Source organism: Apodemus sylvaticus, chromosome 19 (genome assembly GCF_947179515.1).
Source record: "Apodemus sylvaticus chromosome 19, mApoSyl1.1, whole genome shotgun sequence".
Lineage (NCBI taxonomy): Eukaryota > Metazoa > Chordata > Mammalia > Rodentia > Muridae > Apodemus > Apodemus sylvaticus.
Window position 1 is genome coordinate 41,153,765 of NC_067490.1, and position 288,358 is coordinate 41,442,122.

The window sequence follows — 288,358 nt, forward strand, 5'->3', positions numbered from 1 at the left end:
TATATGGCTTTATGTTAAGATTCTCCATCCATTTGAAGTTGAGGTTTGTGCATGATTATAAATAAGAGTCAATGGCATGCTTATACACAGAGCTATCCAGTTTCCCTAACACTATTTTTTTTGAAAATGCTGCCCTTCTACATGCTGACTTTCTATTGAGCTAGCACCATTTGTTGAATATGCTGTCTTTTTTCCACTGGATGGTTCTGACTTCTTTGTCAAAGATCAGGTGACCATAGGTGTGTGTTAATTCTGGGTCTTCAATTCTATTCCATTGATCTACCTGTCAGTCTCTATACCAATATCATGTGGTTTTTATCACTGTTCCTCCATAGTGCAGATTGAGGTCAGGAATGGTGATTACCCCAGAGGTTCTTTTATTGAAGAGAATGGTTTTTGCTATCCTGGGTTTTTTGGTATTCCAGGTGAATTTGAGAATTGATCTTTATTTCTCTGTGAAGAATACAGTTGGAAGTTTGATGATGATTGCATTGAATAGGTAGATTGCTTTTGGCAAGATGGCCATTTTTATTATATTAATCCTTCAGATCCATGAGCATGGGAGATCTTTCCATCTTCTAAGATCTTCTTCAATTACTTTCTCAGAGAACTGCAGTTTTTGTCATACAGATCTTTCATTTGCTTAGAGTCACACCAAAATATTTTATATTACTTTTGACTATTGTAAAGGGTATTGTTTCCCTAATTGGTTCATTTTTATCTCCTTGTACAAAGCTCAAGTCCAAATGGATCAAGGGCTTCCACATAAAAAAAGATACACTAAATCTAACAGAAGAAAAAGTAGAGAAAAGCCTTGAACACATGGGCACAGGGGAAATTTTCCTGAACAGATCACCAATGACTTATGTTCTAAGATCAAGAATCAACAAATAGGACCTCATAAAATTGCAAAGCTTCTGTAAGGCAAAGGACACTGTCAATAGGACAAAATGGCAACTTATAGAATAGGAAAAGATCTTTACCAATCCTACATCCACACATACAGGGCTAATATCCAACATATACAAAAAAAAAAAAAAACAAAAAACAAAAAATAAAAACAATGACTTTATGAAAATTTCAGGAACTAGGAAAAACACCCTGAGTAAAATAACCCAGTTACAAAAGAACACACACAGTATGTATTTAGTGACAAGTGTTTATTAGGCAAAATGCTCAGAATACCCACAACACAACTCAGAGACCATATGAAGCTCAAGAAGAAGGAAAACCAAAATGTGGATACTTCAGCCCTACTTAGAAGTGGGAACAATATAGTCAAGGGATATAGAGGGAAGGAGGGACCTGGTAGGGAGAGGGATGGAAAGGAGAGAAGTAGGGCAGGATCAAGAGTTGGAGGAGATGGGGGAGAAGTACAGAGGTCAGGAAATTGAATGGAGGTGTATAGCAATGAAGAGTGGCAAACTGGAGGTAGCAACTAGAAAGTCCCAGATGCCAGGAAAGCAAGAAGCTCCCAGGACCCAATGGGGTTGGTATTAGCTGAAATACCAACAAATGGAGGAGAAAACCTGTAAAGACCATATCCAGAGGTTAGGCACATCCCCCAATTGTAATATGGGGCTACCCACGCATCTCAAAAATCGAACGCAGAAAGGTTCCTGTCTAAAGGAAATACAGGTTCAAAGAATGGAGACTGCCCCAGCTTGGGATGCATCCCACATGCAGACACCAAACCCAGACACTATTACTGATGCCAAGAAGTACTTGCTGATAGGAGTCAGGTGTGTCTGTCCCCTGAGAGGCTCTGCTAGAGTCTGATCAATACAGATGTGGATGCTTGTAGCCAACAATGGGACTGAGCTCGGGGACCCCAATGGAGGTGTTAGGAGAAGGATTGAAGAAGCTGAAGGAGTTTGCAACCTGAAGAAGCTAAAGGATAGGAAGAACAATGTCAATGAACCTTACTCCCCTAGAGCTCCCAGGGATTAAATTACCAACCAAATGGAGGGCGCCATGGCTCCAGCTGCTTATGTAGCAGAGGATGGCCTTATCTGGCATCAATGTGAGGGGAGGCCCTTGGTCCTACGGAGACTCAATGCCCCAACAAAAGGGAACTCTAGGGCAGTGAGGCAGGAGTGGGCGGGCTCCATCATAGAAGCAGAGAGAGGGGAAAATGGGAAGGGGGATAACATTTGAAATGTAAATAAATAAAATAATCAATAAAAAAAGAAAAAATGTTGTCCTTTTTTTTCCAGTGTGTAGTTTAGACTCTTATGTCAAAATCAGCTGGTTGTGGGCATGTGGACTTATGACAGAGTCCTCAGTATGATTTCATCCATGTGTTTGATTTCATGTCAAGACCATAGCTCTGTAGTACAGCTTGACATCTGGAATGGTAGTATCATCAGCAGTTCCTTTATTATTCAGGATTGTTTCAGTTATCCTGAAGCTGAGCATTATCACTCCAAGTATTGTGAAAAGCTGTGTTGGGGTCCACTGGAGATAGCATTGAAGCTGTAGATTGCTTTTGTTAGGATAATGAATTTTACTGTACTAATTCTACTAATCCATGAGCATGGGAGGTCTTTTGATATTCTAAAATTTTCATTTTTTTCCCAATATACAATATATCATACGATCTTTTCACTTGCTTGTAGTTATTCCAAGATACTTTTGAGGCTATTTTGAAAGGTCTTGTTTCTCTGATCCCTTTCTCAGTCTGTCATTTCTGTGTAGGAAGGCTACTGGTTTTTGTATGTTATTGCATAAACTGATACTTTGCTGAAGGTATTTATTATATTTAGGAATTTACTGGTAGAATTTTTAGAATCTATTATGTATAAAATCATATCTACAAATAAAGATAGTTTGACTTTTTCCTTTCCTATTTGTATCTCTTTTTATACCCTTAAGTTGTCTTATTTCTCTAAAACTTTAAGTAGTATATTGAATTCATTTGTAAAGAATAGACAACCTTGTCTTGTTACTGATCTTAGTGGAAATACTTTGAGTTTGAATGTCTTTCTGTTTAAGTTGATGTTGTCTAGGGATTTGCTATAAATCACCCCTTACTATGTCAAGGCATATCACATATGTCTTCAGGACTTTACTTATGAAGGTATGTAGCATTTTGTCAAAAGCCTTTTCTTCTGTATCTAATAAGATGATTATGTGACCTTTGTCATTCATCCTGTTTGTGTGGTGGGTTATATTTATTGATCCATGTATGCTGAATCATCCCTGCATCTCTAGGATGAAGCTTACTTGATCATGGCATATAATCTTTACAATGCATTCTTTAACTCATTTTACAAGTATTTTATTGAGATTTTTTGCATCTATGTTGTACTGGTTAGTTTTGTGTGTCAACTTGACACAGGCTGGAGTTATCACAGAGAAAGGAACTTCAGTCGGGGAAGGGCCACCATGAGATCCAGCTGTGGGGCATTTTCTCAATTAGTGATCAAGGGGGGAGGGACCCTTGGGGGTGCTGCCATCTCTGGGCTGGTATTCTTGGGTTCTATAAAAGAGCAGGCTGAGCAAGCCAGGGGAAGCAAGCCAGTAAGAAACATCCCTCCATGCCCTCTGCATTAGCTCCTGCTTCCTGACCTGCTTGAGTTCCAGTCCTGACTTCCTTTAGTGATGAACTGCATCGTGGAAGTGTAAGCTCAATAAATCCTTTCCTCCCCAACTTGCTTCTTGGTCATCATGTTTGTGCAGAAATAGAAACCCTGACTAAGACATATGTAATAAAGGAAATTGAACTGTAATTATCTTTGTAGGTATGTGTGTATGTGTGTGTATTTGTGTGTGTGTGTGTGTGTGTGTGTTTCCAGGATAATTGGCACCACATAAAAAGCATTAGGCAATGTTTCATCTCTTTTTATTTTGCGGACTAATATTGACATTAATTATTTTTTGAAATTCTATTAGAATGCTGCACTGAAACCATCTGGTCCTGGAAATATTTTGGTTGGTAGACTTTTATTTACTCCTTCTATTTCACTAGGGCTCATAGGCCTATTTAAATTGCTTGTCTGGTCTAAATTTTATATTGATAGTATATAGCAAGAAATGTAGGCATTTCTTCAGGTTTTCCAATTTGATGGTGTGCAGATTTTCATAATTCCTTATGTTTCTCTTGATTTCTTTAATGTCTGTAGTTTCATCCCCTTAGCATCTTTAAATTTATTTTATTAATTTGGATCTTCTCTCTTCATCTTTTAGTTACTTTCAGGCCTCAAATTAAGGTCTTTTGTTTACTTAGAACAGATTTTTATATAGTTTAAGATAACCATGCCTCAGTGGATGGACACACACCCAAGAGTATATGGACAACACAATTTAAACTCAAAAGATTGTGGTTTTTGTTTTGTTTTGTTTTATTGTGTTTTTATTTTTCCCTAAGAAAGTACAGTGTTGGATGGGTAAAGAAGGTAAATTGATCTAAGAGGAGTTGGGGGTGAATAAAATCAAAATACATAGTTTGAAATTCTCAAATAAATAATAAAGATGAAGGGAAAAGTATAATAATTTAGTATTCATTTGCATATGAACATTCAAGTTTTCCCAGTACTATTCTTAAAGGTAATGATTTCACCATTGTATAGTTTTTTTACACATCCTTGTCAAAGTTTAGGTGATTATAATTATATTTGTTTCTAGGTTCACTACTCTAACCTATGGTTGATACATCAGTTTTTGTGACAGTACCATGCTGATTTCATTACTTTTGTTTATGTAACAGTTTGAGATCAGGTAGTATGAAACTTCAAGTACTGTCCTCTGTGTTAAGAATTACTTGAATCATTCAGAATGTCATGTGCTTGGATCTAAATTGTAGGATTTTTTTTCTTTTGAGATTTTTCTGGATATTGTATTAAATATGTAGCTCACTTTGGGTGAAATAGTCCCACATAGTACTACAAAGACTATATTGATTTTACTTTGAGAAAAAAGGAAGCAGTATACTTCTTGCTCCTGTAACCTGCAGTTATGCAGAGTAGCATTTTGATATGGTGGAATGAAAGCTAAACTAGCTTTACAGATTGTTCAGTGTGTTTCTTTATTCACTTGTCACTTAGCTTTGAACTTGATAACCACCTTATCCCTGTGTAACAGCTTTTTGCCTGCCAATCACGACATTCGGTAGTGTTAAAAGACACTGTCTGTGTGCTTTAAAAATCTATGGCACATTTAAGTGTTAATGATTAGCATGGTTATGGCACCATAAACTTTTTAAAACTACTATTTTGAAAATAGAGGTTAGTATGTATCTAGTAAAGATTCATACTAACATCAGAGATAATACATGTGCTTAAAAACCAACCAGAAACCAAAACACAATTGGTAGTCATAATACAGGCTGTATTTTGGGTTGATGGGTGGTTTATAGTTAAAATACTAAGTTGAAAATGCACACTCATGTGCAGTATCACCTACAATGATTTTATTTGCTCAATTTGCTCAGAGGTTGTAGTACTATCCCTGGTTGTCAACTTGACTATATCTGGAATGAACTACAATCAAGAATTGTAAGGCTCACCTATGATCCTAATCTGGAGGCTCAGATATAATAGATTTCTGATGTGGATCTTGGCATGGAGATCTTGAAGCATAGTGGCTATGAATTCCAGAAGATTAAGACAAGAAGATCTCCAAGATCAAGATCATCTCGGATTAAAGGCACGGAGACACAAGCTTTAATCTGGGCCACACCCTCTCCTGGAGACCCACAGCCTTTAATCTGGGCTACACCCTCTGATGGAGACCTACAGCCTTTAATCTGGGCTACACCCTCCTTCCAATATATAAGGCTATTGGAAGAAGGAAGACTTACTCATTCTTCCTTGCTAGCTTGCCTCGTGGGACTGAGCAACTGCCAGGTCCTTGGACTTCCATTCACAGCTGCTGCCGACCATTGTTGGGGAGTTGGACTACAGGTTGTAAGTCATCGACAAATTCTCTAACTATATAGAGATTGCCCATAGGTTCTGTTACTCTAGAGAACCCAGATACAGAGGTAAAATAAAAATAATGAGAAAATGAGCTCATTTGGAGGCATTATTCATTTTCTTGGCATTATAGAAAAATACTTGAGAAAACAAGTTACAAGAGGCAGCATTTATTTTGGCTCACAGTTTTGAGGAACAGTGAGTGGGACATGCTTATATTCCTCCATTACTTTTGTCTTGGGGTAAATGAAAGAATCGTGGCAAAGAGAGTACTGTGAAACAGCATTACTTATCTCAAGGCATCAAGGAAACAGAGAAATAAAGAAAAATGCCAAGGACAAACCTTTCCCATCAAAGACCAATCTCTCATCCAATAACTCATCACTGTCAATCTCTTTTCTTGAATAGTGATTCTCAACCTGTGGATCACAATGCCTTTGGGGCTTGAACAGCTCTCCACAGGAATTACCTAAGACCATCCTAAGACCATTAGAAAACACAGATACTTACATTATAATTCATAACAGATGCAAAATGACTGTTATTCAGTAACAACTAGAGTAGCTTTACAGTTGGGGGTTAGCATAACATGAGGAGCTGTAGTAGACGGACACAGCATTGGGAAAGCAGAGAACCACTGCACTAGGAGATGCACTATCTCTTTCAACATTGCAGCTGAAGTGAGCTTCCTTGTAAAGACTGTCTGGAAAAAAGTAAGTGCTCTCCTAACAGGACAAACAGAAACACAGAGATTGCCCTCCAGTCTCTGAAAATGAGCACAGCTAACCTTTGAGTTCTTTTCATAGTCCATATCATGGCTGAATCTGGCACCAACACATTGACATGGAAAGCTGCCTTTAGGTTATGCTAGGTCTCAGGTGTAATGTTTTCCACTTAACAAGCAGAGAAAGCAGTTTCCACTAAACATTCTCAAATCAAATATTTAAGAGCAAATAAAATCCAAAATGCTATGCTTCAGGACAGTGTGCTATGTAATTAGAACAAGCAGAATAGCCTGCCTCCTGGACTTCTGTAAAGGGGAACCTGCACTAGCTTAACCTTAGCAGTAGGAATATAATTCCTAATGAAGATTTTGGATGGTTTCTTGTACTTACAAAGCAGAGGACAAGAAGAGGAATGAGAAGGAGAAAGCCAGCAGTGGGAAGGAAAAGAAAAATCAGTGGTGAAATTCTAATGTGAATAGAGAGAATATGTTAACATGAAGATTAATATGAAGATCCAAAGAAACTGTGTTCTGTCCTTTCCTATGTGTTCTCCCCTCTAAGGATAAGAAAGCATGTTGAAGAACATCCTCTAGACATGACCTAACATTCATCTTGCCAAAATCCAGAGTTCTTTATAGTGTAGGGTTTGTGATTGAACCATTTCCAAGATACATAAGTCAACAAAACACAATTCATTAAGATTTGATATCCAAGGGAGGTCAGCCCTTTTCTGAAGAGAAACAGAGGAATGGGTCTGGTAGGGATGGAGCAAAGAGGAGGTTGGGGGGAAGAGACTGATAGGAAAGGAAGAAAGAAACTGCACTGGAGGTATAAAATAATAATAATAATGAATTGAAATAAATAATACATTAAATATATGTATAGTATATATTAATATATAAAATAAATAACAGTCATGCAGTATATATATATTTGGTGACCAGCTCTGCTCAGTATCTACTATGGGCAAAGCTGTAAGTTCTGATGACTCTTTGGATGAAGTAGAAATTTTCTACAATGCATCTGTCTTGAAATCTGTCCGTGTGTTAACTTGGGGGTATTGACCTATATGTTACTCTTTTAGTTTTCTAAGGTTTAGGGTGTCCTCCCTTTCTAACAATCTTCCAAGTTCCTTGAAAGCAGCTATCTTTAACAGTCCCTATTGAATAGCTTCACTTATTCAACAGGTGTTCATTTATTTTATCTCCCCGGCTATGAATTGATTTGGTCAGGCCATTTCTGATTCTCCAAACCTTAGAGAAGAGCATTCATTTTCTATAACATTCTTCCAACTTGAACCATGTACAGAGAGCACAGCTCTCTGTTGCCCTGTGGTTCACACAGCACAACACTGTTCCTGGTCTCCCGTCTCACACAGTGTTTTTCTTAAAGAAATGTTACATATTGTGCCTTAGAGACAGATGTCTCTGAAGCTTTACATTTCTAAGCTTGGTGCATTTCTAAGTGCCATCCCTGGAAATCATGCAATTACTCTCCGACACTGCTCAGTCTCCAGGCTCTGCTTTCTCAGTAATATTCCAAGGGCTTTAGTAAGCTATAGAGGCAAAACTAATGTAACAGTATCTTCACTGCTTGGTAGAAAGCACCCTATATCTATTTTGAAAATATACTATGAAATTTTAGCTCATTGAACAGAGTACACAGATTAAGTTGGGAAACAGAACCTCATGCAAGTCTGTTGGAACACAGTTATTCCCATTCATTTGTGTGCAAGCTACACTGTTGGTGCTACAGCTAAATTACAGAGTCATTACAGGAGCTTTGTAGCCACAGAACCACACAAATGAGCATCTCCCAAGCTCTAGCTGAGCAGCGCCTCATACAGTTAATGTGGGTTTCACCTGCCTGTGCCTCTGTGTCCTTGGATCAAATCTCCAAGTTCTTCATTTTCACTTGCTTCAGTCATGTCCCTCTTTCCTTGAAACCCTAGCTGGAAGATACGCAGAGATATTCCACCCCTCTGGCTGCGATTGTCTTCATTGATATGTGAATTTCGTCCTAAGAGGCAGTTAGAGCAAAAAAGTACCTTAATTTAGAGTGGTCTTCATTAGTTGGAAACTGGTTTGCAGTTTCTTACTAAGGTTGCTCTATCTCCAGACTCTTGCAGTTTAGTTTTCCCAGTATTCCACTTGGTTGCTAGAGCATTTCCCAACATGATTTGGGGCTCTAGTTGGCCAATTTTGTCTTCAGGAGCTGTTAAGTTTCTAGCAGTGCCCCTAGGCTCATCTTCAGCTGCCCTGTTTACATCACCTGCTGCTTTAAAATTGCCACAGTAAAAATGGTGTCTGATGTTGGGGGTCTCCTATGAGCATTCCATTCCAAAGCGCTTTTCTCCCATCAGGTCCTAGCCTACCCTTAGCTTTCTAATAACTGCCAATAGCTTTAGATGTTGACATGCAAACTTTTCTCTTCATTTATAGAGAGAGCAATGAGTCTCAATGGGTAAATCTGATTATTTTTTAATAAGTTGTTTTTCTCTGTAATAGGTTTTCAACCTATTATGTCTCTAGCCACAAGAGATGGGAAGACAATCACCTAGTTCCTCTCTCTCTCTCTCTCTCTGTGTGTGTGTGTGTGTGTGTGTGTGTGTGTGTGTGTGTCTGTCTGTCTCTCTGTCTCTCTGTCTCTCTGTTTCTCTCTCTCTGTGTCTCTGTCTGTCTCTCGGTCTCTCTGTCTCTGTTTCTCTTTCTCTCTCTCTCTCTCTCTCTCTCTCTCTCTCTCTCTCTCTCTCTCTCTCCCCCCCTCTCTCTCCATGCTGTTTTTGTTGCCTGTAGGCAACATCTGCTCTGGAAGGAATCCATCTCACATGGTTTGTTGATTCGTTTCAGTTGGTAAGCAGTCCCTGTTGCACTGAATTTGTTTGTTTTGGCTGCCTGCCCCACTGCCTGCCTTTACCTTGCCAAATGAGGGGTGTTATATAGGGTTCTTTGGAGATTTCTCCATGATACCCTCCATCACTCTTTTTTACATTCTGCAGAATGTGTATCCATTAGTTGTAAATGTATCTATACAAGACCATACATCAACACTATTAAGAAATCCCTTAGAGCACATAATATTCCTACACTATCTTCTCTTATTTTCATTGTTGGTTTGGCTTTCCCTCAGGAACTCAAGTAGCTTTCTCCTTAATGACATAAAGATCTGTGCTCAAATGTCATCATCTACCCAAGTTCTCTCTGTATATATTATTTAAAATAGACACAGAAACCCAGTGTCCTATCCTCTTTATTACAACATTTATCATTTCTGACAGATTATACATTTTATTTATAATTTTATTTTCCTGTCATTTTTTTCTTACCCCAACTGCTCTATCACTAGCACTTAGATTGTTGGGCGCATAGTAGATACTAACAGAATATATTGAATGAAGGAAGGAAAATAACTTTAAAAAAAATAGTTCCTTATATTTCAAACTACTGAAGAGAAAAACATAACAAGGAAAAAATATAACATTTCCAAAATGTATGGAATTTCATTGCCTGGTTTTCAGTGTTTTAAAAAATGTTTTGTTAGAACTCTGTGCTCAACCAGAGATCATGTAGGCTTCCAGAAGTCCAAGTAGACTGTCCACCTGTGGACCTTCCCCAGCCCTTGTCATGGACATGGTGGTAAACCATGTCAGCAAGCTTGAGGGTAGAGCGCGTCTGAGCCCCTGGAAAGTCGGCAGGTACACACAAGAGATGGCAGACACCTCCCTGCCAAATTCCTGGCCTGGACCACCTGCCACACTTCCCACATAAGGAAACCTAACCTGTGGTCATCCAGGACCAAAACAGAGTTCTCCATGCTAATGAGGTTTATAGAGACTGAGGGTTTAGCCAATTAGCTTTCCTTCCCAGACATTCCTCCTTGCAGCAAGTATTTAATCTTGAGTCCATGCTGAGAAGTAGGTATGTATCCATTTTGCATGATGAACAACCAACAAACATTTTGGAACCAAGAACTGTCTCTTTCATATAGAACCACCATGGGGAGCATAGAGCCAGCCTTTGCCTATAGAGATGCTGTCTAAATCTATAGAAGGACCATCTGCATCCCCAGACAACTGCTGCCACCTTGGCCAATCAGTTAAGCTGGAGCTTCCAACCCTGGCCCTGGGCTAGATGCTATCCTTAGTCCACTGGCCCCCAATGATCCCTGCCTCCTTGCAGGTCCATGGACTCCCAACACTTCATTCCTATCTTCTTCTGTGTGGTTTTCTAGCAGTGATTAGATGCTGGGAAATTACGGAATACTAACTTCGTGTTCCACACATCTCAGACTGTTTTCACTGTAGGATATACCAAGTCAAACACACACACACACACACACCACACACAAGTTTCTCCATCCCCCCACCCCCCACAAAGGCCTTGCCCTGTGGCAGGGCAAAAGATGGACGCACAACTCAGCACCTACAATGTGGTGCACACCCAGCTTAAGTGTACCCCAGCTGACTACCCACTCAGACGTACATCAGAACTCCAGATTAACCAAGGACAATGAGTAACCTCTGACACTACTTTTTTTTTTTCATTCAAATAAGGAACATTCATTATCTCAGTATGAAAATCAAAGAAAAGCTTTGAATCCTGGAAATTTTACAATGGCAAATGTAACTTTCTGAAATAGGACTAGGTTGATAACGCTTTTACATAAATTGTTTTTGCAGTTTTCCCAGTGGGAAAATGATAGAGAAATATAATTGTCGCTAAATAGCAAAGAGCTCTGCATCCACATTTATTTATTATTTATTATTATTTTTATTTTCTATATTCTTTGTTTACATTCCAAATGATCTTCCCCTTCCCAGTTCCCCCCTCCCCGTAAGTCCCATAAGCCCTCTTCCCTCCGCCCTTTCTCCAGTCAACCCCTTCCCCTCTCCCTGTCCCAGTACTCCCCTACAATGCTGGATCAAGCCTTTCCAGGACCAGGGACCTCTCCTTCTCTAACACTACTTAAAAAGACCCAGCCCAGCCCTCCCTGTGACTCTGATTCTCTTCTCTTCTTGACCCTTTCTCCCTCTCTTCCGATCCCCACTCCCCCTACTCTAGCCACTTTAATCCTTCACCCTCTGCTCCTGGCCCACAAGCCCCTTTGACTCTTAGCTGCAATCTCCAGATCATATTTTAGACTTGACTTGCCCCCCCCACCACCCCCTGTCCCTGGGCAGAACGTGCCCCCAGCTCTATGCCTCCCCCTGCCTGCCTGCCCACCCTCAAGCCCAGCCTGCATTCCCAAGCAACAGCCCTGCTGCCCAGCACTCCTTGGTGCAGGCCTAAAGGCAGACATGTGCTTGCCCTCTCACACTGTCCAGCCAGCACAGGACCACTGTTGCTACAGAGACAAATGGAGCGCAGCTATGGGTGTTGACTTGCTCTCACTAGCCTTGCTGCTATAGTCCCACCAAGTCCTTACCAGCCAAGGAAAAAAACACAGGGAAAACAAAAATGGACACCTGCCTGCTAGAACCCAGAGCAGTGGAGTGGCAGAACAGGGCCCTCCCCACCACCAACAAAGGACAATAGATCTTGCTGCTAAGAAACCCTTAACCCCAAAACTGTCATCCTTCTTTATTTAAATGCCTATTTTTCTCCCTAGCATTCGGGCCTTCTAACCTAAAATTGTCTTAAAATTTTTCAATTTGTTTAAAATTTCTTTTAAGGTTCAAAAGTCATATTTAATCTACTCCCACAGGTCAAACCAACTATGCAGATAATGGTTATTTAATCCTTAATTAACAGCCAGTTTCCTTTACAGACAAGCTGTTACTGCCTATCCCAGATGCATAATTAAGATATATTCTTCCTCCTCTATCCTTTTTTTTTTTAAAGAGATTGTATTTCCCTTTATTGAGAAACTTAAGTAAGTCTTAGTACATCAAAACCAATTTCTGGGATGGGGGAAAAATAGAACCCATGATAGAAAAAAAAAAGTTATCATCTGGGCCACAACAGAACCCAGAGAATACATTCTTATAATTGAAAATTTCTAGGTGCTTCATAATTGACCTTTTGATACAAAAATGACCTATTGAATTTACGACTTGGTTCTTGGTGTAGCTAGAGGTCCACAGACAAATTAAGCTGTCTTCAGACCTTAGCTGGATGTCATGAGGGGTTATTTGGCTTTTCAATGCATTCAAACCTGATGGAAAGATTATGGGGCTACTGCTGGAACTCGACAACTCTGAACTGCTGCACATGCAGGAGTCCCCCGAGTCCCGCTGTTCCAAGGTGGATGAAGCTGTGGCTGTCCTGCAGGCTCACCATACCAAGAAAGAAGCTGCCCAGAAGATGGGCACTGTTGCTGCTGCTATCTCTTAGACAAGAAAAAAGAGTCATAAGCCAAATAACCCTACCTCCGCTATCATAAGCAGATAAATCCTCAACTCTTCCCGCTGCTTTCCTTAATACTAAACAGATAAAACTCCCCCACTTAAAGGATTCCTTACAGAACTAAATTCCTCAACCCCTTTGCTTTTTCTAGGATATAACAACAGACTATGATGTGCTCCCAAGCAATCTACTACTGGCTTAATACATACTACCTACCCTGTGTAGACACTCCCCAAGTTGGGGATCTGCTCTTCTGATGATTAAATATAGGTTTATCTCTACAAAAGAAAAAAAGACAGTGTTGCCACCACAGACCCAGATGGAGACCTGTCATCTCCTTTGACCTGCCTGGGGCAATGAAGCTACCTTCATCCAGACATATCATCTGACTGAATACTCTCAAGACAAAACAGATGTGGACACCACAGAGGACAGACTTGGAACCTTCTAGAGACTGATAAACTCTCTTGCCAAAGCCAAATGGCTACTGAACTTGGGGAAATGTACATGATATTAAGGAGAACATGATGTCTAGATAGATTAATCAAATGTCATTGAAAACTACTGTTAAAACCCTCCCAAACTGTACAGTCTAGGAACAGTGAATTGCTTCAAAAATCTCTTGTCTTCCTAACCCCAACCCCTCATTGCCCCTCTGGCTTATGTAGTGCTACCCTTCTGGCCTATATTGTATGTTATTTTGATGCTTACAATCCCCCAAATTTCTCGTTGCAAATAACACTAAACAGTTACTCCAATGATACCTCTCCTCTAATAAAAATAAAAGTAGGAGCTCCCCATGTTTTGCCTCTCCAATGGCCGAACCCTGTGTCAGGGTAGAATGTGGACCCACAATGGTCCCAACTTTATCCTCAAACTTCATCCCCTCCTCATCACCATGTTCCAGACACAAACTTGGGTGGAGACTCTGTTCTACCAGAAACCACCACACAGGCCACCAAAAGACCAGGATATACTGAACACAATACCAGAAAGAAAACAGAAACCAGTGAAGAAAATCTCCACCCAACAAAACAATTGTCAGAAATTGGTGCCTAGACCTATAATAGCCCCAAACACAGATGCCTAGAAGACAGAATAAGTACAATAAACAATAGTCAAGGCAATAAATCGCCACCAGAGCCCAGCTCTTTTGCTACAGCAAGCCCTGGATGTTGCAACACAGCTGAAGCACAAGTGACAGACCTTAAGGCCAACTTTATGAAGATTATTGATGAAAAGAAGATGAACAAATCCTCTAAAAAACTGAGGAAAGGACAAACAAAAATAGAGGAAATGAATAAATCCCTTAAAGAAAGCCAAGAATGATAGGAAACAAACAAATAACTGTTTGAAGAAAATGGATACAACTGTTCAAGACCTAAAAATAGACATAGGAACAATTAGGAGAACACAGACTGCATTCAATGGAACTATAAACACAAGTATCATCAAGAGAATATAAAAGATGGAAGAGAGAATCGCAGGTGTTGAAGATAACATTAAAATAAATAAATACATTGATCAAACAAAATGTTAAATCTAAAATAATTCCTGAAACAAAAAGTCAAGGAAGTATGGGAAACTATAAAAAGGCCAAGCATAAAAATAATAGGAATAGAAGAAGAATCTCAGCTCAAATGTCCAGAAAATATTTTCAACAAAATTATAGAAGAAATTGTTTCTAACCTAAAGGAGGACATACCTATAAATGTACAAGAATTGTCCAGTACACAAAACAGATAGACTAGTAAAAGAAAATCCCCTTACCACATAATAATTAAGATGCTAAACATACAGAACAACAAAAGAAACACGAAAGACAAAAAAAGCAAATAATATGTACAGCAGACCTACTAGACTTATCAACTTCTCTAAAAGTGAGAAAGGCCTAGTCAGATATTTTGCATACTCTAAGGGATCACAGATTTTGACCCCAGACTACTATACCTAGCAAAACTTGCAATCACCGAAGAAGGATAAAACAAGGTACACCATGATAAAAGCAAATTTATACATTATCTATCTACAAATATAGCCCTACAGAGCATACTACAAGAAAAACTCCAACCTGAGAGCTTAACTACACCCATAAAAGCATAATGAATAAAAAAAAATCACACACAAGCCAAGTCTTGTACAGTGGTGTGTACAAGGGATGCATGTACACACCACTGCCACCACTGCCACCACTACCACCAACAACAACCACAACAACCACAACACTAGGTCTATCAACAATGGCAGATCCCACAGTAATTCACAATCACTGGTCATTAATATTAAAGTACTCCTTTCTCCAACAAAAAGACACAGGCTAACATAATGGATTATAAAACAAAATACATCCTTCTGCTCCATACAAGAAACATACCTCAACACCAAAGATAGACATTACCTCAGACTAAAGGGCTAGAGAAAGATTGTTCAAGCAAATAAACTTAAGAAACAAGCTGGTGCAGCCATTCTAATATCTAACAAAAGACTTCAAACCAAAAATTAATCAAAAGAGATGGGGAAGAACATTCCATACTCATCAGAAGAAAAATCCAACAAATAATGTATCGATCTTTAACATGTATGCAACAAACTTAAGGGCATCTACATTTGTAAAAGAAACTTTATTAAAACTTAAATCACACATTAGACCTTACATATTGATAGTGGGGACTTCAATAGCCCACTCTTACCAATTGGCAGTTCATCCAGATAAGAGACAAACAAAGGAATACTAAGAGTGTGGTAGTTTGAAAGAAAATGGCCCCATAGGCTCTTAGGGACTGACAATGTTAGGAGGTGTTTCTTGTATCACTGGGAGTGGGCACTGAGGTTTCAGATGCTCAAGCCAAGACCAATGTGTCATTGTTTCTTCTTGCTACCTATGGACCCAAATGGAGAACACTCAGCCACTTCTTCAGCATGATATCTGCCTGCATGCTTCCTGCTATTATGATAATGGACTAAACCTTTGAATTGTAAAGCAAGCCTCAATTAAATGTTTTTCTTTATAATAGTTGCCATGGTCATGGTGTCTTGTCACAGCAATAAAACCATAACTAAGACAGAGTTTTGTTTTGGGGACTGGGGACTGCTTTTGTTTAGAAGAACATGAACTTTGGGACTTTGGGTTAAAAAAAGTTAGTTTAATGCTTTAAATAGGGATTAGTGGAATATACCAGAATGCACATGGAAGACAGTGATGCTGAGGGTGACTTGAACCATCAGAGCCTGGCTCAAGAAGTTTCAGAGGAGAAGAATATGTTTATGTGGTCTAGAAATCATTCCTTTGGCATTATAGCCAAGAAGATAGCTTCTCTTTGCTTTTGTCCACACACACACACACACACACACACACACACACACACATACAAAATCTTCCTGAAGCTAAAGTGAAGAGTTTTAGATTAATTGTGTTAGCAGAGGAAATCTCAAAACAGCCTAGTATCTCTGTTATGAGGCTATTAGTTTTCATTCTTATGCAGATATATAATGAAAAGTAGCAAGCTGAGCAAGGAAAAATACAAAATGTACAGATTGATAGGGAAAGGGGGCACCAGAAAATGGAATGGAGTTAAGTCCTATGTTCAAGGAGATAAACAATTTAAGGAAAAGTATAATGTTAAATGGAATACGGGGAGGGGAGTGGTGATCTCAGGGTAAGCTCCAACCCAGCTAAGCATCCAACTTGTAAAAAGGAGTTGAGGAAAAGCTTTGGGAGGGCCAGATGTGATGGTGTGTGCCTCTTATTCCAGCACTCTGGAGGCATAGACAAACGGATCTCTAAGTTCAAGGCCAGCCTGGTCTACAGAGCAGATTGCAGGACAGACAAGCTTAGGCAGTGAAGGAGACCATCAAAACCAAACTGTTAAACATGTAATTGAGTGAGAGGGCCAAGCTCCAGCCAGAGAAATCAGCAGGACTTGGCAGCATTGTGGTTCTGGCTTTAGTGTCAAGGATAGAAACCGTGAGTTATGGAGTCTCCCTCCACAACAAAGGAAAGTTACTAAGGCCATTGTGTGTCAGGGTGTCGCTGCATGGAGGTCTTGAGAGGTCATTGGATGAACCTGTGAAGATGAAACATAAACTGTGTCAAACCTGAGAATCATGAGACAAGAACCAGTTCCACAATTTTAACTAATTTGAAGCATGCTTTGGCCAGGTACGTTCTCGGGATCCCAGGAAATTGGCATGTGTCATGTTTTGCAAAGGCTTAAAAAGACAAAAACCACAGAGCCATTCATTGTGTTTCACATCATGTCTGATCAGAAACAAGCAACATCCTGATGTATTTCCTGCCTACCTACCTCCATTCTACATCCAAGCATGCACATCTAGTGAATACAAACTTGTTTAGTGGAGGAAAAACCTGTGGCTTGTAATTTCCCAAGAATTATATACCCCAGCATTCCAAAAACTAATCTGTCCTTGGACAAGTGGTACTTATGGGTTAACTTTGTCCCTTAGGTTCCTCTATTTGAGTTGTATCCTCATTCAAATCCTTGACTCTGTGATGGGTATCTGTTTATATTGGGATTTAACAACCATTAGCTTAATGGCACCCAGTCAGGAATTGTCATCTACTTCAGGAGTTAATGATAGAAGAAGCAATAGTAATTAGCAGAAACAGATGTGTCAAAGGCCCTGCAAGGGCTGACATCAAAGTAAGTAAGAAAAACCTGGAAATAAGAATGGGCACCAGTCATTGATTTCATTTCTGTCCCCCTTTTTGCAATATTTCTTTAATTATTTATTATATTAGATATAATATAGATTATATTATTTATTATATTAGATTGCTGAGTGGTTTGTATAGAAACAACTCTCTCTTTATGGTATACAATAGTCTAGGCATCAGACTCTGAGTGCCAAGTCCAGAAAATGAGAAGTATTCCTGTGGAGGACGAATTGGGAAGCTGATCTTACTTTGTCTTGGCAAAATGGGAAAATAAACTCTCCAATTTTCTTCTTGTTCACAGTTCAGGTGGTGTCCAAATGGCCAATGAGATATTGGGACAGTCTTGCACAGTGGTTAGTATTATTATCACAATCCAGGTGGAATCACCATGACTATAGTTTTGGAGACCTTGGGGGTCACTTCTAGGAGCTGGAGTTTTCTGTTTATTATACTAAGCTTTTTCCATTAAATGTTTTAAATGCATATTCAGTACATCCTTGACAAGTTTGAGGACCATAAAATAACAATATAGTTTAGATATTAATTAAACATATAATCAAGTATATCTAAACTAAATGAACTCTTGTTAGTTTTTGGTTATCTACTTTAAGATTAAATTGGAAACATATGCAGGAGGCTAAATAAGACTTATTTCTGTAATTAATCATATTAATGCTTATCATGACTACATGTATAATTCTAAACATGTTAATGCTTAATCATCTTTAACAACTTATAATAAAATATAAAAATTTCTGAACTGAAGTTCTTTTAGTACCAAAAAAATTTTTAAAATGACTATAGTCCATAGGGAGATTGGCAACTTAACTTTTCTGGTAGTGTACTTTTATAAAATATAAAAACTTTTCTTGTATGATTTGCTTTATCAAAATAGCTAAAGTTTAACAAAGTAGCAAAGACAGGACATTAGACATTCATTTATAAATCAGTCTCTATTAGCGTGAATAAACTTTAGGTAAGGAGTGACCCTTTGCCAGACTGCTTAGGTCATTGTCTTCCTGCATCATAAGATGGATGTCTCTGATGTTTAGTGTTGGGTGCTCATAGATACGGCCCTAATATTTAATCCTTCTATTCATCAAGATTACATACTAATAAAGACACCACGTTAAAATATCTTAAAGATTTAAAATACCCCATAACCTTATAGATTTAAATATTTTTAAAAGTTGTATCTTTAAAAATTATCAAGTTCTTTTTATTTAAATCTTCTATAAAACCCCAAAGATTCCTCTTAAAGAACTTTAACATCTCTCAATTGTGTGATCCTGAAATATCAAAAAAAAAAGGTCATTTCTTAGTTGAAAAGAGAAGATAAAGGACACAATCATAATCCACACAAGGCAAAACCAACTGTCGAAACAATTCAATGGGAAATATTAGGATTCATCTGGGACTTGGCCACCTTTCTGATCCCATCTTTTGCAGTATTCATAACTTGACTTCTAGATCCTAACTGACTCCATGATCCCTTTGTGTCTTTACAACAAATAGCCATCTAGATGATTCTTATGATACAACATTTGGCTGCCAGCATAAGGTTCATTCTTGTATATGAAAACAAGAATACAAGAGGTACAGTTTTTAAATACTTTATTAAACAAGCATTGGTTTTAAATATTATCCTTCATCAAACTTGGTTTCAGGACAGAAAATCTACAAAAGGTTAAAAACTCAGGAGACAGCAGGTGTTGGTGAGGATGTAGAGAAAGAGGAACACTCCTCCACTGCTGGTGGGATTGCAAGATGGTACAACCACTTTGGAAATCAATCAGTTCCTCAGAAAACTGGACATGACACTTCCAGAGGACACTGCTATACCTCTCCTGGGCATATACCCAGAGGATTCCCTGGCATGCAATAAGGACACATGCTCCATTATGTTCATAGCAGCCTTATTTATAATAGCCAGAAGCTGGAAAGAACCCAGATGTCTCTCAATGGAGGAATGGATACAGAAAATGTGGTATATTTACACAATGGAATACTACTAGCAATTAAAAACAATGAATTCATGAAATTTTTAGGCAAATGGTTGGAACTGGAAAATGTACCTCTTGTATTCTTGTTTTCATATACAAGAATGAAAGAAAGAATCGTCCTAAGTGAGGTAACCCAATCACAAAAGAATACACATGGAATGCAATCACTGATAAGTGAATATTAATTAGCTCAGAAGCTCTGAATATCCAAGACACAATTAGCATAACAAATGACTCCCATGAAGAAGTAAGGAGAGGGCCCTGATCCAGGAAAGGCTTGATCCAGCATTGTAGGGGAGCACCAGGACAGAGAAAAAGGAAGGAGATGATTGGAGAGTGGGTGGAGAGAAGAAGGCTTATGGGACATATTGGGGAGGAGGTAACCGGGAAAGGGGAAATCATTTGGAATGTAAACAAAGAATATAGAAAATAAATAAATAAATAAATAAATAAATAAATAAATAAATACTATCCATCATAAAACTTGGTTTCAGGACAGAAAATCTACAAAAATTCACCTCAATCTAAAGTATCTTGGAGTCCTGTCATTGTCTCCTTGATTGGCCCAATAACCTTGTAGTTACCTTTAATCAAGATGGAAGTGAAGTCCTATGACATCCTTCCTCTCTAACAAAGATGGCTACTAGCCACATGGCTGCCTATTGAATAGGTCCCAAACTGGAATCATGCCAAGTTATTTTAACATTACCTATCTATATATTTTTAACTATAAACTCTGTTTTATGTATTTTAAGTTAATTTTCTGTTACAGATATTTCAGAAAGTTATCTGTCCTTGGGCATGTGGGGCTAAGAGGTTGGCTTTGGCTCTTATAATTGCTTTGAAGACCTCAAAATGTTGTAGATGTCAGAGCCATGGGATTTCTGTTGAGTAAAACTTAGAGGGAATAAGACCAACCCAAGAGAAAGAAGTGTGTTGCAGTCAACAAAGCTGAGAGGAATTGAATGCATAAAAAGAGTCTTGATATCAGACATGAAGATGCAGAGTTTGGAGTTTGTTCAGCTGATTTTCAGTCTTGTTTTAGTTCAGTATTTCATCACGGACCCACTCTTCCCTTTAGGAATGATAATATATCCTGTGCTATATTATATGTTTGAAGTATGTGATCAGGTATTTCATTTTTATTTTACAGAGGATTACAATTATGAGATTGTTTGAGTCTCAGAAGAGATTTTGAATGTTGAACTTTTAAATAATGTTGAGACTGTTATAAACTATGGGGACTTTTGAGATTGGACTGAATGCATTTTTGCATTATCATATAATTATAAGCCTATGTGTGCCAAGAGGCTAACAGATGTTAAAAAAGATAAGTGGAACTTACAGGTATCTACGGATCATTTTCCCCAAACACAAAACAATATACCTTTTTTTCAGTATCTCACACATCATCCAAAATTGACCATATACTCAGTTACAACGCAAGTCTCAACAGATACAAAAAATTGAAATAACACCCTACATCCTTTCAGACCACCACAAATCAAAGCTGGATTTACATAACAGAATGCCTGAAAACTCATAGAATCTAAATAGCTCTTTACACAATAACTACTGTGTCAAAATGAAAGTAAGAAATTAAAGACTCCCTAGAATTCAATAAAAACAAATGCACAAAACACCCAAACTTAGGAGACACAGTGAAAGTACTACTAAGAGGAAAGTTCACAGTACTAAGTGCGTACTTAAAAGCAAACAGAAGTGGAATCATCTAATACTAGCAACCTAAATCTCTAGAACCAAAAAGGGAGTAAGCCCTCTAAATTGGGGTAGATGACAGGAAATAATCAATTTCACAATGGAAAAACAAATAATCTTCATTAAATGGCACTGGTCTAACTGGATGTTCATATGTGGTAGAATGAAAATAGATCCTTGTTTATCAGACTGGAAAAAAATATTAAGGCTAAGTGGATCAAAAACTGGGACATATAACCAGAGAGTGCTGTTGTGTCCAGGGCTATCTTCTTTCTCAGGAATAGTGAATGATACCTACAGAAAATCTTGTTTTACTATACAGGATTATTTTGGATATCCAGGGATTTTTGGTTTTCCACATGAAGTTGAGTATGGTTCTTTTAAAGTATATAAAGAGTTGTGTTGGAATTTGATGGTAACTGCATTGATTCTGTAGATTGTTTTTGTTAAGATGGTCATTTTTGCTGTGTTACTCCTACAGGTTCATGAGCATGGGAGATCTTTATATCTTCTGATATCTTCTTCAGTTTCTTTCTTCAAAAACTTGAAACTCCTGTCATACAGGTCTTTTACTTGCTTGGTTAGAGTTACAAGATATTTTGTATTATTTGTGGATATTGTTAGGGTGTTATCTCCTTGATTTCTTTCTTGCACCATTTCTAAGTTTATAAAGAAAGACTAGTGGTTTTTATACTTCAGTTAATTTTGTATCCAGCCACTCTTCACTGTAGGTGTTTATCAGCTGTAAGAGAATTTCTAGGGTTGCCATTTATACTATCATATCATCTGTGAATAAAAAATATTTTGACTACTTCCTTTCAAATTTGTATCGCCTTGATCTCCTTTAGTTGTCTTATTACTCTGATTTAAATTTCAAGTATTATTTTGAATAGCTTGGGAGAAAGTGGGTAGCCTTGTCTTGTCCCTGATTTTGGTGGAATTACCTTGAGTTTTTCTCCATTTAGTTTGATGTTGCCTATCACCTTATTGTATATTTATAATATTTAAGTAAATGCCCTCTATCTCTGATCTCTCTAAGACTTTTATCATAGGGGAGTGTTGGATTTTGTCGAAGGCTTTGTCAGGATTTAATAAGATGATTGTGTGTTGTTTTTTTTTCTTTTAGCTTGTTTATACAATGAATTATGTTAATAGCTTTTTTTTCTGTTGAACCATATCTTCCTAATGGATCATGATAATTGATGCTTTTGATATGTTCTTGGATTTGATTTGTGAGTATTTCATTGAGTATTTTTGCACCAATTTCCATGAGGGAAATTGGTCTGAAATTCCCTTTCTTGTTTGAGTTGTGTGGTTTAGGTATCAGAGTGACTGTGGCCTCATGAAATAAATTTGGCAGTGTTCATTCTGTTTGTGTTTTTGTGGAATAATTTGAGGAGTATTGGTATTAGCTATTCTTTGAATGTCTTGTTTGGAAGAATTCTACCCTGGCCCTGGGCTTTTTTTTTTTTTTCTCCTGGGCGACTTTTAATGACTACTTCTATTTCCTTCAGGGTTATAGGTCTATTAATATTGTTTATTTGATCTTGTTTATTTTTTTTTAAAAAATCAGCAAGTGATATATATCAAGAAAATCATCTATTTCATTAGATTTCCTAATTTTGTGAAGTACATGTTGTGAAGGAAAGCCTAATGATTCTTTGGATTTTCTTGATGTCTGCTGTTTTGCCCCCCTTTCATTTATATTTTTATCAATTTGGATATTCTCTTTTAGTTAGTTTGGCTAAGAGATTGTATATCTTCTTAATTGTCTCACAGAACCTACTCTTTGTTTCATTGATTCATTGTTTTGTTCCCTCTGCTTATATTTTACTAATTTCACCCCTAAGTTTGATTATTCCCTGTCATCTACTCTTGAGTGTGTTTGCTTCTTTTTGTTCTAGAGCTTTCAGGTGTTCTGACAAGTCACTAATATTAAGATCTCACTACTAATTTCTTTATGAAGGCAGTAATGCTATGAACTATCCTCTTAGCACCACCAGCTGTGCATTTGTTTCCATTGAATTCTAGGATCTCTCTCTCTCTCTCTCTCTCTCTCTCTCTCTCTCTCTCTCTCTCTCTCTCTCTCTCTCCTCCCTCCCTCACTCTTGCCCCTCACTCTTTCTTTCTTACTTGACTAATTAGTCATTTATTAGAGAATTATTTGGTTTCCATGAGTTTGTAGCTTTTTGTTTCTGTTGTTGAAATCCAGCTTTAATTTGTGGTGGTCTGATAGGATGCAGGGGGTTATTTCAATTTTCTTGTATCTGCTGAGACTTGATTTATGATCAAGTATATGGCCAATTGTGGAGAACATTATATGGCAATGCTGAGATGAAGGTATATTCTTTTGTGTTTGGGTGAAATGTTTATAGATATCTGTTAAGTCCATTTGAGTAATAACAGCAGTTAGTTTCATTATTTCTCTATCTGTATGACCTGCCCTTTGGTGTGAGTCAGATGTTGGAGTCTCCCAATATTAATATGTGGGGTTCAATGTGTGACTTAAGCTTTAGTAATATTCCTTTCACAATTACAGGTGCCCTTGCTTTTGGGCTATAGGTATTCAGAACTGAGACATCATCTTAGTCAATTTTCCTTTCATGAGTCTGAAGTGTCCTTTCCCATTTTGTTTGATTAATTTTGGTTGAAAGTCAATTTTGTTAGAATTAGAATAGCTACACCATGTTGATATTTGTGCTCATTTGCTTAGAAAATCTTTTCCCAGGCCTTTACTCTGAGGTAATGACCATCTTCACTGTTGAAATTTATTTCGTGGATGCAGCAGGCTGTTGTATTCCATTTTTTGCATCTATTCTGTAAGCTTGTGTCTTTTTACTTGATTCCTGTTACTTTTGGTTTGGTGTTCTTGTTGTTGGTGGTGATAGTGGTAATGATGGTGGTGTGTATGTGTGTGTGTGTGTGTGTGTGTATGTGTGTGTGTGTGTGTGTGTATGTGTGTGTGTATGCTTCCATTCTTTTGTTTTTGCTGCTGTGAAATTATGTATTTCCTGTGTCTTCTTGGGTAGAGTTAACATCCTTGTACTATCCTCTCTCGGGCTGAATTTATGGATAGATACTGTTTATATTTGGTTTTATCATGGAATACATTCTTTTGTCCATCTTCGGTGACTGAAAATTTTGTTAGGCCTGGACTAGAATCTGTAGTCTCTTAGAGACTGCAGGACATCTGTCCAAGTCCTTCTTGCTTTTAGAGTCTCTGTTTAGAAATCATGCTTAATTCTAGTGCGTTTGCCTTTACATATTTCTTGGCTTTTTCTCTTGCAGATTTTACTATTCTTAGTCCTGTATATTTGGTGTTTTTATTATTATGTGGCTGGAGGATTTTCTTGTGTTTCTACTGTGTTGCAATATCCAGGACTTGCTGTAGTAGGTGCTGGACTAGACACTAGTGTATAGCTGCGCCCTAATGATGTCATACTGCTCTGTCCTCTGTTGATTGTGTTCCTATGCTGCCCTCTAGACGTCTGGTTTTGCATTTATTATATAGGTTTAGATGATTTCTGACTTTTTCTCTCCTAGATGGATGGCTTTCTACTTTGGCTTATGTTTTGCTTCTTTCTTCTGGCCTGAGTGTTCTAGGGTTCTGGTGGCAAGCACATGTTCAGGTCTAGTATGGTGTCTCCACTGTGGTTTTTATGGCCTGTATGACTTCGGGGATTTTTGAGTGCCAGCATTGCCTCTGGGGTTACTATAACCAGTGTGAAATCTGGGTTTCTGGGTTCTTGCTCAGTCTCTGGGGATCCTTGTATTACATGGCCTCCTGTAAATCAGAAATCTTCTGCCAAAAGTTGTGAGCCAGAATATGGAATCCAAGTAAAGAATGCAGTTTGGAGCTGTTGGGCTGGCTTTGTGGAGAGTTTACTGGCAGTGGAAGATTGTCTTATGTTGGATGTCTGGTGCCTGCATGGCCTTCAGGAAAGCAGATGGTACTGTGGGCCTGAATATTGGAACCCAAGGAAAGATGTACAGTTTGGAGTTGCTCAGAGAGCTTTAAGGAGTTTTGATGGTTTATATATGTTTGGCCCTGGGAGTGGCACTATTGGCAGGTGTGGCTCTGTTGGAGTAGGTATATCGCTGTGGGTGTGGATTATAAACCTCTCTTCCAACTGCCTGGAAGTCAGTATTCTGTTAGCAGCCTTCAGATGAAGATGTAAAACTCTGAGCTCCTCCTGAACCATTCCTGCCTGGGTGCTCCCATGTTCTGCCTTGATTGACAATGGACCGGACCTCTGAACCTGTAAGTCAGCCGTAATGTTGTCCTTATAAGACTTATCTTAGTCATGGTGTCTGCTCATAGCAGTAAAACCCTAAGACAAAGCATTAGGGAATAGTGGATGGTGTCTTACCTGGGGTCATTAGAACAGACTTGGCTTCTGGGAAAGCAGAAATCTTGCCATAGTTGTGGGCTAGAATATGGAGGGCAGGGGATAGGATGCAGTTTAGGGCTGTTGGATGTTCTTTAAGACTGTATCTAGTCGTTTGAGGAAACTTCACACTGATTTTCATAGCGGCTACACCAGTAATCATTCCCACCAACAGTGAATACATATTTCCCTTCCCCCATTCATGACAGCATTTGTTGTCATTCACTGTAATTTTCTTAGCCATTTAAATAAATGTATTAAGATGAAGTGTCGATGTAGTTTTAATTTGTGTTTTGATTTGAAGACTGTGTTTTTATCTCACGTTGAATGGCTATGCCTTCCTGTTTCTCATTCCCTTTGCTAGGACAACTTTCCGTTTCTTTACCCTCATAGTGAGGTATGATTTTTAGAGGCAAAAAATGAGGATTTTTTTCCCCTATTACAATCTTTTGGTCTGTATCTCTTTATTGCAAAATAGAGATAATCACTATTTAGAGTTATTGTTGAACAATGTACATTAATTTTGTAGTGTTTGCTTAGACCTTTTTGATGGACAGATCTAGAATTATTTATTTTCTGTGACTTCTTGAATGTAAATCCCTCTTTAAATGGACATATCCTTTCCTATATCCTCTGTGGAGCTGGCTTCAGGATAATAAATTCATTTAATCTGTTTTGTCATGTCTTTATTGCTCTTTCAATTTCAATAAATATTTTTTGCTATATATAGTAGTCTGGACGGATAGATGTGTTCATTCCAAACTTTAAATACATCTTTTGAGGCCCTTCCTGTTTTAAATATTTTCTGTCAGATAATCAGGTGTTGTTCTGATAGGCTTGCCTTCCTACATGACTCAATGTATTAGTTAGGGTTCTCTTTTCCACAGAACATATGAGCAGTCTCTATACAGTTAGGGAATTTATCAATGACTTACATTCTATAGTTCAACTCCCCAACAATGGTCAGCAGCAGCTGTGAATGGAAGTCCTTGGATCTAGCATTTGCTCAGTCCCTTGAGGCAAGCAGGCAAGGAAGGAAGAGTCTTCTTCCAATCTCCTTATATAGGTCTCCAGCAGAGGGTGAGGCTCAGATTAAAGGCTGTAGAACTCCAGCAGAGGGTGTGGCCCAGATAAAAGGTGTGCACCACCACACCTTTAATCCCAGATGACCTTGAATTTGGAAATCTCTTTGTCTTAATCTTCTGGAATTCGTAGCCACAAAGCTTCAAGATCTTCATGCCAAGAGCTAGAACAGAAACTTGGATCTCTGAGCCTCCAGATTAGGATCAAAGATCAGCCTTCCAATTCTTGATTGTAGTTCATTCCAGATATAGTCAAGTTGACAACCAGGAATAGGCACTACATTAAGTCTTTCTCCCTTGCAACTTCTAATACTCTTTCTTTATTGTGTATGCTTCTCTTCTGGTACTGCTATTCTGTGGGCCTCCTATACTTAGATGGGCTTTTCTTTTTCTAGGTTAATGATATTTTCTTCTATGATTTATTGGAAATATTCTCCATGCCTTTACTATGCCTTTCCTCTCCTATCATGGTGCCCACAATCTGAAGATGAATTCTTTTTGAGTCGAGAACTCTTCCACATCTCTGTTCATTTTTGAAAATCATTGTGGTCCTATACTGATTGATCCAATTCCTCTACCTTATCTTTTAACATGATTCTCCTTTCTCCATGATGCATTATATTAGTGAGTCATTACTCTGAAGTTTTTAATTGGCTTCTTATAATTTCACTTCCAGAATAATTTCAATTTGGCCTTTCTTCAACAATCTATTTCTTTAAGACATACTTTCTATGTTGCATTAACTTTCTTATTGCATTATTCTCTGTTTTTTCTTCTCCTGGAGTATGCCTAGGTCCTCATTGAGCTGTTTGAACATACTTTTAATTATTTTCTAAATTCACTGTTGAGAAGTTCTTCCAGGTAATTTTCATTAGTTTTTATTATTGTACTAGTAGTACTTTGTTGGAGACAAGTTGTCTTGACTTTTCATGCTACTCTTGTTTGGGCACTAAGACTTTGGTATTTGTAGTCATTTATTAGTGTCTTTTTCTTTCTCTTTCTCTTTCTTTTTTTCATTCTCTTCTCTTCCTTCCTTTCTTTCCTTCCTTCCTTCCTTCTTTCCTTTCCTTTCTCTTTCTTTATTTCTGTCTTTCTTCAAAACATCTTTACTCTTTCAATGGAGACATTTACTAACTTCTAGAGAAAAAGAAGTCACTGTAGGGTGGATTTTCCTGTCATCCTCTGTAGGGTTGATACAAGAAATTCAAAGCATAGTTGGGCTTAAGTAGTGAAATTAAAGTCCCCTTTTTGCTGCAGGAGCCCTGAAGATCTGGGTTTCTGGAGAAAAATACTTGAGAGCTATTGGTCGATGGGATATAGGCAGTCATTGTCAGCTCCTGGTCTGTGTATTCTAGGAGATCTAGGTGGCCATAATAAGGGGATTAATAAGGGGAATCTGACATCACTCACTTGGTATAAGACTTTCAAAGGCTATGTAGTTTTCCTAAGCAGGAAAAGCCACTTACCATACAATTGTGAAAGCTGAACTTTGGGAGCAAAATTCCTGGGAGCTGTAGGTGGGGCTGGTAAGGAAATCAGTGGCCAGTGACTGGATCATAATTTCCATGTGATATAAATAGATCTAATTAAGAGAGGCCTTGTGTGGCCTGGACTCCTGGTAAAGTTTATCTGTTGTTTATCTGTACATTTATATCCACATGAATTGAAAAGCAAGATAAATATTTTCTATTTCATGTACATCATTTACTATTTTTTGAGATATTAATATATACAAAAGAATTAAAAAGGAGTAAAAATTAAAGTTTTAGATTACACACAATGTATAAGTCAATTAAGTGAGATCACAACTATTAAGGTTTTCATTGTATATTGTCTTTTATATATGCCTTTAAACTTATCTGCATGTTTTAAAATTTTTGTAGGACTATACATTTTTAAATCCTATTATTATGATAAGGCTTGACAATGAATACAATAAAGAATTAAGCCATGCATTAGGGCAGCAGAGAGTATGGATGCAGAATGCAAATAGACAGGGGTGGAGGTGGGGAATGGTGGGTGCTATAGGTTTAAGGATCTGAGGTCCCCTGCTGTGCAAAGAAACAAGATGGCTGCTCTGAGTCAGAGAGCCAGAGAGTAAATAAAAGTTGCCTACTTCCTTAGCAGATATTGATGGAAGTATGATTTAATTTAAAAGTTTGGTTTATTTGCTTTTTAGGATAGATTGATATACAGATTTTGTCTGAGTCAGGTGGGGAATTTCACCAACACTTCAGAACTAGTAAAGGGGAAAAATAGTGTCTGTAGCTCTAGGCAGAGAACTTAACAGATAGATGATATAAAGTCTGCAGGATAACTCATAATCTTTGAATATTCCTACATTCAACATTCCACAGGAATTTTGGGTAAAATACCCTGACATGACAGATTAGGAAAAAGGCCTGAGAATAGTTTTTTTTTTTTTAAATAAGCAAAAGGCTTTTTAGAATAATAGGAAGATTGTATGAAACCAATTGTTTTAGGGAAGCTTTGAAGTCCTGCAGGGTAACTCATATTCTTTGAATGGGGGCTCCACAGGAATTTTGGGTTAATATCCTGACAACTAGAGCAGACCTAAGGGTAGGCTCATACAGTATTAGCTTAGTTTACTTCATTTGTTTTGAATTTTCTTTATTATCAAAATGAGTAGTATTATGAGTTTTGTTGTTGTTCTATTATTCCTCTGGAAGAAAATGCAAACTATAAGCTTTCCTTGTTGAAGGATATACTTGCTGATTTGGGAGAAAGGTTTTGTTATTTGTGTTTTTAGAAAAAGTGAATAGTGTCTACACATCTTCCAGAGTTATATGGATCAGATTTGACAGAGGCAGACTCCCTGAAAATAAATTCAGGTGAATCAAACAACAAATATTCTTTGTGCCATCTCTCACATGGCATGAATGAAAACTAATAATTGGAACAGAATTTCATCCTAATTACTCTGAACACCCTACACAGACTAATATAATCCATACAGATATCTTGATGATGCTAAAATTGTGTTTTGACATTTGTATATTACAGAGTATATAGCTTTGGTGAGATCATCAGACATGCTGAACTGACCTGCATGAATTCCTCATCTCATGGACTTTCAGCGGGATCCTGTCAAAATGAAGATAGCAGAGAACAATAACAATGGCTAGCATGACCTTCTTAAGACCTAACCAACTCCCCATCTTCCCTCCCCTACCCCCTTCAGAGATATCTCAATGTCCATATTCAGCAGGAAAATGATATGAAGAGTCATTGTCCTGGTTCCCTGGACTTGGGGGCTGGAGGTGGTTATTCTAAGTTGTCGTTCTGGGGAATTTAGAAATGGGCATAATCTGAACAGGAAGGAAATTGCTAGAATAGATTACATAATCTCACTTTCTTTAAGATGCAGAATCAAGGTTTTCATTGGTATAAATTTCCTCTATTGTTAAAGAAATTTTAAAATTACAAGGCCTGGATCTAGTCCTTCTACAATGGCATTACAAACTGATCTGAGATGACTAACCCTATGAGTTAAGGGCCAGATAGCAAATTCTTGGCTCTGAGTTGATTGCTAGGGTGTTTGCAAGATATTTTATTTAGAAATGGCTGAGAGTACTTAACAGACAATAGTCCAGATTACTTTGCATAGATGGTTTTCAAAAAATGTCAGAGATTCACAGAATGTGACATTTAATGTTATTTATTTTTTCATTGTTGAAACATATCTGTTCCTAGAAGCTTCCCTTTTATGGATTCAAAGAAATTAAGTATCTCTACCTCCAGGTAAGGTAATACATTGTGGCTAGGTAGCCACTGTGCACAAATTGCCTATTTCTTGTACAGACCTGTACTGTTCATGAAAGGACACAAGTTACAGGATAGGATAGCTTAGTTCTGCAAAAACAGAATAAGCTAGTCCTTAATATTTCCTTTCTCAAAGGTTTGTCAGATTATCCTGGGCCAGAAGGCTGAACACTGATGCTCCACCTTCCTGACATACTTGGGCTGTATAGTAGGGATCTGTCTCTACAGTTTGTCTCAGTTCTGGAAGCTGTGTTAGGCTTCCTATATTTTCAGATAATATTGGTCATTCTTAGATTTCTGATGGGGTTGAAAGACTAGTTATAGTCTCATAGCCAACCCAGGCTATTTAGCATTGAGAGAATATATTTAAGAGGATAGTTTTCAGATAGTAGGCAAGCTAAACCAGGACATAATGGATATGGAATTATAAGCCTTTTATACACTAGGATAGATAACAGAATGTTTTATTTAATTGACAAAAGTGATGGACTGTCTTTTAGGTGTACTTTATAAATTACAGAATGGTAATAGTTATACTCAGTTTATATTTGAGAGAAAAGGTTTTTTTTGTTTGTTTGTTTTTGGGTTTTTTTTTTTATTGGATAGAAAAGGTGAGATGTGGCAGAACCTTTCCCTAATGAATAAAAATTTCAAGGGACCAACCACTGGGCAAGAAGGAGGTAGGACTTCTGGTTCAGAGAGAGGAAGAGGAGAGGCAGGAGAAAGAAACTTCTTTTTGGATGACAGAGAGCACAGAGGCACATTGTAGGTAGACAGATTTGTAACTTAGAATAGCCTAAAAATTTAGGATACTAATTTCTGTGCCCAGCAATTATGTTACCTGTTGATTCTAAACTAAGAACAGAACAAATTAATTCATATACACACATAAAGACATGCTTAGCTGTAATATATACATATTTTCATATATATTATATGCCTTTATCATACATACTTAAACATCTACCGATAGCTCTAATCTAATAAAATAAAGCAAAACTACACAAATATTTACCCACATTTTAATAGTTTCTATTAATTGAACAGGTTATATGGGTAGCATGAGGATTTCTCAATGTCTTACGATGTTACCATGGGAACACATTTTTAGAGATGCTCTACAAAGTGGTATGCTGGTTATACAGTTCACATACTCCATTTTAAAATTAGTAGAAGGAGACAGCCTGGGCTCTGAGGCAGGTTGAGGAGAGGAAGCTTCACATCATGGGCTGGTTCCACAATAGTTGTTGGGCTGAGCTGGTCCTGGCTGGCTGCTCATGCCAGAACGCCACACCCAGCAGCTCTTCTTTGAGGCCTTCTTAGTGTTAGGAAGGCAGGGGGTGATTTATAACATGGCAGTTCAATGATCCTTGCCAAAGGTTAATAGTTATGAGCTTCACAGTTGAGAAACGTAATTATGCATTGTTCTGCATCTGGAAGGACTCAGCCCAGAAGGACTCAGTAAAGATAATAGGCTGGCATTTTAACACTCTGCTGTGAACCATTAGGAACAAATAGTTGGAAGATTAATGGTGTTTGCATCTTTATTAACTTGCAATGAAATTTAATAGTAATTTCATTAAAATATACTGCTAAAACTGATGGCAAGAAGAATGTAGTCTGAATGACAGTGAAGCTGTGAGTGCCCCGAGGTTACTTATTTGGTTACTATGGCAACTGTGATTTTTCAAAAAAGCACACACCACTATCACCACCACCACCAATGTTTTATGATACAGTGAAAATTCTAAGTTACAAATGATCTTGCTAACTAATTTCAAGTTTGGTCTTTCTAAGCAAAGTGTCATTTTATACTTCCTTTCTAAAAATGAAATTTCAGATTCTTTTTTCTTCTTTTTATTATTTTCTATATTCTTTGCTTACATTCCAAATGATTTCCCTTTCCCAGTTCCTTCCTTCCCATAATTTCCATAAGCCCTCTTCCCTCCGCCCATTCCCCAATCAACCCCCTCCCACTTCTCTGTCCTGACAAGCCCCTACAATGCTGTATCAAGCCTTTCCAGGACCAGGGCCCTCTCCTTCCTTCTTCTTGGGAATGATTTGATATGTGAGTTGTGTCTTGGGTATTCAGAGCTTCTGGGATAATATCCACTTATCAGTGAATAGAAATAGCAATGCAAAATTCAGGACAATGGAATTGTTAGAGTAGTCTGGAGTATCCAAGTCGTCTTCTCTATAGCTGGATATCAAAGGACAATCATTCTTTTGCAGGGCAGATATCTCTGACCCATACCCTCTAAAACATTATCTCACTTCTCAGAGCTGGGAAATTTCTTGTTATCATCATAGAAATTTAACAGTTACCAACATGGAACTTGATACTTCTCACCCAATTAAAAATAAAATGATAATGCTTACCCACATTATTCTTATAGGTCTTAACCCTAAACTTACTTGTGATTTACAGGCTAATGACAATAGCTCATTTTTGTTGTTGGGGGTGGTGACTTGTGATGCAGAGTCTTCCAGGATCACCAAGAATTTGCTGAAGAGCCCAAGCTGACTTCAAACTTCATACCTTCCTGTAACAGCTCACCAGGATGGAATTTCAGGGATGCACTACTGCACCATGTTGACAGAGAAAACATATTGTTGCCTAAATTAACTCTTCTCTATATTTATTTCTTGTCATTTTTGTCTAATTTTTTACTTGATTTTCCCCCCTTTTCTTAATCAAAATACAGGTTCAGTTCTTACTGAAGTAAATATCCAGTGAAAGTAAACAGGATAGACATGTGGTAGCTTAAATCACCTGGGAGTTGATGGCCCATTATGTGGCCAATTATGGTCCATTTGGTTGGCAGCAAGCATCTTGTCTCACACTCAAGAGACACTCACTGAAATTCTAGACACCGAGGGCATTTAAAGCAGAGAGGAGGCAGGCAGAGAGAGTCAGACCAATTTGCAACCATTCTTGTTATTCAACGTGCATTCTATTTTGAAAAATAAAATCTTAAACTGTGCATAACAAAGCCTTACAATTATGTTGACTGCCTTAAAGTGGAGCTCTAAGAAAGCTAAGACATGTTTGGGCTAGTCCACCCGACCTCTAAGTCTTCCACCAGCAAGTTTTGAGTGGGAAGGTCACACCCAAAAAGAGTCAGGGAATGGCTCAAATCAAAGTATCGTGTTTTCAGCATAAAATTAACTCAGAAAAAGACCATTTTGCTGATCGTAAAACCATCAAGACTCCATGGACATTTTAAAATACAGAATTCTGTATACCACAGGCCAGTTTCAAACTTACTATGTGACTGACAATGAGCTTAAACTTCTCATTTTCTGCCTCCTGACTGCTACAGTTACAGTCATTCAATGCAGCAGGTTTATGTGGTGCTGTGGATCAACCCTAGGGTTCCTTGCATACAAAGAAAGCACTTTACTAACAAGTTAGAGCCCTAGCAAATGTGGGCACATTTTGAAGGAAGGATATTTCTAATATGTTGGTAGCAAGACAATAAGACAGTTTCGAATAGACACGATACAAGAATAAACAATCTTTGCACAAAGGCAGCCTGGTTCTGAGGTCATCCAAGTATCTGGGGTGATGTCAACCTTCTGAGAGCATGGATATATATATATATCAAAATTCAGGCAAATTATATATATATATATATATAATTTGCCTGAATTTTGATAGAAGCTTTAAAGATATACACCTTACTTATAGGTATATCTTTGTACTAATGTAAGATCCAAGAGTAATATATAAACTGAGAATTGAAATTGTTGATTCAATTGTTCAGCCTTCTTTGAATGTTTCTCCTTGGAACACTTTACTAATATTATTAAAATGATCAAAATATTTAGATGTATTGACTAAGTCATTTTTATGCTAACCCCACAGTTATCACACATAATTAAATGAAATAGTCAAGAATTCTATGCTTTAAAAGAAGAATAATCTCTATTTGGCCATTTACACTTCTGATACTTGCATTTTGGTGACAGACGCAGGACGAATGTAATGAGTTCAAGGCCAGACTGGGCTAGTGAGTTCCAGGATAGTCTGGCTACAAAGTAAGCACACCCCATCTCAGGAAACAACAGCCACAAAAGTGAGAATTGTTCCTCAACTGGGGAAAAGGCAAGAATTGAAAGGACCAAAGTTCTATTTCTAAGAACATGCCATGTTGGGTCCCACATTTGTGTGATTTCCTTGGCTACTACTCATCTCGGAGGCTGTTCCCCACTTAAGCTTCCTCCCCTGACTGACTCTTGTCATCCAGCTCTTGTGGTGTTAAATCTTTCACAGTCAACTTGACTGGACTTATAATAACCATGGAAACATACTTCTGAGTGTATCTGTGAGAATGTTTCCAGAAAACTTTACCTGAAGAGGAAAGAGCTACACTGGCACCACCTGTTTTAATTTGGGTTGCAATTGCGGTGATGAAACACCATGAAGAAAAATCAAGTTGAAGAGGAAAGGTTTGATTTGGTCTACACTTCAGGATCATATGCACCATCACTGAAGAAACCAGAAGAGGAACTCAAGCAGGGCCGGAAGCTAAGGCAGGAGCTGATTCAGAGGACACATAGGAGTTTTGCTTACTGGCTTTCTTTCCATGCCTTGCTCAGCCTGCTTTCTTTTAGAACCCTGAACCACAAGTGCAGGGCTAGTATCATTCACAATGGGCTGGGTCCCAGGCATTTCAATAATTAAGAAAATTCCCTATAGCCAGATCTTATAGAGGCATTTTTTTCAGTTGAGGTTCCCTCCTTTCAGGTAACTCCATAGAACTAACTAGCAACCCCAGGAGTGAAGACACATAGATATGAAGGAACTGAGCACAGCACTGATCTCCCTTCATTCCTGGATGCCACTACAGTGTGACCAACTGCCTCAAGCTCCTGACGTCATAGCATCCCAGACATGGTGGGCAGCATCCCCTCTGAACTGTAGCCAAAATAAAGCCTTTCCTTCCTCAACTTGCTGTACTTAAGGTTTTGAGAAACATAATCAATCCAGATGTCCACTTAAATGTCATCTCCTCAGTGAAACCTCTTTGATTACCTAAGTCCCTTGTCAGCTCTTGAAAATAGCACCTCATTTTCACCTGTGCCCTTACAGTTTGGTGACATGTTCTTATTTATTCTTCTTTACCCCCTGTCTCTACTTGGTAGTGTAAGTACCAAGAGAGCAAGATTGAGTCTCTCATTCACAAATGTTGAATTTATTGTTGCTACCCTGTGATGGCATGTGAAAGGTACCTATAAATAGGTGCCCTTTTCATGTTTTGTAAACAAAGTGTCTTACAGAAAGAACTAAAAACAGCAGTGGTTGATTTTGCAGGCTTTCTTGCAGATAATTTCAGTGTATACTCCAGGGCAATGCATGTACAACCCACCCCACAGCAGAGAGGAGGGATGGGATTACGAATGCTAGTACCTTGCCATATACTTGTTTCCTTCCTTCCTTCCTTCCTTCCTTCCTTCCTTCCTTCCTTCCTTCCTTCCTTCCTCCCTTTCTTTTTAACCTGTTTTACTCCCTGTTATTGTCCACTTAAAAACCATCAAAATCCATTAGTTTTGGATTTTGCTGTTGCTGCTACTCTTCAATCTACCTCATGACTCCTAAATCTAGCGACAATAAAAATGAGCTATCATATATAGTGGTGTTATGACCTGGTTCTCCCTTTCAGCCCTATACTCCCAGAAATAAGACTCAGGCTCAAAATAAATTTACAAATACCTTGGGCATATAGCTAGGGTCTTCTCTGACGAGATCATAACTTTCATGATGGGATGAATATCCCATTCAGTTTACCCTACATTCTGCCACATGGCTAGTTACCTGCGCTCAGGTACCACATGTCAGTCTTGTCACATCTCCCCGGATGAATCTCTCATGCCTGGATCTATCCCATAATTCTTTCTTGTCCTGGATGTCCAACCTTCTATTCTACCCTTTCTTATAGGCAATGTGTTTTTAATTGACAGGTGATACAGCCACACAATAGAAAAGATATTCTCTTTGCAGGTATACAAACATACAGAAAGAGACAGGGGAGAGGGAGAGAGGGAGAGAGGGAGAGAGAGAAAGACAGACAGAGTGAAAGAGACAGAAGCAGAGACAGAGACCGACAGAAGCATTAATTAATAGTTTGTTCTAAATACCCACATCCCAGTTTATTATCTGTCAACTCCTTACCTCCTATAACCTCAGGGAATTTCCTTGATGGCTCTAGAACTCTAAGTTTGCGATTCTAAATTAGTAGGGCTCCGATGAATTTTGAAAACAGGCAAACTGCTTATGGAGCTATTTTCATATACCTAAGAACATTAACCTGTAAAGACAGAGACCTTGCCATATATGGTAGCACAAGCTGGTAACTGAAGCAACTGAGAGACAGAACTTGTAAGATCAAGGCCAGCCTGCTCTATATAATGAGCCCCTATTTTTTTTTTAAGGAAGCAAGATAATAAGTAAAAACAAATTACATTACACTAGAAGTTAGGACAGCAAAGGTGGAAATTGCAGAGAATGCCAACACTTGTGTTTTGGTCTCCTCTTATGGGCCCCAGTCATGCAGGTGTGATTTTTGTGTACTCTTTGTTTACTCCAACATCCATCCCTTCCCAAGACAGATAGGTCTATTAAAGTCCATGTAGGCAGAATGGTTCCAGCTAACATGGCAAGGAGAAAATGTTGACAATCACATCAATATATTAATCGTTAACTTCATCATGAAATTTCCAGTCAATATTTTATCCCCAGATAAATATACATGGTATCTGGATACATTTCAAACATTGCAAACACAAGAGGGGAATGTTGAGGACAGTCGCTTTGGCAAAGCAACCATCCTGTAAATGCAGACTAGAGTCTCTGGAAATGATTAACATGCATTCAAATAATTGATACATTTCAACAACAAAGTCGGAGACAGATGGCTCGCAGAGAACTAAAGTTCTCATGGCCTGCAAAATGACTCATCCAAAATACGGCTGGCATTAACTGGGACATTCAGTAAGCATGTCTAGTTGAAGTTCTTATTCTGAGTTTCTTGTGCTTTATTTGCTCTCCAGGGTACTTAGTGCAGGTGAAGGTGCTATATAAAAAAAAAATCTCATGCTTTTATGGGGATTAGACATTTTCAGGATAAAACAGCGAATTCAATTATACAGGAGCAGCTTGTTTGAGATAGAGCAGCTTTGCTGGAGTGCTTCACATAGGACCTTCCCTTCCTGTTGCCTCGCTGTGATAACCTCCACTACTCTGTAAAGGGCATCTGAAATGAAACTTGGTGAACTTTAGCCCCAGTGCTCACCAGGGGCGAACACAGCTTGATGCCTCAGCCTTGATCCCAAAGCACCAGGACTGTTATGCTATTGCTTTGCATCCCCAGTGGAAACATGAGAATGGCCTAAATAAATTAAATAATAAATAAATAAATAAATAAATAAATAAATAAATAAATAAATAAATAAGGGAAGATGAAGCCAACATTGTTTTTTTTAATTTCTTTTTTTTATTCGATATAATTTATTTACATTTCAAATGATTTCCCCTTTTCTAGCCCCCCCACTCCCCGAAAGTCCCGTAAGCCCCCTTCTCTTCCCCTGTCCTCCCATCCACCCCTTCCCACTTCCCCGGTCTGGTTTTGCTGAATACTGTTTCACTGAGTCTTTCCAGAACCAGGGGCCACTCCTCCTTTCTTCTTGTACCTCATTTGATGTGTGGATTATGTTTTGGGTATTCCAGTTTTCTAGGTTAATATCCACTTATTAGTGAGTGCATACCATGATTCACCTTTTGAGTCTGGGTTACCTCACTTAGTATGATATTCTCTAGCTCATTCCATTTGCTTAAGAATTTCATGAATTCATTGTTTCTAATGGCTGAATAGTACTCCATTGTGTAGATATACCACATTTTTTGCATCCACTCTTCTGTTGAGGGATACCTGGGTTCTTTCCAGCATCTGGCAATTATAAATAGGGCTGCTATGAACATAGTAGAACATGTATCCTTATTACATAGTGGGGAGTCTTCTGGGTATATGCCCAGGAGTGGTATAGCAGGATCTTCTGGAAGTGAGGTGCCCAGTTTTCGGAGGAACCGCCAGACTGATTTCCAGAGTGGTTGTACCAATTTGCAACCCCACCAGCAGTGGAGGAGTGTTCCTCTTTCTGGAAAGGATTTTGACCACATACAGCCCCGAGAAGAAGTCCACTAGCTTCATCTTGATAATTAATATGTTCGTTTTGTTGGGTCTCAGACTGGTTTCATCATCATCAAGGTGTTAGATTAAACACAGAACCTGGTACTGCCCTTCCTTATCACCTGGACTACACTGGGTAGCACAGAGAGCAACTGTACATGAAGGAGTAGGGGTAAACACCCACACAATGATTTCATTATTTCATCTAGAGTCTTCAGGGAAAGAAGTTTTTTTTATTATATATTTTTATTTTCTATATTCTTTGTTTACATTCCAAATGATTTCCCCTTTCCCAATTCCCCCCTCCTCATATGTCCCATAAACCTTCTTCTCTCCACTCATTCTCCAATCACCTCTCTCCTTTTTCTCTGTCTTGATACTCCCCTCCAATGCTAGATCAAGCCTTTGCAGGATCAGGACCCTCTCCTTACTTCTTCATGGGAGTCATTTGTTATGTGATTTGTGCCTTGGGTATTCAGAGCTTCTGGGCTAATTAATATCCACTTATCAGAGATTGCATTCCATGTATATTCTTTTGTGATTGGGTTACGTCACTTAGGATGATATTTTCCAGATCCAACCATTTGCCTAAAAATGTCATGAATTCATTGTTTTTAATTGTTGAGTAGTATTCCATTGTGTAAATATAACACATTTTCTGTATCCACTCCTCCATTGTTGGACATCTGGCTTCTTGCTAGCTTCTGGCTATTCTAAATAAGGCTGCTATGAACATAATGCTATACCTCTCCTGGGCATATACCCAAAGAATTCCCCGGCATGCAATAAAGACACATGCTCCACTATGTTCAGGGAACGAAGTCTTAGTCACTTCTACTTTATCCTTTTTCCGGACTGATCCACTAAGGATTATTTGAAGTGATTTATATTGTCTTAAAAACAATCAGTCTGCTGTTTCCTTTACAGGTAGACTGACTTATTATTCACATATAAATAAGCATAACATATCTTCACTTTATTACATCATTCATTGCTATGATTTTGTTTTCAGTTTTAGACAATATATTGCTAATTGTTTTCATTTGATTATATTCTTAATTGTTTTGCTTTTTAAATCATCGTTATTGGCCTTTGATCTAAATCCTTTCATCTTAGTATCTCTAACTAAGCAATTTCTGTTTTTACATTTCAAATTGAAATTTAAAATTGATTGAAGTTTGTTTGCTCATATTCTAATATCCTTATTTAGATATTTTGATTACTTTTTGGATTTGTGTATTAATATAAATGGATCCCTTTTTAATAAAGATAACAATTTTGATTTTAATTTTTTTCAAAAGAACAAAATTATTTATGAGAATGTGGCAGTGGTACAATTTCCAGGTATTGTCTTTTGCTTGGTTTTTATTATCACTATTCATGTGTGTATATGTGTGTGTGTGTGTGTGTGTGTGCATGTGAGCATATACTGACTCTATAATTTTACTTTTAAATTTTACATTTTTGAAAACAAGTATAAATACATTTATTGTATTGCTTTGGAGAAAACAAAACAACCATATTTTGTTTTTAACATTCCACATGTTTTTTAAAATAAATTGTCTTCTCCATTTTCTGAATACTAAGTTCAGTGTGTGTCAACTAACTAGAGTAAATTCAGGACCATTATGTTTTCTAAATCTTCTCTTTCCTTGCTAACTTTTTGTCCATTCAAACTGTTACTAAGATAAGTGAATCACAGTTATCACCAATTATGTCTGTTTCTCCAAGCATTTCTTGTCCCTGGTGAAATGCTATTTGATATAGAAACATTCACACTATTATATATCCATGTGACATGAAGTTGAATCTAGTGATCTCTATGTAAGGAATGCCTTTCTGTCTAAATGCAACCTCATCTAATATTAAAAATCATCTCTTATTACATGGTGGGGAATCTTCTGGGTATATATCCAGGAGTGGTATAGCAGGATCTTCCATGTAATAAGGATACATGCTCTACTATGTTCATAGCAGCCCTATTTATAATTGCCAGATGCTGGAAAGAACCCAGGTATCCCTCAACAGAAGAGTGGATGCAAAATATGTGGTATATCTACACAATGGAGTACTATTCAGCCATTAGAAACAATGAATTCATGAAATTCTTAGGCAAATGGATGGAGCTAGAGAACATCATACTAAGTGAGGTAACCCAGACTCAAAAGGTGAATCATGGTATGCACTCACTAATAAATGGATATTAACCTAGAAAATTGGAATACCCAAAACATAATCCACACATCAAATGAGGTACAAGAAGAAAGGAGGAGTGGCCCCTTGTTCTGGAAAGACTCAGTGAAGCAGTATTTGGCAAAACCAGAATGGGGAAGTGGGAAGGGGTGGGTGGGAGGACAGGGGGAGAGAAGGGGGCTTATGGGACTTTCGAGGAGTGGAGGGCTAGAAAAGGGGAAATCATTTGAAATGTAAATAAAAAATATATCGAATAAAAAAATCATCTCTGATTTCTGCTTGCATGATTATCTCTGCAATTAATTTTCCCAAAAGCAGAATAAAGAACATGATTTTAAGAAAGAGGGATTTGAATGACTACTGTCTTATGCCCAGCATGTGAATGAGCTTTCTAGAAGAATTATTGCTTACTTATATATATTTATTCTAAGAGTAATGGATTTAGTTTTGTTGTCAAAGTTTATGGGATGTTTTCTATTTCCTGAGCTTGTGTATCTAGAGGAACATGAAGGGTGTTTTTTTAAAATTTAAAATTTTATGGTTTTGTCTAGTCACTAGTAGGTTTTAATTTTTATTTTCTAATCATGAGGCAATTGGCTTTTTACTGCTAACACCACAGAAAATAATGAGACTGCCACTTCCTTTCCTCTTCATTTCCAATTCTCCATCAGATATTTTCATATATTAAATACTGTACTGGCTGGTTTTGTGTGTCAACTTGACATAGGGTGGAGTTGTCACAGAGAAAGGAGCTTCAGTTGAGGAAATGCCTCCAGGAGATCCAGCTGTGGGGCATTTTAGCAATTAGTGATCAATGGGGTGAGGGCCCCTTGTGGGTGGTGCCATCCCTGGGCTGGTAGTCTCTGGTTCTATAAGAAAGCAAGCTGAGCAAGCCAGGGGAAGCAAGCCAGTAAGAAACACCCCACCATGGCCTCTGTCTGCATCAGCTCCTGCTTCCTGACCTGCTTGAGTTCCAGTCCTGACTTCCTTTGGTGATGAACAGCAGCCTGGAAGTGTAAGCTCAATAAACCCTTTCCTCCCTTGTGTCTTGATCATGATATTTGATGCAGTAATAGAAACCCTGACTAAGACAGATACTTATCCTTCATATTTATTTATTTATTTATTTATTTATTTATTTATTTATTTATTAGCTTTCGGAGATGCCACTTTTTATTTATAAAACAGCTCGAGTGCTTTATCGAAATCATGGCTAGTGACCCTGGCTTTGAAAATAGCAGGGTTTTGCCTTTTTAAAAAGTTTTATTTAATTTTTTTTTTTTTACAATCCAGATTTTTATCCCCCTCCCGATCCACCCTCCAACTGTTCCTAATCCCATACCTCATCTCTGCCCCATCTCCACAAGGATATTCCCACCCTTCAACCTCCCACCCCACCAGACCTCCTCATTCTCTGGGGCCTCCAGTCTCTGATGGGTTAGGTGCATCTTCTCTGACTGAGTCCAGACCTCTGAGTCCAGCCTTCTGCTGTAGATGTGTTGGGGGCCTCAGATCATAGCAGCTGGTGTATGCTGCCTGGTTGGTGGTCCAGTGACTGAGCAATCTCAAAGGTCCAGGTTAGTTGAGACTGCTGGTCCTCCTACAGGGTCGTCCTCCTCCTCAGCTTCTTCCAGCTTTTCCCTAATTCAACCACAGGGGTCAGAAGCTTCTGTCCATTGTTTGGATGTAAGTATCTGCATCTGACTCTTTCAGTGGCTTGTTGGGTCTTTCGGGGGACAGTCATGATAGGCCACTTTTTATGAGCACTCCATAACCTCAGTAATAGTGTCAGGCCTTGGGGGGCTCCCCTTGAGCTGGATCCCAATTTAGGCCTGTCACTGGACCTGTTTTTCCCCAGGCTCTTAGCCATTTTTGCCCCTGCAGCTCTTTCAGACAAGAATATTCTGGGTCAGAGTTTTCGACTATGGGATGGCAACCCCATCCCTCACTTGATGTTCTGTCTTTCTACTGGAGGTGGGCCCCACCTTTTCCCACTGTTAGGCATTTCATCTAGGTCCTTCCCATTGAGTCCTGGGAGACTCTCACAAATATCAAACATCTATTTCATTACTAATTGCTTTCAATTGTCTGTACAGATTATCTTTTGACATATAAATAGAGACTGTGGCTTTTCTTACTATGCCCACTTCTGTCTCCTTCCTTTCCAGATTTCTTCAGCTGTTCCTTATCTAGCTTGTTTAGATGTAACCCATTCAAATCCTTTGATCGCACTGCAGCCATTTTTTTTGTCTTAAACCTAGAGTTAAATATTTTCAGTCTTTGATGTTTCTTCTTTTATAGATATTGACTGTTTTCCAGAACTTTTCTCAAAAAGGCTGTGAAGTCTATAAACTGTGAGCTCATGTATGTTCAAGTGATTTATTTTGCTTTTTTTCCTGGTGGTATTTAAGAGACTACTCTGCTTTCTTAAGTTGATAATTTTGTAAAGAAACAAACTGCTCAACCATACATTTTTTTGCCTGCTTAAATAGAAAACATAACATTATACTGAAACATGCCTTGGCAATAATCATCCTACCATGTTTCATGGAATATAGATATCTAAATTCAATCTCTGTTTCTGGAACACTTTCTTGAATTAATGGAGAAAGATCATATTAAAAGCTCTCAAAAATGGCTTTGAGAAGGATTTTGGATCTCATATCATATTTTCTTCTGTGTGCCAAGTAGATGACTCAGACAATTCTCTATTACTCCAGTCATGAAAAATGTTATCATGCTTAGTTGATACAAATTTAAAAATCAAAGCAAGTTGAGAAACTTTACCTTATCCAAATTACTAACTGTATATTTAGGACAATGTTATATAGTTTATACAAGCTTTCCTTTTTTAAAGGAATGTGTTTTTTTTTTACCCCTGCCCCTATTGCCTTTCCCCAACCTTTTGAAAAAGAGAGTATAAAAAAATAAAATAAAAATAAAAAAATATCTGCCAGGGTAGTTAGTAATGATTAACAACTTAAAAACTGAACAATAAACAGTTCAACAGCAACCATCAATCATACATTTAAATATAATTTTCTGCTAGGTTGATTTCTTTTCCTGTTTCTAGACCTAGTTATGATCATTTTGCTGTTTATGACCTGAGCTTCATATGTATCACTTTCACAGAAATCTGCTGAAGTGTCTTCCACTTCCTCTTAGTTCACAAATCCAAGCATTCACACCTCTCCCTGGGTTGTCTGCACCTTCTCTGTTAGGGACAATGGATGGGTGAAGATTTCTGAAAGTTTCCTCTTCTCATTCTCTTGTTTTAATGAGTTTCATTAAGCTGCACAGTGAGCCGGTGCCTAGTCTCAGGACTGTATAGTGAGCCTGTACCTAGTCTCAGAATAGTGTAGTAACCCTGTGCCTAGTCTCAGGACAGTGTAGTGAGTCTGTGGCTAGACTCAGGACAGTGTAGTGAGCCTGTATTTAGACTTAGGACTATGTAGTGAGCATGTAAATAATACCACAGCTATGCAGTGAGGCAGTGCCTAGTCTTACAGCTGTTCTTAGTCCCACAGCTATACAGTGAGTCTCTCCATGGTCCCAAAGTATTTTCCTGATCTACAATCACCTCTCAATCTTTTTTTTTTTTTTTTGTCATTTTTCGAGTGACTCTTTTGTTGCCTGAAAATCTCATGTCATATGTATATGATTAGTCACACTTTTCTGGTTTTCCTCTTTGTTTTACAGTGCTGAGGATTAAGCCCAGGACCTGCTCCATGAAAGGCAACCATTCTACCACCTGGTTTTACTCTCAAGCCTTATCCTCTATATCAACATCAGCAACTTGAAAAACGTGAGTTTATATTATCACCCATTCATTTTCCTATTGACTTTTTCTTTAGAAACCATATTCTAATATTCAAAGGAGATAGAGCTTTTCTGGAGACTAAGGAGGACTGGTGTCTGCATGGTAATCAGTTTACTTGACAACAACATTGAGAAATACTTATTCTTCAGTTTCACCATCACTAGTTAACTGATCAGAGGAAGAGCACATTGTAGTGATTTTTTTTTTTACATTTATCTCTTTCTGCAAAATGGATTAGCAGCTTTTTCCTATTCAATCCAATTTGGCTTTTCCTCATAAGTGAACCAGATGCGAGGAAGGGCTCAACAGCAGCCTACTCATGTGTTTGCCATATGGTCTGTAGGATTCTGTCAGTTTGCAGCAGGCCAGTTTTAAAACATGGCACATGCTCACTGGTATTTTCGTCAAGTCCTAGGGGCTTGGAGGTTCCTTGAATTCTGATTTAGCTTGTTGTTGCTTCCTATACTATATAGAACTCTGAAGGTGATGCAGTGTCACTTCCAAAGGAAAGCAAGTCAAAACCACTCTCCTGTGATAGATAAATCTTTCTTTTCAAAATTCTGGACCAGAGGGAAAGAAGTGGAACTATTCTGCTGGTTCCACAACAATGGAGGAGGTTCTAGGGTCACATTCAGATTTTTTAGAAGTGCCAAGAGGAGACCAGGGTTTCAATTTCTCACATACCCACTCAAGTGAGCACACTAACACACACTCACACATACCACAAATGTGTGCATACCCACACTCACACACCATACACAACACACACACACACACACACACACACACACACACACACGCACGCACGCACATGACACCAGCCATGTGAGTGAGCTGTTCTGGGAACTTTAGGTCAGCCCTCCTGAATGTAGTTACACACATAGCGAGCCCAGATGAGGCCAGTGGAGCCGAAGAATATGTCTGCTGAATGCTCTTGACCAAAATTGCTATAAATTACTATAACATGCTTTCTGAGCTGACACTATAGCTGCTGAGGGGAGACCGTAAGTGTATGCATAACTAGCATGTTGTGCTGCTTCCTTAAATACCTGTGCTTGCTCCTGTTCTGAGCTATGTGGCTGCAGGCCTTCTTTCCTGCACATTCTTATAATACTTAGGCTTATGGTGTTTCTGGAGACAAGTTTCTATTTCTTAAAATAAAATGGAGGAATGGATGAAAAACACCAACACAAGGAGGGAAACTACACTTTAGAAAAAGAAAGACAGTAATCTTCTTTCAACAAACCCAAAAGAAGATAGCCATACAAACATTAAAAATAACATCAAAAATAACAGGAAGCAACAATCATTATTCTAAATATCTCTTAACATAAATGGACTCAATTCTCCAATAAAAAGACAGAATAACAGAATAACATAGGATATGTATACAGGACACAGAATTTTGCTGCATACAAGAAATGCATCTCAGTGTCAAAGACAGACACTACCTCAGAGGAAAGGAGAGGAAAACAATTTTCCAAGCAAATGGTTCCAAGAAACAAGCTTAGGTAGCCATCTAATATCAAATAAAATCAACTTTCAACCAAAAGTTATCAAAAAGGATAAGGAAGAACATTTCATACTCATCAAAGGAAAAAGCTACCAAGATGAATGATCAATTCTGAACACCTGTGCTTCAAATGCAAGGGCACCCTCATTCATAAAAGAGATCTTACTAAAGCTCAAAGCACACATCGCACCTCACAATAATAATAGTGGAAGACTTCAACACCCCACTCTCAGCAATGGACAAATCATGGAAACACAAAGTAAGCAGAGACACAGTGAAACTAATAGAAGTTATGGACCAAATGGATTTAACAGATATCTATACAACATTTCACCCTTTAAAAAAAGGACATGCCTTCTTCACAGCAACTCATGGTACCTTCTCCAAAACTGACCACATAATTGGTCATAAAAAGGCCTCAACATATATAAGAAGTTTGAAATAATCCCATACATCATATCAGATCATCACAGATTAAGGTTGGTCTTCAGTAGCAACAAAAACATCAGAAACACCCATATACATGGAAGCTGAACTACGCCTTACTCCCCGATATCTTGGTCAAGGAAGAAATAAAGAAAGAAACTAAAAATTTTTGAGAATATAATGAAAATGAAGGCACAACATGCCCAAATTTATGGGATACAATGAAAGCAGTGCTAAGAGGAAAACTCATAGCTCTGAGTGCCTCCAAAAAGAAACTGGAGAGAGCATATACTAGCAGTTTAACAGCACACCTGAAAGGTTTAGAACAAAAAGAAGCAAATACACTCAAGAGGAGTAGGCAGCAGGAAAAAAAATCAAACTCAGGTCTGAAATCAACCAAGTAGAAACAAAAGGGACCACACAAAAACCAACAAAACCAGGAGGTGAGTCTTTGAGAAAATCAACAAGATAGATAAACCCTTAGCCAGAGTAACCAAAGGGCACATAGAAAGTATCCAAATTCATAAAATCGGAAATGAAAAGGGAGACATAACAATGGAAAATTGAGGAAATTCAAAAAATCATCAAATCCAAACTCTAAAGCCTATGTTCAAAAAAAACTTGAAAACTGGATGAAATGAACAGTTTTATAGACAGATACCAAATACCTAAGTTAAATCAGGATCAAATAAACCATCTAAACAGTCCCATAACCCCTAAACAAATAGAAGCAGTCATTAAGAATCTCCCAAACAAACAAACAAAAAAAGCCCAGATAGGTTTAGTGCAGAATTCTATCAGAACCTTCAAAGAAGACCTAACACCAATACTCTTCAATGTATTCCACAAAATAGAAACAGAAGAAACACTACCCAATTTATTCTATGAATTCATAGTTATACTGCATATTCACCCTTGGAGATAGAATGGTTTCTGTCTAATCAAGCACTTGTCACAATTTCCTTTGATAGAGGACTTCATAAGAGATTTTTTTCTACTTCTATCATGTTTAATGTTCCAAATAGATTTTAAAAACTGGCAAAAAGAAAACCCCTACATATAATAATTTCTTAAGATTCAAAATAAAGAAAACATTTATATCCATAAAAAAATAAAGAAAATAAAATGAAGTAAGATATCCCTACTATTCCAAAAATTGTCAAGTGTTTGTTCTTAAATTTCATGTGTGTTTGAATTCATTATTAAAGAAGAAAGAAGGCAACTTGAACAGGTTGTGTTGCTTTGTTCCCTTGTTTTTGGATACAGGGTCTTTCCATGTAATCTTGGCTAGTCTAGAGTTCTTTATGTAGACCAGACTAGACTTGAACTTGTTGCAATCTTCTGGGCTCTGGCCTCAGGAGAGATGCAATGCCATGCCTGGCTTCTACTTACAGTTGTGTGAGTTAAAGAGGCTTGTGGTAGGCTATTTCTAAACCAGTGCTAACAGTGAAGATGGTGCATTCTTCAATTTAAAGGACCTTCTAAACACAGACAGGGGGAAGTGGCAGTAAAGTTCTCAAACTGCCCACTCCTCTCTCTCTCTGTGTCTCCATTGTGATTATGATATGAATGACATCAAAGGCAACAGTGTAAAAATTCAGTGCTTTGAATGTGTAAAATAGTCTAAGTCTCATATGAAAATTGAAAGCTAAATTATACAGTATATCATCTATTAAGATTTGACCCTAAAAAAAGTAAAGAAGATCTCTACATTTAACAATGCCTGGAATGGTCTCAGAAAACTTTATATTATTTAAAAAAAAAAGTCAGATATACAACTAATTTAGACTTCCCCATATATTTAGTAGCAGTCAATGAACAAATAACTTCCTTTATAAACCAACTGGTTTCTTTTCTGTCCATTGAAGTGTTTACACATTCTCTAGTACAGAATAATTTCATTCATATATTATAATAATAAATGATAAATAATAGATTTTTAGTTGCAGAAGAAACCTACATTAAACTATGTGCACTTTTAACATCCCAATTTCTATTTCTCATTGATAACTAACATAAAATAAGAATTACTTTCAGTATAAAATTATTAATTGTTTAATAATGATAAAAATCTTGATGTTACCTGGTGATAACATTTTGTTTTTGCTGATGAAAACTGTATTACGAATTATCCACATTATATTATACTATATACTATATATTAGATAATATATTAGATATTAGATAATATATATGGACAGTTTGTGGCAGGCATTTCTAGTTTGATAGGCATATGCTTTGATATGGGGATATAGTTAGTGAGGTTGCTGGTGTTAAAGAGATTTTTCTGTCCTCTAAGTAAAATTGTAAGGGCCTAAGGATATAACAACGAAAGCACAAAACACTGCACAGTACTCAATGCATATGTGCAAATCTGTTTGCCTGTTCTAATTCATATTTAAAATGTTGGAAGGAAAGTATGAGATTTTCCAGCATTCTGGATAGAGAAGTCTGGAGCATCATCTGTGGTAATTGCTTTCGCACATCACAAGACTTATGGAAATGTTAAGAGACAATGCCATGATTGGAAAGTAGAATGCAGACAAAACAAGATAACAATGTAAAATACAGCTTCATCTGCCTCCAATGCCTTTTCCCATCTTCCCTGTCACTGCCTGTGTCACTGTGACCTAGGCATGTGATAGCAGCACTGGGGAACAGTGGGACAACTAGAAGATACCACCCAAAGAAAGCTGAGATCTGAGTACAGCAGATTGAAAACTGTCCAGGTACTTTTGGGAGACAAAATGGAGATAGTAACTGGAACAAAGCAATCCCCAAATCTGATATATTGATTTAGCATTTCTTCAGCTTTATCATGATTTGAAATGATATGTACTCAATAAGACTGTATTTTAAATTTAAATATTTTCTTACACAAGTAATATTAGGTAATATTTTCTAAAGATGCTATTAATTCATGCATTCCCTAATTTAGCCACTTCTCTAGTGTACAGTGAGTTAGCATTTTAAATCTATTGTCATTTGTTCAATGCCTTTACTAATAGAAACACTATGGGTTGTATTCACAGCAATCTCCTGACAACAGTGTCAGCATATGTTCTTCCAGTCCTCTTGAAACATCAGTGTCACCATATCATTGCCTTCTATACTAAGAACACAAATTTCATCTTTCAGCATGTGCACTATGCCTCAATTCTCTCCATGTATTCTCCAACATGCCCGCTTCTTTCTCTTTCAATCATCCCTTAATAGCTAGTTTGTGGTCATAGAGCACAAGTCAAAACACGTTTACTACTATTCAGGATCCATTGGCGACACTATCGTGACGCTCACGTGCAGGGTTGAGCTGGTTCCCACTGAGCTTCCAGACACTATCTCCTCAGCACGTGGCACAAGCATTCAGTACCCTGGTGGGAGTTGTCAGAACAAAGTTTCAATGAATAGGTTGAAATAAAGTCAAATCCGGTCAAAATCAACAAATAACGATCTCTGCCTTAGTTTTCAATTCTGTGTTAAAATACTGTGACCTATGCAACTTATAAAATAAAGTGTTTAATTTGGCTTACAGTTTCAAAGACTTAGATCTGAGCCTCCCGGTTCTCATGGACAGTCAGCCCACAGAGTCCACCAGAGCAGTGGGAGCAGAGACATCAAATGATCGGAAGCCCTGTGAGTACATACAGTGAATAAGCCACAGTGGGGTCAGCTGGCAGTAAGCAGATCAACTTTACTTAGGGTAATTAAAGGCTTACAAGTTTTGGGGGACTGAGGGTAGAGACATACAGGATGAACAAAGGTCATTGGCTGGGGATGGGGGGGGGGGGGTTAGTGTACCCGGAATGCCTCATTAGCATGTGGAAAGCATTTCAGGAATCTCTGGTGCTGGCTGAACAGGTTTTGTCAGGAGAAAGGAAAATGGTCCTATAAACTAACTGAAGTGAGTATGGGGCTTAGAATTCCTTGGTCAAGGGAGAAGAAGAAACAGCTAATGAAGGGAGCCCTCCATTACACACCAAGTCCCACAAGGCTGTGCAGTCAGTGAGAGACTTCAACCTTAATTAGGAGGGTTTTCTCACACTTAATAGTCCATGATGACAAAGTAAAAAGGGGGGGGGTAATAAATCACATATTCATATGCAAGTAGGAGACACAGAGAGGGCTCACTGGGAATGGTGTAAGTTCTTTGAAATTTCGAAGCCTGCCCTAGTAACACACCTCTTCCAACAAGGCCACCATGAACCCACACCACTTAATCCTTCCCAAATAGTTCCAGTAAGAGAAGATTAAAATATTCAAATATATGAACCTATGGGAACTGTTCTCACTCAAACCACCACAGTCCCCTCTGCACTCTTTTTTTTTAATATTTTTATTTTCTATATTCTTTGTTTACATTCCAAATGATTTCCCCTTTCCCGGATCTCCCCTCCCCATATGTCCCATAAACTTTCTTCTCTCCATCCATTCTCCAATCACCTCCCTCCTTTTTCTCTGTCCTTATATTCCCCTCCAATGCTAGATCAATCCTTTCCAGGATCAGGACCTTCTCCATACTTCTTCATGGGAGTCATTTGTTATGCGATTTTTGCCTTGGGTATTCAGGGCTTCTGGACTAATTAATATCCACTTAGCAGAGATTGTATTCCATGTGTATTCTTTTGTGACTGGGTTACCTCACTTAGGATGATATATTCCAGATCAATTATCAAATGACAAGACATGTCAGGCAGGTGGGGCTAGTCTGGCAAATAAGGAAAGGCCCATTAATAATTCTCATATACAAAAGACTATGCCTAAGAACTTGTGTGCTGTGTTGCTTAAGCCTTAAATGTTTACAGTAAGCTGGTAGCAACTAACATTTTATAAAGTGCCCTGAGTATTCACCACTCATTTCAGGATGAAAAATCTGAATATATATATTTTATATTTTTGCTTTTTGATATATATATATATATATATATATGTATGTGTATGTATATGTGTATGTGTATGTGTATGTGTATATGTATATAAATTTTCTTGTCACTGCTTTTAAATTAATCTGCTTGAACTCCAACTCTGTCATACTTTGTCTCTATTTCAGAACATGTTAATATTACATTAGGTGATTTATTGTAACTCGTGTTTTAGATAAATAAAAGGGTTCTCCATGTTTTGAAGCCAATACATTACATTTAGCTACTGCTTCATGGACACTGGTGTGGGTTTTCTATAGTTTTGCTCATGTACTTCATAATCCATGTAGGAACTACTCATAGTTTGAATTTAATTCTTCACCACAACCAAAATCAAGTGGTGCCAAATTGAAATAGGAAAAAAAATATATCTTACGTCAGTAACACGGATGAAAAGAGAAAAAAAGTAAAATTATATACTTATCACTGTTAATAACAAACTTTAAAATGGAGAAAGTAACAAGACCTCTAATAAACATACCATTGCACAGTGCAACAGGGAAACAGATGTTTGCCCTGAATACGTGCTGTGGCTAAATGAACTAATAATATGTATGTTCAAACACACTCAAGCTTGCTGCCGATTGCCTTTCCAGATTCAGCACAGACCGTTTCTATAGCTGTGTTTGTGACTCAGAACATAAATATTTAGCAATCCCAATGTATATTAGGATAGATTAGTGATGACTCTGTCTGATATGGAAACTCTAGGTAGGCAATTAATAGGATGTGCTGGTAGATAAAGCAGTCACCGAACTTAGTATGAGCTACATTTGAAGCCATCTCTGACTATATAGTGCAGATGTCATTTTTCCTTTCTTCCTCTTCTTTATTTGTTTTTTTTTCAACATACTCTTCTCAGATGTTTGGGAATTCTTTAGGTCTGTTTGTTATACTGAAATTTTAGCTTGCACATGGGAAACCACAAATTAAATTATTATGCTATAATTCAATTTAGAAAACACGAAGCACTTGCCAGTACATTTTTTAGTCATTGTCCTTCAGCCATTCCACAGAAAATATCTGAAGACTGGTATGGTTTAGGAAAAAGTGTTGTTAGCAAGCTCCCTGGAAACATCTGTTCCTGTTGTTACACTGCATTAGGGACTCCACATCTGTACTCTCTGAAACAGCCAACTAAAGACAGATGTCCCGAGTGCTAAGATTTGACAGACTTAACCTTGGAGGATTTTTATTGAAGAATTTGCCTCTTATTTGGCCTTCTACCTATCAGAGAATGATTTTTATCTCAAAATGCTGAAAATAAGAACATGGAGGGGAGCTGTCAGTGTTGAAGAAGAAATACATCAAGTAAAGAAAGTATTTGCTAAAATTGTGCATTTCAACAAAATTAGTATGTTGATCAGGATACTTGTTTGTTACATAAGCAGAGCAGGGGGAGGGGAGAACTCTCCACATTTCTGGAGTAAGTTCTAAAAAAATTATGAAGTGCCTAATCCCCAGCCTATAATCATGAGGTTTGCTTAGCATTTTTCTCAGGGAAAACTGGAACCTGTATGTATTACAGATGTGCCTGTGGTTGGAGGAATCTTATGTGGGCAGCTGGGTCTCAAAGGCAGAGGTAAATCAGACTTGTCTTGTGTATGCACAGGCGGTCTTAACTCAAAGACCAGAACAGTCTCTGTTATCATCTTGGTACCTTTGCAGTCACGTCATCTTATTCTGTTACTTTGCCATCTCATGACCAGTTTGAGCAGACCAACAAAGTTTAGGAAAATTCCTGGGATCTATTACTACCCTGTATTTCACTGACAATAATTTAATGTTTTATACCCTAAATTGGAGAAAGGTGAACTTGAACCCAAATCTTTTCTTTCACATTTAAATTAGAAATATTTTTCAGTTTTAGTTAGTACTTTAGCTATCTCTATATGCTTCTGTTTATTCTTTTACATGTTTCATACTTTAAAAGTAATTCATTTGCCAGGCACAGTGCCTTGCAACTGTAATCATAGCACTCAAGAGACTGAGGCTTGTGGATTGCTGTGATTCTGAGGTAATCCTGAGCTACGTAGTAAGCTTCAGATCAGCCTAGACTACAGTGTAAGACTCCCAAGAATTCATTAAAAAACAGAAGTAGTTAGATATTGAAGTTTCAAATGAGGCTATTCATTTTTGAGGTTTGTTTTATGTGTTTGAGTATTTTGCATGCATGTATGTATGTGTGTCACTTGTGTGCTCTGGTAGCCAGAGAGGCCAGAAGAGTATACAGGTACCTATGAGCTGTCATGTGGGTGCTGGGAACCAAACCCAGGTAATCTGCAAGAGCAGCAAATGCTCTTAATCAAGGAATTATCTTTCCAGCCCCTCTAACTAGGTTGTGAAAGGTGCTAATTCCTGCCAGTTTATAGCTTTATTATAGTTTTATATTTTATTCTGATTGCATTTCTTACAAAAAAAGTTGCAAAGAGATGAAATGGGTAAATACCTTCAACAATTAGTGTCATATGCAAACTGACCTTGATTATTTATAATTTAATATATTAATATGCTTTATACAGATAGTATAAATGAAAAAGTGATTAAGTATTCATTAAATGAGCACATATTTATCCAACTAATTTACTGCTTTCTACTGATTCTCATTGATTGCTATAGAAGTAAGATTGGTGTTAAGTGAGTAATCTTTTACTGTAGTTAGTTCATCATGTGTGTGCACATATGCATATATGCATTTGCATGTATGTATGTATGTATATGTATGTGTGTTCATATACATATATGTATGCAAGTGGGTGTGTGCATGCATGTAGAGCTACCTTCCTTGGTAGTTGTTTAAATAATATTTTTTTGCAACAACGTCTCCCATAGAAACCAGATCACCCATTCAGGGAGTGTAGCTGGCCTGTGAACTCCAAAATCTACCTATCTCTGTCCTCCCATCCACTGCACTGGGGTAAGAGATGCATAATACCTTGTCTAGTTCTGAAGTGGGTAATAGAGCTCTGGACTCATGACCATGCTATAATAAACAAGTTTATCAACCGAGCCACCCCCATGGTCCCTAATATACTCTCTGCAAAGAATATTAACCATATTTCCTTAGCTTCTAGAATAGGCTCATGAGAAAAGCAGCTTCAGGATGCATTTTATCAGTGAAAAGAAACAATGATGAACTGTAATGAGAAAAAGGAGTTTTCCTTTTAATTGTTTTAAGGAAATATTATCATTTTGTCTTGGAAGACTAAGTTTCTGTCAACTGAAAAAAATCATTTCTTTTAACAATACATTTTAATTTTAACATTTAATTTTAACATTTATTTTAATTTAGGTTATAGGGCAGCATTAGCAAAATACTACATTAATTTCCCCAAGTTTTATACAGGGGAAATTTAGTCACTTGAGTATATTTCTAGTTTTCTTGACCTTTCTCCTGATTCTGTAGTGAATAGGCATTGACATTTTTCATAATTGTCAATTGATCAATTGATTTAATGAAACACATTCGATAATGGTTTATATTTTAAACAAATTTGCATCTCTATGTTAAATATTTATTATAAAACATTATGCTATTTATATATTCAATTTTAAAATACTTACAATTTATATCTATAATTTCTGATATTGAGTTTTTTCTAACTAGATTCTAACAATGTTAATTTTATCAAATATCCACATTATCTTTATTGATTTTTATCTATTATTTTGTTTTTATTATCCTCTCCCTTTCCTTCCCTCTTGTTTTATATATAACTAGTTCTCTTCTTTATAATTTCCTGAGACTAAAAATTAAATCACTAACTTTAGATACTTATCTTCTTATTTACTCCTTTAAAACTATGACTTTTCCTCTAAGTGTCAATTTGGTTGCATTTTACAAACCTTGATATTTGAAGGATTGATTTTCATTTGGCTCAAAATATACACAATCTCTTATGACTTCAAATGACAAAAAGTTTATGATTAAATTTTCTAATTTCCATGTATTTTATTCTCATATTTATTGACTTATTGTTTGATTTCCATAGCTAGATAATGCTCTTAATAAGTTTATCAATTTTATTAAGTTTGCTGGTCTAAGAAAGGATCACAATCAATAATTCTTAAAAGTTCTACAAATACAGAAGATATTTTGGTGGCAATAGATGCATACCTACATTGTTATGGACAGCATTTTCTGCCAGACCTCTCCATGCCAGATTCAAGAGTTTAACTTAAGATATACCCCAGAAGCAAAAGCTAGAATAAAATATTTGCTTATTTTCATTTTTCCTCTTTGTTCTGAATTGTGAAATCATGCTTCAGTCAGTTTGCTGAATATAAACAACATAGAATAATACAGCTCAATTCTCTCAGATCAATTCAGAATGCCAATAGTGAACTGAAGAAACACAAGACCAACCACAGCCATACTTAACAGCAAAATCTAGTAAACTGACAAATTCATGTAATAGTTTAAAAATGCTAGGCTCAGGGAAGGACACTATTTGGAGGTGTGGCCTTGTTCGAGTAGATTGCAGGTGTCCTTGTTGCAGGAAGTGCATCACTGTGAGGGTTGGTACCCTTCTCCTATCTGCCTGAGGACGCCAGTCTTCTCCTGGATGCTTATGGATCAAGACATAGAACTCTTAGCTCCATATCCAAATACCTTGTCTACCTGGATGCTGTCATGCTTCCTGTCATGATGATAATAAACTGAAAGTCTAGACCTGTAAGGTAGCCACAATTAAATGTTGCCCCTTATCAGAATTTCCTTGAATATGGTATCTTTCATCAGCAATGGAAACCCTACCTAAGACAATTCATAAATGACAATATATGTTTGCTATTTTAAGTAGCCACATTTTTAAGAAATTTTCTTCTATTGATCTTCTTCAGCTTTTCTTTCTAGATATGCTCTGTGCTAAGTTTTACAACTGGCTAGCTTCTAAGGAATACAAGATACAGAAAAAAGTGTACATGGCAGACCTCAGTTGTCACACATAAGTTCTGTTCCATTCTGCCTAATTTATACTTAACCATAGATGCACAAGCAAACCCTAGACTAGACTGGAAGAAAACCCTCCCTGACTAGGGAGGCTGACCTAATTCCTGTGAACTAAATAAACTGTCAACATTTAAAAGATAGTCACAGCTTCCAGTTTCTGTCTCCAGCTTGGGAACGTTATATCCAAGTGGTACAGGGAGGTAGCTAACTACCCAGGAGTGCAGAGAGGACAGCAGCACAGGTGGGACCTCCCCTGCCTTTCAGAGGATCACTTCTGGATCCTCTAGAAGATGATTTCTGTATCCAGCTTGGGACCATCCTATGCCACAGTGCACCATATCCAGGTAACACAGGGAGATAGCTGACAACCCAGAAGGGTGAAGAGGTCAGCCAGAACAGGTGGGACCTCCCCTGCTGCTCAGAGGATCATATCCAGAACCCTCAGGCAGGATACTTCTGATTTCTGTCTCCAGCTCAGAACCATCCTCTGCCACAGTTCGCCATATCCAAGTGGCACACAGAGGTAGCTGACCACTCAGGAATGCAGAGAGGACAGTCATCACAGGTAGGACCATCCCTGGTGCTCAGAGGAAACAGCCAGAAACCCCGAGGACAAAAGAGCATAGGAGCAGCCTAGGACAGGAGTTTTCTGATTTCTGCATGACCCAGAGCTGATCCAGCCACAGAGCTAAATACCCAAATACAACCACAAGAGTGCAGGTCTCACAGGAGTAACTACATATCTGTGTACATAGAATGGGTCTCCCAGGAGCACAGATACAGATGTTTGCACGACAGATAAGTCATAGTCAGAGACAGCAACAGCAGCTAACACCAAAGATAACCAGTTGGCAAAAGGCAAACACAAGAACATTACCAACAGAAATCAAGGCAACATGGCACCATCTGAACCAAGTTCTCCCACAACAGCAAGTCCTGGATACCACAACACACCAGAAAATAAGATCTATATTTAAAAATCACATCTCATGATACTGATAGAGGATTTCAAGAAGAACATAAATAACTCCCTTAAAGAAATACAGGAGATCCTGAGTCAACAGGTATAAGCCCTTAAAAAGGAAACACAAAAATCCCTTAAAGAAATATAGGAGAACATGGGTCAACAGGTAGAAGCCCTTAAAGAAGAAAGAAAAAATCCCTTAAAGAAATACAGAACACAGGTCAACAGGCAGAAGCCCTTAAAAAGGAAACACAAAAATTCCTTAAAGAATTACAGGAAAACACACACACACACACACACACACACACACAAGTGAAAGAACTGAACAAAACCATCCAAGATTTAAAAACAAAAGTAAAAACAACTAAAAACATCACAAAAGTAGAGAACTCTAGAGATAAAAAACCTTGAAAAGAAATCAGGAGTCATAGATGCAAACATCAACAACAGAATACAAGAGACAGAAGAAAGAATCACAGGTGCTGAAGATACCATAGAAAGCATTGACTCAACAGTAAAAATGAAAAAATGCAAAACACAAAAAGCTTATAGCCCAAAACATCCAGGAAATCCAGGACAAAATAAGAAGACCAAACCTAATCATTATAGGTATATAAGAGAGTGAAGATTTCCACTTAAAGGGCCAGTAAATATCTTCAACAAAATTATAGAAGAAAACTTCTCTAACCTAAAGATGCCCATGAACATACAAGAAGCCTACAGAACTCCAACCAGACTGGATCAGAACAGAAATACCTCCCAGCACATAATAATCAAAATACCAAATGCCCTAAACAAAGAAAGAATATTAAAAGCATAAAGGGAAAAAGGGAAAGGAACTTATAAAGGCAGACCTATCAGAATTACACCAGACTTCTCACCAGAGACAGTGAAAGCTAGAAGATCCTGGGCAGATCTCACACAGAACCTAAGAGAACACAAATGCCAGCCCAGACTACTATACCCAGAAAAACCCTCAATCATCACAGATGAAGAAATCAAGATATTCTATGATAAAACCAAATTTATACAACATCTTTCCACAAATCCAGCCCTACAAAGGATAACAGATGGAAAGCATCAATATAAGGAGGGCAACTACCCCCTAGAAAAAAACAAAATAGTAATCTTCTTTCATCAGATCCAAAAGATAACCACTCAAATATAAAAATAACAACAAAAAATGACAGGAAGCAATAAGCACTGTTCCTTAATATCTCTTAATATCAATGGACTCAATTCCCCAATAAAAAGACATAGACTAACAGACTGGATACATAAAGAGGACCCAGCATTTTGCTGTATACAGGAAATGCACCTCAGTGTCAAAGACAAATACTACCTCAGAATAAAAGGCTGGAAAACAATTTTCCAAGCAAATGGTTCCAGGAAACAAGCTGGAGTAGCCATTCTAATATCAGATAAAATTGACTTTCAACCAAGAGTCATCAAAGAATACCCAGAAGGACACTTCATACTCATCAAAGGAAAAATCTACCAAGAAGAACTCTCAATTCTGAACATCTAGGCTCCAAATGCAAGGACACTCTCATTCATAAAAGAAACTTTACTACAGCTCAAAGCACACATTGCACCTCACACAATAATTGTGGGTGACTTCAACACCCACTCTCCTCAATGGACAGATTAGGGAAACACAAACTAAACAGAGACACAGTGAAACTAACAGAAATTTTGGATCAAATGGACTTAACAGATATCTATAGAACACTTCATCCTAAATCAAAAGAATATACATTCTTCTCAGCACCTCAGCATACCTTCTCCAAAACTGACGATATAATTGGTCACAAAACAGACATCAACAGATATAAGAAGATTGAACTAATCCCATGCCTCCTATCAGATCATTATGGAATTAGGGTGGTCTTCAATAGCAACAAAAATAACAGAAAGCCCATATACACAGGGAAGCTGAAGAATGTTCTACTCAATGATATCTTGCTCAAGGAAGAAATAAGGAAAGGGATCAAAGGCTTTTTAGAATTTAATGAAATGAAGACACAATATACTCAAATTTATGGGACACAATGAGGAAAACTCATAGCTCCGAGTGCATCCAAAAATAAGCTGGAGAAATCATACACTAGCAGCTGAAGAGCACACCTGAAAGCTCTAGAACAGAAAGAAGCTAATACACCCAAGAGGAGTAGAAGGCAGGAAATCATCAAACTCAAGGCTGAAATCAACCAAGTAGAAACAAAAGAACTATACAAAGAATCAACAAAACAAGGAGCAGGTTCTTTGAGAAATCAACAAAATAGATAAACCATTATCCAGACCAAACAGAGGGCACAGAGACAGTATCTAAATTAATAAAATCAGAAATGAAAAGGGAGATATAACAACAAGCTGAGGAAATTAAAAAAAACATCAGATCCTACTACAAAAGCACTCAACACAACTGGAAAGTCTGGATGAAATGGATAATTTCCTAGACAGATACCAAATACCAAAGTTATATCAGGATCAGGTAGAACATCTAAACAGTGCCATAACCCCTAAAGAAATAGAAGCAGCCACCGAAAGTCTCACAAACAAACAAACAAACAAAACAACAACAAAAAAAAACAAAGGACAAGATGGCTTTAGTATAGAATTCTATCAGTCCTTCAAAGAAGACTTAACACCAATACTCTTCAAGCTATTCCACAGAGTAGAAACAGAAGGAACACTACCCAACTAGTTCTATAAAGTCAATATTACACTGATACCAAAATCACACAAAGATCCAACAAATAAAGAGAATGTCAGACCAATTTCCCTTATGAATATTGATGCAAAATACTCAATAAAAATCTTGCCAACTGAATCCAAAAACATATCAAAACTATCATTCGCCACAATCAAGTAGGCTTCATCCCAGGGATGCAGGGATGGAATGGTTCCAGTATATGGAAATCCATCAATGTAATCCACTACATAAACAAACTCAAAGAAAAAAAAAAAACACATGGTCATTTCATTAGATACTGAAAGAGCATTTGACAAAATTCAGCATCCTTTCATGTTAAAAGTCTTGGAAAGATCAGGAAATCAAGGCCCATACCTAAACATAGTAAAAGCAATATACAGAAAACCAGTAGTCAACATCAAAATAAATGGAGAGAATCTTGAAACAATTCCACTAAAATAAGGGACTAGACAAGGCTCCCCTCTCTCTTCATATCTATTCAATATAGTACTTGAAGTTCTAGCTAGAGCAATTAGACAACAAAAGGAGGTCAAAGGGGTACAAATTGGAAAGGAAAAAGTCAAATTATCACCATTTGCAGATGATATGATAGTATACTTAAGTGACCCTAAAAACTCCACCAGAGGACTCCTACGGCTGATAAACAACTTCAGCAAAGTAGATGAATATAAAATTAACTCAAACAAATCAGTAGCCTTCCAATACTCAAAGGATAAACTGATTGAGAAAGAAATTAGGGAAACTACACCCTTCATAATAGTCACAAACAAAATAAAGTATCTTGGTGTGACTCTAATCAAACAAGTGAAAGATCTGTATGACAGGAACTTCAAGTCTCTGAAGAAGGAAATTGAAGAAGACCTCAGAAGATAGAAAGATCTTTCATGTCCGTGGGTTGGCAGGACTAATATAATAAATATGGCCATCTTGCCAAAAGCAATCTACAGATTTAATGCAATCCCCATCAAAATTCCAACTAAATTCTTCATAGAGTTCAGAAGAACAATTCTCAAATTCATCTGGAATAACAAATTACCCAGGATAGCTAAAACTATTCTCAACAGTAAGATCTTAAGCAGTACTACATAGCCATAGTGGTAAAAACTGCATGTTATTGGTACAGTGACAGGCAGGTAGATCAATGGAATAGAATTGAAGACCCAGAAATGAACCCACATACCTTTGGTCATTTGATCTTTGACAAAGGAGCTAAAAATCATCCAGTGGAAAATGATAGCCTTTGAACAAATGGTGATGCTTCAACTGGAGGTTAGCATGCAGAAGAATGCAAATCAATTCTTTCTTATCTCTTTGTACTAAGCTTAAGCCTGAGTGGATCAAGGACCTCCAAACCAGACACACTGAAACTAATAGAAAAGAAACTGGGGAAGAGCCTTGAGCACATGAGCACAGGGGAAATTTTCCTGAACCAAACACCAATAGCTTATGCTCTAAGATCAAGAATTGACAAATGGGACCTCAGAAAATCACAAAATTTCTGTAAGGCAAAGGACAATGTCAATAGGACAAAATGGCAACCAACAAATTGCGAAAAGATCTTTACCAACCCTACATCTGACAGAGAAATATCCAATATATACAAAGAACTCAAGAAGTTAGACTCCAGAGAACCAAATAACCCGATTAAAAAAATGAGGTACAGAGCTAAACAAAGAATTTTCAACTGGGGAATATCAAATGGCTGAGAAGCACCTAAAGAAATGTTCAACATTCTTAGTCATCAGGGAAATGCAAATAAAAACAACCCTGAGACTTCACCTCACAGAAGTCAGAATGGCTAAGATCAAAAACTCAGGAGACTCCAGGTGCTGGTGAGGATGTAGAGAAAGAGAAACAGTCCTCCACTGCTGGTGGGACTGCAAACTGCTACAACCACTCTGGAAATCAGTTTGGCAGATCCTCAGAAAATTGGGCATAATACTCCTGAAGGACCCGGTTATGCCATTCTGGGGCATACACCCAGAGGATTTTCCAGCATGTAATAATGATACATGCTCCACTATGTTCATAAAAGCACTATTTATAATAGTCAGAGGATGGAAAGAATCCATATTTCCCTCAATTGAGGAATGGATAAAGAAATTGTGGTATATTTACACAACAGAATACAACTCAACTATTAAAAACAATGAATTCATGAAATTATTAGGCAAATGGGTGGAACTGTAAAATATCATCCTTAGTAAGGTAACCCAATCACAAAAGAACACACATGGTATGCACTCACTGATGAGTGGATATTATCCCACAAGCTTGGAATACCCAAGACACAATTCACAGATCAAATGAAGCTCAAGAAGAAGGAAGAACAAAGTATGGATACTCTGGTCCTTCTTAGAAGGGGGAAGAAAATACACACAGAAAGAGATACAGAGACAAAATGTGGAGCAGATTCTGAGGGAAAGACCATCCAGAGACTGCCCCACATAGGCATCCATCCCACATACAGTTATAAAACCCAGACTATGTTATTGATGCCTACAAGTGCTTGCTGACTGGAGCTAGTGCATGACAAATGCAGAGGGAGACACTCTCAGCCATCCATTTAACTGAGCACAGGGTCCCCAGTGGAGGAGCTAGAGTAAGGAACTGAAGAGGTTTGCAGTGCCATAGGAGGAACAACAATATGAGCCACCCAGTACTCCCAGAGCTCCTAGGGACAAAACCGTCAACTGAAGAGTACCCGTGACTCCATATACATAGGCAGCAGTGGATGGCCTTGTTGGACATCAAAGAGAGGAGAGGCCCTTGGTCCTGGATAGGCTTGATGCAGCAGTGTAGGGGAATACCAGAACAGGGAAGCAGGAGAGGATTGGTTGGGGAACAGGGGGATGGGAGATGGGTTATGAGATTTTCAGAGGAGGGTGGGACCAGGAAAGGGGACAACATTTGAAATGTAAATAAAAATATATCTAATAAAAAATGACAAAAAAGATAGCCACACATATTTCCACTTCTAACAACAAAGATAACAGAAAGCAAAATTTACGTTTCCTTAATACTTCTTCACATCAATGGATTAAATTCCTCAATAAAGACATAGAGAAATAGACTGGATGCATAAACAGTACCCAGCATTTTGATTCATACCAGAAACACTCCTCATTGACAAAGACAGATACTACTTCAGAGTAAAAGGCTTGAAAAAATTGTCAAAGCAAATGGTCCCCCACCCCTACCCCTACCCCACCCCCAAAAAACAAGCAGAAATAACCATTCTAATGTCGAATAAAATCTACTTTCAACCAAAAGTTATCAAAAACCCTAAGGAAGGAAACTTTATACTCATCAAAGGAAAAATCTACTAAGATGAACTATCAATTTTGGATATATATGCTCCAAATGCAAGGGCACCCTCATTCATAAAAGAAACTTTACTAAAGCTCAAAGCACACATTGTACCTCACACAATAAGTGGGAGACTTCAGCACCCCACTCTCCTCTATGGACAGATCAGGGAAACACATACTAAATAGAGACACAGTGAAACTAACTGAAGTTATGAACCAAACAGATTTAACAGATATCTATAGAACATTTCATCCTAAAACAAAGGAATATACCTTCTTCCAAGAACCTCATGGTACCTCCTCCAAAACTGGCCCAAAATTGGCCATATACATGGTTACAAACCAATCAGTCTGGTGGTTCCTCAGAAAATTGAACATAGTATTACCTGAGGACCCAGCTATACCACTACTGGAAATATTCTCAAAAGATGCTTCAACATATAACAAGCACACATGCTCCACTATGTTCATAGCAGCCTGGATACAGAAAATTTGATACATTTACACTATAGAGTATTACTCAACTATTAAAAATAATGACTTCATGAAATTCTTAGGAAAATGGATGGAACAAGAAAATTCCATCCTGAGTGAGGTAACCCAATCACAAAAGAACACACATGGTATGCACTCACTGATAAGTAGATATTAGCACAAAAGCTCGGAATACCCAAGAAATAATTCAAAGACCACATGAAGTTCAAGAAGAAAGAAGTCTGACGTGTGAGTTCCTCGGTCCTCCTTAGAAGAAATAACAAAATACTCACAGGAGCAAATATAGTGACAATGTGTAGAACAGAGACTGAAGGAAAGACCATCCAGATACTGCCCATATACAGTCACCAAACACAGACACTTTTGTGAATACCAAGAAGTGATTGCAGACAGGAGCATGATATAGCTGTCTCCTGAGAGACTCTGCCAGAACCTGACAAATGCACATGTGGATGCTTGCAGCCAACCATTGAACAGAGCACAGGGTCCCCAGTGCAGGAGTTAGAGAAAGGACTGAAGGAGCTGAAGGGGATTAAACCCCATAAGAGGAACAACAATATCAACCAACCAGACCCACCAGAGCTCCCAGGGACTAAACCACCAACCAAAGAATACACATGGAGTGACCCATGGCTCCAGCCACATATGTAGCAGAGATTGGCCTTGCTGGGTATCAATGGGAAGAGAAGCTCTAGGCTCTGTGAAGGCTTGATGCCACAGTGTAGGGGAATGCCTAGTTGGGGAGGCAGGAGTGGATGTGTGGGTGGGCGGACACCCTCATAGAAGCATGGGGAGGGTGAATGGGATAGGAGTATGTGGGGGACCAAGAAAGGGCATAATATTTGAAATGTAAATAAAGAAAATATGCATGAAAAAGAAAAGAAAATACTAAATATATGTAAAAACAACATTTATAAGCCTTGGAGAGCTTTGTGTGAAGTATTATTGTGGCAAAATATAACTGATATACAAAACAATAATCATTTCTGCAATAACTGAGGAATAAGGAAAGTGCTGGAAAAGGTGTTTCTTGGTCAGTTTATAAGGCCGAGCAATAAAAAGAAGAGGACAATTAGCTCATTCTGCTCATCTTTCTTCCAACTTTCCCACAGCACAGGTTTTATTGACATGAAAATAGAAAATGAGCTGTGCCCATCTTATGAGATCCTGTAACATTAATTTCTGTTGCTTGTAGCTTCAGTGATTTCAGGATATAATCAATAAAAATTATAAATCTTTTTAATACCTTTTTAGGAACCATTTTTATTCTCCTAGCAAAGTACATACTTTCATAAAAATACCCCTGAATTTGATAATTTAAACCACTGGACAATTAGGCCAGGTATGCAGCAGCAGTTTATGTGCAGGCATTTGTCCTATGATGTAGCTTAAAGAATTCAAGATGATACTCTTACAATGCAAGATGAGTTCCATTTCCACGAACTTGTAAGGAATGTATGATTGAGCTTTACTTCTGACTAGATCATCAGATAAAATTTTCATAAAGTTTTAGTAAATATGGTAACACATATGGGCATATTCAACTTCAGAATATAGCTACTGCATCTTATTTTTATAGAGAAAGAATTATACTTTTGAGCATGTCTAACTTGATTGTATAACAGAAAAGCCTTTGAGGCAAGAAGATTTTTAAAAATAGGCTAAATATTTATATTGTAATCCATTTCTTTTATTATAAATATAAAAATATGATTATTCAAAACAAGTAGTACCAGGCCACAGAAATGGCTCAGCAGTTAAGACTGCATACAGTTCTCGCAGAAGCCCCAAGTTCTGTTTTCAGCACCTGAAGCTCAAAAATTCTGGTAACTCCAGCTCCAAGGTATCTAGTGTCTTCTTGACACCACTGGCATCTGCACACACACACACACACACACACACACACACACACACAAACAAACATATACACATACAAACACATGCATACACACATGTAAATATCACATACATACATATATACATACATACATGCACATAATTAAATATGAAATCATTCATCGGTTAAATGTCAATTTCTTGAGGGTGAAGTGCCTGGCATTTTGTATCAATAATTTCCAAATGATTCTATAAATTTGTATGATGTTGGTCAAATACCTGACCTCTTTAAACCTTTTTCCTTATGCAAGCCAACTGTTTCTTTTACAGAAGCCATTTTTGCAAATCCCTGACTTGTCTTTTCTTTCAAAAACCAACACTGTTTTATGTGGCTCATTGTTCTCAGGCTTATGGGGTATTTGTAGCAATGACAATTTGGGATAGTCTATCCATTGTTGATGATATTAAAGACATATGACAGTATAATGAAGAAGATAAAGGACAAAGACAATGGAATAAAAGTTAATTAGAGTCACAGCTCAGATGCTTACAACCTTAGGACATTAATAGATCTGGCTAATTTCTCTAATGCTTCATTTTTAATACTGCTGATATGACTATAATAGCTATCAGTCTGTATTAAGATTAATTAATCTTGCTGTTTAATGAAGCAACATTAAATTTCCTTTCCCAAACTGAAGATTGGTGGTTTGGCTAGTGACAAAATGCTGTCACTTGAAGGGCCTGAGTAGAAGAGAGATGATGCAGTGATTGCAGGGCATAAGGACACTACGAAACTGACAGAGACAGCCAAGATTAGGGGCAGAAACAGAAATATTATGTAAAATAACTCAACATAAATAATATTAATAGAAATAGTAGAATTGGCTATAAATTATCAATGGGCTAGAAACCTGTTAAGTAAGTTAAATATTTTTCCAGTAAGAAAATTGAGCAAGTATTATTGAATGATGTTGTGATCACCAGATGGTCCGTATGAAATTTAATGTATGTACACCAGAGACTTGATAACTTAAACCAACATAGCATCTTGCCCATCTTCAGAGGAGAACACTGAGCTCATGTTTTATAAACATGTCAACACCTGCAGTTTATAAAAGTATGCCAATCAGGTCAGGAAAGACGATTCTTTACTCAGTTAGTTTAGATGTAACAGATTTCAGCTAGGGGGAAAATTCGGCTAGGGGGAAGAGAACAGAAGACAACAAACAGAAAACATCCATGGTCTCACCGAACTATACTTTACTGGGAAAACAGGTGATTAAAAAATTAGTGTAGGTAATACCACTTCAGAGAAGAAATTAAATAAATTTGGGTAGAGGCATACAAATGGACTACTTTGGAAAGACTGACCAAAGGAAAGTCACAGGCTTCTGAGAAAGGGATGGCACTTTATCTACACTGAGTTAGTGTGTAGCTGAAGAGCTGGGGAAGACTAAACAATGAGGAGGAAGGCTCTGGAAGAGCAAGCTGGTGATGAGGCAGGAGAATGACAAGGCAGCAAACTAATGGCCAGAAGCAAAAAGTGTGGGTTCCATGGTACCCCAACTTTCCCAAACATATTGGTGTCACCATTTGACAGAAAGTGGAGCTACTGTGGGGGGGAATGAGGGTCTTCTGTGGAAGTTTCTACAGAGAATGAGAGCTGCTAAAGGTATTGAGAGTTTGTGGGAAATGGCTTTCTTTCCTTTTTTAAGAAAGTTCTCTCTCCTAACTATAGTTTTCCTCCATTTCCATTTAAAACCAACCCCCCCCCAAAAAAAACTAAAAAAAACAACATACACAAAGTATGGCTTACAAATTGTGATAAGACGGCATAAGGCACAAATCTTCATATCAAGACTGGATGAGGTAATGCACTAAGAGGGAAAGGGCCCCAGGCAGAGACAAGAATCAAAAGCAAGCCCAATTCCACCACACCTCCACTGTTGTGAGTCTCACAAGAACACCAAGCTCTACAAGCATATGGTATGTGCAGAAGACCCAACTCAGACCCTTACAGGGTCCATGATTGTTGCTTAGTCTCTGTGAGCCTCTATGAGACCAACTCAGTTGATGCTGTGGGCTGTGTTCTCATAGTGTCCTTGACTCTCCTGTGTCCTAGAGTTCTTCCTCTTCCTCCATCACAATGCTCCTCTAGGCCTACCTAGTGCTCAGCTGGGGGACTCTGCATCTGTTTCTATAAGTTACTGGAGGACACCTATCTGACAGTAGCTGGGCTAGGCACTCACTGATCAGTAAGTAGAGCAGGATAATCATTTTATTGATGTGTTTCCTTTTTTGCCAGTCATGCTTGATTCTATCCTGCATCTCGGGGCTATCCCACCTCTGGTATCTGGCCATACGCACAGTGTCAGGCCTAGATCCCTTCTCCTAGTTTAGGCCTCCAGTTGAACCAGTCATTAATGGGCTACTCTCATAAGTTTTGCACCACTATTACCCTAGCACATCTTGCAGGCAGGATAGATTGTAGGCCAAAGCTTTAATAACAATGTTGATGCCCCAGTTCCAGTGCTGGGAGCCCTGCCTGGTTATAGGACATGGCCAGTTCGGGCTACATACCCCCATTACTAGGATACTTCATTGAGGTCTTTCTCATAGAATCTTGGGTGTCACCACTATACTAAATTTTTACATTGCTCTTGTATATGTCTCCCAGTTCCAGTTGTCTCTCTCAGAACTCTCTCCCTCTATCTCTCCCACTCCCTGTCTGATCTCTCTCATTCCCATCCCCACCCACCCCCATCCACTCACAAAATCTACCCTACTTCCTCTTCATGGGCTCAGAGAGATCCATGAGTCCCCCCACCAAAATTTACCCAGTTCTGCCTCACTATCTTTACTTCTCATTTTTTTATGTTTGTGTGTACCTACACATGTATGTATATGATCAGCCAAGGTTTGGGAAAGTTCATGTGGGCAAGAATGTAAGGGAGAGGTCAGGGTCTTCCTCAATCTGTTTTCTACTTTTTCCTTTTGGAGTATGTCTGCCATTGACTCTGGAGCTCTCTGATTCAGCCAAACTGACTAGCCAGCACCTCCCAGTCTCTGCATCTCTACCTAGGATGATAGGTGCCCCCTGGAGGCCTCATGTTTGCATGTCAAGCAATTTACTGTCTGAGCCATTCCCTCCACTCCTACATACATTTTGTTTTGGCGTCAGCATGCAGAAGAATGCGAATTGATCCATCCTTGTCTCCTTGTACTAAGCTCAAATCCAAATGGATCAAGGACCTCCACATAAAGCCAGACACTCTGAAGCTAATAGAAAAGAAACTGGGGAAGACCCTTGAGGACATCGGTACAGGGAGAAAGTTTCTGAACAGAACACCAATAGCGTATGCTCTAAGAGCAAGAATTGACAAATGGGACCTCATAAAATTACAAAGTTTCTGTAAGGCAAAGGACACCATCAAGAGGACAAATCGGCAACCAACAAATTGGGAAAAGATCTTCACCAATCCTACATCAGATAGAGGGCTAATATCCAATATATATAAAGAACTCAAGAAGCTAGACTCCAGAAAACCAAACAACCCTATTAAAAAATGGGGTACAGAGTTAAACAAAGAATTCTCACCTGAAGAACTTCGGATGGCGGAGAAGCATCTTAAAAAATGCTCAACTTCATTAGTCATTAGGGAAATGCAAATCAAAACAACCCTAAGATTTCATCTTACACCAGTCAGAATGGCTAAGATTAAAAATTCAGAAGACAGCAGGTGTTGGAGAGGGTGTGGAGAAAGAGGAACACTCCTCCACTGCTGGTGGGGTTGCAAATTGGTACAACCACTCTGGAAATCAGTCTGGCGGTTCCTCCGAAAACTGGGCACCTTACTTCCAGAAGATCCTGCTATACCACTCCTGGGCATATACCCAGAAGACTCCCCACCATGTAATAAGGATACATGTTCTACTATGTTCATAGCAGCCCTATTTGTAATTGCCAGATGCTGGAAAGAACCCAGGTATCCCTCAACAGAAGAGTGGATACAAAAAATGTGGTATATCTACACAATGGAGTACTATTCAGCCATTAGAAACAATGAATTCATGAAATTCTTAGGCAAATGGATGGAGCTAGAGAATATCATACTAAGTGAGGTAACCCAGACTCAAAAGGTGAATCATGGTATGCACTCACTAATAAGTGGATATTAACCTAGAAAACTGGAATACCCAAAACATAATCCACACATCAAATGAGATACAAGAAGAAAGGAGGAGTGGCCCCTGGTTCTGGAAAGACTCAGTGAAGCAGTATTCAGCAAAACCAGAACGGGGAAGTGGGAAGGGGTGGGTGGGAGGACAGGGGAAGAGAAGGGGGTTTGCGGGACTTTCGGGGAGTGGGGGGGGGCTAGAAAAGGGGAAATCATTTGAAATGTAAATAAATTATATCGAATAATAAAAAAAATTGAAAAAAAAAAAAGAAATACCCTAATGTAAGAGCTAGGGGAAGGACTAGAGGAGCTGAAAGGGATTGTAACACCATAAGAAGAACAATATCAAATAACTAGACTACCTAGAGCTCCCAGGGACTAAACCATCAACCAAAGAGTACACATAGAGAGCCAGGACTCCAGATACATATGTAGCAGAGGATGTCCTTATCTGAAATTAATGGGAGGTAAGGGAGGCTTGATGCCCCAGTGTAGGGATATACTAGAGAGGTAAGGTAGGTGTGGGTGGATGGGTCAAAGATCACCCTCATAGTGGCAAAGAGGAGGTGGTGGCATGGATTTGGGGGGTGGAGGGGTAACTGGTAAGGGGGATATTTTAATAAAATAAAACAGGGTCTCATTGTAGAGATAAAGGGAAATGCAAGTTCATCTTGGAGTCTGTGCTGAATTAACCATTTCTGTTCTTCCTCAGTGGGATCCAGGTCTACTAGCCAATCCCTAGTGGGTATTTTGCTTACTAACAATTGGTCAACTTGGTGGTAACAGATCTTTGGTGACAAGGAAGTTTTATCCCTAGATATTAAATTGAACAATCTCTATCACAGGGAATTAAACTTTCCAAATGTTCACCAAATCACAGATTAAAAAGCTTTAAAGGGTAAGTTTCTACTTAAGCATCTATGTTGTTGAAATTTCCTAGTTGTAGGTTCCCTATGGTTCCAACAAAAATTGATGTCCCAATTTAGATGGACAAAATCTTATGGTGCCTCACTGCTGGATGCAGCAAAAAACTGCAGAGAGAGGGAGAATCCCTCTACTTAAAGCATGACCTTCCTAGTTTGTTATTCAATACCAAGTGGTCAGGCCTGGAAACACATATGCAGCACTGAATAGACTCAGCTCCTCCAGCCCAATGTCTGCCTGAACACTGCCATGCTCCTTCCTCGATGATACTGGATTAAAGCTCTGAAACTGTAAACCAGCCCCAATTACATGTTGCCTTATCAGAGTTACCTTGGTCGTGGTGTCTGTTCACAGCAGTAAAACCACACACACATACCAACACTGGCTAAAGTAAAGGAGGCCATGATGTTGTCCAAGGGCAGGCATGAGAGGAGCCGGAAGGAGAAGAAGTAGAAAAATATTGTGATTAGTTTTAGTTAAATTTTTAAAAAAGAAATTGAGACCAAAAACTGAATTCTCACTGATTAAAAAAAAATATTTGGAACAGGCTTAAAAGTCTTTTTTTTTTGAGAGAGAGAGAGAGAAATGTCAGAAATCTACACTTTACAACATGCATGATGCCCATCGAATACTTATGTGAGGGTTGGGTTTTTAGAGGAGAGCACTGCTTTGTCAGGAGAGGAAGAAAAACATATTTCCGATCTCTGTAAAGTCATATCCCACCTCTTAAAGAGTCTTCTTTGGAGGGAGATTTATTTAGGTAAGCTAACTGGTGTTTGAATTGATTGGACTCAGCAGGAGACCCCTGGGTACTCTGTGTAGTTGCTTAGCACCCTGCAGAGCTGTGAAGCCTGGTCCCTCAGCAAACTTCCCAGTGAGAATGGATTTCAGCCTTCGTATAGATGAACTGAACCGCACATTCACACCCAACACGAATGCTACCCATTTAGACAATATTGTTCAAGGGTTTTATTTGATAACATCATTTTTTTAATCACTAAGTCTGTCACCAACAAATCAATTTTCAATGTCTCGAGTATGAAAACCAATTTGAAGTTTGAGTGAGTTATTTTGAAGATATCTTCCCACCCTGTTGTCCCCAAACTGACCTGGTTAGCTTACCAAATACCCATCTTACATGAATTGTGATTTTTGAAAGGCATACAGCCAGACTGACCAAAGGGCATAGAAACTTAAATTATGAGCTAGTAGATACATATTTATGATAGCAGAGTCAAAAGTTCCACCAGCAGGACACCTTCATTGGTCGTAAAAATACCATGTTTATCAGTTTCACTGATGCAAAAAGGAAAAAGGAACTCATGATGGTTAATTACCATTATTAGCTTTACAGGATTTGAAGTATTTGTGAGGGTATGCCCAGACAAGATTAAGGAAGAAAGACTGACCCTGAATATGGCTGGCATATCCTATGGGCTAGAGGTTTAGACAGAATAGAAAAGGAAGCATGCTGGTTGAGGAACTGTGTTTGCCTTTCTCTGATTCCTCACTGCAGACAATTGTAGGCAGCTGTCCCAAGCCCCTGCTTGGGAGCCACTCTCATTACCACACCTTCCTCGCCATGATCCTGGACTCCAAAATCATGAAACAAAACAATCTTCTCTTCTAAGCTACTTTTGAAGGACATTTTGTTACAGAACAGAGAAAGGTAACCGTATAAAACAGTATAAAAGAATGTTAGGGTAACTCCAAAAGCTGACAGCACATACTCCTAAATTCAGTGATCATATAAGCCCACCACCTATTGCTAGCATTTCTACTTAATTCTTTCAGTGGAAAAGTTTTCATGGTGCACCTTTACTTGCTTCTTGCTTTCATATCGTCTTTGTTATTTTGGAAAAACAAATTTCAATAGAAAAGCATCGTCTTTTTCTTCCTTTACTTCTTTATTGTCTATACATATTTAATGAAATTCCCATTCAATGCATTCTTACATATGACTTTACATGTTCAGCCATCACCCATGCAAATCTCTCCTACTTCTGCCCCTGTTTCCTCTTTGTCTTATGAACTCATAATTGCTGAAGCTACACAGTATTTTATTACCTACTTCTTGCATCTAAATATGCCTTGTCTAGTGATTTAAGTTCTTATTTTATTGTTTCAGTAATTCTATTTTTAGCCATTAAAAACACAAGATAGAAAATTGACAAAAATGCCTGACTCTTAAGTAGTCCTATTTTAAATTGTACATTCCCCAGTAGTAGTACCTGGAGTGGTGATTTATTTCCATTTATGTATTACTACTGCTGTGTGCCTGTCAGCTTATTGCCTTTAATTTACTTATTGTCATTAAGTAAAAACTTGTGAATGAGTATTTGCGAAATATTTGGTAGACATAATGGCCTAAGTCACATACTAAGATCTATATATAGTTAAGCATGGACATACAGGTAACAAGTCCCATATATCAAATAGAGCCTCACAGATTCTCCAACTGATTCATTTATTATCAACTCCAGATATTTGTAGAGTTTTAGAAACTAAACGAAGATTAAAAATTGAATCAATGATACTACCTATAAAATACGACTTTTGTTTTCATGCTTGTGTCTATGTTCTCTAGTGCCCATTAGTTAAAGTCACTATTATCAAGGAAGAATTTGCCTTTCATACTTCTTACATATCCTTATATATTCTTATATATCTTATATATTCGTATATATTATGTGTCCTATATATTATATAGCTTATATATTATATTATATATTATATATCTTATATATTCTTATATATCCTTATATACCCCCCACACATGTATGTACTAATACATAAATTACTGTGTGTATGTTGGAGTTCAACTGCTTAAAAACATGAAGAACAACTGTTATCAATGTATCATCCCTATCAACTGCTTGATTTGATAGAGTAAGTTTGACTGGCCATATGTGTTTCCTTTTCTTCCCTCCTTGCATTCAATCTTCCACCCCCAAAGTAGTCTACTCAAAGAGAATAATATTCCATGATACAATAGAACCCTCTTTCATTCTCTACTGTGCACTTATGAAGTCTATACAACAACCTCAGTGGAAGATCATGAAATAATATGACAAAAAAAAGAAGACATTGGTGAGATGGGGAAACTGAAAGGGAACAGATCTTGCTTGAGGGTAACACATGAATTCCATTTTAATACATTTTTAACTTGAAAAATCCAAGTTTCTAGATATATACAGAAAGATGCTTCCTACACTGTTTTATGAATTTGAAAAATGGTGAAAGTTTGAGCTATAAATTAGGGAATCACTGGATTACAAATATGGCCTTTAAAGATGAGGGATTCTGTGTTTCCAATGTGTATCTAGAAAGAAATCTGAGTATCAAACCATGAATGTGTTGATGGTTTTACATCTATGTGGTTGACATAAGAAATGATTACTTCATAAATAGAAAATGGGTGTAGTAAGAGAAACAGTAGGAAATAAATAATTATTGAGTAGTAGAAATGTTATAAATATGGATCTCATAAGTACATACATAAACCACATAAATTTAAGAGCTGTGCATCTTATAATAGGTAAATTCTATCTCATTTTTGAAAATAAAGTTAAGCAAATATTAATCTTGTTTCTCCTCTACCTACTACTACCACACATGGAGGCTGAACAATAATCTACTCAATGACACCTTGGCCAAAGAAGAAATAAAGAAAGAAATCAGAGACTTTTTAGAATTTAATGAAAATGAAGGCACAACATACCTAAATCTTTGGGACACAATGAAAGCAGTGCTAAGAGGAAAACTCATAGCCCTGAGCGCCTCCTAAAAGAAAATGGAGAGAGCATACATTAGCAGCTTAAGGACACACCTGAAAGCCCTGGAACAAAAAGAAGCCAATTCACCCAGGAGGAGTAGAAGACAGGAAATCATCAAACTCAGGGCTGAAATCAGTCAAGTGGAGACAAAGAGAACCATACAAAGAATCAATGAATCCAGAAGCTGGTTTTTTGAGAAAATTAACAAGATAGATAGACCCTTAGTCAGACTGACCAAAGGGCAGAGAGAAATTATCTAAATTAACAAAATTAGAAATGAAAAGGGGGATATAACAACAGAAACTGAGGAAATTAAAAAAATCATCAGATCCTACTACAAAAGCCTATACTCAACACAACTGGAGAATCTGGAGGAAATGGACAATTTCCTAGACAGATACCAAATACCAAAATTAAATCAGGACCAAATAGATCATCTAAACAGTCCCATAACCCCTAAAGAAATAGAGGGGGTCATAGAAAGCCTTCCAACCAAAAAAAGCACAGGACCAGATGGCTTCAGTGCAGAATTCTATCAGACCTTCAAAGAAGACCTAACACCAATACTCTTCAAACTATTCCACAAAATAGAAACAGAAGAAACACTACCCAATTCCTTCTATGAAGCCACAATTACGCTGATACCAAAACCACACAAAGATCCAACAAAGAAAGAGAACTTCAGACCAATTTCCCTTATGAACATCGATGCAAAAATACTCAATAAAATTCTTGCCAACCGAATCCAAGAACACATCAAAACGATCATCCACCATGATCAAGTAGGCTTTATCCCAGGGATGCAGGGTTGGTTCAATATACGGAAATCCATCAATGTAATCCATTACATAAACAAACTCAAAGAAAAAAACCACATGGTCATTTCATTGGATGCTGAAAAAGCATTTGACAAAATTCAGCATCCTTTCATGCTTAAAGTCTTGGAAAGAACAGGAATTCAAGGCCCATACTTAAACATCATTAAAGCAATATACAGCAAACCGGTAGCCAGCATCAAACTAAATGGAGAGAAAATTGAAGCAATCCCACAAAAATCAGGGACTAGACAGGGCTGCCCACTTTCTCCTTATCTTTTCAATATTGTACTTGAGGTACTAGCTCGGGCAATTAGACAACATAAGGAGGTCGAAGGGATAAAAATTGGAAAGGAAGAAGTCAAACTATCATTATTTGCAGATGATATGATAGTCTACCTAAGTGACAAAAAACTCCACTAGCGAGCTCCTACAACTGATAAACAACTTCAGCAAAGTGGCAGGTTATAAAATCAACTCAAGCAAATCAGTAGCCTTCCTATACTCAAAGGATAAGCAGGTTGAGAAAGAAATTAGGGAAATGGCCCCTTTCACAATAGCCACAAACAGTATAAAGTACCTTGGGGTGACTCTTACCAAACATGTGAAAGATCTATATAACAAGAACTTCAAGACTCTGAAGAAGGAAATAGAGGAAGACCTCAAAAAATGGAAAAACCTCCCATGCTCATGGATAGGCAGGATTAATATAGTTAAAATGGCCATTTTGCCAAAAGCAATATACAGATTCAACGCAATACCCATCAAAATCCCAAGTCAATTCTTCATAGAGTTAGAAAGAGCAATTCTCAAATTCATCTGGAATAACAAAAAACCCAGGATAGCTAAAACTATTCTCAACAACAAAAGAAATTCTGGGGGAATCAGTATCCCTGACCTCAAGCAATATTACCGAGCAATAGTGTTAAAAACTGCATGGTATTGGTACAGTGACAGGCAGGCAGATCAATGGAACAGGATTGAAGATCCAGAAATGAACCCACACACCTATGGCGACTTGATCCTGGACAAAGGGGCTAAAAACATCCAATGTAAAAAGGATAGCCTTTTCAACAAATGGTGCTGGTTTAACTGGAGGTCAGCATGCAGAAGAATGCGAATTGATCCATCCTTGTCTCCTCGTACTAAGCTCAACTCCAAATGGATCAAGGACCTCTATATAAAGCCAGACACTCTGAGGTTAATAAAAAAGGAACTGGGGAAGACCCTTGAGGACATCGGTACAGGGGAAAGTTCCTGAACAGAACACGAATAGTTTATGCTCTAAGATCAAGAATTGACAAATGGCACCTCATAAAATTACAAAGTTTCTGTAAGGCAAAGGACACCATCAAGAGGACAAATCGGCAACCAACAAATTGGGAAAAGATCTTCACCAACCCTACATCAGATAGAGGGCTAATATCCAATATATACAAAGAACTCAAGAAGTTAGACCCCAGAAAACCAGATAACCCTATTAAAAAATGGGGTACAGAGTTAAACAAAGAATTCTCACCTGAAGAACTTCGGATGGCGGAGAAGCATCTTAAAAAATGCTCAACTTCATTAGTCATTAGGGAAATGCAAATCAAAACAACCCTGAGGTTTCACCTTACACCAGTCAGAATGGCTAAGATTAAAAACTCAGGAGACAGCAGATGCTGGCTAGGATGTGGAGAAAGAGGAACACTCCTCCACTGCTGGTGGGGTTGCAAATAGTACAACCACTCTTGAAATCAGTCTGGCAGTCCCTCAGAAAACTGGGCATGTCACTTCCGAAAGATCCTGCTATACCACTCCTGGGCATATACCCAGAGGATTCCCCAGCATGTAATAAGGATACATGTTCCACTATACTCATAGCTGCTCTATTTATAATAGCCAGAAGCTGGAAAGAACACAGGTATCCCTCAACAGAAGAATGGATGCAAAACATGTGGTATATCTACACAGTGGAGTACTATTCAGCCATTAGAAACAATGAATTCATGAAATTCTTAGGCAAATGGATGGAGCTGGAGAACATCATACTAAGTGAGGTAACCTAGACTCAAAAGATCAATCATGGTACGCACTCACTAATAAGTGGATATTAGCTTGGAAAACTGTAATATGCAAAACATAATTCACACTTCAAATGAGGTACAAGAAGAACGGAGGAGTGGCCCCTAGTTCTGGAAAGACTCAGTGTAGCAATATAAGACAAAACCAGAACAGGGAAGTGGGAAGGGATGGGTGGGAGAACAGAGGGAGGGAAGGGGGCTTATGTGACTTTCGGGGAGTGGGGAATCAGAAAAGGGGAAATCATTTGAAATGTAAATAAAAAATATATCGAATAAAATTTAAAAAAATAAATACAAATGCTCAAAAAAAAAAAGAAAGGAACTCTTAAGTTTTACATTCTTCTTTTATTCCAATTTCCTGTCTCCTTTTCTTGAGCACACTCTCTGATGATACTTTCACCTTGACCACACAGCATTTTTGCTTAAATACAAATTAACATGAATATAATATAGGGAATATTCCATCTTATATGTGGCCTGATTCAGCATGCTTTTGTGAATCATACATGTTGCTGTACATCTCAATAGTGTGTTTAGTTTTAATAAATTAGTAGTATCTTATCTGATGACTATATCACAATTTGTACATCCTTTCAATCCACGGAAGTAAACATTTTATGCTCCCAAGAAACCAATTCTACTGCTCTAAAAGTCCCAAATAGTAGATGTTAAGCTTTGGCCTAAAAATAAAATCTCTCTACAATTTCTAATTACTTGTCTTACTCAAGTGGCCTGAACTAAAATGGAAAGTGTTTTATTGAGTTTTCCCATCTACTGTAAACTCCCTTCCCTCTTTCAAATGTCTTTCAAATGGCATATTTCTCAAATTACCCTGCTGATTCTCTCAAGAGTAGGATGACTTATGTTGCTTTAAATGATATAATTTAAACAAATCATTTAACTACCCAGATCTTGTTTTACTAACACAATGAAACTCCTACCACTTAAAAAATGTTTTTATAAATAATTAACCATATTTTAATTTTCACCTATTATTTTTTATATTTTAACTATTATTTAATTTTTCATACCTTTCAATTATATTCTTTCCTCTAACTCAACTTTTTCCAGATCCTCCCCAATCTCTACCCCTACACACCCAACGTCATGACCATTTTCTCTCTTAAAGCACCCGCATGCACATGGTATACACAGTGACACTCCACTGAAGAAAATTTATTTTTCCTCTCCTAGAAGCTATCAACTGCAAATACTTCTTTGTTACAGGAAGGACATTGTGTCCACTTCTCTTTTGCCAAGTTGGAGCATTTTTTTCCACTTTACAGCTAGATAGCTATTAGGTACCACCTTCTTGGTCTGCCCTCCCACAGTCCATCCCCTTCCTTTGTCTCCGTCTCCTCTGAGAGGATGGAGCTCCCCTCCTGCCCCACCCCCTGTCCCATAATCCTCCATCCTGGCTCTTCAAGTCCTTGCAGGGCAAGATGCATCCTCTCCTACTGAGGCCATGGCTGTCCTCTGAGAGGCTCCACCCAGCAGCTGACTCAGAAAAATGCAAAGACCCACAGCCAATCATTTGATAGAGCTTAAGAAGTCTTAATGGAAGAGCTGGAGGAAGAATTGAGGGCCTCAAAGGGGATTGGAACTCCACATGAAAACGAACAAGAGTCGACTAAGCCAATGCTTGGGTGCTCTCAGAGACTGATCTACTAACCAAAGAGCACACACAGGACCTAGGTGTCCTTCCCATTCCCCTGCACATATGTAGTAAATGTGCAGCTCTGTCTTCACATGTGTGGGCCCCAGACAACTGGAACAAGGACTGTCCCTGAAGCTGCCTCTGTGGAAAATATTCTTCTAGCTGGGCTGCCTTGTCTTTCCACCAAAGAAGCTAAAGAAGAAGGAAGGCCTAAGAAAGGATGCTTGAATCCAAACTGGGATTTTGCCTGTGATATTTATTACATTACAGAGCTGGGGATTGGGGCTGAAAATATTCCCATGTTACATCCTCACACAAGTGCACATCCATAGTTTTAGATATCTAAAAATGGTAAAACACGTTGAAAACATTCGAACTTGAATCCTTTATCTCAATAGGATATAAAATCATTACAACTTCCATGTTGCCTCAGGATCTTTCTTCCTGTTGTCACAAGGCCAGTTGATATCTCTAAAAAGATTCTCACAGACCAACAAAAACAAGGGCCAGGATGCTTCCTTCTTGCCACTACTTGAATGCTCACCATCTTTCAGTTGTGGTATCAGGAACCTCTGGATACTAGGAAAGGAGCCCTGTCCCTCATTACTACTTTTTTGTAAGCAGAGTTCTTGATGAATTCCCCTGGCTGTGTCTTCTGCTCTTGGTGGGATGTACAGAAGGCTCTACTTTGGAAGGGGATCAATTTACCTGTTTTCTACTGCTAAGTTGCAAGTTGTTGGGAGAAAAAAAAAACAAACGTATTCCTGGAAAGACTTCTTTTTTAGGATCAGAAGTTATAAGATGCCCTTTCTCCAACCTCCTGTCTCTAACCAGATCTGCCTATTTTCGCGGCTTCTTCTTTGGTCATTTCTTGCATTACTTTCAGGATCTGTAATTGTATTTAACAGCACAGAAAGATATAACCCTGAACCATGTTATCTGTATTCAGTCTATTATAAATCAAATGAGAGAATTTTATATTAAAAATGTATGTAAATTTTCATAATAAGCTTTAAAATATCAAAAAACCTCTATAGGAATGAAAATATTCTGATTTATAATAAAGAAAAAATGCTCATTTTTATGTCTCATCAGAGTCTTTAGAAATTAAAAAGCTCTAAGATTGGATCAATTAAAATTGATCCAGATGGAGAAGAGACAGAGAGAGAGAGAGAGAGAGAGAGAGAGAGAGAGAGAGAGGGAGGGAGAGAGAGAGAGAGAGAGAGAGAGAGAGAGAGAGAGAGAGAGAGAGAGAGAGAGAGAGAGAGAGCTCCACGGTTAAGAACTCTAGCTGCTCTTTCAGAGGCCCCAGTTTGATTTTCAGCACCAGATGATGGTTCACAACCATCTGTAACTCTAGTTTCAAGAAATCCAGTGTCATATTATGGCCTCTGAAGACCAAGGCCTGCACACTGTATACAAACATGCATTCAGGCAAAATATTCACATGCTTAAAGTAAATAGATAAGAATTTAACTGAATAACCCTGGCTGCACATGCACTATGATTATTCTTCCCCTGGTGGACAGAACTCATATCTTTTGGTCATCAGATGATATAAGAGGAATGAGTTCTAAGTACTTCAGTTCTGTCATCTTTCCAGACACTTCCCTTTGTTTTCCAAGCATCTAAGTTTATCTTATATCTACCTATTAAATCCTAACCTCTGCCCCAAATTCTGAATTGAAGAGAATACAAATGTCTGAATATGAACTCTACGTATCATTTGGCTTATAAAACGTAAATTAACCTAATCATTTGAGAAGATTTTGCAAAAGAAAATTTCTATCACTTTTAAATAGGAATACATACCACTTTATTCTTTCTTATTAATAATCTTGCTTCTCCTCATTTGGATCATAGGAATATGACAGAAATTACCAAAGTCTGTACTAATCCACCGAACCTCAGAAGCCTATACAAGACTTTGTGGCATAGCAAAAGCTTTAACGAGCCTTCAGTGAACTCTCTTCTCCCTGTTTTCATTTTCCCTCTATGTGAAATTTATTGAAGACTGCTGCTTCTCACCTCTACCTATTACCGTTGTCATAGCAATGCTGCATTTGCATAATGAAAGTGTGATCTTAGAGGCAGGGAACACACTGTACATCAGATTCATTGGGGACGATTCCCAAGGCATACTAGGTGGAACTTCTTCAAATACTGTGGAGTTTTTCTTTATTAAAATGAAATTAAAACATCATCATGATGCTCATAACAATTGTGTGGCAAATGACAATGATGTCAAGTATAGTTAAGCAGACAGGACTTACAACAGTTGTAGATAAATGTTAAATGAGAGTGCAAACAAAATATACCAAGTGCCTCTAACTTTAAATGCTTTTTCTTGATAGACAACAATTTAATGATTTTATCATGATTATAATTTGAAAAAGAAAAACCTACAGCAAGTTGATTCATATAATTGTTAAAAAAAAATCTATGGATTAATTCTCAAAAGGCCAGATAATTAAAATTCAAAATAATTAAAGTAAAATAGTTTTCAATGTTATTCATGTGTTTATGTGGTTCTAACATACCTTTTTTGAATGGAAAATAAGGTCACATGTCTCTAAATGCCCACTACCAAGCTCAACTCAGCATGAAGACTTTTAATTTATAAGCATCTTATTTTTGTAAGACGTAACTGCCTTCACAAAGCCCCTTTTAAAGACTAGGGAAGAGAATCCCTCACTTTCCACAGGCATTATGAATTTTGACATCATCCATGTCATCATTTTAAAAGAATAAAGATGGTCTTTATTCTTAAAATCCAGACATTATAAGTAAGCAGAAGACATAATGGTGACCCTCTTAACCTCAGAATATCAGTATTTCCCAGAAGACATAGCTTGGAGAGTTTGTGGGCAGACATACTGCTGGGTAAACATTATTATCCATGGGAAACTGTAAATCACATCCTTATTCTAAAAGTCTGAAGGTTAGGAAAGTTCCAGATTCAGAGTATGTTTCCTGGGAAGATGTAGATGGTAAATGAGGACTGAAATATGCACTATATCCAGGAATACTGAGCCGTAGTGGTACAAGTGATCGATCAGATACATCTGACTCAGTTGACCTGCCCTCTGGTCAGCAAGCACTCTGGTCTTCATAGAGAACTGTTAGAGGCTTACAATATCAATCTGGGATTGAAAGAAATGATAGGGTTCCAGAATATCATATGTGGTTTTTCTTTTTGTAATTATATGTGGGGTGTGCATGTCTGTGTGTCTCACATGTATGGTAGTATACATGTATATGTATGTGTATGTTAGAGATTAACATAGAATGCCTTCCTTAATTGCTTCCCTCCTTATTTACCAACACAAGATATTTCATTGAAAATGGATCTCAACAATTCTAGGAATCTAGCCACCTTGCCTAGCTGTTTGTGACTACTGGGGAGTTGAACACTAGTCTTTTTACTTGTAGGCCAGGCACTTTATTTGCTGAGACATCTCCTCAGCTCTATTATATGATTTTTGTTTACATAGCATGCCCTATAATGATAGCCTCTCTAGTAGGATTAGATTACAAAACTTCAAATTTTCATTGTCTGTTTTTTTTATTTGATATATTTTTTTATTTACATTTCAAATGATTTCGCCTTTTCTGGTTCCCCACCCCCCCTTGTCTGTTCTTGGTTTCTTCATATAAAATCATATTACTTCACTTAACAAAGGTGGGCTTTCTGTCTGTCCTCTCATTTTGACAGTAAGGACTTCCCAGTGGTTCATAGCAAGATAGTGGTACTCCATATACTTAGACTCTGTGTCAACATCTACTTAAGGTCACTATGTCAAAGCAGTAAAGATGTAATGTAAACACCAAAGTAATATATAAATAACAGAAATCTATCTTTCACAGTTCTGGAAGCTTGGAGGCTTAAAATCAGTACATCTTCGGGAAGTTCGTGAAGGCTGCTTCCTGCTTCTAAGGAAGTACCTTGATGTTATCTCTCCTGGAGGTAAGGATACTAGGTAATGTAAGAATTATGTGGCCTTAATATAGAGACAACTTGTCTCATTTATGAATATGAAGCCCTCCTGACTCAATCACTTTCCAGTGGCCATACCTCTCATGAATGACACAGTGAGGCTTAAGTTTCAACATGAGTTATTAGAAGGGAGAAGTACACTAAAAGAAAGCACTTTGCCTTATTCCCTAAAATGCACATTCTTCATATATGAAGAGTGCATTTGTTCCAGCTCATTAGATTTTTGGATCTTTTCTTTTATTTTAACATCATCTGAGAACCATGAAACCCAAGACTCAGATATAAGTGAGACTCAAGGTTCCATTCATCATGAGGCAAATGCCCCTCAGACTGTGAGTCTGGAAAGCACACAAGTTCTATGTTTTCAAAATACAGTGGTATGCTAAGTAAAGGATAGACATTCTCATTCCAAAAGAAAGAAATAGGCAAGAAGTGTCCCAGATCAGTTCAAAATACAAAAGGCCATGAAGTATTAAATCTTAAGACTTTAGATAGCATAAGCAAGCTATGTCAGTTCAATAGACAAGAAGGCAGGATACCTCAGGTCAATTATTTCAAATACTATGTAAATAAATATTCTTTTTTTTTGTCTTTATCTTTTTTTTATTCGATGTATTCTTTATTTGCATATCAAATGATTTTCCCTTTTCTGGGTCCCCACTCCCCGCATGTCCCATAAGCCCTTTTCCCTCCCCCTGTTCCTCCATCTACTCCTTCCCACTTCCCTGTTCTGGTATTCCCCTATACTGTTGCATTGAGTCTTTCCAGAACCAGGAGTCACTCCTCTGTTCTTTTTGGACATCATTTAATATGTGTATTGTTTCTTGGGTATTCCAAGTTTCTAGGTTAATATCCACTTATCAGTGAGTGAAAACCATGATTGATCTTTTGAGACTGGGTTACCTCACTTAGTATGATGTTCTTCAGCTCCATCCATTTGTCTAAGAATTTCATGAATTCATTGTTTCCAATGGCTGAATAGTACTCCATTGTGTAAATATACCACATTTTTTGTATCCATTCCTCCGTTGAGGGACACCTGGGTTGTTTCCAGCTTCTGGCTACCACAAACAGGGCTGCTATGCCCAGGAGTGGTATAGCAGGGTCCTCCAGAAGTGCCATGCGCAGTTTTCTGAGGAACCTCCAGACTGATTTCCAAAGTGGTTGCACCATCTTACAATCCCACCAGCAGTAGAGGAGTGTTCCTCTTTCTCCACATCCTTGCCAGCATTTGCTGTCTCCTGAGTTTTTGACCTTAGCCATTCTGACTGGTGTGAGGTAAAATCTCAGGGTTGTTCTGATTTGCATTTCCCTAATGATTAATGATGTTGAACATTTCTTAAGGTGTTTCTCAGCCCTCCGAAGTTCTTCATGTGAAAAATCTTTGTTTAAATCGGTACCCCACTTTTTAATGCGGTTATTTGGTTCTCTAGGTTCTACCTTCTTGAGTTCTTTGTATATATTAGATATTAGCCCTCTGTCAGATTTAGGGTTGGTGAAGATCCTTTCCCAATCTGTTGGTTGACGTTTTGTCCTTTTGACAGTGTCCTTTGCCTTACAGAAACTTTGTAGTTTTATGAGGTCCCATTTGTCAATTCTTGATCTTAGAGCATAAGCTATTGGTGTTCTATTCATGAACTTTTCCCCTGTGCCCACGTCCTCCAGGGTCTTCCCCAGTTTCTTTTCGATTAGTTTCAGTGTGTCAGGTCTTATGTGGAGGTCCTTGATCCATTTGGAGTTTAGTACAAGGAGATAAGAATTGATCGATTCGCATTCTTCTGCATGTTGACCTCCAATTGAACCAGCACCATTTGTTGAAAAGACTATCTTTTTTTCCACTGGATGCTTTCAGCTTCTTTGTCAAAGATCAAGTGACCATAGGTGTGTGGGTTCATTTCTGGGTCTTCAATCCTATTCCATTGATCCGCTTGCCTGACATTGTACCAATACCTTGCAATTTTTATCACTATGCCTCTGTAGTAAAGTTTGAGGTCTGGGGTACTGATTTCCCCAGAAGTTCTTTTACTGTTGAGAATAGTTTTAGCTATCCTGGGATTTTTGTTATTCCAGATGAAATTGAGCATTGCTCTTTCTAGCTCTATTAAGAACTGGGTTGGGATTTTGATGGGGATTGCATTGAATCTGTAGATTGCCTTTGGCAATATGGCCATTTAAACTATATTAATCCTGCCAATCCATGAGCATGGAAGATTTTTCCATTTTCTGAGATCTTCGATTTCCTTCTTCAGAGATCTGAAGTTCTTGTCATATAGGTCTTTCACTTGTTTGGTTAGAGTCACCCCAAGATACTTTATGCTGTTTGTGGCTATTGTGAAGGGTGTCATTTCCCTAATTTCTTTCTCAGTCTGCTTATCCTTTGAATAGGTAAAGACTACTGATTTGCTTGAGTTGATTTTGTAGCCAGCCACATTGCTGAAGTTGTTTATCAGCTGTAGGAGTTCTCTAGTAGAGTCTTTTTTTTTTTTATTTGTCACTTAAGTATACTATCATATCATCTGCAAAGTGATAGTTTGACTTCTTCCTTTCCAATTTTTATCCTTTTGACCTCCTTATGTTGTCTAATTGCTCTAGCTAGGACTTCAAGAACTATATTGAAAAGATATGGAGGGAGGGGGCAGCTTTGTCTAGTCCCTGATTTTAGTGGGACTGCTTCAAGTTTCTCTCCATTTATTTGATGTTGGCTACCAGTTTGCTGTATATTGCTTTTACAATGTTTAGATATGGGCCTTGAATTCCTGTCCTTTCCAAGACTTTTAGCATGAAAGGATGCTGAATTTTGTCAAATGCCTTTTCAGCATCTAATGAAATGATCATGTGTTTTTTTCTTTTAGTTTGTTTATGTAGTGGATTGCATTGATGGATTTCCTTATATTGAACCATCCCTGCATCCCTGGGATGAAGCCTACTTGATCCTGGTGGACAATCGTTTTGATGTGTTCTTGGATTCGGTAGGCAAGAATTTTATTGAATATTTTTGCATTGATATTCATAAGGGAAATTGGCCTTTCTTAGTTGGATCTTTGTGTGGTTTTGGTATCAGCATAATTGTGGCTTCATAGAAGGAGTTGAATAGTGTTCCTTCTGTTTCTATTTGGTGGAATAGTTTGAAGAGTATTGGTGTTAAGTCTTCTTTGAAGGTCTGATAGAATTCTGCACTGAAACCATCTGGTCCTGTGATTTTTTTTGGTCGGAAGGCTATCTATTTCTTTAGGGGTTATGGGTCTATTTAGATGATCTATTTGATCCTGGTTTAATTTTGGTATTTTGTATCTGTATAAGAAATTGTCCATTTCCTCCAGATTCTCCAGTTGTGTTGAGTACAGGCTTTTGTAGTAGGATCTGATGATTTTTTTGAATTTCCTCAGGTTCTGTTGTAATATCTCCCTTTTCATTTCTAATTTTGTTAATTTGGATACTTTCTCTGTGCCCTTTGGTTAGTCTGGCTAAGGGTTTATCTACCTTGTTGATTTTTTCAAAGAACCAGCTCCTGGTTTTGTTGATTATTTGTATGGTTCTCTTGGTTTCTACTTGATTGATTTCAGCTCTGAGTTTGATGATTTCCTGTCTTGTCCTCCTCCTGGGTGAATTAGCTTCCTTTTGTTTCAGGGCTTTCAGTTGTTCTGTTAATCTTCTAGTGTATGCTCTCTCGAATTTCTTTTTGGAGGCACTCAAAGCTATGAATTTTCCTCTTAGCACTGCTTTCATTGTGTCCCATAGATTTGTGTATGTTGTGCCTTCAATTTTGTTAAATTCTAAAAAATCTTTGATTTCTTTCTTTATTTCTTCCTTTACCAAGGTATCATTGAGTAGAGTATTGTTCAATTTCCATGTATATGTGGGCTTTCTGTTGTTTTTATTGTTATTAAATAGTTATCTGATAGGAGGCATGGGATTATTTCAATCTTCTAGGACCATACATTTTGCTGCATACAGGAAACACACCTCAGTGTCAAAGACAAAAACTACCTTAGAGTAAAAGGCTGGAAGACAATTTTACAAGCAAATGGTCTCAGGATCAAGCCAGAGTTGCCATTCTAATATCAGATAAAATTGACTTTCAACCTAATGTCATCAAAAGAGACATGGAAGGTCACTTCTTGCTGGTCAAAGGAAAAATCCAACAAGAAGAACTCTCAATCCTAAACATCTATGCTCCAAATACAAGGACGCCCTATTCATAAAAGAAACTTTACTAAAGCTCATAGCACACATTGCACCTAACACAATAATTGTGGGTGACTTCAACACTCCACTCTCATCAATGGACCAATCAGGAAAACAGAAACTAAACAGGGAGACAGTGAAATTAATTGAAGGTTTGGACCAATTGTATTTAACAGATATATATATGTATATATGTATATATAACTTTTCATCCCAAAGCAAAAGAATATACCTTTTTCTCAGCACCTCACGGTACCTTCTCCAAAATAAATATTCTTGATGTCACTTAGTACACATCACCACTGTCACAAACATGTTCATTTACTCCATTACTATCTTGATTGTTCTTATTAATGCTCAAATCACAACATGATACATTACACAAAGGTAAATCTCTAACAGGTCTACCCAGAAATGAATAAAAGGACCACAGGGTTTTTAAAGCCCTTCTATAGGTATAATGGCTATTCCTTCTTGTCAACTTGTCTATATCTGGAATCAACTACAATCCAGAAATGGAGAGCTCACCTGTGATCCAGTTCTTGAGGCTGGGAGACATAGGTTTCTGACCTGGATCTTGGCATGAAAATCTTGAGGCATAGTGGCCATGAAAAGTTTAGAACCAGGCAAGGTACTACATGCCTTTAATCCCTGGAGACTGATGCAAGGAGATCTCTGAGTTGTCCACCTGAGACAAGCAAGTACTAGATACAGGCATGGTGGTACACACCTTTAATTTGGGCCACACCTTCTGCTGGAGACCTACATAAAGACATTGGAAGTAGAAAAATTCTCTCTTCTCACCTGCTTGCCAGCACATTTGTTGGAACCTACTTCTTCAGGATTCCATTTTATACAGAATACCAGCTGAAACAGCTAGCCTCATGGGACTAAGCAACTAGATTTTTGGCCTTCTCATCTATAGCTACCTACTGTAGGGTTAGTTGGACTACAGACTGTAAGCCATAACAACAAATTCCCTCAGTATATAGAGACTATCCATAAATTCTGTGACTCTAGAGAACCCTGACTGATATAATAGACAAGAAGAGAAAGTCAGTGTGTGCAGCAAGTGGTTATTGTATTTAAAATATTATTAATCAGCATACAAGCTATTGAGCTTTATTTTGCATGTTCACATAAAATGTACTTTTGTTGTCTCTCTTCCTGTCCCCCCTTTTGAGTCCATCATAACACATGACAAAAGAGACAGATTGACTAAATGGAGAAAACTTTGTCAAGCCCCTTTGTAAAGGGTACCTCATCCTATTTGTGAGAGAAGAGCTCTCCTGACTCAATTTACCATCTGATACTGTTGCATTGGCAAATGTGTTTGAACACAAACTTTGGCAGAAGGACAAAAACTTTCAAATCATGTGACTCTATGTTCATAATTTACTTGGCAAGAGATCAGTCATGTTTGATATTAAACCACAAGGAGATGGAACTGTCTGACAGCCTTGGTGCTAGCACTTAGCAGCAGTGTACACACAAAAGCTGGAAAGCAAAGTGAAACCATACTTTAATTAAGAGATTACTAATATTATATACTTCTGAGACCCTACTAGGGGTAATCCTTTTGCATCACAGCCTTAAATAGGATTGCTAAAGTATATGGCAGAAATAGGTGTCTAAACACCCTCTAGTTTTCAAATATTCTTTTAATTTGTTTGAGTAAATATAAATGGCATGATACTCAAGACAACATAGCTATAATGAATAAAACAAATAACAGCAAATGCTGGCAAGGATGTGGAGAGAGTGGGAATCATTTATTCACTGTTGGCAGGAGTGAAAAATGGTCCTGCCATTATGAAAATGAGAGTAGAAAGTCCTCAAAACTCAAGAAATAAATCTGCTATATGATCCAGCTATGCCAATGATGGGCATGTACCCAAGACACTTGCTCATTCATGTGTATTGCTTCTCTATTTACAACAGTCAAAAAATTGAAACAGCTTAGATAATGAAGATGCATCACATGCACAGAGTGGAATGTTAATCATTTGTAGAGAAAAATGAAATCACAAAATTCATAGGTGAATAGATGGAGCTGAGAAGATTCATTCTGAATGAGATAATTCAGACCCAGAAATACAAGACAAAAAGCCACTTGGTCTCCCTCACAGGTGAATTCCTTCTTTTAGTGTGCTTAAGTTGAAGTTCCCATGGAAGTCACAAACTAACAGGGGGCATGAAGTAGATTTAAAGGGTAGCGGGGAGAGAAGATTGGTGATATGAAGGGATAAAGAGGAAGAGTGGAGCTGTGTATTGTTTGGGGTTCTCAAGAGTCAGAGAACTTATGTACTGTCTCTCTATATATTAAGGGAACTTATTGTAATAACTTACTGTCTGAAGTCCATCTAACTCAACAATGGACAGCTGTGAATGGGAAGTCCAAGAATCTAGTAGTTTCTCCGTCATATGAGGCTAGTTGTTTCAGCTGGTATTCTGTATAAGCTGGAATCCTGAAGAACTTGGTTCTAACTGATGTGCTAGCAAGTTAAATCAGGCTAAGAAGAAGAGTGAATCTTTCTACTTCCAATGTCCTTATGTAGACCTCCAGCAGAAGGTGTGGCACAGTTTAAAGGTATGTACCACCACGTCTGGATCTGGAACTTGGTTGTCGCAAGATGACCTTAAACTCAGAGATTACCTTGCATCAGTCTCCTGAGATTAAAAGTGAGCACTACCTTGCCTGTGCCTAAACTTTTCATGGCCACTATGCCTCGAGGTCTCCATGTCAAGATTTGGGTCAGAAGCCTATATCCTCCAGCCTCAGATCTGGATCACAGGTGTGCCCGCCATTCTGGATTGCAGTTCATTCAAGATGTAGTCAAGCTGTCAACCAGGAAAAGGAATCACAAACTGGAAGGCTTAAATGGGTAGGGATAAGGCAGGGTAGAGAACAGAGTACAAGGAAAGATAACTAACAATAAAGAACATTGAAAAATGTTCTATAGGAAATCTATTGTATGTACACACATACACATAGGCTAAATCCTGGCATCAAATAAAAGGGAAACAATATCTCTCCCAAATATCATAAACTATCAAATAAAACACCCAGCACAAGGAATTAGCTACCTCCTTTAAAGCTGTAGGTCAGTGGGACTCTACTCATCAAAACATCAGAGGCCTTTGCTCTTTATTACCCTTCAGAAATTGATGGTAATGTTTGATGTTGAAAAATACCATATACTCCTCATAGGATGTGCAAAAATCAACTGGAAGCTTTTTCTCTATCAGCCAGCTTGCACAGTGCTTGAAGACTCTGGGCATCATGCTAGGATGAAAAACAAATCAATAACTAAAAATAACTGGCTTGGTAAAGCATGCCAATTGGCCGAAGGTAAGACAAGTGCTCTGGGAATAACTGACAAGGTTCTAATTGAACTAAAGCCATTTCCACAAATGGAATTCAAGCCTGGCAGTGTTGAGTTGGCCCAAACCTGTGGTGTGATAGATGCTAGGTCCTAGAGTGGAACCTAATACTATTATTCAGCTAAATGGACTTATTGAAAAACCATCTTCTAGGTTTTTCTCTTCATATGCATGGATTAATGCATCTCACAGTCCTCATCAGAGACATTCCCTATACTGAGAGCCACACCCACAATGTGTAGTGAATAAAGGTACATCTATAACACATTTGTTCTTGACCCTCTCCCTTGCTCAAAAAATCATCATAGAAGAGGGTAGTGGATGATTGTAAAAGCCAGAAGTAGTGGACGTATGCAGTGAAAGTTTTTGTTGAACATGACAAAACTGGAAACACATTTGAACTCAGAGAAGTTCTGACTGCATGCATAAGACTTATACATGATTAAGCCAGCCAAAATCCCAGTGTGGTTGGGGAAGAGGCCCATTAAGTCCCACATTAGTTGAGGAAATAATGATAATTGATGGTTGCTGAGGATCAAAAGTTGGTTTATTCAAAGATGAAAGCCCTGAAAGACTACTCATGTTCCCGTCATAGTATAGCTTATCCTCTACCTATACACATGCAAGTCATAGCGAGTGGAAATGAACATAGGAAATTAAAAGGAAAATGTGAGAAAGAAAAAGATAGGGGCAGAGTGGGAGAAGACAACCCATCAGTGATGGGTTCAACAAAATATACTGTATGCATGTTTGAAATTATCAAAAAATCTTGAAAATTTAAGTCTTAGCACTCAAGTATATCAGAACTAAATGAATGTGTATATGCATATATATATATATATGTTACTCAAACTATCATTTTTCATTCTTAAAACTACAATTTATGGCAAAACTGTGAGAACAATTATACTTGAAACCTCAAAAGATGCACTTCCCTAATTATGTTGTGAAGTTTTAAGTAAATTATATTTCTTTTCGATTTAATTTTATTCAGCCTATCAGTGAAGTTAGACATGACTTATACTAATTAGATTTTACTATGGTTCCATTTACTCAAAATATCTAATTAGATTTAAGAGAAAAAAATAACTTTCCCTGACATCTCACAAAACCTTGGCAGAGGGTAGCATACAGAGACAATGATTTTAAGTTTTGCAATTGGCTCACATTTAATTTAATGACATTAAAATGTGGTTTCAGTGATCCAGATCTTGGGACAGCATATACTCTTCACAGTCTCAGGCAGAAATGATGAATCTCTCATTTTTTCTTTTTTGCAGCAGGTCTAACTATATAGCCTAGCCTGGCCTTAACTTCACCTTGCTTCAGCCTCTCAAATGCTTATTGTTATAGTGGGAGCCACTAACTAAACCCAACTGTAAATGTCATATTTTGAAGAATCATGACTTATATATTTCATACTATATATCAGATCTTACCATCCTAATTTAGTTATTAATTTATTATATTTGTTGACACCTTTTTAAAACAATTTCTTTTTGAGCCAACGGAAGAGAGAAAAAGAATCTTGAACATAAATAATAATAGTTCATATAACAACTTACTCTCTCCTAACCCTGGCTTCACATGCTGTATTTGAAGTTTCAATTAGTTATTTTTTTCTCTTGATGCCACTTGTGATTCTAAGTACTTCAAGTAGCTGGGGACAGATTTTATGCTGCTGAATTTCTCATACAGAGCCTGATGAACTCCTGAGGATGTAGGCTAGTGCAAAGGTAGTGGATGTGGAGATAGGGTGGTCCTAAGTGCATGCCATAGAATTTTCTTTAATGTTGTCTGAACCACTGGTGTGTGTGTGTGTGTGTGTGTGTGTGTGTGTGTGTGTGTGTGTGTGTGTGTTTGGTGTCTGTTCCTCTCCATCCATTTCATCTATCCATCTGTCTGTTTATATGTGTCTGTGCACTCGTACAGCCTCTTGGTGCTGGTGTTCCCTCCCCTCGATTTCAAATGAAGTCACTGCTGTTGAAAGGAGACAAAGATCCCACAAAGAAATGAAGGCCGGTGCCATCTTCCTGAGGATCCACAGTCTCCAAGAATGAGTATCTTGATCTACCCTTAGCTTAGCTTAATGCTCAAGATCCACTTCAAATATGTCACCCCTTCCCCCAGTTCATACAGTAGAATTAGGGATTGATTTACTCTGTCCTTCACTGCAGAATGGGAAAGCAACATCCCTATAATATCAACATACAAAACTAATTAATAAATAACCTTTGAGACTTAACACCCCAAAGACTTACACTATCACACTGCTACATTCCAGCACGGGACACCAACACTCAGAACACATTCGATTCCCTCCCGTTCCTTTCTTCTTTGTCTATAGTGAGATGTAGGCTTTGGAACTGTAGGTGTGCTAGTCTCTGTACTTGATTTTTCATAACTGGGAAATCTATGCCCCTTTTCAATTTTCTGAAAAAAATCTCCTATGTTACAACTTTTCAATATGAAACTTCCCTTAGGGTAAAGTCTAAAAACTAATTCTGTAATCTCCAAGCTTTCCTGAAGATAGAAATTTGAAATCAAAGATGCTTTGGAACAACGATGTGTATGGTCTTGTGCTTTCTGACCTTTATCTAAAGTATTCAGTTCCATATTTATGTCTTATGTCTTATTTATAGCTCTTCTTAAATAAGATCTTCCTATGTCATTGTTGATCATATAGTCAATAGAATGAATTATGATCTTTCATCATCAACTTATGATAGAGATACATGCATACTCATGTTACATATCCTTCCTAAGTTGTGGAATGAGTCTAGATCCCCTGCAATTTATGAGTAGACAGATAGAATAGTGTGTATATATATATATATCCTATGGAGCATTATTCAGCTACAAAGTAATTACTTTCAAGGAATGGATCAAGGCATCATTATATTAGATAAAATAACCCAGACTCAGAAAAGCAGATGTCTTATGTTTTCTCTAATAGGGGGAAGACAGATTTTATTTTAGAGAACAACATGAAAATAGAAGGTATACTAAGTTGGAAGAAGACAGGACCAGTGAGATGAGGAAGGAAGCCCAATAGCAGGTATCGGTAGTGGATAGGGTCAAAGTACATCTCACACACACACACGCACACGCACACGCACACACACACGTCATGATGAAATCCATTGTTTGTACAACTAATATTTGCCAATTAAACTTTTGTGCAGTTCTGCTAGTTACAAAAAGAAGCATTATGCCTGCTTCTTTGTTCTATTGTCTCAAGCACAACTGACATACATTAATGTCAATTTTAAAGTGTCAGGATTTGGAGGAAAAATTTTTCCCCATTATGACTTTTTTTTCAGTTGCTTATGTTATAACATCATGTTCTTTGGTGAACTTCCATTGATATTTCTCTATTAACTGTATGTGTAATTTAGATTTATTCTGACAGATTAGAGTATCATTGAACTGAGTTTTATCAAAGTTACTCCATAGATGGAGTTAGGGATTAAGGCTCTGTGTATGCAACCAACTTGACATCCCCATGTACAATGAGTTGTGTATATGTTGACTTCAGCAAGGAGCCCTTGCTGTCATTTTGTGGAGAGCAACTTACTGACTTAGCAACAGCCTGAGTTGTTTGGGGAACTCCTTGGAGCCCCTTTGCTGACAATTTGATTAGAAGTAACCCAGTCCTGGTATTGGAAGCTTCATTGGGTGATAAAAGATGGTTAGTTGAGACTCTGCCTCCCCAATTATTTGGTAATTTTATTATATTACCTTCATATACATATGCATATGTGTGTGTGTTTATATATACACACAATTTTCTACTATATTAGAATACTCTCCTTCAAATGCCCCTTAATTTTAGCTGTCTCTCCACATGTCCCTTCCCACAAAATGCTCTTTGCACCCCCCATCCCACTTAATGCTCTCGCCACCCCCATTTCCATCCATATTTATCTATTTCCCTTTCCTAACAAGGTCTATGCATTCTCTCTCAGCCCTACATTACAAAACATTTTTATAATGGTATTTAACATCCTTAGTAATCAATGCAGAAATTTTCTCTTATCCTAGCCAAAATGACAAAGGTCAAGGAAACAACTGGCAAAAACTGCTGGTGAGGATGTGGTAAGAGGTTCAACCAGTAGGAAAATCAGTATGAATTCTCAAAACACTAAAAGGGGATCTACTGTATGATACCACTATTCCACTTTTGTCAATTACCTTTCTGTTGCTGTGATAAAACACCATGACCAAGTCAACTTATTAAAGCAAGAGTTTAGATTGACTTCTGGTTCCAGAAAGATAAGAGTGCATCAAGGCAGGATGGCATGACATCAAAAGCCCGCATAGTAAGTTGCAAGCATAAAGCAGAGAGAACAAACTGGATGTAGGTAAGGCCCTTTTATCTTAAGACCTGCCCTCAGTTCCTCCAGTAAGTCTGAACTAACTAAATCTCCCAGACAGCACCACCAGCTGCATACCAAGCGTTCAAAGGCCAGAGCCTATGAACACTTTGTATTCAAATTGCCATACCAATCCTTGGCATATGCCCAAATGTCTTGACATACTACTTCATAGATACTTACACAACTATGTTTATTCTTTCTTCATTCACAATAGCTAGGAAATGGAAACAATCTAAATGTCTTCCAATCAATAAATGGATAATGAAAATATGGTACACATATACATGATACAATTATGCAAAAGAATATTATTCATCTCCAAAGAAAACTGAAACAATGAAATATACTGTTAAATAGATGGAGTTAGAACCTATATACTAAGTAGGGTAACTTAGACATGGAAAGACAAATACCATGTCTTGTTCCTCATTTGTAGTTCCCAGCTCCTAATCTTTAGGAGTGAGTATTTAACCTGGAGTATCTGCAGAGACCAGAAAAGGAGAAAGACAATGGGAAAAGGAGCTGTGGAGAGGGGATAGTAGGACACAGGTGCTATGAGGAGGGAAATGGAAAGGAGGGTGGTTTTGTCTGTGTAGGAGAAAGGGAAGATAATACAGAGGCAGAAACAGAAAGGAGAAATAAAGAACACTAAGAATGCTGGGCAGCTACCTATGGCCACATGCATTCAAGCAATACTAAATGAACTCACTAACACACACACACACACACACACACACACACACACACACATATATATATATATATATATATATATATATATATGAGAAGCACTAAAGAGACACAGCAAACTGTACTTATACATACGCATATATATGCATATGCAAAAAAGAATAGTTTATGTAGTTGAGAGGGAGTTGAAGATGTTGGAAGAAGAGAGAATCTGGGGTGGAAATAAAGTAAATACAGAATTCATATATGAAATGCTAAAAGATAATAATTAAAATAGTTTCGAAAGCTGACTCCATGAGGATGGATGGAGGGTCAAAATACAGGAAGATCAGAGGACCCTTTGATGTCAGTTAGTTACCCAGCTTGCACAAGGCCCCAGGATTGAAACCTAGTGACATAAACAGAAAGCAAGAGGGAAAGAGGCAAAGATTCAATGAACTTTGTCAGGCATGCATTGGTGCTGGGCATGAAATAGGCATGGGTAGAGTCACATTTATTTTCCCTTCAGTTAAAGGAAAGAGAAGAGTTGTTGAGTCCATTCCAGTAGATGCATCTACAAACCAGTTTGGCACCAAAGGCTCAGGGTACATTTTAGAAGAGAAAGGGGGAAGACAGTAGGAGTCAGAAGATTGGGGAGTTTGCTCTGATATTGTTTCTCTTAATCACATCAGAAGTCACATCTGTAGTCTCACCAACGTTATGGACCCCGCATGAGCTGAACAAAGACAACACCCAAAACATGTTAAACTGCATAGAGAAAAGTCCACAGGCTTCTTCTCCACACAACAAACCACAGGCAATGAAGAAACGCTGGAATCAGGAGAGGTGGTCCTCCCCAGGAAAAATCTCACCAATTGGCTGTCTAGTGATAAATGGTCAGCCATGAAAACACATGTTATGGACACCATTATCTGGACTCAATATGTTATATTTAGGAATATAAACAGGAAGTAGGTATAAAGAGCACTAAAAATGCCTTCAACTATCTCTGTGTTTGTGCATGCACACATATATGTGCAATACTAGACTACTATATACACATATATGTATATACATTATAAATATAGATTTATACTAAATGTATAAATATTATACACATAACAAATAATCAATAAGAAAACAGATCATGGATTTGAAGGAGAGTGGGGAAGAGTTAGGAAAAACATTTAGAGGAAAGAAGGGAAAGGAAAAACACATTGTAATTGAATTATAAGCTCAAAAGTAAACAGAAAATAATTAAAATAAAAATAATTATTTAGGAAAAGTTAAGAATGGGGGAATCACTGGAGAGGATATTGGTGCTGGAGCTGGCCTAGAGTTTTGTAGTACTGCATGAAAGATAAAACTGGCCAAATTAGTGATGTGTTTATAGAAGATGTGAGCAGGTGAATGGGAATAACATTTTCTTTTTTTTTTATTGAGTATCTTCTTCATTTACATTGCCAATGGTAAAACCTTTCCCAATTTCACCCCTCCCAAAAGCCCCCCATCCCCAAAGATTCCCTACCCCTCCTCCTACCCCCTGCCTCCACGTATATGCCCCTCTACCCAACATACTCCCACCTCCCCCCCTGCCCCACCCCACCCCGGTCGGTTTCCCTTTGTTGGGGCCTCTATTGAGCCTTTACCTGACCAAAGACCACTCCTCCCACTGATGTCCAAAAAGGTATTCCTTTTTTTTGGCTGGAACCATGTGTACCCTTTGGTTGATGGTTCAGTCCCTGGGAGTCTTGGCGTGTCTGGTTGGCCAAAGTCATTAGTGCTAAAGAGCTAAGTATTGGTGAAATAAGAATAATGGATATTATTCTTATAATGGATATATATAATATAATATAATATAATATAATATAATATAATATAATATAATATAATATAATATAATATAATAATATAATATAATATAATATAATATAATATAATATAATATAATATAATATAATATATAATAATGGAATATATGAAGGACTCCTTAAAAAAAGAGGCAACATTGGCCTTGCAGCCTCTGTTCACATATGGGATACAAGAGGAAGAATGGAATAAAATAATTAGTTGAGTTCTCCCCTCATCGTTTTCCTTTTCTCTCCTCCTCATCTTCCTCCTTCTCCTTCCCTCTCTTCTTCTCCCTTCCTCTCTCTCCCTCCCCTCCCCTTCTCCATCTTCAGAACTTTGAATATCCAGTCTAAAATTTACAATCCTTAATGTCACAGTCTCCTATGTGGCCCAGATTTCATTCTGACAAGAAGACACTTTACCTTCTGTACTTAGGGGTGAATCTGCGGGTAAATGCGGGTAAAAATACCAAGAGCCTATCACCTTGCCAAGTCATGTCAACTATCCTTAACTGCATAATCAAAGAGACAGATGCATCGCATTTAAGGGCAGTCGCCCAAAGTAGTTCTTGACCTTATTTAAAGATTGAAGATGGAGCTACAAACATTTCATACAAAATAAGGAAAAAGTAACTGAAGAAAATATCCTCCAAGGAAATTATATTCTGCTGTAGAAATGTAAAGAATAATTATTATGGATTTTTACTTTGGGTATTAATAATTAAAAAAAGGACTATTTTGTATTATAATAGCATTCATGGTGCAGAAGAAATCTAATGAAAGAAGTGGCAACTACAAAAATAATATAATTTATTTTCTTTTCTATTGGAAATGTATTTTTAAAAGATATGAAGACAATAGACCCAGAATACCTTTGGGTTATATGTAAAATGCTTTATCTCTTATGGAAAACAATAAAAATGTACCTGACAAACCTAAAAATTATTGTATGATCAAGCAGTTCTATGCCTGGGTATGTTTCTAAAGGAGCGAAGGAGAACCTTGAAGAGGTTTTGCTACACTCACATTCATTTTACTATTATTCATAATACTCAATATCTGAAACAACATAAATGCCTATCAGAATATTAATAGATTTTAAAAGTGTGTTGCATATAGGCAATGTGATATCACCTTGCCTTTCAAAATGAAAAAGGACATCTTGCCATGCATGGTAATATGGGTAGATATTAAAGGCATTATGTTAAATAAAACAAGCCCATCAGATAGACAGGTGCTGACTGGTTCCACTTGTCTGAGATTCGTAAAGGCATCAGATTCTTGGTATAACAGGTGGTTACTGGGGCTGAAACAGAAGTGAAAGGCCAACTGCAATTCAATACATATAATGTCTCAGCTCTACAAGATAAATTCTAAAGATTTCTTGTATCAAAATTGTGCACCTAGTTACTGTATACACATCAAAATTATTGACAGTAAATTTTACCATTAGAACTTATCTCATGAAATAACACAGAAGGTAGAGTTAAATCACATCTGAAGTAACGCTCCATACATGCTGCATTCAGACAGCATTATTGGGTTGTCTCTCTCTCTCTCTCCCTACTCTTAGCTTTGCTCCTTAAAACTAAGCACTAGCTCTTTCACCTGTGGTGGCTTCTCCCTCCCCAAGGGGAGGTGACCCTGTGAGCTAACCTTCCTTCCTAGAGCATACAGTAGCATGGAAGAGCTTTTTTGCTACCAGTAACCACATATAAAGTTCCAGAAGATTCTAACTTGTTTAACTTTTGTGCTAGGTAAAACAGTCATTTAGCAGTAGTAACGAGGGCACAAGGCTATGCCGGCCTGACAGAGTTACTCAGTATGTACAGCTTTCCTGAATGAGGTGAGAACACGGTATCTGTTATCCAACAAACTGGAAGCAGAAGACAGTGGAGAGAAGAGTACCACCATGAGTCCATTGCTACAGTTGAATACATCAGAAGAACTTCTCCAGTTTGAGCTGTAAATGTCCAGGCTAATGGATCTCATCATTTCCATAACCTGGTGGGGCAGCCTAATGCCATTCTACTAGGACAAAAAAAAAGGCAACTAGAAAAAAATTGTTCCTTTGATTTGTTTAAATTATTACATGCCATAATTTTTTAAAGAAAATGGTTCAGGAGATGCATTATAATATGTAACTTTGCTGTGGGCACTGTAAATATTTAATTAGTTGTATGTTCTCTAGAAAATGACTTGATTCTGTTGTTTTTGCATGAGTGATCTCTACTCTTTCTATTCATCTCTCAACATTAGCTTAAGAATATGAATCTCATACTGTTTTCCTCACAGCAGCCACAATGAGATACCTACAACCATGCTATGTAATAAAAATGAAAATGTAGCCTTGGTTATTTTTCCTTTCCTGACAGACTTGATTTGTTAGCATCAAAGATTCCAAAAACTAGAAAACCCAATAAAGGAGTGTGTGTGTGTGTGTGTGTGTGTGTGTGTGTGTGTGTGTGTGATTTTATATTATGATAGGTTCAAATTACCCTGAAAATTCTAATACAAAATTAATTATACATTATTTCTTTCTTTCTTATTTATTTCTATAAAGAAGAAGATATTTATACTTTTTATTTTCAGTCACTTTCTTGCCTCTACTGAATCAAAAAGTTATTTTTTTAACTTATTTTCATAATTGAAGATTTGGCTGATTTTAAAGAAAATCATTTTGTCATATAGCAAAGTTAATGGAAAAACTTCTACCTATTTCAATTAAATCTCAAGCTGTTGAAAATTCTGGTTGTAATCCTCACTCATGTGATCATGCTGGGGGATCATCACTGATACAAACGAAATGTAAGAGGACTAACACTAAATGCCTTTTGCTGGGTCACAGAATATGGATATGTCAAGCCTGAATTTGCCTATAAGCCTTATCTCTACTCACTAGTTTTTTCACACTGCCACAGGAGTAATGTAAGTCATCAATATCATCTAGCTGTGAATCCTACAAGCTACAATAATTTCTGGCCTGATGAGGTATAATCTCTAATAAACTGGTAGCAGGAATATTCTGGAAGTAATCAAACCACTTTATGATGAAAAACTTCACTCCATGGGATGGAAAATCAGACCTAGCACCATTAAGAAGTCCATGAACCTGGGATTAGATAGATCATGGGTCCTAGGGAGAACCTACCTCTATTTATTCTGCTAAATGGTCATAGTATCAAAACAACTCTGAAGGATTTATTGCTATACCCATAGATCTGTATATCTCTCAATGCCCATCAAAGAAGACTCTTGTGATAGATGCTAATTAACACAGAAACCCTCAACTACTTAATGTGCAGAAATTAAGAAACTGGATTTCTTAGCTCAAAAAAAGACTTAATTACTAGACCACTATCTAAGGCTCATGGATCTACTTAGAAGAGGGGCAGGAAGATTCTAAAAGTCAAAGGTAGTAGACAGCTTCTACCTTTTGTGGTTGTATACTGGTTGTACAATCTCAAACCAGAGAAAATCCCAGCATAGAGGGAAAGGGGTGAGCATGAGAAGCCATTGGTATGTGATAGCTGCTAGAAGAAGAGTTTACTTAATTGGGTAATCCCTGGCAATTCAATCACACTTCAGGACAGGCAACATGAGTAGTTCAGACGCACAAATTGAACTCAATGGGAGAAATTAACAATAAACCTCAAAGTTGGGTGAGTAGGGAGGTAGTAAGGAGGGTAGATCTGTGAGGAATTGGAGGTGGTGACTATAATCAAAATGGCTTGTATCATACTCTCAAAGAATTAATAAAATGTTATCTGAAGATTAGCTAACTAAACATATATGCATATCTATATCATTATATGCTTTATTATTGTTTCAAAATGATTTCCTAAGGAAAAAAGTGTTAGCAGATTATTGAAACCAAAATATTCACACCCTGTAATTTTTTTTAGAAGTTTTTATCTAGATCATTTCTTGCTGAATTATCCTAGCTTTCCTTAAACTTATTGCTTGACAAATAGCTCCCATGATTATCCAATTTGCTAGCCTACTGCACATTTCCTTGACAACTCATAGGAAGCCAGTTTTATTGCTATGGAAACAAGTGGCATGTTCACAGTTTATTTATAGATTAGGTAATGTAAAGGGTATTGTGTATACTTGATGTGATTTGAACAAAGTGTGGTAAGTATTGCATGGTTTTAATTAATAAGATTAATAGTGACATTGACATGCAGCCAGAAGGGATAAAGATGCAATTGTCACTTTATTTTATGTGTTATTTTTTAACAAGGATTTTTTTTTCATTATTCAAGGTTAACTTCTAGACCCTGCACAGGAAACCTAAAAGGAGGCACTGATACAGAAACAAAGCGTATGAACACTTCAGTCACAGACATGTGAGTCCTCAAAGCCACCTAAAGACTGACATAATAATCTTCCATGCACATGTCTTGAATTGGAAGAGGGGAAAATCAATTTTTCCCTTATAGATTTCATTTTAAGATGAAGAACATAGGATTTGAGCCAAATACGGAGTAGATAAAAGATATATGAAAAACATTTCATTTGACTGTATATTCTCTATAAAATGCATAAAATATTTATCCACATTACCATAAGTATTAAGAATAATGAAAAGAACGAAATGTTTAGACCAGTGTCTAATTGCATGTAAACTAAACAGGAGTTATAGCTGTCATTGTGCATATTTTTTAAAAACTTTTAAATGGTTTTCCTTCCTATATAGTTGTCATATTTTCAATACTAATACACTTTATAGAAAATGTAGGAATTTTTTTGGGTAAGATAGAGACAGAGGTAATCTGTTCAGCTTTTACTTTTTTCGTCTATATATGAAATTTTCCCTGTATGCATGTCTGTGTACCACATATGTGCCTGGTGCCCAAGGAGATCAGAAGAAGACATCATATCCCTGGAAATAGAGTTACAGATGTTTGTGAGATGACATGTGGATGCTGCAAACTGATACCAGGTCCTCTGAAAGAGCAGCACGTTCTCATAACCATTAAGCGATCTCTCTAGCCCCATGGTTTCCATGGAGAGTGAGATGGAAACTGATCCACAGGTGTCTCAACAATGAAGTTCTGCCTCCAACCTCTTGCTTCATGTCTTATTTAAACTTTCTCTAGTTGGGTCTAGAAAGACAGCTCAACAGTTAAGATTTCTTAGTGCTCTTGTAGGCGGCCTGAATTCAAGTTCCAGTACTTGTGTCAGGAATCTAGCTCAGCTCCAAGAGGATCTGATATCCCTGCCCTACATGGGAACCAACACTCTCTGGAACCTACCTTCACACACACTCATACACATATTGTACTGGATAGTTTTGTGTGTCAGCTTGACACAAGCTGGAGTTATAGAGAATGCAGCCTCCCTTAAGAAAATGCTTCCATAAGATACATCTGTAAGGCATTTTATCAATTAGTGATCAAGGATGGGAGGGCCCATTGTGGGCGATACCCTCCCTGGGCTGGTAGGCTTGGTTTCTATCAGAAATCATGCTGAGGAAGCCTGTGGAAGAAAGCCAGGATGTAACATCCCTCTGTGGCCTCTGTATAAACTCCTGCTTCCTGACCTGCTTGAGTTCTAGTCCTGACTTTCTTTGTTGATGAACAGCAATGTGTAAATGTAAATTGAATAAACCCCTTCTTCCCCAACTTGCTTCTTGGTCATGATGTTTTGTGCAGGAATAGAAACCCTGACTAAGATACACATACACAATTAAAAATTAAAAATAAACATCAAAAATGACAAGTGCAGTCAAATTGACTACCACTAATACAAGGATAAGTAATACATTTAACCAATTACTAATTCCATTTCTTTCCATAAATGAAGTCTTCCCTCAGCAAGATGGTCTTGCTATTCTCATCTCCATGTCCATGTTGGGCATTGTGCTCATAATATTCCTGGTCATCCAAGTACTAGGCTTGTAGATGTGGGCCACCATCACTCTCTTGGTCACTGTTCTATTGCTGTGAAGAGACAACAAGACCGTGGCATCTTATAAGAAAAGCATTTATTTGGGGCTTGCTTACAGTTCCAGGGGTTCAGTCCATTATTTTCATGGTGGGGAGCATTATGGCACACAGGCAGACATGACAGCTGAGAATTCTGCATTCAGCAAAAGGGAAGAGACACTGGGCCTGTCTTGAGCATTGGAAATACTAAAGTCCACTGTCATTGATAAACATTCTCCAAAAGGCCACACATATTCCAAGGAGACCACACCTCATTCATTAGGGAGTGTCACTAATGAATCCCTAGCAAGGAGTGTCACTCCCTAATGAATAAGCATTCAAATATATGAGCCTATGGGGGCCATTCCTGTTCAAAACACAATAATGTGCATATCAATCAAGGGCATTCAAAGAGAATACAGAAATATCATCCACGTATATTTTTCCTTTGATCTGTTTACTTTATGACTTTATTTTTTGGTTCAGTCTGATTCTCATATATCAAATAGTGTGCTGTTATACTATATGTCCTATTTTTGTATTATTTGCATGTATGTGCATTTAGATGGTATGTGTGTGTGTGTTGTGTGTGTGTGTAGACCAGTGAACAACCTTGAGTGTAATTTCTTAGGCATTGTTCAATTTCTTAGTTTTCTGTGGATTATATTATATTTTTGGGACATGGTCATTGACTGGCCCAGAACTCATCAGATAGACCTGCCTTTTAAGTTACCAAGCCCCCAAGATCTACTTGTCTCTGAATCCCCAAGTTGGGGGTTACAAGTGCACACTACCCTACTCATATTTTTGTTTATATGAGCTCTAGGCATTAAATTCAGATCTCCATGTTTGCAAAGCTACATTAGACTATAAATATTACCCCAATTCTGTTGTATTTCTCTATAGCAGATTTCTTTTCAATATTGAAATAACTGATTCAATTTCATAGTTCAAATTATCAGCTATAACATCTAACGTCATGTCAGTGATCTCTTCCAAAGTCATCTCTGTGTTAATGTTGGTTCGGTGCCCTCTCTCACCTCTGCAGTGGCAGCACATCTCACCACACTCCTCAGTTCATAGCTAGCAGAAAGCTTTGTTGACTATTTTTTTTTCAAGAGACTTTTATCTTACATTTCTGATTAAAAGTTTAAGAGTATTCTCTAGAGTTTCTAAAACTTTCACATTTTTTTATTTATTTCAAAGGTTCTTAACTTTTAATTTTTTTGGTTTAGTTTTAAATTCCTATGAAAATTTTTAGTTTTAATTTGTAATGATGCATAAAAGATTAGTAATGATACATAAATTATAAAAATAGTAGTGATTGAATAAAATAAAGTAGCACTATACGACCATTTATACCCTTAAGCATACAATAACTACTCAAATGAAAGTGCCTGGTGTAAGAGACTCGATATTGTCTCTTTGCTGTAACATTGTCCCTGACAGGAACGACTGAGAGGAGGAAGAACTTATTTTGGTTCACCGTTTCATGGAATCATCCCACTGCTGTGGAGAAAGTATGACAGCAGAAGAACATATAAATAGCTGTTCATATCTTAGGGAATCTAGAAGCAGAGTGCTTATGACAGAACTAGAAACCGCCTTTCTTTTCCAAGGCTACCCCCAGTGACCTGTTTCTGCTAGATAAACCTTTATCCTAGATTCCACCATCTCTCAAAGCAAAGACTGAGATTGAGGACCCCAGGACTGAGATTTGAAATTAATGTGCCCATGGAGAGACATTTCAGACCTATGAAAATCACAACAGGAACTAAGACTGCAGCCAGATCAAACAGCACATGGTTCAATTAGGTTATAAGTCTTTGCTCCACTTTAAAATCTTACTTTCTTCATAGGTTGTTCATTGGTATCATGTCTTCCTTGCTAGCAGCTTAATCTAAAATCATACTTTCTCTCTTTTAGACATCAGTTTGTATCAGTCACTATGCTCAGTGACGATATTTTTTTAAATATCTCATTAAGGCCCTTACTTCCTTGTCAGATTAGATCTTCATCATGACTCAGCTCTGATAGCTGCCAAATGACTTTCCAAATATCTCCAGTATACTTTCCTAAAGTCCACGTGTTCACTGGTTAGTAATACCTTTTGAAGAACAAACTGCCCATTCCCATATTTTACATTTAAAAGCTAATTTTCAGGGGAGTCCTCATTAGACACAGAACAAGTATAATTTGTTCCCCTGGTGAGCAAGGCCTTTTGCAACCTGACTGTAATTTAATGAACTTAGAGCAGTGATAACCATATGGCAGGAGCTCAATATGTTTTAACCATCATTATCATTAATATTTCACTTAAATGTTTATTGCTTTATAATTATATGTTTATATAATATAGCCATCTAGCTAGGAGACAGAAACTTGAGCAGTTATTTGAATAACATAGTGTAGTCTGCAAGTAACTATACACTTCACACTTCCAAAGGCAAAAAAAAAAAAAGGGAGGTATTTAAAATGACATCGACATGTTGAGGTTACCCATATGAACAGGAAGCACCTGCCATGTAGGGATAGAATGGAAAAGAGGAATGGGTTGGAAGTCAATCAAAGCTGGAAGCTCAGAAAAGATCCTCTGGTGAGCTGCGGTACTGCCTGGAAGGTGTGGTATGGTGCTGGGTTCTGGAAAATCTGTAAACTTACTGAGAAGCTGGTCTGAGAATGACCTGCTGCTGGAATGGAGACAACTCACTTAAGATCTGAAGCTCAGGCAGACAAGCAGCCAGTTTACAAATGAAGCATCTGCTTCCTGGTTGTTGTGCCCTCAGGCCACCAGCTTTTGGCAGTGTTCACCATTGTCTCTGGCTGACAAAGTAGAAATGGCCTTTACAGGCCACCCCCAAGACAAAGCTAGGATAGATGGATGGTCTGACACTAAGGAACAAACAACGATAATCGGCATAGGCTTCTTCTTCAGCTACCCATGTACTCTACACACACACACACACACACACACACACACACACACACACACACACAATCTGCTTGTCCTCATACAGCTATGATTCATACACATGAAGATGTTCTCACCTTTTCCAGAAGGTGAGATGCATGATCCTGGTAGTCATTGTAATCTTCTCTGAGCTCTGTTAACTACTACTCAGATTCAGCTATGGGGCCACATTAAGATACTGTTACCAAACTAAGTTGTAAAGCTAATCTTGAACAAATGATATAAAATCACCAAGAATTGCATAGGAGTCACATATGATAAAAAAGGAATATACATGTGTACTATATAGTCTCTGCTTCTCTAACTGGCCATTAATTATACTGCTTTTCTTCTATTCATATCATATTTTCATTATTCTGAGCTGGCCACAGTTCTCTCTCTCATGTGATAACCAAATATTTCCTCCTTCAAGAGCTGACACATTGATGAATGTGACTTATTTTGCTGTATTTTTTAAAATTAATCTTTGCTTTTTGACATAGAAGGGCAATGAGAAACCAATAGAGAGAATCTCTGGGTTCCAGGTATTATCTTCACATCACAAAGCAGAAAGCATTTTCTTTTGACAAACGGGACCAATTATCCCAAACAGAAGAGTGACCTTGTCCAGTTAGTTATTCACTGCTACAACCTGCTGGGCTTTGTCCGGGAACCCTTTATATTCATGAGAATGAAGAAAAGACAGATGCACAGACACATGTACCCAAAAGCTGAAGTCACGAGAGTTTTTTTCTACTCTGATAGAGTGGTACTAACTGCTACAGCAACCCAGAACTTCAGCATATTTATTGCATACAGAATCAGAGCAAGGGTTAGCTACTTTAATAGCAAGTGTCTGTGGGTGAACAGTCTTAGGCGGTATCTGGGAACAGGAAGCTGTAGTTGCTAGTTTCTGTACATATTGGTAAACCATCCATACACTCTTGTACTTGGACAGAGAGAGGCTTTGCTTGCCAAGGCTGTCCCCTGGAAAAGGTTTTGCCAATTTCTCATGCATCAAATGCATTCATCCTTGTCAAGTCGTCCTCTGTTCTCCACAGTTCACCGACATGAGGAACTCAGAATCACCATATGACAACATCTCATTCCTTTTAGGAATCAAGACCCCCCCACACCAGAAATGTTTAATGTCAAGGAAAAAAAACTCTCCAACTATGACTTCATGATGAGGGGACCCATACTTTACTCTTGATTACTGGGCTGTTTATTAGTATTAGGGACAATGATTTTTTATCATTTATGCAGTGCATCTACAAAACAGAATCCAACTGGAACTGAAATAATATTATCTCAACTTTCCAACGAGCCAATTGCTTCTGGACAGTCAAATTAGTCCTATGATCATAGCCAACACTGTGTTTAATGTCACGAAAGTATAAAACAAATACTCCACAAGTCTACAGATAATGCTATGTTGGGGAGGGAGTGTATTACTACCCAAAGTTTTGTTTATTTCACTGAATTTTTTAACTTACATTTTCTTGATGCCAGGAGTACACTGTGATTAGCAGGTGTTTTATTTTCACTTACTTCCCTTTGGGGCACATGTCATTTGGAATCAGCATTACTCTCATTCATCTCTTCTGTTTACAGGTTGGGTATTAATCAATAGTGCTACCAATGAACTGAAAGTCTGAGAAAAAGAAAATCATACTTATGTTGTACAATCTATAAGACTAGTTAACTGATTAAAACTGCAGTGGTTGTGATGAGATGGTGTGTCACAGGCCAGACAGAAATTACCTTGGATTGGTTTTGTCCCCAAATAGCCTTTATTGCCTACCTCTGCACATGATTTGTGTAATAACATTATTGTGTCTATTACGTAAACACAGTACTTTGGTACTTTATTTACCAAGTACATTAGAAAGTATATACAGAACTAGCTTCAACCAATCCAAAGTCTAAAGATCTCATTAAATAACACCTGAGACCAATAGCACAGATTTTCATACTTTGCTGTCAATCTCTTATGCCTCATCGGTGTATTATAAAAGTAGTACAATTTATGATTTACTTGTTTTATTACTCTGTAAACTTCATGAAATTACTATCACATTGGAACATGGTATTTAGAGTAACATGAATCCATATTCCTTTCACACACATAAACAAGCACATATATTTATATGTGTATATGTTTATATATGTATATATATAACACCTGTGTATATATATGACACCTGTGTAAGGTCATTTAGTATTGCTTGTATATGGGTGTTTGGTGCTGACTACTTGAGGCAGCCTATCAAGGGACTCATCCCTGGAAAAGACTGATTCTTTCATTTTTTTGAATTGAATATATTCTTTATTTACATTTCAAATGTTATTCTCTTTCCTGATTTCTCCCCTCCCAGAAAACCCCTAACCCATACTCCCTTCCCCTGGGCTATTCCCCCCACCCAACCCACTCCTACATACTCTCCCTCGATTTCTCTATGCTGACGCAACTATCAAGCCTTCACAGAATAAGGACCTCTCCTCTCATTGATACCTGACAAAGCATTCCTCTGCTACAAAAGCACCTGGGACCATGTGTACCTCTTGCTTGATTGCTTGGTTCCTGGAAGCTCTGGGGGTTTTGGTTGATTGATATTGTTGTTCTTCCTATGAGGTTGCAAACCCCTTCGGCTCCTTTCGTCCTTTCTCTGATTCCTCTATTGGGGACCCCACACTCAGTCCAATGCTTGGCTGCTAGCATCTGCCTCTGTATTTGTAAGGTTCTGGCAGGGTCTCTAAGGAGACAGCTATATCAGGCTCCTTTTGGCAAGCATTTCTTGGCATTCACAATAGTGTTGGGGTTTGGTGACTGTTTATAGGATGAATCTCCAGGTAGGACAGTCTCTGGATGGCCTTTCCTTCAGTCTCTGCTCCACACTTTATCTCCATAATTGTTCCTGTGAGTATTTCCTTCCCTTCCTCAGAAAATCAGAAGGACCCACTCTTCGGTCTTCCTTCTTCTTGAGCTTTATGTGGTCTGTGAATTATATCTTGTTTATTCTGAACTTTTGGGCTAATATCCACTTATCAGTGAGTACATACCATGTGCGTTCTTTTGTGATTAGGTTACAACGCTCAGGATGATATTTATTTTCTAGTTCCATCCATTTGCCTAAGAATTTCATGAATTCATGGTATTTAATAGCTGAGTAGTATTGCATTGTATAAATATACCACATTTTCTGTATCCATTCCTCTGTTGTGGGACATCTGGGTTCTTTCCAGCTTCTGGCTATTATAAATAAAGCTGTTATGAACATAGTGGAGCATGTGTCCTTATTACATATTAAAGAATCTTCTGGGTATATGCCCAGGAGTGGTATTGCTGGGTCCTCAGGTAGTACTATGTCTAATTTTCTGAGCAACTACCAAACTGATTTTCAGAGTGTTTGGACCCACTTGCAATTCCACCAGCAATGGAGAAGTGTTCCTCTTTCTCCAGATCCTTGCCAGCATCTACTGTCACTTGAGTTTTTGATTTTAGCCATTCTGACTGATTATAGGTGGAATCTCAGGGTGGTATTGATTTGCATTTCCCTGATAACTAAGAATGTTGAACATTTCTTTAGATGCTTTAGAGCCATTTGAGTTTCCTTAGTTGAGAATTCCCTGTTTAGCCATGTACCCCATTTTTAATAGGGTTATTTGATTTTCTGGAGTCTAACTTCTTGAGTTCTTTGTATACATTGGATATTAGCCCTCTATCAGATGTAGGATTAGTAAAGATCTTTTCGCAATCTGTTGGTTCGCAATCTATTGACAGTGTCCTTTAACCTACAAAAGCTTTGCAATTTTATGAGGTCCCATTTGGCGATTCTTGTTCTTAAAGTGTAAGTCATTGGTGTTCTGTTAAGGAAATGTTTCCCTGTGCCAATATGTTCAAGGTTCTTCGCCACTTTTTACTCTATAAGCTTCAGTGTCTCTGGTTTTATGTGGCGGTCCTTGATCCACTTGGACTTGAACTTTGTACAAGGAGATAAGAATGTGTCAATTTGCATTTTTCTACATGCCAAATGCCAGTTGATCCAGCACCATTTGCTAAAAATGCTGTCTTTATTCCACTGGAAGTTTTTAGCTCATTTGTCAAAGATCAAGTGACCATAGGTGTGTGGATTCATTTCTGGGTCTTCAATTCTATTCCAGTGATCTTCCTGCCTATCTCTGTAACAATACCATACAGTTTTTATCACTATTGTTCTGTAGTAGAGCTTGAGGTCAGGGGTGGTGATACTCCAGAAGTTCTTTTGTTGTTGATAATAGTTTTCACTATCCTGGGTTTGAATCTCTTGTCATACAGATCTTTCACTTGCTTGGTTAGAGTTACACCAAGGTATATAATATTATATGTGACTATTGTAAAGGGGTCATTTCCATAAGTTCATTCTCAGCCTGTTTATCTTTTGAGTAGAAGAAGGCTTCTAATTTGTTTCAGTTAATTTTATATCCACCAACTTTGCTTATCAGCTTTAGTTCTATGGTGGAATTTTGGGGGTCAATTAAGTATACGATCATATCATCTGAAAAAAGTGATATTTTGATTTCTTCCTTCTCAATTTTTTATATTTTTGACCTCCTTTTGTTGTCTAATTCCTCTAGCTAGAACTTCACATACTATATTGAATAAATAGGGAGAGTGTGGGCAGCCTTGTGTGGTACCCGATTTTAGTGGGATTGCTTCATGTTTCTCTCTACCTAATTTGATGCTGGCTACTGGTTTGCTGTATATTGCTTTTATTATGTTTAGGAATGTGCCTTGAATTCCTAATCTTTCCAAGACTTTTAACATGCAGGGACGCTGAATATTGTCAAATACTTTTCAGCATCTAATGAAACAATCATTTTTTTTCATTGACTTAGTTTATATAGTGGATTACGTTGATGGATTTCCATATATTGAACCATTCCTGAATCCCTGGGATGAAGTCTACTTGATCATGGTGAATGATTATTTTGATGTGTTCTTAGATTCAGTTGGCAAGAATTTTATTGAGTATTTTTGCATTGATATTCATAAGGGAAATTGATCTGAAGTTCTCTTTCCTTGTTTGGTCTTTCTTTGGTTTAGATATAAACATAATTGTGGCTTCATAGAACGAATTGAGTAGTGTTCCTTGTGTTTCTATTTTGTGGAATAGATTGAATAGTATTGATATTAGGTCTTCTTTAAAGATCTGATAGAATTCCCCCACTAAACCCATTTGGTCTTGGACTTGTTTTGTTTGGGAGACTGTTAATGACTGCTTCTATTTCCTCAGAGGTTATGGGACTATATAGATGTTTATCTGATCCTATTTTAACTCTGGCATGTGGTATGTGTCTAGAAAATTGTCCATTTCATCCATATTTCCAATTTTGTTGCATATAAGCTTTTGTAGTAGGATATGATGATTTTTTTGAATTTCCAGTTTCTGTTGTTATGTCTACCTTTTTATTTCTGATTTTGTTAATTTGGATACTGTTTCTGTGCCCTCTATTTGGTCTGGCTAAGGTTTTATCTATCTTGTTGATTTTTTCAAAGAACTAGCTCCTGGATTTGTTGATTCTTTGTACAGTTCTTTTTCTTTCTACTTGGTTGATTTCAGCCCTGAGTTTGGTTATTTCCTGCCATCTACCACTCTTCGGTGTATTCCCTTCACTTTGTTCTAGAACTTTCAGGTGTGCTGTCAGGCTATTAGTGTAAGCTATCTCGTTTCCTTTTGAGTCACTTAGTACTATTTTTCCTCTTATGACTGCTTTCATTGTGTTCCATAAATTTTGGTATAGTGAGTGCATCTTCATTTTCATTAAATTCAAAAAGTCTTTAATTTCTGTTTTTTTTTTCTTCCTTGACCAAGTTATCATTGAGTAGAGGATTTTTCAGCTTCAATGTATATGTGTGTTTTCAATTTTTTTTTTGTTGGAACTTAAGACCAGGCTTAGATCATGGTGATCTGATAGAGCGCATGGAATTATTTCAATATTCCTGTATTTGTTGAGGGCTGTTTTGTGACCAATTATATAGTCAATTTTGGCGAAGGTACCATGATTTTCTGAAAAGAAGATATATTCTTTCGCTTTAGGAAGAAATGTTCTAAAAATACATGTTAGATTCATTTGGTTCATAGCTTCTATTAGTTTCATCGTGTCTCTGTTTAGTTTCTCTTTCCAAGATCTGTCCATTGCTGAGAGTGGGGTGTTGAAGTTTCCCACTATTATTGTCTAGGGTGTGATGTTCGCTTTGAGCTTTTGTAAAGTTTCTTTTATGATTGTGGGTGCCCTTGCATTTGGAGCATATATGTTCAGAAATGAGAGTTCACCTTGGTAGATTTTTTTCCTTTGACCAGTATGAAGTGTCTTTCCTTATCTTTTTTGACAACTTTGGTTGAAATTTGATTTTATTTGATATAAGAATAGCTACTCCAGCTTGTTTATTGGGACCATTTGCTTGGAAAATTGTTTTCCAACCTTTGGCACTGAGGTAGTGACTATCTTTGTCACTAAGGTGGGTTTATTGTATGCAGCAAAATGTTGGGTCCTATTCACGAATTCAGTCTGTTAGTCTGTCTTTTTATTGGGAAACTGAGTCCACTGATGTTAAGAAATACTAAGGAAAAGTGATTGTTACTTCCTGTTATTTTTGTTGTTAAGAGTGGAATTATGTTTGTGTGGCTATCTTCTTTTGGGTTTGTTGAAACATTATCTTCATGCTTTTTCTAGGGTGTAGCTCCCCTCCTTGTGTTGGTGTTTCCCACCTATTGTCCTTTGTAGAGCTGGATTTGTGGAAAGATATTGTGTAAATTTGGTTTTGACATGCAATATCGTGTTTTCTCCATCTATGGTAATTGAGAGTTTTGCTGGGTATAGTAGCCTGGGCTGGCAATTGTGTTCTCTTAGGGTATGTATGATATCTGTCCAAACTTTCATAGTTTCTGGTGAGAAGGCTGGTATAATTCTTATGGGTCTGCCTTTATATATTACTTGTCCTTTTTCCCTTACTGCTTTTAGTATTCTTTCTTTGTTAGTGCTTTTGTTGTTTTGATTACTATGTGATGGGAGAAATTTCTGTTCTGGTCCAATCTATTTGGAGTTCTGTAGGCCTCTTGTATGTTTATGGCTATCTCTTTTTTATGTTAGGGAATTTTTCTTCTATAATTTTGTTGAATATATTTACTGGCCCTTTAAGTTGGGAATCTTTGCTCTCTTCTATACTGACAATCCTTTGCTTAGGTTTTCTCATTGTGTCCTGGGTTTCCTGTAAGTTTTGTGTCAGAAGCTTTTTGCATTTTGCATTTTCTTTGACTGTTGTGTCCATCTCCTCTATGGTATCTTCTATACCTGAGATTCTCTCTTCTATCTCTTCTATTCTGTTGGCAATATTTACATCTGTAATTCCTGACCTCTTTCCTAGGTTTTCCATTTCCAGGTTTGGCTCCATTTATGGAAAACTTTATTGTCTCCACTTCCACTTTTAGATCTTAGATCAATTTATTCAATTCTTTCACCTGTTTACCTGTGTTTTCCTGTATTTCTTTCAGTGAGTTATTGATATCCTCCTTAAAGGACTCTATTATTTATATGAGATAGGATTTTAGGTCAGCCTCCTGATTTTCAGGTGTGTTGTATCCAGGTCTTGCTGTGGTGGGAGAACTGGGTTCTGATGATGTCCACGTATATATTGGCTTCTGTTGCTTATGGTCTAGCACTTGTCCTTTGCCAGTGGATATCCCTGGTATTTGTTGGTCTGGGTGATTGTCTGGAGTCTGCCTCTTTTGATCTAGGTTGCTTCAGGTCTCCTGGTAGGCCTGCAGCCCTGGCTGTAGCAGACCACCTGTAGGGCCTTCTGACAGGGCCTCATCACAGGGGCAGAGAGGGTCCTGATCTGTTCCTGGCTGTAATAGATCTTCTAGGAGGCCTTCATACTCTTGGGACAACTGCTCTGAGTGCAGTGAGTTCTCAACTGCTCTGAGTGCAGTGGGTTCTTTAGGACGGATCCATATATAATGTCTTCACTGGAGCAGACCAGTCAAGATTCTGCCCCAGCAGAAAGGACCAGGCATAGATGATCTTTTTTATTTCCTTGGTTTATTGAGAATTTTTGCATCTATGTTCATAATGAAATTTGTTCTGTAATTCTCTTTGTTGGGTTCTTATGTGGCTTGGGTATCAGGGCAACTGTAAACTCTGGCCTCATAAAATGTGATGAACAATGTCCCTTTCCTTTATATTTCATGGAATACTTTGAGGAATATTTATATTACCTCTTCTTTTTCTGTGCTAAAACCATCTAGCCCTGAACTTTTTTTTGTTTGTTTAATTGGGAGATTTTAATGACTAGTTAGATTTCACTGGGGTTTATAGTTTTGTTTAAATTGCTTATCAATTCTTGATCTAACTTTTGTAAGTAGTATGTATCAAGAAAACTACCCATTTCTTTTATATTTTTGGATTTTTCATTCTTTTAGTTGGCAAAAATGGGTTTTTAAAGTATGTCTTTATGAGTTTTCAGACTTCCCTAGTGTCTGTTTTTATGTCCCCGTTCATATTTCTGATTGTGTTAATTTGGTTATTTTTTCCTCTCTCTTTTAGTTAGTTTACATCAGAGGTTATCTACCTTGTTGATTTTCTCAAAGAATCAAGCTCTTTGTTTCATTGACTCATTGTATTATTCTCTTTGTTTTTATTTTATTGGTTTCATCCCTGTGTTTAATAGTTGGATAGTAAATATGGTTATTAGTTTCTCGAAATAACTGCACAATGAGTAATTGCTATTAAACTGAAATGTACACCTTCAATATATACACCTTTAGTTGTTAATTCTACTTCAATAAACCTTAATAAATAACCTTTAGGACAAAACCATGTGAGGAATACAGTTTTCAAATGTTATGAGTCTCTGGCCTAATTGAAGTCAATGTTGCTCCATTATAGCAGTTTGTGCTTTATGGTTATTCAGAATTCATTTCCCTACTGGGTTTCTCTACAATTCTCATTCTGAGAATATATAGCCTACCCAAGCTGGAAGCAAACCTTGGGTAGAGCAGCTTCTACCCAAGCTTTTGGGTAGAAAAACTTTTGATAAATCAAGATATTTTATCTTGAATACAAAACAATCCAGTTAAACTTCTTTCCCATGTCACAGAGCCAGAGCCCTCTACAGAAAATGGAGTGGCATTCAAACAGTGTAGCCAAACTGAATTCACATTACAGTTCGAAACCACACTGCAACTGGATGGTAAGAGAATGCAGGATGCTGGAAGCCAGAGAATGGGAGGAGAGGTAATGGGAAGTACAGTAGCTTCCTAAGGTCTGTCCCCCGGTGCATTACTTGGCCTGAGATGTTGTAAATATCTAGATGCCTTCAGCTTCAAGCATAAATGCTAAAAATATCTCAAATTGAAGTAAAATTGAAGGACTTACAAATCAAAGCTTCTCTTTATACTCTTCTATTTCCACATTTGTCTGACTTAGTTCCTCTGTTCCTCAAGTTTATACTGCATGTCAACCACAGAAAAGCTTTCCCTTGGGTTTCAGTAATAACACCACTAACATCAGATGGCATGCTACGCTCTGTTTGTCAGCTTCCACATGTCTCCTCCATGAGACAGGCAGGGACTGCATGATTCATGGCTACATTCCTGGCCCCCAAAGGCATACTGTACTTGGTAGGCGGCACTTGCATATTTGTTAAATAAATCAACAAAATTTTCCACAAACCAAAACCTATGAGTTTGAGACTAATTCTAGAGAAAAATGCTTTGCCATATGCTAAAACAAAGCCAAGCTACCTCAAAAAACTGCAATGCATCCTCACCCTGTTTGGGGACCACTACAGGAGCCCATTCATTCTAAGATTGTCTTCAAAGCAAAGGATTCAGCAATTCCACATCCAGGATGCTCCTTGTTTATCTTTTTCCACGATAACCTAGACAGCAGCCAGTTCTTCTCCTCTTTTTTATGGTCCCAAGACCTTATGGAAAGGACAATTGAAGACATTAGCTAAAGCAAGAAAGTCTTTTTTCCCTTGTGATCCACTTCTATCAGGAGAGTCATGAGAGTTTCTTAAGTTTATCAGAGAATTGCTTTTATTTTGAAAGAAATAATATTCTTGCAGCTACAAAGTGTTGGTTGAAAAATGTACAATGTGTGGTACTGATTTAAGGTCAATCTGTATTATTATTGAAGTGCTGCACCAAATGAGTATATTTTAACAGCAAATACCATGTGCATTCTTAAACTTTTCTTGCATGACTTAAAAAAGAATCTGCTATTGAAATCTAATAAAGGACAGGGGATAAAGTCCAGTGGGTAAGGGTACTTTATGTCCAAGCATGAAACCCTGAGTTCTGATTCCAAGCCCTATGTTAAGGACAGGCATAACTGTTCATGCCTCTAACCCCAGTTTTGTAGGGTCAAGAAGCAGATTCCATGAGCTTAATGGCCCTGAATTCAGTCCAATTAAAATGGTGAGCTTCAGATTCATTTAGAGTCCCTGGCTTAAGGGAAGGACAGATATACAAAGGAAGACACCCAACCTCCTCCCCTATCTTCTTGCTGTAGTGTATTATGGGTTTGTACACACATACATGAGTATATGTGCATGCATACATCACACACCACATCACACACACACACACACACAATATAAAGTTAATAAGTAAAATGATAGAAATATCTTTTCTGTGGTCAGGCCATTCTTCTGAACAAGAATTCTCACACTGAAGACATTAGTTCAATATCTCCATCCACGCTCTCCATTGATAATCTCCCTCACACCTTGCCAAACACAAAACCTGCAAATATTTCCTTGTCAGCATCCCTCTTAGGCTTTCACACACACATACACACACACACACACACACACACACACACACACACACACACACACGTGTGTGTGTGTGTGTGTGTGTGTATGTGTGTGTGTGTGTACATATGTAAATGTATTGTATATGTGTATGATTATGTTTTATATATGTGTATGTATACAGATACATGAATATAGATGTGTGTGTGTGTGTGTGTGTGTGTGAGAGAGAGAGAGAGAGAGAGACAGAGACAGAGACAGAGACAGAGACAGAGAGATCTCCTTTCTCCCAAAATGGCACTTGCACACTTACTGTTTCTTATGCAAATTCCTGCCACAGCGTCAGGTGGCATCAGCCTTTGGTCTTGTTGTCTATCAGTCAAATTCCTTCTCAAGTCTATGCATGAGGGAATTTAAGATTATAAAACTCCACCTAAGAAGTGACATTGTATGATTACCATGGGGCTCCATTTCAGAGGTGGGGAGTTAATTAAAAGACAACTGTGTGCATCTTTTTGTTCTAGAACTATCATGTGTGCTGTTAAGTTGCTAGTGTAGGATCTCTCTAATTTCTTTATGAGGGAACTCAGTGCTATGTATTTCCCTCTTAGCACTGCTTGCATTATGTCTCATAAGTTTGGGTATGCTGTGTCTTCATTTTCATTGAATTCTATAAAGTCTTTAATTTCTATTTTTATTTCTTCCTTGACCAAGTTTTGAGTAGAGAGTTGCCCAGTTTCCATGAGTATATTCCATGAGCTTTCGTTGTTTTATCTGTTGTTTTTGTTGCTTTTGAAGTCCAGCCTTAGTCCATGGTAATCTAATAGGATGCATGGGATTATTTTAATCATGTTGTACTGTTGAGGCTTGCTTTGTGATAGATTATATGGCTGGTTTTGGAGAGAGTACCCTGAGGTGCTGAGAAGAAGGTATGTTCTTTTGTTTTAAGGTGAAATGTTCTGTATATATCTGTTAAATCCATTTGGCTCATAACTTCTGTTAGTTTCACTGTGTCTCTGTTTAGTTTATGGTTCCAGGATCTGCACATTGATGAGAGTGGGATGTTGAAATCCCTTACTATCATCGTGTGAGGTTCAATATGTGTTTTGAGCTTTAGTAAAATTTCTTTTATGAATGTGGGTGATCTTGCACTTGGGCCATAAATGTTCAGAATTATGACTCCATCATATTGAATTGTTCCTTTGATGAGTATGAACTGCCTTTCACCATCTCTTTTGATAACTTTTGGTTGAAAGTCCATTTTATTGGATATTAAAATTACTTTAGCTTGTTTCTTGGGACTATTTGCTTGGAATTTTTTCAGCATTTTACTCTATAAAATATTAACAGTTTTAACAGCAAGTACCACGTGTATTCTTTAACTTTTCTTGCATGACTGTGAAACTTAAAAAAGAATCTATACTGTCTGTCTTTGTCATTGAGGTAGGGCATAATGTCTTGTATGCATTAAAATCCTAGATCCTGTATCTGTATACAGTCTATTAGCCTATATGTTCCTATTGGTGAATTTAGTCCATTGATGTTGAAGGATATTAAAGACCAATGATAGTTGGTTCCTTTTATTTTTATTGTTGGAGGTGATATTGTGAGGGGGGTGTGGGGAGTGGGTGTGCGTGATTTTCTTCTCTTAGGATTTATGATGGAATGATTTATTTCCTGTTTCCTTGGGTGTAGCTACCCTCCTTGTGTTGGAGTTTTCACTCCAGTATCCTCTGTAGGGCTGGATTGGTAGAGAGCATTTAAATTTGGTTTTGTCATGAAATATCTTCTCCATCTATGAAAATGACAGTTTTGTTGGGTATAGTAGCCAAAGCTTGGCATTTGTGTTCTCTTAGGGTCTGTATGACATTTGTCCAGGATCTTCTGCTTTTTTAGAGTTTCTATTGAGGAGTGTTTTCCTGGACATCTAAACTGGTTCCATTCCATAGTTATTATAAATAGTGAAATAATAAACATAGAGATGAAACTATTTCCATGATATTACCTTAAGGTACTTTGACTAGGGGAGTATGGTAGTTCTGGTTTAATTTATTTTTAGGAACCTTTACACTTATTCTTACAGTGGCTGTCCATATTTATATCCACATAAATAAATAAGCATTTCTCTTCCCCATATTCTTGCCCACATCTATTCTTGCTCCCTTTCTTTTTCCATTCTGATTAGAATAAGATAATTTATCAAAGCAGTTATAATTTTAGTTTCACCAAGGCTAAAGACATTGAATGCTTTTCAAGTACTTATTGACCATTTGTGCTGCTTCTTTTGAATACTATTATTCAGCTACTTATTGATTAGGTGATTTGTTATATGGACTCTTATTTTTCACAGTTCTTACTTTATTTTATAACTTCTGATGTGTAGCTAGCAATTGTTTTTTCCATTCTGTAGGCTGTCTCTTTGCTGTGGTAATTGCTTTGCTTGCTATACTGAAGTTTCTATTTTTGTCTAATTTTATTGGTTAAGTCTTGGGAGTACTTCTTGTGCTGCCTAGGAACGCTTCAGAAAATTCTTGCCTGTGCCTACATTTGAAGTGTTTTATGTATAGACAAGAAAATGCTCAGAAAGTCAAAGATGCATGAGCCTGTGTTTAACATGACAGATGAGTTCTATAACCTCACCTAGTGCGCCTGATACTCTTTCTGGGATTCTCAAGAAAGAAATATTCATCTAAACATGTAAATGATGATATAGTTTCAGTCCTTCCTACCTAAAATCTAACACCATTTCTGGCCCTTGGAAGCTAAGGAGAAATGTGATATTCAATCATTGATTCTTTGTTTTTGTTTAATGTAGCTCAAGAAGATTGATGTTACTTCTAGTCAAAAGAACCAGTTCTAAAATAATTAAACACTAATCTTTGCATTTGCAGATGTGTGTATGCACCTAGGACAAATTAAATACATTCTGCATACACAAAGCATAAGGTTTTTAGGAACATGGAGATGAGGCAACAAAATCTTCACAGATGAAGCATTTTGAGACAGGCAACAATACTGTCTCATCATCATCCTAAAAATCAAAACTAATGGGAAGATAAAGAATGTTTATTATATTTTATAGGAATTTTAGCAAAGTGTTCACTGGGACAGCAGACACAGCAGTTCTACATTCAGGACACCTGAAATTGCTGGAAGGTTTCTCAAGTGACCTCTGGTAACTTTAAAAGATAATTGTACACTGACTGCGTAAAAGTCATAAAATCAAAAGAAAATTGAAAGCCAGACCTGTAGCTTTGTATACTAGACACAATATTTCTCCACAAACTCCAGGAACTTCTGCCATACTATCACTGCCTGTGGCATCCTTCTGCCTGTCCAAGAAAATGGGATGGGATGGGGTTGGATGGAATGGGATAGGATGGGGTTGGATGGGATGGGATGGGATGGGATGGGATGGGATGGGATGGGATGGGGTTGGATGGAATGGGATGGGATGGGGTTGGGTGGAATGGGATGGGATGGGGTTGGATGGAATAGGATAAGATGGGGTTGGATGGGATGGGATGGGATGGGGTTGGATGGAATGGGATGGGATGGGGTTGGGTGGGATGGGATGGGATGGGGTTGGATGGAATGGGATGGGATGGGGTTGGATGGGATGGGATGGGGTTGGATGGAATGGGATGGGATGGGGTTGGGTGGTATGGGAAGCGGTGCAGTGGGATAGGTGGGATGGGATGGGATAGAATGTGATTGGATGAAATGGGATAGGATGGGATAATATTGGATGGGATGAGGTGGGGTGGGGTGGGGTCAAGTGTGACGGGATGGATGATCCTATAAGCATGATCTATAACACACTCAGGCCTGGATGTCTTTTTTTGGAAATATCATTAAACACTGGATATGCTCTTTGTTTTCTTTGTTTTTAAATTATATCACATGCCCTACGATAAGGAAAAAATTCTAAACTAGTACAAAGCATTTGACTTGATTTCAGCAAAACCAAAGAAAACATAACTAGCATAAGGCTAGCCTTATTAGCATATATATGCAGATATAAATGGCCCTGTTTCATTCCCAGATCTAATAATGAATTTATATAATACTTCTGCACTAAATAAAATGTTCTCAAATTACCTGGATATTTTATGATCAAGCAAATATTACTTTGTTTATTTGTTGGGTGGTTTTTAACTTATATAATATAACCTTTGGTTAAAAAGCAGTAAAATTTTTCAGAAGACAGAGATGAGAGGTTATATTTTTCACTATGAAAAATATACCAAAGTAATAAAAGAGCTGTCAAAAATTAATAAATGAAAACCCAAATACAGAGTAACTTTGTAATTAAATCCCTCTTAAAATGATCAGATTACTTTAATCTTACACTCTAATATTTAGCCTTACCTATTTCCATATTTATGAAATCTGAACTTACTCTAAGCTTCCAGGTAAGACTATGAATCTTGGTAATTATTTTTATTTAGATTAATCTCTCTAAGATCTATACCTTTAGGTATTACCTAAGCAAATTATAATTCATGGCTATGATTTTAAGTTTTTTCAACCAAAACCAGATGACATACATGAAGTCATACTTGTTCCAATAGTATGACTTTGGGCAAAGCTTGGTCTGCGTATATGGACAATGTTCTTGGATATTGAAATACTCAATCTCTGACACATGCTATTGTGAACAAGTTGCACATTTGAGCACAGTAAGCCCTTCCTTGCATCCAAGGAAAAGAGATGAATGGAATAAGGTTTACTTCAGTCAAGAATTTACTACAGTATGACAATAATTATAAATTATAGAGTCCAGAGTGGGGAGAGGTAGAGATTATAATGACCCCATAAACACTTTAAAGCAATACTAAAATCTGATTTAAAGATATTTTATATTCACTAGTTATATGAAAAAGATTTTGGTTCTAGCTAATAATAAAAGAAATTGGACCAATGATGTACATGTTTAAGATGCACAAAGCCACAGGACAGTTCCCATTACCCATACAAGAAACATTTGTAAAGCAATACAAAGAATTTAGAGACACCTGTTTTGTTTTGTTTGGCTTTTTATTTTGTATTTTTCATGATATATTTACCTCAGTATCCTACTGTAGGAAGGATTTCTGAGTCACTGGAGATAGTGCACATCCAAAGAATATCCTGATTGCTAATTTGCAGCATCATCTTGAATGAGAACCATGTCGACTAGACTAATTCAATTTTATGGCTAATACAATATAAATATGAAGTCCTAGTGCTGAAAGTATTCCTGAGCTGACTGCTATCATTCAAGTGGTCTTGTTCTGGCTGTCTTAGATGTTTGAATGTCTTAGAAGTACTACACAACAGAACCACAAAATTCTTGAAGAACTTTGTTTGTATCTATACATTATCTAAGAACATATCCTTTGCTATGCACATAGCTCTAAAAGAGGCCTTAAAGCTGAAATAGCAATTGACATATTACCATTTGTTTTATCAGTTCATTTATGAAAGAGTAAGCAAATGTGTTGGTACTTTTTATTAATGGGGAAACATAGAAATAAAAGCTAACAGACTTACTTGCCTTTGCCCTTTGAATTACATTAAAAGAACATGTCCAGTCTCAAAATAACAATGCTTCCAAAAGGAGAGCTCTCCTTTGGTCTAAATCATAAGAAATTATTTCAAGCCCTAGAATGCAGTTGAAGTCATACTTCACAAAGGTGGGCAAACATCTACATTAAGAAATATCAACTTGAATGATGACCTATTTATTTCTCTTTTTTACCTGAATGAGGAACTCTTTGAGTTGCCTAGATTGTATTGTCCTTTTAATAAGATTTGAGCAAATGAAGGAAGTTCCATATTACAAATCTTAATATGTCTTTATGGGAAACGAGATATTAACATTTATTTAAACTATCATGTTCATTATCAACTATTCATTTTTCTTATGAAAATGAAAGCCTGGCTTAGGCCGAACTCTGGGCTATCTTCTTAGACCTAGAGTCTTAAGAGGCAGGAAATAAAGGGTATACATCAGTCAGCCAATGAATATGTTAGAGTCAAATGATGTTTGCTATAGTTCTCTACTAAATATTGCCAGTTGGAGATAAGACTGTGGGTTTAGTAACCTCACACCACTGCTTATATAATGTGACTTATCCTTCTGTAGTATGATAATGAGGATCTGAACAAAGCAGGTATATTAAATAATAAATGTGAATTTTGTGATGAGTACTATAAAATAGAATTTTTAATTATTTAAAACTGATGTTCTATAATCTATTTAACAAAGTATTGTCCATGTCCTCATTAGTTCAGTTGTTATCATTTCTTACTCATTATTCTTAACTGTTTGTTGGAGATAAAAATTTTCAGATGAATGTACTAGTAGGAAAACAACTAATGTTGGAATAGATTAGTAATTAGCAAATAGAAGCACGTGTCAGAAACACTTGCAGGGTTTACTAAAATTTTTCAGTGAGTTTTTCCAATAGGTCTGGAGTGCAATCCGAAAATGTATTTTTCTAAGTTACCAGAGTCCACTTCAAAACACATTATTTCCATCCATTCTATGCAGTTGAAGCCATAGTTGACATAGGTTGATGCATTGTCTCCATCAGAAGAATCACTGAGGCAGATGTCAAAAACAAAACCATATGATCACCTCCTTAGATGCAGAAAAGGCCTTTGGCAAAATCCAACATCCTTTTACATATAAAAGTCCTGGAGAGGGCTGCGGCGGCAGTGCAGCAGTGGCTGGTCCAGCTGAAGGGCCATCAGCAGTGGAACCAAGGCGACACAGGGTCCAGTTAGGCCCTGCGCCCACGACCACTGACCTTCGCTGACCAGCCGGGCGGCAAGAAGCTGCAGTTGTGCGGCACCTTTCCTGCACAGAAGCCACTTCAGAACTCGGCCTCCCACCAGTCAGGAGAGGTGCATCCATCTTGGTTCCAGACTCCAGGGATGGGACAGACTGAGGTACACAAACATAATCCGAGGCCAACACCGCGGTGGTCTGAGCCCGACAGGCGTTGGCCTGCACCCAGGCCCTGGGCCGGTCGGGGGGCCATCGGGGTGTCAAACCAGCCTGGAGGTTTTTTGCCCAGGCCTGTGCGCGTGCCTCCATTTTGCCTGCAGGACGACAGAGAGCTCTGGCGGGCAGACCTGTAACAGGCATAGCCTGAGGCTAACAAAGCGGGGGTCTAGGCCCCAAAAGGCACAGGACTGACCCCAAGAACTGGGCGGCTTGGTGGGCCATCTGTGAGTCAACCCGCCCAGGAGGTTGTTAGCACAGCAGACTCTCCCGGCGCTTTCAGGGAGTGCGGGCACGCACGCCCACCATCCTAGTCACCTGGCTGACCCAATTAACAGTCATAGCCCTAGGGGAACTTTGCTCGGACCTTGGCCTCCCAGGCTTTTGCCTGGACTCAGGGACTGGGCGGCCAGGCTAACCTTGTGTGCGCCAGCCCGGTTGGCGGATCGGCTGCCCAGCGGAGTGAGCGGAACACAGGGGAGGTCACAGCAGTGTACACCATCGGCACTCCCTGGGGGTGCACACGGGCTCCATCTGGTCCACAGACACAATCTGGGGCAAGGCTCTACTCTCTCCGCTTCCGGATCCAGATCAGCCTGGGCGGCAGCACCACATCTCCAAGTCCTGCAAGAGGCTAGCTGGGCTTCCGGGCGGCCAGCTGGAAGAAGTCAGTGTGCTCCAGTGAATCCAGCGGGCCCCAGCGGGAGCCTTCGGGTGCCTGCTATGGGATCTGAACAGCCTGGGCAGCAGCACCCTGTCTACAAGCAGTGCAGGAGGTAAGCTGTGCACCAGAGGCCACCTGGGAAGAGGCAGCTTGCACTGGTGAGTCCAGCACTGACAAGACAAACTAACACCAGTGAGAACTAGATGGCAAAAGGCAAACGCAGGAACGTCACTAACAGAAATCAAGGCAATATGGCAACATCTGAACCCAATTCTCCTCTACCAACATGTCCTGGATACCCCATCACACCAGTAAAACAAGATTTGGATTTAAAATCACTGGTCATGATGCTGGTACAGGAACACATGAAGGACATACTTAAAGAAATTCAGGAGAAAATGGATCAAAAGTTAGAAGCCCTTGCAAGGGAAACACAAAAATCATTGAAAGAAATCCAGGAGAATACAAAAGCCAACAAGGAGGAAATGCAAAAAACACTTAAAGAAATACAGGAGAACTTTGGTCAACAGGCTGAGGTCATGAAAGACGAAACACAAAAATCTCTTTAAGAAATACAGGAGAACTTTGGTCAACAAGCTGAGGTCATGAAAGAGGAAACACAAAAATCTCTTAAAGAATTACAGGAAAGCACGAACAAGCAAGTGGAGGAGCTAAGCAAAACCATTCAGGATCTAAAATCAGAAGTAGAAACAACTAAGAAAACTCAAAGGGAGACAACTTTGGAGATGGAAAGCCTTGGGAAGAAATCAGGGGACAGAGATGCAAATATCAACAACAGAATACAAGAGATAAAAGAAAGAATCTCAGATGCTGAAGATTCCATAGAAACCATGGACTCAACAGTTAAAGAAAATGCAAAATGCAAAAATCTTGTAACCCAAAATATCCAGGAAATCCAGGACACAATGAGAAGACCAAACCTAAGGATTATAGACATAGATGAGAGTGAAGATTTACAACTTAAAGGGCCAGCAAATATCTTCAATAAAATTATGGAAGAAAACTGCCCTAACCTAAAGAGAGAGATGCCCATGAATATACAAGAAGCCTACAGAACTCCAAACAGACTGGACCAGAACAGAAATACTTCCCGTCACATAATAATCAAAACACCAAATGTTCTAAACAAAGAAGGAATACTAAAGGCAGTAAGAGAAAAAGGCCAAGTAACATATAAAGGAAGACCTATCAGAATCACAGCAGACTTTTCACCTGAGACTATGAAGGCTAGAAGGTCCTGGGCAGATCTCATGCAGACTCTAAGAGAACACAAATGCCAACCAAAACTACTATATCCAGCAAAACTCTCAATCACCATAGATGGAGAAACTAAGATATTTCATGACAAAACCAAGTTTACCCAATATCTATCCACAAACCCAGCCCTAAAAAGGATAATAGGAGGACAACACCAATACAGGGAGGGAAACTTCACCCTGGAAAAAGCAAGATAGTAACCTTTCATCAAACCCAAAAGAAGTTAACCATTCAAATTTAAAAAATAACGTCAAAAATGATAGGAAGTAACAATCACTATTCCTTAATATCTCTTAACATCAATGGACTTAATGCCCCAATAAAAAGACACAGACTAACTGACTGGATACGTAAACAGGACCCTACATTTTGCTGCTTACAGGAAACACACCTCAGGGTCAAAGACAAACACTACCTTAGAGTAAAAGGCTGGAAGACAATTTTACAAGCAAATGGTCTCAGGAAACAAGCTGGAGTAGCCATTTTAATATCAGATAAAATTGACTTTCAACCCAAAGTCATCAAAAGAGACCCTGAGGGACACTTCTTGCTGGTCAAAGGAAAAATACAAAAAGAAGAACTGTCAATCCTGAACATCTATGCCCCAAATGCAAGGGCACCCTCTTGCGTAAAAGAAACTTTATTAAAACTAAAAGCACACATTGCACCTAACACAATAATTGTGGGTGACTTCAACACTGCACTTTCCTCAATGGACCGATCAGGAAAACAGAAACTAAACAGGGACACAATGAAACTAATTGAAGCTTTGGACCAATTAGATTTAACAGATATATATATAGAACATTCTATCCTAAAACAAAAGAAAATACCTTTTTCTCAGCACCTCATGGTACCTTCTCCAAAATCGACCATATAATTGGTCACAAGACAGACCTCAACAAATATAAGAAGATAGAACTAATCCCATGCCTCCTATCTGATCACTATGGAGTAAAAGTGGTCTTCAATAGCAACAGAAACAATAGAAAACCCACATACACATGGAAACTGAACAATACTCTACTCAATGATACCTTGGTCAAGGAAGAAATAAAGAAAGAAATTAAAGACTTTTTAGAACACAATGAAAATGAAAACACAACATACCCAAATCTATGGGACACAATGAAAGCAGTGCTAAGAGGAAAATTCATAGCCCTGAGTGCCTCCAAAAAGAAAATGGAGAGAGCATACATTACCAGCTTAATGACACAGCTGAAAGCCCTAGAACAAAAAGAAGCTATTTCGCCCAGGAGGAGTAGAAGGCAGGAAATCATCAAACTCAGGGCCGAAATCAATCAAGTAGAAACAAAGAGAACCATACAAAAAAATCAACAAAACCAGGAGCTGGTTCTTTGAGAAAATCAACAAGATAGATAAAACCTTAGCCAGACTGACCAAAGGGCACAGAGAAAGTATCCAAATTAACAAACTTAGAAATGAAAAGGGAGATATAACAACGGAAACTGAGGAAATCCAAAAAATCATCAGATTCTACTACAAGAGCCTGTACTCAACACAACTGGAGAATCTGGAGGAAATGGACAATTTCCTTGACAGATACCAAATACCAAAATTAAATCAGGACCAACTAGACCATCTAAACAGTCCCATAATGCCTAAAGAAATAGAAGGAGTCATAGAAAGTCTTCCAACCAAAAAAAAGCACAGGGCCAGATCGCTTCAGTGCAGAATTCTACCAGACCTTCAAAGAAGAGTTAACACCAATACTCTTCAAAATATTCCACAAAATAGAAACAGAAGGAACACTACCCAATTCCTTCTACAAAGCCACAATTACGCTGATACCAAAGCCACAAAAAGATCCAACAAAGAAAGAGAACTTCAGACCAATTTCCCTTATGAACATCGATGCAAAAATACTCAATAAAATTCTTGCCAACCAAATCCAAGAACACATCAAAACGATCATCCACCATGATCAAGTAGGCTTTATCCCGGGAATGCAGGGTTGGTTCAATATACGGAAATCCATCAATGCAATCCACTACATAAACAAACTCAAAGAACAAAAACCACATGGTCATTTCATTGGATGCTGAAAAAGCATTTGACAAAATTCAGCATCCCTTCATGCTTAAAGTCTTGGAGAGAACAGGAATTCAAGGCCCATACCTAAACATAGTAAAAGCAATATACAGCAAACTGGTAGCCAGCATCAAACTAAATGGAGAGAAACTTGAAGCAATCCCACTGAAATCAGGGACCAGACAAGGCTGCCCCCTTTCTCCTTATCTTTTCAATATTGTACTTGAGGTACTAGCTCGGGCAATTTGAACAACATAAGGAGGTCAAAGGGATACAAATTGGAAAGGAAGAAGTCAAACTATCATTATTTGCAGACGACATGATCGTCTACCTAAGTGACCCAAAGAACTCCACTAGAGAGCTCCTACAGCTGATAAACAACTTCAGTAAAGTGGCAGGTTATAAAATCAACTCAAGCAAATCAGTGGCCTTCCTATACTCAAAGGATAAGCAGGCTGAGAAAGAAATTAGGGAAATGACCCCCTTCACAATAGCCACAAACAGTATAAAGTATCTTGGGGTGACTCTTACCAAACATGTGAAAGATCTGTATGACAAGAACTTCAAGACTCTGAAGAAGGAAATGGAAGAAGACCTCAAAAAATGGGAAAACCTCCCATGCTCATGGATCGGTAGAATCAATATAGTTAAAATGGCCATTTTGCCTAAAGCACTATACAGATTCAATGCAATACCCATCAAAATCCCAACTCAATTCTTCACAGAGTTAGAAAGAGCAATTATCAAATTCATCTGGAACAACAAAAAAACCCAGGATAGCTAAAACTATTCTCAGCAACAAAAGAAAATCTGGGGGAATCAGTATCCCTGACCTCAAGCAATACTACAGAGCAATAGTGTTAAAAACTGCATGGTATTGGTACAGTGACAGGCAGGAGGATCAATGGAACAGGATTGAAGATCCAGAAATGAACCCACACACCTATGGCCACTTGATCCTCGACAAAGAGGCTGAAAACATCCAATGGAAAAAAGATAGCCTTTTCAACAAATGGTGCTGGTTCAACTGGAGGTCAGCATGCAGAAGAATGCGAATTGATCCATCCTTGTCTCCTTGTACTAAGCTCAAATCCAAATGGATCAAGGACCTCCACATAAAGCCAGACACTCTAAAGCTAATAGAAAAGAAACTGGGGAAGACCCTTGAGGACATCGGTACAGGGAGAAAGTTTCTGAACAGAACACCAATAGCGTATGCTCTAAGAGCAAGAATTGACAAATGGGACCTCATAAAATTACAAAGTTTCTGTAAGGCAAAGGACACCATCAAGAGGACAGATCGGCAACCAACAAATTGGGAAAAGATCTTCACCAATCCTACATCAGATAGAGGGCTAATATCCAATATATATAAAGAACTCAAGAAGTTAGACTCCAGAAAACCAAACAACCCTATTAAAAAATGGGGTACAGAGTTAAACAAAGAATTCTCACCTGAAGAACTTCGGATGGTGGAGAAGCATCTTAAAAAATGCTCAACTTCATTAGTCATTAGGGAAATGCAAATCAAAACAACCCTAAGATTTCATCTTACACCAGTCAGAATGGCTAAGATTAAAAATTCAGGAGACAGCAGGTGTTGGAGTGGGTGTGGAGAAAGAGGAACACTCCTCCACTGCTGGTGGGGTTGCAAATTGGTACAACCACTCTGGAAATCAGTCTGGCGGTTCCTCAGAAAACTGGGCACCTCACTTCCAGAAGATCCTGCTATACCACTCCTGGGCATATACCCAGAAGACTCCCCACCATGTAATAAGGATACATGTTCTACTATGTTCATAGCAGCCCTATTTATAATTGCCAGATGCTGGAAAGAACCCAGGTATCCCTCAACAGAAGAGTGGATGCAAAAAATGTGGTATATCTACACAATGGAGTACTATTCAGCCATTAGAAACAATGAATTCATGAAATTCTTAGGCAAATGGATGGAGCTAGAGAATATCATACTAAGTGAGGTAACCCAGACTCAAAAGGTGAATCATGGTATGCACTCACTAATAAGTGGATATTAACCTAGAAAACTGGAATACCCAAAACATAATCCACACATCAAATGAGGTACAAGAAGAAAGGAGGAGTGGCCCCTGGTTCTGGAAAGACTCAGTGAAACAGTATTCGGCAAAACCAGAACGGGGAAGTGGGAAGGGGTGGGTGGGAGGACAGGGGAAGAGAAGGGGGCATATGGGACTTTCAGGGAGTGGGGGGGGCTAGAAAAGGGAAATCATTTGAAATGTAAATAAATTATATCGAATAAAAAAAAGCTGTAAAAAACATATTTATATAAAATGTAATTAAATTAAGTATAAATATAAAAAAAAAGTCCTGGAGAGTCTAGGAATATGGAAAAATAGCTTAACATGATAAACACAACAAGGCCACAGCCAGCATCAACCTAAATGGAGAAAAACGCAAAACATTTCCATTAAAACCAGGAACAAGACAAAAGTAGTCACTAGCCTCTCCCACCCCCATCCAGAATTGGCTGAGCAATAACCTAAGTGAAATAAAGGAAATGATATAAATAATAAAGGAAGAAGTGAAAGTACCTTCATTTGCAGGTAATACAATTATATCAATAAGGGATCCCCCCAAAAAGCACATTGAACACAAAGTAGAACGTACAAAATTAATATTTAAAAATCAGTAGGCTTCATCTATACCGAAGTCAAGCTTAGTGAAAAAGAAATTAGATAAATAATTCTATTAAAAATAGTCTCAAGAAAAATCTTGGAATATAACCAACAAAGAAATGAATGTCTTAAACAATAAAATCTTTAAAACAGAAAAGAAAAAAAGGTTGCCGATCTGTCCTCTTGATGGTGTCCTTTGCCTTACAGAAACTCTGTAACCTTATGAGGTCCCATTTGTCAATTCTTGCTCTTAGAGCATACGCTATTGGTGTTCTGTTCAGAAACTTTCTCCCTGTACCGATGTCCTCAAGGGTCTTCCCCAGTTTCTTTTCTATTAGCTTCAGAGTGTCTGGCTTTATGTGGAGGTCCTTGATCCATTTGGATTTGAGCTTAGTACAAGGAGACAAGGATGGATCAATTCGCATTCTTCTGCATGCTGACCTCCAGTTGAACCAGCACCATTTGTTGAAAAGGCTATCTTTTTTCCATTGGATGTTTTCAGCCTCTTTGTCGAGGATCAAGTGGCCATAGGTGTGTGGGTTCATTTCTGGATCTTCAATCCTGTTCCATTGATCCTCCTGCCTGTCACTGTACCAATACCATGCAGTTTTTAACACTATTGCTCTGTAGTATTGCTTGAGGTCAGGGATACTGATTCCCCCAGATTTTCTTTTGTTGCTGAGAATAGTTTTAGCTATCCTGGGTTTTTTGTTGTTCCAGATGAATTTGATAATTGCTCTTTCTAACTCTGTGAAGAATTGAGTTGGGATTTTGATGGGTATTGCATTGAATCTGTATAGTGCTTTAGGCAAAATGGCCATTTTAACTATATTGATTCTACCGATCCATGAGCATGGGAGGTTTTCCCATTTTTTTGAGGTCTTCTTCCATTTCCTTCTCTTCACCAATCCTACATCAGATAGAGGGCTAATATCCAATATATATAAAGAACTCAAGAAGTTAGACTCCAGAAAACCAAACAACCCTATTAAAAAATGGGGGTACAGAGTTAAACAAAGAATTCTCACCTGAAGAACTTCGGATGGCGGAGAAGCATCTTAAAAAATGCTCAACTTCATTAGTCATTAGGGAAATGCAAATCAAAACAACCCTAAGATTTCATCTTACACCAGTCAGAATGGCTAAGATTAAAAATTCAGGAGACAGCAGGTGTTGGAGAGGGTGCGGAGAAAGAGGAACACTCGTCCACTGCTGGTGGGGTTGCAAATTGGTACAACCACTCTGGAAAGCAGTCTGGCGGTTCCTCCGAAAACTGGGCACCTCACTTCCAGAAGATCCTGCTATACCACTCCTGGGCATATACCCAGAGGATTCCCCACCATGTAATAAGGATACATGCTCTACTATGTTCATAGCAGCCCTATTTATAATTGCCAGATGCTGGAAAGAACCCAGGTATCCTTCAACAGAAGAGTGGATACAAAAAATGTGGTATATCTACACAATGGAGTACTATTCAGCCATTAGAAACAATGAATTCATGAAATTCTTAGGCAAATGGATGGAGCTAGAGAACATCATACTAAGTGAGGTAACCCAGACTCAAAAGGTGAATCATGGTATGCACTCACTAATAAGTGGTTATTAACCTAGAAAACTGGAATACCCAAAACATAATCCACACATCAAATGAGATACAAGAAGAAAGCAGGAGTGATCCCTGGTTCTGGAAAGACTCAGTGAAACAGTATTTGGCAAAACCAGAACGGGGAACTGGGAAGGGGTGGGAGGGAGGACAGGGGAAGAGAAGGGGGCTTACGGGACTTTCGGGGAGTGGGGGGGGGGGGCTAGAAAAGGGGAAATCATTTGAAATGTCAATAAATTATATCGAATAAAAAAAAACTCAAAAAAAAGAAAGTTAAATAAAAAAAAAAAAAAGAAAAGAAAAAAAGAAAAAAAAACAAAGAAGAGACTAGAACATGGAGCAGCTTCTCATGTTCAGGGGTTTTTAGGACTAATGTGGTCAAATATCCGTCCTAACAAAGGCACCTGTACAACTAATGTATTTCCTGACAAAATTTCAAAACAATTTTTCATAGAAATAGAAAAAAGGACCTTAGGGCTTCTGGTTTCCCTCTGTGGCAGAAGCTGATCCTGTACCACAAGACTCCATACCCAAATACTACCCAGAGAGAGCATGCCTCCCAGGGGCTCAGACAAGCCTGTGAGCACAGGTAAAACTATCACTGCTGGTCAGAGGATCCCTTCCAAAACCCTCAGGATGCAACAACCGAGGAGCAGCATGGAAAAGGATTCTTCCAGTTTCTATCTGCACACAGAGCTGACCCTGTGCCACAGCACTGCATACACAAATTCCAACAGGAGACAGCTGGTCTCCCACGAGAGCTGACAACCTGCAAGCACAGGTAAGACCACCACTACTGTTCAAATTACTGGCCCAAGAGGGACCCTCACAGAGCCATCAGAACACAGGAACCAAGGAACAGCTGGAAAAGGATCCTACTGGTTTCTGTCTGCACCCCAGATCTAACCCTGTGACATAGCTCTTCATATCCAAATTCCTCCCAGCGAGAACTGGCCTCCCAGGAGTACTGACATACAGGCTTGCAGAAAGGACAAGTCAGTCAGAAACAGCAACTCCAGCTAACACAAGATATAACCAGATGGTTAAAGGAAAGGGCAAGAACAGAAGCAACAAAAACCAAGGCTACTTGGCATCATCACAACCCAGTTCTCCCATGACAGTGAGCTACAAATACCCCAAAACACCAGAAAAGCAAGAGTGATTTAAAATTACATATCATGATGATGACAGAGACTTTAAGAAGTACATAAATAACCCCCTTAAAGAAATACTAGAGAACACAGGTAAACAGGTAGAAGCACTTAAAGAGGAAACACAAAAATCCCTTAAAGAATTACAGGAAAACACAACCAAACAGGTAAAGGAACTGAACAAAACTATCTAGGATCTAAAAATGGAAATAGAAACAATAAAGAAATCACAAAGGGAGACAACTCTGGAGAGAGAAAACCGGAAAAAGAGATCAGGAATCATAGATGCAAGCATCACCAACAGAATAAAAGAGATAGAAGAGAGAATCTCAGGTGCACAAGATACCATAGAAAACATTGACAGCAGTCAAAGAAAACTCAAAAAGCAAAAAGCTCCTAACCCAGAACACCCAGGAAATCCAAGGCACAATGAGAAGACCAAACCTAAGGATAATAGGTTAGAAGAGTGTGAAGAATTCCAAAGAAAAGGGCCAGTAAATATTTTCTTTGGGGGGGGGGGTCAAGACCAACTTTAATAGCTGATTGAATATTAACAGGAGTGTGCCAATTAACAGTGTCCCATTCCAGGCCCTTGCTCAGCTCTTTTTTTTTTTATTTGATATATTCTTTATTTACATTACAAATGATTTCCCCTTTCCTGGCTCCCTGGTCCCTGAGAGTCCCATAAGCCCTCTTTCCTCCCTTTGTTCCCCAATCCACCCCTTCCCACTTACCTGTTCTGGTATTCCCCTACACTGCTGCACTGAGCCTTTCCAGAACCAGGGGCCACTCCTTCCTTGTTCTTGGACAGCATTTGATATGTGGATAATGTCTTGGGTATTCCAAGTTTCTAGGCTAATTTCCACTTATCAGTGAGTGCATACCATGAATGATCTTTTGAAACTGGGTTACCTCACTTAGTATGATGTTCTCCAGCTCCATCCATTTGTCTAAGGATTTCATGAATTCATTGTTTCTAGTGGCTAAATAGAAATAAATATCCATTGTGTATATATACCACATCTTTTGTGTCCGTTCCTCCATTGAGGGACATCTGGGTTCTTTCCAGCTTCTGGCTATTATAAATAGGGCTTCTATGAACATAGTGGACCATGTATCCTTATTACATGCTGGGGAATCCTCTGGGTATATGCCCAGGAGTGGTATAGCAGGGTCCTCTGGAAGTGACGTGCACAGTTTTCTGAGGAACCACCAGACTGATTTCCAGAGTGGTTGTACCAGCTTGCAATCCCACCAGCAGTGAAGGAGTGTTTCTCTTTCTCCACATCCTGGCCAACACCTGCTGTCTGCTGAGTTTTTAATCTTAGTCATTCTGACTGGTGTGAGGTGAAATCTCAGGGTTGATTTGATTTGCATTTCCCTAATGACTAATGATGTCGAGCATTTTTTAAGGTGCTTCTCAGCCATCTGAAGTTCTTCAGGTGAAAATTCTCTGTTTAGATCTGCACCCCATTTTTAATAAGGTTATTTGGTTTTCGGGGGTCTAACTTTTTGAGTTCTTTGTATATATTGGATATTAGCCTTCTGTCAGATTTAGGGTTGGTGAAGATCTTTCCCCAATTTATTGGTTGCTGATTTGTCCTTTTGATGGTGTGCTTTGCCTTACAGAAACTTTGTAGTTTTATGAGGTCCCATTTGCCAATTCTTGAAAATATAGAAGAAAACTTCCCTAACCTAAAGAAAGAGATGCACACAAACATACAAGAAGCCTACAGTACTCCAGATAGATTAAACCAGAAAAAAGCCCTCCCTTTACATAATAGTCAAAACACCAAATTCAGAAAACAAAGAACATTAAAAACAGTAAGGAAAAAAGGTCAAAAACATATAAAGGTAGACCTATAATAATTACACCACACTTCTCACCAGAGACAATGAAACCTAGAAGATTCTGACCAGATGTCATACAGATCCTAAGAGAACACAAATGCTGATCAGCATAGGCTAATATACCCAGCAAAACTCTCAGAAACCAAGTTTTCCATGACAAAAACAAATTTACACAATATCTTTCCGCAAATCCAGCCCTACAAAGGATAATAGATGGAAAATACCAACACAAGGAGAGAAACCATACCCTAAAAAGAACAAGAAAGTAATCTTTTAATAAACCCAAAAGAAGATAGCCATACAAATTTAAAAATAACATCAAAAATAACAGGAAGAAATAATCACTATTTCTTAACATCTCTTAACATCAATGGACTCAATTCTCCAACAAAAAGACATAGACTAACAGACTGGATACATAAGCAGGACCTAGCATTTTGCTGCATACAGAAACCACACCTCAGTGTCAAAGACAGACACTACCTCAGAATAAAGGGCTGAAAAACAATTTTTCAAGCAAATGGTCCCAAGAAACAAGCTGGAGTAGCCATTCTAATATCAAGTAAAATCAACTTTCAACAAAAAGACACAGAAGGAACACTACCCAATTCATTCAATGAAGCCACAGTTATGCTGATATCAAAACATCACAAAGACCCAACAATGAAGGAAAACTTCAGAGAAATTTTCCTAATGAATGTAAATGAAAAAATACTTAATAAAATTCTCACAGCCCGAATCCAAGAACACATCAAAATGGTCATTCACCACAATCAAGTAGACTTCATCCCAGGGATACAGGGATGGTTCAATATATAGAAATTCATCAATATAATCCACCAGATAAACAAACTAAAAGAAAAAACACATGGTCATTTCATTAGAGACTAAAATACCATTTGACAAAATTAAAACCTGTTCATGGTATAAGTCTTGGAAAGATCAGGAATTCAAGGCCCATATATAGTAAAATCAATATACAGCAAACCAGTAGCCAACATCAAACTAAATGGAGAGAAACTTGAAGCAATCCCACTAAAATCAGGGACTAGACAAAGCTTCCCACTCTCCCTACCTAATCAGTGTAGTACTCAAAGTCCTAACCAGAGCAATGAAACACCAAAAGGAGGTCAAAGGGATACAATTTGGAAAGGAAGAAGTCAAAATATCACTATTTGCAGATGATATGATAGTATACTTAAGTGACCCCAAAAAGTGACCCCAAGTGCATTAGAGAACTCCTAAAGCAGCAAAACAACTTCATCAAAGTGGCCAGATATAAAATTAACTCAAACAAATCAGTAGCCTTCCTACACTCAAAGGATAAACTAGGCTGAGAATGGAATTAGGGAAATGATACCATTCACAATAGTCACAAACAATATAAAGTATCTTGGTATGACACTAATCAAACAATTGAAAGATCTGTATGACAAGGACTTCAACTGCATGGTATTGGTACAGTGACAGACAGGAGGATCAATGGAACAGGATTGAAGATCCAGAAATGAACCCACACACCTATGGCCACTTGATCCTCGACAAAGAGGCTGAAAACATCCAATGGAAAAAAGATAGCCTTTTCAACAAATGGTGCTGGTTCAACTGGAGGTCAGCATGCAGAAGAATGCGAATTGATCCATCCTTGTCTCCTTGTACTAAGCTCAAATCCAAATGGATCAAGGACCTCCACATAAAGCCAGACACTCTGAAGCTAATAGAAAAAAAACTGGGGAAGACCCTTGAGGACATCGGTACAGGGAGAAAGTTTCTGAACAGAACACCAATAGCGTATGCTCTAAGAGCAAGAATTGACAAATGGGACCTCATAAAATTACAAAGTTTCTGTAAGGCAAAGGACACCATCAAGAGGACAAATCGGCAACCAACAAATTGGGAAAAGATCTTCACCAATCCTACATCAGATAGAGGGCTAATATCCAATATATATAAAGAACTCAAGAAGTTAGACTCCAGAAAACCAAACAACCCTATTAAAAAATGGGGTACAGAGTTAAACAAAGAATTCTCACCTGAAGAACTTCGGATGGCGGAGAAGCATCTTAAAAAATGCTCAACTTCATTAGTCATTAGGGAAATGCAAATCAAAACAACCCTAAGATTTCATCTTACACCAGTCAGAATGGCTAAGATTAAAAATTCAGGAGACAGCAGGTGTTGGAGAGGGTGTGGAGAAAGAGGAACACTCCTCCACTGCTGGTGGGGTTGCAAATTGGTACAACCACTCTGGAAATCAGTCTGGCGGTTCCTCCGAAAACTGGGCACCTTACTTCCAGAAGATCCTGCTATACCACTCCTGGGCATATACCCAGAAGACTCCCCACCATGTAATAAGGATACATGTTCTACTATGTTCATAGCAGCCCTATTTGTAATTGCCAGATGCTGGAAAGAACCCAGGTATCCCTCAACAGAAGAGTGGATGCAAAAAATGTGGTATATCTACACAATGGAGTACTATTCAGCCATTAGAAACAATGAATTCATGAAATTCTTAGGCAAATGGATGGAGCTAGAGAATATCATACTAAGTGAGGTAACCCAGACTCAAAAGGTGAATCATGGTATGCACTCACTAATAAGTGGATATTAACCTAGAAAACTGGAATACCCAAAACATAATCCACACATCAAATGAGGTACAAGAAGAAAGGAGGAGTGGCCCCTGGTTCTGGAAAGACTCAGTGAAACAGTATTCAGCAAAACCAGAACGGGGAAGTGGGAAGGGGTGGGTGGGAGGACAGGGGAAGAGAAGGGGGCTTGCGGGACTTTCGGGGAGTGGGGGGGCTAGAAAAGGGGAAATCATTTGAAATGTAAATAAATTATATCGAATAATAAAAAAAAATAAAAAAAAAAAAAAAGAAATCAAAGAAGATCTCAAAAAATGGAAGATCTCCCATGCTCATGAATTGTCAGGATTAATGTAGTAAAAATGGCCCTCTCGCCAAAAGCAATCTAAAGATTCAATGCAATCTCCATCAAAATTCCAACTCGATTCTTCATAGAGTTAGAAAGAGCAATTCTGAAATACATTTGGAATAGCAAAAAATCCCAGGACAGGGAAATCTATTCTCAACAATAAAAGAACTTCTGGGCGGAAGCAGCATCCTCAATCTGTACTACAGAGCAGTCATGATAAAAAAAAAATCTACATGGTATTGATACAGTGTCAGCAGGCAGGTAGACCAATGAAATAGAGTTGAAGACCCAAAAATGAACCCACACACCTATGATCACTTGATCTTTGACAAAGGAGCTAAAACCATCCAGTGGAAAAAAGACAGGATTTTCAACAAATGGCACTGGTTCAATTAGCTGTCAACATGTAGAAGAATTCAAATCAATCCATTTTTATCTCCCTGTAGATAGCTCAAGTCCAAGTGGATCAAGGACCTCCACATAAAACCAGATACACTGAATCTAATAGAAGAAAGAGTGGGGAAAAGTCTCAAGCACATGGGCACAGGGGAAATTTCCCTGAACAGAACACCAATAGCTTATACGTTAAGATCCAGAATCGACAAATGGGACCTCATAAAATTGCAAAGTTTCTGTAAAGCAAAGGACACAATGTCAACCAACAGATTGGGGGAAAAACAAAGATAATTTCATATCTGAATATAGATTGAAAAGCACATATAAAGTCCTTTATAGCAATCAGAAATAATTTTTCCCCTACTGCAAAGACAAGAAATTTGATGTGTAATAAAAACTGTATATTCCTCTCTCTCTCTGTCTCTCTCTCTCTCTGTCTCTCTCTCTCTCTGTCTCTCTCTCTCTCTCTCTCTCTCTCTCTCTCTCTCTAAAAAGAAAGAAAGAAAATAAAAGAAAGAAAAAAGAAACGTTCAGCATCTTTAGTCATCAGGAAAATGCAAATCAAAACAACCCTGAGATTCCACCTCTCACCAGTCAGAATGTCTAAGATCAAAAACTCAGGTGACAGCAGGTGCTGGCGAGGGTGTGAAGAAAGAGTAACACTTGTTGGTGGGATTGCAAGCTGGTAAAACCACTCTGGAAATCAGTTTGTCAGTTTCTCAGAAAACTGGACATAGTATTACCTGAGGACCCAGCTATACCAGTCCTGGCCATATACCCAGAAGATGCTCCAACATGTAATAAGGACAAATGCTCCACTATGTTCATAGCAGCCATATTTTTAATAGCCAGAAGCTGGGAACAACCCAGATATCCCACAACACAGCGATGGATACAGAAAATGTGATTCATTTACACAATAGAATTCTATTCAGCTATTAAAAACAATGACTTCATGAAATTTGCAAGCAAGTGGATGGAACTTGTGAATATAATCCTGAGTCATGTGACTTGGTCACAAAGGAACAAACATGGTTTGTACTCGCAGATAACTGGATATTAGCCCAAAAGTTTAGAATACCCAAGATTCAATTCAAAGACCAAATGAAACCTTAAAAAGAAGGAAGACCAAAATGAACAGCTCTAAAAAAAGGTAACTCATTCCCAGAATTGGTCTTTTTGGGGTCTTTTTTGTTGTTTGTTTGTTAGTTTGTTTGTTTTATTTTTGTGACAGGGTTTCTCTGTGTAGCTCTGCCTGTCCTGGAACTCACTCTGTAGACCAGGCTGGCCTCGAACTCAGAAATCTGCCTGCCTCTGCCTCCCAAAGTGCTGGGATTACAGGCGCGCGCCACCACCGCTGCCACCACCTGGCTGGTCTTTTAAAGTACAGAATAGTTATAACCTTGTCAATCTTGGGTAGTAAATAATGAAATATTGTAATTATAATGTTCTACTCCAGTAAATGTTATTTGAATGCATGTATCATCCTCTTGCGAGGATATGAGACAAGACAATGCTTTTGAGATGAAACTGCAGGGAACAACTTAGTCCTGCCATGTTCTTTCCCATAGCTTTGCAGCACATGGCTGATGGCAAAGCCAGTAGGATTCTTTTTCTTTCTTTACAGCTTCAGAGATAAAGATCTGGTTGTTTGGCACCCATTCTAGTACACTCAGGATTTGCTCTCTAATTTCATAAAGAACTTTTCATCTTTCCTTTTGATTGCTTCAATACTTCATTCATATAATAAAATAATTCTTGAGTGCCACCGTATGCTAAGAACTACTCTTAGAACTTGTTTGTAATTTTCTACAGATTATGAGACAAAAGGGTATCCCAGGTTTTCCAGGATCATGTAATCAAAGAAAGTAATAAAGTAAATTATCTGTCCATCATACACTGTAAAGACTTGTTTCTTTGAATGAGTCTGTAAACACTTCCAGGACACAGCCAAGAGCAGTGTATGAATTCTTTAAAGTTCTTTTTAGAAAACTTAGGAGGAGACAAAACTGAAGCTTTTATACACAATTCCCATATAAGACTCTTAAATGTGAACTTCCCACTGTAAGGAGAAATGTTTCATAATTCATAAGGAAGTTTTTGTTTACTCATGATATTGATGCCAGCTCAAATTGGCTTAAGAGTAGCGAATTTGTTGCCTTGTGAACTTAGAAGAGTAGGGAGAATAAAAGTTTTCAGAGTTAGTTAAACTATATGACTTCTCAGTTACTTTGTGATCTACCGACTGGGTCTTACTCTGTGTAGGTCATTCCCAGGAAGGAAGAATCTTATGCCAAGTGCTCTATCTAGAATATGAAGCAGAAAGAAAACCTCTCTTCTAGTGCCTCTCTTTTAGATTGAAGTAACCTACTTCCAAGAAACGCCTCAAACTTCCCCTTCTTCCAGTTGGTCTAAACTGAGCCAAATGCATGATTATGAATCTCTTTTTGTTTATATATTTTGTTATTGCTCAGAACATGTATTTTCTAAATTTCCAAAGTTTTCCTTTCTGAATTACTAACTTGTGGAAAATACCAGATTTTAACTAAAATTTAGTTCACCTATAAAGCCAGAGGAGGAATCCAATTCCCCTGAGTCCCTGTGCTATGCAGGCAAGGTGCAAATTTCCAGAGAGCATCAAATACTGCTATAAGTGGAGTGAACTACAGAAACCCTCACACCCACAGAGATGGCTCCAGTATAAGAACAGTAGAAGGAAGAGCCTTTCTGCATCCAGGCACTACATTTGCTCTCATAGATATTCTCCATCTTTTGATTGTAAGTATACAGTCCATGGATTCAATGTGTCTATGCTTCCCACTGCAATTGTATTCATGAGGTTCAGTGGCCAGTTTGCTAGCTGTGTTCCCTTGGACAACTAGAAACATTGGAGTTGCAGGTAGCATTCCTCCCTCTCCATTTCCTGGTAGGAAAAACCACACAAGGATTATACAGTACATTAATGATTCAGGAAAAATTTGATAACTTTTCTGAGGAATAAAATATATAAGTCTTGGGCTTGGGAAATAGTTGGTATAGGCACTTGCCATGAAGTCTGATGATATGGGTTCAATGCCCAGGATGCACACAGGGGAGAGAACTCGCTCCAATAAGCTTTACTTTGACCATACTCATACCATGGCAAATGCCACACATACACACACACACACACACACACACACACACACACACAGACACAAGTAAAATTAACATGCGAGTTACCTTTCAATTGGCTTTCTAGTGTCATGTCTCTGTTCCCAAAAGTTTCCCCTACCCCCTTGTGCAGAAAAGCCACTCATTAAGAGAAAGTCATCCTGTCCACTATGCTCAAATGACACATATTTGCAGATAAAACTGTTCACAATTTATGATTTCAGTTTGTCTACCATTCCATGTTGTTTGTTTCTCCATAGTTGTTTTGCACCAGGTTATATATCATACCCTGGAGGTAAATATTCCCATAAAAACTGATTTGTGGTATGAATTACCAAGTATTGTATAGCCACTGGCAATTCCGTTATATGAGATGCTTTTTTTTTTTTTTTAACGTATTGACTTTACATGAACTGAGAATAGATTATTGGGCCTGAATTATCTCATTCAGGATCATAGTGTTCATAAATTTAAGAATTAGAATACTGTGTCATTTATATTTTATTATACTGAGTCAGGATACCCAGGCAATGAAGGCAAATACTGTACGTTTCCTCTCATATGCAGATTCAAACTTTGCATTGTTAAATTTCTCGGCTTAAGTATAGTATCTATAGACTCCAGGGATAAATAATGGAGCCATGGGCAAACAGGGCTAGGGTAGAGAGTAAAATGCATGTCATATAAAAGTGAGGGAAGAAATATAATGTGGGAGTTGGAACATTTACACTGGGATGTCCAGGGTGAGAAAAAAAGGCTGGAGAGGCAAAAACTTAAGGATATTTAAAAAGCCATATAGAAATAAAAGAACTACTCTTATGCTAAATTAAAATTATGCTTTTTAAAATTGTTCGAATAGAAGTCTAAATTGATGGATAATAATAATCCCAAAATTCTAAGGATTTTGTTTTGTTGTTTTTGTTTGAGACAAAACCTTACTAGCAGCACAAGCTAGCTTGGAACTCATTATGTAGATCAGACTGGCCTCAAACTCACAGCTAGTTTGACTTCTTCCTTTCCAATTTGTATCCCTTTGACCTCCTTATGTTGTCGAATTGCCCAAGCTAGTACCTCAAGTACAATATTGAAAAGATAAGGAGAAAGGGGGCAGCCTTGTCTGGTCCCTGATTTCAGTGGGATTGTTTCAAGTTTCTCTCCATTTAGTTTGATGCTGGCTACCGGTTTGCTGTATATTGCTTTTACTATGTTTAGGTATGGGCCTTGAATTCCTGTTCTCTCCAAGACTTTAAGCATGAAGGGATGCTGAATTTTGTCAAATGCTTTTTCAGCATCCAATGAAATGACCATGTGGTTTTGTTCTTTGAGTTTGTTTATGTAGTGGATTGTATTGATGGATTTCCGTATATTGAACCAACCCTGCATTCCCGGGATAAAGCCTACTTGATCATGGTGGATGATCGTTTTGATGTGTTCTTGGATTCGGTTGGCAAGAATTTTATTGAGTATTTTTGCATCGATGTTCATAAGGGAAATTGGTCTGAAGTTCTCTTTCTTTGTTGGATCTTTGTGTGGCTTTGGTATCAGCGTAATTGTGGCTTCGTAGAAGGAATTGGGTAGTGTTCCTTCTGTTTCTATTTTGTGGAATAGTTTGAAGAGTATTGGTGTTAACTCTTCTTTGAAGGTCTGGTAGAATTCTGCACTGAAGCCATCTGGTCCTGTGCTTTTTTTGGTTGGAAGACTTTCTATGACTCCTTCTATTTCTTTAGGCATTATGGGACTGTTTAGATGGTCTAGTTGGTCCTGATTTAATTTTGGTATTTGGTATCTGTCAAGGAAATTGTCCATTTCCTCCAGATTCTCCAGTTGTGTTGAGTATAGGCTCTTGTAGTAGGATCTGATGATTTTTTGGATTTCCTCAGTTTCCGTTGTTATATCTCCCTTTTCATTTCTAAGTTTGTTAATTTGGATACTTTCTCTGTGCCCTTTGGTCAGTGTGGCTAAGGGTTTATCTATCTTGTTGATTTTCTCAAAGAACCAGCTCCTGGTATTGTTGATTTTTTGTATGGTTCTCTTTGTTTCTACTTGATTGATTTCGGCCCTGAGTTTGATGATTTCCTGCCTTCTACTCCTCCTGGGCGAAATAGCTTCTTTTTGTTCTAGGGCTTTCAGGTGTGTCATTAAGCTGGTAATGTATGCTCTCTCCATTTTCTTTTTGGAGGCACTCAGGGCTATGAGTTTTCCTCTTAGCACTGCTTTCATTGTGTCCCATAGATTAGAAGTCAAACTATCATTCTTTGCAAACGACATGATCGTCTACCTAAGTGACCCAAAGAACTCCACTAGAGAGCTCCTACAGCTGATAAACAACTTCAGCAAAGTGGCAGGTTATAAAATCAACTCAAGCAAATCAGTGGCCTTCCTATACTCAAAGGATAAGCAGGCTGAGAAAGAAATTAGGGAAATGACCCCCTTCACAATAGCCACAAACAGTATAAAGTATCTTGGGGTGACTCTTACCAAACATGTGAAAGATCTGTATGACAAGAACTTCAAGACTCTGAAGAAGGAAATGGAAGAAGACCTCAAAAAATGGGAAAACCTCCCATGCTCATGGATCGGTAGAATCAATGTAGTTAAAATGGCCATTTTGCCTAAAGCACTATACAGATTCAATGCAATACCCATCAAAATCCCAACTCAATTCTTCACAGAGTTAGAAAGAGCAATTATCAAATTCATCTGGAACAACAAAAAACCCAGGATAGCTAAAACTATTCTCAGCAACAAAAGAAAATCTGGGGGAATCAGTATCCCTGACCTCAAGCAATACTACAGAGCAATAGTGTTAAAAACTGCATGGTATTGGTACAGTGACAGGCAGGAGGATCAATGGAACAGGATTGAAGATCCAGAAATGAACCCACACACCTATGGCCACTTGATCCTCGACAAAGAGGCTGAAAACATCCAATGGAAAAAAGATAGCCTTTTCAACAAATGGTGCTGGTTCAACTGGAGGTCAGCATGCAGAAGAATGCGAATTAATCCATCCTTGTCTCCTTGTACTAAGCTCAAATCCAAATGGATCAAGGACCTCCACATAAAGCCAGACACTCTGAAGCTAATAGAAAAGAAACTGGGGAAGACCCTTGAGGACATCGGTACAGGGAGAAAGTTTCTGAACAGAACACCAATAGCGTATGCTCTAAGAGCAAGAATTGACAAATGGGACCTCATAAAATTACAAAGTTTCTGTAAGGCAAAGGACACCATCAAGAGGACAAATCGGCAACCAACAAATTGGGAAAAGATCTTCACCAATCCTACATCAGATAGAGGGCTAATATCCAATATATATAAAGAACTCAAGAAGTTAGACTCCAGAAAACCAAACAACCCTATTAAAAAATGGGGTACAGAGTTAAACAAAGAATTCTCACCTGAAGAACTTCGGATGGCGGAGAAGCATCTTAAAAAATGCTCAACTTCATTAGTCATTAGGGAAATGCAAATCAAAACAACCCTAAGATTTCATCTTACACCAGTCAGAATGGCTAAGATTAAAAATTCAGGAGACAGCAGGTGTTGGAGAGGGTGTGGAGAAAGAGGAACACTCCTCCACTGCTGGTGGGGTTGCAAATTGGTACAACCACTCTGGAAATCAGTCTGGCGGTTCCTCCGAAAACTGGGCACCTTACTTCCAGAAGATCCTGCTATACCACTCCTGGGCATATACCCAGAAGACTCCCCACCATGTAATAAGGATACATGTTCTACTATGTTCATAGCAGCCCTATTTGTAATTGCCAGATGCTGGAAAGAACCCAGGTATCCCTCAACAGAAGAGTGGATGCAAAAAATGTGGTATATCTACACAATGGAGTACTATTCAGCCATTAGAAACAATGAATTCATGAAATTCTTAGGCAAATGGATGGAGCTAGAGAATATCATACTAAGTGAGGTAACCCAGACTCAAAAGGTGAATCATGGTATGCACTCACTAATAAGTGGATATTAACCTAGAAAACTGGAATACCCAAAACATAATCCACACATCAAATGAGGTACAAGAAGAAAGGAGGAGTGGCCCCTGGTTCTGGAAAGACTCAGTGAAACAGTATTCAGCAAAACCAGAACGGGGAAGTGGGAAGGGGTGGGTGGGAGGACAGGGGAAGAGAAGGGGGTATGCGGCACTTTCGGGGAGTGGGGGGGCTAGAAAAGGGGAAATCATTTGAAATGTAAATAAATTATATCGAATAAAAAAAAAAAACTCACAGCTATTCCACCTGCCTCTGCCTCCTAAGTGCTAGGATTAAAGGTGCACACCTCTATGCCCAGAAGTCACAAGTTTCTAAATGAAAATGCCACACACATGGTATCTCCCTATAAGCTGTTGACCAGATAGCCCCCAGAGGTTCCCAGAACAATATTGTTCCTGTTATTGGTCCCACACTAGAACTAGATAATAACATCGTATGGCTAAAGACACTATACTCTTTGAATCAAGACAAAGATAAATCAAGCTGGAAATGAGCTGGAAGATTCCTCCTCACTGGCTGACATTCATAATGCTAGATGGTGGTATGCAGATTGATAGGGGAGAAAAGCTATCAAAGGTATTAGATTATCAAAGCACAGCCCACATTCGTCAATAGTTACCATGAATATACCATGTATGCGAGCCTGCATGCTACACTGTGCATCTACCAGGCAGAATGTGCAGTGGTGTGACTGTTTTTTGGGGGGGAGGGGCTAACATGCCATTTTCTGATTATATTTGGCCTTGCTCTGTAGGAAAGAATACATACTAAAGCCTATAACTGATATGGTCACAGGTTCTAGTTGCATACCTATTAGTAATATTATATTACATAGACATGTAACCAAACTGCTTCCCAAATATTCATGGTTTTGCCCTTAAAATAGTTCAGCTCTAAGCCTTAGTCAAAACAGCTTTATTTTGCAATAAGTAATGGTTAGTGCAGAGAATTATAACCAATCAGAGCGCTGAGAAAACTGACTTTTGAATGCTCAGCCATGACTAGCACAGCTATGTAACCCCCTTCCCCCTGTAAAGCCCAAGGGACATAGTGGAAGAAGAGGCAGGAGCGTAAGAGCCAGGGGACAGGGACAATGCTCTGAAACACCGTCTTCTGGGAGTGCCACAGCCATTGCAATCAGAACACACAGCCAAGGCTCCCCGCATAATAGTTGCACAAAAGAAAGAGACATGAAAGGAAGAGATGACCTAGTTATGAAGAAGACGGGGTCATCAGGAGTGGAAAGGGAACAAGAATGGGGCAAATACGACCACTAATTGTACACATGTATAAAACTCTTCAAAAGCACACTAAAATGTATTTTCTTATTCAACAATATTCACAAAATATCCTAATCACAATATTCCAATTGACTATGCAAATCAAAGCAAATTGAGGAAAATCAAGTAGTTATTGATTGACCCCTTTTTTTCTTATTTAGCCAATCCTTAATTATGAGAAATCGCTGCTTAGTTTCAGTGGGGTTTTCCTCATGAGTACTTTCAGAAAGTCTTTAGAATAGTTCTCCTTTTATTTATATATATTGAAATATATGCATTTAGAGATAAATAAAAGAAAAATTTATTCAAGGGGACTATACATAATTCCTGTTCTTTACTGTCATTCAATGCAACTGTTGGTAAGTTGTCTTTGATTCCCTTACTCAGTGTGGGGTTTGTGGCAAGTTCTAACCAATCAGCCATTGTTTTCAGACATTTTAGCAATCTGAAGGAAAGGGTTATTTTACCCATGTCACTGACAAAAGAAAAGACTCTGGTTAATATTATACATGCCTCAAGCAACAAGCAGACTTGTTTTCCAGGCTTGTCATTGGACCAAGAATCCAAGGAGTTAGCAAGATGAACTGTTTTAAAAATAGCATTTGTCAGTCAAAAGAAACGAAGTATGTACTAAAACAGTAATGAAATCCATTCCTTTGTACACTACTTCTAAAATAAATGAAAATAACATTGGCTAAAAGTAACTCTGGGACAGTCATGGAGACAAAAAAAGAAGGTCTTCCAATAGAGGTTCACAGCTATGCCTGTAGAACATGTAGGAATTTTCAAGAAAAGCAATGACCTATAACTATGGTCCCCCAAGTCTAAACACACACAGTGACACATAAGATTTTGAAAATAACAGTTATCCCACTTGAAATAACTGTTTATTATTATGTTTCACGTGTCTTTTAATTTTTCTGAACAATATACATTAACATCCATTCCATAAAAATGCAATTTTGTTTTTATTTTTAGGTATAAGAACTCTCAGAAGAAGACACAAGGTTATTAGGATAAAGTCATTAGAAACTCAACCATGTGCCTTTATCTTCCTCTTAATCTAATTTCCTTTTTCAATTTATCTGACATTCAGGGATTTTTGCCATATTGCCAACATAATGATTTTGAAAGCAATCTTATCACATCCAGCAGTATGCATGTAATCCCTTTAGTCTTCCATTAAAACACTACTGGTTAGTTTCAAAGAGCCTTTTACACTAATAGATATGCTCCTTATCTGTTTTTCCCCTCAGATATATAGCATTGTCTAGAGCAGCTGATTCTGCCCTTTCCCAGCTAAGCATGGTCCTTTGGTCTATTTCCTTCGGATGTGTGGTGCTTTCCTCAGCAGGAGGGGACATTAGCCTAAAACTTCAGCTTCCAGAGGTCTTGGTTTCAATTTTTAACTTCCGACTTTCATTTCTGCTAGGGCCATATATGCACCTCCAGCATCTGGTATCTGCTTCTAAGATGTAAAATACCCATGGTGAATCCAGGCCTAGTGCTACTGTTGAGAACAAAAAAGGAATGCTTTGCATATTTTTCTAGTTAGATCACTTTTTTCAATATTTCATATCTTTTCTTTCATTCACACTTTTTAATTAGGTGTTAGAAGCATCAGCTGCACCACTTGTTTTCATGAGCCTGACAAGTCAGAGCAGCTTAGCTCTGTGAAGCCAAATTACACCTTGTAACACACAGCTTAGTTGAGCCAGGTGATTGTTGCAACATCCTCTCCTCCTCTGAATCTTTTCTTTTGGCTCATCCTACTTTTTGTAGGTCCAAAAAAACCACAAAAACAAACAAAACAAAAAAAAACAAATAAAACAACAACAACAACAAAACCCCAGAAAACAAAAACCACTATCATAAGAGATAAGAAGGAAAGTTCTGTAAGTTATTTTGGCCAACTATCTAAAAAGGTGGTGAGAATACCAAATTTGTAGCCAAATGGTCACAAGATTAGAAGGCCTGAGAATTAGGGAACTTGAAGTTGGTGAGTAGATTGAACATAACCTTGAAAGTATTATGCTCTTAGCTTTGGAAACTTGACCCAGCTCTAGGTAAAGTCAAAATCACACTGCACTGAGAAAGCTCTGGTTGCTACTGAGTGACCCTTGTGCTTTCTATTTTTGAGAAGAGACACCATGACCAAAAAAACTCTTCTAAAGGAAAACTTTTAATCACAGGCTTTCTTAAAATCCCAAAGATGTAGTCCATTATCATCATGGCATGAAGCATGGTGGCAAACAGGCATGGGACTGGTTACATTCTGATCCTTAAGCAGACAGACATAGGGAGGAGCAACTGGGCCTGGCTTTGGCATTTGAAACTTCAAACCCCACCTCTGGTAACACACTTCCTCCAAGGCCACACCACATTATCCTCCCTAAACAGTTCTACTAACTGAGGACCCAGTACTCAATCATATGAGCCTATGGGGGGACATTCTCCTTCAAGCCACCACACCTTGTGATTCTTCTCAGAGCAATAATGTTTAAGGTACTTTGTCCTTAAAACACCATCTGACTTTCTCATCTTCTTTCTCCTCCTCCTCCTCCTCCTCCTCCTCCTCCTCCTCCTCCTCCTCCTCCTCCTCCTCCTCCTCCTCTTTTGTCATGTTCTAGGCATCTCCTTACCAAAGGACCATTCACAAATTAAAAGTGACCTCACTAAATTAGGTGACCTAAGTTGTTTGCCCATTTTCATTACATTCCCCTTTTTATACGCTCAACTATTGCTGCATCAAAAGGCCCATCCTTTGTAACTTTCTAAGCACTCATGGAACCTCTACATATGGCGTTCTTGAGAACCAGAAAGCAATAACAATCTCCCAATACGTGGAATAATTTGATACAAATTTAAGAGCCCTGAAAGCGCTCTTGCCCCTCTCACTGCGAGCTTAGGAGGAAAGTCAGTAAGTTCCTATGCTCAGAGCAGACACATGAAGAACATCACAGCCCTGCATCCCAACCTTCACGAAAAAAGACTGAAGAACATAACAAGAATGGCAGGAACTTCCACTGCAGAATAACGTCTATCCACAGGGCTCATTCGAATCACTAAAAGAATACATCCAAGACCATTCTCGGAATGATGAAAGCCATCAAAACTGTTGTCAATCGCCATTCTCACCCTATCCATTTAAACAAGGGCATATATGTTTCCACCTAATGCCAAACGGATGGGTAATAACATTGCTATAATTTTCCTCCATATTGTGTGCACTGGCTGGTTTTGTGTGTCAACTTGACACAAGTTAGACTTATCAGAGAGGAAGGAGCCTCAGTTGAGAAAATGCCTCCATGAGATCCAGGTAGAAGACATTTTTTTCAACTGGTAATCAATAGATGTGGGCCCAGCTCATGGTCGATGGTACCATCCCTGGGCTGGTGGTCCTGGGCTCCATAAGAAACCAGGCTTACAGAGCCATGGGATGCTTACCAGTAAGCAGCACCCTCCATGGCCTCTGCATCAGCTCCTCCTCCAGATTCCATTCCTGCTTGAGTTCTTGTCCTGACTTTCTCCAATGATGGAAATATAAGTTAAATAGATCCTTTCCTCTCCAGCTTACTTTTTGGTCATGGTGTTTGTCCCAGTAATAGAAATCCTAAGTAAGACATTTGTTTTCTCTTTTCTACATGTTAATAAATGTGTCAGCTTTTTTGCATATTCAGCAAAGTCCATATATTCTGAGAACCTCCAGAGAACAGAGGAGAAATTTCACATTACCCTAATAGTGCCAGTGCTAGAGATAGGTCTATCCTTCCCTTCACATGCTATGTGGAACCCCTTGTTTGTCATCACAACATTGAGAAAGATAAGTAGGCTGGGCGGTGGTGGTGCAGGCCTTTAATCCTAGCACTTGGGAGGCAGAGGCAGGCAGATTGCTGAGTTCGAGACCAGCCTGGTCTACAGAGTGAGTTCCGGGACATCCAGGGCTACACAGAGAAACCCTGTCTTGAAAAACCAAAAGAAGAGAGAGAGAGAGAGAGAGAGAGAGAGAGAGAGAGAGAGAGAGAGAGAGAGAGAGAGAGAGAGAGAGAGAGAGAAAGAGAGAGAACAGCCAGCTATAACTAGCACAGAAGCCACATTATTAGATGGTCTCAACTACTTTTAAATGACAGGAATTAGGACAAATATTTCTTTGTTCCCTACTAGCTTAGCCTTCAACCCTTAGATAACCAGTTTTATAAAAGCACCAGAAATCCTTTTATTCCCAAGTGTCTGAAATTCTGTCCCTTGAGCCTGTTTTGACACACAAAACCCCTAGCCCACATATACCCTTCAGATTTCATAGAGGGAGAAGAACAGATCCACTGAGACTTTCAGTCAGTCAGAGGTAGCACTGCATAGCATTGGCTCCTTCAGGGATTTTTACCTACAAGGTGAATAAATGTCCTTATGACAAATCATGAAAAAAATAAAATAAAGAAAAATAAATCAACAAGAGTTGGGAAGGAAACCGAGCAGGATGAGCAGGCAGAGTTCTCACTGCCTCTCTCCCCACCTCATTGTAAAAACTGCACCCTGATAACTAAAATTTCCCTCACAGAATTTAACAGGATGATAAACACCCACAAATGCTCTCTCTTCACTGCCTCGTCTTGGTGACAGAAATGAGTAAGTAGTAGCTCTAAGGCCAACAACCTAACTAGATAAATCTTAGTCCTTCCAGTTAGTCCCATTTCTTGATTATCACAGAGACATGATATAGTGAGTGGCTCCCAGCGAGTGTGCAAAGGCTACTCACTAGTGTTATAGCTTTTATTAGCCACCTAGGAAAAGCAGGATGCTGAATGATCCTAACCCGGTGCTCAGGTGCACAGTTCAGGTTAGAACTCTGTCTCCAGCCAGCTATACAACACTGAGAATTTGCTCAATCTTTCTCATCTTTAATGCTTGTATCCATATAAGAAGGATAATAAATGTTCCTGCTTACTGAGGTTGTTTCAAGTGCCTATTGCAATAATATATAGAAAGTGATGAGTACCACATTCGAAGCTGGGTACTCTCAGCAGTCATTATGGTGTGGGAAGAGTGAATTTAGAATAGAAATCCCTTTTAATCCAGAACTCATAGATTTTATATGCACCATCCCTCCGCTGTGTAACCATGGTGACAGCAGGTGCCTGCTGAATATGTCGGCTCACTTATCAGAGTGACTTAGCTTCTGATTTTCCTGCCTTACATAGAAATAAATGTGCTTTCTCTCCAACTCTGATGAATCTCCCTGGTTAGGATAGACAATCTCCCTTCTGTTAGTGTGTATCCAGACACCAGCAGAGAACTGAGCTGTGGTAGGGTGTCTCTTTCTTCTAGAGTGAGGCTGCTGGTTCTTTCATGTATTAAATTGACTATATAGACAAGTCTATATCCAACCAATACCGCATTTCTCATACATCAGTGCCCTCTGAATCATGGTCAAACCTGGTTCAACTGGTGGCCTTGGTTACATCTCCAAATGTCAGTTATCTTTCAGATACAACAGCAAATTACAACAAACTGTAATTTGAACTACAAAAGGGGGAATTTCAGAAAGAGAGAATCAGGAACCTACTATGTGCTATAAAACATTGTGGCCAGAATTCCCAGCAGTGCACATGGTAAGGCTTCAACAAATATAGGATTATTTTCAGTAATCCGAAAAGCTATGAATTATGAGCAGCTTCTCAGCAGTTAATTTCAAACAAGGTCAGAATCTGCTTCCATATGATTTTTTTTTAAATGAAAATGAAGCGCTTTCCTTAGTGAGTTTGGTTGTGTTTGGGATTTAGGAGTGTAGGAGTGTAGACGTGGACCAGGGAGCCCTGTATATTAATGCTTCTGCCCTTGGTACTTGGGAAACCATCAGGCAGGTTATCCAACCTGTATTCCCACGACAGAGGCCATAATCTTTAAATTAGGAATGTTTGCAGCTCAGGACAGTTATAGAAACAAATGCGATAGATTTTTTTTTGATAGAGCAAATTTTCATGAAATCGTCTTTTCCCATCTCCTTTTACAGCATAACTCCTTTGGCATTCTTTTTAATCTGTATAAATTGCCTGACTCTTCAATAAAGTCGCTCCCTTCTGTTCTCCAAGCATGTTTGTCCTTCCTTTCACCAGTCAAAAGCTCAGCTCTAGTTAAATCCTATCTCCCACCTCTTTTTGGTTTTCATTCACACAGCTGAGCATTGCCCGTGTAAGAAACATGGTCACACTGAGGAAGCCATGTTGGATATATGTCCTTAAATTGAATGATGCTGAAAAGTTTGTTGGTTATGTTACCCTAGTTTTTTCATTTTCTCAGTCAATCCTCTTTCTATCAAGTCTCCTGAAACCCATGCTACTACATCATCTCTTTTATCAGACATTGGAAACTGGGCTTGGAGGGAAGCTGTCGTAATCTACTAATTTGTTACCCAGTATGAGTCTAGGCTTAAGTAATCTCTTCTAATCAAGAATGAAATATAACATCACTGTGCCTTCTTGAGACATTCATCTTCTAAATCTATTCTGTCATCGTCCAATTTTAATGCAAATGCCTCTTGAATCTCTCTGATGGGTTATTTAATGGGGACTTTAAACTCAAGCTAGTCAAAACTAGAGCCTTCATCCCCTGTCTACAGCAAATCTTTTCCTCCCATGGTCATCTTCACCATGACAAACAGCACCTTCATTTATACAACTGCTCAAATCTTAAAACCTTCTATTAACTTTACTTTCTCTTCCCTCCCCAATATGCATCACCATCTATCAGCAAATTCTGTCGGTTCTCCCTTCAACACAAATTCAGACAATAAGTGTTTGCTACCAACTCCAATATAGCACCCTAATCTAAGATAGTATCTCACACTGTTGCTATAGCTACCTAGCTCTTGTGCATGACATCTTTCTTGCCCTTACTGCTTACTTCTAATCAGTCACCAAATTGATGCTTTCAATGCATCTCAGTCAATAGTCTCTTCTACTCAAATGACTACAGACAAAAAAAAAAAAGACAATGTTCTGGCAAAGTCCAGAGAATCGAGACCCCAGTCCCTCTCTGAGTCTGCTGCTATGCCTCTGTTTATTATGGTGTAGCCATACTTGTCTCCTAGACATTCCACAGTGCAGTTCCCATTTACACTGAAAACCCCATTCTCAGGATCCCAAGGTGCCTTGCTCCTTGGTCTCCGTCAAATCTCAGGAGAGGCCTGCTTTGACCTTCCTGATTAATGTCTTCCCGCAGGATCATCTCACTCCTGTCTGTCTGATTTTTCCCACTCCACTTCTCCTCTCAAACACAGCATGTGTTTTACCTACTTGGCACTTGTATAATAAATGTTAAAATAGAAGGTAGTTCAAGAAGGCGGTATCCAAGCAACTTTGCACATATTTTTCAATAAGCTAAAATGTATTAAATAAATTTGACAGCAGGAACCATATTGTTTTTTAATATATATATATATATATATATATATATATATATATATATATATATGAAATTATAAGACATTTTCTGTGTGGGAGGCATCTAGGTGGCTCTCTCTTTTCGAGTCCACAGTTTGTATTCATTGCCTTCTGGCAACAGGATTCCTCACTGGACAAATTTAAGGAGGTTTTTGTGTGGTGCATTAAGCCACAAAGATCATCCTAACTGATTATCCAGTCCCTTTGCTCCTATACAGATAAGGATTAGCATACGGAGTAAATGTTGACACAGTGCTTTAATATGCTTACAATGCAAAGCAGTACACTTCATCAGAGAAACAATTACTTATGACTAACACAGAGCCAGTGAACGCTCACTTTACTCTCAACTCCTACTACAATTGTGGCATGCTTTTATCAGATGCACATATAACTGCAGACACACCAGTGGTGAAGGAGAAGAGTTTAATTTATTTCTCAAATTTTTTATTTACTTTTACAGAAATTAAACTCAGTAGATTCTTTAATGTTTTCAAAACAAAACTTTGAAGGTTCTTTTAAAAAATGTTTTATTTATATTCCAAATGTTGCCCACCTTTCTGGTCCCCTGTCCAAAAGTTCTTCACCTCATGGGCCCTCCCCCTTTGCCTCTGAGAGGGTGCTCCCCCACCCACCTAGCCAACCAACACCCTTTCCCTGAGGTATCAAGTTTCTGCAGGATTAGGTGCATCTGTTCCCACTAAGGCCAGACAAGGCAGTACTCTGCTACATATGTGCTGGGGTCCTCAGACAAGCCTGTGTATTATCTTTGGTTGGTGGCTTAGTCTCTGGGAACTCCCAGGAGTCTGGATTATTTGATACTGTTGGTCTTCCTATGGGGATGCTATCCCCTTGAGCTCCTTTAGTCCTTTCCCTAGTCTCCCATAGGGGTCCCTGATCTCAATCCAATGGTTTGCTGTATCTGTATCTATCTTAGTCAGCTGCTAGAAGAGCCTTTCAGAGGACAGCCATGCTACGTTCCTGTCTGCAAGTACAACATGGCATTAACAATAGTGTCAGGATTTGGTGTTCACCCATAGGATAGATCCCAAGTTGGACCAGTCGCTAGTTGGCCTTTCTTTCAAACTCTGTTCCATTTTTGTCCCTGCATTTCCTTTGTATTGGAACAATTCTGGGCCAAAAATTTTGAAAATGGGTGAGTGACCTCATGCCTCAACTAGTGGCCCCATCTATCTACTGGAGGTGATCTCTTTAGCTTTCATCACCCCACTGTTAGACATTTCAGCTAAGGTCACCCCCATTGAGTACTAGGAACCTCTTACAACCCCAGTGTTTAGGACTTTCTAGAGATTCCGCCCAGCTCCCAGTACACACTTCTGCATATTTCCATTCATTTTCCTGGTCCTCTAGGCCTCTCTCCTGTCTCCTCCATATGTGATCCTCCTCCCCTTCCCTCTTCCCCTCCCTTCTTGAACCCAAGTCCCTACCTCTCTCTACATCTGCGGATTGTTTTCCTCCACCTTCTACGTGCAGTTAAAACACCCTCACTTGGATCTTCCTTCTTTCTATGGTCTGTGGGTTATATCATGTGTATACTATGTACTTTTAGGCTAATATTCACTTATCACTGAGTACATACCAGGCAGGTCCTTTTGGGTCTGAGTTACCTCAGTCAGGATGATATTTTCTAGTTCCATCTATTTACCTGCAAATTCCACGATGCCCTCTTTTAAAATATTTGCTTTATTCAGATACAATTCCTATAAAGTCTGGAGAAATGGATTAGTGGGTAGAGCAAATATTGCACAAGTATGAGGGTTGACATCAAATCCCTAGAACCCATGAAAGTCAAGAGTGTAGTCCTGTGGGAGGCAGAGAGTGGGGATCCCAGGAAGCCTCAGGGCCAGCCTGGAACACTCAGAGGCAAAGCTAAGGGGGTCCTGTCTCAAGCAAAGTTAATAACAAGGGCCCACACAGTATTTTGTCCTCCAACCTCCATATGCAAGCCTACATGTGTATGCCGACACTCCCAACCCAAATGAGTGAACACACACACACACACACACACACACACACACGTAAATATATCATATACCTTCTAATCTGACCACTTAAAATAGACAATTCATGGGGCTTTTATATATTCCAAGGTCTATACTCATATAACATTTCCAACCCTCCGCCCCCCCCAATCACAGCCACTTTGGAAAAATGAAGCAAACTTGACAAAACATCAGTCAATCTAATAAAGAAAAAAGAAACGTAAACTTTATTTGTTTAGATTACCGAATGGTTTAGATTATCAAAATGAGACCAGAAAGGATGCCACAGAAACACGACTCTCAAGGCAGTCTTAAGGACAATTAACTCCAAGCCAACCAACTGGATAGTTTACAAGTGCTGGATGCATTTCTAAAACTTGCATTCTAATAACAGTAAATGAGAAAAAAAGCAGAGCACACAAACAGAAAATGATGAATGAGGAATTTAATCAGTAATAAAATGTCTCCCGTAAGGGAGCAGTTCAGGATCAGGCAGGTTTCTGATGCTCTCCATGCATTTTCAAAATTTATCCATATATTAACATATCTCAGTATGTTATATAAACATACTGAAAGCTTATGACAGTATTCAATTTTCGATGAATATTTGAAGAAGTTAGACTTAGGATACTAACTGTGGTCTCTAATGGCATTCCTCACTGAAGATAAATAGAACTTTTTAGTAAATGAAGCAATTCTGATAATATTTGTGATGGCGTCTTCAGAATTTTCTATATAATACATACATCAAACTTTGCACAAAGAGAAATGCTACTTCTTTCCTTCTGAAATGTAAGTCATTTCTCCTTTTATTGCTTAATTTGCCCTGACTAGGATTGCCAATGTGTTAACTAGAACTGGAGTAGGGGCATTTAAGGTGAACCTCTGAGAGGGCTAGCCATGGACTTCTCATGTATGGCTGTTTTATATTGAAGCTCATGGCTGTTGTGTTTATTTCTTAAAAGCATAATAGATGTTCAACTGTATTAAATTATTTTTTTCATCTATTGACATGGTCACATAGTTTGTGCCCTTTTCATTTGGTACATGGTGTTTCACATTTACTGACTTTTATATGCGAACCATCCTTGCATCCCTGAGACAAAACCCACCTGATCCTAGCAAATGATCCCAATAAACCATAGAATTCTGTTTGCTAGTATTTCTGCTCTGTGCTTCAGTGTCTTTGATCATCAAGGATACTGTCCTATGGCTGCATTTGTATTTTGCTTGTAGCATTCTTGTATGGATTTGGTACCAAAGAAATGTTGGCTTGTCACATGAGTTTGAAACACTCCATTTTAATCATTACTCTTTAAGGCTTTGGGGATTTGGTTATCAGTTCTTCCAGAAAGGGTATCATAGGAGTCATCAGTAAAGCTGTTTGGTCCTCAACTGCTCTTTGAAAGAAGACATTTTACTACTGATCAAATCTCTTATTCCTGGTTTTTCCCAGGTTTTGTGTTTCTTTCTCATTTACTCTTACTAGAGAACACATTTTAGAAATTTATTCGATTCATCCAAACTATCCCGTTCATTGGCATGTGGTTAGTTTCTCAAAAGATATCCTTGGGATGTTTGTGTCTCTGTGGCATCTTTTCTGAGGCTCATTTTACTGATTTGAATCTGTTTTCTGTGTTTTCATTGAGAGTTTTGTCAATTTTATTTTTCTTTGGAAAAACAACTTAAAAGTTCATTGCTCTTGTGTATTATTTTTATGCTTCCTCTCTTGTTTACTTTTGTTTGTTCCCTTGATCTTCAAGGTTTGACATTTACTTATTTATGTGTCTATTTATTCATTCATCATTTATTTATCTTGTGCCTTAACATATAGCATTACTAGGGAAATTTCTTCTTTCTTTTTGATGTACACGTCACTATAAAATATCATCTTGGAACTGTTCACTATGTTCTCTTAGTTTGCTTTGTTACATTTTCAATCTTTGTCTTTCAATTATTTTTAATGTCACCTTTAATCTTCTTGCCTTATGGCATGTTAAGTAGCATGACATTTAACTTTTTAAATATTTGAGTTTCCAACATTATAAAAGATAACTTGTATGAATATTTATATTCTTAAATTTTTTAATTTCTGTCTTATGGTCTAACATATCTCAAGAATGTACAAAATATGTATTCTGATGTTAGGCACACTAGAAACAAAGTATAATTAACTTAAACTCTTCCTTATTGATTTTTTGTGGACATAATTTGTCTAAATTAAAAGTGTGATATTGAAGTCTTTCATGCTGCTTTCAGTATGTAAACCTCTCCACTCATATAGATTAATATTGGTCTTATTTAGTTAGTTTTCTAATTGGGTGAATATTTATAATTATTACAACTTTTGTATTACTTGAGACTGCCACATAATTTTCTTTGTTTTTATTTATTTACAGTTTTGACTTAAAATCGATTTTATTTTATATAAGTGTATCTCTTCTTTTTTTTTCAGGTATCACTAGGAAGTGACTGAATATTTATTTTGAAACCTAAAAAGGTCTCCCTTTCTTTATAAAATGTATACCAATGTGATTTACAATGATTGCCCCCACACACTCCCACATTTCTTTCTTTTTTTTTAATTCGATATATTTTATATTTACATTTCAAATGATTTCCTCTTTCCTAGCCCCCCACTCCCCGAAAGTCCCATAAGCCTCCTTCCATCTTCCTGTTCTCCGACCCACCCCTACCCACTTCCCTGTTCTGGTTTTTCCCTATACTGCTTCACTGAGTCTTTCCAGAACAAGGGGCCACTCCTCCATTCTTCTTGTACCTCATTTGATGTGTGGATTATGTTTTGGGTATTCCAGTTTTCTAGGTTAATGTCCATTTATTAATGAGTGCATACCATGATTGATCTTTTGAGACTGGGTTACCTCACCTAGTATGATATTCTCCAGCTCCATCCATTTGCCTAAGAATTTCATGAATTCATTGTTTCTAATGACTGAATAGTACTCCATTGTGTATATATACCACATTTTTTGCATCCACTCTTCTGTTGAGGGATACTGGGTTCTTTCCAGCTTCTGGCTATTATAAATAGGGCTACTATGAACATAGTGGAGCACGCATCCTTATTACATGCTGGGCAATTCTTGGGGTATATGCCCAGGAGTGGTATAGCAGGATCTTCCGGAAGTGAGATGCAAAAAGTGAGGAAATCCAAAAAATCATCAGAACCTACTACAAAAGCCTATACTCAACACAACTGGAGAATCTGGAGGAAATGGACAATTTCCTAGACAGATACCAAATACCAAAATTAAATCAGGACCAAATAGATCATCTAAACAGTCCCATAACCCCTAAAGAAATAGAAGGGGTCATAGAAAGTCTTCCAGCCAAAAAGAGCACAGGACCAGATGGTTTCAGTGCAGAATTCTATCAGACCTTCAAAGAAGACCTAACACCAATACTCTTCAAACTATTCCACAAAATAGAAACATAAGGAACACTACCCAATTCCTTCTACAAAGCCACAATTACGCTGATACCAAAACCACACAAAGATCCGACAAAGAAAGAGAACTTCAGATCAATTTCCCTTATGAACATTGATATAAGTATATCTCTTTTTGTTCCTATTTTCAGGAACTCTCTCTTGTCAACCTTTTCCTTTCTGCCTATGTTTGACTTTTAAAGGAGTTTCATATAAAGGAAATTAGTAAAGTTTTGGTTTAAAAAATCAAGATATAAAAATTAGTAGTATTCTTATAGTAAACATAAGTATTCAAAACAGAAAACAATCCCATTGTAATAGCATAATAATACTAGAACTAAATTATCAAGGTAAAAAATCTAAATGAACAATGTCAAATATTGTCAAAATAAATTAAGGAAAATATTTTTTAGAATTATATTCTAAGACTTGAATAACTAATATTATTAAGCTATCTACATTACAAAAGCTGATTTGCATACTAATATAATTTCTATCAAATTTCCAGTGTCATTTCAAACAAAAAGATAAAAATCCTAAGTAGATCTGTGCAGATAAAGTTGTCTTGAATAAAACTGAAAGAATCATATTCCTTGATTTTAAAGCATATCATAAAGCTATTGCTATCAAAAGAGTGTTCTACTGGCATGAAAACATTTGGGGTGGGGGAGGATATGGGAAACTTGCTCAGTTGAAGAAGTGTCTACTACACAAGCATGAAGTTTGGATCCTTAAGACCATTTAAAATAAGTCATGGCAACACACATCCATAATACCACCACCACAGTGGGCCCACAGATAGGCAAATCCCTAAAACACATTGACAGGCCACCCTCATTGAAATGCTTAATCAGTAAGAGATTCTGTCTCAAAAATATCACAGAAAATGACTGAGGAAGACACTGGACATTGATCTTTGGCCCCTGGAGAAAGCCATATCTGCAAGAACATATGCACACACACACACAAAGTACTACATTGAACAAAGGAACAAAACAGAAAGTCAAAAATTAATGAAATAAATATAATTTATTGATTTCCAAATAGTCTTTTCAATAAATGACAGTGAGGCTGGGTGGTTGTGGCACACACCTTTAATCCCAGCACTTGGAAGACAGAAACAGGCAGATTTTGAGTACAAGGCCAGCCTGATCTACAGAGTGAGTTCCAGGACAGGCAGGGCTATACAGACAAACCCTGTCTCAAAAACAAACAAACAAAAAACAAAAACAAAACAAACAAACAAAAACAAAACAAAAAATGACAGTGAGAATTCTATACATTTACATGCAGAAAAGTAAAAATGGACCCTATGTCACAAAAAAAAAAATTCAGAAATCAACTCAAATCTATTAAAATACTGAATTCCAGACCACAAACCATTAAGCCACTAGAATATGTCAACTTACTCTTGGCAATGATTTCTTAGCCAGGACTCCAAAAATCACAGAAAACAAAGTACTAGGCACACTTTCTGTATCCATTCTTCTGCTGAGGGACTACCCTCTTAGAAGCAAAAGAAAGGAGTGAGGGGAACGGGAGTTTGCAAAGAAGAGACCTGGAAGGAGGACAACATTTGGAATGTAATTAAATAAAATAATCAATAGAAACAAAAAGACATTTCAGTTACGGCATCTCTCAAACTTCATTGTCTATGTGGAAAATACACTTGTCTTTACATTTAAGGATGTCATAGGGAAGAGATTCTAAGCAGCGACTAGTCTGTCAAGAGGAGTGTCAACACAAAGGAATTGTTTCCCTTGCTGCTTCCAAATGAAGCCATTGTCAAACAAGTCTGTTGCTTATTCTCAAAAGAAAGAACAACTGGAGAGAGAGAGAGAGAGAGAGAGAGAGAGAGAGAGAGAGAGAGAGAGAGAGAGAGAGAGAGAGACTAAAAGACATGAAAGACTAAAGAAGCCAGTGTCCTCCAAACCTCACGTGACCATGAAGATTGAATCCTGAAATGGCCTTGATAGCAATAAGAAAACAATTTTGGAAAAAAAAATCTAAGTGGTCTTAAACACTAAAGCATAAATGTATAACCATAGGTTAACAGGTTTGTTTCTTTGACAGTCCAAGAGATCATACTTCTTAGACTTTAATCATTTGAGATGTTACTTATACAGGTATTTTTCACTGGTGATTCTCTTCTTGATAAGAAGAATGTTGCCAGACATAAGACTCCCAAAATTGACTCAGTTCAACTCTGCAGTGCCTGCCTGCAGCAAAGGGGGAAAGCCTTTATACCTGAAACCCAAAACCATGGTTACATTTCTTCTCTCTCTCTCTCTCTTTCTCTCTTTCTCTCTCTCTCTCTCTCTCTCTCTCTCTCTCTCTCTCTCTCTCTCTCTCTCTCTCTCTCTCTCTCTCTCTCTCTCTCTCTCTCCTCTCCTCTCCTCTCAAGAAACCACCTGGAAAAGACCTCACAGGGAGATCCCCCACAAGGATCAAAGAGCCTTAAATCAAATCCTAGGTTTATCACTCTCCATTGTAGCCTTAGAAGCCACAGGAAAACTGAGAGGCCTAGTGGACAGATGCTCCTTTGATCCCATCAAGAGAGCCTAATAGATTTTGATTCAAATATTTTTAATATATTCTGCTTTTTCCCTGGCTTCCCATCTTATGCTTCCAATACCAATAACCGTGGTTCCTATGTCTCACTCCCCTTCCTTTTGAGCAGCCGCTAAAGGACTCCATTTCCTCTCTCCTCCTGGCAACCACACAAACAAAACCACCCATGAACTTTGGGGGTGGGTCCTTTAGATTAGGCCAACTGGAGAGGTACCTTGACTTCCACACTTACTTTCTCATTCAGTTTGAAGAAGCAAAATCATTTCTCACCCCAGATCCCTAATAGCAGTTAAAGTTACCTCATCAGAAGGGGCAATGTTGAAAACAGGAGATGCATGCGTAGAACTGAGATCAACATAAGGCTTGAGAGATGGCTCAGTGGTTAAGAGCACTGGCTGCTCTTCCAGAGGATGAAGGCTGAATTCCTACCACCTACATCACAGCTCACAACTACCTGTAACTCCTGTTCCAGGGGATCTGACACCCTCATGCAGACATATATGCAAGCAAAACACCAATGCATATTAAAAGGTAGAGATATAAGACAAGGAAAAATTTGCTTTCAGAAAAGCAAGTTGACAGAAAGCAGCATGTCTGTGTTTGTCAAAGCCATGCTAAATACACACACAGAATAATTATCCCTTGACTGAGATGATATACTTTTCATTCCCATAAGGCCAAACCCCCAACACAGTCTCTCCCTAATATTTCGGACTTCCACAACACTGTGGGCTTCACACTTCCCCTGAATCTCACCTCCATGTGGCTTACAGACAACATACTACTAACTTCCATCACAGTGATGTAGCTTTTTCTCCATCTCTCTTCCATTCTCCTTTGTGCAGCTGCTGAGAGTCACACCTTGTCTTTCCTGGGGTGGATTTTTTGTTTTGGTTTGGTTTGGTTTGGTTTTTAGCTCTAATAAAATGGCCTTTAGGACCCACTCAGGGTCATACATCAGATAGCATACACATCAGATATTTGTATTACGATTCATAACAGTAGCAAAATTATAGTTATGAAGTACCAACAAAATGATTTTATGGTTGGGCATCACCACAACATGAGTAACTGTGTGAAATTAGGGACAGAGCCTTAGGAAGGTTGAGATCCACTGAGCTAGAAGGATTCTCGAGAAAGAGGAAGAGGAGGAAGAAGAAGAGGAGGAGGAGGAAGAAGAAAACATTGTCAGAGTTCATCAAGAACAAGGCCCAAGCGAAGGGTGATAGCACATGTTTTTAATTTCAGTACTCAGTTAACCTGAAGGAGGATACTTGATATAAGTTTGAAGCTAGCCTGGACTGTATACTGAATACCAGCCTAGCCTAGACTACATAGGAAGAATTCTTCCCAGAAAATCAAACAATACCAAACTCTATGTTGTCACAAGAAACTCACTTTAAATACAAGACAGGCAAATTCTAGTAGAGGGGGAATCATGCTCTCCAGTGGTACCTACCCAAAAGTCTATCAAGGTACAGTGGTCAGTAACCCACCCATAACCTTACCAGACTCCAGTGGTCAATATCCCACCCATGAGCCCATCAGGGTCCAGTGATCAGTTCCAAATCCATGATCATACAGACTGCCCTACTTAAACTTAGTGGGCCATAAAATAAAACAAAAAGAGAACTGTTGCAGGACATATTCAAAATGAATCCGCCAACTCTCCAAGCTCCAGCTGCTCTCTTCCTACCAACTCTCCATTGGGTCCAGATCATCAGGCTTCCTGCTCTTCTGCTGTTGACAACTCTCTTGCCAGCCCCTGCAGTGACCTTCCACCCCACGGTCAGCTGTCACAACACCCATCAACCTGGTAGAAATGAAACTCTGGAAGCTTACAACTAACCAAACAGATTTACGTATCAAAAAATTCTCAACTCACAAGATGCCAACACAATTATTTCAGAACCAATTGATAACAATAAAAGCTGCCCACCTAGATTAGACAAATATCCCAGTTATTCTATCCTTTAATATCGTAACTACCTGTGGCTAATTAAAGCCACACTGGTTCAGGTTCTTCTTCCTGTTTATCTACTTCCATCTTGACCTCTCCCTCTCCCTGAGACACTTGTCCCTGTAACTCTTAGCTCCACCTCCCTTTTCCCTGTTCAATCACAAGCCTCCTGCTGCCCTAATATTTTAGTGTGATTAGACAGGGAAAATCCTGTCACAGAGAAACGGAAGCAAAGGAATTTGTAGGGAAAGGGGGAATTGACAGTGATAAGAGAGCGGAAAGGGTGACACCAATCAGAATCATATCATACATATGACCAAGTTTGTCAAAGACTGAATTTAAGTAATAAAAATGTTAAAGGTATAAAAATGTACACAGTAGATCAAATTAAAAATCCAATAAAGATATACCAGCCCAATACTAAAGAAGAGAAATCAGGGAGAGCTGTACTTGTTTCAGACAGAGACACCTTCTGCCAAGGAAACAGATCAAAGATAAACCAGGGCATTTCATCATCATGAACAGTCAGTTTTCCATGGAGAAACACAATACTTAATGTGCCTGTACCCAATAGCAGGCATTAAGAGACATGAGCAAATACTGATACAATTTAAAGGAGATCATTAACTTTTTTTTTTAAATTCGATATATTGTTTTTCTGATCTCCAATGCTCTCCAGAGCACCACTTATTTTATTTTTTTTACATTCATTTTTTTAAATTGCTATATTTATTTACATTTCAAATGATTTCCCCTTTTCTAGCCCCCCACTCCCCGAAAGTCCCATAAGCCCCTTCCCCTGTCCTCCCACCCTCCCCTTCCCACTTCCCCATTCTGGTTTTGCCCTATACTGCTTCACTGAGTCTTTCCAGAACCAGGGGCCACTCCTCCATTCTTCTTGTACCTCATTTGATGTGTGGATTATGTTTTGGGTATTCCAGATTTCTAGGTTAATATCCACTTATTAGTGAGTGCATACCATGATTCATCTTTTGAGTCTGGGTTACCTCACTTAGTATGATATTCTCTAGCTCCATCCATTTGCCTAAGAATTTCATGAATTCATTGTTTCTAATGGCTGAATAGTACTCCATTGTGTATATATACCACATTTTTTGCATCCACTCTTCTGTTGAGGGATACCTGGGTTCCTTCCAGCATCTGGCAATTATAAATAGGGCTGCTATGAACATAGTAGAACATGTATCCTTATTACATGGTGGGGAATCTTTTGGGTATATACCCAAGAGTGGTATAGCAGGATCTTCTGGAAGTGAGGTGCCCAGTTTTCGGAGAAACCGCCAGACTGATTTCCAGAGTGGTTGTACCAATTTGCAACCCCACCAGCAGTGGAGGAGTGTTTCTCTTTCTCCACATCCTCGCCAACACCTGCTGTCTCCTGAGTTTTTAATCTTACCCATTCTGACTGGTATAAGGTGAAATCTCAGGGTTGTTTTGATTTGCATTTCCCTAATGACTAATGAAGTTGAGCATTTTAAGGTGTTTCTCTGCCATCTGAAGTTCTTCAGGTGAGAATTTTTTGTTTAACTCTGTACCCCATTTTTTAATAGGGTTGTTTGGTTTTCTGGAGTCTAACTTCTTGAGTTCTTTATATATATTGGATATTAGCCCTCTATCTGATGTAGGATTGGTGAAGATCTTTTCCCAATTTGTTGGTTGCCGATTTGTCCTCTTGATGGTGTCCTTTGCCTTACAGAAACTTTGTAATTTTATGAGGTCCCATTTGTCAATTCTTGATCTTAGAGCATATGCTATTGGTGTTCTGTCCAGAAACTTTCTCCCTATACGGATGTCCTCAAGGGTCTTCGCCAGTTTCTTTTCTATTAGCTTCAGAGTGTCTGGCTTTATAGGGGTCTGCAGCTATCTACACCATATAAGCTGATCAGACAAGTAAAAAATATCAGGAATGATGTCATGCAACTCATCGACATCACCAATGAGCCACCCGTTACTGACCTCTTTAAACTACTCTATCCAACAGGCACACAAAACACAACTTTCTCAAATTCACCTGAAGCATCACTGCAAGTCAGAAAATGTACCTGAGCAAACTGAAAATACTGGAAGTGATACTTTGTCTAAGTGATACTTACACAACAGAATGTAAATATAAATTACTGGAAAATAATATCTACAAAATGCCACAATACTAGATAATTAGGATGATATCATCTAAGAGATGATAGAAAGAAATAGTCTCAAGAAAAATCAAAGGTTGCTTTGAAGGGCTGAGGGTGGTATGTTTGCCTAATATATGTGAGGACTTACTTTTGATGTCTAAGATTGATAAATAATAACCAACTAATTAAGTGACATTGTGAATGAAGTGAAAATGAAAGCAAGTCTCCTATCATTTGAAATTAAAAATCTCAAACATTTAACGTTTAATATTGATTAAAATTAATATTCTCAAGCACTTAAAAGTACTTTAAAGAACATTAAGATATATTAATATACACTATAGTGTTTTAAATAAATGCAGTACATAATATAATGAATTCTAATTCTGTGACAAAATGTACTGCAACATAAAAATCTGATAACCTTTAATTTGAGAATGAAAGTTTAAACAAAAGTTATAACTGAAGAGTTCAGTGTTTTTGTTTAGAAAAATTAAAGATTATCTGCATCACACTTCAATCTTCAATTATTTACAAAACACTGTAATGTAATAAATGAACCTTCTATATGCATAACCAAAGTTCTAATCAACATCATCTCATCATTTGACATTGGAACATTAGTAGAAATTAGGATCTATTTATTTATCTTAATCTATTTGTGTGTGTGAATTTGTCATGAATATGTGGTATATGCACATGTATGTGTGCCAGAACATGCATGTGTGCAGGCACAGTGTCCAAACTGTCAGGTGCCCTTCCCTATCACTCACGCTCTACAAATCCCTTTGTGACTCACTTTCTCAGCTAGAAGCCAGGTGTCCCCACTGATCCCACTGCCTCCGCCTTCCTAGAATCTAAGTTTACAGGCTCACACTGGACTCTTGCCTTGCCATTGGAATCTGAACTGGGAACTACTGGAATCTGAACTGTTATTGTCTCATGCCTGAATAGCTAGCACTCTTGACCCCTCTTCCATCTTTCCAGCACCCATTAACAGACTCTAATTCTCAATTTCCCACAACTATAACATGGAAATAAATACATGTCTTATACACCTCGGTGTAATAGTACTGTGAGACTATATTCATTGTCCAATTATATGTATTTTAATTTTTAAACATTAAAGCAGGCAGGTTTACTGCTCTCTTGAGTTTGAAGGAAATGGTGCTAAAACTCTCATCAAACTGTCTGAAGTACATATTCAATAAAATACCAATTAAATAAGTAATAAAAATAATAATTTGATACTAATAATTACAAATTTAAGCTTGAATTTTAAGTTGGTTATAGGGCTTAAAAAGTTAATATACCCTACTTTTTCATTCATTTATAGCAAACTTACAATATGTCCCAGTATAAGCCTTTATATATACTTTAACATATATATTTTGTTGCTATACTATGTTAAAAAATAATCATAAACGGTTCAGAATAAAAAACAGAGGCAAATTCAGGTGAATTTAGGGGGCTGTATTACTGTACAATTCATCTTTAAAATCAGTGTAATGTTTCTGATGGTTGTTTTTTAATCTAAAAAATATTAAAAGAATTGATCTGGGCATTAAGCTCCATCTCCAATATGCTGTAGTTCCCGGCCAGGAATGTGTGTGTGTATGTATGAAATGACTCTCCCACCTGGATTACAATATAATTCAGGATCAGATTTTGTGGAGGAGGGTTCTCTGTTATATTAAGGGAGCATTTTCTCCCCAGGGCCCTATTTTGAGTGGTGGAGCAAAAGGTCCTTAGAGATAAGAATCAAATGACCTTCAAGGGTCGTTTGGAATTGGGGGCCAATGTAACAATTCTTGCTGATAGATTTCCACACACAGTTACTGGCGACTCACAGTCTGTGGTAAATAGAGTCTATGGAAACACAAGCCTGGATCTGTCTGCCGACTCATTATTAATATGTGTGTGGCCTGAACCTCTGACCTTTGTGGTGAAGGTCCCCTCTTTGTCCTGTGTTCTCTGTGGCACCGTGGTGGCCGCTGGCTTTGCTTTCTTTCTCCCATCCTGTCCCAAGTCACCCCTGCTCCAACATCAAATCATACTGACTTTGTTTTCCACATCTGGTCTTTGCTCAGTTGATAATACTGCCTGGCAGGATGAACTAGGGAAGGAAAATAAACACCACATGTTGCTGGGACCACAAGTGATGCTCTCTTCCTGTGATGTCCCAAAGCATGTCTCTCTTACAGAACTGCCCCTAAGAGCACTGTGAAAACACTAACGTCACAATGCCATGATGAGCTTGCTGAAGTCTTATACCCAAGCATAAGATAAAATAGGTGACATATTCAAGTCAAGACTCAAGATGAAGAGAAATGTCCTGCCGATGAACATCTGCTAAGAAAAACCAGACTTATCAACAAGGAGAGCAAACTCAATGTTTTCCTGAATTCCCTGCTGCCTTTGTAGTGTCAGAACTTTAGTGATCCTTCATGTCCGCAAACTCAGTTATCAGCTAAATCAGCAAAATATTATAGCAACATGCATGTGAGTACATGTGCCGTGTGGCCAGTTCATAACCCTTGAGGAGCTTAAACTTAAAATCTGAAAAAATTCCTCTTTATAGTTTTTCTAAAAGAATTAATAAAAGTTCTTCTGTCTGGTTCTTCTTGGCTTCAATTTTACAATGCATTCTTTTACTTTCAGCAAAGAATAGTAGTAATAATAATAATAATAATAATAATAATAAATTATTGGCCTCAAGGAGGTTATACTGATTTTTTTATATAATTGTTAGACCAGACAGTGCCATTCCTTTTCTGTATCTCCTCTCAAAAACTCTAGAAATGGGTTCACAGTTGCGAATGTGGAAAAAAAAAATTGTGTATCACTTCCACAAGTGCTAACAGTGAGCTGGGAGAAAATTAGTCCATTTGCAGGCATTGGAAAACCAGGGATTCGTTCCATTGTCAAGACAAGAACCAGCAGCTGCTTTGGATTCCATGTATTTCAAGGACAAATCATTCAATGACTCCTTTGACACCCAAAGTATGCCAATAATTCAATGTATTAGTTGGATGCAAATTTCATACAATAAGGTATGGAAAGCAAACTGTAATTGGGAGTACATGTGTGAATGGGGCTCTGTCCTTTTACAGAGCCCATTGTTGAACAGCAGCCTGAACCCCCGACCCTTTACTTTGCAAGGATACAATAGCCTTTGATATGAGGTGGTGGGAAAAAGACTTAGACACTCATTTCACATTCAGTTGCAATTCATCAGTTTGGCGGGGACTTTTAGCAGCTTTAATGACCACAGCAATTGATGGTTAAATCAATTTGTGCCGGTGACAGCATGGCTGGCCTCTAGACTGTAACAATCCAGGATTGCGCCAGGCAGAAAAGACTCTGTTATTCAGATGTGCGCGGTTCCTACTCTGCTCCGAGGGAGAACAATGAGTCTCTCGCTCAGGCAAGCTGGAAAACATTCACATTCGCTCCACTGCCTGCACAATGTCGTGGCTTCCCTTTAAGAGGTGCAGAGCGTTTCATTCCCATAAGTATTGTTGCAAGTAAAAATATACAGTAGAAGACAAAGATTTCTAACGTTTAGCTATATCCTGAGAGATAGTAACAAACCAGGAAGAATGTAACCTTTGATTCATTGATCGAACTGGGTGGCCCTACTCCCGCCACCACTGGGCACCCCTCCTCCACCACCCCTCAAAAAAATTAGAGAAGGGGGAGAGAAAAGCAGCAGCAGAGATTATGACAGAGGAGGCTTATGTTTAGGGGGGAAAGGTGAGAAAACGGACCCACAGTAATTTGTGTCAAAAAGGAGGGAGCATTGCTCCCTCTTCTGTTGATTAGAGGTAATTTTTTTCCCAGTTAGGATTTTAAAATGCATGTGTTTAGGATGAAAATATGTAAATGCCAGCATAGTGGGACAGCCAGTTCACTGAGTTGAGCTGACCTGTTCAACTTTCTTAAAATAAAAAGGCAAAGTAAGTATTTTTTTTAAAGCTAAACCTACTTTTAACATTTAGGAATCCCATAGGCATAATTGGTAATTTTTAAATGGGGAGAAGGACAAAATGTTATTCCAACAACATTAATTTTGGTTTAGTTTCATCAGTGAATTGCATAAACAAGAATTTAAAACTCTAGAGATTAAATGTGCAGCCTAAAACAGACCGGTAAAGTTAAGCAATGTGATGACAACATACTATTTGTATATCTGAATACTAATATCTGGTATAACATAAGATTCACTGATGTACCATAACAAACATGGTACCAGAGCCAATTAAAAGGAAAGTTTCTTGTTTTTAAACGTGTTAATGATGCATTTGTTAAACAAAATATTTTTAAATAAAACAAAAAATCTAGTGTACAAAAAAATATTGAATTCTTCTCTGGACTGGATTTAAAAAAGGCCATAAAAGTGGACTCTGTGACCCTGAGTTGCCTTTTATGTCCTATTAAGAATCATACCAAATGATACAATTTTGTTTTAGAGCTATGGTGGAGAAAAGGGGAAAGAATCCAAGTCCAGAATATAAGTAGATCCATGGGAAATGGATGGCCCCGACATGAAGCTATGGTGTTGTGGGAAAAATGTAAACAAGGTTTTCCAACAGATTTGTCTAAACATTGAAAGAATATTGAGTCTGTACAGAGGAGGTCTTGGCACGGAGTCCAGAGCTGTGCTTGGTAACTGGGGAGGGAAGAGAAAAGGAGGAGAGTTTCCATGGCAACGCTGGTGCTGAGCATAAATGGAACGGGCGTGCATCTTCCCAAGAGAGGACCGGAGGGTGGAAAGTGGAAATGAGGGGGAGGGGCGGCACGGCCCCCGTGAAGATACTTTATGCTGAATAAGTGTTTTGTGTAAATGTGTGACATGCTACACATCACTGTATGCATCCTGGGAGATCTGAGACCCTCCGAAAGACACTGCTGCAGTGATCCAAGACAGTTCTAGATGGAAATAGGTATTTGTCTTGCCACTTCCAGGGTGCACACAAATACACTGAACTCATCTTCCTTCCTTTCTGTTATCTCCCTTCAAAGTAGAATAATGAGAGGAGACATGAGTAGAGATCTTCGCAGATTATTTTTCTTTATTCTTTGGAGTCATATGGAAACAACCTTATTTCCTTCACTTAGCTGCAAAGGCAGGAAGATATGATTTCTCATTATTTGAAATGTGAAACTCTGATTCACAACTCTGACACCATTTCACCTCTCACAAGGAACAAGATGAAATGAAAATGAACTTTATTTACCTGGCTAAGTTATTATTATTATTAATTTTGTTTCATTATAAATGTCTCAGTGTCGAGATTAAATTAGGATGGCATCAAGAAGAGGTGATAGGTTACAGGCTCAACAGCATGCTGTAAAGTCAGCTTATGACCATCTTTCCATTAGAAGTGAGACTGTGGCACCAACTTGCAGAGAGCAGAATGCCACAGTACCATCCAGGCTTAAATGTGAGTTACATTTGTGCCCAATGCATTCATTAGCCAAAGCTCTGAGCTGGGATATATATGTGTCTATGAACTTAGTGAGAGTGGCAGTCTCCATAACAGCGCCTACATACCCATGTCAGATGTTCAACGTGTGCTTGTTAAGTTCCCAGAGAATCAGAAGAATCATTTTCTGAACAGAACTATAAGAGAACACATAAATGCACCGAAGTGGGCATTTATTTACTATCATCAATATAGTAGCCGGCATACACAGTTGACTTATTTGATGCTCACAGATTTCTCAGCATGTCACAGTTTTGGTTCTCATCTTACAAGAGTGGAGAGCCCTGCAAAGTTTAAATTATGTTAAATTTATATCTCTGAAGAAGCTGAAATCCCAGACCAGTCCTACCTAACTCATGTATCTTATGACCCTTCAGAGTTCTCAGATTTCTTTATACCAAAGAGTACTTTGATATAAAAAAAGAGTACCTTGTTCTCATCAGAAGAACTGAAGTGCTAAGGATTCACTCACCATAGTAACTCTGCTCCTTAGAGTTCTTCAAATCTCAAAGAATATATCTTAGTTCCCAGTGTTTTTGGAAGCCATTAAAAGCCAGGAACTAGAATTCAAAGCTGAACTATCCAAGTGCAAAACTAAGATTTTGACATAGGACACGTGTTAAAATCTACAAATGTGTCCTGGCTATTGTGAACAGAATAGCAATGGGTGTGAATGGGCGAGTTTCTCTTCGGTCAGATGTAAAGTCCTTGATGAAAGCTTAGGAGCAGTAGATAGCTGAATGATGTGGTAGATGTATTTCTGGCTTTTTCCAGAAACTCTGCACTGATTTCCATCGTGGTCTCACCAGTTCATGTTATCCCCAGTAGTGCATAAATATTTCCTTTTCTATATGTCTATGCCAACATCTACTGTTGGCATAATACTGTTAGTTTTGTAATTTATTTATTTGTTTTTTTTGTGTTAAACTAACTATTCTAACTGAGGAAAAATTAAATCTCGGCGTGGTTTTAATTTGCTCTTCCTGAGGGATAATGATTGGTGAGTGGTTGGCTTTTATTGTTGTTGTTCGTTTGTTTTTTGTAAAACCAGATTTATTTTATTTTATTTTATGGGTATGAAATGTTTTCTTGGTTATGTGTGTGTGTGTGTGTGTGTGTGTATGTGTGTGTGTGTGTGTGCACCATGTACATACAGTGCCTGAGGAGGGCAGAAGAAGACATCAGATCAACTGGAGTTATGGGGTTGTGTCTTAGTGTTTCATTGCTTGTAGAGACACCACAACCAAGGCAACTCTTACAGTTAAGGCATTTTTACAGTTTAGGAGTTTTAGTCCATTATCAGCATGGCGAGAAGCATGGCATCCTACAGGCAGACATGATGCTGGAGGGCTCAAGAGTTCTGCATTCTAATCAGCATGTAGGAAGGAAAAAATTGGCTTGAGATTCAGAGACCTTGAAGCCCACCCCCACAGTGACACACTTCCTTCAACAAGGACACACCTCTTAATAGTGCCACACTTATGGGCCACGCATGCAAACACATGAGTCTATGGAGGCCTTACCTATTCAAACAACAAGATAAAAGCCATTATGTGAGTTTTGGCAACCTAAATTGGGTTGTCTGCAAAAGCAATAAGTGCTCTTCAACTGAAATGTCTCGCCAAACCCCTGCACATTTTAAAATGTTTTTCAGCAATTTATATTTCAACTTTTGACAACTCTGCTTAGCTCCATGCTGCATTTTTAGTTTTAATTTTTTTTGCTTTTTCTTCCCTTTGTTGTTCTTGTTGTTCTGTGTATATTCTAGATATCACCCCTCTGCCAAATAGAAGCAGCCTATATGTTCATCAACTGGTCAATGAATAATGAAAATATAGCATATTTACACACTGGAACGTTATTGAGCAATTAAGAAAAGCAAAATCCACAAGTAAATGGGTGGAACTGAAAACAACCATTCTATGTGAGGTAATCCAGACCCAGCAAAACAAATAAATCATGATTTCTCTCATGTGAATATTAGCTTTGAATGTTTAGCTGTGCATGCCCCACTTTAAATACTCACAGATGTTAGAAAACTAGTGAGGGGCCATGGGAGTGAAAGGGGAGAGAATCCTTCAAGGAACGGGAGATAGAATCCAGTAGTGACATAATGCAAGAAAAAGGAATGATGAACCAGAAAGGATTAAATGAGTGGGGATAGTAAGAATGGAGAATGGAATATGGAGAGGAAGAAATACCACTACAGACCTTTTGAGAAGCCATGTGAAAACCTAGCACTATAAAATATATGCATATATGCATATAAAAGTATTTTAAATTGACATACACTATAACAGGAGGTCAATACCCCAACTAGATACCACATGGTAGCAAATAAAAAACCCAGTACCTGAAACGGGTTATATCATTTTGAATTGTTGGCCAAAGGTGTTCCACAAACCTTCATACAATTACAGGCTATTTCCAGTGCTCTTGGGTCCCTTCCACAACACTCTGGGAACAGACTACCTATGAAGCTACACATATTGCGTGTAGCAACACAGTATAGAAAATCAGAGAGATGTTCACCTGGAGGTTTCATCCTTTCTCGCCAGCTTTCAGAATATTAGAAAGTGCCATGCATAGTGCTAGAAGAGAAAAATAGTTATCTATCTCACACTGCTGCCTCATCATGAAAGCAACAATAGCATCTGAGGGAACAAGATATGCTCATTGGATCAGTAATAACATGAATGTTATGAGAATACCAATCACTTTCTGATTGGATCTATAAAGACAGAACCTGTACCTAGCACTGCTATCCAAGCACTGCACTCCAAGAGCATGTGGCCAGACAGGTCATGGGTTATCCCTAGAAGACAGCCAATTACTATTATTTTTGCTGAAAGTACAATTACTCCTAATAGCCTTGCTCTAGCAAAGATTAGTCCATTACTTAACCATCATCAGAAAAGCTTCTCTTGCGTTCAACATTAATGAAGACAGAGACCCACAACTGGTCATTGTAAAGAGAACAAGAGACTGGGGGACCCTCAGCCCCAAATTGATTATCTATACCCAGACATCCTTCCTGTCTGGGTGAAGTGATATTCATGGAAGAAAGGGCAGAAAGACTGTTAGAACCAGAGATCTCAAACCAGACCAGTGACTTTGCAATGAATATTTGCAAGTGAATATACGTGGACAGAGGAACATTCTATGGGACACACTATGACATATTATATCTTCCATGGTATTTTGTAAGCTTTGGGTTTTTTGTTTGCATGCTTTTTATTTGCAGGGATGGGTTGCAAGGGCAAAGAGTGGCTATGAGGAAATAGAGAGATGGGTGGGAATGAACTGCATGAGTCACCAAGAGTCAATGGAAAGCTAAAGAGAAAAAGAAAACATTTTCAAAACCTGAAACTATTTTTTAAATGCTGTACAGATAAAATCTGTTTGTGTTCTAGATTTCTGATGTAGCCCATGCTTCCTCTGTCTTCTCTAAGTGTCATTTCTGTGTCTTTGATTCAGTGTGAGCCAAGCCTAAGACCCCTTTACCCAGAAGCACTTCACCTCTTCCCTGCATCTCCCTCCATTAACTCTCTTTCAAAATTCAACTCCCACTAACCCAGTAGAACAACCATTCAAATGTCCATGCATTTTGCTGTAAACTCTGAATCTTCATTGACTAATTTCTCCAGAACATCATCAAGATCTTTCCCTTCCTCTGAAGTAAAGTTTATTCATCTTCTTATATTTTAAGAAGTCTTGTATTTCAAGTAGAATTATATCTATTTATATTTACTTGAATTTCAAGAAGAAGTATAACACTCCCAAATTCCCACCAAGATATTTAGAGGAAGGTCCTTTCTCTCATTAAATGCTAAGATGTTCATTTACTACAAGCAGACAGCAGTATGGCAGACACTGTCTGGGGAATTATTTCAAAACTGCTTATACCAATTCCATTATATCTACCAGACTTCTGCTGTTTTCTGAAAGGAGGTGGAAGTAGATCTGAAGGAGAGGTAAAGTGGTAGGGAGATACTGAGAGTAGGAGAAGAAGGGAAAAACTACAGCCAGGATATAGATATAAAATAAAAATAAAAGACAGTAAGTTTTTAACAGGTTAAATAACTGATATGATTTTTAAGTCAAGTAGGAATTGAACTTTCATATCATTTTCTCTTCATAGCTCGTTTTTTTTTAATCCAGCTAAAATAATCTCTTTCTACTTACTCTAATCTCTGTTTACTAACTTTCACATAATATCTGGCATTCTCTGACATCTCTAAATTTTTACTACATCACTAACCTCTGACACAATAATCATCCATAAGCAGAGATAGAGATAGAAATGGAGATAGGTAGGTAGATAGGTAATATATAGACAGATGGGTAGATAGATAGATAGATGATAGATAGATAATATATACATAGATACATAGATAGTAGATAGTGAGAGATATATAAATAGATACATAGATAAATGCATAGACTATTTAATTCAGTGAATGTTACATAAAGAAAAAACATGGAAATGATTTGAGAGTGGTTAAGTTCAGAGAGGAATGGGGACAAGTGTAGAAACTGATAGGAAAGATATTGGCACAGGATACTCCAAGACCAAGTTCTCAGCCCAAGGGAGATTCATTTGACCCAGAGAGAGAAAGAAACAGAAAATAGAGGACAAGTAAGAATGGGGAGGGAACAAGGAAGATGAGGAAGGGATATTAGCCCATGAGGAACAAAGGACTGCCTCTGGACAGAAAGCAGACAGATGGGACCCAAAGGCAAATGGCAGTTTATAAATGGAAAGGAAAACCAGTGTTAGGATGAGGTGTTTAATTTTGATTAGACATCTTAATTAAGGCAACCATTAGGTAGATTTTGATTGCTACAATTCAATACTTTGATAACTGACCCTTGTTTGTCAGCCTTAGGGTGAAGAAATGGCCAAATAAGGGAACAGACCTTGGCGGCCAGCTTTAGGAATGTAACAGTTTTTAGCAGAAAGAGAAAATGGGAAAAGGGCAAGGCCTACCAGAGCCATGTTCGTCATGGTTGGGCCCTCTAGAGCCCCTTCAGAAGTGAGAGAGAAGGCTTGAGGAAATAAGAAAATTTAAACAGTACTGAGAGAAGAGCCTTCAAAACAGATGAGAAGGTCCTGAGAAGATGGTCACCTGGCAACACACTGACTATGCAAGCACAGGAGCCTGACTGTACCTCCAGAGGACACTTATCAGAAGCTGGGTGTGGAGGCACGTGCCTGTAATCCCAGTGCTGGGAAGACAAAGAAGAGTAGACATGGTGCGCATTCAATAGAGCCAAAGTTGTAAGCTTCCAATAATGTGAGGACACCTGCCTCAAAAAATAAGATGGGAAAGTTGTGAAAAGACACATGATATTGACCTTTGACTTCCACTAACAAACGTACATAAGGTTGGGAGTCCAAAAAAATGAGAAGTGGAACACATTTGATTATGATCTTAACCACTATCTCATGACTGATAGGGCTCACCTGAACTATAATGCTAAACCAGTTAAATACACTGTATTTAGCATGGAAGGTAGGAGTCATCTTAGTCAATAAACTGTTTTAGAATCAATCCATGTTGTTTATAGTTATTATTTTACATACCAAAAAAACCCAGAAAATGAATCAAGGCTTCCATAGAAATTATTTAATAAATAACATAAATATTAAACATAAATGTAGCAGAAATTGCCAAGTCAACAAATTGCTAGAACCAGGAGTCATGGATGACAAAGCCAGCCTAGGACACTGCAAGCCCAAGACACCCTGTGATGTGACCCTCTGTGTAGGCCTGATAAATCTGTATATGAAATTATGGATATAATTAGAGTATGAGAAAATGAAAATGACTCCAAAATAACAAGCATCTGAGAACAGAACATTTTTGAACCTGTGGTCAATTCTTCTCAGTGCATTTTCTGTTGAAACCATTAGCAAACCATGGGCAAGAGGCATAAAAGCATTCACAGAGTTTTCAAAATGGACAGGCTCCTCTCTTGTAAACCGATTACATTTTTTTTTTCCAGAATGGCAGCCTAATGATAATCTTCCAGGGTACAATTGACAACTTTCCTGCAGAAAAGAAAATAAAAGAACTAAGGCAACACTAAGTCATATTCTCTATCGCCCAAGTAGATGTACAACATATTGTTTTTGAATGGTTTATAAAACAATAACTGAAGTTAATATTAAGGTGTGTGTGTGTGTGTGTATGTGTGTGTGTATGAGTGAGTGAGAATGTCTGTGTCTGTGTGTGTATGTGTGTATGTGTGTGAATGTCTGTGTCTGTGTGTGTATGTGTGTATGCATGTGCGCGCGCGCGTGTGTGTGTATGTGTGTGTGTGTGTGTGTGTGTATGTGTGTGAATGTCTGTGTCTGTGTTTGTATGTGTGTGTGTGTGTGTGTGTGTGTGTGTGATAGAGAGTAATGGAGTAGAATTTAAAATATACTAGTGTACCCTGTATCATATTAGTGGCATGCAAATTATAAGGGAAATTGCTATTGTATTTGCTGATATAGTTTTGCTTAAACTTCTACAAATGTCAGTTATGTTCCTCCGTGTGGGATATGTATGAGTCAGAAGTACTAGGTCTTTGTTTGTTCTGTTTGCTCTGAAATTTTCCACTGAAGGAGGTGTGATTTGAGGCCACGATGGCTGCTTTTCGAGCTAGATATGGGCTGGCAAAGTTAGTTTGGATCAATAATGACAAATTTACACAGAATATGTTGCTACAGACAAAACTAATTGCAGCCACCTATCAATCAATATACATTTTGGTTCACAAATAACTATTGACAATGAGCACTGTAACTGCTGCTTTTGCTCATATTGTACAGGATGAAACATAAAAGTTTGTGAAGATAATTGAGATCAATGAATATGATTTTTTTAATACTCAGAGAAGATGTAGGTAGGGGGTAATTATAAAAATTAACTGTTTTCAGACAAGATTTGAAAGAAGAAATAAGATGTTAAGCAACTCTTAAAGATGAGTTATTTCTGTTGGAAGTAGTGTTCTCAATATTCCATCTTGAATAACCTAAATTTTCACATAAACATAAAATACTCACTCTGGGAGCCTAGAAAGATTGCTCAGTGCATAAACTGCTTGCCGCACACAGTGTGTAGGATGCTTGCCATGAACACACAAGGTTCAGATTCCCAGAACCCACATAATGCTAGACATGGCAGTACAGTAAAGTCCTGTGATCCCAGGGCTTTTATAACAAGACAGGAGGGGGAGCTAAGAGAATGCATAGAAGCTCATTGGCTAACTGTGGCGAATGGATTGGGCAACAAGAAACAGGGTCTTAAAAACAAGGGGGGAGGTGAATACCAACAACTGAGCCTGTCCTCTGACCTCCATATATGCATACATGGTTTATAAATGCACACACACACACATACAGAGAGAGAGAGAGAGAGAGAGAGAGAGACAGACAGACAGACAGACAGAAAGGCAGACAACACACACAAAGAGAGAGAGAGAGTGAAAGAGAGAGATGACTAAACCACATGTTATTGATACAAATCATTTGGAAAAGACTGACATTTCTTTTCTAGACTGACTGCTGTCCAGGTCAGTTGCCAAATGCTTCACATGTCACCCACACTTCCTGACCTTTTTTCCTCTCCTAGAAGAAGTTGATAACATATTGGAAAGAACCCAGGTATCCCTCAACAGAAGAGTGGATACAAAAAATGTGGTGTATCTACACAATGGAGTACTATTCAGCCATTAGAAACAATGAATTCATGAAATTCTTAGGCAAATGGATGGAGCTAGAGAACATCATACTAAGTGAGGTAACCCAGACTCAAAAGGTGAATCATGGTATGCACTCACTAATAAGTGGTTATTAACCTAGAAAACTGGAATACCCAAAACATAATCCACACATCAAATGAGGTACAAGGAGAAAGGAGGACTGGCCCCTGGTTCTGGAGAGACTCAGTGAAGCATTATTCAGCAAAACCAGAACAGGGAAGTGGGAAGGGGTGGGTAGGAGGACAGGGAAAGAGAAGGGGACTTAAGGGACTTTCGGGGAGTGGGGGGGCTAGAAAAGGGGAAATCATTTGAAATGTAAATAAATTATATCGAATAAAAAAAATAGCATAAGATAAAATTTACCATCATCAACAATAACAAAGAAAACAATTTACTGTGTTTTTACAAGTGCTGTTTAATAGTCTTGAATACAAAAAAAATAGTGTTTTAATTGTTTTTACAAATGCTGTTTAATAGTCTTTAATACAAATTGATAATGTTACCCATATGGTCTTTGGAGCTTTCTAAACTTGGAAAACCCAAACCCTAGCCTCACCAAATATCGCCTGGGCCATACCCACTCCTCTTTAGACTACAACATCCACAATTCTACTCTGATCCTTTAACTTCTCCTATTAAATAAACCTCATATACATGCAACTATGCAGTATTCGGCTTTTACAAATGTCTTATTTTCCTTATTATAATGTACCACACAGATCATCTATGTTATAGTATGTAACAGGATCTCATTTTAAGTCAGAATAATAGTTCCATACATGGATATATCTCTTTATCCACTAAGTCAGATGTTTCCATCTGTTGGCTATCCTTGATATCATAATAAATATAAGTATGCAAATATCTCTTTGATTTTTTTTCCCATTCTTTTGAGGACATACTCAACAGTGAGAATGCTGAATTATCCCACAATTCTATTTTTAACTTTTTAAGCAAAAACTAGACTTTATCCATACAACCACACCATTTTGCTTCCCAGAAACAGTGTAGAAGTACAATTTAACCACATCATCAACACTTGGTATTTTTATGCTTATTTCAAGATGTCCATCATGGTGGCTGTGATATGATATCACAGTCTTGATTTTTCATTTTCATGTTCATCTTATTCACCTCCAGCTGGCTTGAGCCGGTTTTCAATTGCATATTAAAACCATTGTATTCGTTCTTAGTCACATTCAGTTCCTATGCCCTCAGCAAGCAATCTGAGTAGTCATGTTCCTGAGCCCCATTTTCTTTCATTCCCTTTGATGCTGGGAGAAAGACAGCAAAGCTCCCTGATTAAGAAAAAAGTAGAGGTGATGAGCACCACAACAGCTGTTACCTTGCCTGTTTAAGACAAGTCTCAGAATTCTGAGTTCTTCATTCTATGCCTCATTGAAAGTCCCCATTGGTTTTACGTAGATCATATATGACACCCAAGCTAGCCAATGGTGAAAGTTTCAGCTTCGTAAGGACACATACAGTTTTCACTTTACTAAGCCATGTAATTTTTATGCCAGCATTTCCAGATGTCATTTTACAGATTTTTAAAATCAAAGTATATGAGTTGTGCTAAGCCTTTCAACTTTAGAGATATAAACTGTACAATACATACCAAGGTTTTAACTGCTGCCTAGAAACAGAAAAGGGAAAGTGGGTGTAGACAGGGCCAGGTGGCATCTGTTCCATTCTGGCTTTGCAATCTCAGATACAAACCAGAACTTCCTGGATTCTATCTCATCTTCCAAGTGGAGGTCATAATTACTGCAGAGTTGCTCTGAAATTTTAAAGTGACAGCACCTGCATACAGAATTCTTTGAGAACAGTGTCTATGCAAAAGTGGTAGCTTCATTTCCATCTGCTGTCTGTGCTTGCTCCCAAGAACCTCCTTCCATATTCTATTCCTCCAAGCCAGATTTTCCATGTCCCCTTGCTTTCTGGTATAATTAACTAGCCAGCGGTACTGGAAGAAGTAGATGGGGTTTCTTGGAGATGGGAATAGGAGTGGGTAGAGTATTTCTTCAACCTTTTCCATGCCTTGCACAGCATTTTGCATAATTCCCATACTATGCCAGATCACATTTATCTTAATGGTCCCCAGTCACTAATCACTAGACAATCCTTAGTGTGAGGCTCTGCAAACCACTCCTTTCTGTGTCTTGCTGCTCCTATGTGGAGTGGTCTTTTGAGTCTCTTTCCTCTGTTTATAATTTAGTGACTGGTTAAGAGAAGATGAAGATTACAATCCAAAACAAGGGAATTAACCAGTAAGTGTACTTAGTTCAAATGATCAAGTTCTTATTCTTGGTTATATATAGTATTCATTATGCTAAATTCATGTGCTGATATCACGAAAGCTTCAGTTTCTTAAAGGATTGCTAAATTTATAAAGTAACACAGAGAATGTAAAATTTGGTGAGTCCAATGCACCACAGCTGGACTTAACAGAAAAACTAGGGGGTGGGAATTAAATGCTAAGAACTACACAACACCCGAGCGACTTCATTTTATGATCCCAGGTCCAATTTTCCCACAGCTAATGGGTTACATTATTAGAATGCCTCTCCCACTTGCTACAGGCATTGTTGTGTTGGAATGTTGAGGTCTCTGAAGCTAATCTTAACCACATTTTCTCCCTCTGTGCCTGATTGTAATAGTTCAGAGCAGATGCACACATTAAAAAAATAACATTTTCAAGAAATAAAATGCACACTTTGGGGGGCCTTTTCACTGAATAGAAATCTATTTCTTCTACATCACTTTTTCTCAGAATTGCTCTTGTCTTGAGGTATTAGTGAATCATCTTGCAGGATTCAACTCTCCTGGAAACACCTTGTTAGCAACTTGCCCTGATCGCCTCCCTTAACTCCTCTGCTTTCCTTCTTCATTGACAACAGCTTACATATACATACACATACATATACATGAAGACCTATATGCTTACAAGTATATATAGGATATATCTAGAGAATCAATAATATTGCAGTATGAGCTAATGCTTTAATATAAAATAATTATCAGTGTAAAAATAGCTTTCATAATTTATTTATGAAATCTGACTTGTTTCCAAGTAGTTGATTTACGTTATTTCATTCAGTATTCACAATAATATGGAAAGGGAAGATGAAGTGGAAATTTCTGGTTGTGTCATGCTTTAGTGAGCCACCCTTTGTTCTTCTCTGTTACAAGATGGTGCTGGCCACATGCTGCTCCCTGGTAGTAAATAATTTGAGTACATGCGCAGAGTGCTGTATTCCTTATCACACTTACATGCTAATGAAGTACTCACTTAGTTGACCTATGAGGAAACGGTTGGCTATCTCCCTGGGCAGACGGAGCTGAGTAGGCTTTATAAGGTCAGGCTGGGAGAGAGCCTGAGGCCGCCAAAAGAAGAAATAAGCTTAATTCAAGGTGTCCCGAATAAACCATTAAAGGAAGAAACTCCCTGGTGTTGCATACTCTTTGCTGGCGAAGGTGGACGTGACATCATGTGATGCAGACTCATGTGATGTTTTGCTGAAGCAAGACCCATGAGAGGACACATGGTGAGAGTGTAAGCCAATAGACCCAATAGACAATGATGGGCACTTGCAGAGCAAGCCATGCAACACTTCATTGGTCTCACATCTTTTCTGATTGTCACTTCATTGAGAGAGGCATGGTAGAGAACTTTTCTAGCTTTCCAGTGGCCTTGTTACTAAAGAAAAACAGAGAAGGGTAACAAGAAATACACATGACTAATTATCAATATGCTCTCAACACCATGGGGGGTTGTTGATATCCTGACACTACTGAACTGGATGGCTGTACCCTAATGATGAGATTGGAATTGCCCCAAAGAACGACTCCTAAACAGGCCCACATCCCTCTGTCCTATTTACCATCTTTTTTCCCCTAACATTGGATGGTGGACTAGAAAGGGGATCAAAGTCTTTGAGAACTCTTATTTAAGTGGGTTTTGAAAAAACTCTAAGCCCGCAGGAAGAAGCATTATTTTCTCTACTTTATAGAGGAAATTGAAACATATTTAGTAATTATTTTAAAGTTATCCTGCTAGCAGGTAGGTAATGAAGTTGAGACTCAAACCAGAAATTTTGCTGATACAAACCTGAATTCTCATCCATCACCCATTCTGAGACATAAATGAGTTCATTTAGTATCTATAACTTTTTAACTTAACTTTTAAACAATTCCAAGAACAAGATAGTTTTTTTTTTTTTTTGGTTAATAGTACAATTTTCTTACACTCTTCTTCCAAATTCCTCATAGAAAAATTGTCAAAATCAAGAGATTAACAGCAAGGCCACATTGGCATCAAATCTATAGCTTGTAGGCACATTTTATTAATTGTCACACAATGCTCCTCTCCTGATCTAGATTCGGTCCAAACACTACACTTAGTTACCATGTCTCCTCAATCCCATAAATCTGGGACAGTTCTTCAACTTTTATTTCCCATGACCTTGACACTTTAGTCCTGTTACTTGGCTATGGGGGTGGGGTGAGGATTTGGCAATGCAGAGTCATCTGCACAGTACAAACAGCAGAGATGTGCCTGTAGCAGATGGGGCTCAGGACCTGCCTGCTCAGGAGAATCCACAGGAAACAGCATTGTAGTGATAGGGACAAGGGTTGCCCTTCCCCCGACTCCAAAGCCTCTTTGCTTCATAATGAATTAAAGCAGTATTTCATTCTGTTGTGTAATCTGTGTGGATGCAAGATTTCATGTGTTTGTCCCTGAAACAATTGAGAGGCACACTAACGAATTTAGTTTGCTTCTTTATGCATATTTTGCCTTTTCATTCCAAGCTAATTGGCTACAGATGAATTTTCTGCATGGATAAAATACATAAATGCCATGCTATTGTGATATGGTATGATATGCTGTGTCTCCATCTTTCATATTCCAAGTTAAACACAGTTATTTGCCAAGTTCGAATTATTACCCCCGTTTGTTTGCTGGATGATCAAGGCAGCATGGACGGCAGTGGAAGCTCTCTGAACTAAATCCTGAGTCAGATATGATTATCAAACTGGAAGACATTCCCAGGGGACATTCTGAAAACAACCCAGGAAGGGCTTTTGTTAGGTATTTTGTAAGCTACGCCTCGCAAATAGGCATGTTTAAAATTGGTGCATGATGGAGGCTAAGCAATTTCTCAGAGTTAACTAAATGAGAATAATAATAATATCTTGGTTTTGTCACCAGGATCACTCACTCACAAATTATGTTGTGCCATCTTGGTCCTTCTCTATTGTGTATTTGTCCAGCTTTAGATAGCCCCACAGGACTTATCCACACTGACAAATAAGAGTACATTCATAGTTTGTAAACATCAGCAGATGTTCTCAAACATCTTGGTCTTGAGATCCTTAATGGTTTGAGATTTTTTTTCTTTGTTTAATTTTTTGTTTTGGTTTTTGTTTGGTTTTTGTTTTTTTTTTTTAATCACTGAAAATGAAAAAGATTTTATTCTATGGATTATGTCCATCACTCTTTACCATCATAAACTGAAACTTCAAAAACTTTAATCATTTCCTTATCAACATCCTTAAATATAGCATCAGTGAACCTAAGCAAATAATGCTCTCTGTTATAAAAAAATGACATTGCACATGATAGAATCCCTGGGACCATCTTATTTCTCCAAGTAAAACAAAACAAAACAAACACAAAAATAAATAAAATGGGATTTTGGTGCTTTTCAAAGAAAATAAAACAAATCATCTACAGACAAGTTTTTATTTCCTTATTATAAAATGGTGACCTTTAAGTTTTCACCTGATTACTTACACAGCCTTATCATTTTTTAAAATACTAATTTTATTTCTTTACTCACCATTCCATGCTCCCCGACACTGATGCATGAGCCTTCCTACAGAAGGCAGTATCTTCATCTAGTCTCTTCAGATGCTACTTTTACATATGTCCTCTCTGATCAAGCAGGGGCCCATGAATCGTTCTTTCTGAAAAGCGCCTTAGCTCCTGCAGTTCGCATGGGCTATAAAAATCTTGCTCTTACCATCATTCTTTTCAACCCAGAACAATTCCTGAGTGTTCTACATTTTATACATCAAGTTCCATCCCCACCCAATTAGTTATAAATAGTTCATTCAGCTCCTGCTAGCAGAGTTGATGGCATATGACTGAAATCTTGTTGCTGTGATTCCTGTGTGTTAAACCAGGTCGCTAAGGTACTACAGTTTAGATACTTCCTTAATTCCCAAGGTATCTTTCTAGTCTGTTGTCCTTTGAGTGTTTGCTGCTTCTGAGTTTTCACTGAGTTATTTCCTTGGATTTTTATATCTTCCTGATCTATTTCATTCTTCCTGCTCATATCCTCTACTATACCATTTCCAATGAAATATTCATTGATCAATGAGTATATTTTTGGTTTGTATATAGCAGTGTGTTTCCAAAATCCACTACCTAGGAGACTGGAGTGATGATTCAGCATTGTAGGGGATTCCCAGGACAGAGAAATTGGAAGGGGTTGATTGGGGAATGGGCGGAGGGAAGCGGGACTATGGGACTTATGGGGGGGGGGCTGAAATCCAGAAAAGGGAAAATCATTTGGAATGTAAACAAAAAATATAGAAAATTACAAAAAAAAAGAATATATACTCCTGCACAGCATCAGGGTCCATTTCCCAGTACACATGTGGCAGTGCACTTCACTTAAACTTTAGTTCCAAGGGATCCAATGACATGGATTTCCCAGGCACCTGTATGCATTTTGAATACATTCAGACAGGCAGGGGCATATCTTTAAAAAAAATCCATCACTAAGACTTCAACTCTAATTTAATGAGTGATTAATACAAAAATATTTAATAAGAAACCTAATATACCTAATGAACAAAGAAGAATTAAATAAAAATCTGTGATCATGGCATCTTTCCATGTAGACTGGGGCTTCTTTCAAACCTATGAAAAGAAGGGAAATTTAGCTAACTGCCAAATACAAGCTATCATTGTTGTAAAGTAAGATAAGAACGAATGTGAGAGAGACAGAAGAGCTTCAAATAAAAGACAAAAACAAAACAAGAATAAAACCCCTTGTAAATCAGTGCTAATTCTTTGAATTTCTGGAATATAGATACTTTGAGATGTAAAAAACCTATTAGCTTTCCTTTTGAGAAGAGTTTTGAACCTCAGCATCATTTATGAATACTATATTTAAATATGAATAAATAACCAAAGCTAAACTAAATGTATTTGATAGTATCATCTGTGAAGACACCATCCTAACTGCTGTTCAGTCAGCTCCCTACTGGTAACATCCCTGGTGATTCCCACTATGAGGATATCCTCTGTGACCATGATGTTTGGAGACCCACAATCCTCTCTTGGATATGTGTGAATATATTGTATATTGCATCTTCAAAACTAGAGTCTCCCTAGCCCTCAAGTAAGCCTACCAGCAAATCTTTCTCTTTCTCATCAGCTATCATTTTAACATGTTATTAGTATCGTAAAATTTGTTTTATTTTCTATAATTATTCTCCTTTTTACTATGGAAATCAGTAAGTCTATAATCATGGTGAATTTATAAATTTTAATACATTATTCAGAGCTGTAGTGCAGCTATATGCCATTTAGATCTCTTAAACTTAGTTCTTGTCCAGGATGCTCCTGACAACAAGTACATCTATAGAGAGAATTCCTTTGGAAAAAAATATATTCTAATGTATATATGTATATACATATATATATGTATATATATATGTGTGTGTGTGTATGTGAAACATATAATGCATATGTATATATGTGTACATATGTGTATATTTTCACATATATCATATTCACATATTATTTATGCATATAAATATATGTAAAACATATATGTAACTACATAAATACATATATGTACAAATGTGTTTACATATATGTATTACATACATATTGTGTTCTATATATTATAGTCATAGATATATCTATTGTAAATACATATATGTATGTATTTTAAGAGTTTAAACAACTCTTATTTCTGTGAGTAAATCTGAAATAGTGTAAAGGATCTATTTTCATGAAAATATCTTAAAAATGATAGACTCTTCTTGTTTCTAGAGAAATGGTCTGCAATGTGGTTAGAGATTTATGAAAAATATAATTACAGTGAAGGCAATATAGAAAGCCCTGTGGCATAACTGTGTTATGTGCCTTTAAATGTTTTAATGGATACTGTTATCACTGCTACATTTAACTACTCTGCTTCGAGTGGAAGGAAAAATAGAAAGAAAAAAAATTGCCTGGAACTGGTTGCTATGGCAGCAAGTGCAAAGAGTAAGTCTGAATCTTGCGTTAAGGTAATGAATTTAGCATCTACAGGAAAAGAAATGGATTTCCTGTCACACTCTGTATATCTGCCACAGGAAAGGAACACATGGTGGACATTTTAGGATACTTACAATGCATCTAAGATGTGCAACAATGGAAGAAGTACATCCTCAGGTCACCTCCAGAAGTTTGATCTGTATTTGCTACAGGTTCTGGAACATGAATCCTTAGTATGAATCTAACCATTTATATTCAGCAGGCCACAAGGTAATAATGACCACCACTAATTTCCCTTTCAGTATTCAGGTTACTCTAATTGCTGAAAAGTCTTCTCAGGGAACATTTTGACAAATCATTTCAATCCTTCCTTGAGGCTTGAAAATTCCCCGGTTCTTATGCATGCCATCCTTCAGCGAGGTTTCTGGAGCCCACTCTGGACTACCTCTCATTTCTCACAAAGAAATGTGTTGTTGCTGTGGCTGTTGTCATCATCATTGCAATTAAACTCCTCTGGTAAGTTGCGTTGAACCACCCCTTTCCAGCATACAGTTTCATATATACAGATATGTTATACATGTATGTGTGTAGCTGTAAATGCTTCAACTTACTGAATATAGAGCTAGACATAATATGGAGTTGAGACCATGCCAAAGAATCACAATAATCCTTTCCAAAGGATGCTCACTTTCACAAGCATAGGGGATCTTATGTAACTCTGTAACTAGAAACATATGTGTCTTGCATAATCTGTTTAACACACACACATACTTTCTCACACACTCTCTCATACATACTCACATACACACACAATCTCTCACATTCATACAAGCACACACTCACACATACTCACACAAACTCTCACACACTAACACACACACAAACACACACATTCTCACACATTCTCACACAATCACATGCACTTACACTCTCAGACTTACATGCACACTCACACACACATACTTACATACTCCGGCACACTGTTACACACAGTCATATGCAGAAACACACACACTCCCACAATCACATGCACACTCATTCACACTCACACACTCGTACACACATTCACATACTCTCTCACACACATACATACACGGTGAAGCAGCTTCTATATCTTCTAGCTCTTCCATCTGAGGCTCACTATGGGTTGTCTGGAGAAACAGTGGAGGAAGTGGGAAGCATCTCCTTGTCTTGTGCCTACCACACACCTCCAGACTGGAGGAAGCCAGGAAAACATAAACCGATTCTGCAGCCAGGTTTTCTAATGGGAACATAGACAGGGCACTATTATCTCACCTAGACTCAGAGAGATAAATATAACACAGTCCCCATTTTGCCTCATATACATTATTAGATTTAAAATGTATGTGTTTGTATGGAATGGCAAGTAGCATAATAGGAGTGGAAAGGAAAGGTCTGAAAAGGGGTGAAGGGTTACTAAGAATCTGACAAGTCAAGAGGAGAGTATCAGTAAGACAGGAAGGAAGAAGGCCAGGGAGGAGAGGTGATTGATTATAAAGTATAATCTCACATATGTGTGATGACGTCATAACAAAATATACTTCTTTGTAATATTTGTAATATTAACCAAATTGACACTTGTAATATTAACCAAATATTAGTGAAAATACAAATCACAAATAATTGTAAATTGGAATACCAAGAATTACTAATCGAGAAACATTAACTAAGCCCTGGTAAATGACTGTGTAGCTTCAAGGTCCACATGATATGCTCATGACCTCACTATGTTTTACACTAACTTCTGTCCAGAACACTGTTTCATCCCTGTTATTTCCTTACACTTTATCTGTTTTCTCTGAAGCATGAAGCCACAGAGAATGACCTCAAGACTTTATACCAGAGATGTACTACAGCAAAATGATGATACCGATAATGATTGTCTTTTGGGTTGCTTTCAGACAAAATTAAAACCTTCATGTACGCCTAGATGCTTTCTCACCTTTCAAAAACCTTGGGCTTAGTCTTCAAAGAAATCTACATTAAAGTGCTTTTATCCAAGAAAAGAAAGAAATCCACTCAGCACTTAAGCAGTCAGGAAGAACATCCCGATGTCAGTGGAATCAAAAAGAAGCACCTTCTCCCTATCACATCTCTTATCTCTGAGGAAAGTTAATGTATCAAGAATACAATAATACATCAAATCAAACGCTATTCTAATTATCTTGTCATTAGGCAATAGATAGAAGTAAAACAAAGCAAAGAGGCATGAGTAGTTTAAAGCCACTCAGATGGAAAGCAAGGAAAGAAAATTCCCAAGCACAAACTTGGCTTATCCCTTTTGGAAACAAAACTTGCCTATTACTTTAGAAATTAATGGCCTGCAGATGTTACCATATTTTAAGAGCATATTTTACCCAGATCAGAGACTACGCATGATCCCAGTAGGGCAGATGTTTCATGCAGTCAGTGGAAAATTCAATCAAATAAGCTGTAATGGCAAAAGTAATTAAAGTTCATTACTTACAGTAAATACACTCAGAAAACTTCAATAGCTAAGGAAAAACAATCCCCCCCTCACGCCCTTGACCATCACGTCAGACCCAATTCCTTAAAAAGAAAGAATCTTGATCACTGCAAAAGCAAAGGATTCAGACACAGGCAAATATTTGCAAAGAAGTAATATAGATGAAAACATCAAGGGATACTCTTGAAAGTTCTCTTGAGTTGACAAGAAATTGTAAAAGCAGAATAAAGCCAAACACAATTGATGACCAACTTGAACATAAAATAATCTCCCAAACAGTTATATAATTTTGAAATCTTAACACTGTGAATATTACATAAGAGGTAAGAAATTTGGAAGATATTGCTGGCTTCCACCAAGCTCTATTGCTAATGTCTTAGGATGACTTTGAACATCTGTAAAAGGCTTAGAAGGAAATCACAAAATATAGACTCTACTCTCATATTAAAATGACTAAATTGTATTGACTTCCAATGTATCTAACACTGTACTAGAAATATTCCACAGCAATCCAGCTTGATGCCTTCTGAAATTTCTCCTTTTTTTCCAGTTTAGAGACAATCACTAATATTTGAACATCCCACAGAAGTTTGTGATCACAAAGGAGACATTTAAACTCCAGTGGTTGCTCTTTTCAGTTCAGCCCTGCACCGCCTCAAAAAGCTAAGATCCTTATTGATTTTTAAATTGACCCATAACCCATAGCTGCACCATTGTTACCCAGGAGTGTCTTAAAGTCTGTCTTGAACTATGTTGCATTTATTAGTCCCTATTTTTTGTAACAATAGAAAAGTTCTTTGACCACTTTGCCAAATTGTTACTCTTCTTCAAATTGTTCTCTGTGGTTTTGATACTTCCCTTATTCCTTAAGAAATGGCAATGCAGAGCTATAAAAACTCTGACCCTGAAGAAAGCCAGGGTTTTATTTCTTTCCAACAATTTCTTTTAATCACAGTGGCACATTAAACTGAGAAGAAACAGCTACATGCAAACACTCGTTTTTAATTATCACTTGCATTTTTAGGCATCTGCTTTAACAACATGTAAAAGTCTAAATATCTTGGGCACCATTACCCTGAATTTGTAAAACTGTGTTAATGAACAACTCCTCAAAATGGAGACGCTTGATTTTGACAACACCGGCTTGTCTTAGATTCATTTCACCACACGATGGCTTAAACAGAGCATTAAAATGTCTGTTTTCAATCACATTTTGCTAGAAATAAGTTCTTACACTGGAGACAATGTACAAAACCAACAAGAAGAAAAAAATGCAAGTTCAGTAAACTATCTGGAAAAATTAGCTTCTAAACCCATTCATATTTAAAAGCTTGGCTAAACCACTGTTAGCTTAATTTATGACTGTGAGAAGCTTTATTTTGTCACATTAATCCAAGCAAGCCTCTTGCTTAGCAAAGTAAATAACCCAGTTTATTTCCCACAGGCCTCAGTTGAAAAATTACACAACACAGCACAGTAAATTGCCAAGGAAAAGCATTCTAATGAACTTTATCACACATTGTTTGGGCCCTGTGACCCTGCCATCTGTGATATTGCTCTCAGTTGTAATGCCCTGTCCAGGGTGATGGGTACAAAAGGTAACCAATGAGTCACATAAACTGACATTATATATTAGAGTGAGTTCTACTTGTGAATGTTCTAATGTTCTGCTAGTGGAGATGCAGAATAGCTGCAAAGACAGCAGCATAGTTTTTTATTGTTGTTGTTGTTTTTTTGTTTTTGTTTTTGTTTTTGTTTTTTGCATAGGCATCTCTCTCAAATCAAGGTCCCAGTATCTCACTTTACATGAGACCCAAGGCATTTGCAGCTAACTTTGTTCACAGCCAGCAAAGTGTGTTCACATAGAGCCCGAGTATTTAATATGCACTGGTTCACAGTTAATGCTGTTAAATCTCTGCAGGAGGCTGAACAAGCTCTATAACTGAATTATTCTATTTAGACTTTTGACCTATATGGGCTGACAATATCCCCTGCCTTGGTACTTAGATGTGAAATCCACTCCTTTCCAAGAAACTTCAAAACTCTTCAACTTAACCCTGAAAAACGGTGAAGTTCATCTTTCTTTAAAGACTATTTAGAGCAATTTTAGGTTGACAGCAAAGCAGGAAGAACAGAACAAAATATCCCATTTGTGTCTTGTGTGTCAAACAACACAAGAGGCACAAACTACACACAGTAGCAGAAATTGATCTTTTTTACTTGGAAGTAGAAAAGACACCCAATTTTACAGGAGACTATTCATCCAAATTATTTTAAATAAGCAAAATATTTTAGTCTGAGTTCCTTTTGTAGTTTCCTAGCAGATACTAAATTTAAAATTAAATTAAATTAATAAATCAAATAATCAAATTTATCCTTACATACTACATACAATCAAATCCTACTTAAGTTTTACTTACATAAAATGTTTGTTTCTTACATGAAATGTTCTGTATTGTTCTGGACATTTTTAGTTTCTATGTAAAAACGCTACAAGAAAAGGAAAAGGTCACACCAACTACTTTAGATTGGTTTCAGACTCCCAGATCAGGGGCAGAGAATTCTGGTGTCCAAATGCTATCAGTTCATATTCCATGCACATGTGTTTTGGTGTCTCATTGAGTCACAGTTTAAGTATGAGAGAGGCGGAAGTGCTGGGAGCTTACTGTAATCTCACCTTTGATTCTCTCTCCACAAATCCGAGTTGACTAAAGCTCTGCCAGATCTGAGTTGTTGCCTGAGAGCTTGCTATGTAACAGATCACACCAGCTCCTGTGCCTCATCCCTGACCAACCTCCTAACTGCCTTCCTTCCCTCTGTGGCCACCCATGCCCCTCTTCCCACACCAAGGAATATTCTAAGAATAGCAATGGAATGATCCAGTTAAGATGTAATCCAGGTTGCTGCCATGCTCTGAACCATCCAATGGCTGTCCATCATGCAATGGTTAACTTTAAGTCCTACCATGTCCTTCTATGTCCTGGAGGATTCCCCATGCAGAGATACTAGAATGACGGCTCAAAAGAAGACGTGAGGTAGCATTTGGGTAAATAAGTGGGAAAGGGTGAACTAGCAACTGACACATAACATCCACTTAGCCGCAGGGTTCACTGCCATACTTAAAATCAGCACCAGATTAGGAAGCATGCAAACAATATGCAGAGGGCTATCTCAAAGGCTTAGACACCAAACCATGAAATGGACTCTACCCCTACCTTTCCAGTTTTGTTTCTTAGGCTGTTCAGACAACCCAGGTAATAGAGCCTTATTATAGGGCTCTGATATCAAGTTCAAGATATACCGATATACCACAGTTTTGATCATTGGTTTGTGCTTCTCAGATCCCAAGGTTGCCTCAAGGTTACATGCCTCTGGCAAGGAGAGGGTAAGTATAGGTGTGGGAAAGGGGCAGGAGGCTTACATTTTGAAAGTGCAGTATCCACAAGGAAACCTACTGTGCTCATTATTGTCCTAACAACTTCAATTTCAGAAATCGCCAGATAAGAAACAGAGACTACAAAAAGAATACACTTTGAAAGGATTTATTCCCTCTTGGAGTTCCCTTATTTCTGGTGAGTATTTGCTTACCACACACACACACACACACACACACACACACACACACACATGCACGCATGTGTGCACACACACACATACAAACATACCACACACAAACATACACAAACTTTGAAAGGTTTTATTCCCCCTTGGAGTTTCTTTATTCCTGTTGAGTATTTGCTTAATTATATATATACACATATATATGTGTATGTGTGTATATATATATATATATATATATATATATATATATATATATATATATAAAACAATCTCATCTCTCTAAACCATAACTTATGAATATCCCATGCAAACCATTAATTAAGAGATATTTATAACCACCTTATTACTTTATCAGTAGTAATAAAGTGCTAAACTTTCCATTTGTTCACTTTTTATAGAGAAGAATGCTGCATGGAATTCCACTCTGTACATCTCAATGTGCCTTCTACAATAATAGGAAAGAGGGGTTTTGAATGTGCCTTAAGGAGAGTATAAGGTGAATAGCACCCATTCTTTGTGTTGTAATCGACTAAGAACTGATACTGCACTGAGCCACAGTCTAATGTAGGGTAATGGAGACTGCCCATCACTGATCTAAGTGTGCTAGTCACAAGGAGATGAGTTAGGAGAATGTTTATGCAACAGAGGTTCAAAAGTATTCATATGATGCCTCACAAAATTGATCATTATATTACAAGCTGGAAAGTTGAGTATTTTGTAGGGAGACTGGACATGGCAAGAAAATAAACTTTATCATGGACCTGGGCTAGATGTCTTCAGGTTCTTGACCTCTTATTAAAGGAATTGAAAGAAAGGCTTACACCAGTTGCGGAGTATCGAAGAAACTCCCATAAAAAGTGAAGGGATAGTATGGATCAGAAAGAAGGCCCTGCTGAGAGACTCAGCGGGAGCTTGGGGGACCTCCTCAGTGGGCAAAGAGGAGCATCAGGAGCTCTAAGACCAGGCTTCCAACCCCCAGAGTTTATGACATAAGATAGTTCTGGACTTTCCAAAGGCAAAGATTCCAGAGAAAGATGACTATGCAAATGAAACAAGATTGGTGAGTTCCAGGTTTAGCAACAGACCTTTCCCCAGTAAGGAAAATGGTGAGAGATTGAAGAAGACATAAATGTCAGCTTCAGGCCTACACACATGTTCATGTGCATACATATGAACCCACACACGTGTCCCCACACATATGCATTCATGCTTGGAAACACAATACATAGACATATGCACACCATACACACACAAAATGACTGTGGGTCATGTGAAGCATGACACTCAATGTCCCTAATTACTGCTGGAACTTCCTTTTCTAAGGTTGAATAAGAAGAAGACTATGGTTGCTAAGGAATTCCCTGTGCTTACTCTCTTGTTGCAACTCAATGACTCAGGACACAGAAGTCTGGCCTCAGAACTCTCTAGGAGAAACTTTAGATAAAAGGATTATATTTAAGACCAAACTACAAAATCTTATGACCTTGTAATACATGCCTTAGAGCAATGCCCGACATGTAGTAGACACTCAGAATTGTGCACTGAATTACCACCATGGGTCACACTGTTCCTCCTCGCCTTCCCTTTGAAGCTCCTTAGGTCTACCACCTGCCTGTTTCAAATACTAACTCTTTATTGCAGCTGACCTAAGCTTATTGATGCCTTCCCAAGTTCAGTCCCACTTCTCTAGTTTTATGTCTTTGTTGAAGATATGAAGATACATGTGGCGAGAAGTACCCTTCTCTTTCAAGCCTGGCCAACACTTAACTTTCTGCTGGCAGCATAACCAAAACATCCTTGGCCCAGGATGTCTCCACTGACACACTTTTATCTGATGTTGTTGCTGTACGCTATGCCGGTACGTACCCATGACTGTGTGTTCTCATGACAGGAAGCTGCTGACTTCGCAGCATTTGCTGGGTAGATTGTTTATCTTTTCCATTGTATTTGATAATTAATCGCTGTAAAGGTGATGTGTGTCGGGGGTGGGGGGGATGCCACATTTATCCATCTAATGCAAGCAACAACGTCCAACATTACATAAGGGATGCTCAATAAATGTCTGTCTAAAGGCTTCAGAAATGCTTTCTTGTTTTAATTTATTTTGTAGTGCAGCATTGATTTGGTTTTTATATGATCTATTACTGCTTGGGCTAGTCTTGAGCTCAGTCCTTCTGCTTCACCCATGAGCATGACGATTATATACTCTAGAAGAATCGTCTTCCTCTAGAAGAGAGGAAGGAAAGGAAGTGCTCCCCCTTCAGACTTTCCCTTTCAAATAGCTTTCTGCAATCATGAGTCCCCAACTTCCAGTTAGTCTAGCGTCTAAAACTAGGTCTCACATCTAACAGCAAGTACAAAGGAAGGCAGGAAAGTGAGCTCTTTTGACTGAACACCCTCCTGTCCTGTGAGAAATTCATGCTCGGCAGTTGGCTGGAGATGACACAAAAATAAACAGACAGACGGACTGGCGGACCAGATGGATACATAGATACATAGATAGATAATAGATGACAGACAGATAGATGAGAGGCTGTCAAATTACAATGTCTTCCACACAATTCCTAGCTATAAATTCAAAAGAAATTGCTATTAGGAAGGAACCAAGGCCATATTAGTGCCAGCAAACTTAGATAGTTCCCACTCTTCCCAAACAAGCATTCCAAGGGAAATCTAGTTTTGCCTAAATTAACTTCAAGTTCCACAATAGTAAGAGAAAAATATGAAAAAATAAAATTTTCTCATAGGTTAAAAAAATCATCAAAGAAAATACCTCTGAGTTAGATGTGACATTGATCGCTAAATAACAATGAAAGCAATTAGTAACACACTATCAAAATATCAGTATAATGAATGTGTGACAGTGAGAAATGTAAGCAGTTTTAAAGATGATATCGTCACTCTACAAATAGCCCACATTATTGTTAAAATACTTAAGAATAAACTCATTCGCTTCTTTTAGTAATACTTTTAGACCTCCAGAGTTAATGATTTTTATTGTATGTATGCATATATATGTATATCAGTACATATATATATATAAAGACTAATATTTGTTTTGTTTTTTCTTGTCATGTTGGAAATGTGTGTGTGTGTGTGTGTGTATGTGCATGCGCGAAAATATCAGATAAAAACACATACCCATGAATCCGTATAAAGTTCTGACCAAAGTTTTTTTTTATTGATTTTTCCCACTAAATGACATAAAATAGTGTAATTTAAGTTTTTTCCACACACTGTTTTTTCTGCCACAACTCCTCACCGAAATTCAGTCTTCCTGTTAGGGTAGAGTGAGTGGGTAGGTGTAATTCCAGGCATTTAAAAAAATAGTCATACCATGCTTACATATCATACTGATAATTACTACTTTATGTAGGTGTAACCTTGCTAAATGTCTTTATGAATAATCTTTTTAAATAATGTTTTAATATCATCATTACATGTTTATATAGGCCTAGATTGTTCTTATTAACTGCAGTAGAAGATGCAAATTTAATTTTCAATATTTTGAATCTTAGAGAATATCAGTTTTAGAAGTATTTATATGGAATGACTTTTCCCTGCTTCTGCATCTTTGCCTTTTCCAAGTATTTTATTCAAAGATGCATGCGCATGCACACACACACACACAGACGGACAGACACAGACAGACAGACAGACAGACAGACAGACAGACAGACAGACAGACAGATTTAGGCCCAGAAAGAGTTTTATTTTGGTGCTTTAAATTCTTCTGGTGAATGTTCCAGAGCTATGCTTTCTAGCCCCACGTGTACAGTAGATGAAGAGGCACAGAGGTGGAAGATCTTGAACTTGTCTTCGCCTCCTTCAGTTATATTACTTACATATAACTCAGAAAATGTTTGCAGCTATAGCTGTATTTGAGACTTCTCACTACTCTTCTTGAAGTCAGAAGAGTTAAAACAGCCCAGTGGGAACAGAGGTTAAAGTTGAGTGCATGAGTTGCTGATTTCCCTTAGTGTTTCTACTGACAATGCTTTTAGATGTCCAATTTGGGAGGAAAATGGAGGAGAGAGAGAAGCTGTGCCTGCTCAGAAAGTAACACTCACTTGGGTTTGCTTTTAGAGATGATGTGTCAAGAAGTGGTGTAGTTCCCTGCCCTTGATTTCTCTTAGTTTTATGTGTTTTCCTTTTACACACGCACACACAGACACACACACACACACACACACACACAATGTATCTACAAAGCCAAAACACAAGCCAGCATATTCGCACCTGTATTTATGACTAAGACTGCATTTGCCCCACATGTTGTGACAAATCTGTTCCTGCTTCCTCATTTATGCTTCAAACCAAATGTCAATCAATTCAAAATAATTAAGTACACCAAAATAAAAGAAGTGTGTGCTAATTTTCTTCCATTCCTCTCAGAAATATGATTTGTATTATAATTACCAGCAGAATGGTAATTACATTTGTGTGACTCTGTGGGTAACAAGGATTTGTGTCTCCTACAGCAAGGTGAACAAAAGAAAGCCAAAGGGATTATTGTTCTCAGGGAGTTTATACAGTAATAAGTAAAATGGCACTGACAGAAATAAAAGTAGCATTGAATGGGAGATACATTGATGGTGAAGAAGGGGGACCATGACCCAGGAGGAAGAACATGCATCTGGGAGCCAAAAGATGACTTATCATAGAGGAGGCATCATGGGACAGGACAGGTGAGGTGGATGGGAACTTCACAGCCCATCCCCCATCTTGCTACACTAACTAGTATCATGCCTGTCATGTACTAATGGCTATAAAAATGTACTGCTTCACTATGCAATTACATAAATATTAAAACTTTTCCATCTCTGTTCCTCTCCCACAAAAAAAAGGAGGAGTAAGAAATCATTCACAGGCATTTTGGAAAAAAGAAAAGATAAAAGCATGTGATGATATTTATAATAAACACAAAGACACCAGAAAATGCTAATGCTTTTATCCACAGAGGAATTTAAAATCGTAAGTCACAGAATATTTACAGCCTGTGAATTATAATAGAAATGTTACCACTCCATGAGCTTAGAGGGGATTAGCTCCTGTTTGGGAATGAGAAAGGAGAATTTGGCTTGCTGTCCCATCCTTCCTTTGTCATTTATTAGTGGCCAGCTTAGAATTCTCCCTCCCTCATTGTGTGGATGTCAGCTCACCTTAAGAACTCTCTTTCCCCATGACTCATGTGACTCTTCTCCATGCTCAAAATCCATCCCCCAAAAAATAGTGTTTTCTCAGTGAAACCACAGCACAGAGATTCAGGGGGAAGACTTAGCAGATATGCTTTTTGGGTCTGCAAGGTTTTCTGTTATTTCATATTTGCGTGCTATCTTGGATCCCTTCCTGGGCATAATGGGAAAGCTAGGTATAAATTAGATATTATGTGGAATTTCAATGTTCCTTGAGAACTTAAGATGCCCAGATCAGGAGATAATCAAGCAGCTGGACATGGCAGTGGCCAAGAAGAAATGAGAGACCTGCCTTCCATTGAGATTCTGGATCATACCCTCAGATACTACCTTTGTAGTCCTGGAAGAGAGGCATCCAGAGCACATAACAATGACCCACCTTCTACAGAAAGCCTAAATAGACATGTGTCAGTATATCAGGGTCACATATTTCCCCATAAGCTACAGTCTATATTAGTCCCATAATTTGTACAGAGAAAAAATGTAAGTCAAGGCTATAAAGCCCATTCAAGAATAAAATGGATCTGAGATCTATAGTTTACCAATAAAGAAATGGTTTATGTCTTCTTTAGATCCTTGCTTTCAAGATAACAAAGAGAATGGGGGGAAGGGAAAGAAGAAGAGGGAGGGGAAGAAGAATGGGCATGGAGGAGGAAGACTTCTAATAAAGGCCATGGTCATATATAGCATGATAGTTCCTCCCAGCAGATCCTCCAGGACAAAGCCATTAAGGGCTTCATTCTTTCAAACAGTGGAAGCCCTGACTATCAGGAGCATATCTGAAGCTCTGAAGCAAATCGCTATGACACCTGTGCACTTTCTTCTTATACCTCATTTGATGTGTAGATTATGTTTTGGGTATTCCAGGTTTCTAGGTTAATATCCACTTATTAGTGAGTGCATACCATGATTCACCTTTTGAGTCTGGGTTACCTCACTTAGTATGATGTTCTCTAGCTCCATCCATTTGCCTAAGAATTTCATGAATTCATTGTTTCTAATAGCTGAATAGTACTCCATTGTGTAGATATACCACATTTTTTGCATCCACTCTTCTGTTGAGGGATACCTGGGTTCTTTCCAGCATCTGGCAATTATAAATAGGGCTGCTATGAACATAGTAGAGCATGTATCCTTATTACATGGTGAGGAATCCTCTGGGTATATGCCCAGGAGTGGTATAGCAGGATCTTCTGGAAGTGAGGTGCCCAGTTTTCGGAGGAACCGCCAAAATGATTTCCAGAGTGGTTGTACCAATTTGCAACCCCACCAGCAGTGGAGGAGTGTTCCTCTTTCTCCACACCCTCTCCAACACCTGCTGTCTCCTGAATTTTTAATCTTAGCCATTCTGACTGGTGTAAGGTGAAATCTCAGGGTTGTTTTGATTTGCATTTCCCTAATGACTAATGAAGTTGAGCATTTTTTAAGAGTAACTATTTTCTACTAGCACTATACTGAAATAAGTGCTTTATGTATCATTTAGTTTAGATATTATTCTACTGGATACCACTGGAAATGAAAGAACCAACAAACTAAGCTAAGAACTTTCAACCTAAGTCACTTACCAATTCATAAAACTTCCATGTTGTTTCTTGCATTATATATGATTGCAGATACATAAATTCAAATCAATTAACTAAAAATCCAAAAGACATAAATTCCTACATATTTTTAAAACCTGGAAGTCAGTCCATTATAGAATTTATTAGAGAAGATAATTTAATTATCTTAGATCGGGACCTGTTGACATTCTAAAAGAAATTATTACAGCTCTGTCTAGTTCTGGTCAACCAGTGAATTCAATTGAATTTCATTTCACAGAAGTATGAGCAACTTACAGAGAGTAGTATGACTGACAAGTCTCTGTGATGGTTTGTATATGCTTGGCCTAGGAATGGCACTACTAGAAGGTGTGGCCCTGTTGGAGCAGGTGTGTCACTGTGAGAGTGTACTATAAGACCCTCATCCTAGCTGACTGGAAACCGGTATTCTTCTAGCAGCCTCTAGATGACTGTAGACTTTTGTGCTCCTCCTCTACCATGCCTGCCTAGATGTTGCCATGTTACCACGTTGATGATAACAGACTGAACCTCTGAGACTGTAAGCCAGACCCAATTAAATGTTGTCTTTATAGGAGTTGCTTTGGTCATGAGGTATCTGTTCACAGCAGTAAAACCCTAACAAAGACAGAAGTTGGTACTAGGAACTGGAGTATTGCTGTGATGCTTTTGTTTGGAAGGATGTGGATTTGGGAACTTGGATTTAGAAGGCTGTAGAATGCTTTAAATGGGACTTAAAGGGCTATCCTAGTGCAAATATGGAAGACTTTGTTGCTGAGAGTAATCTGAACTGTGTAGACCTGGCCCAAGAGGTTTCAGAGGAGAATTTCAGTATGTGGCATAAAGACTGTTTCTATATCATGCTCTGCAAAGGATGGGCAACTTGAGCAAAATGGGATGTGAAAGTTTTCCAGTACCATAGGAGTGTCTGAAACATCTACAATTGGTATGTTTATAGGAAAAGACTGTTGTAGAATGTTTTCACCAAACTTGTCACATACATACCATACATGTCACAATTATCAATAATATACTCAAGGGTTGTACGGTTTTGACTGGTCCTTAGAACTTTTATTTATTGAATTCTGACCTTAATTCCTGCTTAGGCGAACTTATGTATCTTACCATTATCTTCTAAATCTGTAGAACACTCATAATGTAACCTTTCACATAGATGGGCACGAAACAAGGCAAGGTACCAGATCACCATCCTATGACAAATAGGGTGTGAAAAGAACTTTAGGAAGTGAACAAAAAATGAAGTATTATTAATACAAGTGAACTGTTCTTGGGATTTAGAAGCCAAAGGAATGCTAAAGAAGACATTAGCAAGGTCAAATGTGGCATAGAAAGATCCTGTCAGATTCTTAATTGTTCTGAGAAAAGTAACGCTGGGCACAGCACTATATATGGGGTCTTGACTTCCCGTGTTTCTCTAGAACCCACTATCCTGAACCATAAGCCACTGATTTCTTTATTGGCTCCAATGGGCTGTTATTAGGGAATTAGTCTTGACAATAACCTCTGCTCTTTTTATTTCCTGGGTTCTAAAGTCCATCATGTCTAGCATGTCTCTAACACTGATGATGATCACTACCTCCCAAAAAACGAGAAAATGTCTGGGGTTTTACTTCACTCAACCACACATTAAAGCCTTCAAAATTTGAACTTTCAGACCAAAGTCTCCAACCTTAGCATGAATGTGTTTTTACAGCACTACAATCCCACCCCCCAGATTATTGTGTGGCAGAGGAGACATGTATATTATATGCTTCCATAAAATGGATATAATTGACACCCCTGGGACAAGCTTAGCCTTTGCAACGTGGACTATTTTATCTGCATGACCATCTACCTCTGCCTACCATGCCTGATACCCTCAATGGCTGTAATGAATTAAGTGTGCTCAGTTCCAGTATCCACTAAAAATCAGCTGTTTTGCACATTAACAGGGGGCTAATAAGTCCACATTCAACACAGAGCTTCTGGTTGCTCTGTATTGTCCTCACTGTAAGAGGAGCAGCCGATATGGATGCCACCATGAAAGGTGTCATTCCTTCAGAGGAGGAATCACATATCTGTTCCTATTTTTTCATTCCTTTAACTCCTTCATTGAATTTTATTCAGTGTTTCAAATCCTCTTCCAAAGGCTCATAAGTACAGGATTTTGGTTCTCATCAGTTTCTTCTCTAGGGCTCCAACTTGATACAGTTACCTTGAGGAAACCCAGATTGGTTCCATTATATGCTGTTCCCACATTTTCATCTCCTTGCTAGTGCTTTAGCTTGGATTTCATATTGATCTAAACCATTCAGATATCACAGTCTTTTATACCCCCCAAAAGGTCATGACCCACTATGGAATCAACACAATCATCATAAGTGCCCATGTTAGTACCAATGACTCTTCCAAATGAACTCCTTTCTTAGCTCCTATGTGAGCACAGTCCTAGCCAGACCAGTGTTTCAAACACCACCCTTTCTATACCCAAAGCCCTTAGCAGTGCCTTTCCTTCTGTCTCCAAGTCTCTGCTATCAATAAATATCCCAATGGCACCTATGAATCACTCCATTAGATACTGATTCTCCTCACAATGTCTTTGTCTCTAGGTTAGATAAATGCTATAGTACTTGCTCTCCTTGTTTCCCTTGCATTCAGACTGATATCACTCGACCTTATTTCCTACAGCCTCACATGCTACGTTGTACAAGACTTTTTCACTTCACATCCAAAAGTCTCCAATTCAAGAAGTTCAAGTACAAACAGAGTATGCCTTGATTCAGTTTCCTCTTCTAAGCCATTATGAAGGCCCCTGTTTGCACACTAAATCATGGATTTTCCCCCTTCCTCCTTATTACTGGTCACTCCTGGAGGCTCTCCTCTATCAGTTCTGCCTTGTCCTTTCTCTTTTAATCATCTAGTTCTGCCCATGAGCTGCAAGCTTTTAGATCTCAGGAAAGTCTTCAGCACAGACATAATTTTACTCTTTCCTTTTAATCCATCTAGTTGTAGGAAAGAACAAGCTAATACTTGTATCTTGTTCTCCCATTTTCTTATCTCTCCTACCATGTTAGAAGCTAACAAAGAGATTAACATCCACATCTCTATTTTTCTAATTGTAATTCCTCCCTCAGAAGGACAATTTCTTTCTGGACAGACTGATGAGCCTGTTACATGCTTCACTACCCACGGAAAGGTCTCACAATGAGGTCTACAGCCTGCTTGTGATGCTGTCCCACACACACTACTTTAAGGAATACATTATATTCTCCATTGCATCATCATTGGTGGAACATCACAATACTCATATGGTAGACCCTGTCCATCAAGGAAAAATTCTACCCAATACCAGAGAGAGGAAAGTGGCCACACTACAATTCTCTCCAAGAATGTCCCATTCTCTTGTGGATCAGGATTAGTTGCATGCCTCATCACCCAGAACCAGGAGGACAATAAGACTGCCCCTACAATAAGGAGGCACACCCCATACCACATGTGGAAAAGAAGCCACACAGATGCTCTACCCTCAGACAGGTGATCCTTGGATAGATGTCCCATTACTCATCACCGAGATCCCACTATGCCTCCCCCCAATTCATCCTTGGTTTCCTTGGTCCCTGTACAGGGGCAAAGTATTCATATTTTGGAAGGAACATGAAGAAAATGTTCCATATGGAACACTACTGACAGGCTGAGGAAATACTTTCACTCATCTAGCTTTGTGAACTTTGTTTATTGGAATTGCTTAATTAGTATGAATGGCTGTCATGAGGGTTCATCGATGAAAATGCCCCATCCCAACATGGATGAAAACCCTTTAAACTTGCCTCTCTAGAGCTTTCTAACCAACTTGAATCAGCCTTACCAATGATTCTTCTCTCCCTCACCAATTACTGTTTATATAATCTTAGAAATGAATCTCATGAGTTTCTTACAAGTTTAGTGAGTCATTCAAGACTTAGAACTCTCCTCGTCCATGACAGAAACTTAAATTAGGAGGAAACAGCTACACCATAACCCCAAGTGGACATCAATGGCAAACAGAAATGATGATCCCATCTAAGTCTAGTTTAATATAAAAAATGTATTAACTAGGGTTAATTGTAAGGAGGATAAGGAGTTACCACAGCATGGACAACTTATAGATAGATAACTCACCAAAAAGGAGTCTCTCTGCCTTACCCAAAGATGCAAGCCACATACATCCTTAAGGAAGGGTGGACCTCCTTCACCTGCCTCATGCACCCACCTTATGCTGCACCACCTCGTGAGGCTACATCAGTAGACCCAGTCTTGTGGAGCTCTCATTTGGGTCACTGTAGCTGCTCAGATTTCAAGATGGCAACAACCACCACCTGTGTGAAGAGCAGAGGACAACAGCATTCTTCAATTCATAGTATGATCACTTAGTGTCTTTACACTCATTGTAAAGGTAAACCTCTCTGATAAATTACAATGAAAGAAATAAATTTATATGTATGTGCACAGGTCTCGCTTTCTCTCTTTCTCTGTGTGTGTGTGTGTGTGTGTTCCATATGTTTGTTTCTTTAGTCTTAAAATCCATGCAGTTAGCATTTGATGTTTGAATGTTAATAAGAATTCCTTCTGGGAGGCTCTGCCAGTAACTGACACATACAGAAGTGGGTGCTTCTCCTTGAAGCTGACCATTGGACTGAGCACAAGTTCTCCAATGGAGGAGCTAGAGAAAGGACTCAAGGAGCTGAAGAATCTGTCATCCCCATAGGAGGAACAACATTATAAACCAGCCAGTAGTCCCAGAGCTCCCAGAGACTAAACTACCAAGCAAAGAGTACACATGGAGGGACCCTTGGCTCCAGCTGCATATGTAGCAGAGGATGGCCTTGTTGAACATTAAAGGGAGGAGAGTCCCATGGCCCTCAGAAGGCTGGATGCCCCAGTATAGGGGAATACCAGGACAGAGAAGCAGGAGTGGGTGGGTTGGTGAGTAGGACGAAGGGGGTAGGGATGGGATAGGGTGTTTTCAAAAGGAAAACCAGAAAAGAGGCAACATTTGAAATGTAAATAAAGAAAATATATAATAAAAATAAAAAATAAGAATTCATCGAAGGCGATAATAGAAAAAGCCTTATTCCCCAGAGATCCAAACAACTATGTTTGTATAGATTAAAGATAATACTCAGAAGTGGCATTTTGTAAAATACACTGTGGGAAAGAGATAGACAGTACATGTTTTGCTAGAAAGTTGCACAAGAGAACAAACACGTGTTTTCTCTTTTTGGAATTTTTCAAATATGCTTTCCATAGCAAAGCACTTACATCTGCTACTTTTTTTCAAATAAACAAAACATATATGGATTATTCCTGGTCGTGAAATCACTGCATATCTCAGAGCATATTACTCTGCAGAAGTCCTGGTGTGTCACAGAACAAAGTTATGCAATAGAATAAGTATACCAATGAAACCCAGTTTGAATTGATTGACTCCTTAGAAATTAAAATCAGTGGCAGGTTCTTGTGACAAAAAAGACAACAGAATGGTGGTACATACAGGAAGAAATGAGAGCACTGGGGATGTTTTTCATAGAACTAGAAGGTGAGACTATAACGTGTTTTTCCATCTCACCAGCATTAGTACCAACCAACATTCTGCATCTTCTTGTATGATGAACAAAGACTATCATAGCACCAGTGATGACCTGAGAGAGGCTCAGTACCCACTCAGAGGTATGATAGACCAAATAATTTATGAATCTGATCCTAAGGTATGTAGGTATATATGATCTATAAGTCCAAATTGAGAATCATTAACAGAATAACAGAAGTACTTTCAAAAACATCAGGGACAAGCAAAACAGAAAGAGGAGAAGAAAAAATCCACTGTAGATTCTAAAAGACTAAGACAATAATATAGTGAAATGCATGACCTTAGGTCAAATTTGAAACTGTGAAATAAAGCCACCAAGGATATTTAATGTGAATTAGATATTTTTTCTAAACATTTGGTAGTAATAAATATACTCAGAATATGTGGTTACAGAAAAGACTGTATCTGACCTTAAGAAGCACCCACTGACTTATTGGAGGGGCATCTTCCACCTGCCTTCAGGAGTTTTATTCAAAGTGCATCAGTAAACATAAATACAAGAGATGGAAGGAAGGAGATGAACGATTCTTGTTCATTTTATGATGTCAAATTCCCACTCATCCATTTGCTCGGAACAATAGAATTTCCTTAGACTAAAATTCTTCCCACTATGACAAGCAGAGTGTGAGCCCGTAGCAGGCTCCCATGAACCCCAAGATAAATTGATGTGCTTGATATTTTGTTTGAATCGTTAAGAATTATATACGCATTTATAAATACTTAAGACCAACATAAAGGAGGGATAAAGAGATGGCTTAGCCGCTAAGAGCACTTGCTTCTCTTGCAAAGAACCCACACTCAGATACATATAGAGGTTGACAACTGTCTGAAACCCCCATTTTGGGGCATCTCACACTTTCTGGCCTCCTCAGGCACCAGCACACACATGGGACACACACATCCATGCAGTTAAAGCAGTGTACAATAAGGAAAACTTTTGAGAAATCTGCATGAAGCAATGATACCATTAGGATGAGTAAAAGAAGGAATGAATTGTGCAGTTGTGGTAATTAATGTGCCAGAGTCGTAATTTGTGATGGGTTATTATGAAGATAAATGTTCACTATACATAGGCAACATCATTTAGCCTACAAACATGTAAGCTCATCATCAGAAAAGTATCAATCAATAAGCAAAAATCTTTACTTGCCTATAAAAAGATTCCTTCCTTATGAAGAAGATTAAAGGAAACCAATTTCCTTCATGTTGCTGTTTAATATCTGATGAGAGAATTCAATTTATCTCTGTTAAGATTACATCTTGGCATCCCATCCAAGGCACACCACAATAGCTGGCATGGGCTATGCACTAGTTCTAAAGGGAAAACCAATGAATAGAATGGTTGTATTTCAGAACTTTGACACTAGGAAATAGCTTTGATACTAGGAAAGTCATACCACGTTTTCCCCACAAATAATGCCACTGTTGTTCTTGTGACTTTAAAAAGATGCAAGCTTAAAATCAGCCTTCCAAGTGTATGGATTTACTCTGAAAAATTTTAAGACAGTAAAGCCAAATTGCCATCTAAGTACAACTATGATCTCAGTATAAACCACCTTACAAGTGTGTGTCAAGATAACAGAATGCTTTTTCAAGGATGTCTCAACTGTCCATCCTTTAAAAGATTTTAGGAAATAAGCATGTATGCTCACATGAATGTTTTTTTCCTAATGCCCTAATAGTCTTTTTATACTGAATTTTTGCTTATTTCATGGCTTCATTATATGTTCCTGAGCTACAGGAAAATTACCTGATAATAAAGAATATATTATGAGGGCTAAGGAGACCTCACACACTCATACTTGCACATTAACCCTCAAATATACATGCATATGAACACATGTACACTACACACATATGTACGCATAAAACTGTACATACATATATACATGCAAAGATTGTTCTATAACACATGCACACTATATCACATGTACACACACATACCAGTTCTTAGGAGATTGTGTACAAAAGAGCAGCATGAGGACTTAAATTCAGACCTCCAGCATCCATGTAAACAACTGAGCCCAACAGCACACATCTTTTATCCCAGTGCTATGGACACAGAGACAGGAGGGTTGTTAGAATATGCTAGATAGCCTACCTGAAGAGATGAGATGCAGGATCACTAGAAATCCATCTTGCAAAATAAGGTAAAGAGCAACTGAAGAAAATATTTGATGCCATCCTTTGGTCCTCACATACACATATGTGGAGAGACCTGTATATGCTCTGTATGTATACACACAACCATGTACAGTGCACAAGAAAAGAAAAGAAGAGTAGATTTTATAAGAACACATCCATATGACTTTGTTCTTCAAAAACACCTGTAACTACCTTGAGGGGTGACTTTAGTAGTTTTCCTAGTAAGTATTGACAATTCATATTTCAAAGTCACTGTCTTGTACTTTATCTGTTCAACAAATATGTACTATTTTCCGCTCTTTTCCCAAAACTGTATTTGATATTAGAAATACTTTTTGTAGGAGGGCTGACACTCATGAATTTGTAAATTGGTGCTATCTCTTTAGGTTAATTCATAAAGAGATAAGCATGGTGAAATGCTCTATAGAGACATGTCCAGATGTTAGGAAGCATGGATGGCAGATACATGAAACATCTAGCTCTATATGTACAGACAAACATGCATGCATATCTAATCATATAGGTTATATTTGTAGAAATCAAATCAAAATTTTATTACTATTACATAATCCCAACTCTCTAATCAAGTAGCTGATCTTCACAATGACCAGAAAGCTATCTATCAAAGGAAGTATACTTGCATAATAAAAGTATCTCATTGAGTAGGAGATTCCTGGCTTTTAAAAAGCATTATACAGAAAATGAAAATAAAGATCAAATATAATGTCTATTATGCCACAATCCTTTAAGAAAATAAACATTAAAAAAGACAGAGCATAGCCAGCAAGATAAATAATTTAAAATGGGATATTGGATGTAATTTCACATTGGAACAAAGTAACAGACTGTGTATACTTAAGGCCCACTCAACACAAAGGAATCATGCCTGGTACTGGAAAGCCCCTTCTTGAGAGTAGTGAGGTCATAGACTTAGAAAAGAACCAACTGCTACTACTTTGCTAGTCTGGCCTAACTCCTAACTTCATTTTAAGCTTTGTCCTGATACCCTTTGATAGGTATAGTTGTCACCCCTCATTAAAGAAGCCTCTTTTTACAGCAAAATGGAGAGCATTACAGAAAACCAGGACAGGGAACAATTCGGAGATCCACAGATCCAGACTGATGGGAGCCCAGGCACAGAAGATACATCAGGATTCTAATTCCTGCATCTGTGAGCAGGAAAGCACTGAAGAAGAGGCACAGGAAAGATTGGGAGAGTCAGAATATCAGGAAGTCTGCTGTGAAACAGTCTCTTCTAGAGATGGCAGCATAAACATGACTGGAATGATGGCAAAATCAGCAGACATGTTAACATGCCAGGAGGGAGATATTCAGGATCCCACCCTGTGAGGCAGTGGGCTGTGCATAGGCAGCCTGGTCTCCTATCCAGCTCAGGATTAGAATCCCAGAGACAAGGGAAGGCAGATATTCAACCACATCCCTTGGGTCCCTGGCTCCTGTCACAGGTACAGCCTCCCACCCCCACCTCTCTCGCCAACCCCCCAACCCCTCTCTCAGTCACATAGGAGCAGGACCAAGGCCTCCCATATGCAAATAAGGTTCCCCCAAGGTCTCAGACTAAACCAATGAGAAGTACCTGCTGTTAGACCTACCTCAAAACTGTTTATAAGAATCCTATACAAAAGGATTATGTATGCGAGAACTACTTCATCTGAGAGCTTCTGTCATAAGATCTGTAACACTTGAGAAGAGGTCTGCTCTTCCGAAATGCCACCTGAAGCTCCCCCTCACTTCTCCCTGGCTAGATGGCCTCTCATCTGCCCAGCCTGTCCAGACTCAGCACAGGACGATGTGGAGTAACCAAGATGGCACTAAGGAGACAGGCGAAGCCAGCTGCAGCAGGGGGCAGAAGCTATTTCCCCTCCCTGCTCTCACTCTCACCCCCTTACTGGAACTCTCACACATGGCCGGGCCAGAGATCTCTGTGGAAAGTCTTGAGTACACAAGCCCACACCACCCTTAACAAAGAACTACAGGAAGCTAATGGCTGCTGGGAGAAGGAGAATTAGCCTCACTCAAGGATGTAGCTCCTATTGGTTGTCCAAAACTAAGCAGTGGGCCTGAAATCTTATAAATACCAACAACATATATAATCTTAGTAGGTTGTACTTGTATATGCCTGTGTACACAAATACACGCATATACACGTATAAATATGTGTGTATGTGTGTGTGTGTGTGTGTGTGTGTCTCAATAATAAGAGGGGGAAAGACTATTAACTTAACAAGAGAGAATGAGAGTGTGGGGGCAGTAGATGGAAGGCCTGGAGGGAGAAAAGGAGAAAGTGATATAATACTATTTCAATCAAAAAATCAAAAATATATTTTAAAAACTGAGTCTAAAGGCTACCTGCAGACACCCTAAAATAAATTTACAATGTGTGGTGCAGACATTAGGTGTGTGTGTGTGTGTTTCTGTGTGTGTTAGAGTGTGTCTGCATGTGGGTCTGTGTGTGCATACACATATGCATTGCACATTTTTATGTGTGAATGGTAGTGTGCATGTGTGCTAGGAAAGGACAACCTCTGTGGTTGATCGGCACATTTCAGCTTATTTAAGGCAGCATCTCTTTGCTATTCTTCCCCTGCATATTACAAGCTAAATGATTACCACAAGTGCTTCTGGGAATTCTCCTGCCTCTGCCTTCCATCTCCTTATAGCATCCTTGGGATTATAGACACACATATCTGACTCGAATATAGGCTCTGGGGAACTGAACTTAGGTGTTCATGCTCACGCACCAACCACTTTGTGTCAATGAGCCATTTCCCCAGCCCTCCTGTGCCAGAGTTTTAAAAGAGAAACCATAGGCTTTTTAAATAGAAAATATTTGGAAACTGTTGTGGATGGGCCTGCTGATGTTCTTGTGAACCAATCCCCTAGTGATTAAAGGAGCCAATCACTGGGCGAATAGGAGGGACTTCCAGGTTGGACAGAAAGAGAGCGGAGAGAGGAAGCAGGAGAGAGTTACTTCCTTTTGGAACTGGGACAGTAGAGGGGTAAGATGTAGCTGCTAGAGTTTCCTAGTATTATGGTGGGTCTGCAAGGATCTGCCACTGGAGGGGTCAGATTTTAATAAGGCTTACTGGGTTAGGTTTTAGTTGTTGTGCCCAGAGATTGAGTTACTATTGCTTCTGAACTAAGTTTGTGTTGTGTTTTTCTTCACACGGTGGCTAAGCTCCAGTTTGCCCGAGGTGCTCCACAAAGATCATGGGGAATTTGAAGCATGAGGGGTGGGTGTGTTAATGACCTGCCACTGGGAACCTAGAGAGTTGGGTGGAGATATTTCAGTAGCTCCGGGTCAATGAATCTCCATGAATCTCCAGTACATGGCCAGTCAGGCCGCCGGGGCAGAGAGTTAGAAGCACAAGTGCAGGAACATGCTGGTTCTACCTTTTTAAATATTTCATTCAACAGGAAACCATTAATACTAAACCGTTTTAAAAATGTAAACCAAATTTCAAATAGAATCTCTTGTATTAAAATAAATGTTTTAATATTTTTCTGTAAGCAATGAAAATCCACTATTAAGCAATGAAAATCCAACTATTAAGAAGAAAAATGATTTCATGTACTGTTAAATGCTCTGCCTCCTGTCTGACTCCCACAAGCTTGGAAAGAAAGCACGTGAAGCTATTGAGAATGCTCAATAAAGGCTCTAGACGGACCAATCAGATACCTTGATTTACATTTTTATTTCTTGTTAATCAACACATAAAATTGTGCTTGCTTATTTATGGTATGCCATTTCCTTAACGTATATCATTTCTTCATAGTAAATGATTTAAAATATGTTCTTTTATCTTTTAAAGATAAAAATAACTTACCATTTTCTGTAGTCAGTTTGCTTGATGTATATATTTTGAATTTTGGAATGCAAAAGGCAGGTATCTGGTGCAAATATGGAGATGTTTTCCAAAAATATTTTATTTTGTGTATTTGAACATTTTACCTGAATATATGTCTCAAGCAGATACCAGAAGAATATATCAGATCCTTTGGAACTGGTGTTGCAATTGCCTGAGAGTCTCCTACAAGAGTACTCAGCTCTCTTGTAAAAACAGCACTGCTCTAAACGACTAAGACAGATGTCAGATCCAGCCCACAGACTGAGGAATTTAATATTTTAAAGTTGGAACTGGAGAGGTGACTCATTGGTCAGGCGTTAAGTTTACTGATCTTCTGGAGAACACAAGTGCAACTCGCAGCACCCATGATGCCTGTTAACTAATTGCCTGTTAACTTCTACTCCATGAGATTCTATGTCTTTTTCTGGCCTTTGAGAGCACATGTACTCAGCTGCATGTGCATACATTTAGGCAAAGCACTCAGGAGCATAACTTAAAAATCTTATGTTTAAGCTTAACACTATGGTGCGAGTGGCATCACAAAGGTGGCTTCCACTGAGACATAACCTACTGTATTGACAGGTTGTGTGTGTTTCCTCTGAATGATGAGAGAAGAGGTGAGTTTGTGTCAGGCTTCAGTCATCTAAAATTCATTGTTGGGAAGACTGGTAGAAACCTAGGTGAACTACCAACCAGGAGCCATAAATATTTACGATAGAATGAGTAAGAACTGTCAGTGAGTACTAGTCACAGAGAAATACCTAAGTCTATACAGAGCACACTACAGAAAGCACCCATTCCAAACTGTGAGCTATGTCAGAAAACATCCTGTCAGTTCACAGTAGGAACAGTGAACTACTGTTATCTCCATCCCTCATTTTTCTTATTCTTCCCTAGATTAAGGGAACAATGGCAGCTTATCTGCCCCACCATAGGGATGCCAGAGTGCTGCCAGCATGACCCTCAACGAAGGCAGACAGTAGTCCAAAAGACGGGGGTCCCAGCCCGTGTTTCTCCGGATGAGAAACAGCGGAGTTGGGAGGCTCTGGAAGAGATTCTGTGGTTCTCAACCTCCTGTATACCCAGACACTGCTGGGGACTTCGAGGAGGTGAGAAGGCAGGAGGAGAGGACTGAGCACTGGACAGAGTGGAATCCAGTTTGGTTCTGAGTGACTATCAAGAATAGTGAAGGCCTGAAAGAGAGAAGCCCTTCTCCAGAAGATTTAGACAGGGCTCTTATGACTAAGGGCTCGCCCTGCTGTGATCCTTGATGAAGGTGCAAGTCATGGTCCTTGCTTGTTCAAACTGCTTTATTCATGGCAGATGTGAATGCATATGTCTTACTCAGGGCAAACCAGGGATTGAATATCTCTTGCAGGAAAGGATGCCTAGGAAGAGATACCCATTGCCTAAGTCCTCGGAGCCTATCTAGATAGCTCATTAGCATGAAAAAATATAGGGAACAATTTTATGATACATGACCAGTTGCTATTGCCCTCTCTTTGGGATGTTGTGGTTATGTGGTTACGGGTTCTAGGGCAGATAGGACTGGAGCTGGGACTAATGGCTGCTGTTCTCAATTATGAGAATTCTTGGGGTGTTGGACCTGCTTCAGTCTTACTGGCTTTTCTGTCTGGTGGCATAATCCACCAACCCTACAATTTACCCTGGCTTTTAGACCTCTCAGATGAAGAAGGATAGAAACAGAAACAGAAGCAAAATCAATCAATAATAAATCGATTGCATGCATGTGCATGAAATTGACTATTATCTCCCATCCTTGTCAAGCATACACTGTAAAATAGTGACATTTATTAGTGACAACAGTCACCAATACCTTTACTTTTCTTCTTTCAGTTTACAAAAAATGTGTTTTTCAGTCACTTTTCAGTTTAGAGAGGAATTCGGCCTCTTATAGCTAGTGATATGTAATGCAAATGAAATGTACCACATCCAGGCTGCCACCACGAGGCATCCGTAGACAACTCTTCATTCTTCCCTGCTTCAAAGAAAGACTTACTCAGGAAGGTAGAGCCCTAAGGGCAATGTGGCTTTTATTGCTCAGTTCCTACTGGGGGGAGTTATTGTCTTAGAGAACACTCAATTTTGCAGGGGATTCAGGTCAACTAGACAAATAAAGAAAAAGCCAAGAGCTGTTCTGATGAATACCTGGGAGAAATAAATTGGTGGGGAGATAGATTTGTTAGGACTTAAGAGTTTGAGAGATTTCTACCCATCATGTCAGGAAGGGCATGAGAAGCTGAACTATTCAACTTACAACTGTCTGTAATTCCACCTATAGGGGATCTAATACCTTCTTCTGGGCACTTACATATGTAAACACGCACACACACACATGCACACACACACACACACACACACAAGCATATAATTGTTAAAATACAATAAATTCTGTTTTTAAACCTAAAAGATCAGTATGGGAAGTGCAGCAGAGAAGATGGCTTTAATTTGAGAGTGTAATCCATTGTGCCAATAAGTCAAATGTGTGTGTTTCCTATGCACACATATTTGGTAGGAATAAGTTTGAATCTGGCTTTTACATGAGAAACTATCAAAAGGGAGTCAGACCAAAACATAGCCCCCAAGGACATGTTCCTAACAATATAGTTCCTATAATCAAGCCCCACCTCCTCCAGTTCTACCACCTCACAGCAGTAAATACAAACTGTGAATCCAGCAATAGATTATTGCATTCTTCATGTCAGAGATATAGTGATCTAAGTATGCCTAACAACACTCTCAGAAGTGATTGTTAGCAATATTTTATGTATTTCTCAATCCAATCAAAGTACCAACCAGGAATCACCATCACGCTGCCTGGCTTAATACAAAAAGAGAATGGTTGGCCAAGAATAACATGTGGAGCTTTTATTAGTACTAAGAATTGGATATATTAATTATTGAATTGAAAATTGTCTGAGGGTTTAGATCCTGGAGGACCTCTATTATCTACAGAGTGCCTTTGAAATTTTTACAAAGGGAAGAAATACCTTAGCCACTTGAAAACAATTTCTATAGCAGTTGGGGTGAAATTTTTTGCTGCTTTATCAATTCAACCACAAACCCTGTTTCTTTTATTCTGCTTATGGGAGGCTTCTGAAAAATGCTCACTATCCTAGACAACCTGCTTCAGGAAAGATGACTCATGAAACAAATTACATTACCATTCTTCCCCCAAAGAAGTCCATTACCTCTGGGTGCAGACAGATAATTAGCACAGGAATAAAAAGAGCTACCTTCTTCCAGTAGTTCAAAGCCTATATCTGTGGAAGGATTTTATAATGTGGATTGTATGTGATACTATCAACTAATTAAGGAACTTGTTTTCATTGCCTTGGGTTGCTTTGGTTACCTCTTCCATGATGCTGATGTCAGTGCTGGCAAGGCTGTATAAACACAGCTTTACTATTTGAGTGTTTGGTGAACTGGCTCACATCCATAAATTGCAAAAATGATCACAGTGAATTGCTTCTTTCTCCAGTGAAAAGCAAAATATTCCTCTGCTCCTTTAATCTTGCCTAGTCTTTTCATTTCTTTGATCATAATTAAATAGTTAGATAAATAGATGATAGATAGGTAGATAGATAGATAGATGATAGATAGATAGATAGATAGATAGATAGATAGATAGATAGATGATAGACAGAGATATAGGTTAGAGTACGTCCTCTGAAATGGGACAAGGACTGACATGTTTCTTTTACTAATAGGTCCTGACTCATTAATTAGATGGTGAGAGACTGGTACCTCAGTCTCCTTGGTTATATACTAAATGATAATCAGACACCCTCCAGAGACAGATCTTCCAGGCTAACTTTCTGCTGATCACCAACCTTGAAAGGGAAACTAGATAAGACCAGATTCTGTACCCCAGATCAACATGCTGACCCATGGAATTATGAGTGTCATAAATGGATATTGTCTAATTAACTTTTATGGAAGTCAGTTAAATAGGAAAGGGTAATTAATAAGATAATGATGAAATAAACATGAAATATTGTTTATATATTATGCTAATGATATTTCTGATAAGGTAGAAAGGGCCATTACAAAGGAACAGATGCTATTGTTACAGTCTGCATTTGACCTGTTTCTGAGCTATGTATTTTTAACTTATCTATTAATCAGTTGGGCAACCATCACACACACACACACACACACACACACACACAAGCACATGCATACATGCAGAAGCACAGATATACAACACAGAGAGACAGCTAAAATGATGGAAACAATAAAAAGTTGCATCTTATAATTCTGGAGGCCAGCAGGAAGAATAAGGTCAACGGACCAACAAGCTCAGCTCCAGATGAAGAGTCTCATCTGGCTTACAGACAGCTGCCTTTTCACTCTGTCACATGGCAGAGAGATAGACATAGAGAAAGAGACAGACAGACAGACCAACAGACAGATGATGGATGGAGAGAGGAAAGGAGAAAGAGGGATGGAGGGGAGAGAGAGAGAGATTACCTAGCAGCTAGTGCTTCTTTTAATAAAACACCAGCTCCATTGGAATCGTGCCTTACTCTTTGCAGACCTGGTCTCAGTCATACAGTCACCTGGAGGCTCAGGGTTCAACAAATGAGTTGGAGGAAAAGATAAGTGTACCCATAATGTTGCTAAAATTACCACTACTGTTGAATGCATATGGCAAAATTCACTTTGTTATTGTTATGTTCATAAAAAGAGAAAGAGGTTTAAAGAATATAGGATACAGCAGTGTGGGAGAAGGGGGTGCCCCAGTAGACCCATGCCGAGGCATCCCCTCCCCCAAGGGACCAGACACACACAGATGTGGTACAAAGTAGAGTTTATTCAGAGCAGAGGATAGGAGTTAATGGAGTAGTGGAGGCAGAGAAAGGAAGAGAGAGGGAGAGAGTAGAGAAGTAGAAGGTGGCCATGACCACATGGAGAGAGGGCGGAGGGGAGGAGAGCCCAAGAGGGTAGTGAGAGGAGTAAGAGGGGGTAAGAGAGGCAAGAGATAAGAGAGGAGGGGCTGAGCATCACTTTTTATAGTGGGCCAGGCCTACCTGGATATTGCCAGGTAACTGTGGGGAAGAGCATAGCTGTTGCCAGGTATTGTGGGAGGAGCTTAGACAGAACCCTAACATTCCCCAGTTTTGGTTTAATTAAAAAGAAAAAATTAAAAAGAGGTGACTGCGAAGCAGGAATATGGTCGTCATTGTGATATCTGGCTGCTTCATGCTGGCATTGGGGGCGACATGTCTCTGGCGAACCTAGAGAAATGGGTATGGGGGTGAAAATGTTTGTCCAGCCTTGGGAGAATTGACTGCTTCTATGTTGTCCAGGGTCTGTGGAGACATCTGAGGATAGGTCAGAAGAACAAGTCCAGTAGAAGCTGTCTGTGTCTAGAGAAGCTGAGAGAAGATTGGAGCATCTGAAGGTTGCTTCTCTGGAGCTGTCCTGAATGTATAGCAAGGGCCTGGACTTGACAAGATGTTGAAACACATTAGTATAGGTAGGGAATAAGATTAAATATATTTGGGAAAAGGGAAAATTTTTCTTAAGATGTACAATCGACACCAGAGGAATCCCACCCTTTGGAATAGGTAGTAAGTGGGAACTTTGGGCAGATGTACTTATCTGAATGGAGCCTATTTGGTTCATGAGCAGTAGATATGGGTAAGTTTCCTGTAACTAACAAGTTTATTAAAGAGATAATAACATGAATTAACGACAAGAACAGTCTTTAAGATGAGCCTTTGTGGTGCAGAAGGAACAAGATTTAAAAGTTGGATCGTATAGTGGAGTTAGGCATATCTTCAGGAACACAAATGTTAGGACAGTGACAGAGCAAGAAGAGGAAATATGAAGCATTTAATGGAAACACATTTTAGGCTGTCAATCTAGTAAGAAGTCTGAGGAATAAACAATAATTTAACATTTATATCATTAAAAATGACAGATTCCAGTAGCCAGCAGTTCTCTGTGGTCTCTGGTCTCCATGGCAACTTTGGCTGTCAATCTGGTTTTTAAGTGCAGGAGACACAGGGCTTTTTTCTCTGTGGAATGGATACACATGACATGAGAAATGGCTTACCTTTGTTTAGCCAAGTCATTTGACTCAAGGTATCCGATCTTGTCCACTGTGTTCTTTTAGGCAATATCCTATAGTGGTGTCTACATCTTTCTTCTAAGACCTCCTGGAAGACTGTTAGGCCTTTGGGAAATCTATCTGTCATAAATTCAGTAATTAACAAACTTCTGACAAGATTGAGTGTGAGAGAGTATAGCAGTAGTCAAGAGAAGATAGGAATGAGAATCTTAAGTAGCTTTGACAGATTGTATAGGTAGAGGAAAGTATATTGTTTTATTAGTAAAGAGGCTAGGAACAAAATAAGAAAGCTGGTAGCAATGAATTAAATTGTGGTGACAGAAAATGAAATTATCCAGGCAGATTTAGGCCTGTGACACCAACTGAGCATGCAGGCTATGGGAACAAGCTAGAGGTGTAGGAACATGGATAGGTGAGGCTTAGGTCTTTTTTTTTCATTTACCAGACTGCTGATTCTTTAAAATATATGATTGAAACCAAGTTAGTGTCCATAGGCTGAGGGGGGTAATGGGAAAGACACTACCAACATCCTGGAGGTGAAATGGTTACAGCCAAGCTAGAAATTTAGGTCATCACTAGAAAGTCTAGAGGCCTGCGAATGACATTCCTGGAACATCAGGAAAGTAACCCAAGGGCCCTATGTCCTATATGAAAGTCAGACAGGGGGCCAGTTGTAGGTCCCCTCTGGCCAACCAGAGAAAACTCTTTACCAATTACTATGGCCCATCAGGTGTGTGCAGCTGTAAGGCAGAACTTCCTGTCAGCAGTAAAAGTTGTAGCCTGAGGTGGGTGGAAAAAGGAGGGACCTAACATAGCTTGTTTCATATCCTAGCAATGGCACAGCAGTGCCCACCGTAGTGTACCAGCCTGTAGTGCAGGCACCTGCTGGATTAGCAGCATGCCATGTGACTGCTGCAAGAGCACAAACACAGATTGCTTGGCTGGGAGGATCGGTGAACTAGGAGGGAGGGAGGAGGGAGGCTGAGTCCCAGGCAAGGTGGCTCCGGGCATCAGACCTCCATTTCAGGAAAACCCAGCCAAATTAGCAGGTCGCAAATGAGAGAAAGGGGAAAAAATACAGACTGACCCAAGGGAGTGAGGGTCAGGGAAAAGCTCAATGTCTCCCAACCTCAAGGACAACACATGGGTAGCTCCAAGCTCAAGAACTACCTAGGACCATGTAGACAGTCACTCTGACCAGTGGGACTTGGTGAGCTTACCCTTCCAGGGCTAGCAATCAAAGCTGTGGCTGAAATGGCAAACTGACAAGCAAACCTGCAGGGTTTATGGATCCAAGTCACGGCACCATTGTTATGTTCATAAAACTAGAAAGAGGTTTTAGAGAATGTGGTATATGGCGGTGTGGGAGAAGGGGGTGCCCCAACAGACCCATGCCAAGGCATCCCTTCCCCTGAGGGACCAGACACACACAGACATGGTATAGAGTAGAGCTTATTCAGAGCAGAGGATGAGAGTTAATGGGGTAGTAGATGCAGAGAAAGGCAGAGAGAGGGAGAGAGTAGAGAAGTAGAGGCTGGTCGTGACCACTTGGAGAGAGGGAGGGGAGGAGAGCCCAAGAAGGCAGAGAGATAAGAAGAGTAAGAGGGGGTAAGGGAGGCAGAGATAAAAGAGAGAGGAGGGGCCGAGCAGCCCTTTTTATAGTGGGCCAGGCCTACCTGGATGCTGCCAGGTAATTGTGGGGGGAGCTTAGACAGAACCCTAACAGTTATTCCAAGATCAAGATGGACTCTCTCATCTCAACTGTCCTTTTCCAGCTGTCTTGGATCAATGCTGTATGAAGAGAAAAATATTACACTTGAAGTAACTTGAGCTTTTATAGTGATTTCAGAAGTGAATGGAATGTTGGAACAAAAGGAAATTTTGATGTCTTACTCCTTAGGAAAATAATCCTTGAAGGTTCACAAACATGTCTTATTTGCCATTTTTACTGTCCCCTTTTTTCTCCACATATTTTAGTAATAAAATGTCAATATGTGGCATTTTTAAATAATGAAGTAGAAAGCATTCCATGAAGCAATAGCAAAGGTTTTCTATTCTCAAAGGCTGAGATATTTGTGTGCAATAACTTTACCACAGTGCACATAAAAATTTTACACGTCTCATTGGACAATGCTAAGAAAATATTGGTGCTATTTTATTTTACATTTAAAGTGCATTATATTTTTTCAAGGAACTCTGAAGTGTATAACATAATGGCTATACCCAAGCCATTGGAGAATGACATATTCAATTCATTTACTTTTGTTAGACAGCTAGTGTATATATTTTCATTTCTTGCAGTCAATAAATACATATTATTCTCTACCTTGATATCTGAAAACTATTTTCTTATTCTTACTTTCTATATAATTGCTAATTTTGCCTTTTAAATTTAGACCTTTGTGTTTGTATAAAGTAAGGTAAGACTTCAGATTGCTTTACATGCAAACACATATAGGAATTGTACTCAGAAACGGGAATGGTGACCCCTCCTCCAATATTCCATGCCACCTTTTTCATATACATCCATATGTTTCATTGGGAAATTCCATTATCATAAAGCCATCATAAAGCATTACTGTAAAAAATATGGATTATATAAGTCAAACCATTAATAAAACTTTTTGGTGAAATTAAGAGACATAATAAGCATGAGAGGCACAAGGTTGCTGCTGGTATGATCTAGCAGTGTGTTGCTGTATAGCAAACATTTCTTGTAACTGTAATGGATTATAGTTTAAAATAGTAATAAATAATATATCAGTAAAAAGAGTAGTCATAATTAGTATTATTATCAAACTTTCTATACTGTATATAATTATAGGCAGTGTGGGTTTGTTTTTTACATCATTGTTGTGATTTGAATGTGAAATGTCTCTCTTAGGCTCATGTGTTTGTACATGATGACATGAACATGTCTCCATATGGTGATGCCATTCAGAAAATGTATGCAGCTTTTAGGAGGGGACGCCTTCCAGGAGGAAGTATGTCATTGGGGGTATGCTTTGAGGTTTTATACAGCATGCTCCACTGACTGTGTGCTCTCCACTTTCTGACTGGGTGGCTGGCCTCATACTCCTGCTGCTATGACCTCTGTCCAATGATAGATAGGCTGAGATCTGAAACTCTATGCCAAAACAAGTCCTTCTTTACTTACGTTGCTTTGTTGTACAGAGCCATATTGGGAGTCATACCAAGGTAGGAACTTGACATTGGCCAAGGACAATCCCTGGCTTAGGGCAGGAATCTGACATTTGGGCATAATAGGGAAGTAGGTTAAGGCAAGAATTTTTATCCTAGGGTAGAGAAGCTCAGTGAGGGTTAAGCTCATTGTTCCTCCAGCTCTAAGAATTCCTGAATTAAGCAGGTGACCCACCCAGCTGCTGGAGCAGTCTAGACAAGGAGGACTGCCACGCGAAGCTAAACAACTTCCACCACAACTCAACCCAGAGTCTGGGGGGAAGGGTTTGCCCAAACTGTTAAAATGTCTGACGGACTTTAAAGTTTTGGCCTCAATCAGTAAAATATTGTCCTGGCCCTTCTTTCTTTTCGCCCCTTCCCCATCTATCCCTCAGCTTCTGTTCCAGCGACCCAGTTTGTAGTAGCTGCAGGCAGCTATGGAATCCAACACTTGTCAGCATATTTTAATCAGAACAGAAAGGAAATTGGGGAAGTTATCATAACCACATATAAATTACACATCATGCTTTGATGTTATAATGGGTCTGACGTCACCAGTGTGTTAGAGCAAAAATCTTAAGTCTATCCCAAAGACCTATGTGTTAAAATCTTAGACCTTAATCTGAGAGTTTAATAACAATAATGGAGCCTTCATGATGCGGGGCCTACCTGGAAGAAGTTAGGTTATTCTGAACATACTCTTGAACAGGATTTGGGGTTCTGGTTCTTTCCTTTCTCATCCAGTGTTTTTCCAATCTGAATGATATAAATTGATATTCTCATATGATCTTACAATTTTATATTGTGCTACCACAGGCCCTAAGAAAAGGACCAGTAAACAGGATCTGAAACCATAACCCCAAAGAGAGCTTTATTTCTTCTTCTGAATTAATATCAGGGTGTGTGTGTGTGTGTGTGTGTGTGTGTGTGTGTGTGTGGTGATAGAAAGCAGGCAAACATGCTAGATACAGGATTTTTTCAACTCCAATTGAAATCTAATTGGACCACCATTTATTTGTGGTCCATCATTACATGAAATGTTACACAATGCATTGCTATACCTGTAGACACGAAACGTGGGCCTCTCACTCTATTGTATTAATCTACCTTAGTGTCCACTCCATATTACATAAATTATTAGAAAATTAAATATCAATATTCAATAAAACAAGTTTTTGCAACAAGTTCTTTTTTTAAGACTGTATTTAGTTCTTTGCACATATCTTAGTCAATGTTCTACTGTAGTGCAGAGATATCATGACTAAAACAACTTACATAAAAAAAGCATTTAATTGTGGCTTGTCTACAGTTCAGAGGTTTAATCTACTATCATCATGGTGAGGATTATGGCGACACCACACAGGCAAACATGGTATTGAAGATGTAGCTGAGAGTCCTTCACCCAGATTCACAGCCAACAAGAAGTAAGACACACCTAGCTTGGCTTGGGTTCTTGAAATTTAAGAGCCCACCTCTACTATACACTTCCCTCAGTAAAGTTGCATCTACTTCAACAAGGCCACACCTCCTAGTCCTTTTCAAATAGTGCCATTCCCTGATTCCTAAGCATTCAATTATATGTCTCTTATGAAAGTCATTCTTATTCAAACAACAAGAGTACCCAACTGGTTTTACATACAAATTGTGGATTATATTATCAAATTCTATAAAAAAAAAATCTTGCTGTGATTTTGACTGTGACCACATTAAATATGGAAAGAATTTTGAAGTAAAATTATTCATAAAACCTTTACATTTATTTAGGTATTAGTTGGTTTTCAATAGTTTTTAATTGCTATGTTTCTGGTTGATTTGACTTGATTGTGGGTTCTATTACTAGGTAATGTGTATATTTTGAGCTATTATAAATAGAATTTTTATTTTTACATATATTCTACCTTATTATTATAGAAAGACATATCACCATGCATTTATTATCAAGAAAATTTGTCTTACTCTTTTCTACATTTGAATAATCTACTTGTAAGTGCTTTTGACTATTTTATCACAGGATAGTAATTCAGCTTACAAATGATGTATTTTACATTTTTGTTCTTCTCATACTTAATGCCCACTTTTTTCCCCTTATCATATTGTACTGCCTAAAACTCTATAGAAATTCTGAATACACAGTGTGGCAATTGTGATATGGTCTTTTACCAAGCATAGAGGTCAAGTCTTAAGTGTATTTTCATTAACCATCTCTTCTGCTTCTAAGTTGCTAAGCATATCAACTGTTAAAGAAACACATAGTGGTTGACACAGAGTAGACAAAGAAAGGCTTTATAAAGAACTGCCTTGTAGGTAAGAAGTCACTTCAAAGAAGACTTGAAATACTGCAGAATTTGAGATTGAGTTTAAATGCCACATGAACAAGTGGGCAATGACAATGCCTGAGCTATGTAGAGAGTTAAAGACAGAAACACCAAGATTCCAAATAAATAAGCACAACACTTGCTGTAAATAAGATTTAATAATTGAACAATCACCTGGAGAGTAAAGGAGAATGAGGAATCTAATCAGATAGCAAGTGGTAGGGTCTGGTTGTATTGACTTATCAGAGTTCTTTAGTTAACACTGTCTTTTGTGGAAGTACACAGAGGGGCATAGGAGAACGCTAAGAATATTGCCTAAAGATTGGTCAGTTAAAGAATTTTTGTCCCAATAAATATGTTTCCTCAAGTGTTTTTCTTATATAGCAAAGTAATTATGTTTCACTGTATCTCATAATATGACAAGTTGCATTAATATACCTTTTAATATTAATATTAGTATAAGTTAATAAATATCTAATCTTCTTAGAATAAATTCTACTTTGTCATAGAGGATTAAACTGTTATAAGTTATATATTCTAAATTTGTCTTGCTGTCAACACATACAACTTTTGCATTCGTATTTCACAAATAAAACTGTCCAAGATTTGAAGCTCCACTGGAAAATGAATATATTTAAAGACACAGCAAGGAAGGTATTGTGTCTCCAAAAATGCTATGACTTTGTACCAGAACAATATGGGAGATGCCTTTAAGCATCTCAGAAATTGGCCATTTTCTTGTACATCATAGATTTAAAGATTTTGTTTAAGAGGGAAGCCCTTGAATTCCCTGCTTTCACAGGGGAGCCACTAGGATCGGTTCCCTGAAACTTTCCCATGAGCTTAGGCACCATGGCACTCAGAAACAACAACAGCTGAGAGGACCCTAGCTAGCTCTGACCTTTGCATTAGCTATGTGGTGCTTATTTTGTAGCAATGTTGGATGTAAGAGCTCTGGAGCAAAAAAAGAAAAAAAAAAAAAAAGGCTTCCTTCTATGTTTCAGAGTAAAGTCTATAAGGCCAATGTATGTCAAAGTCAGAGTCTTTGTAAGCAACAACTTCATACAATGTGTAAAACTGTGACCTTAAGGCTCATCTGAGACACCTGGAAGTAAGAGACTTTGTGAGCAGGTAGTGACTACCAGTGGAGTCAAAACTCTAGATTGGAACCAATACAATAGCAATGTGGTCTATAGCCGTTAAAGATATAACAGTGGCCTCTCCAAGTCTGAAAAGGGGTGTATTCTACCATTCAGTACACCAGTTGTCGGACATGTGATTAAAGGATTTAATGTTTAATGTTTGCCCTGTTAAGCTTTTTGTTTGTTTTTGGATTTCTGTTGTAGTTTTTGTTTGTTTGCTTTGGGTTGTTTTTCAAGACAGGTTTCTGTGTGTAGCCCTGGCTGTCCTGGAACTCACTCTATAGACCAGGCTGGCCTCAAACTCACAAATTCACCTGCCTTTATCTCCCAAGTGCTGGGATAAAAGGTGTGAGCCACCACTGCCCAGCTGCCCTGTTAGTTTTAAATCTTGCTTTGGTCCAATTCCTCTTTGCTGTTTTCCTATTCCTCCTTTTTGAAATGTTCCTGTGTATTTTGGGTATATTTAAAAAAATGAGTCTTTTTAATACAGGCTTACAGTTAAGAGTTGACTTCAGCCTTAAACTTTAAACTTAGACTTCTCATCATTATTTCAGCAGTTAAGAGTTTAGAGACTCCTGGGGATGAGCTTTTGAGAGCCAGATGTAGAATACTGTTGTTTGGATACAACATGTTACCCCAAAGGTCATATGTTAAAGGGTCATTATCAGACTACAGGAGTTTAGGCGGTGGTAAAAATTAATAGATGAGGTCTAGTTGAAGTTACATCATTTCAGGTGTGTTCTAGGAGAGGATACTTGGAATACTAGGCCCTTCTTCTTTTTTGTTTCTGTCCTTGTAAGGTACTTCCATCATGATACACTATCTCAATGCAGACCCAAATGCAACATAGGATAGTTGACTGAAACTTGAGGCTAAATTTCTACTTTTTAACCTAATTTTCTCAGCCAATTTGTCACACTGAGAGAAAAATGACTAGCACAAATGGTAAAATGAAAAGCACCATCCCTTTCATTTTGCAGGAAGAACAAATATTTCTTTTTTTATTTTTTATTTTTTATATTTTTATTTCCTATATTCTTTGTTTACATTCCAAATGCTTTCCCCTTTCCCAGCTCCCCCCCCTCCTCCTATGTCCCATAAGTCCTCTTCTCTTCATCCATTCTCCTATCTTTCCCCCCTCCTTTTCTTCGTCCTGGTACTCCCCTATAATTCTGGATCAAGCCTTTCCAAGATTAGGGCCCTCTTCTTCCTTCTTCATGGGAATCATTTGGTATGCTAATTGTATCTTCAGTATTCAGAGTTTCAGGGCTAATTAATATCCACTTATTAATGATTGCATTCCATGTGTATTCTTTGTGATTGTGTTACCTCACTTAGGATGATATTTTCCAGTTCCAACCATTTGCCTAAAAAATTCATGAATTCATTGTTTTTAATTGCTGAATAGTAGTCCATTGTGTATATATACCACATTTTCTGTATCCATTCCTCCATTGAGGGATATCTGGGTTCTTGAAGCTGGAAGAACAAATATTTCAACTCTCAGTAATGGACTGTAGGTACAGTCTGTCCAAGACCAGAGTGGAGAATAAAAATGGTGCCCATAGGCTCATATATTTAAGTATTGGTTATCAGGGATTGGAACTATGTGAAAGGATTACAAAAGGATTAGGAGGCGTGGCCTTGTTGGAGAAGGTGCCATCTTGTTGGAGGAACTGTGCCACTGGGGTGGGCTTTAAGGTTTCAAAAGCCCATGCCAGCCCCAGTTATTTCTCTTTCTGCTGTCTATCAGGATGCAGCTTTCAACCACTGTTCCAGCACCTTGTCTGTCATGCCTGCTGCCATGCTTCCCTGGAAGATGATAAAGCACTAAACCTCTGAAACTGTAAGCAAGCTCCCCTCACTATACGCGTAGAAGAGTTACCATAGTCATGGTTTCTCTTCATAGCAATAGAACAGTAACTAAGCAAAATTTGATGGTAACCAACAGCCTCTTAACTGGACTTAAGTATTCTTAAACACAACAGAATGCATGCCAGGTACTATAAAATTAAACAGCTACTCATGTCTGATAAGATTAGGGGATCTAGAGGAGAGCCTACTACCATCAAAATATTTATGGTTGAAATTAAATGGGTGTTTTAGAGACAAACCACTCACACAAGATGAAATCACCCCTGTTTATATGATCAATGATGCTTTAAAGATTAGGTGCATATTAATATCATTTTTCTAATATCTGTAACTAGTCTGTAAGCAAAATAAGGTACAGATAGTAATAGATTTATTGATAATATAATTAGTCAGAGCATTGTGAATTCAGCATTTTTTACTTCAGATAAAACTAGGAAAGCATTTTCTTTTAGATTCATAAATTTAAAAAGAAGAATTAACTTATTGATCTTTTATACACCACAAAGTTTGTATGTATATGTGTATATGTTTAGAAAGAGAAAGGTTTCATGAATATAATATTCAAGGAATATTTCTCAAAACTACATAAGCCAGTGGTATCTTCATGCCCACTTTTTAAAACATTTATCAATATTGAGAATAATAAAATATTGCCAAGGGAGAAAAGCAATAAATAATCCTACCCAGGTATAACATCAACAAACCACAATAATGACCAGCACAGCAAAATTTGATGGTAACCAACAGCCTCTTAACTGGACTTAAGTATTCTTAAACACAACAGAATGCATGCCAGGTACTATAAAATTAAACAGCTACTCATGTCTGATAAGATTAGGGGATCTAGAGGAGAGCCTACTACCATCAATTTCCTAAACTGTATCATTCCTAACTGCATTCTAAATATGTATCCTTATATCCATATATGGGTATAATTCTCTCCATTTACCAAACAAGTTTCTTTTTTTGCAAAAGACAGAAATCATTACAGAGAGGCACAATTGTTCAAAATGCATGGGTCATCTGACCATTGGTGCCTACCCCCAATTAGTATATTTAAAACCTCTACACTTAAGGCTGAAGAAACATGACAAAAGAGGGGTGCAAAAAAGCAATCAACTGTAACTACAAATCTTTACCTGTCCCTCCTCTCCTCCAAATCCACTACCCCAGTCCATCCCTAGGTCTTTAGCAGGCCATCATTGTAGTTCTCTTCCTCTCTGCCCCCATCTCTAAAGGATGATACAGACCTCTACAAACTTTTTACCCCCACTTATCACTTCTCCAGAGGCCTTTCCTGGTAACTCACAGTCACCTGCAGCCAGTGAAAAAGATAGTCTAAATATAAATCTTCACTACTTCCTTCTCTCTTCTAAATTCAATCCCCAAATCTCAGTCCTAACTCACAGCAGGCCATCTAGTCTGGCTTCCTCCTCCTTTCTACCCCCATCTCTATTGGCTCACCCAGATTTTTTTCCTCCAACTTTCCTCCCCACTCACCCTGTCATCTCAGACCCACACTCCAGCAGGCACTCCCCAGGAACCCACAGTCTGCCAGAGAGCCACATGGTCTGATAAACATGTATGGGAGTTTTGCAATTTTACTGTCCTTCCTCTCCTCCAAATCTAATCCCCAGTCTCATGTAGCAGACTACTCAGTATGGCATCTCCTCAGTCTCTGCCCCATTGCCTGTGGACTAGACAAATCATAGTGGAATACATCGCTTTCCTCTCTCCTGTGGACCTCCTCAGCCCCCCTCCCAGCCCATTATCATTCCAAAGTGTGAGAACCCAATATGTGCAAACATATTTTACCAGAAATATTCCCATACTAGACAACATACAGCCACCACACCCTCCTAAAACCAAGAGGGGCAAAATAGGCCAAGGAAGAAAACACCCACCTGAAAAAAATAGGACAAAATGTCAGCACCTAGAATTACAATTTTCCCAAACCCAAATGCCTAGACAATAGATTAAAAACAACCAATGTCTCCACTAGAAAGAACATATGAACATAAAATATGAAGATAAAATGTCTCCACTAGAACTCAACATCCCTGCCAAAACAGGCCTTGAATATTGCAACACAACTGAAGCACAAGATAAAGACCTTAAAATAGCTTTATGGACACATTAGAAGTCCTTATATGGGAAATGAATAAATCTCTTAAAAATGTATGTAAACTCCCAGGGCAGAACCAATGCTCCAGACCCCTTCCCACACCCAGAGATACCTTGACTCCCAGGACACCCATCATAACCAGCCTCTCAGACGAGACACCCCACCTGTAATGGGGACCCCCATGGGGAACTATCCACCCTGCTGAAGACACACTATTCTTCTAGCCTGCAACTCTGCCCCAGGACAGAGCCTGAGCTCCAGAACCCCTCTCACACTGAGAGACACCTTGAATCCCAGGAGGTGCATCATAATCAAGCTGACAGGAGAGACAGGCTCCAGTCAGAGATCAGTTAACACCAGAGATAACCAGATGGCAAGAGGCAAAGGCAAGAACATAAGTAACAAAAAATTAATGCCACTTAGCACCAACAATTCTCCCACCACAGCAAGCCCTGGATACCTAACATACCCGAAAAGCAAGATTCTGACCTAAAATTCCATCTCAGGAAGATAAGGAGGACATAAAAAACTACCTTAAAGAAACTCAGGAGACCACAGGTAAACAGGTAAAACCCTTAAAGAGGAAACACATAAACCCATTAAAAAATATAGGAAAACACAATAAAATGGGTGAAGGAATTAAACAAAAATATTCAGGATCTAAAAACAGAAATAAAAGCAATAAGGAAATCAAAAAGGAGACAACTCTGGAGATGGTAAACCTAGGAAAGATAACAGGAGTCACAGATGCAAGCATCATCAACAGAAAACAAGAGATAGAACAGAGAATCTCAGGCATAGAAAATACCATAGAAGAAATTAACACAACAGTCAAAGAAAATGCAAAGTACAAAACCATCATAACCCAAAACATCCAGGAAATTCAGGACACAATGAGAAGACCAAAACTAAAAGCAATAGGAATAGAAGAGAGTGAAGATTACCAATTCAAAGAGCCAGAAAACATCTTCAACAAAATCTTAAAAGAAAGCGTTCCTAGGAAAGAGAGGACACAAATGCCATCCCAGGCTACTACACCCAGCAAAACTCTCAAACATTATAAATGAAGAAACCAAGATATTACATGGAAAAATTTAAACCATATATTTCTACTAATACAGCCCTACAGAGGATAATAGAAGGAAAACTCAAACTTAAGGAGGGAAACTACATCCAAGGAAAACCAAGAAATTAATCATCTCACAACAAACTCAAAAGAAGAGAACAATACAAAGATAATAGTACCTCAAACAACAAAAACAACAGGAACCAATAATTGCTGGTCATTAATATCTCTCAATATCAATAGCTTAAATTCTCCAATAAAAATACACAGACTGTAAGACTGGATATGTAAACCAGACCCAGCATTTTGCTGTGTATAGGAAACATGACTCAGTGACAAAGACAGACAATATCTCAGACTAAAGGTCTGAAAATTTTTTTCAAGCAAATAGTCCCAAGAAACAAGTTGTAATAACAATTCTAATATCCAATAAAATAGACGTTCAACCAAAAGTATCAAAAGAGATGGGGAAGGATACTTCATTCTCATCAAAGGAAAAATCCACCACTCTTAAGTCTGAACATCTACACCCCAAATGCAAGGCATCCACCTTCATAAAAGAAACATTAACTAAAGTTGATCCTCACACAATGACACACATTGATCCTCACACAATGAAAATGAGAGATTTCAACATCCCAGTCTTAACCAACGGACAGATAATGGAAATAGAAACTAAATGGAGACATCGTGAAACTAACCAGAGTTATGAGCCAAATGGATTTAACAGATGTCTAAAGAACATCTCACCCTAAAATAAAAGAATATACCTACTCCTCAGCACCTCATGGAACTGGCTCTCAAACTGACCATATAATTGAACACAAAACAAGCCTCAGCAGATACAAGAAGTTTGAAATAAGCCTATGAATTTTATCAGATTTTCAATAAGAACAGAAACAACAGAAAGTCCACATACTCATGAAAGCTGAATAACTCTCTACTCAATGCGACTTGGTCAGGAAAAAAAGACAGAAATTAAAGACTTTCTAGATTTTAACGAAAATGAAGGCCAAACACACCGAAACATATGGGACAATAAAAGCAATAATTAGAGGAAAATTCATAGCCCCGAGTACCTTAATAAAGAAATTGGAGAGATCCTACATTAGCAACTTAGCAATACATCTGAAATCTCTAGAACAGAAAGAAGCAAACAAACACAAAAGGAGTAGACCGCAGGGAATAATCAAACTCAGGGCTGAAATGAACCAATTAGAAACAAAGAGAACTATACAAAGAATCAAAAAATCCAAGAGCTGGTTCTTTGAGAAAGTCGACAGGATAGATGAACCCTTAGCCAACCTAACTTGAGTACACAGAGACAGTATCCAAAGTAACCAAATCAGAAAGTAACAGGAGGATGTAACAACAGAAACTGAAAAATATTTGAAAAAAATCATCATATTGTACTCAACAAAACTGGAAAAAGTAGATAAAATAGATGATTTTCTAGACAGATACCAGGTATCAAAGTTAAATCAGGAGTAGATAAACTATCTATATGTTCCCATAACCCCTAAGGAAATAGATGCAGTCATTAAAAAATCTCCCAACCAAAAACAAAAACAAAAAGCCCAGGGCCAGGCGGTTTTAGTTCAGATTTCTATCAAACCTTCAAATAATAATACTCTGAAAACTATTCCACAAAATAGAAACAGAAAGAATGCTACCTAATTCATTCTATGAAGAGACAGTTATGCTGATACTAAACCACACAAAGACCCAACAGAGAAAGAGAACTTCAGACCAATTTCACTTATGAATATTGATGCAAAAACACTCAATAAAATTCTCACAAATAAAATCCAAGAACACATTTTTAAAAAAGCTCACCATTCACTACAATCAGGTAGGTTTCATCTCGGGATGGTTCAATATATGCAAATCCATCAAAGTAACCCACTATATAAATAAACTCAAAGGGAAAAAAACTGATCATCTCATTAGATGCTGAAAAAGGCTTTATCAAAATATTCAGACTTCAGGTTACAAGTCTTAGAAAGATCAGGAATCCAATGAACATACCTAAACATAGTAAAGCAATATACAACAAACCAACAGCCAACATCAAATTAAATAGAAACATGAAACAATCCCACTAAAATCAGAGACAAGGCAAAGCTTCCCACTCTCTGCCGGTTTATTCAATATAGTACTAAAATTTATAGCTAAAACAATTAGAAAACAAAAAATGTCAACAAGATTCAGTTCAGAAAGGAAGAAATCAAGGTATCACTATTTGCAGATGATATGATAGTATACATAAGCAACCCAAAAATTCTACCAGAGAACCTACACCTGATAAAGAACTTCAGCAAAGGGGCTAGATATAAAATTATCTCAAACAAATCAGTAGCCTTCCTCTTCACAAAGGAGAAATGGACTGAGAAAGAAAACAGGGAAATAACACCCTTCACAATAGCCACAAATAGTATAAATTGTCCTGGTATAAGTCTAACCAACTAAGTGAAAGATCTGGATGATAAGAACTTCAAGTCATCTGGTCTGTCTGGGCCAGTGCCCTGAGCAGACCTTGAAGACAAACTCTTCAGCCAGTTCCACAACATCCAGAGGAAAAGGAGGATTCAGATCTAAAATCACTTCTCATGATGATGATAGCGGACTTTAAGAAGGGCATACATATCTCCCTTAAAGAAATAGAGGAGAACACAGGTAAACAGAAGTCTGTAAAGGGGAATCACAAAAATCCCATAAAGAATTACAGGAAAACACACTCACATAGGCGAAGGAAATGAACAAAACCGTCCAGGATCTAAAGAGGGAGCTAGAAACAATAAAGAAATCACAAAGGGAGACAACCCTGGAGTTAGAAAACCTAGGAAAGGGATCATGATTCATAGACGCAAGCATCAGCAACAGGTTACAAGAGAGATAAGAGAGAATCTCAAGTGCATAAGATACCATAGAACATTGACACAACAGTTAAGCAAAACTCAAAAAGCAAAAAGTTCCTAACCCAAAATCCAGGAAATCCAGGACAAAATGAGAAGACCAAAGTTAAGGATAGTAGGTATAGAGGAAAGTGAAGATTCCCAACTTCAAGGGTCAGTAAATATCTTCAAGAAGATTAAAGAAGAAAACTTCCCTAACTTAAAGAAAGAGATGCCCATGAACATACAAGAAGTCTACAGAACTCCAAATAGGCTGGACCAGAATAGAAATTCCTCCTGTTGCATAATAATCAAAACTCCAAATGCACTAAGCAAGGAAAGAATTTTAAAAGCAGTGAGGGCAAAAGGTCAAGTAACATATAAAAGCAGGTCTATCAGAATTACACCAAACTTCTTACCTGAGACTATGAAAGCTAGAAGATCCTGGGCAGATGTCATACAGACTCTAAGAGAACACAAATACCAGTCCAAGCTACTATATCCAGCAAAACTCACAATTACCATAGATGGAGAAAACAATATATTCCATGATAAAACCAAATTTAAATAATATCTTTCCACAAATCCAGCCCTACAAAGGATAATAGATGGAAAACACCAATACAAGGAGGGAAACTGCACTCTAGAAAAAGCAAGAAAGTAATCTTTCACCAAATCCATACAAACATAATTTGGCCGCTAACAATAAAAATAACAGGAAGTAACAATAACTTTTCCTTAATACTTCTTAATATGAAAATTAATATTACCAACATATCCTAATTGATTGAAATTCAAAAATATGAGGAATTAGAAATCTGTTGGCTGTCATCCAGTGGTCTCTATAATTTGGTAATTGGAGAAATAGGTATTATATTTATTATACCAATAAATACAATACTTTCTGCTTGTTTGTATGTGACTGTGTCTTGCTGTGTATCACATAATAGTCTTGAAATCATGCTTCTCCTATCTCAGCCTCTCTATTAGTAGGATTGTTTTTTATTTTTTTACACTATACTATGGTTTCCAGAACAGTACATATTTCAAAATTATTTACACAACCAAAAGAAACTTAGACAATGAATTTGAGAGGTGGCTTGTAAGAGAACAACAAAGAGTGAGACTGAATGTTTTGCTTGATATTTATAATTATTATTATTAATAATTGTGCCACCCTCCAAGCAGAACCATTGTTCACTGAAACAGTTGATGAATGACTTCATGGATAGACCATCTTAATACACACACCAGTTCTTAAATGAATGTAGCCTGTTCCCTGTGAGCTGAGAATGATGACAATCACTCAAGTCAAGTAGCTTTGACCATAGCAGGAAATCTGTATCCATATAACTGTGCCTGTAATTCACCCCTTGATGCAGCAGAACTGTCAACTCTCAGCTTAGGTACTATGGAGGTAAAATCCTTTGATGATGTGAAGGACATTGAAGTACAGCCTTGTTACAATGAACTCCAATGTCTAAACTTGTGCTTATTTTGGTTATGTACCACAGTAAGAGCCAAGATTTACAGCTCTACTTAAAACAAAACAAACAAACAAATGAAAAGTCTTTATCTATTTATGTTCATTTAATAATATATCCATTATTTTGTGATTCAAATATATATATATATATATATATACACTGTGTTGAATATAATAAAAAATGTTTTAGCCAATTTACCATGCCTGTAAGTAATGACCTGTATTAATTTTAGTAGTTGCATGGAAGACTACTATGTGGAGATATAATAATTTATCATAGGTGAGCTATTAGCAAGTTTTTGCTGTTACAAAAGTAATATGACTATTATATGAGTATGCCTTTTGTATACTTGATGAATTCATAACATATGTGAGGTCAAAGGGAAGATATAATTATAATAAATATATGTTTGATTTAAAAATACAATTTATGCTAAGACTAGCTTTTCTTAGGCCATTTATAATGAATTAACTTGCATATAATTTTAATCAGTATGTAAATTTAAACAATATACAAGGTTTGACTGTGTAAGACTTTCAAAGGCATATAAGTCTAAACAATTGAATGTAGACATGTAATTCTAGCATGGATTCCACATTTACGTCTTTTTTCCTTTCATTTTTGGATTCTTTGCTTTTTACTTATTTTTTAATTCTTTATAACAGTTTTTAAAATTATTTTATTTAAAAATAAATAAATAAATACATATTTGTAATAAAATTGAATATCAACTTTAATTTTAAAAAAAGAAACTGTAAAATAAAGAATTTTGGAAGGAAGGCCGGGAAGAGGGATAACATTTGAAATGTAAACAAATAAAATGATTAATAAATAAAAAAATTTTTAAAATGAACTTCAAAGCCCTAAAGAAAGAAATCAGAGAAGACCTCAGAAGATGGAAAGATCTCCCATGCTCATGAATCAGTAGGATTAAGATTGTAAATCTGGTCATCTTACCAAAAGCAATCTACAGATTCAATGCAGATCCCATCAAAATTCCAACTCAGTTCTTCACAGAGATAGAATCATTCTCAACTTCATCTGGAATAACCAAAAACCCAGGATAGCAAAAATGATTCTAAAACAAAAAAGAACTTCTGTTCTTTTCTACATATTTGACCTCAAGCTGTACTACAGAACAATAGTGATAAAAACCACATAGTATTAGTACAGAGATAGACAGGTTGATCAATGAAATAAAATTGAATACCCAGAAATAAACCCATATAGCTGTAGTCACTTGATCTTTGACAAAGAAGCCAAAACTAAACAGTAGAAAAATGACATCATTTTCAGTAAATCGTGATGGTGTAAATCACAGTCTCCATGTAGAAGAATGCAAAGTAATCCATTTTTATCTCCTTGTACAAAGCCCAGGTCCAAGTAGATCAAGGACCTCCACATAAAACCAGATATGCTGAATCTACTAGAAGAGAAAGTGAGAAAGAGCCTTGAACACATGGGCATGGGGGAAATTTCCTGACTAGAACATAAAGGACTCGGCTCTAAGATCAACAATTGACAAGTGGCACCTCATGAAACTGAAAAGCTTCTGTAAGGCAAAGGACAGTGTCAATAGGACAAAATGGCAACCTACAGATTAGTAAAATTTCTTTTCCAACCCTACATCCAATAGAGGGCTAATATCCAAAATGTGCAGGCCCAGCTTTTGTTGTCAATTAGAAAACTTCCAGGGAGAGATATGTGCCCTTTTACCTTGATTGGTTAGCTCTATCTCTAGAAGTCTGGCTGGTTCTACAACTGGTTAGGCTCTGGAGACTCCTCGGGGTTGCTTACTCATTCTAGCTACCTATTCTCACTTCAGGTCAGATGACTTCGTGGCCTCCAATTAGCTGCCCCTGGTTGTGGCTTGCTGACCACAGGTTCCTGGATCCGGGTTCTCTCATTCTGGGAAACGGAAACTTAGGCCTGGTCTTTAAAACTGCCAGTGTGTAGCCTGTTAAGGAATCAGCCTGGCCCTGGCTAACTCAGTCCTCTCAGTATTATTCAGTCATTGTGTTTCCATGGGAACAGGAACCATGCTTGCTCCAGTTTATGACATGATAATTTTTGAACTCGAGGTAAGGCATTTCCATGCTCATGGGCTGTGTGATATGAAGCAGTACATGTGCTATATGCACTTACTTTGTGCTCAGAACCAAGGCTGCAGGGAAGTCCCATCATGCAACATGACTAAGTGCTGTGTGGGCAGCTTGGGTTTACTGTATGCTGAGTCTTCAGTTTATTTTTGGTTGTCCATTCAGCAACCTTGTCCTGTTGTCGTTTTCTGTAGGCCTTCTTCAGTTACCATTTGTTATGTGGGATCATGACCCATGGTCTACTGGGGTAGAAAGGACTTCTGACTTTGAGCTGTCTGGCTGTCTGGCTTTGAGCAGACAATAAATGGTATCTGTGCTTTAGGTTTGCTGTTCCTAATGGTCAAGCAGTGAGTGGATGTGCTAGTGCCATGGTCTACATGAGCAGGGGTTACAGGCAGTTTTGTTCCTTGCCAAAAATAAGTCACCAAATTCATTTCAATGAATGACTGTTTAGGCCTCATATACGTAAATGACATTTCTTCTATTAGAGTGACATATCTGAATGTACCTCTTTTTATTTTCTTGTAAATTATTTCCACTTATACACACACACACACACACACATACTCACACACACACAAACACATCACATTTAGCATCTTCACATTGTTTTAAATTTAGTTTTTACTCATTCACTGTATATCCCTCTTACTGTCTCACCCTTGGTCACCATCTCCCACAACTCTTTCCCCATCCCCCCTCACTTCTCCTTTAGTGGGCAGGGTACCCTGGGGAGCATCCCACCCCAGGCATTTTGAGTCTCTGTGTAGCTACTTACTTCATCTCACACTAAGGCCAGACAAGGCCACCCAGTTAGAAGAACATATCCCACCTACAGGCAAAAGCTTTCGGCATAGCCCCTGCTTCAGTTGTTTGATCCACATGAAGACCAAACTGCACATCTGCTACATATATGTGGGGAGGCCTAGATCCAGCCTGTGTATGTTCTTTGGGTGGTGGTTCAGACTCTGAGAGACCCAAGGGTCCAGGTTAGTTGACCCTGTTGGTCTTCCTATGGAGTTCCTGTCTGGGCTTACAATCCTTCTTCCTATTCTTCCCTAAGAGTCCTCAAGCTCCATTTGGCTGTGGGTATATGAATTTGTCTATGTCAGCTGCTTGTAGAGCCTGTCAGAGGACAGCATCCTCCTGTCTGCAAGCAGAACAGAGTACCATTAACAGTGTCAGGGATTGGTAATTTTCTCACGGGACGGGTCTCAAGTTGGGCCAGTTATTGGTTGGTCATTCCCTGAAACCCTGTTCCATCCCCTGTGGCTGGATTTCTTGTAGACAGGATAAATGTGTGGTTGAAAGCTTTGTGGGTGGGTTAGTGTTTCTGTCGCTCCACTGGGGTTCCTGTCTGGCTATGTTAACATTTTTAAATGTGTGATTCAGTAGCATTTACTATCACATACTCTGTTACCATCTCTAGAACTCCTCTCTCTCTCTCTCTCTCTCTCTCTCTCTCTCTCTCTCTCTCTCTCTCTCTCTCTCTCTCTCTTAGATTGTGTTAAATCATTTGGGCCCAGAATAGCTTATACAAGTTTATAGACACCAAACCATTACACTGTTTCTGACACCAAGAAGTGCTTGCAGACAGGAGCCTGGTGTGGCTATCCTTTGAGAGGTTCTGCTGGCACCTGATTAAGACATAGATACAGCCAACATCAGACTGAGACCAGGGACCCCCATGGAAGAGTTAGGGGAAGAACTGAAGGAGCCAAAAAGGATTGCAACCCCATAGGAAGAACAGTATCAACTAACTCAACTAACTAGTCTCCCCCCCCCCAGAGCTCCCAGTGACTAAACCACAAGCCGAAGAATATTCATGGGTGGATTCATGGCTTCCCCTACATATGTAGCAGAAGACTGCCTTATGTGGCATCAATGGGAGAAGTGTTTGGTCCTGCAGAGGTTTGTTGCCCCATTGAAGGGGGATATTAGAGAGGTGATCCTGGAGTGCATGGGTAGGTGAGGGAGCATCCTTCCAGAGGCAATGTGGAGTGGGAATTGGGTGGAGGTTTGCAGAGGGGAGATCAGGAGTGAAGACAACACTTGAACTGTAAATAAATAAAATAATTAATTAAAAATGTATAAAAATCTCAGGGTTGTTTTGAATTGCATTTCCCTAATGACTAATGAAGTTGAGCATTTTTTAAGATGTTTCTCCGCCATCGGATATTCTTCAGGTGAGAATTCTTTGTTTAACTCTGTACCCCATTTTTTAATAGGGTTGTTTGGTTTTCTGGAGTCTAACTTCTTGAGTTCTTTATATATATTGGATATTAGCCCTCTATCTGATGTAGGATTGGTGAAGATCTTTTCCCAATTTTTTGGTTGTCAATCTGTCCTTTTGATGGTGTCCTTTGCCTTACAGAAACTTTGTAATTTTATGAGGTCCCATTTGTCCCTGAGATTTCACCTTACACCAGTCAGAATGGCTAAGATTAAAAATTCAGGAGACAGCAGGTGTTGGCAAGGATGTGGAGAAAGAGGAACACTCCTCCACTGCTGGTGGGGTTGCAAATTGGTACAACCACTCTGGAAAGCAGTCTGGTGGTTCCTCCTTCTCACTGCCAGATCCTGCTATACCACTCCTGGGCATATTCCCAAAAGATTCCCCAGCATGTAATAAGGATACATGTTCTACTATGTTCATAGCAGCCCTATTTATAATTGCCAGAAGTTGGAAAGAACCCAGGTATCCCTCAACAGAAGAGTGGATGCAAAAAATGTGGTATATCTACACAATGGAGTACTATTCAGCCATTAGAAACAATGAATTCATGAAATTCTTAGGCAAATGGATGGAGCTAGAGAACATCATACTAAGTGAGGTAACCCAGACTCAAAAGATGAATCATGGTATGCACTCACTAATAAGTGGATATTAACCTAGAAAACTGGAATACTCAAAACATAATCCACACAGCAAATGAGGTACAAGAAGAACGGAAGAGTGGCCCCTTGTTCTGGAAAGACTCAGTGAAGCAGTATAGAACAAAATCAGAACAGGGAAGTGGAAAGGGTTGGGTGGGAAAACAAGGGGAGGGAAGGGGACTGATGGGACTTTCGGGAGTGGGGGTCCAGAAAAGGGGAAATCATTTGAAATGTAAATAAATATATCAATAAATTTAAAAAAATGTATAAAAACACAAATGAATAAAATAGTTCAAGACATGGAAGTGGAAATAGAATCAATGAAGAAAACCCAAATTGAAGGAAATCTGGAAGTGCATTGTTTAGGAGTTCAAGGAAGAACCTCAGAGGCAAGCCTCACCAACAGAATGCAATATGTGAGAAATTCTCAGGCAATGAAGACAAAATAGAAAAAAATTGGATACCTCAGTTAAGGAACATGTTAAATCAACAAACAGCATGGCACAAAGCATCTAAGAAATCTGGGATGTCATGAAAGAACAAATCTTAAGGATAATGGGAATAGAGTAAAGAAAAGAATCCCAGATCAAAGGCATGGAAAATATTTTCAACAAAATCAAAGAAGAAAAAATTTGCTAAACTAAAGAAGGAGATGCCTACCACGGTACAAGAAAAACACAGAACACTAAATAGATTGAAGCAGAAAAGAAATTTCCTTCAGCATCTAATAATCAAAATGTTAAATGTACATATTAAAAAGATGCAAGGGCTAAGGATCATGTAGCATATAAAGGCAGACCTATTAGAATAGCACTCGAATTCTCAAGGAAGTCTGCAAAAGCCAGAAGGGCCTGGACAGATGTGCTGTAGACTCCAAGAGACCATAAATGCCAGTCCATAATAATATACTCATCAAAACTTCCGATCACAATAGTTGGAGAAAATAAGACATTTCAAAATAAAGCAACATTTAAGCAATATCCATCTAGAAATTGAGCCCTACAGAACATGCTTGAAAGAAAATTCCATGCTAAAGACGTTAACCACACCCAAGAACACAAAAGGAATAAATAATTGCAGACCAGCAAATCAAAAGAGGGAAACACACAGTACAACAAAATAACAAGAATCAACAAACCCTGCTAATATCCAAAATATTAAAAAAACTCTGAAAAATAGATATCAAGAAAACAAATGATCAATTTAAAAGATGCAGCACAGACTTAAATAGAGAATTATCAAAAGAGGAAAGTCAAATGACTGAGAAATACTTAAAGAAATATTAAACATCCTTTGTCGTCTGGGAATTGCAAATCAATACTACTTTGAGATTTCATCTTATACCCATCAGAATGGTTAAAATCAATTAATGAAAAATTGCTGGTGAGGATGTGGAGTACAGGGAACATTAATCCATTGTTAGTGAGGCTGAAAACTAATACAGTCACTATGGAAATCAGTGAGGAACGGTTCCTCAGAAAGATGGGAATCAATCTACTTCAAGATACAGCCATACTACTCTTGGGCATAACCCAAAGGATTTTTCATCTTACCACACAGACACTTGCTTGACCTTGTCCATTACTGTTCTATTTATAACAGCCAGAAATTGAAGACAATTTCCCTAGATGTCCCTCAACAAATAAATAAAGAAAATGTAGGGGCTGGTGTGATGGCTCAGTTGTTAAGAGCACTTCCAGAGGTCATGAGTTCAATTCCCAGCAAGCACATGGTGGCTTATAACCATCTATAGAATGATATGATGCCCTTTTCAGGCAGGTGGATATATTTGTGTATATATATATATATATATATATATATATATATATACATATATATATGTACATATACATACATATACATACATATACATATATATATATACAACACTTGAAATATAAATATATATATGCAGAAGAGTACCCATATATTAAATAAATACTTTTTTAAAAATGCAATATATTTATGCAATGAAAAAATAATTACTCAGCCATTAAAACGATGAAATCATTAAATTCATAGGCAAATGGAGAGAACTAGAAAAAGTCATCCTGAGTGAGGTAACCCAGACTCAGAAAGACAAATATGGTATGTATTCACTTATATGTGGATATATACCTGTTAAGTTAATGATATCCAAGCTACAATTCATAAAACCACAGAAATTTGTTATAGAGTAAGGGACTGGGAGGCTCAGATAGATCTCCCTAGAAAAGTGAAATATAATAGTAGTTATGGATGAACTGGATGGGTGGGGACACTGAAATGGAAAAATCAATTAGGAGGGAAGAAGAAAGAGAAAAAGAATATGGGGTAAGGCAGCTAAAAGTTGGGGCCATGTAAAAAGTAGTATGAAAACCTAATATGATAGAAGAATTTTAAAATATATACTTATGAAAGGCATCTAAAAATATCACCAAATAGCAGGGGGAAGAAGCCCAGCTGAACAACTCTTGTCAAAGATTGCATTACATCTGATTAACTTGTTGCCCAAAAGGAACTTATGGGAAACCCCAAACAACCCACTTTGTTTCCAAGACTATAAGTCATTCTCCGTAAACTGACAGAAAGGCCCCATTGCTGAAGATAACACCTGCACAGCTCATGGAGACATGGAGAAGTTGAGCTGCTGCCCACATAGAACATTCACTCCTAGGTCTTAGCATCTTTGCGACAGGAAGGTACTCTGCATGTTACCAAAGAAGAAAAGTAAACACCAACCCAGGGACAAGCCCTTTGATCTACAGTGATATCCTGCCTACAAGATATGCCAGTCCAATGGTGGCACAAAGCTTGTGAGTTACAATGGCATTCTGCCTGCGAGATATGCTAGTCTGATGTTGGCACAGAGCTGTGCAGGAGTAACCAACCAATATCAACTGATTTGACTTACAGTCCACTCACTCCAAGACATGAAACCCATACCTAACACTGCTTAGGTATCAAGAGCCTGACACTAGATAGCCTGGGGGACCTAGGGTAAAAGAAAATATTATGTTTTTTGAAAATCCATAAAATGACTCCTAATGACATTCTGCTATACTCATAAATCAGTACCCTGCTAAGCCATTAGCAAAGATGCTTCCAACTGTAGCAGATGAGAACAAATATAGACACCCACAGCTGGATAATATGCACAGAGTGAGAGTCCTTAGAACACTCACGCTAAACCGGACGTCTCCATCAAATCCCTCCCTTCTGGGCCTAGAAAACCCTGAGTGTGGTTGCAGGTGGTGTGGGTGCAGAAAATTTGATGGGATGATCAGCTCAGACACCTCTTAGACTCATGTCTAGGTCTTTGAATTGCTCTGCCCCAAAATCTACCTCTAGCCCATCAGTGAACTAGTGGAGTGTGTGAATGGGTTGGCGTACAGATTCAATACTACAGGATCTCTGTAACACAGGATAGGCAACAGGATATCCAAGAGGAATCCCAGTGTGGTTCTTGTATTAATAGTGTAACAGAAGTCATAGACCTCATATCAACCAATGAGTCATTGCAATGAACATTTGTAAGCAAAGAAGTTTGAACAAAGGGGAATACTGTGGGACACACTATGACACATTGTAGCTTCCACAATGAGAATTTTTCCTCTGTTGGAGGGGAAGGTGGAAGGAGGTTGCAAGGATGGAGGGAAAGTATGGGGGAGGGGAAATAACTAGGATTGGGGTGCATGATATCAAATTTATTAAAAATAAATGAAAAGATTTTTTAAAGGATATTCATTGGAGAGACTGAAAAGAATACTGTCTTCACATCTTGATTAAGAAAAATATGGGCTGATCCTTACTGCAAGATGTATTAATAAACTGTAAAATAAATTAATCCATGATCAATATCTAGAATAACCCATTATAACTCTAAAAGGCTATTGTAAAAGGCAGACCTGCACTCAATGTTACTTTAAATATCTAGAAAAGAAATTTTCTCTAGAAGAGTAGGAAAATGCAAAATGTTCCATTTAAAGATATAATTATAAGCTATATACTTTCTTTTTAATGACCGCAAATGTTTATGTACATGCATGGATGTTTGTGTGCATATGTGCATGTGTGTGTGTGTGTGTGTGTGTTTATATTATTCATAGATATTGTCAAGTAACATCATCACTTTTGCTTGAATCTCAGAGGCTTTTACAAGAATTAAAACACATAATAACATATATGTATGAAATTTTAAAAGATGATTTAAAAGAATGTGTTAAAAATATGTCAGAGACTATACTTAGTAGACTTTATTCCCAAAAACCTTGGGATCATTTTTTATTAGTGCTCTTAATTTTATCTCCATGTTCCCTGTTTCTGAGTCATTACATTTCCTAAGTTCTGAAATAAAATATGTCATATACTAAGTAATGGGCACTATACTAGAAGAAAAATTATAGATGAATGCACTTACTGTTCTGGACTTGATAACATCTTTTATGCATAATGGAGAAAATAGCTAAATATACATGGGTATATGAAAATAATAGCTACTGATTTCAAGGGGATGATTATCATATTTTATTCTAAATATATCCTAAAGCAGTGAGAGTTTATTTTTTTTTTTTGGTACAAATCTAAATGTATTTTATTCGTGAAAACTGGAAAGCTTTTGGATGAGATAGAATTAATTGTTAGTCATATGGAGCTGATTCTAGGTTTGTAGATGAGGTAGTTGGGAGGATTGAGGGCAGTGGGAGAACTGGGAGAATTTAGACACCTCAGAGTCAGAGAACCATGACTCTAACAGAAAGTACAGGCAAGCTCTGCATGTCCTAAACCCTTCCCTGCCCTCTATGTAATTAGGAGAAAGACTGTCTCTAGAACATCCGAAAATTGAGTTCAATCCCTCAGAACTCATAACAGAAAGAGATCCAACTTTCTTTGTTGTCCTATAACATCCACACATGGGTTGTAGAACACATTTGCCCCCATTTAAAACACACATCATACACACAAACACACATATACCATAATAATAATAAGTAAAATAGAAGCTTTAAAGACAAATAAAAGGAAAATGTTATTATGAAACAAAAGACATAATAATTGGAAAGGCATTTGTAACAGCAAAGCAGACAAAAATATTAAGATAGCAAATGACAAAGGATTCTGAAAATGAAAAATCAATACAAAAAATAGGCAAACAATAGGAGTGGAGAATTTATACAGAAATACAAATTCTTGATAAACATCAGAATCATACAAAATAAACTAGTGACAAAACAAATGGAAACACAAAAGATAAATTGTGTCAGTTATTTGAGAACCAATAAAATAATGAATTATCCCCCTGTGTGAAAATATGGGGAAATAGTGGTAAAGAATTCTAAATTAGAGAAAAGTTAAACAAATTGTTTTCAAAGTCCACATGCTCATTCTCTGAAGCCTGTGATACATTTTGTAGAAATGTACCTCAAAAGAAATGACTAGGCTCATACATGTTGTCCTATGATCAGAGGGTTGCTTACAAACTGAAGGAAAAACACCAATGCCACCTTAAAACTCTCTGATAAGGACTGGGTAACTAATTTTAGAAGAACCATGTCATACAATGGAATTCTCTGGTCTCATCAAAATGGATGAGAGAAATTTGTTCACATTGACTTTTAATGTTTGACACCACTATAGTGCCAAACAGAAATGGTAATTAAACACTCTACTATGTGTGGTCCCTTAATATTAAACTATGGCACTACATTAAGAGAACTTAGAAGAATATTCATATGTGTACTAGCAATTATGGCTAAGAGAGTGAAGAGTGAATTTTTACTCTGTTTCTCTCCATTACTTAACTTTTTTAATAAGAGCTCTAAAGCAAAGAGCCTAGCTCTTCTGATAAGGCAGCATGAGGACAATGGAGAATCTCCTCCAGTGAAAGAACAGGTACATAATGGGGCAAAATTATTAAGAACAAACATTGTGGGGCTGTGAAGAATTGGCAAGTTGAAAAAAGAATAAGTAGTGTTGAATTGTAAACAAAAAAAATAATGCTGTCTATAAAACAGAGCTATTTCTGTGGGCTTTAGTACCCAGCATCAGAGATGGAGGGAGGGAGAGAGGCAGGAAGAGGGAGGGAAGGAAGAGAGAAAAAGGGAGAGGGAAGGAGAATGAAAGATGGAAAGAGGACCAAGCTTACACGTACAGGAAGACCATGAAAACACAGAGAGAGGGAGAGAGAGACAGAGAGGAAGAGGAGGAGGGGAAGACGGAGAAGGAGGGAGAGGGAGGGAGGGAGAGAGAGAGGGGGAGAGGGAGAGGGGGGAGAGAGCGAGGGAAAGGGAGGGGGAGGGAGGGGGAGGGAGGGAGAGAGAGCGAGGGAGAGGGGGAGAGGGAGACAGAGAGGGAGGGAGAAGGAGGGGGGAGAGAGAGGGGGGAGAGAGAGAGGGAGAGGGGGAGAGGGAGACAGAGAGGGAAGGAGAGGGAGGGAGGAGAGAGAGGGAGGGAGGGGGGAGAGAGAGAGGGATGGAGAGGGAGGGAGGGGGAGGGAGAGGAGGAGAGGGAAATGGAGAGGGAGGGAGAGGGAGGGAGTGGGGAGAGAGGGAGAGTGGGAGAGGGAGATGGAGAGGGAGGAAAAGGGAGGGAGGGGGAGAGAGAGGGAGAGGGGGAGAGGGAGATGGAGAGGGAAGGAGAGGGAGGGAGGGGGAGAGAGAGAGGGAGAGGGGGAGAGGGAGAGGGGGAGAGGGAGAGGGGGAGAGAGAGAGTTGACTGAGTTTACATGGGATAGTCTAGGGCTGCCACCAGCTTTGTTTGAGAGACTGAGCTTAATCATCAGCATAGGACAATACCTCCTAGATGGGAGTGTCTTCATGAAAAATACAAATAAACATTTTTAAAAGATCTTGGTTGGTCTAAGCCTCCAGTTACAGCTGAGTGGACCCATAGGATAGAAGGATAATAAAACAATATATAACATTTAGTATGACCCTCTATCCTGTTTGTGACATTTTAGCAGGGATATGCATGGTGATCATAATATTAAGAAGAGAGTAGAGTTACTAGATCTTAATAGCTTTTAGTTCATTTTAACCTCACCCACATTGATACAACTGAATCCTAAAAGCTAGGTTTCTGCTCAGCATTAGGATGCAAGTGCAGAGACCTAAACCCAACACTTACAGAACAGCCCCCACCCGCAGACAACACACAGTGTACCTAGGAATAACTGCTAAAAGAGAACACGCATACCACATCTTCACATGAAAGCGGAGAGGAGCTACGACCAAGCTCACAAAATAAAAAGGGTTATAAGGGAGTACTATAAGCTCCGGGCCAACAAATCGCATAAATTAGACAAACTTCAAAGAGGACATGAAACAAAAGGCAGATATGGATTCAGAAGAAATGCACAACATGAGCAAGAAGAATGGGAACTGAATATATAATGAGCACTCTCAGAGAGAAGGCCAGGTCCAAATGGTTTCTCGGGTACATTGTAGCAAATACTTAAAAGACTAACTCTCTGCCAACTTTTCAAAAACAGGAAAAGAAGGAAATAGGTTCTAGTTCATTCTACACAAAACCAGTTTTAACTTTGTGCTTGAATCAGCAACAGATATCAGAAAGAATGAAAAACTATAGATCAATAAATACCTCTTATGGATATAAAGTATTACCAAACTGAATTGTAAAAGATGATTATTATAATCATTATCATTAATAAATAATGTAAAATAAAAAAGAATAATACAACTGTTAATTGCCGGTCCCAAATAGGATGTATGTTCAAGAACACAAACATTAGCATCCCAAATCAATTAGCGTAATGCGTCAAGCAACAGATTGAAAAACAAGTCACAGAGGCTGCCATCTTTGCTCCTGTGACTGAGCAGATGGGTGCAGCCAGGAACACAGGAAACAACTGAGTGTAAGATCACTTGGGACACAGTCTGCCAGGGCTCTACCTGTACCCAGGAACTGGGCAGCACCACAGCACACTGGGCCAAGGGAGAGCTGGTCACCCAGCAGAGCTGAGACAGCCTTGCAGGCACACAGGAGGGACAAGCACCAGCCAGATACAGCAGGACCAACTAACATCAAAGATAACCAGATGGCAAAAGGCAAACATAGGAACGTTACTAACAGAAATCCAGGCAACATGGCACCATCCGAACCCAATTCTCCCACAACAGCAAGTCCTGGATACCCAAACATACCAGAAAAGCAAGATTTGGATTTAAAATCACAGCTCATGATGCTGATAGAGGGCTTCAAAAAGGATATAAATAACTCCCTTAAAGAAATCCAGGAGAACACAAGTAAACAGGGAGAAGCCCTTAAAGAACTACAGGAAAACACAACAAAACAGGTGAAGGAATTGAACAAAACCATCCAGAATCTAAAAGTGGAAGTGGAAACAACTCTGGACATAGAAAACCTAGGAAAAAAGTCAGGAGTCATGAATCCAAGCATCAACACCAGAATACAAGAGATAGAAAATAGAATCTCAGGTGCAGAATATACCATAGAAAGCATTGATACAACAGTCAAAGAAAATGCAAAATGCAAAAAGCTCCTAAGCCAAAACACCCAGGAAATCCAGGACAAAATGAGAAGACCAAACCTAAGGATTATAGGTATAGAAGACAGTGAAGATTTCCAAATTAAAGGACCAGTAAATGTCTTCAACAAAATTATAGAAGAAAACTTCCTTAACCTAAAGAAAGAGATGCCCATAAACATACAAGAAGCCTATAGAACTCCAAATGGATTTGACCAGAAAAGAAATTCCTCCTGTCACATAATAATTAAAATTCCAAATGCACTAAAAAAGAAAGAATATTAAAAGCAGTAAGGGAAAAAGGTCAAGTAACATATAAAGGTAGACAAGAAGTGCATCTCAGTGTTAAAGACAAACACTACTTCAGAGTAAAAGGCTAGAAAAAAATTTTCCAAGCAAATGGTCCTAGGAAACAAGCTGCAGTAGCCATTCTAATGTCCAACAAAGACATGGAAGGACACTTTATATTCATCAAAGTAAAAATATACCAAGAACTCTCAATCTAAACATCTATGCTCCAAATACAAGGGCACCCTCATTCATAAAAGAAACTTTACTAAAGCTTAAAGCACACATTAAACCTCACACAATAATTGTAGGTGACTTCAACACCCCACTCTCCTCAATAGACAGATCAGGGAAACACAAACTAAACAGAGACACAATGAAACTAACAGAAGTTTTGGACCAAATGGATTTACTACATATCTATAGAACATTTCATCCTGAACAAGTCACATGAACAATAGATTCAAGAGATACTGTTGATAAAGCTCAACCCTTCCTGATTCAAGGGAAGAAATTCAGTAATTTCAGAACAAATGGAAAATTCCTCAAGGTGATTAAAGGCATCTATTTAAAAAACATATTTAACAAAATAGTGGGATTGTGCAATGTTAATGATCAGTTCTCAATCTGAGACAAAGAAGTTCAGTAAGAGATGGGGAGTCTGAGAATGAGCCCAGGGGCCTCATTGTCCAACTCTCCAACTACACTAAAACTACTGGGTATCACATTTTAAATGAGCAAAGTGTACTGCATGTGAGTTTTTAAGTATGGTTGATATTTTTAAAGGAGAATCAAAAAACTTTTATTTCAACACTTGGAAGGAGCTTCTTGAATCTCATAAAGGACACCTGAGGAAAGCATCAAACAGCAGACTTCAGAATGCCAAGCTGAATGAATCCCACTAAGACCAGAACCAAAACTCAAGGAAAGTTTGTCACTATCTCTAGTCAGTCCTGTTTTAGAGATTTAAACACCCCATTCAAGTAAATTGTATAGAATAGAATAGAATAGAATAGAATAGAATAGAATAGAATAGAATAGAATAGAATAGAATAGAATAGAACAGAATAGTATTTATAATAGTCAGAACCTGGAAAGAACCCAAGTATCCCTCAACAGAAGAATGGATGCAAAAAATGTGGTATATATACACAATGGAGTACTATTCAGCCATTAGAAACAACGAATTCATGAAATTCTTAGACAAATGGATGGAGCTGGAGAACATCATACTAAGTGAGCTAACCCAAGAATACCAAGATTAATCATGCTATGCACTCACTGATAAGTGGATATTAGCCTAGAAAATTGGAATACCCAAAACATAATCCACACATTAAATGATGTACAAGAACAGAGGAGTGGCCTGGTTCTGGAAAGACCCAGTGTAGCAGTATAGGGCAAAACCAGAACAGGGAAGTGGGAAGGGGTAGATGGGAGAACAGGGGGAGGGAAGAGGGCTTATGGGACTTTCAGGGGGTGGGGGGCCAGAAAAGGGGAAATCATTTGAAATATAAATAAAAATATATCAAATAAAAATAATAGATATTATATATGGAAGGCATAGATGTTGAAAAGAGAAAGAAAACAGAAGTCATTTATAGCAATATGATTCCCTGTACAGAAAATCTCTTTAGGAAACTTCAATAAGGAACAGGATGAGTGTAGCAACACAGGTCTCTGATCCACCTTTAGGAAGCTAAGTCAGGAAGGAGGGAGGGGAGGGGGGCATTGGGGAGGAAGGAAGGGAGGGAGGGAGGAAGGAAGGGAGGGACAAGGAAAGCACACACCTGGAATTAATTTTTTTAATTATATTTAAAACATTGTTATGTAGAATACAAAATGAAAACACAAAATTTAAAAATTAATTTCTATTTTGTTCTTAGTAATAGCAACAAACAACCAAAATTGAAGTCAAGGCTAGGGAGATGGCACAGTGGTAAGAACACTTGCAATGTGAGCCTGATAACTGAGCTCCAATCATAGAGAGAACCAACTCCACAACCTCCCTGGATGCGCCTGGGTGCTAGAGCGCGAACACTAGAGCATACACACACACACACACACACACACACACACACACACACACACATGCAAGAATTATTTTCTAAATTAACACAATGAAGCATTTTTCCTTGTAAAAGCATTTGGAAACTTGAACATAGAAGGAAAAAGTCTATATACAGGAGCCTATTATGGATAAGTGGGAAAAAATTTAAAGTCTCTAACAAATACTTTTTAAGATGTCAATCTTCCCAAATTTGTTGATTGGTTGAATCTAGAGTCTGCTGTGAACTTTGTAGCGTTTTTGTTTGATTGGTTGGTTTGGTTTGCTTTGCTTTGGTTTGGTTTGGTTTGCTTGGGTTAAAAAAAATAAATGGCAAATGCAAAAAAAACCAACAACAAACAAACAAAAATCAAAATCCTGAAATTTGAACTTAACATAGTTGGGAGAATTATTACCAATTTCAAAATACATTATAAAGCTATAGTAGATAAAAGTATCATTCATGATAGAAAATCCACCAAATATCTCCTCACGTGTTGCCAGTCATTTTGCTTTGGGTCATGGAGATTCATGTAAATGCACGGTATCCTTTGCCTTATTCCCTAAAAGGCTTTTTAAAAAATAAGCATCTTAATTTACCATAAATTTATGAGATCAAGAATACCCTCATAGAAGTGGGGGGAGGGGGGCAGGGGGTAGCAGCAGGATGGGATAGAGGGTTTGTGGAACTGGAGAAAACCAGGAAAAGAGAGAACATTTGAAATGTAAATAAAGAAAATGTCTGATAAAAAAAAAGAAAAAAGATAGGCATCTTATTTTACAATAAATTAATATATGCAGTTTATCTTACCTCTATTATAGCATTCTACATATCTGTGGTCTGACTGTCAGAAATAATAAGCCAGTCTCAACACACTGTTCTTGGCAGAATTCCACAGTTGATTTGAATTTCCTTAGAGGATACTTGGTGTGCATCTTCTGTTCCATTAGCTCACCCAGGGACACCATATTACATTCAGTCATCATGTCTGCTCTAGCCAGAGTCAGACTGCCTATGTTTCCCTTGCTTTTTATGATGCTCATTGGTTTGAGGATTACAGATCATGCCTTTATAGAATGTCCTAACATTTGGCTTTTTCTGATTTCTTTTTTCTCATGGTTATCCTATGCCTGGGCTTTTGTAGATCAGAACATAAGCTCCTCACACCAAGGACCTGTGGTATCAAGATGTCATCACCAAGGATTTCAAACTCAACCACTGTGGAGGCTGTTGACATAAACCCTGTGAACACCTGTGAGGGAATTTTAGTTAACAAGTTCATTTGCAATAGGAAGATTCGATTTAATCTGGACCCACCTTTAATCCAAATCACTTGAGGTCAGAAAACCCACCTTAAAGTCAGGTCGGCCTTCCTCTGTCAGCCTGTTTAAAGAAAAAGAAGAAGGATGCTTTGGCAATTTTTTTCTTCATTTTTTTTAAATTTACATTCCAGCCTGTTGCACCCCCCAGTCTCCCCTCCCACTGTTCCTCATCCCACTCCTCCTCCCCCTTGCCTCTAAGAGGGTGCTTCCCCGAAACAGGCCTCCCCCTTCCCTGATCCCTCAAATCTATTGAGGATTAATCTCCCCTTGAGGCCTGACCAGGCAGAACTCTGCTATATTTATGCCAAGGAGCCTCAGACTGGCCCATGTATGCCCCGGGTTGGTGGCTTACTCTCTGGAAGCTCCAACCGGTCTGGGTTACCTGAGACTGCTGCTCTTCCTATGGGGTTGCTCTTCCCTTCAGCTAATTCAACCACAGGGGTCCCTGACTTCAGTCTAATAGTTGGGTGTGAGTATCTGCTTCTGCCTCAGTCAGCTGCTGGTAGGGCCTCTCAGAGGACAGCCATGCCAGGCTTCCTTCTGTAAGCACATCATATCATGTAATAGTGTCAGGCCTTGGTGCCCTCCCATGTGATGGATGGATCCTAAGTTGGGCCAGTCATTAGACCACCTTTCCTTCAGTCTCTTCTCCATTTTTGTCCCTACAGTTCTTTTAGACAGGACTAGTTCTGAGTCAGAAGTTTTGACTATTGGTTAGTGAACCTAACCCTCCACTTGAGGCCCTGTCTATCTACTGGGGGTGAAATCTTTGAATTCCCTCTCTCAAGTGTTGGGAATTTTGGCTAAGCTCACTACCATTGAGTCTTTAGAGTCTCCACACCTCCTGGGTCTCTGGTACTTTCTAAAGGGTCCCGCCACATCCCAATGCTGCCTATTTCCATTTATTCTCTTGGCCCTCTGGGTTTCTCTCTGGTTCCCTCCCATACCTGATTCTGTTATCCTTTCCCCCTCCCCTTTCAGGTCCCTCCCAGGTCCCTCCCTCCCTCTACCTCTCCTGATTACTTACTTTTCCCCTTCTAAGTGGGGTTGAAACCTCCTCACTTGGGCATTTCTGCTTATTGCACTTCTTAAGGTCTGTGGGTTCTATCCTAGGTATTCTGTACTTTTGGGATAATATCCACTTATTAGTGAGTTCATACCATGCATGACATTTTGGGTCTTAGTTACCTCACTCAGAATGATATGTTCTAGTTCTATACATTTACCTACAAAATTCATGATGTTCTCATTTTTTAATAATTGAATAGTATTTCATTGTGTAAATGAACCACATTTTCTGTATCCATTCTTCTGTTATGGGACATCTGGGTTGTTTCCAGCTTCTAGCTATTACAAATATGTCTATGTGAACATGATGATACATGTATCCTTGTGGTATGGTAGGGTGTCTTTTCTCTGTTTAGCTCTGTACCCCATTTTTAAATTGGGTTTTTGGTTTTCTGGAGGTTAACTTCTTAAGTTCTTTATATATTTTGGATATTAGCCCTCTGTAATATGTAGGGTTAGTGAAGTTTTATTCCCAGTATATAGGTTGTCAATTTGTCCTATTGACTATGTCCTTTGCCTTACAGAAGCTTTCTAGTTTCATAAGGTCCCTTTAATCAATTATTAATCTTAGAGCCTGAGTATATATAAGCAACCCCAAAAACTCCACTGGAGAAATCCTATAGCTGATAAACAGCTTCAGCAAAGTGGCAGGATATAAAATTAACTAAAACAAATCAGTAGCCTTCCTTTATACAAATGATAAACAGACTGAGAAGAAAATTAATGAAACAACACCTTTCACAATAGCCACAAATACTATAAAATATCTTGGTGTAACTCTTAACTAAGCAAGTGAAAGACCCATATAACAAGAACTTCACATCCCTGAAAAAAGAAATTGAAAGAGATCTCAGAAGATGGAAAGACCTCCCATGCTCAGGGTTAACATAGTGAAAATGGCCATCTTACCAAAAGCAATCTACAGATTCAATGCAATCCACATCAAAATTCCAACACAATTCTTCACAGACATGGAAAGAGCAATTCTCAACTGCATATGGTAAAACAAAACAACACAACAACAGCAACAACACAAACAGGATAACCAAAACAATTCTCAGCAATTAAAAGAACTTCTGGGAGAATCAGCACCCCTGATCTCAAGCTGTGTTACAAAGCAATAGTGATAAAAGAACCGCATGGTGTTGGTACAATGACAGGCAGGTAGATCAGTGAAATAGAATTGAAGATCCAGAAATAAAACCACACATTTACAGACATTTAATCTTTGACAAAGAAGCCCAAAACATACAGTGGAAAAAAGAGGGCATCTTCAGTAAATGGTGCTGGTCTAACTGATGATCTGAATGTAGAAAAAAGCTCAAAATCTGAGTGGATTAAGGACCGCTACATAAAACCAAATACACTGAATCTAATAGAAGAGAAAGCGGGAAAGAGCCTGGAACTCATTGGCACAGGGGGGAAATTCCCTAACAGAACAGCAGCAGCTTTGGTTCTTTGTCTGCTGCCCTGGCTCTCATTGGCAAGTCCATTCCTTCCTCCATTGGCAGTAGAACCTACTTCTTCAGGATTCTGAACAATTACTGGATTACTGGACCTTCTGTCGGAAGACAGTCACTGTTGTACTAGCTGGACAACAGCCAGTAGGCCACTCGAATAACTCTCCATTACATATACTCTTTTGACCACTTCTGTTCCTCTACGGAAGCATTTCTCAACCTATGGGTCATAAGTTGAGAAACCCTTATGGAGATGTTTAAGGACCCTTTCCATTATGGAGGTGTTGAAGGACCCTTCCGAGGGGTAGCATATTAGATGTTCAGCATTTCAGATATTTACATTACAATTTATAACTAGCAAAATTACAGTTATTCAGTTTTAAGAAAAATACTCTTATGGTTAGGGAGGTCACCATAAGGGCCACAGTATTAGGAAGAATGAGAATCATTGGACTAGAGAATCCTCATACACTTACCTAGCTATGTCATTGTCTTTCATATTTCTCTACTGTATAGTCATTCTTTCAACCCCAGTATTACCCAACTTGTCCTTTTGTAAGGAAATCTCTATGCACATCTTTCATGTAAGAGTCTGGAAATTGTGGTGTTTCATATTGTGTCCTCAAACTGTTTATAATACCTAGACAACGTGCAGTTGTCATTCTTGAGGTTCATTTCTTCTTCCTTGTATATTTATTGATTTAACTACTTATATTAGTATGAACTCATCTGTATTTATTTTATATTCTGAGTTACAATCAAATACTACATTATGTATTTCACTCTTCACATTGTCCCACTTTGGTTTTTGGGAGCTTTTCAAGTTGGCTTCTGTTTTACTGTGACACATTGTCTGGAGAATTTCCAGGGTTTCTAATCCTGCAAGATGTCTGCTTTATTCTTACATCTCCCTGACATGCCCTCAATTCAGCCATTTCTGCAGAGATCTGTGTTTTCATTAGAGAATAGAATTAGACCTCAATATCTAGAGTAATGTTGTTTCTGGACATTTAGTGTTACTTGGCCCTTTCAGAAAGCAGAAAGAAAACTTGTGTATCAACTTTCCTCTTACATATTCATTTACCTGTGACTGCACATATATCTGTGAAGTGTTAGCATGTAGCTTGTAGTTTTAAAATGAACCCACACTAAATTCAGCTATTGGACCAGCAACAAACAGTAGTCTTGCCCGCCCCCATGGCTAGCATCTTGCCCTATTCCGGAGGCTAGCATGCTAAGCTAACCAAACCAGTTTAACCTCAAATTACTACCTAGTGGCTAGCCTGCAGAAAGCCAGCTATGCTCACTCAGATACCCTTAGCACTGTGAAATGAAAACACTAGAGACTTATAATATACCAGCCAGATTTATAATGGTACATCTCCAACCCCAAAATGCCCACACCCATGCAAAGAACACACAACTCAATAACACAATTATTATTGTATTGAGCTCCTCCAGGTCACGTGACTCTGCTCTACCTTCTTTCTCCATCTTCTCTCTATGTCCTCTGTCTCCCTGCTCCCCCCCCCCTTCTCTTTCTTCTCTAAAACTTTTAGCTCTGCCTTTTCCTTCCACTGCCCAATCACAGGCCTTATCTGATCAATTAAGATTTCACCTGACCTCACCTGAGTATGTGATCTACTCCTCATCAGGCACGACCCCCCAGGAACAGAAAATACACACAGCAATCCACAATACTTCCCCCTTTTTGTCCAATTAAAAGACTATTTTCTCTCAGATATAAATTGAGCACAACTATTACCATTCTATAATTTATAAAGTATAAGATACAAGGTATATTACCATAGACTAATTTTTGTTGATATTTACATACAAATAGGAAGTACAGGAATATTTTGTCTTCCAAAGTTCTTTTAGGTTAACAGAAGAGAAAGAAAATGAATGAAGACCACTGTGGAAGAACTTAAACATCTCTTTTAACTCAGAAATCATACTGTGGCCACTGCTTCATGCTTGGGACTAGGTTATAACATTCATTGCAACACTGTTTGAGATAAAGAAACCTTTGAGCAAAGAACCACCCAAAGCAGGTGCTGATAAGTCAATACAGTAATAAACGTTGGTGAAAATTATATAAACCAATCTAACTTACATGTATGTAAGTCTGTCTGTGAGTCAATGCCAGCTAAGAGAGTCATAGCAACCTGATGTCAAGGTACGAATTAAAATCTAGGAGGGGGGTCTTTTAAAAACATTTGTAGAATCAAATACAGCAATTTTTATCTGTTCCACATAATCATCAAAAGTGGCATTTGTGTTTGTCACAGTTTTGCTTTATCATATCTTTTAAATCATCTGCTTTTATTTTATTTTAATAAAGTAATACTCCAGGACAGATCAAAAAGATACTTAGGAAGTAAAAAGATGGAGAAGCAATGACCTTTTAACTAGATGACTAGGCAAAAACAAATCCAAACATGAAGTGGATATATATATATATATATATATATATATACATACATACACACACATACATAAAATAAGCTCATACTGGTGAGCCAACATGTAAGACATTACACACCCACCTGTGACCTATGCACCCACGAGGAAGAAACAGCAAGCTTAAGGCTTAAAATGTAGACATTTTAATTGTCTACAAGCATTTGCTTCATTTTCGAAAGTTATGATAAGAAGTAAAAAGTGAAATAAATCTTATTTTTCTATAGCTAAATATTATCAATTTAAATATTTTTGAAAGTCACCAAACTATAGGACAGACAGACAGACACACACACACACACACACACACACACACACACACACAATATTTTTTAAAAAGACAGCTGAAAGTTAAAGTTTTAAAGATTTTCCTGTGGTCATGTGAGAAGTCTGTATATTATTGTCTGTCTTCATCCGTGTTTTAATATTTCATAATGGAAGACATAAAAGTACAGTTTGCTTCCAAATTCTTTGTGAACTGCAGATTCTTGGAAATTTTCCATAAAGAAAAAATGAAGATCTGAGAGAATATCAAAGCTTTTCCAAATCACCAGACATAGCTTAACAGATTAGACATCTTTCAAAAGTCATTTACTAAATCAACTGTGGTTGAGGTGCCATGTGAGACTGGGAGTAGAGAAAGCTATTTATTGATGATATAGGAAAACTATGTGGAAGGGACCTGACACTAAGCCGAGAGCCCGTTTGCCCAGATGTCTCGATACATACCCGAAGCGCCCCCCTAAACTCAGCATTTTAGACAGTATTCCTTCCTAGAGAGATACAGTTTCCATTCTTATTACCTCATTCCCCCATGTTATCATTATCTAAACTTAATGCCAGTTTGAGTTGTTCAAAGTGACACTTCAAGAAATAGAGTCTGAGCTTCATGAGAGAGATAACGTTTCTTGCAACAGATGCTGGGCAGATGTTCTCCATCCTCTTTCATTATCCCTTCCTTTGTTTTTTTTTAAAGCCCAGAAGTTGGTTAAGCATGGTCCTTATGCTATTGCTTCACTCTGCAGGCCAGCCACCTCACAGCTGCCCCAGAAGGAGTGGATTTCTTTGTGTCTGAAATCATCCAACACCAGGTGTTGTCAGCCTGAAGGGTTCTATCACTAGTAGTGCTGGTGTGCTGTGTTAGCCAGAGCAGAGAACGACTGCAGAAACGGAGCTCCCCGTCCTGTTTCATTAAACTGAACATGAATTTAAAGGGAATCTGACGTCTTTGAGAGGATGTGTTCTTTGGCTTAGGAGACATTTGCTGTATAAAATGGAAATGCAATCATGGGCGCAAGGTAAAAGACAAAACCTGAGCTGGTCACCCTGTAGATCACTTAAGAGTGATTTAATAGAAAAGGGTCCAGCTTTCCAGAGAAAGTGACTCTGTGCTGATCACATGATACTAAAATGTAGAGATGTTTTCGAGTGTCACTGAACAATGAGGACATGAGAATTGCAAAAAAAGATTCCTAATTATGACTCTGGCCTTTGGGCTGTGGTCACTTCAAATATTCTTCAGGAGAAGCCTGAGAGGTTCGGATGGCTGGTTTCTCAGGGAGAGAACTTAGTGTTAGCTAGGCATGACTGAGCACAAAAGCTTCGAAGACTGTCTTAAAATAGCCAGCTCCGAAGAAGGGCCTGAGAATTCTCTTGTCTTAATATACAGCTTGAAATACAGTGAACTGTTTTTCAAAATCAAACATTAAGTTTCTAAATTAATCTGAAAAATATAAATATTTCTTTTCTGTTCTTTTCCACACTTTTAGAAACTTGCCTAGCCAACTATTGTAAAGGATCATTTTCAGTGGATTTTCAGAACTGAAAAAACTTAGAGCAATTTCACCAAATAAACAAACAAGCAAACAAATAAATACTAAATCTTTCTCAGTTAAAAAACTGAGGTATTTACGAAATTTTCTCTTTTCTCTGTCATGACTAAAACTCAGCTTGATATATATATATATATATATATATATATATATATATATATATATATATATATGTTAACTGTTAATAAGTTAACTCTTCAACAGCACTTTCCAATAAGTCTGAAAATTTTTTAGTGTCCCTCAGTTCACAGTTCATGTTAGAACAGAAATGCAAGAGTAAAGGGTAACTTTAGGAAATTTCAGCTCCTCCCACAGACATCCACTCTTCAATTGTATCATCCCAATAGTCTGTCCTCCATGGCTGTTAACAGACACCACCTGCAGAATTAGATTTTGATTTTTCCTAAATGAAAGTTGGAGAAATCTCTCAAACCCTATGTACTTGTATTTCTTCACAAATAAAATGTCAAATAGTGCATAGTGATCCTTGGGTATCCTCAGGAACTTCAGAATCCCTTTCCCTTCCAAGTCTCTTATATCAAATGTTATAGCAGTTATATATAACCCAGGTACATACATCCACCATAAGTTTAAAATCATGCCTTGATTACTTATAGAATACACCACAGTATAAATGATATGCAAATTGTTATCCATATTGCTAGAGAATAATGTCAGAGAATCTGTGCCTGTTGACATAGAGATAACTGGGTTTATCAATATTTTTCAACCAACAGTTAGTTGAATCCAGGGACACTGCACTCACAGACATGGAAGGTCTTCCTTATGACTCTCACAAATAAAAGTGTTAATGTATATCAAGTACATGGTGCTTCTGATAAGCAACATATATAGATGTGAGTGCTTTAGCTTAAATAACATTTTCTACAGTGAATGTGAACCCAGAGAAACTCAGACATTTATTAATCACTGACTAAGATATACATATATATCATATAGGTAGATAGATAGATAGATAGATGTAGAGAGAGATACAGATATTTATCTTATCCTCATATTTTAAACAATAAAATATGATTGATATTCAGTTATTATCTATGGATATGGTAAATAATTCTTTTTCATTTTTGCTTATTTTATTTTATTTTTGGTTTTTTGGATTTGGTTTATTCGAGACAGGGTTTCTCTGTATAGCCCTGGCAGTCCTGGAGCTCACTCTGTAGACCAGGGTGGCCACGAACTCAGAAATCCACCTGCCTCTGCCTCCCAGAGTGCTGGGATTACAGGCGTGCACCACCACCACCCGACTTTTGCTTTAAAAAAAAAAAAGACTTTAATAAGGAAATGAAAGGTCAATCAAAATTCTAGCATTGAGTTAACAGGATGAATAGCTGTAGATATTCTTCCCTAACTGAGAAAATCCTTTCACTTCTATGAGTAAAATTGATCCTTTAAGATGATATTTCCAGCTGCTTCTAAGATTGAAGTCTTAGCCAGTGGTGGCCACTCATGCCTTTACCCAAGCTCATAGGCGGGTGTATCTCTGTGGGTTGGAGTACTGTCTGGTCTACAGAGCAAGTTCCAGTGACAGCCAAGGTTATACAGAGACTGTCTTGAATGAAAAACAAAACAAAACAAAACAAAAACAAACAAAAAAAAAAACAAAAAACAAAGATTGAAGTCTGCTCATGACAATTACTGAAGTGGGCTTCTCACTTAGTATACATGCAACTTCTTAGTGTTCTTTCATTTGCATTAACTGGTTTTATTCAGCTATAAAATCTTAAACTATTTCATCTTCAGAAGAATGCACAGAACTGGAGATTATCGTGTTAATATAAGTAATCCAGACTCAACAATACTAATATTGCATATTTTCTCTCATATGCAGAATCTTATATATCTATTGTAAATTATGCATCACATACTTTAGATAATGTATGCTGTAAGAGAACTATTAAGACAAAACTCTCAGCAACTAAGAGGTTGGGGAGGGGGGATGGAGGAAGAGTGAACACAAGCAAATTGAAAAGACATGTAGTTCTGAAAAATATCATGATGACACTCATTATTTTGTAGGTTAAAGAGCTTTATTTTTGAAATGCAAATGCTTTGGTTTACCCTTAGAGCAGCTGGCCCTAGCATTAGTGCACATGCAAGAGTCCTTTCGTAGTCACTCCATCTCAAACGAGCTGGGGTGCTAAACAAGGAGCTAGCCAAGCTAAGACATGTTTTCTTTTTTAATTGGGCCAGCCAGCAAGATGTCTCATGGGTAAATGTACACGCTGCACAAACCTGACAGTGTGAGGCCAACTCCTGGAACCCACTGTGAAAGGAAGGTACTAACTCCTGAAAGCTGTTCTCTGGCCTCTACGCATGTACCACAGCATGTCTGTATCTGGACTCATACACACTTATCATCCCAATGCAAACACACAAAATAGAAATAAATGTAATTACTTAACATGGTTTTTGTCTTTTTCTTTTTTATTTTTCAGGATTTTTAAACAGGTTCTCTCCATGCAGTCCTGACTGTCCTGGAACTTGTTCTGTAGCCCAAGCTAGCCTCAAACTCACAAAGATCCACCTACCTCTGCCTCCTGGGTGTGTTAATTAAGGGTGTGTACTACTATGCCCTGCATGAAAAAGCAAAAATGTTTACATTTTTATTTATCTTCAGAACAATTCCTATCTTTTGCAAACACACTCTTTAATATTTTTCAGTCGGAAACTCTGGAAAAAGAAGTAAGAAGAAATAATACAGAATTGTTTTTAATATGCAAAGTAGGGCTAGCAATTGGATGGTTTTATAGTTCATTAATGATCAGATAGGTCCAGGAAGTTTCGAGAAAACAATAGCATGTCGCTCTACTTTGTATCATGCATGTTACATACTGTACTATGCATATGCTATATCTGAAAAGATTTTGAATATTTTTATGGATTTATGGATCAACATTGCCAGCTCGCTATCACCCTGAGTAACCTAAGATTTTCACAATTTCTCATAGGCAAATATAATAACACTCACTTAAAATGCCTATCTAAATTCCCTTATTGACCTTGAGATGAATATGGTAAATTTGTCACAATTTCCCTGTCTACTTCCAGGAAGAGAAGTGTAGAGTTCATATGTCAACACACTGTATTTCTGACTCTGCAGTTGCACTAATTGTCAGGTAGACGGTATTTAGGAAATGGTTTGTGGGAACTGACTCTAATTAGGGCTAGTCTTCACATTGGTGGGAAGGCATAAATGTTTAATATGTGTATATCAATTATTTCTATAACTTTCCCACAAACTGTGGCATTAAAGTGCTATAAAACCATGCCTGTTCCTTGGGCTAATAATGATCTCTAAGCCTTAGGTACAGAGGTTGTGTTGTGTTGGTGATATAACCATTGGCACTAGGCTCAGCAACTCTGAATTTTGATTTGTTGTGGTTTTCTGTAATGGTCTCTGTCTGCAAAAAGAAGTTTTTCTTGATGAGCGTGACAACTACTCTTATGTGTGTATAGTTAGGGATTGTTCTGGTTTTGGTAAAGTTGCAACTGGAGGGTTCACATTCAATATATACACCTTCGCTATTAACAGGTTGTTGGTTAGGTTCCTGTACCAGGCATGATTTCTCTCTTGAGAGAAATCTTCAGTATAATTAGAAAGCTGTTGTTTTCTACTATGGTACCACTGCACCCTTAGGGTTATTGTGTCATGCTGGGATTTGTAGTTCACAGGCATCAGAGCTAAGTAGAATAATTGGTTGTTTCCCTCCTCTGGAGGCTGGATTAACACTTCCTGGCCTTCAACAGATGAATGGAGAATGAAACTGTGGTACATATAATGAACTATGGAATAGTACTCATCTGTGGAGAAGCATGAAATCATAAAAACTTCAGATAAATCTATGGAGCTAGAAAAGATCGTATGGAGTAAGGTAACCCAGATGCAGAAAGACAAACATCACGTGTTCTCTGTCATTGGAGGCTCCTAGTCTCATACCAAGTACATGACCTAGAGCAACTGAAGGAAACAGGAAAGTAAAGGGGAGGAAATAGCAAGAGCTGGGAGGGGGGAAGATGTGTGGAAATGATAGAGAACGGAAGCATAAGGCACAAGAGATCCCAAAGAAGAGACGGACTGAAGTAGGGATCTCTAGTTAGAGATGGGGTACTAACAACAAAGAAAGGAAAATGAAATAAAAGAATGTCTAAAAAGTCATAAGAATCGTAGTATTACTACCTAAAATACCTATAATACATGTAGGTCTGTATATAGATATGCATATATACATTAAATGAAAATTTCCATCTAGGCAGACAGTGTTCCCTCAAGAGCCAACAACCATCTAACTAAAGCCCAACACAAAGAATGAGAAACCCTCCTCTGAGTTGTTGACCAGGGTTGTCCAAGACACTCCTGAAACACTATAGACTCTTGCCATTTGCCTTTGGTTCTGACTTACCCCTACCCCTACCCCTACCCCAGCCCTGATCCCCAAACCCTCACAGTGGAAGGTAAGTCTCTGTTGCTGAAGACATGATGCAGTTCAGACACAGGACTCAGAGACCTCAGTCACTCATATGCCTCCTCCTTAAGGGCTTGCTTTCATGGTTCCAGAAAGAAAAAAAAGAAAGGTTTTTAATTAGAACTAAACCATGACATAAAAGAGAGGCTTTTTTGATAGGCTTCTCAGAGCAGGAAGGATTCCAGGTCAATAATCTGGTAGGGAAGGGGTGCAAAGAAGTCTGAACCAACAGATACCGAAGCTTAAAGGACGTCCTCCTTGGGGACTCTCCAGAGTCTGAGACCCTGCACAGAAGCAATGGGGTGGATTGCACTCCCTTTCCAAATCGCACCATCAGAGTTGGAAGGCCATAAGATTCTAACAGCTTCGAGGGAAAGCAGGAAGAGAACAGAATCAAAACAAGGGATGGATTTCTTTCCTTAACTGAAAAAGAAAAAAATAAAAGCTGTCACTTTCCAAAGTTGCCCAGAACCAATGACCTCTTGTGTTCCAACATATTTAGTGTTCTTCTTAATACTAGCCATCATAGTTTTTTCCTCTCAGCAAAATTCAAGGGGGATTGGGGGGGGGGGGGGAAGAATAATACTTAATTAACCAGCCAAATGAATGAGAATTTTATTTGAAGTAAAATATTTTTGAAATGTTTGGCTTAGGGCCTCGTAATGCAATGCCCAAAGTAACTTCTGATTTTGATTCTTAAGTGGGTTTTCATATTCAATTAAATTCCCTGGCTTCAAAGTTAAATTAAAGAATATTCTGAGCCAAAGATATTTCAGTTACCTTTGAGCCCTCTAGGGAAGGTTGCCCCCCAAAAAACTCAGGTCATTTATTCTAGGAACTCATAAATGTTGATGCAAACATACCCAGAAGGTTCATTTATCACATATAGGCTGAGGAGAGCCATGGTTGAAGCAGAGTGAATAGTAATAAATTCTGAATAGGTTCCATATTTTTGCATACTCTGTAGTCTCCAGTTTCAGTTTTCTGTCGCTACTCTAGAGCTGGAGTTTATTAAAGTATATTAAGGAGATGACTGGGCTTCATATTTCAAATATTTCTGCCAGTCTCCCATGCAAAAACAAAAAATAAGTGTTCCCCATACTGATAATTCCCACCACTGCTGACAAGTCCTTTTCCCAGCCAAGAAAATATTTTCTGCTGAACATCTGGAATGTTAAAAGTCCAGAAAGCTCTAGGACGTTGTCTGAAGTAGACATTGGGAAAAAGTTACACCAGACGTTAGTTAGTTACCCCCTCAAAAAAATACATTTATGGAGAAAATGCACAATGTCATTTTGAGAGAATAAGAGCATCCTAAATGCAAGACTACCACTTTGATATAGCAAGAGTATTGTCATGTGAACATTGAAATGTGGCACCATAGCAGCATTGAGTAAGAGCCACAAAACTCCCTGTCCACTGCTCAGACAAGTCTAGAAGTGAATGAACTGGGTGGTATTCTGAATGATAATGTTGTCCCCAAACTCTGTCTGCCTTCTCTGTGACAAGAGAAAAGAACATCAACATTGAGCTTTGGGGTTTGGGTGGGCTTTTTTGATTTTTGTTTTTGTTTTGGTTTTGTTTTGTTTTTTTTACTGGACCAATTGGTCAAGCACTGAACCATCCATTAAATTGAATAAATCTTTGTCCTGATAATATTTATGGGGTAGAAAAGTGTTTCTACAAATGAGCATTGATAAATTTAATGGCAAATTAATGAATGATTTTGTTCAAACACATATAATGAGCCTCCACAAATGAGTATTGAATCCAAATGTTACATTAATAATCTACATCTACCTACAAATAAACAGAAACCAAAGAAATATACATAAGGAATGGCTATGAAAATGGCAAGCTGAATGCTGGGAAAGAGGGATATCATTGGTTTCTGGGGCGAAAGGCTACGTCCACCTAGTACAACTGGTTGGATGCTATATTAGGCTTGGATTTGACCCAAGACCTCACCAAGCCTGGGCAAGTACTTTACTACTAAGTTTCTATCTCCAACCCAAAAATATTCAATGCGCCAACAAAGAATGGACAATATAAGCAGACTTCAATGTTCAAAGATGCCTGTGAGGCACTGAAGCAACATTCAACTGGCGATCTTGAGATCTCCTCAGATTAGAAAAAATGCCTGGCTCTCATATACTGTGTCAGAGGTAATTCTAATTGATATAGAGTACTACCAGAGCTGATCCTTCTAATAGTTGGAAACTGTGATAAATAATTCTGTAAACTGTTTGAAAGAAAATACAGATTTATCTCTGCAGAACATAGCTGAAAAGCAATTGATACAGCCACCTCTTCTCCAGAAAAAGAGGAAAAGGCAGTGGCTTTGAATAACTTTATGAATCCCTGTGCAAGCGTGAGATGACTAAACTATGGAGGAAAAGAAAAGTTTTGGAAGGACTATAACTTTCCAGAAAATGGCCATAGCCATGAGGAATCATGCAAAGGCTAGGAAGATTACCAAAATCTGGAGCAGTGGCTCTCAACCTGTGGGAACAGCCCCTTCAGAGGTCAAATGACCATTTTGCATGGGTCACCTGAGGCCCTGTACAATGCATCTCATAACAATCATGAAATTACAGTTATGAAGTAGCAATGAAACTAGTTTTATTATTGAGGGTCACCACAGCATGGGGATCTACATTAATGTGCTGTAGTTTTAGGAGTGTTGAGAAGCACTGATCTAGAGGAAGCTGGCTTGTTAGTTCACTAGGACCATTCTCCAAGACTTTCCATCTTACTTCCTGAGGGAACAGATCTACTTACAGCCGGGCCAGGAGCATCTCAATGTAAACAATTGGAATGCGAATCCCAAATATCCACACGTCAGTCCATAACATGATGGGTATGTACCTGAACCAGTCCATTAACCACCTTCCTGCCATCAAAAAAAATCCCCCGAGTTTCAGAATATTTTTAAAGCAAATATAGCCCTCTAGAATGTATCAGAGACCTGGGAGTTGAAAGACTCTCGGGACTCAAAGGGAGGGAGGAACCTTAGATGAAATGCTCTACAGTGGGTGGAGAAACTTGCAGAGTCGACCTCCAGTAGAAAGATAGGACATCAAGTAGAGGGATGGGGTTGACATCCCACAGTTAAAAACTATGACTTGAGACCCCAGGGAGTGGGGTCTGAGTGGGTGAGTGGGAGCATCCTCTTGGAGACAGGGAAGGAGGTATGGGATGAGGAACAGTCAGAGGGTGAACCTGGACAGGGATAAAGACTGGACTGTAAAAAAAATTAAAGAATAAAAAATTAAAATTAAAAAATAGCAAACATAACCACATTTTATATCTACAGTTTCTTTGCCCATGGGTCCAGTGACCCACAGGTAAAAATATTTTAAAAAGTTTGTTTCCATATTATACATGTATAGACCTATCTTCTGGTCATTATTCTCTAAATAATACAACTGTTTCGATCATTTACATTATGTTGATGTTAAAGCAGCCTGGAGAAGCAGCAAGATGAATTACCAGGTAAAGGTGCTGACTTAACCAAACTAAGCTGAATTCTACCACATGGCAAAGGAGAGACCTGTCTTCCACAAGCTGTGCTATGACACTGTGGCCATGTCTGCACATACAAAATAGGTAAGGAAAAATGTAATTTAACAATGTTAAAGGGACCTAATGATGATTTTAAATATTTGGGTAAGATGTTCCCGGGGTACATTTTCCCATTTTATATCATGGACTTGAGCATCTGGGCATTCAGTATCCAAGAGCATCATGTATAACTTCCCTGTCATTTCTAGAAGGCATATGTTCACATCAGACTTCCTCTGGCTCTCACAGCCTTTACAACTTCTGTGGTGTTTCCTAAGCCTTGGGTACAGGTGTTGTGTGCTGTAGATGAGCTGGGCACTGCATGCTCAGTTGATCCCTGCTTTGTGGTCAGTTAAGGTTTTCTGTCTCCACTTGCTTTGAAGAGAGAAGCTTCTTTATATGGGGTAAGAGCTACATTTATCTATGAATATAAGGATAAGTTTTAGAATACAGTTAGGACTTACACTGATTTAGAAAAGAGGCAATAGTAGGCTCTCCCCTACAATTAATGGTCTCATTAGCCCTAGGTAGTCAGCTAGGTTTCTGGTACTGGGCATGATTTATTTACTGAGCTTGAGTCTAATTAGACAGCTATTAGCTGTAAGTGCTGCTGAGCTATTAGTGCTACTCATGCAGATTTAGGGGTAACATTCTATGTTGGACATTAATGTGGCTTCTAAGTGTCACATGTGTTTTCCTCCTTTGGCAACTTTCATATTTCCTCTGGTACTATCTCAAGAAAGAGGCTTTCAGGTTAGTTCGAGACCCAGTCTTCTGAGTCCTGTGTCTAACATGCATGTCATCATCAGTGTACACTTGGCCTTAATTTCTGAGTGGTAACCAAGAGCAATAGCAATATCCAATACTGGTTTTGGAGTCATCGACTACTCTATCCAATATCTGAAGGGGGCTTAAAAAGGGGGAGTATAGGGGGTTAGGTGAGTGTGGCTAGGCAGCGTGGGGGAAGGTGTCCAGGCGGGCCCTTGCCTGGGCACCTCTGCCCCTGAGGGACCACACACACACAAGCATAGTATAGAATAGAGTTTATTCAGAGTAGGAGATGGGAGTTAGTGGTAGAGAAAGGGAGAGAGAGAGGGAGAGAGATAGAGAGAGAGAGAGAGAGAGAGAGAGAGAGAGAGAGAGAGAGAGAGTAGTGGAGTGGAGGCCGGCCATGACCATGTGGAGGAGGGGGGAGCCCAAGGGGCAGAGAGGTGAGAGTATGTGGGAGAGCAGGAGAGCAAAGAGAGAGAGGAGGGGCAAGTAGCCCCTCTTATAGTGGGCCAGATCTCTGGGGCGGGGCATACCTGGCTATTGCCAGGTAGGTGTGGGGTGGAGCTTAGACAAAACATCAACAATATCTGATCTCATACATAGCACTGGGGTCCTTGTTAGTTTGTGACTCTTGTAGGGAAGTGTTGGCCACTCAAGTGGCATGCATAACTTCATAAGATAAATATATGTATGATATATAATTTAAGTCATTATAAAATAATGATACTTTTGGGTTTTTATTAAACATCCTTAGCGTTTCCTTCTTTTATGTTGTAGATAAAAGGGGAAATGTTGGTTCTAGTTTACAGATTTATAATTACGTATGTGCATTTTATGCATCTATTAAGTGTTTGTATGTCGTGATAAACAGCTATTCAGATCATTTGTTCATTTGTACCCAAGGACATATGTGATTTATTGCTTAAATATTTGGATATTAATGTCTTATATGTAATTCCCGAGCTGAAAATACTTTCTCACAGGGTGGGTTGAGAGTTCCCTTTATTACTTCCTTTGTTGTGTAGATTTTAAGGCTCACTAAACCTCGCACCCTTGTTTCTCTTTCATGGCTTCTGTTTAACAAATCAGATCTGAAAAATTTTTGCTCAGACCAGTGTCACAGAATTTTCTACATGTGTTCTCTTCTAGTGGATTGATAGTTTGCAGTCTTGTTTAAGTTGTTGATCAATATGAATTGATTTATTTTGGTTTATTTCTTGTGTGTTTGTGCTTTGCATAACATGTTCCCACATAGGCCAGAAATATCTGATGCCCCTGAAACTGGAACTCCTCAGGCACTGTGAGCTGCCCTGTGTGGGTGCTGGAAATGAACACAGACCCTCTTCGGAGCAGCAAGCACTCTTAGCTACTGACCCTTCTCTCCAACATCTTTCAAGGCATTCCATATCTTGATAGTCAGAGACCAGTTTTGAATGTAGGTTTTCAATTGATTCCTGCTATTAAGTTCTTACAATGCCTGTTTAAGCTCAAGAATGTTGACAAGGAGATGAGGGGAGTATGTTAGAAAATTGAGGTAAAGGGGGAATCAGGATTGATATGATATATTGTCATCCCCAAACATGAAAACACGCCACGCCCTAACAAAGCTCCTTTGATAGTCTCTCTTTCTCCTTTCATTTTCTTTATTCTTTCTGTTTTTCTTTTGCTTTCTTTATATGTTGGCAGATAAAGTCATTATTATGATGATGGAAGAAAAACTTCTCCCAGAAACATTCATGTCCATTACATTTTGTTTTTGTTTTTGTTTTTTTCTTTTTTTAAATTTCATTCGATATATTTTTTATTTACATTTCAAATTATTTCCCCTTTTCTGGTTCCCCACTCCCCGAAAGTCACATAAGCCCCCTTCCCTCTCCCTATTCTCCCACCCACCCCTTCCCACTTCCCTGTTCTGGTTTTGCCTTATACTGATACGCTGAATCTTCCCAGAACCAGGGGCCACTCCTCTGTTCTTCTTGTACCTCATTTGATGTGTGGATTATGTTTTGGGTATTCCAGTTTTTCAGGCTAATATCCACTTATTAGTGAGTGCATACCATGATTCACCTTTTGAGTCTGGATTACCTCACTTAGTATGATGTTCTCCAGCTCCATCCTTTTGCCTAAGAATTTCATGAATTCATTGTTTCTAATGGCTGAATAGTACTCCATTGTGTGTATATATACCACATTTTTTGCATCCATTCTTCTGTTGAGGGATACCTGGGTTATTTCCAGCTTCTGGTTATTATAAATAGACCAGCACTCAGAAAAGGTCCCGCAGCATACACCCTCAGCACTCCCTGAAGGAGCAAACGGGCACCGCCACAGACAACCTGGGGCAAGGCACACTAGGGCTGCAAAGACACCCAAGAGGAGGGCAGCGCATTAGCAATCTGTAACAGGGGAAACCCAGCCATCCAGTGTTGCAGAAATAGCCCTATAGCCTCACAGGAGGCACAAATACCAGCCAGAGACAAGATCAACTAACGCCAGAAATAACAAGACGGCAAAGGGCAAATGCAAGAATGCTACTAACAGAAATCTAGGCAATATGGTAGCGTCTGAACCAAACTCTCCAACATCAGCAAGTCCATTACATTTTTTAAAAAACCTTATTTTTAACACCTTCTCCTGAAAACTAGCCATGTTTGAACTGTTAGGAAAGACAACAGATATCCCTCATAGCCATGATAATCTTCCATTTTTGGCTCCAGGTACATTGCATTTCTTCTTTTGTAGCCAAATGACATTTTTTTCATTATTCTTTTTAAAAAACAGAAAGTGAGAGTTCTGTCTTGCTTAGTGGTCTAGGCCAAGGATTGGGGTTGGGTTTTGATTGTGAATTCTTTTTTTTTTTTAAATTTTATTCGATATATTTTTTATTTACATTTCAAATGATTTCCCCTTTTCTGGTTCCCCACTCCCCAAAAGTCACATAAGCCCCCTTCCCTCCCTCTATTCTCCCACCCATCCCGATTGTGAATTCTTCAGAGGGATTGCCAAGGAATAAATTCTTGCTGGATGGTGAAACCTGATTTGGATTGTTCCTTCTCTGAGGAATCTGGACTTTCATGTCCATGCAAAAGCAATCTCAACACTCTGCTTGCTTCCAGTTTTTCTCATAACTTTGACTCCTAGAGTCAATTTTCCCTAGTGAATCCACCCCCAAGCCCAGTATTGCTACATAGAGCTTACATTCCTTATTTTCTTTTTTTGTTTTCATATTGCACCTAAATGCTTGCATTTTATTACAATAGGTTTTATAGAGTAGTATCTATTTATCACAGAATGAGGGAACACATCTTCTGGACTGTATTCACCTTCTGTTTCTGTACAGTTGACATATGAAATGGTTGTAAATGTACCACACTTACTTTTCTCACATTTTAAAAAAGAAAACCATGTGAACAGCAGAAGTTATACATTATAGCATCAGTCTGTATGCCTATACTTGGGATGTAGAGGGAATAGGCTCAAGAGTTCAAACACAGATTCAGCTTTTCTAAGTAGACAAGGAATAAACTGTTATTATTGGAACCAAACTACTGAGAATAATGTTAGGCTCAGTTGTGTCTTAAAACAGAAAATAATCAAACAGAAGTCCTAGTCCTTAATAAAGAGATTTCAAACACTCTACTAGGTGATGGTTTTCTATTCCCATGTTTCTTTTTCTTTCTTTCTTTCTTTCTTTCTTTTTAAGGGAGATTCCTTAATCTATCCTAAATTAGCTTGACAAATGACTCCTTTCACCAGACTCAGTCATTATCAAGCTTTCTGAGAGCTTGATAGAAGCTTAGGAAGAAGATTGCCTGCTAGTAACAAAGGCATCTGTCTAACAGATTTACTTCTTTCAGTATCTATGGAATTTCTTTCATCAGAATATAATGTTGGGCATGCTGGGCTCTGGGCTCTGGTGGAGTTCACAGCCCATTTGTCACTGTCAATTTCTCTGTGGCATCTCTGACCCATCCTTCTGATACCCTCTGGGGACCCCATCTCTGCTCTCAGAAGCCTAGCTCAACCCATGACCTACCTACTTTGTAAACCACATACCTGCCAATCAAATATATTGTAATTTTTTTTCTTTATTTCGGAGAATTCTCCTCCTTGAAGACCATAAAATCAAATCCAATAATCCATAAATCTGTCCCCAAATGCTTACTTTCCCCTCAGCATAGTCATCAAGATTTATTTTTCCAGCTCTACAAATATTTGAAAAATCAAGGCCATCATTTAGGGAAATTTTCTAGTAAGTATTACCGCAAACACTGCCTCTTCCCAGCCTTATTCTTTCCAGCCCTTTCTTTATACCACAACTGTAATCTCCTTATAGTGGGAGGCTATTCGCAAGGCTGTAGCAGACTCTTGGGTAAGTCTCTAAATAAATCAGCACATCTCTCATTCATGGGGTTCAACATCCGTCATAGCTGTGCCTGCCTTTAACTCTAACGCCATCTTTGATTATACCACTTGCCTCTCTAGCATCTTATATGATAACCATCCACGTGCCCACAGTCTATCTAAATGGGAGCGATGTACAGTGATGCACATTTTCTCTCTGATAGCTCTGAGGATTGACAAATGCAGACAATTCTACTTACAAATTGTTTTTCCCTGATTCCTCTTTGAGTGGCTTGGGCTTTTTATGGCTCCTGTCTTTGGCCAGTGCAGAAGGGATCCCTTAACCTTCAAGACTAAACTGATTTCCCCATAGCCCTGATAATTCCTGTCAGGGAATCAATCAGTTCAAATATAATGACCAAGTTTCTTTTTCACTTTTCATTCTCAGTAGTAAGTAAATATCTTCAGATTTAGAATTGAATCTAGTACATCACTATAGTTTAAGCATCTAGTACAAAAACTGCAAAATACGTGATTTGTTAAATTTGAGCATGGCACTGTCAGTAAGAATTTTACTTGACATTTTTCTAACCCTGGTGGTGATTATAGGCTCCATCCTAAAGGATCTTGCAATGATGATGAACTGACTACATTGTTTTAAATTTCATTAATAAAAGAAATAAAATAATCAGAATTAGATACAATGCAATATTAGCAGATATATAGTTACTATGGTGATAGGTCAGGAAAGGGTATCATGGACTGCATTTCTAGTGAGAAGTAATAATGAAGGGTTATGATTGGGTCTAGAGTCTAGACTAGTGGTTCTTAACCTTCCAAAGGGGTCACAACCCACATGTTGAGAACCACTGGTCTAGACTACAAAAGATTTGGCTAATAAAAATGAAATTAGATACAGGACAGAATTTAATAATTCAGGAAAGGCAAAGTCCAGATGGAAACATTTACATGCAAGAGATAATAACTAGTTCATTAAGAATGGAAGGAAGGAAAGGAAGAGTTGTAGGACAAATTCATCCAATCTCATAACCCTTGAACATTTACCATGTTCAACATGGCAAGCTATGATTCTCAAATTCTGCCCTCATGTACTTTATCCTCAATTGAATCAATAAATATGGCATATAACTAAATACAGATTTATACAGAAATATATTTGAATATAAGACTTGCTGATATAAAATGTATAATAAAAAGCATGCTTCACTAAAATCTAAAACTCTTCAATTCAGAAATATTCATGATCTCAAAGGTTTTAAGGAACAGACAACTTAAAGTGTTGTTATAAGCAGTACCCTATATGGGAAGAACTGGTATCGTACCACATAGTGTAATCAAGTGGGCCTCAAAAGAGAGATGGAGCTTAAGCATCTTTACCTACAAAGGTAGAAGAGTAGCCAAGAAAATAAGAAATGAAAGAGAGTTTCAGTTAGCAGCAAAGGAAGGTGGGAAAATTCTGTAAACAGGCATGACCAAGGCAAACAACAATAACCAGAGGCAGTCAAATTATACAGATCGCTAAGCCATTTCAAAAGTAGAAACTGGAGCTGGAGAGATGGCTCAGTGGTTAAGAGCACTGACTGTTCTCCAGAGGTCCTGAGTTCAATTCCCAGCACCCACATGGTGGTTCACAATCATCTGTAAAGGGATCTGATGTCCTCTTCTGGTGTGTCTGAAGACAGGTACCGTATACTCATATTAAAAAAGTTTCTTAAAAAGTAGAAACTGGACATGATCCAACCTGCAACCATCCCAAATGCTGTGTTGGAAAGAAAGAAAAATAGTACTGCTACTATTCCTAGAAACAAAACTGTCCCCAATGCTCATGTGATAAAGTCTTGGACCCCAGTTGCTGGTGCTACTGAGAAAAGATTATTTCAGGAGGGTATTAACTCCATCAATGGATTGATCCACTGAAGAGTCAAGAAGTACAGGAGATTTGGGGGCATGGTGCCCACTAGGGCATGCTTTAAAAGGTCCATCTTGTTCCTATGCACTTCCACCCATTTTTCTTCTTTTATTCTTCCTCTTCCTCTTTCTCTTCCTCCTCTGATTCCTCCTTCTTCTCTGCTTTCTGTTCCTTGATACCATGAGGTAAGCAGCTATGCCCTACCACATGCTCTCTGCATGTAATGTTTGACATCACCACAGCTTAAAAGCAATGAAACTAACTGACCATGGAGAGAAAACAGAAATGTAAAGTTCATCCTTTGAGTTGCTCTTCTTGGGTATTTTACTAAAGACAAAAAAAGCTGACTGAGACAAGTGGTGTTTTAGTCAGGGTTTCACTGCTGTGAACAGACACCTTGACCAAGACAACTCATAACGACAACATTTGATTGGGGCTGGCTAACAGGTACAGAGGTTCAGTCCATTATCATCAAGATAGAAACATGGCAACATGCAAGCAGGTATGGTACAGGAGGAGCTGACAGTTCTACATCTTCATCTGAAGGTTGCTAGCAGAATACTGGCCTCCAGGCAGCTAGAAGTAGAATCTTAAAGCCCATGTCCACAATAACAAACCTACTCCAACAAGGTCACACCTACCCCCAACAAGGCCACACTACCAAATAATGCCACTCCCTGGGCCAAGCATATATAAACCATCACATTTTGGATCATAGAGACATATTAAGAAGACTTTATAATAATCCATATGAAAGGATGGTAACTCAGACAGAGTCATAGGAGGTAGTAAAAAAAAATCACTTTAAAGATGTTTCTAAACCATGAGATTTCTTAACAAAATGGGCATAAGTGTGAGAAAGAGAGTGCCTGATGACTGCAGAATTTAGGGCTTGGTCATTGGAAAGATGGAGATACCACTGCCTGAAACAGGGGATACTAGATGAAGATTATTTGGGAAGTGGATTTGCTTATGTTGATTTGGTAAATTCGTCAAGACTTCCAGGAGGTAAAATGGAGGGGCTGGAGAAATGGCTCAGTGAATACAAGCACTGGCTGATCCCCAAGAGGACCCGAGTTCAATTCCCAGGACACACACATGGTTTATAGTCACCTGTGGCTCCAGTATGAGGAAATGTCACTCCCTCTTCTGACCTCTGAGGGTAATGGGAAAGCATGTAGCAGACAAAAAGCAATCATACACATAAAATGAAAATATTACTTTTTTAAAAATTAAAAGGACAGAATTAGAAGGAGTTAGTCTAGAGCTCATAAACTAAATCAAGCCTGGGAATAAAATTGAGAATTATTATCAAAATGTAAAAGAAATTTAAATCCATGTGACCTGAATGTAACTAGGGAAGTGAGCTTGAACACAGAAGAGAAGATTATTGAAGACTGCCTATTTCCACAGAAGACAAATATGATATGGGAAGATGCCCAGGAAAGTACTTATATGTCCATATATTTAATTACTATCCCAATGACAAGCCCTCTCTAATTGTATGAAATGCAACATAGTACGAATGCCTCCAGTAAGTCCAGTGCACATGCAGGTTAAGAGGGTACCTTCAAAAGTGCATGCATATTTCCTGATCTTTAAGGCATTAGCTGGGAATGGAATAAGAATTCACTTGAGTGCCCCAGCTCTCCAGCCCCTAATGCATGTCTGGCAGGATCCAAATCAACAGTAAAAGCATGACATTCAGAACTAATTCTTGTTCCCACAGAGCAGAAATAAATGTAATAAATCCTTTTCACTTCTATACTAATAAGCGTCAATTATGTCAACAATGGTATTTGATGTCGTAGTTAGGCAGCCTTTAAAAACTGCCAGGCCCTGTTCCAAGTATTTTATGCTTGTTAACTCATTAAGCTCCACAAATCTATGAAGTAAGTAACAAATGAGTTAAGGAGTTTTACCTAGTTCATAGATTTATACTATACCTGGATTTAAACTGCAGCATTTTGATGCCAGATTCTACATATTTTTATCATGGTAAGATGTTCTTTAAATACAGTCATTATTTGTTATGAATTTGCTGTAATAAATTCTAAATATGGATCTACTTCTTTAGGATAATAGTATAACTAACTAAAAACTTAGAGAATAACTAGGATTAGTCAGAGGACAAAGACTCAAGTTCCTACCCTTCCTCTCTCTAACCTTGTGTTTGTCTGTGAATAAACAATTTAAGGACCTTGAGCCTGATTCTTCTTGTGTTGAATAGTACCCATTTCAACCTAGCTTTGAAGGATTGTGTTGCTCTACCTCAAAACAGTCTCCTGACAATCTGTTTCGTATCATAGCAAACAAGAGGAAACACTCTAAAGAAAATGTCTTACACTGGCCCCACTCTACAGAGTGACAATGTGATGGCTTGAGTAAGAATGGCCACCAAAGATTCACATTTGACGTTTGGTCACCAGGGAGTGGCACTATTAGAATGCATGGCCTTGTTGAAGGACATGTGTCCCTGGGGTTGGGTTTTGAGGTTTCAAATGCTCAATCCATGTCCAGTGTCTATAGCTGTCTTCTGGCTGCTTGCTAATCCAGACATAGAACCCACAGCTCCTCCTCCAACAGCAAGTCTGCCGACATGCCAGCTATTATAATAACAGACTAAACCTCTGAACTGCAAGCCAGTTCTCTATGAAATATTTTTCTTCATAAGAGTTACTATGATCATGGTGTCTCCTCACAACAATAAAAGCCCTGACTACCCCAGAGGTTGGTACCAGAGAGTTGAGTATTGCTCATGCTTTTGTTTGGAGGAATGTAGACTTAGAGATTGGGATAAGGAAAGCAGCTGAATGATTTAAGCAGTTTAATGAGTATACTAGTAGGATGGAAGGCAGTGGTACTGATGGTGATTTAGACTATGTGGACTCATTCATAGGAGAATAATATTAATATTAAATCAAGAGACCATTCTTGTGATATTTGGGCAAAGAATGTGGCTTTTTTCTGCCCTTGTCCAAAAAATCTACCTGAGATTAAATTGAAGAGTTATGAATTAACAGTTTTGACAGAGGACATTTCTAGAACACCTAGTATTGACTGTGTTCTTTGGTTATTAGTGACCATGCTTATGTGGATATAGATCTATAATGACAAGGAGCAAGCTATGTAAGGAAAAACACAACATGTATAGTTTTAGGGGAAAAGAAGTACTAGGAAGTATAATGAAAATTCAGTGCTCCAGGAGATAAAAATTTTAAAGAAAACCCTGATGATGAATGTAATAAAGGGAATGGTAATCTCAGGGCAAGACCCCATTCAGCTAAGCTTCCAGTTTATGAAAAGAAATTAAAGAAAAGCATAGGACTGGATGTGGTGGTTCATACCTTTAATTTCAACACTTGGGAGGCAGAGGCAGGTGAATTTCAAAGTTCAAGGACAGCCTGGTCTACAGAGTGAGTTCTAGGCAATGAAAAAAAAAAAAAAACATCAAAAACAACTGGTCAAATGAAGAGTCCATGTTCCAAAGCTGCTAACAGGGTGTGGAACCAGTTCAAGAGAAATAAGTGTACTTCAGTTAATGAAACTGAAAGGTGTGGGAGATCTGAAGAGCATTTTAACATTGGACATGAAGATGAATAGTTTAAAGTTTGCCCTGCTGTCTTTCAGTCTTGCTTTGATCCAACATTTCCTCACTATGTCCCATTTCCTCATGTTTGGAATGGAAATGTGCATCCTGTGTCATTATATGTTCTAAGGATGAGATCCAATTTTTCATTTTAATTTTACAGGGAATTACAATTAAGATTACCATGAGTCTCAGAAGAGACTTTGGACTTTTAAACAAGGTTGATAGACTATGGACACTTTTGAAGTTGGACTGAATGCATTTCTGTATTATGATATGATTAAAAACCTATTGTGACCAAGGAGTGGATTGTGGAATGTGGTGGTTAAATAAGAATAGTCTGAATATACTCATAATTAAATCCCTGATCACTGAGGAGTGGTACTATTAAGAGGTATGACCTTGTTGGAGGAAGTGTCACTGAGGGTGAGCTTTGAGGTTTCAAATCCTCAAGCCAAGCCCACTACCCCCCCTCCTTTCCTGCTGCCTGCCAATCCTGATATAGAACTCTTGGCTCCTTCTCCAGCACCATGCCTGCCTAGGAGCTGCCATGAACTGAACCTCTGAAACTGTAAACCAGCCTCAATTAAATGTTCTCCTTTTTACGAGTTGTCGGAGGTAACCCAATCACAAAAGAATATACATGGAATGCAATCACTGATAAGTGGATGTTAACAAGCCCAGAAGCTATGAATACCCAAGACACAAGTAGCATATCAAATGACTCCCATGAAGAAGTAGGGAGAGGGCCCTGATCCTGGAAAGGCCTGTTCCAGCATTGTAGGAGAGTAACAGGACAGAGAAAAGGGAGGGAGGTGATTGGAGAATGAGTGTAGAAGGCTTATGGGACATATGGGTTGGGGGGAAACTGGGAAAGGGGAAAGCGTTTGGAATGTAAACAAAGAATTTAGAAAAGAAAAAAAAAAGAAAAAAAAGAGTTGTCATGGTAATGGTGTCTTTCCACAGCAATAGAAACCCTGACATACAAGTTGTTATACCCAGTACTAGGCCAGGAGAACTTTACCTAGTTACTTTATTCAAGAGGCCAGACATTAGTCCCTTGCCTGTGGCTCTTCCTCACTACTTTACTTTTCTTACAATATGCAGTTATTATGCATAGCTTTGGTCTGCAATAGCACAGGAAGGCTAGCTACTCTGAATGAACTTAGCCTTTCACCCTACTGGAGACTTGGAAGATGGTTTAGTGATAAGTCTCTGAACTGGAACACACGCAAGCCTCAACGTTAAGCTCCTTGCCTGGATTGCATGTTTAAAAAACTCATTATGCTGAAGAACCACAGTTATTTTTTTAGAAAGTAGAAAGATTCTTCACATAGGACTAATCTTCATCAGGGTGATTTGATGCATCAAAAAAAAAATATTTCTTTTCCTTGACAACTCCATCTGAAGGTACTTACCTATTCATGCTAGTTAAGAAGTCACCAAGGAAACTAGATGTATGTCTTTGTTTCACTGTGGGAGCTGGGAGTGATAACCTCCTGCCATTGAGGGTTGAGCTGTTTAATTAGGAGTCATAAGAAGTTGACCTTCTGGCTGAAAAGCCGTGAGCCTGATCAGGCTTTTAACCTGTAACTCAACACTTCTCATTTCAGTTCTATAAAATTAATAAGAATAGAGTCTCCTGAGATGAATGTTCACCATTACCCACCAAGCTCTAGCTACAACACCTGTCAGCCCCACAGTCTGTTTTAGAGGTGTCCTCCTTCCTCATCTTATTCTATGGGCTGGAACACTATGTTAATTTTCTGTATGAAATTCTATTAGAAAAACTCTCTCATCAAAAAGAACAATACAGCCTGGCAGTGGTGGTGCATGCCTTTAATCCCAGCACTTGGGAGGCAGAGGCAGGGGGATTTCTGAGTTCAAGGCCAGCCTGGTCTACAGAGTTTCAGGACAGCCAGGGCTATACAGAGAAACCCTGTCTCGAAAAACCAAAAAAAAAAAAAAAAAAAAAAAAAAAAAAAAAAAAAAAAACCAAGCCAAAACAAAAAACAACAACAACAACAACAACAACAACAACAACAACAAAAAAAAAAAAAGAAGGATACAAGATGGCTTCTCTGGAGCCACCTGTTGTTATTTTTCAAGCTGTATCCACACATAATAAAAGGGTCATCATCTTTGCCATGGAACCTGTCTTAGTCGGTGTTCTATTGCTGTAAAAAGACACCATGACCACAGTGAGACCTTTAAAGGAAAGCATTTAATTGGGACTGGCTTATAGTTCAGAGGTTTAGACCATTGTCATCATGGCAGGAAACATAGCAGCATGGAGGTAGACATGTTACTAGAAAATGACTTGAAAGTTCTACATCTAGATTTGCAAACAGAAAGAGAGATCCACTGGGCCTGGCTTTGGCTTCTGAAACCTCAAACCCTAGTGACACACTTCCTCCAACAAAGCCACACCTACTCCAACAAGGTCCCATCTCCTAATTCTTCTAAGTAGCACCAATCCCTGATGACTAAGCCTTCAAATACATGAGCCTGTTGGGGACCATGCTTACTCACGCCATACTGACTTTCAGATTTCAGTGACTTAGCACTTTTCATTTCTCAGAAATGTTATTTAAAAATGGTAGCGATTACATAGGAAAGAAACAGATCTTTTTGTCCCTCAAAAATGTGCTGGAAAATAGTTTTTAATAAAAAGAACTCTTTGGGAGGCTGGTGGGACTTTTAAACAGGCTAACAAGTTGAGAGGCTCTTCTTCGTACAAAATTTTCAAATATTATGTTTGAGAAAAGCAAATGAGCCACTTATCCCAATCAAAGCTTTATCGACCATCTGGCTCCGTTGGTGGCAGTACATTAAAGAACCCTGCAAAAAAGCCATGTGTGATACAGTGCAATCCTGTGAGGAGAAAAGAGGGCTGTTGGAAGCTCACAATCTCACTTTCCATATTTTTGAAAAATTAAAAAAACTTGAATCATGGAATGCAATCTCTGATAAGTGGATATTAATTAGCCCAGAAGCCCTGAATACCCAAGGCACAAATCGCATAACAAATGACTCCCATGAAGAAGTATGGAGAGGGTCCTGATCCTGGAAAGGATGGACCTAGCATTGGAGGGGAATATAAGGACAGAGAAAAGGGAGGGAGGTGATTGGAGAATGGATGGAGAGAAGAAGGTTTATGGGACATATGGGGTGGAGGGTCTGGGAAAGGGGAAATCATTTGGAATGTAAACAAAGAATATAGAAAATAAAAATATTAAAAAAAACTTGAATCATGGATAATCTTCAAGAAGTCCTTCAGAAAACTAACTGTGAACCCCACTAGTAGCTAAACTGCAAGCATGTCACTCCTCCTATACAAACTCAATTATTTATTAACATGCAAAGCCCTCTTGGTATTTACCTAAAAGTATAAAGTATGCGTTTGATTAAATAATGGGGGATTTAACAGACATCCCATCACTCCCTTGTTTCTCTGACATGAAGAGCCTTAGATCTTAGATGGAAAGTATTACGCCATTTTCCTTTCTACCTTTCAACAGTAAAATTGCTGAAAAGTGTGTGGTTGTCCATTTATCAACAGAGAATCAAGGTTCCTCTTAAATTCTACTCTCTTCATGTCATATTAAATGGTTTTATATAGATATAGCTGGTCTATATTGAACTGGATATAAAACATACAATTTGGTATTTTCAAACTACATATATACTAATGGAAGGCCAGGCAAGTGAGATTTTTTTATCACTCCTCCGAATTCCCTTGTGCATCTTCAAGTCCCTTCCTTTATCTTTTCTTTCCTGTGTCTATCTTCAAGGATTTCCATCCTCTAAATTTATAGATATCAGCCTTGGAGTGCTCAGGAAACCAGATGCTTCCCTTTCAGTTACCAACCTTAGGAAAATGGAGGAGATACATTGTTAAGTTCCTTGAACACTAGATACAAAGACATATGCAGGAGTGAGGTGATACCAGTCTCCCCTGGAGCAGAATAATAGTTCTGACAGTCCACCTTTAGAAAATCACTAGCATGAAGAACCAAATATAACTTTATACTTCTTAAAATTTTTACTTAGTTTACGATATATTACAAATTGATTTCTATACACTTCATTTATTTGTTGTTCTGTGCCATAGGCACAAAACTTGGGCTTGTCGTAACTATAGCATAAAATTCATGGAAACAGTTTTAATAACTCCTGGATGGAAATGTCACTGATAGTTGCCAAGTTTTATTGACACCAATTTGCTTTCTATAGTAAAGGAAAGTACTACATAAAGGCATCATTTTCCTTTATTTCACTTTAGTAACACTGGCTAATAGTTACACTCAAACCCATGGGAGCAAAGAAAGGAACATTGGTCATGGGAGCATGTGAGGGTGTGGCGGGTCACAAGACACTCAACTAGGTCCCTGGTCAGTTCACTTAAAAAGAAGACTTGTTTACGCTTGCATCTCTGCACTGAGTCCAGTAAGAGGCTCTTAAGATAATGCTCTTGAACTGAGATGAACCAGTGACTTAATCTTGGCAGAACCAGGATATATTAGTTGGAAAACCATCTTCTAGGCCTGCTAGTTACTGTTACATAAAATCTCAAGAAAATTTGGAAGGGATAAGGGGTGGGAAGCTAATGGAAGAGAGAGGGAGGTGGTGTACAGCAATGAGGAGTGCAGAAGCACAAAGTAAACTCACAAAGCACAAACTGTAAACTCATCCCGCCATAAGGGGTAATCTATAAAGGGCAGTGTCCACTTTCACAGCTACACATACCACAGATCTGTGTTCTCACCGGCTCTTTTCCACTGTTGTCTTCACGCATTTAAATCACTGCGTGCACCCCACATCTGCACATATAACTGGAGGCTCTGCGTCAAAAGAAAGTCAGCATAGAAAGGAACTGGGAGAAGAGGGACCAGAGCAATGGCCCCACAGTTAAGAGCATCTAACTACTCTTGCAGAGGACCTGGGCTCCACATGGTAACTCGCAAAACTATCCATAACTCTAGGTGTGCACATGCTAGTGGAGGAGAGAGGGAGAGAGAGAGGGCAGTGGTGTACAGCAATGAGGAATGCAGAGGCACAAAATAAACTCACAAAACACAAACTGTAAACTCATCCTGCTATAAGGGGGAATCTATAAAGGGCAGTGTCTACTTTCACAGCTACACATACCACAGATCTGTGTTTTGCTATAGGCAAAACACTAATATATGCAGAGTAAAATTAAGTCAATCTTTTAAAAAGAAAACAGGGCATTGTTCTCCATCTAAGCCCTGGTTTGGGGGCAGTTACTTTTTCCTTGGGAAAATGTCTTGCTCTTTTAATCCATGTACTTGTAGACTGTTGCTAATGCCATTTGTTTATTTAATTAAGCGTGCTTTCACCTCGGAGCTAATATTGGCTTCCCATTGTCTCAGTTAATAGATTTTTAATATTTTAAATTCTTGCTGAGGTTTGTTTTCTCTGGCCTTGTTCCACTAAAATTAATCTTTCCTGGGGTTGTGTTTGCAGTTGTGGGAAGGCCAAGACAAGGCTCAGATCACTGCGGAGAGAAGTGCTGGCCTCCAGATGTGGCCTCGGGCCAAAGAAGGCCAGGTGTTTCCAATTGGAATTGGAATGTACTATGTTCCTGGTGTGGCATTTGCAGATGGAAATGAACTTTGGGCTAATGAAGTGAGGAATGGCTAGATCCAGCAAAGCTAAAGGAGCAGTTTCTGCCACCGAAATAGCAAGACTGGGCCAAAGCCCGCTTGACATCACCCTGTTAAATAATCTGATGATGGCTGGTTCCTAGGAAAGAGGTTGGCAGAGTCATTCCTCAGCCTTTTCCTTAGGTCTTAGCTCACATAGCTAAAGGTTGCAGATGCACTAGAAAGTCCCCTGGTTTCTAAACATCTCATTTTTGCCAGAAATCTCTGTGGCCATACAAAGTGCATCTAAATAGTCTGTAACGATATGAACGCATTGAGGTGGAACACATCTTTTTCCTCTCTAGGGTGTTTTGATGCCTATTTGATGACTAATAGAGATGATACCCAAGAGGTTAATTAGTGCCCTCTAAAGTTATATAATTAATCAATGACCACTTATGGGGGAAATGTTTGCTATCACTAAGACTACATTTTTTCCATATTCTCATTCTATCTATCCTGTCTCAACTTTGTAATTTCTCTATTTTTAAATTCTAAACAACACTATAAAAAGTTTTGACTTTAAATTACTTATAGATTAATATTTTTATAGTATCTCTCTTGGTGTGGATGGTTGCAAAAAGCTGTTACCCCACGCATCTAGCATGGGGTAGTGAAGTACCTTAACCCAGCTCACAGGATTTCGAAAGTCACCAAAAGTCTTCTCTGTGGCAGACACTGCTGGGAGGAGGGCTTGTGATCACTCCTCACACAGTCCTGTGGACAGTTGTTGTCACTGGTCTGATGTGTCAAATGGCACCACTGGTAGGTGATGGTGTGGGAATTTGAGTCCAAAACAGCCTGAACCCAAGTTCAAATATTAACCCTTCCAGTTGTGCAGGTTCTTTTTTTTTTTTTTTAATTTTTTTTATTCGATATAATTTATTTACATTTCAAGTTATTTCCCCTTTTCTAGCCCCCCCCCACTCTCCGAAAGTCCCGTAAGCCCCCTTCTCTTCCCCTGTCCTCCCTCCCACCCCTTCCCAGTTCCCCGTTCTGGTTTTGCCGAATACTGTTTCACTGAGTCTTTCCAGAACCAGGGACCACTCCTCCTTTCTTCTTGTATCTCATTTGATGTGTGGATTATGTTTTGGGTATTCCAGTTTTCTAGGTTAATAACCACATATTAGTGAGTGCATACCATGATTCACCTTTTGAGTCTGGGTTACCTCACTTAGTATGATGTTCTCTAGCTCCATCCATTTGCCTAAGAATTTCATGAATTCATTGTTTCTAATGGCTGAATAGTACTCCATTGTGTAGATATACCACATTTTTTGCATCCACTCTTCTGTTGAGGGATACCTGGGTTCTTTCCAGCATCTGGCAATTATAAATAGGGCTGCTATGAACATAGTAGAGCATGTATCCTTATTACATGGTGGGGAATCCTCTGGGTATATGCCCAGGAGTGGTATAGCAGGATCTTCTGGAAGTGAGGTGCCCAGTTTTCAGAGGAACCGCCAGACTGATTTCCAGAGTGGTTGTACCAATTTGCAACCCCACCAGCAGTGGAGGAGTGTTCCTCTTTCTCCACACCCTCTCCAACACCTGCTGTCTCCTGAATTTTTAATCTTAGCCATTCTGACTGGTGTAAGATGAAATCTCAGGGTTGTTTTGATTTGCATTTCCCTAATGACTAATGAAGTTGAGCATTTTTTAAGATGCTTCTCCGCCATCCGAAGTTCTTCAGGTGAGAATTCTTTGTTTAACTCTGTACCCCATTTTTTAATAGGGTTGTTCGGTTTTCTGGAGTCTAACTTCTTGAGTTCTTTATATATATTGGATATTAGCCCTCTATCTGATGTAGGATTGGTGAAGATCTTTTCCCAATTTGTTGGTTGCCGATCTGTCCTCTTGATGGTGTCCTTTGCCTTACAGAAACTCTGTAACCTTATGAGGTCCCAATTGTCAATTCTTGCTCTTAGAGCATACGCTATTGGTGTTCTGTTCAGAAACTTTCTCCCTGTACCGATGTCCTCAAGGGTCTTCCCCAGTTTCTTTTCTATTAGCTTCAGAGTGTCTGGCTTTATGTGGAGGTCCTTGATCCATTTGGATTTGAGCTTAGTACAAGGAGACAAGGATGGATCAATTCGCATTCTTCTGCATGCTGCCCTCCAGTTGAACCAGCACCATTTGTTGAAAAGGCTATCTTTTTTCCATTGGATGTTTTCAGCCTCTTTGTCGGTTCTTTAGAGTAGGTGTCAAGATCCTCTACCTATTCATCCCTTTCCATGTAATTTATAAAAGCTAGCTAGTGGGGGCTAGAGAGATGGATTAGAAGTTTTGAGCCCTTAGCACCTTTTCCAGAGATGTGAGTTCATTCCTCAGCACCACCCAATGACTCGAAATCACCTATAACTTAAGTTCCAGGGGATCAGTTGTACTCTCGTGGCTTCCTCAAGTGTTAGGCATGCACACGGTCAACATGCATGCACAAAGGCAAATGCACACATCGTACATAGAGGCAAAACACTTATGCACATAAACACAAAATTTTAAAAGTAGTAAAATAATTAAAGCACAATGTAAGGCACTCTTTCTGAGCTCCTACCACTAAAATTCTACCTTCGATTGCCTCCAAACACACTTTAAATTGTTATAAATATTTGATCCTGAATCACAACTATTACCAACTCTAACTGAAATCAATAATTACACTTGTGCTGAATTCCTGGGGTAAAATTAAAAAGTCTGCAGCAAGTCAGCAGTACCAGGTTGTTAGTACTTAATAAATATTTCCAAAATTTTTCTCACCCTTTGTCAACTGATCCTCAGTCTGTTAACAGCATGCAGGGTTCCCTGTGGCCGTCACTGTCATTTAGCTATAAGCTAAGTCACTGCCTTCCATACTGGGAAGGGATCGAGCCTCCTGCTTCTGCCTGTCATTCTTATGCACCAGAAGAAGCTAGGAAATACAAACACCAGGATTTGCTTTAATGTTTTTAAATAGGAAATTCTATTGAGGGGTAAATTATTTAAGAATAAATTAGCCAATAAGACTTTTCTTTATATTATTAATAATTTAAAAAATAAAATCTACACTAAAATATCTAAATCACAATTGCATCTCATGCTTATGGATTGTTTCCGGTATTTAAGGAAAAGTCCTTTGCATCTGATGAAACCTGTAAAAATGAGATTAGGGTTCCATTGCTCTTCCTGATGGCAAGCATTTCATTTCGTTTTTACTCCATTTACCAGTGCCAGTTGACAAAAGAGTTGAGGAAAACAGCCATTGACTTAAAATGTATTTTAAAAGCCAAATAATTTTTCTGTTAGACAATTTGAAACCATTTTTAAACTTTGGAAATGGAACTAAAGGGATGACTCAGAGAATAAAGGGCCTACGATGTAAACATGAGGACCTGGTTTCAGATCCTCAGAATCCACATTATTAAAAAAGATAGCATAATACTCGGGGGGAAGAGAAGATACATGAATCCCCAAAGCTTATAGACCAGCCAACTTAATTAATTATTCAGTTACTCTAAAGAACCTGCAAATTAATGATTCAGTTGGAGACTCTACCTCAAAACAAAGGCAGACACATTTAAGGAAAGAAACCCAACAATGACCTTAGGTTCCACACAAAAAATCTACCCCTCCACACATGGATATATACATGTACACATACCCAACAACACAAAAATGTACAAATATATACACACAAAGAGAAGATGCAAATTAGAATCCTGCTATTCATCAGAACCTCAACAAATTAACGATGACTGCTAGAGATAATGTACTGAAACTTTAATTTTAGTTTAAATTTTTATATTATTTATTCATTTGTTGTGTCTGCACCACATACATGTCTGGTGCCCACGGTGCTTAGAAGAAGACATCAGATGCCCTGGAACTGGAGTTATGGATGGTCGCAAGCCACTACGTGAGGGAAAGGAATTAAACCCAGGTCTTCTACAGGAAAAAGTGCTTTTAACCACTGAACCACCTCTCCAGTCCTAAGCCTAATTTTAACAATGACATTTTCAGTAAATAAATTCAGGCATAAGATGAAATTATTAATCAATTTCTCAGCGTTCTGATCTTAAGCTATTTAGTGCATATATCTGTTTATCCTCTCCCTGTCAGTACCAAGTGTATCTGACTATCTTGACAACAGACTTCCATATCATTTTCTTTTTGTGGTATTTTTACTGAACAAAAAGCGCCTGTTAGAAACTTTGAGACTGTCTAAGTTTCTATTGTAAAATGCAGCAACAAGAAGTAGGCAGTGCATTATCACTACCTCTTCATCTTAATATTTATACATAATTATTATGTATGTTATGCATAATAATAATAATAATTATTATTATTATTATTATTATGCAACAGTTGACATAATTGATAGTAAGACTTTTTAAGAGTTACACCTAAGTTCCAGTCTGGGCTGTCTAATATCTTGGCTGTGTGACTTCTGACTAGTAGCCTAACCTCTCTGAGTTTTGATTCTTCCTATATGTGCTTTCCATACAGCTCTATATCAAGAAACTAAGAGGCAATATCATCTGATATTCCAATGGTTTCCATTCAGGTCCAGCTCTGAGACTACCAGAAGATTAGAAGGAAGAAAAGTGAGATGAAGTCTGTTCCCTCCATGCAACTTTATCTCTGTCCCTTCCACTTTCAAGGCATCTTTCCCTATAGCCTTCACTGGGGCCCTGGGACTACCTACTCTCCCCTTCTCTTCTAAGCTGAGATACTTCAGCAACTCTATGATTAACTCTTAGAGGCTTGTGTGTCCATACACTAAGGTCATCTTTAAAGACTCCCTTGACTCAGCCATCC